At 35.6% G+C, this 288,358-nt stretch overlaps 2 protein-coding genes and 3 long non-coding RNA genes across 10 annotated transcripts in view; 2 read left to right on the top strand and 3 right to left on the bottom strand.

Annotated features, from left to right (window-relative positions):
- LOC116557112 overlaps positions 1–43,802 on the bottom strand; it is a 60,483-nt gene extending 16,681 nt beyond the window's left edge. The window contains exons 1-3 of the long non-coding RNA XR_004271368.1: positions 43,397–43,802; positions 41,423–41,544; positions 21,073–21,244 (exon numbers count right to left, since the gene is read on the bottom strand). This is a non-coding gene — a long non-coding RNA (uncharacterized LOC116557112). The remainder of the gene's footprint in view (positions 1–21,072; positions 21,245–41,422; positions 41,545–43,396) is intronic.
- A 19,261-nt stretch (positions 43,803–63,063) lies between these two features.
- On the top strand, positions 63,064–188,546 carry SCN1A (sodium voltage-gated channel alpha subunit 1). Of its 3 annotated transcripts, none has more exons than XM_032286609.1 (27): positions 63,064–63,344; positions 115,641–115,953; positions 126,225–126,343; positions 128,507–128,596; positions 130,217–130,345; positions 131,880–131,971; positions 132,828–133,097; positions 136,676–136,739; positions 137,860–138,001; positions 138,653–138,859; positions 140,341–140,625; positions 141,626–142,006; positions 143,262–143,394; positions 144,197–144,435; positions 145,757–145,930; positions 147,290–147,646; positions 148,843–149,325; positions 161,480–161,600; positions 163,218–163,372; positions 164,807–164,980; positions 167,217–167,339; positions 174,304–174,585; positions 177,971–178,024; positions 179,541–179,678; positions 181,598–181,702; positions 183,293–183,563; positions 185,270–188,546. In XM_032286609.1, the coding sequence occupies exons 2-27, from the start codon at positions 115,690–115,692 to the stop codon at positions 186,445–186,447; spliced, it is 6,030 nt and encodes a 2,009-aa protein (XP_032142500.1). In that variant the 5' UTR covers positions 63,064–63,344; positions 115,641–115,689; the 3' UTR covers positions 186,448–188,546. The 3 variants fall into 3 exon arrangements, with proteins under 3 accessions (XP_032142500.1, XP_032142502.1, XP_032142501.1); XM_032286611.1 differs by having other exon boundaries at positions 141,626–141,922; positions 185,270–186,691; XM_032286610.1 differs by having other exon boundaries at positions 141,626–141,973; positions 185,270–186,691.
- LOC116557114 lies at positions 158,665–168,623 on the bottom strand. Its single transcript, XR_004271370.1, has 3 exons — positions 168,504–168,623; positions 163,053–163,061; positions 158,665–158,675 (listed from the first exon to the last, which is right to left on the bottom strand). It is a non-coding gene; the product is annotated as an uncharacterized LOC116557114 (long non-coding RNA).
- LOC116557113 lies at positions 188,223–197,075 on the bottom strand. The gene is made up of 3 exons (XR_004271369.1): positions 196,612–197,075; positions 193,167–193,355; positions 188,223–188,831 (listed from the first exon to the last, which is right to left on the bottom strand). It is a non-coding gene; the product is annotated as an uncharacterized LOC116557113 (long non-coding RNA).
- A 17,535-nt stretch (positions 197,076–214,610) lies between these two features.
- Positions 214,611–288,358, top strand: part of TTC21B (tetratricopeptide repeat domain 21B) — a 76,024-nt gene continuing 2,276 nt past the window's right edge. Inside the window, exons 1-28 of one of the 4 annotated variants that reach the window (XR_004271366.1) lie at positions 214,611–214,767; positions 217,863–217,992; positions 218,083–218,193; positions 221,568–221,734; positions 223,916–224,038; positions 226,055–226,212; positions 234,434–234,518; positions 235,608–235,706; positions 237,113–237,305; positions 237,732–237,829; positions 238,146–238,346; positions 242,359–242,488; positions 246,610–246,767; positions 248,225–248,449; positions 249,972–250,210; positions 251,812–251,884; positions 252,803–252,913; positions 253,952–254,090; positions 257,350–257,456; positions 263,579–263,767; positions 265,565–265,675; positions 266,668–266,749; positions 274,345–274,495; positions 274,707–274,868; positions 277,191–277,386; positions 281,662–281,886; positions 284,095–284,198; positions 285,536–285,656. Coding sequence is in view for 2 of the 4 variants with exons in the window: in XM_032286607.1 (XP_032142498.1) it covers positions 214,747–214,767; positions 217,863–217,992; positions 218,083–218,193; positions 221,568–221,734; positions 223,916–224,038; positions 226,055–226,212; positions 234,434–234,518; positions 235,608–235,706; positions 237,113–237,305; positions 237,732–237,829; positions 238,146–238,346; positions 242,359–242,488; positions 246,610–246,767; positions 248,225–248,449; positions 249,972–250,210; positions 251,812–251,884; positions 252,803–252,913; positions 253,952–254,090; positions 257,350–257,456; positions 263,579–263,767; positions 265,565–265,675; positions 266,668–266,749; positions 274,345–274,495; positions 274,707–274,868; positions 277,191–277,386; positions 281,662–281,886; positions 285,536–285,656 (3,805 nt within the window). In the remaining 2 variants the exon portion in view is untranslated. Of the gene's footprint in view, positions 214,768–217,862; positions 217,993–218,082; positions 218,194–221,567; positions 221,735–223,915; positions 224,039–226,054; positions 226,213–226,374; positions 226,470–234,433; positions 234,519–235,607; positions 235,707–237,112; positions 237,306–237,731; positions 237,830–238,145; positions 238,347–242,358; positions 242,489–246,609; positions 246,768–248,224; positions 248,450–249,971; positions 250,211–251,811; positions 251,885–252,802; positions 252,914–253,951; positions 254,091–257,349; positions 257,457–263,578; positions 263,768–265,564; positions 265,676–266,667; positions 266,750–274,344; positions 274,496–274,706; positions 274,869–277,190; positions 277,387–281,661; positions 281,887–284,094; positions 284,199–285,535; positions 285,657–288,358 lie in introns of those variants that run through there. The other 3 variants (XM_032286607.1, XR_004271367.1, XM_032286608.1) reach the window with 3 other exon arrangements.

Raw genomic sequence — 288,358 nt, 5'->3', positions numbered from 1 at the left:
GAGCTCTCACCTCTCGTCAAGTCTGAGTCTCCACGTAAGCATAAAAAGAAGGCTAAGGCAGAGTTATACACTGCATTCTTGAGTCTTAAAGGTATGTCCCAGTAAGCAAACAGTTCCTCGGCAAAGACTGGTAGATTTACTGATCCAAGACATTTACGGAAATTTCTGTGCAGTCATTAGGTGACTACTGAGCTAATTGAACAGAGACTTCAGTGTCCACATAGGACAAGGAATAGAGATTATACTAATTTACATTAGGAAAGTCCCACAGCTCCCCCCCCCCAAAAAAAAATAACAGCAGGAGCAACAACCACAATGAGAATAGAGAGCAATAATGAGAAACCCAAGGGAAAGGAGAGTGATATCGTTTGGATCTGTGTTTCCATGCAAATCTCATGTTCAATTATAATCCCCAATGTTGGCAGTGGGTTCTGGTGGGAAGTGATTGAATCATGGGGGAGATTTCTCATGGTTTAGCATCATCCCCTCGGTGCTATTCTCATTAAGTTATTGTGAGATCTGGTTGTTTAAACATATGTGGCATCTCCCTGCCTCTCTCTCTTCCTCCTGCTCTTGCCCTGTAAGATGCCTGCTCCTACTTTGCCTTCCACTATGAATAAAAGCTCCATGACACCTCCCCAGAAACATATGCTGCCATGCTTCTTGTATAGCTGCTACCTTACATTATTTTAAATGTTCAGTTATCAAGATTACGAGGCATGGAAAACAATAAGTATATATGGCCTAAACATAGAAAAAGAAAAAGTACTCAGTAAAAAAGTCCACAAGGAATCCAGGTTATTGGATTACTAGGCAAAGATTTAAAATATGATCACAAAACTATTTGTATAGTAATTAAATACAAATATGTTTTTAAAGCAATTTTAAATATGTCCCCAAAACTAAAGGAGACCATGTCTAAAGAACTAAAGGACTTATAAGAGCAAGTTCTCACCAAATAGAGAATGCCAATAGAGAGACAAAAATTACAGAAAAAAAAAGAGCCCTAACAAAAATTCTGAACTTGAAAATTACAATACTGCAATTAAAAATTCCCCAGAATGGCTCAAAAGCAGATTTGAGTTGAAAGTAAAATTGAAGTTAGGTCAATTGAAATTATCCAGTCTGAGGAACAGACATGAAAAGGAATAAAAAAACCAGACAGCCTCAGACAACCGTGGAACATTGTCACGTATATCAACAAACACATGGGTTTCAAAAGGGAGGACAGAAAAGAAGCAGAAAGAATATTTGAAGAAACAATGGCTAAATCTTTCTAAATCTGATGATTAACATAGATATACACATTCAGGAAGTTTGATGAACTCTAAGTAGGGTAAACTGAATGAGATCTACACATAGAAACACCACAACCTGCCAAAAGCAAAAGAGAGAATCTTCAAAGCAGCAAGAGTGAAGAACTCATTATATTCAGTAACTCATTACATTCAAGATCAACTAGTGATTTCTCATTAGAAATTATAGAGGCCAGAAGGCAGTGCGATGACATATTAAAGTACTGGAAGAAAGAGTGTTGATCAAGAATTCTATATACAGAAAACCAACCTTAAAAGTTAAAGGTAAATCAAGATCTTCTCAGATTAAAAAAACTAAAAAAAATTATTGCTAGCTTATTTGTCCTACAAGTAGTACTAAAGGGAATTTAAAAGCTGAAATAAAAGGACACTAGACAGTAACTTGAATCCATGTGAAGAAATAAAGATCACAGATAGGTAACCCAATAGGTAAATATCAAAGAGAATACATATGTATGTTTTGGTTGTAATGCCCCTTTTTTCTATATAATTTAATAGATAATTATATAAAGCAATAATTTTAAATCTGTGGTAATGGCTACATGATATATAAAAATGTAATTTGTATGATGTAGTAGCACAAAGGAGTGGGGAAAGAAAATGAGGAGCAAAACATTTTGTATACTATTGAAATTAAATTGATATGAATCCAAACTATATTTTTACAAGTTAAATGTTCATTATAACCTTCAGGGCAATCACTAAGAAAATAACAAAAAAAGAGTGAAATATAATTTAAAAAATAGCAAAAAAGTGACGAGATTAAAACAATGGAGCAGAAATCTATTTAACACAAAGAATGGGTGGACTAGAAAAGGAAAAAGAACCAAGACACAAAGAAAATATTTAATAAAATGACAAATATAAATGCTAATAGCGCATTGGGATATCAGTCTTTTTCTTATTTTTTGAGTTATTCATCAGAGAAATGCAAATTAAAATAGTAATTAAATATTGCTAGACCACCACCAGAATAATTAAATTAAAAAAAATAAACTTGACACTAAGTGTTTTCAAGGATGTGGAGCAAAAGAAACTCTCATATGTTCCTGGTAAGAACATATACCTGAACAACTACTTTGAAGATATATTTGTTAATCTCTGTTAATCCTAACCATATATATTTGTGACTGGAAATTCTATCACTGGGTATATATGCGCAGAAAAGTAGTACTTATAGTCATCAAAATCATGTATGTGAATGTTCACAGATAATACATTCATTACAGTCTCAAACTGGCAACAACCCAAGCATCCGTTAAGATTAGAAAAAATAAATATTGAGGTATAGGTATACAACAAAGGAATCCAGGCTTGTACTTATAGTCCCAGCTGCTCAGAAGGCTGAGGCAGGAGGATTGCTTGAGCCCAGGAGTTTGAGGCTGCAGTAAGCTACAATCATGCCACTGCACTCCAGCCTGAGTGACAGGGTATGATCCTAGCTCTTAATACTATGCAAGAAAAGGCATTTTACTGGTACATGTAAAACACGCAAAAACATGGAGAATCTCACAAACATAACTATGAGCAAAAGAAGCTAGACACAAAAGTGTACATATTGTTTGAATTAATTTATGAAACTTAATGACAGGCAAAATTTATTTATGCTAATAGAAGTCAGAAGAGTTGTAATTTTGGGGGAGTTATTGTCATAGAGGGACATAAGAGACAATTCTTAGGTAATAGGAATATTTTGTATCCTAACCTAGGTAGTCCTTATTTGGGAGTATAAATATGCATACTTGAACTGTACAATTTCTTTAATGTACTATGTACTCATTATATCCCAATAAAGTAATAACAACAAACAGGCTTCTGGGTTACTGAGATCAGCCACCATCCCCATGGAGTTACAGATGTAATGTCATCTTACCACTCTGTTTCTTGCTTCTCCTTTGCTTTTTTATTCCTGGGAATTTAATTTCTTTTTTTTTTTTTTATTTCCTACTACCTCATTTTTATTATTCTGCAGTGGATATGGCCTCAGGTGCAGACAGGAAATACAATCAAAAGCAGAATTAAACCTATTTAATACAGAGACATCAAATAATCCAGTTTTTCAAACTATCCTTGATTCAGTTCCTCCACCTCTGGATACATTGCCCACCATGATAGAATCCTTAATTTAAAGGATTATTCTGGGAAACCAGGACAGCCCCTGACAATTTCAGCCATCCTAAGGTCATCTCTTGAAAAAAATTACAATTAGCTACATATTATTTGATTTTTACTTACAGTTTAAATGTGAATACATTTAGACAATGTACAATGACACACCATATTTATTTGCAACATTCCCTGCCATTAAAAAATGTAGAGAGGCATCTGTAGTCAAATCTAATGCAATGTTGTGAACGTTTACAAAGCTCATCTTTAACAAAGAATAGAGACTTGTCTCAAATTTTCAAGCAACTAACAGTATTAATTGGCACGTACATAACCATGATTGGAAAAACTGAAAAACCATAGAGACAGCAAAGAGGCAGTACAGGTATAGCCATTTCCCCTTCCCATGCATGTGCAAAGCGTCACTAATCAATCCCAGTAACACTCCTTGTTTCCAAGCCCAGCCATCAGAGCTCGCACAGGTGAGGAAACTTGCTTATTATGGCTCATTTACCTCACTCTAAAGGGAACAGCCAGGATGATAAACCACCAGCAAGCCCCAAAGCATACAGATCTGTTCAACATAATAAAAGTATTCAGTAGGCTGGCAAAAAGAAGATGCAGGGTGACGAGATAGTTGTATTAAAATATCTGAAGAGGGACCTTGGATATTGTGCTCAATATGGCTCCAAAGGGTAGCTAGGCAATAAATAATTATTCCAGGGTAAACATGGTGGCTTTCATAAGAATGCATCAAGGCAGATTTTACCCAGATATAAAGGAAAGAGGGGTAAACCTTCCCACCTCAGACTACAGATATAAAAGAGATTTTTCTTTTTATTTTTTATAAACAAGTCCCACTGATTTATGGACTGTTCTCACCAAAATTTCTAAGAAACGGAGACTGGCAGGTATGGTAGCTGTTTAACAGCTTTGGGGGAAGGACAGTGCATTAGTCTGCTCTCACTAGCTGCTAATACAGATATACCCCATACAGAGTAAACGATAAAGGAAAGAAGTTTAGTTGACTCACAGTTCAGCATGGCTGGGGAGGCCTCAGGAAACTTACAATTATGGAGGAAGGGGAAGCAAACGCATCCTTCCCTACATGGCGGCAGCAAGGAGAAGTGCCAAACAAAAGGAGGAAGAAGCCAACAAATCTCGTGAGAACTCCCTCACTATCACGAGAACAGCAGCAAGTGGGTAACTGATTCAATTATCTTCACCTGGTCCCTCCCATGACAGGTGGGGATTATTAGAACTACAATTCAAGATGAGATTTGGGTGGGAACACAGCCAAACTGAATCAGACTGCATCAGTGGGGGAGAATGTCTTTGATAAATACATAAACCATGGGCTGAATTTATAATTTAAATATAAGCTGCACTCCTTCAGGACGTATCTATACCAATTTACAACACGGTGACCTCCTCTGCTTGGAGAGTGAGAAACTGTGCTACAAAAGATTAAGACAGAGACCCAGGACTTCCTAGAGAAGTCTCAGTAGTCTTGATATAAAAACACATTTGTTTGTTTTTAAAGGAAATGAATCCGTCATGGCTTGGATGCATGGAAAGGGAAATTCTTCTGCAGGCCCTCAGACAAATCGCTGTTCTCAGCTTGGTGGGCTCCGCTTATCTAACTTCTCAGTGACTCCGATTCTACTCTGTTGTTCTGTGACCCAGGGCAGACTATCCTACCCTTGTGAATCTCTGTTCCTGCATCTGTGGAACAGAAATACTAGAATACTGACACCCAGATCAGCCACACGATGAGGACTGAGCAAGGCAGTCTTTGTAGAAAGCTAAGTTCTTGGAAGAGAGAAACAATAGGATCAGGTCTCATTATTTAATATTTTACAATGGTTTAAGCTCTACGCTTGGTTTCAAATCCTTAAAATCATTCCTGTTTAGTCTAACTCTGCTCATCAGATGTTGAAATACACCCTGAGGCTTTTCTTTACTAACTACCCAGACTGACAGTTTCAAGTGCCAGGAAAGAAACTTTTATAACAATCATTTACAACAATCATTTACACCTTCCAGAGTACCCTAGAACAGAGGCAATTTTCTCCCTCAAACAATCTTTCCTTTCTTATATCCTACATTTTCTAGTGAAAAGACTTACAGAGGTATGTGATAACCATTTGCCCCATTCTGTATTCTTCTCTCTCTTTAGCTAGAGGGAGAAACATGGTGTGGGTGTGAGAAGTAGTCCTGTCCCAGAGACATTTCACACGTATAATCCCATTTGGTAGCAGTGGTGGGAGGAGAGACCAGTGACCAGGATTATAAGAATCAAGAGGGAGGGAATAGAATCATTCCTCACTCCCATCCTAAGGTCACCCCCCCTTACAATGCAGTGGCCCATGCCCCTGTAGGCTTAGTTTTGTATTAAAAAAGTTATTTATTAAATTTTACCCAACACACAGTTTATCACGATTTTTTTCAGGATACTTTGACATGTAATTGTTAGGCACTAAATATACACTAAATGATCTCCTTGTTAGGAATCGCCTATAACTTTTCTTGAGAGTCATAAAAACTAAAATCATGTTAATAAAATTTGGGCTTCCAAAATATTTTTTCCTTCTTTTCTAGAGTCTCCAACAGAAAAACTATAAGTGACTTAAAAAGTAGCAGAAAAACTGAAAATAAATATTCAAAAAGACTCATTAAGCCTGAGATTTAAGTTTGTAAATTTAGATGTTTTAATTATTTTATATAAGAGTAATTTATTTGCTAATATAATTGAAACATTTTTCCCAACTGCATTGTAATTGCATTTTACTAACAATACAAAGCTATCTGAGAACTTAAAGATATCACAGATGCATTAATTATTTATATTTGGAGATATGGCTTGAAAGAGGATGCAATATGAACAGCTTTATTTTCTCTAACTTGAAGCAAGTCTGAACATTTTTTTCTTCTTCATTGCTTAGACAGTTCATTCCCTTCATGACCTACCTCGGACTAAAAACTAACTGGTGGGCACAGTATCCACACTGTTACTAAAATTTATATATATATATATATATATGCACATTCTTGTTTTCTTCCCTTATATAAACATTTAATCCATCAATAAATGCTATTGATTCAACCTTCAAAATATATCCCAAGTCTACTCATTTCTCTTCTTCTAGACCACCGTCATCCTTGTCCAAACCACTATTACATCTTTTGCCTAGACTATTGTAGTAGCCACTTAACCGGTCTTTTGGCTCCGCTTTTGCCTTTCTAAAATGTATTCTTCACAGAGCAATCAGAGTGATCCTTTAAAACTCTGTTGGAGAGCAGGCTACTGTCCCCATGAGCCCCAATTCTTATGGTTTTCAGAACTCCCAAATTGCACCTAGCATAATCAGACTTCACTCTAAAAGGCTTTACGTGATCTGTCCCCTGCTTGACTGTGCTGCTGCTCCATGTCACACCAACCTCTTCTTCAACTCACAGACCCTCAGCTCTACTAACCTGCTTTCTATTCTTGAAAACAAGTTTACTCTTGCCTCAGGGCCTTTCTCTTGCTTTTCTTCACCTGGAATGTGCCTGTGATTCAGAACACAGCTGCATCCTTTTAGATTTCGGTTCAAATATTTCCTTATTAGAGAACTCTTTCCTGGTCAGCCTACTCACTGTTTACCAAATGAAACTGTTTTATTTTCATCTACCATTTACTATTATCTAAAATTATGGCAAGTTGATTACATGTTTACTTGTCCCCTCTCCAAACCATGAGCTACAGACATAGTTTGTTTTAGCTATCTTCATCCCTAGATGGCTTTACAGTAAACAGATGCGCAACGAGTATTAGTTAAATGGTATTTTTCAGATCCCTGAATTCAGTCAGGTTGGCTTAGAAGGAAAACCTCTGATGAACTAATCTCACAAAAATGTCAATGTCTGCTCACAGTTGAGTGTCGCCTTTTCCTTGAGTCTGGGAATGTAAGAGAGAAGTCCTGAGAATACATGATGGATACATGGTAAGACAGTGATATCAGGAAAGGCTTTTCTGGAGCCTATTTTGACACGCTCCTATTTGGGCTATGCTTTGTTATTTTTGTTTCATGAGAGAAAAACATACTACCTTCTAAAATCCACCCATCAAATTTGTATGTATCTTCTGCCTATTTCTGTGGTGTAAATCTTCATACCATGGCTGAATTCAAGCAAACAACCTGAAATCACTGAACATAGACTTGAAAGGAGCCATGCACCACTGCTCTCTCCAGCTGGCCCAAGATGGCTCCAGCACACCACTGACATCTACTAGGGGCAAAGAATGATGTGAGGTATTTTACGTTCAGTCTCTTCTATCTCACCACAATGCTAAAACTAATTTGTCAGTTACCTCTGAGAGACAAGGAAATAAGCTTGGGTAACATGCTCAGATACACATCATGAAAGCAGTGAAGCCAGGGTTCAAATTCAGATCTGACTCCAGATACCACATCTTTCATTTGTTTCAGGGAGTATTAGTAAAAAAAAAAAAAAAAAACCACCAAAAACAAAGCAACAAACAAAATAAGCGTATTGTTAAGTGTCAAGCTACTTTGTAAGATCATAGCTATTTTCTGAACATCCTCGATGTCTCACAGATGATGCAAATTTCATTTTTAGTGTCATCTATATGTGTGGTATATAATTAGTTGGAATGAGAATTCTAAAAGTAGATTAATTAAAGTTCAGTGCACCAGCAGAGTCTTGAAAATGCTCCCTCTACTCCTCTTTTTTCCCTTCTTTGCTAGTTCTCTTATTTGATACCCTCCTAAAACGTGAACATTTTAGGCATCAAGGGGACCAGCCATTGAAAGAAAAAGTTCCTGTACTTGTTTAGAAATTCTGGTGAGAGACAAAAGATAGATCATTTTCCAGGATAAAACTGTCAACGAGGTAATAAAGTTCCAGGCCTTTGGAAAATAGTGTCACTTCCACCTGCCAGCAATAAAAAGGGGAGGAGGAGAATGGTCCCATGTGAGACCATTACTTCTCATACATTTGCACACGTTAGAATCAGCTGGAGAAGTTTAATGAACAAAATGCTGGCATCTACCCCAGTGTTTCTGATTCAATAAATATACAGTGGGGCTCAAAATTTGCATTTCTAACTGAAAATTTTCAGGCAATGCTGAGGGTTTTTGACCAATAACCACATTGAGTAGGGACCCTCTAGATGACAAGGATTTGTATATACATGACGGCTGACAAAACGTTGCTCAAGAGCCCTAGTCCTCAAACATTACTGCATGTTACAATCACGTGGAGACCTTAAAACCAATGCCTATGCCATTTCCCAGATTCCATTTTAATTAATCTGGGGTGTAGTTGATTGTATTAAAATTTTTAGAAGCTCCAGGGGTGATTCTACTGTGCAGCTAAGTTTGATAACCAATGGAAATTGCTCTGAATTTTCCTTTACTTTTTTTCAACTTTTATTTTAGATTCTGAGGGTACAAAATTTAGTCACAAAGGTATACTGTGTGATGCTGAAGCATAGAGTATTATTGAACCTGTCATTAGGAAGTGAACTGTGCATGCTATGGATCTAGGTTGCACACTCCTTGTGAGAATCCAATGCTTAATTATCTGTTACTGTCTCCCATCACCCCCAGATGGGATCATCTAGTTGAGTGCAGACCCAATATGTAGGTTTTTCAACCTTTGTCTCTCTCCTTTCCTCCTTCCCCTTGTATAGCAAAAGCCCCCAACCCCTGGGCCAAGGGTGGGTACCTGTTACCAGCCTGCTAGGAACTGGGCTGCACAGCAGGAGGTGAACAGTGGGTGAGGAAGCAAAGCTTCATCTGTACTTACAGCCACTCCCTATTGTTCTCATTACTGCCTGAACTCTACCTCCTGTCAGATCAGCAGCAGCAGCATTCGATTCTCTTAGAAGCACAAATCCTACTGTGAACTGTGCATGGTAGGGATCTAGGTTGCACACTCCTTTTGAGAATCTGATGTCTAATGATCTGTTACTGTCTCCTGTCACTCCCAGATGGGACAGTCTAATTGCAAGAAAACAAGATCACTGAGTCTACACTGTGATGAGTTATATAATTATTTCATTGTGTATTGCAGTGTAATAATAATAGAAATAAGGTGCACAATTAATGTAATGTGTTCCAATCATCCTGAAACCGTACCCACCTCTCAAGACCATGGAAACATTATCTTCCACTAAATCAGTCCCTTGAGTCAGAGTTTGGAAACTGCTGTTGTATAGTATCTCACAGGGGTTCTCTGGATTTCTTGAATTTGCATGTCAACCTCTAGTGATTGGGGAAACTTTTGTGAACTACATCCTCAAATGTGTTTTCCAAGTTGTGTACACTCTCCTTTTCTCTCAGAAATGCCAATGAGTCATAGGTTTGATCTCTTTACATAATCCCATATTTCTTGGAGGTTTTGTTCACTTTTAGAAATTCTTTTGTTTTTTCTTTGTTTTTGTCTGACTGGGTTTATTTGAAGAACTGGTCTTTGAGATCTGACGTTCTTTCCTCAGGTTGGTCTATTAAGTTGTTAATAATTCCAAGTGTATTATAAAATTCCTATAGTGTTTTTCAATTCCAGAATTTTTTTTTTCCTTAAAAGGGTTATATCATCTTTCCACTCTTGGAATATTTTGCTTGCTTCCTTGGATTGTGTTTCAACTTCTCCAGAATCTCATTGACCTTCTTTGCCATCCAAATTCTGAATTCTGTATCTGTCAGGCCTGGTGTTCCTATATCTTTTAAAAGTTGCTGTCACTTGGATAAAGCTTTTGTTTTTATATTATTTCCCGAGGGTTTGACTTTGATGTATGTTGAGTATAGTCGACTGGCTTCATTTTTTGGTACTTTCAAAGTCCGAGTCTCTGTGCAGGATCTTTACCTGTGGCTAGCTTTCTGCGTTGGGTTTCACCAGCAATGTGTGCTGGGAGGATTTTTATTTGGTGGTGTAATTCAGGCATGATCCAATAGATGGCTAAGACGCATAATATGAATAGTAAGGGCTGACAAGCTCTTAGGTGCTCACCTACTTTGTATTTTGTATTTCAGTGCATTTGCAGCAGTATTCTGGGGTGTGGGAGACAGGGTAGGCAAGAGATGACCCTCTCACCAAGTCCATTTCTAGGCCTTTTGGGGAGCCCCCTCCAATCATTGGGCAGCACTCGCCTTTCCTTAGCCCGAGGGATGCCCTGGTGGGCTGCACTCCTCTGTTCCTTAGGAGTGACCCTAACCGAAGGTTGCTAAGTTGTCAAGATCCAGCTCTCTGGATCTCATAGCAACCTAACAACTTTAGGTCCCCACTGGTCCTCTGTCCTTGGCAGAGTCAGGGCGGGTTGTGGGGTACATCTGTGGGTTATGTGTTGATGCAGTGGGTCAAGGGTGGAGGATGTCTGGGTAGGGCAGGATTGCCATGGTTGTGCAGCTGTTGTGTCACCCATGGCCCAGGGTTTTTTGTCCAGCAGACAGTTGTGGGGCCTTCCCAGCCTACGCTTCCCCTACGATGTCTCTTTCCAGGGTCTGCCTGAAAACTAGCTGGACCAACCAGCTAGTTTTGTCTGAAGTCTTCTGCACCAAGTTCACTGGACTGTTTATTGTTACCATCTGTGGGGCTCCCTCAGGCAGAGGCCAGAGCTCGAAAGCAGGCTATTCCCTTCCCGGGCTGGGCTTGTGGAGGGAGGCACACCCAGTTCCCAGGCAGGCCCACGAACATATATGCCTCTCACTTCTTAGTGCTCTGAGAGCAGGGGCCCCTCCTACCCTTGAGCTTCAGCCACAGATTTCAGCTCAATATTCCTTAGCTGTGTGCTCAAACGTTTGGTTATTGGGACCAGGCCCATGTCTTTGTCCTCCAGTTCCTCAGGGTTGAAACTGGCCATGCTAGGGAGCAGGCAAAGTGCCCTCAGGCTGACAGGAAAGCACTGAGGCAGTGCAGTGGAGATGGCGCTGTGCGCATCCTCTTGCAGGAGTGGCCTTGGTGAGAGGGCCCCTGTGGTTACATTTTGCTGCAGCTGCCCCATGCACAAAACCTTCTGAGCTCCATGCAGACTCACGCTCTCCATCTGTCTACACTCCAGGCAATTCCAGCTGGCAATTCAAATGCCCATGAGGGGATGTGAGGGCGATCTGGCTGCAACATCTGTCACATCATTGATCGCCATAGTTGATTCGGCTGAAGGGGCAGGTGTCCCCTTCCTCCCTCACTGCTCCATATGCGTCCTTCCCAAAGCTGTGTGCTCCATTGAAGAGGACAACCATCTCCGACAGAGGGACAGAGGAGGACCGGTCTTCAGTCAAGGATATACAAGTAACTGTGCTCCCTTGCTAGAACCTCCAAACAAGCTTTCAAATGCCTCTGTGGGTCGTGGGATCGCTTGTAGCTAAGATTTCAGAGGTCCATGGTGGGAGTGTGTTGCCCTGCAGTTCTTTCATTCACCCCCTCCTTAGGACCTGTTCAGGGCTGGGAGCTGGTTCTGGCATTTGGCAACTCTCTGCAGGGTTCCCAACTTCCTCCTTCTTCCACCTTGCCTGCAACACCTCTCTCTTCACTTTCAGTGTTTTCTCTCAAAAGATCTGTTCAAAGTGTGATGGCTTAGTTGACATTTTTATTTCTCTTGGTAGGAGCAGTGCTTCTCGACTGCATCTAGTTGGCCATCTTCTCCCCTCAATCTACTCTGAATTTTAATTCATAGATTCTGTATTCTTTACACACATCTCCTCCTGAAACTCACCCATCCAGAAAGCACTCATTTCCTCAGATTGCTAGTTTGTTTCAAGCATGTGCTGAACTGTAGGATCTGGAGTTCCAGCTGAGAAACCCAGTAGACAGTGCCTCTATGAGTTTCTCCTCTAAGACAGTGCCTTTTTGGGTCTCAGTCTCTGCTACTTACTGACTGTGTGATCTCAGTTAAATACGACATTTAAGTTCTTTGTTTTGTCTCCTGTTCTAGGTAAGTATAGGTTATTATAAGCATATATGAAAGTGCTTGGAAAATGCTTGGAAACGCTCAAAAGGTCATAGAGAAGAATTATTATTAATGTATAGGAAGATGGTGCTTGTATAGGGCACACAATAGGTCTTTTTAAATTATAGCACTTCTCATTGTCAAAATACACTCCCAGATAACCTGTTATATGTGAATCCCAAATAATATTGTTACAGAGCAGCAGCTCTTATGCCACCTGCTTGATAAAGTTTTCCAGGGTCCAAAGTAATCAATGTGATTATAATTCTACAGTATAAACATGTAACAGCTTATTCTGTTATTACCTTATGCGTATCTCTCCTAATATAATTCACACATTGAGGACAGAAGCAATGAATTCTCCATGAATATGCTCATTTAGTAGATGCTAATTGCCTAAAAAATGCATTACTTCTCTGCATAGGTAAGGATAAAATATTACTTCTTTTTCATTGTTAAAAGCAAAAAGATATTCAGACTCTTCTGATTCCATAAGATGTTTTAAAATAATTATTTAGTAAAAAGAGAAATGTAGTTTTATTTGGGGAAATGTAAGTTTTCAAAATTCTTTATATAATGGCTCCCTCTTCTGGCCAGTATTACAAAATGCAGTTAGGTCTCATACCCCAAAAAAAGTTGTATGAGTCCAAAAGAATACAACTTTTTTTCAGAAACTGTCACAAACTTGACGAACTGCTTCAATGAGATTTTTACTTTGGTCATTGTTTAAATGTACCCTCTCTTTCTAGTGGTGCTATGTAAAAGCAAATGTGGCTTTATATGTTTTGTCCCCTCAGATTTTCTTTGTCAACTCCCAATTCTTACCTCTCTGTATTCTTCCCATGACACTTGAGTCCTGCTACGAATCCCAAGACTTCATGCAGACTTGCTGTCTCCTGCTCTGTACCCAACTTTTCATTCTAACATAGAAGAAATTTTATAAAATATATGCTGAAAAAAGCAATGGGAAATTGTGGATAGCTGCACTAACACACTAGTAAAGTTTGATTCCTAGAGATGGAATATCTAGCAAAAAGAAAAATGCTCGATAAATCTCTATCGAAAAAGTGTATGAGATATTTTGGGGTTTATGAGACCCACAAAACCAATTCTTTAGTAGGAATGAAAACCTATTGAAAAGCAAGGTTAATTTTAAGTGAATATAAACATATGTATTTGAATAAAAAGGAATTACAATTAACCAACTTACTGTTTGGGTATAAATTTGCAAAAACATTGTACTCCCCTTCTTCCCAGTCTATTTGATGTCTTTTTGACCAACATAACAATATGTGTCCATATTCTTATTTCATATGATGCATTATACTATCTTAAACAGTATTTTAGTGTCTATCTGAGCCTTAGCAAATATAACTTACTTGTTCAATATAACTGAGTATTCAAACGTACTTTAGGTTTGTATTTTAGAAATCCAGGTTGAAGCTTATTGTTATTATAGCTATTGTTTTGTTTGGCTTTTTTTTTTTTCAAGAGGAACCAAATCTTTTCATGGAATAGGGAGAGAGTGACTCAAACTTAAATAGAAACTGTATTTTTATACTTTATGTTTATTCATGGAAATTATTATTTATTTTTATATGTATTAGAGTGCTCTAGACCACAATAACAGTTTTTACTTATGCCGGTATATATTGAGACTGTCAGTATGTCTCTTGGGTTAGAGTATATGCAAGAAATTAAATATTTATGCTGAGACAAAGATACCCTCTCTATTAAATTCTTGATAAGAAATAAAAAGTTCTCTACTGTTATATGCTACAAATGTGGAAGAAAAAAACTTGATCTTATCTAGTATTTTAATGTTGAAATATTTTAGAGAGTTTTTAAATGAAAAGACAATAATCCCTTGCCTAAAAAGTATATAAACTCTAAAAAGGAATAAATAGGACATTTAATAAATAGGATATTGAAAACTCTAACATTAAAGTAACTATTGAGTCTCTTTTGAACCTCCAATGGACATATTATTTTCACTAACTCATAAATGGAGCCTTATATTTTTTGAAGTTAAATATATAAAGAAAAGAAATGATAGCCAATTATATTTTTGTAATTAATTAAGTCATTATTTATTAAAAGCATACTCTGTCAGGGCTTAATGCTGGGTGCTGAAGAAAAACAGTGAATAAAGTAGGCAATAATTCTGGTCTTTAATAATAATAACCACAACAATAACAACAGTAACAGTGTTGGATATGTATGTACCAGATTCCAGGTGATGATCTCTTCATCTGTTTTATTCCTCAGTTAGCATTTTTAACTAATTTCTTCTTTGTCCTTTTCCTTTCTTTGTTATCCTGCACTTCCCTCACTTGTAGTAAGAATGTCCATAATGACCTGAGCTCATTCTAACAGTATGGCAGAAAGGGGGTTTGGCAGTGGAGAGGAGGATGCTGACTGTTGTTATCTTCTGTTATAAATGTGGTGTGTTTGAATCCTTCTCCTCACCCCAACTTGTTAGAACAAATCTTAGCGATGTTTGGCTTTCTAGGGATTTCTTTTATATTTACACTGTATAGAGATCTGTACTTAAAAGAGGTCTATTATCACGGTCCCATTCACATGGCTTAAAGAGTCAAGAAACTAAGGCAGGAAAAGTAAGACATAGAACAAGCAAGACAGAACAGTGAGAGAAGCCAAGTCAAGAGCACCTCAGTAAATACATTTCAGTTCCATGGACCCTGCTGTGAAAGGCCACCTGCAGGACTGATGAAAAGAAATGGATCTAGTCTGCGGGTAGTCAGTCTCTCCACTATGTTGTTTGTTTCCTTTGCTGTGCAGTTTTCTTCTTTTAGCTTGATGTGATCCCATTTGTCCGTCTTTGCTTTGTTTGCCTGCTCTTGTGGAGTATTCCTCAAGAAATCTTTGCCCAGACCAACGTCTTGGACTCGTGTGACCTCATAGGTCGTGCACTCAGCTTATAGGTGGCTCATTTTGGGTGTGCCCAGAATAAAAAGGGCCGTAAGGATCTGCATCTTCGCACTCATTTGTATCAGTATCAGCTTTTTTTCTTTATACTGTTTGTTGCTGGTTTTATATAAACTAAAGTAAGAGCATCCATGAATCAAATCTCGGTACAAGTTCACCAGTTTTTTATTACAAACCAGTCTGCTGCAATCTAGCCAGCTCAGGTATGCATCTTAAACATCTTACACCAGGCCAGACAGATCACACTAGTGATTTCAAAGGGATCTGCATTGCCTTATGTATTTGGAGAATACATTGCAGTACAGAAACACACATTTCCATAATATCTATTATCATTTCCTTAATGTCAAGTATTAATTCTACAGATTGCAAATGTAACATGTTCTTTGTTGAAATTTGAAAAACACAGAAATCCAGAAAGAAGAAATAAATGAAGTCATATTCCCTTGAGAAAAAAAAAGCATTGCATTTCCTTCCAGTCATTTTTTTCTATGTGGATAAATCTGATGTTTGTGTTTTTATATGGTCTGGTTAGGGTCGTGGTGTAATATAACAATGTAAAAGAATTTACTTATTAGAACTGTCAGCTGTCAGTTCAGTGCTATATTTGGTTAATCTTACAGTGCGCTCTCTCTCTCTCTCTCTCCCCCTCTCTTTGTCTCTCTCTCACCCCGTATCTATCTATCTATCTATCAGCAATGAAGGCACTGATGTTGATTAAAGAGTCCCATTCCCAGGGCCAGATGTGGATGGGATGTATGATATTTAATTTTATTTATTTCACTGAGGCAAATAGAAGAATAAAGCTGTCTTTTGTATGCTGCTTCTTAGCAGTATCAAAGACAAAACCATTAGACAGTCCTACTTCCAAATGTTAATTCTACTGTAGAAGACACTTCTAAACAAAATGTATACAGAAAACCTCAATTACAAACATTTATTAAACTAGCCGTCTTGTCCTGAGGGCAGGTCCCCATGAAATTCAAAGTTCTATCCTAAGCAACCTCACATTTATGAACTGTTCATATTATCATAATAAGAATAAGTATATGTACATGTTTTTTAAGAGATTTCCCAAAAGAGGGTTGAAAATATTTCTATTTTAACCATTTTCCATCTTTTAAAAAATCTTATAAGTTCATGTATATGTAAACTCATTTAAAAGGTCTAGAAACATATAAGCCATATACTAAGTTGTCTAGGTGGTAGGATTGGCTATGGTTTTTCTAATTTTTTATACTTTTATGAATTTCATTTTGTCTAAACGTTTATTTAAAAAACTAAATATGAGTTAATTTTATCAGCAGAGAAAGGAGATATACTCTGGCTTATCAAAAAAAAAGGAAAAACCTTTAAAAGATTAAATTAAACAAACCGGACCATCTCCCCTGGACATTATGTTTGTGCACCCAAAAGCAGAAGGTGGAAGGTGAGGGTGTTTTTGACAACACAGGGAGGGACACACCCAGGCCTATCTCTATTGTACAGGGCTTACTTGCAAAGTCTCCCCTGTTCAGGATCAATGGAAAATTACTTGGCATTTGTCCTTCTGAATATGGCAGCAACATGAATACTGTCTTATTTTCCAAAGCTCAGTTCAGTGATTTGTGTACCTTCCTTGCCATAATCAATGGATCTTGAAAAGCTTTGATTAAAACTACAAAATAACTAGCTTCCGAGTAGTTATTGGTAATTTATTCTATGTAAGCGCAGAACAATAAAAAAACACTTGGGGCTCTCAAAAACATTGTGATGCTTTTGAACATCAGTCACTTATTTTCATACTTGCTGTCACTATCTCAGCCAAGGTCCTCATCTCTTCCCATCTAGGTTGTTGCAAGAGCTTCCTGTTTTCAATCTATTTGGCATAACATTTCCAAATGAATCTTTCTAAAGCTCAGTGTTCATATAGATGGTGCTGATTAAAGACATTGATTGTGCACCCATTATCTAGAGAATGAAAACCAGACATCATTTGTGTGCTATACTCATAAACTAATTCTAACCTGTTTTATTATTTTAATCTTCTGCACTTCCCCCATTCCATCCTGTCACTCCAATCAGTCAGAGCTACTCCTCTGAATGTATTATATACTATTATGCATCAATTCTTTGGCTCATGCTGTTTTGCATTTATTTTATCACTCTGAAACGTCTTTCCCTCAGTCTACCCAAGTCCTCCCAGTTCTCTGAGTACAGCCCTTGGAGACTGTCAAGGAGAGAAGCTTGGCATGTGCCCAGGAGATGCTGCTCAAAAAATGAGGTGCCAGTTATTTCAAGAGAGGAGCCAATGAGAAGAAGGGCATTACCGGGAGGACACTCCAAAATCAATATCGGACGAAGGCAATTCTTGACTTGCAGTTAAAGTGGGAGGATTAAGAACTCTGAGATTTGATAAAAATGACTTGCCAAATCAGACATTCTAAGTAAGTCAGAAAGCAAATGTGAGAGTTTAATTCGTGGATGAAAAAAAAATTAAATGAGGCATCACTTTGTCATCAGAAGGGCCAGTTCAAGGGTACTGTTATAATATGCACCCTTTAGAGCTGTCCCGTTCTTGTGGTTTGGCATCCTTTGCAGGACTGGGGGATACTCACTGGACACCTGATTCTTCTTGGCCTACTTTAATCCAATCTCCTCTATACTATAAAACTTTTTCAGGTAACTTCAGCATATGGGTGTCATAGCCGCCTCTGACTTCACAGCATCTGTTATCTCTAGGCTTCATTTCGCAATGGATGATATGATTTCCCTATGATTTTGTTGTGAATTTTTGTACTATAATTTATAAACATGTACATTTTTATTTCACTTCCTACAGTTGTGTCTAATATGACTTTTAATTAGATTGTGAAACTAAAACATTTTTCAGTATGGAGATTTATCTCTTTAACCTATATCTCCCTATTAATCTAACATAAAAATATACTCTTTATGGCCATCAAAAATGTTTATCATTTATATTTATTTTTATTTTAAAATTTCTCTTACAATCATTCCCAACAAAAGCAGTATTTATTGCATGACCAGAAATATGTTAATTCACTCTTCTCTTTAACTAGGCCTAAAATCTATGCTGACAGTTCCATCTGTGAAACCATCTCTGAAACTGTCAAAAATTACACCAAAGTGCTCATTCGGAAATAATTATATGGAATAAATTCCATAAATAATATATATACAGTTCAGAGTTAGATTCAAGAAAGCATATATTTGAATTTGGATAATTTGGTTATGAATAATAAAAATCAACTCTGACTTGCTTAAGCAGAAAATAATGTACTGCAAGAATATTCTGTAGTTCAAAATTCATGGGAAGAGTTAAGAAGACAACTCAGAAAAAAAGATAAGAACAAGGCTGTAAAGATTACAAGTAGCAGACCCATTTGAGTTCCACTATCCAGTTGAACAGGGCTCAGACCACTTTTTTCCTTGTATTCACTCTGCTCAAGTTCTTAGTCTTGGGAGAGAAAAAAAAAAAAATCAAGATGGCTTCACCTGAGTCATTTCCTCTTCTCAGCCAGCAGAGAGCAAGACATCTTAACTATACAAAAATGAGGAGAAATGATTTTCCCAAAGTAAATCTGGTACTCACCAAAAGGGGAATAATGGAAACATGGCTTCTGAAGAAAACACAACAGGAAAAGCTGATGTAAATTATAGTCCAATGCATGTATCTGTGAGGTTTTATAGCTCAAGGTTCATTCTGGTGAATGAATGCTATCATCAGTTTAGAAATAAAGCAGGTGGAATGACTATGCTGGGGCTTTAAGGCAAATGTAGGCAGCTCCATGTAGGCAGTATGGATATGAGCTTTTGGGCAGAAGACACAATCAAGTCAATTATGAATGCCAAGTGGGCAGTTTGCCAGGTGAGGATGCCTTCAGGATCCAAACCTCACTGTCTACTTGGACTATCCTCTGAGATCACATTGGTAATTATTCCTACTGGTTCACATTGAATGGGACCTCTGTATGGGAAAGAGAAGTGTTTTACAGTGCAGGTGGGAAAAGACATACTTTACCTAACATAAATTCCTAAACCCCAGAGTTGGTGAAACGAAGTGGCATATGGTTTCAGAAATGTACTCAAGGATACAGGCACTGGGTGAGATAAAGCTGCCCAGTTATGCATCAGGCATCTCTAAGCAAAGGATAGGTTCTTAAAAATGCTTCTTTCTAAAATTCAGTATCTGGATATACTAACAAATCTAAAAAGCATTTGCCAACTGACTTTACTTTGGGAAAAGAATAATACTGTAAGACTAAGATTAAATAGAGCAGAGTTGATCATATAAAGTTTTTAAAAAGAATAATTTATGTACAGTATGTATTTCTCATGCTTGCATTACATTTTCACTGATTCTGTTTTTTTAAAGAATAGTAAGTATGAAGCTTACTCTGGAAGAAAATTCAAATTAGTCTATTCTTAGCAGTGGGGCCCAAAGTTCTCATGACTTCTTGGAGACAGAGAAATGTTGTTGAGAAAGTATGATTTTTTTTAGAGTGAGGAGAGCCAGTCTCCATATATACATATTTTAAAGAATGATTATGGTTGCATATGCTGTTCAGAACTGAGCAAGATATTTTATCTTACTAATGAGTATAATAAACCCAGGCCAAAAAATTTAAGATGACTAGAACATGAAGTGCAGACTGAAAATATCAGTACATATTTTTTCTTTGTAGGGGAAACAGAGTCAGGAAACAGTGAGTATGTTCTCAATTTTTTTAAATAAACACAAGAAACAAGAAGACAGTAAGTAAGTCCCATTTTAATAGGTAAGTATGGTACTTCAGTTAGAGAACAGACATCATTAGACTGGTTGATCAGAAATCTTTAAATCCCTTACTAAATATATGGAACTTGACTTCTAAAAATGATATTTGTATCTGTTAATTTCTTGTTAGGAAGTGATTAAATGTATGAAGTTGTTTTACTTTGTGGAGCAAAGGGACTAAAGAAAAAGACTAGGAAGTTTTAATTTTTATGATACTCCAAGGATTAAATAGAAAGATGGATCCATATCTGTCTTTTCTTCCTACCAAATAGCTGTGAGGAAATTTAACAGTTATGTTCTACTGCAAAGTGAAGCTCACTACAGTCAGAGTACACTAAAGAAAAGTAGAAATACAAAGCAATTAAGACATCTGAACATTATGCCTTCTCCAAAACAGCTACATTTAAATGCTTCATTCAGTGCACACAGAACATGTCCAATATCTTATACTTATTTCCCCTACATAAAGACAGCATTGGAGACTCAACACAAAAACATTGGTAAGAACATTTTTACATGTCCCAAAATCACTGTTTAACATGAATATTGCCGTCAGCAGACATTAAAGCCATCAAAACCAATTTAAACATGGCCACGAAGTTGTAACGTTGTACTAAAGGGCACATCACTAAAGTGTCTTAATTCCATCTGCAGACATTAAACCAATATGAAAGCTAGTAATATTACTGACTCTCTATAGAGCACGTCCTTGCACAGGAAAATACAGGAAACATTATAAAGAAGTTCTATAATGATGGTTTCACAATAAAAAATTCTTTCTACTAAGGAGAATGTTGTTATAGCAAATTTCCAAAGCAATGAACTAGGAAATATATAATTCTACTTTATATTACTTTTAGAGGTGCATAAAGGTTATCTGTGTGTTGGGAGGGTGGCAAGTAAATAAGTTAGAAGAAACTAAAATGTTAATGTAGCTTCCAAAGCAATTAATAATTATTATTACTCACCTGAATTCATGTTTCCTGGAAGTGCTTCCCAGAGACAACAGTCCCTCTGACTTCTTTGTCACTGGTGGCTCGAGTCCCTATTTCATGCAGATATTCCAAATCCTAGGCAGGGACCATCATTCAGCCATAGTTGTCACTACCTCTTGATTTACTGTCTGATGAGGTCACGTTCCTGATAAAAACAGTGGGGGAAGAAAGCTCTTTTAGATCACGGTGGAGCAAACCACCTGATGAAATTGCTTTAGGGAAACTCAATCTTATTTTATAGAGAAATATATCAAGTATTTTCCCCCAAGAAAACACTAATCGGGATTATCTCCACTTGACGACTTCCGCTAGACGTAGAAAACACTGACCACAAAATGTAAAAGTACTAATGTATTTTGAAATTCCAGAAAGATTTGCATATGCATTTTAAAAAGGTTATCAAGAAGCAAAACAATATGAGAGTTTTAGGCAGTGAACAGTTAGTTCTTCCCAAGGGCCTTCTTATCACTTAAATCCTTCCCCAAATAAGTGGCTGATTATTATTTAGTTCTGTAATGCAGCACTCTTCTTAATGAAGTATTTCATTAGCTTTTCTTTATCTTTCACTGGATTCAGATTAAAGCTGTGTGAGGTTTCAGAATAACATTTCTAAGACGAAAGAGCTTTAAAAGGAACTTGCAAAATACCAGCGCTGCCCTAATCAATAGAGACAATTATACATTCAGCGGCTCCTGCACGCAGAGCACTGTTCCAGGTGCTGAACAAAACTCAAATGCCTGCCTGCCCAGAGCATACATTCTAGTGTCTGTATGCTGAGTGAGGAAGCAAAAGGCATGTCCAAGTATTTAAAAAGCTAAACAAATAAATGAGCAAGATAATTTCAGATAGTTCTAGGATGAAAGGAAGTTAGGGTGCTGTAAAAAGAAATGATCATAAGGAACAGGGTGGGAGAGGGTTAACTTGGATTGGTTTTCTAGGGAAACACCTTGCTGAGGATGTCACACCTTATGTAAGGCTAAAATAACCAGAAAAATGAGTCATTTCAAGACCTAGAGTCATAACATTCCAGACAAAAGGAACAGTATGTGAAAATCTTTTCAGGTGGGAATGAATGCCACCCATTGGAAGAAAGAAAATCTGGTGTGAATGGGAGGAAATAAGATCAGAGGCAAGCGAGGGCTACATTACATGGGCTTTGATAAGGGGTTTGAGTTATCTTCTAGACATAGTAAGCAGTGCAACGGCATACTTTAATTTACTTTTTAAAAAAAATTTCAGCTTTTATTTTGAATACAGGTATACAAATGTAGGTTTGTTACATGGGTATATTGCATTCAAGTAACGAGCATAATATCCAATAGGTACTTTTCAATCCATGTTCCCTCTCCCCACTCCACTAGTCTACTCTGTCTATTGTTCCCGTGTTTATGTCCATGTGTGCTCAAAGTTTAGCTCTAACTTATAAGGGAGAACATGCCATATTTGGTTTTCTGCTCCTACGTTAATTTGCATAGACTCATGACTTCTAGCTCCATCTATGTTGTTTCAAAGGAAATTAGTTCATTATTTTTTATGTGCCCATGTACCACATTTTCTTAATCCAGTCCACCACTGATGGACGCCTAGGTTGATTCCATGTCTTTGCTATTATAAATAGTGTGGTGATGAACATGAGTGCATGTACCTATAGTAATGTAATGATCTATTTTCCTTTGGGTATATACTCAGCAATGGGATTTCAGAGTCAAATGATAGCTCTATTTTAAGTTCTTTGAGAAATCTCTGAACTGCTTTTCACAGTGGCTGAACTAATTTACATTCCCATCAACAGTGTATAAGCATTCCCTTTTCTGCACAAATTCACCAGCATCTGTTGTTTCTTGACTTTTTAATAATAGCCATTCTGACTGGTGTGAGGTGGTATCTCATTGTGGTTTTGATTTGCATTTCTCTGATGATTATTGTTGATGAGCGTTTTTTCATATGTTTATTGGCTGCTTACCTATCCTCTCTTGAGAAGAGTCTGTTCATCTACTTTGCTCACTTTTTAATGGGGTTACTTTTTGCCTGTTGATTTATTTAAGTTCCTTATAGATTCTGGATATTAGACCTTGGTCTGATGCAGTTTGTGGCTATTTTCTCTCATTCTATAGGTTGTTTTTTTATTCTTTTGGTAGTTTCTTTTGCTGTGCAGAAACTCTTTAATTAGGTCCTATTTGTCAAGTGTTGTTTTTCTTGCAATTGCTTTTGTGAGCTTAATCATAAATTGTTCACCAAGGTTGATGTCAAGAAGGGCATTTTCTAGGTTTTCTTCTAGGATTTTCATAATTTTAGTCTTACATTTAAATCTTCAGCCCATATTGTGTTAATTTTTGTATGTCACGAAAGATAAGTGTCCAGTTTTGTTCTGCATATGACTAGCCAGTTATCCCAGCACCATTTATTGAATAAAGAGTATTTTTTCCCATTGCTTGCTCTCATTTTTGTTGGCCCTTGTTGAAGATCACATGGTTGTAGGTGTGTTGCTTTATTTCTGAGTTTTATATTCTGTTCCACTGGTCTATGTACCTGCTTTTGTACCAGTACCATGCTGTTTTCATTACTGACAGTAGCCTTATAGTATAGTTTGAAGTTGGCTAGAGTGATGCCTCTGGTTTATTCTTTTTGCTTTGGATTGCTTTGGCTAATTCGGCTCTTTTTTTGATTTGATATGAATTTTAGAGCAGTTATTTCCAACTATGTGAAGAATGACATTGGTAATTTGATAGAAGTAACACTGAGTTTTTAAATTTATTTAGGCAGTGTGGCCATTTTAACGATATTAATTTTTCTAATCCGTGAGTATGGAACATTTTGCCGTTTATTTGTGTCATCACTGATTTCTTTCAGCAGTGCTTTGTAGTTCTCCTTGTAGTGCTCTTACACCTCCTTGGCTAGCTGTCTTCCTAGGTATTTCAATTTCTTTGTGGCTATTATAAATGGGATTGTGTTCTTGATTTGACTCTCAGTCTATGTGTTATTGGGAAATAGAAATGCTACTGGTATTTGAACACTGATTTTGTAAACTGAAGCCCTGCTAAAATCATTTAGCAGTTCCAGTGGCCTTTTGGTGGAGTCTTTAGGGTTTTCTACATATAGAATCATTTTTCAGTAAAAAAAGATGATGATTTGAGATGTTTTTCATGTTTGGATGCCTTAATTTACACTTTTAATTAATTATTCTGATTGCCAGCTGGACTAGGAGCAGGGCAAGTGTAGAAGCAGGGATTGAAGTTAGGATGCTTTTCTTTAGGCAAAATTTGATAGGGATTTGTACTACAGTGTTAAAATGGAGGAAGACAGAGGTACTATGGCAGAGAGTTGAGACCAAAATTATATTTTGTAAATGAGAAAAATACCTATTTCATAAGTTTCTTTCAATACATTTCCATATTCAAATATTTATTGAATGTCTAATAAGTTCTGGTTTTGTACTTGAGAGATATCACAGTGAAAAACGAAAAGTCTTGTAAAAATATTTTAAAGTACATTAGAAAAAAATAATAGATCTAATATTTAAAAATAAAGAATGAAATATTTTCATTTGCTTTCTTTTAACAGTCTTTTAAATAAAGAATATACCTGCACTACAGGAAAAAAACAAAAATATGCAAGAAAAAAAAACCCAGAAATTAGAAATAATCAGTAAATTTAAGAAAGAAAACCACTGGTACTACTTTTCAACTGAGTCATTCCCATTTTTTCTCTTGCTTGTAACTAGTGTTTTCTTAATGATAATAAAGCCTGAAAAAAACGTATAGTTACGAAATGTTGGTATATGGTTGGAATTTAAACGATTTGGTAATTATTTCACCAAGTAGCAGTTAAAGGAGTATACCCCAGCCTTGGCCATGGCTGACTAGAAAGCAAAGCCTGAGGCCATCACAAAAGCAACAAATGAGAGGGAAATGTGAGGTGGGTTGGGGAAAAGATGAAACAAATTCAGGTGGTACATGAGAAGACTGGCCTGCTTCATGAAGAGACACATCCAAAAGGATGTCTTGGTCAAACTATACAATAACACCATGCTTTGGAACTGTCTGTAAGTGGAGGAAAAGGAGAAAAACCAACCTGCTTCTTCCCTCTTCCCTCCTGTCTACCCCTGGTAAACATTTTTTAATGGAAATTTGATGCTTTGCCCCACCTTGGGGCTGGGCCTACTGATGTTTTGGCAGTCTCAAAAGAGGCCAGATTTTACCTCTGTGGCCCAATTCTTCATAGAAGCCCAGGAGTGTGAGAAGAGCAAGAGATTTCCTGCAATGGTATCAATGTTCCGTCACCATCCTGTGTCAGTAGCAGGTGCAATAAAGAAGCAAGCAGCTGAGGTTTCATGGCACATGAGGCCAAGGAGACATGAGATGACTATAAGGGTCAATCATACAATACAGCCCTGAAGCCAACTACTTTAAGCATTTACTAACAAAACCTAAGGGTCTAGTTTCTTTCTGAGTCAACTTGGATGTTTTCTGTAAAAAAAATAAAATAAAATATGTTTTGTCCCTAAGAACAAAAATGCTTTAAAATTTGAAAATCTGGCCGGGCGCGGTGGCTCATGCCTATAATCCCAGCACTTTGGGAGGCCGAGGCGGGTGGATCACGAGGTCAAGAAATCAAGACCAACCTGGTCAACATGGTGAAACCCCGTCTCTACTAAAACTACAAAAAATTAGCTGGGCATGGTGGCACGTGCCTGTAATCCCAGCTACTCAGGAGGCTGAGGCAGGAGAATTGCCTGAACCCCGGAGGCGGGGGTTGGGGGGGGCAGAGAACGCGCCATTGCACCCCCGCCCGGGGAAAAAAAATGAAAACCTTTCTCCAAAAAAAAAAAAAAAAAAAAAAAAAATTTGAAAATCTGTCTATGGCACATATACATACAAATATACATACATATTCTATATAGAATGTGAATATAATATATTCTTAAAAATCTGGAAACAGTCTAACTTTTTTTTCCTAATAAGCAATTCTTTTTTTTTTTTAATAATTATTTATTTGCTTAGAGGCAGGCAGGCAGGCTTGCATTTATTTATTTATTTATTGTCTAATTATTATTATTTAACATAAAGACAGTGTTTCCTTTTTTGGGGGGGGGAATATTTATTTATTTGTTTATTTTCCCATTTATTTATTTTATTGCATTTTAGGTTTTGGGATACATGTGAAGAACATGCAATTCTTAAAAGAGTTTTCTTTTCCTCCCAGAGTTAAGCTACACTTTATCTTAGCAAAGGTGGAGAAGCCTGCTGGGATGAAAAAACCTGGTCATGTGATCTCTTTATCCCAGATCCCACCTGCCTGAGCTAGATCTGACCCACTTGACAGGCTTTCAAAGTGTCCAGCCAGCCTGGAGTTAACCAGGCATCCAGCCCATTGGACACAGGCCTGAAGGTTTTCACACTCTTCAGAGAGCAAAGACTTGTCCAACTACTTTCTAGTTTAGTAATTTGCGTGCTAAGATCCAGTCACTATTTAGATAGCGGTTTGTGTGTATATTTAGTTTGAGCTATATGAGTACTTTTAAAATCTTTCTAAACTTGAGTTTGAAGCCAATTTTTGCTTTAGATTTTTTTCCTTCTCTCCTATCAAAAAGATGCATATTTAGATAGTCTTTGGTTTTAAACTACAACTGTTTGGCCATACTATTAACAGAAACATTTGTGCTTTTAACTACAGCCTCTCATTTTACATCAGTGAAAACAGTAAGATCGTAATTAAATCAAGCCTACAGTGGGTATCTCCAGAATTTTGCCATTGTATACTTCTAATTTCTATACTCAGTGAGAAAAAAAACAGTGTGATCCCAGGATAAACCTTTCTGCTTATCCAATAATGGTGGAAAAGCTTTGGAAAGGACTAAACTGTATGCCCTCAAAATATCCTCTTATGACCTCTGCTTCTCTAACTTTTGGTAAGAGTCAGAAAACAGTAATTTGATGTTATAGTTTCTGACAACGGTCTAAAGTATAAGTATTCTAGGATCATAGTTAAGGGCAAATTCTTAGGCTTTCAATATCAAATGTGTGGATTGAAAGGTTAACATCTTTTGTGAACAAGTGTACAACGTTTTAAGCAAAGCACTTCATAGGAGGAAAATATATGGTATGACTTCCTCCTGCTAGAAATTTCTAACAGCCTTTCTACCAATTCATTTCTTTTCTGTTGAGTTGGGAATGAACATATAATTATATGCCAATTTCCCACTGATACCAACAGTGTCCCCAAGTATTTTAAAAATAAGGATAATATTGAGACTGTAGGGAATAACTTCTGTTTTTACTAACATGTCTTTTAGAATCTTCCAGATTTGAATATTCTCTCCTTATATCTAAATTAGAAATTTAATAATATTAAATCATATGTTATTACCATTAAATCCTTGACTAGAATTACTATTTTCTATTTTTAATTTAGAAATAAGATATTGTCAACTATATAGAGACTACTTATACATTTTAAGAAAATTGGTGATAACTTCTGGTGGTGGAAAAAATTCTGGTAAAGATTTATCTCAGTTTAATAGAAAAATTTCAGGACTTTGATGGTTAATTGTTTTTGTAAACTTGGGTATTCCAGAGGTGTCCACATTAAACATTGTTTCTGGGTATGTCTGTGAGGTGTTTCTGGATGAAATTAGCATTGAACCTATAGACTCAGTAAAGCATATTTCCCTCCCTTATGAGGTTGAGCAGCATCCAATCCTTTTGAGGGCCTGAACAGAACAAAAGATGGACGGAAAGAGGAGCTTGCCCTTCTTTGTCTGCCTCAGTACTTGAGCTGTGATGTTTCATCTTCTCCTGTGCTTGGACTGGGATTTACATCATTGGCTCCTTTGGTTCTCAAGCCTCATACTCAGAAAAAATTACACCACCAGCTTTCCTTGGTCTCCAGCTTACAGATGGCAAGTTACAGGACTTCTCAGCCTCCAGAATCTCATAATAAATCAATCAATAATAAATAAATAGATACCTAAATACATAGATATAGATATCGGTTCTGTTTCTCTGAGAACCTTGACTAATCTGAAGTCTAAATAAGGGAGGCAGCAATTAGCATTAATAGGCTGTAGTTATTAAAAGACATGACACAGAAGCATGGGAATAGCGTAATGTATGTTGGTCTCCATTTAAATCTCCTTTATCAGAACAGTTTGCAGATTTCCCCCTCCTGTCAATGTTGATATCAAGAGCTCGCAGCTCCCCTTCTTCTGCAAAATTGCCATAGGCCAATAGGAGCAACCTCTTCACCTGGAAATGCGTAGAGAGATCTGTCCCTTTTCCCCTAGAGGAGCATCTGATGTCTTAAAATCCAACTGGTGTTTGGTACAAGAGCCTGCCCTGCTTCTAAGGAACCCAACTGTGGTAGGTTGGAGAATGACGTTTATATAAAATTTCCTATTTTTTTTCCTTTTTACAGCATAAAACTAGGAACTTACTAATTCAAACACCTTTATTGGGCCATTTAATTTCTTGGACCACTTTATAACATCTTTGACAGTATTTTATCCATTTTGGCCCTAATTTCCCAGAAATCCTATTGTTAGGAATAGCAGAAGGTGAGTAGAAAGAGAGTACAATTATAAGTTCTGACACTTTCTAAAGCCAGGTTTTAATGGAAGAGCTAGATTAAAAACAATTAATATAGTTAAAACTAAGCTCTTAGCAGAAACTGAATGACATTTTGAGCAACTCCTATGAAGGATTATGCATTATGAGATTTGTTGTAATGCCTATGTTTGAAAAATACATGGGCTAATGATTATTTGTGTCTGAATTAACGCACACACACACACACACACACACACACACACATGTACACGCACAAGTATATTCAGTAAAAACTAAAGTTCTCATCCATAATATGCATGATCATTCTTACATAAACGTGTAAATTCCTTTTCCATAAATGTCTTAATTCCAACCAATGTAAATCCAGTCGTTCACCCTTTCCGTCATTCAGCAAGTATTTTTGAGAGGCTATCATTAGCCAAACGTTGTGAAATGCTCTAAGATACAATATCAACAATTCCGTTTCCTCACAGAGCCTATAGCCAGTCAATAATACAGCCTAGAAATGGCCAATACAACATAAAAGTGGTGAGTGCTCTGAAGAAGGAAGTACCAGCAGAGCGCAAATGAGAGGCACTTAACTAGAACCTGAGTCTGAAGAGCATCCTGAAACCACCAACACAGAAATCAGAAGAGTGAGGTAGGGGAGTGCTCAGACAGAAGAAAGGAGAAGTGCCAAGGCCCACAGGTAGAGCACCATGTATTTGAAGAACTGAAATTAGTTCAGATTGGACAGAAGATAGAATGCAAAGGGAAGACGTGATACAGTGTGATGCTTAAATGCTAAATAGTCCATAGAAAAGTCTGAAGTCTTGAGTCAAAGGCAGAGTCACTTGGAAACAGACTCAGAGGTTGAGGTTTTCATATGGGATGTTTATGGGGAGAGCTTCCAAGATCTATACCTGTGGGGAAGCAATGAAAGCCAATTGCCCAAATTCTCTCTGTATGGAAAGAGGGAGAAATTTGGCTATAATATAGCCACAACAAAGGATTCAGACAATTCCATGGGGAACTATGACATGGGAATGGACCTTCAGAGTTATTCCCAATTGGGATGGGGCTAGAATTTTATACCCCAAGTGGTGCATACATTGGACATAGGCTTTATAGGCTACCCCCAAGGAAGGATGTGACCTTGGGCAAGTAGGTCCTCTTCTGCTGAGGAAAAGTCTTAGGAAGGAACACAACTGAGAGCTGCTGGCTGCAATACCGCAATGAATGTTTCAGTTCCTGTCGGTGGGGGTAGCATCCTGGAAGTGCACCTCTTTGTAAATAAAGCATGTTAAAGTTATATTTTAATAAATCAGGTTAGGACAATGAAAAGACTGGGATTTAGCCATGGAAGGGACGCAACCTGTTTTATATGTAGAAAGGTCTTTCTGGCTGCAATATGAGCAACGGACTGGAGAGAAGCATGACTAGAGGCAGACAGACTAGTTGAAAATTGGTTGCAAAAATCCAGGCAACAGATCATGGTGGCCTGCCATGGGGTAGGGACAGGAAGAATGGAGAGTTCTAAATAGGCCTGAAAGAAGTAGGAGAGGCAAGACTTAATGACTGAATTGTAAACAATGTAAATGGGGAGTATTGTAAGTTGTATCCCAAATGATTGGCTTGGGCACCTATGCTAGAAAACAAAGCAAGAGAAGCTGATTGTATGTCACTGAATTTTTTTAAAGGTAGGAGGGAGTGCAATGGCATGAATGTTAAACTCAGCTCTGCAAATGTTGAATTTAAAGTAAGTTTAGTAGAGATATATACTAAAAAGCACACATAGGGGTCTAGAGCACAGGAAATTTATTTGAACAAGAAATAGGAATTTGGAGACCATCAGCACATAGGTGGTAATTATATCCAATGAAGTGGTCAATATGGCCTAGAAAAGTTTATAAAGAAAAAATAGAAAGACTAGGATAAAATTATAAAGGTTTTTTTTTGTTGTTGTTCTTGTTTTTTAGTGATGCATTCATTAAGTTCCCACTCTACCCTTTTCACTTGATTAAGGAGGACAGTGGAAAAGAAGGGTAGTATTTTCTGAACATCTTTGATGTGCCAAACATATTACCTCATTATCTTATTTTACAATCCTGTGATTTTAGAATATCATCTCCATTTTACAGATGAGATTAAAGACTCAGAAAATTTAAACAAATTCTATAAGCCACAATACTATTAATTGGTAGAGCCAGAATCTCACTCCAGATCTGTTTAACTGAGTTTTCCTGTGATTTTGTCACTATATTATTGCTAACTACAAATGATTTGGAATAAAGATTTATTATGCATTATGTTTTTAAAAGCATAGCTTTATTTTGGTTTTCATAATTTACTAAACTTTAAATGTTAAAAAGTGGTACTAGAAACTAAAAAATTCACATCTGCTTTGGGAAACGGAGTCTCTCATGTTCTTAAACCTTAAAAATGTAACATATAAATTTGTTTTTGTCAAATGGAAAAACAGAATAAAAGAGCTTACTCTTTCATTAGCCACTTTGTAAAGGAAAGTTTGATTTATTCTGTGGGAATTAAAAATGTATAGCAATCGGTATTTAGGACAAAATTACCTCACAACAAAAAGTGTATGCACTATTAGCACTGATATTATTTATTCATGTGTAGCTAGAATTTCATCCCCATATAGGTTCCAGGCTTAAGAAAACATCTGAAAGAGTTTCTCAGGGCTGTGAGAAACCAGAAATATGCAGAAACTTGCCATGGGCTTTCTTGCAGGGGTTCTAAAAAAGAAAATCACACAAACCATCACTTCCATTGCTAGAGATGCAACAGCAATGCTTGCTTCATCAGTAGTCAGCTTCATCAGTAGTCTGTGCTAGTTTATATCTGTAAATGTTCTCTCTAACACACTTAATCCAGAGTTTGAGGTCAGACTTCTACTGAGGAACTGAGAAGAGATGATAACCTGACCAGAGGAACTTTTTGCTATGCTCAGAAGTGGGGTAACCATTCATCAGCAGTTGTCCCACTATGGGCATGTCCTCCCTCTGGAGGATAACTCACATTCCCAAAGGAGCCATCCTTTTGCCAGTTTCATTGGTGACATCTGAATGCAGCATTAGCTTTTATAAGGTTATTTAGGTCAAGTGTGATTGTATCTGTGATACTCTTTGGAACTGCTAAGCCTTGTGTTATCGGTGTTAAATTATACATATTTCAGGAGTCCTTGCTATTCTCTACCAGGAACAGAGAGAAGATCTCCTTTTAAAATCTTCCTTTATGTCATTAGGTTTCTTTGGAAAGTTGGTTTTGACATTAAGATTTAACTAGACTAGAAGCTGATTTGTAGTCCTAGAAAAATTCTCATGCTGCCTGATCCAAAAAAAAAAAAAAAAAACAAAAAAAAAAAAAAATTAATTGAGCTGTGCAGATCCTATTTATTATTAACATGGTTTTCAAAAAGAATAAAAATAAAAAAAGATTGTGTTTTCTTTTGAAAATGTAATATTATACGCTTTTTACAATTTTAAGAGATTAAAATGCACTTAGATTTTGTCTCATTTATTTTTGTACATGATTACACAGGGAATATATTCAAGGTCATACAAAAAAGAGTATTTCATCATAAAGGTAGGATTATAAATCAAGTTTTTAAAATCCCAAATCCAAAGCATGTGGCACAACACCATTTTACCTTTTTTATAATTTCCTGATAAATAATAAACATGAGAAAGCAAATCGATGTGTGTTAAGGAAAAATGTTAAGCCATATGTTCATAAATCTCAAGAACATACTGCAAGTTTATTCTAAAACTAAAGACTCATAGTTTTCTTAGGATGATGATGTGGCTTAATTTTTAAATATCACGTATAGATTATTCCTCTAATGAATTTTTCTTTTGGCTTCATTTCTTTTTTTTTTTTAAAGTTGTCCTCTGTTATTGAAGATACCAAATAAAATACATGGACAGAAATTAATAGGCAATGGAACTTGAATTCTCCTGAAGAATATTTTTATAATGAAAGGTTGGCAACTGTTCCTGTGATTAATCATCATAATACACAAATGCTTAACTCCAGATAAACTGACCATTTTCTTCTTTCTGAAATACTCCTCTCCTTTCCTTTTCCTTTCAAGGAGGCTTAACAAGATCACTCTTTCCCTTTACTATACAGTCTTCCTTGTGATGTACCCATCTTCACTTTTCTATCCAAATCCCACTTTTCCCAAGAAGGCATCTCCGCCCACCAAAGGAAATGATGTTATTCTCCTTTAAACTTCAATGTATTTTCTGTTTCTAGCACACAACACTGATCATACTGTGTAATATTTTCCATTTATACATTCCCCAGACCTTAAACTATCCACAAGGATTAAGTTGAGTGCTTACTTCTAGAAGATAGGTGGAGAAGGAGCAGAAGAACTAGGTCATCAATGAATGTTCCTTGCTTTTAGCTAGGGTTAGCTAGGACACAGCAGATGACTAAGTACATTAGAAGCAAGGATATTTGGGAAGCTCAATCAGCGGATCATTGGCTAGCACATACACTGAAAGTGGCCTTTCTGTATGAATAAGGAACACTTCTAAGCTTTCTACCTTTCCTTTAACAGATAAATCATAATAAAAAGGGATTTTCTAAAAAAAAAAACTCAAAGAAAAAATTTCTAATCAAGTTGATTATATTTACCTGGATAAAAGTAGTCCTCCTTTGGCTTACTAGGGATAAAAATTCCTGTCTTTACATGAAGGCAGCAAGAAGGTTAGAAGTGAACATATTGACCACCCATCTTGGGCCAGTTACTAACATATATTTTCCCAGTAAAGTTCACAACAATTCTTTGAGGGAAGTATCATCAGTCCTACTTTCCCCTACAAATTTTCCCTGAATGCTAAGGAACCAGGATTACAGAGAAAGTATGGTCAAATATTATAAGTAATATTTTTTTCTGCTTTATTCTATAAAATAAGTTTGTGTTAAAAACGGAATAGCTGGCCAGACATGGTGGCTTATTCTTGTAATCCCAGCACTTTGGGAAGCTGAGGTGGGCGAATAACATGAGGTTGGGAGTTTGAGACTAGCCTGACCTACATGGAGAAACCCTGTCTCTACCAAAAGTACAAAAAATTAGCCAGGCTTGGTGGTGAATGCCTGTAATCCCAGCTGCTAGGGAGGCTGAGGCAGGAAAATTGCTTGAACCTGGGAGGCAGAGGTTGCAGTGAGCTGAGGCCCACCATTGCATTCCACCCCAGATGAGAGTGAAACTCTGTCTCAAAAAAAAAAAAAAAAAAATGGAATAGCTTATGTGTTTTAAGCATTCATAAGTATAACATATCAAATGTTATTATCTCTTAAATAAAACAGAATTCATTAGGGCTCAAAATATTAAATGTCAAACAACTAATATGTTAAATTTAAAATTTTTTATATTACTAAAGAAAGATTGTCTGTTTGGGTGTGTTCTAGAAATATTTTTTTTCTTTAAAAGGAACACTAATTGAAGTCAAATTCTATCTTCTGCTGTGCTTGCTAAGCTAGCCAAGTGGGGCAATAGCAAAATCAGGGTTTCCTCAAACCTCTAAATCCTGTGAGTCATTGATTTGTAATGTGCCTTAGTATTGGAATTAGAGGCAAACTTTTTCTACCTAATTAAGCCTGCTGACAGAGTAATTCCTGGTGTGTGCAAAATCTGCTTGCACGTGGATCTCTATTCCCTGTCCTCTGAAAAGAGGGCAATGTCTTCAAATATGAAGACTTTTGCAGCTGTTCGGCTAGTTGACTAATCACTTCTTAGATTTTCTTCCCCAAAATAAAAATCATCTGGGAACTAATTGTTACTCAAAATAATATCAGAGCTTGGCATTTCTGAAGATCTATTCATCACTAGGTTTCACAAGACTGAGCCCATCTCTGAAATCATGTTCTTCACTTTCAAAATTCAAAGTAGGAGCTTGAGTGGTGACAGAGATTCTCTGTGGCAGGTTTGGGTTAGAATTTGATGTTCTTCTCTCTCGATTTTCACCTCACATCCTTGTAACACTGCACTGGGTTAGAATCCCACAGCGTGAAATATTGTGCAGAGTGCTGCACACAGGCTTCCACTACCTGGGATGAATCCTGGGCTCCATCTTAATAGGAGTGTAGAATTAGGTAAGTGACTGTATTACTCACCTGTCTTAGTCTCTTTATGTTGCTATAAAAGAATACCTGAGGGTGGGTAGTTTATTTTTAAAAAGAAGTTTATTTGGCTCATGGCTCTGCTGGCTATACAAGAAGCATGGCATTTGCACCAGCTTCTGGTGAGGGCCTTGAGAAACTTCCACTCATGATGGAAGGTGAAGGGGAGCCACTGCGTGCAGAGAACACCGGGCAAGAGAGAAAACGAGAGAGCAGCAGCTTCCGGGCCCTTTTTAACCATCAGCTCTCTCTGGCAATTGATAGCATGAGAACTCACTCATTACCACAAGGTTGGTACCAAGCTATTCATGAGGGATCCACCCAGGATCGAAACAATTCCCATTAGACCCCACCTCCAACATTGGGAATCATATTTCAACATGAGGTCTGAATGGTCAAATATCCAAACCATAGCACCACCTTACATGGATTTGGTAAGAATCCAAGCTTCTAGAGGATCAAATAATCTTTCTAAAATATTAAGCATACCTATACAAATGTAAATTATGATTCACGTTTATCTGTCATTTGCCCAATATTCTCATTAACTTTTTTTAGAAGAACAAGAAGAGGAAGTCTCAGTATATATAGTGTCACTATAAAGAACATGTTTAGAGGTTTTTCTAAGTGAAATATATTTCAACATTTTGGTAATCCAACTGTATCCACAAAACAAATTTTGATTGTTTGTTGTTCATTTCAGTTACATCGATTTTTCATTTATTTGACTCTAGCCAGGAAATCCTATTTGTTGGCCATGCCCTGATGCCAATGAGCTTTGTGTCCTCAAGCAAGTTATCTAATTTTTCCAGATCTTTTCTTCAACTGAAAACCTGGTGGAAGGTGTGGCTGGGAAGGGGGCATGGGGAAGAGATGAGGTCAAAAGAACAAACAGAAAAACTCGGTCTGGATTAGCCAGTACAGAAAATATAACCTTAGTTCTCCACCTCTAGAAAAACTCTGGCCTTAAGCAGAGAGCACTCTGCTGATTTACAGCTCTAGTTACTCATAGATCTTAACACAAAAATGTAGGAGGAAGCTAAGACTTGCTGTTTGAGTATAACACTGCTAAAGCTGGATTCAAAGTACAATGGCTTAATTTGAAAATCTGACTAAAAATGCCTGAAGATTTTGTGGAAACAATAAATAAAGGGCGGTACAGAAGAAGTGTTTGTTGACTGCTTGAATTGCTGATATGCTAATAAACATACTGAGCACATTGAACAGAATGGAGGCCTATCATGGACAAACATAAATTCCAAAAGTAAGTAAATAAATTAGAAGGAATCAGTAATCTAACTGTGAGATTCGGAAAGAGTCACGTGCACTCTTTCTCCATGGTTTTTCAAGGGAGCTGGGGGTAGGGTGATGAAATATGTTCAACACCTACTGCAGGATTGCTAGAGCAATAAAATGATAAATCAAATGTTGGAGTTTTGAGAAACTAAAACATCATATATAATACAGGGCAAAATATTGAATTTAAAGATATATGTCATAAAGTCTAGATGTAATTTCAATAATTTTAGGGTATTTTATAAAATAGACTAGCTTCTCAAAAGAGAAGTAATTTTAAATTATTATACATGGATTTAATAAAATAGGCAGAAAATAGTTCAACTGGAGCTGCTACTATAACCAGATATAATTTACTTTTTTAAAGATCAAGCAATTCCCTTCCATTGGATTTTTGGAGTATTGATGTTGCTTATTTTGAGAAATAATTTTTTTCTGGGGTAAACTGAGTATAAATATAACTTTTTAATGGTATTTTCAGTGAAAATCTGGTGATTGCTTACAAAGTGAAGCATTGTTTTATAGAACATATCATTATCCCTAGTATTTTCTATTTAACAAATCTATGTTTGCATGTATTTGGCTTTCTTAAAATAAATGGGCTTCATCTTCATTCTTATCAATAATTATAATTTTTAATTGCAAAGAATAATAGTTGAATGCATACTGTGTTCTTATAAGGCTCCGTTTTAGGTGCTGGAAATTCAAAGATGAATAATCCACAATCTTTGCTTTCAAATAATTAGCTAATTAGTTGAGATTGGTGATATATAAGCAAATATGGTTAACAAAGTATAAGCACGTTAGGCTTTTATTATAGTCCACAGCAACATCTCAGTGAGCAGGAATCCTTTCCACTAGGTTGGGGGTGGAGGGATCAGGAAAAGCTGTCTGAAAGAACTGATTCTTAAGCCTAATCAATAATAGGTATAATTGATACTTATTAGTATATCAATGTCCTCTGACTTTGGGGAAAGGACTGAGGGTGGAATGATGAAGCCAGGTCTTGGTGGAATGAGGGAAGATGAAGGTCCTTGAGAGAAAACAGCCTGAGCATATTCACAGAGGCATGAAATAGCATAAAGATCTCTCATATCTGTAAGCAATTCAATGATGCTGGAACATTGACCAAAATAAGTGGGTGTAAAAGTAAACTCTTGATCTGGTCTGAGAAGTATCCACAGATCTAGAAGGGAGTTCCCCAGAAGGCTAATTGTGTGGAGAATGACTAAAAATAAGATATGGGGGATCCCAGAAAAAGAAACGACAGTGTATTTGTGCCTGCCATTTAGGCCATTTAGGGCAAAATGAGAGATAATCTCATGCACTGGATAATTAACCAGGGCCTGTATGTTCCGATATCTCACTTGGGAAACCAATTTGGAAAAGAGATGCCAGAAAGGACAAAAATTCAACCCTTAGCTCTTCCTTCTATCCAGTCACCCACCTCCCCGCATCCTCATATCCACATTCATGTCCTGACCTAGATGATTCTCTTTTAATTCTGAAACAGAAGTTCTAGTGGTGGGTGGGTGTGTGCATAATGAAGGAAGGCCACTCGTAAGGAGAATAGAAAACTTTTTGGACTGCTTCTTCCTGGACTAACTAGAACACCCACTTTGTACATAACCCTTGCAGGTTCAGAAGAGAACCCAAGACTGAAAAATGCAGAAAGGCAAAATTATAAATCTACAAACACTCTGATTCATTAACCACTAGGTTACATAACTCTTTTAAATGAAAGCAGTTTCTGGATTGCCTAGGGGTTCATTCTCTCTCTCTCTCTTTATCTCTCTCTCTCTCGCTCTCTCCATCTCTCCCACTCCCTGTTTCTCTCCCCACTTCCTCCTTCGTGCTGAAAGTCTTATTTAAAGCAACAGAAGTAGTATAAAACAGCAACTGACACCCCAACAGTGACCAGAGCTGGAGGACCTCATCAGTGTTTGCCACCCACCTTAGTCACCACATTAACTGGCCTATCTAGTAAAACATCTGCTTTGATCCTTTTATTTATTGTCTGCATATTTTGATAGATGAACTGAACTTTGAATTGTGGAATCCCTAAAGAACAATTGCTTTTCCTCAGCTCCCTTATGAAATGGATCACTTGGAATAAGCAGATTCCTCCGACTGTTATTACTAAGGACAACATCCTGCCTGAGCCTCATCCTTGTCAGTTCCAACACAGGACACTAATCATAAGCACACCTGCTCTAGTGATGTAATGTATTTTTCAGAACACTTTTTGTGTTGCTATTGAACTGTAATCTATTTCTTCATTATGCTAGAATATTCTTCATAGTTTGGGATTTATCTCAAAATATTCTGAAATTGTCTTTTTCTAGAGCTTAGGTTTTTTCCTCTTCATCCCAATTTTTTTTATAATAACAAGTCTTTTCCATTCAGTTTCCTGTCTGTGTGTATATCTGTCTGTCTATCTCTCTGTCTCACACACACACACACACACACTACTACTAAGTCCTCTAGAGAGTGTAAAACAAGCTTATAATCACTTTAACCTGATTAATTGGGCTGTTAATATTGAGGCAGACATTGTTATTTGCCTGCCACGTATCTTTCCCTCCTCCTTCCTTATCAAGAATTTTGTTTGAAACATCTACAAATCCAATTTAAAAGCTGTATTTCTCCAGCCTCCTCCCTTGCTGCTGTGAATAGCCATATAACAATTCTAGACAATTAGACACATAAGAAGATGTTTGCTAAGGATTTATGAGAGCTTTTTTAAACTTTTTTTTTTTTAATTGAGAGAGAGGGTCTTGCTCTGTTGTTGCCTAGGCTGGAGAGCAGTGGCATGATCATTACTCACTGCACCCTTGAACTCCCCGACTGAAGCAATCCTCACATCTTAGCCTCCCAAGTAACTGGGACCACAGGCATGCACTGCTATGCTGACTTTTTTTTTTTTTTTTTTTTTTTTGGTAGAGATAGGGTCCCTTTATGTTGCCCAGGCTGGTCTCGAATTTCTGGGCTCAAGCTGTCCTCCCACCTTGGCCTTCCCAAGTACTGGGATTGTAGGTGTGAGCCACCATGATCAGCTTTCTTTCTTGATATAGACTCTACTCCTTTCTTCTTATTCCTTCTTATATCCTGCATGAAATGCAGAAGTGTTAGCTGGATATTAGTGGATGCTACCATCAGAATGGGTTCAGAAATCATCCTTTTAAAGTTCATATAGACCATTCATGTTTCTCCTAGCATGTAGAACTGCTGCAATTTAGAATGCTTGTTTAAAATGTAAAAGAGACTTGAATCCTAGATACTATGATATAACAATTGGAAAATCTACACTGAAGTGTCTCTGGGCTCTGTGAGGAGTAGAAGAAAACGTATGCAATTTAATCTTAAGGTGCAAAATAGGACCGATCATAGCACCAACATAAAGGAATTTACTCCCCCCTACAAATTAAATATTCTCAGTTCTTTATTTTATTTTTAAATGATAACTGGCAAAAAGATCATATATGTTTTTAAATTGCTTCAACTGCAAATATAAAAGGTAGGCAAATACAGCTTACCACCAATATTCATGTTTCCTTCTAGGAATTGGCTGCCCAGCTGGGGGAATGTCTCAGCCTTCCACTGCACCTAGTGGGGCTATATGACTATTTCACACCATTGAAATATAAGCCAGGCATGTGTGTCACTTCTGGACTGAAGTGATAGGTGTAATTCTTCATAATGTCTTTTTCTATCTGTTAGCTGACTCTGAGTACCTAGAAGCAAATGGTGTCACAAGACTGAAGAATCCTATATCCATAAATGATCACATGGAAGACCACCTACTAACTGGGAACAACCATGTAGAACTGTTCATGAACAAGAAATATAGTTTCATTGCACCAAGTCACCAATGTTTGAAGGTGTATTTGCTGCTGAAACAAAGGTTACTCCAATTAATATAAAGGGCAAAAATAAAAATCTCACATTTTAGTGGATTCAATTTGAAATAACTGAAAATGCAGTAATGTCATTCAGTGGACTCACAAATAATTAAATAAGATTTTCCTTAATTAGGTAAAAATAAAACATTAATATAGAAGCAAAATTAATTTATAAGAAAATGAAGAAAATTAAACTTTTGTTCTACCTTCAGTTTATGACTTATAAAATCTATACCTGCCAGTTGCTAAGTATTTTTTAATGTTTCACTCTCTAGTTAGTCTGGATATAGTTTGATTTTTGACAAAGAATTTTCCCTATTTGTTTCTGTAAGAGAGTGAAATGAATACTATATTCTATGAAGATTTTTAGTGAAGTAGAGTCTAGTGTAATATGCAATTGTTTTTGAATAGGATATTCCAAGGTGATGGCAATCCGGATTCAGAAGCCAACCAACTTCCATAGAAAAGTTGGGTTTAATGGACACTAAGAAGAACATCATTTTTTCCTCTAAAATTAGAGAGCTGCTATTCCAGCCTGCCCACAAACATTCTCCACATCTAAAGTAAAGGATTTTTTGGATAGTGGGACTACCATATTCTGGGACCTTTCAAATTATTCCTTTGCCAACGTGAAGAACAGGTTCTGTTCTAGAGAGACATCATTGAGACTGAATTGGGAGAACTTACAAAGACCTTCCATGGACCAGCCAGGGATAGCCACATGCTATTCATTGTAGCTGATTCCAGCAAGATAACAAGTGGAACAGAAAGATAAAAAAGAAAAAAAAAAACTCATGAAAGGCCTCTCTTCTAAATTAGTGGACAAAATTTTGCTTAGTAATTGAAGAGATTCCAAGGGTTGGAGCTTTAATTCAGTGCCTATCTATTCTTCCAGTTGGAATCTTTTCAGAAAATAACTTCAGACAATCTTATTTTATAGGGTGAATATGAAATGAAATGCAGCATGGGATTATTTTCTATTTTCCATTATGAAAACTCTGTCTACAGTTTTCTCTTCGCCTCTATCTGAGTACAGTCTAGTTATAAATCCATCTGTTTCCCAAGTAACATTCTATTCTAAAAGTAGGGTAATTTTTTTCCATAGAAGGCTCAGATATAAAATGAAAAGACTTTTTGCTCTTTAGGAATACAAATCAGCTTAGACTAACCCATCACAATACATTTTTAAAGATTTTACCAGTAACCGAAACTATACGCTAAAGGAGAATGGATATGGGGGAAATACATCCTTTGTCTTAAAAAGAGAATCCCAACTTTATTTAGGGGTAGCAGTGGGCTCAGCTAAAAACACAGTGATTCCAGATTCCTTTGCAGAAGGGAGTGGGCATTTTTCAAAGTTGTGACCCATACACTGTAAGTTAAAATCTCTAGGGGGCCTGAGAAATCTCTTGGAGAAAGCTGATTTACCTGGCATATGTCTTATGCCTTTTGCTCTTCCTGTGCTTCTCCCTGGAATGCAGTTAGGATGCGGGAAGTCAGGCAGCCATCTCAAGAGGATGAGGCAACAAATAGAAGGAATAAATTCCAAGCTGAGGATGTATGAGAGGAAGAAAAATGAGCTTAGACCTCTGAGGACTGTGAAGTCTTACCTTCAAACTAATGTCACTTGAGAAAAACAGACTTCTAGTTGGTTAAGCTAGCGTATGTTTGATTATCCCTTATAAGCAGCCAAACCTATACCAAGTTGATCCAATTAGAAGACTGTGCCAAAAAAAATTTTTTAACCATTTTCAAACATGCATTTCAGAAGCATTCATTCACTTTGGCAATTATTAAACTGATATATATTAGCAAAACATTTTGATACAGTTCTTAAAAGGACTCCTCAAAAGAACTCTACCAGGCCACACTATATGCATTTCCCATACACAGACACATTATGAATACTTTTCATCCCTCCATTTATTCATTCACCAAACATTTGCTGGAGGTCCAGGAAGCACTGTGCTAGAGGCAGGGATGCAAGAATGAAAAACACGCACCTAATTACAAAAGGCTTAGTTTATTTGAAGATAATGCGACAGAATATTTTTTTAAAAACACTCTATTTTCTAGTTCTTTACTTCCTGAAGGTTGTTTATTTCATGTGCATTAGCTCTCCAAGGGACAGTGAAGCCTGCACCATAATCGACATCAACAAAACAAAAGGATCTGAACCAACAGCATGATGTACATAGCTCAATGTTCAGAACACAATTTCATCATTGAAAATGTAACTAAATGTCACACCAATGTGTTCGTTACTGTCGTGAGAAATAACTGAAGAAAGTTTCTTATTACAATCAGTACAGAACGTTTTTGTCCAAAATCAGACTACTGATAAAAGCAGATATGTAGTACTACTCCACTTTTGTTTTCTGTCATTTGTATGGTATAAAAAAGTCACTGCACATCAAATCTTTACTCCAGTATCAAATGACAATTATTAATTGCAGTATGGGTGACAAAATAACAGGTTAGTGTCAGGAAAACCATTTTTCCCTCACATCTTCTGTGTCAATTAGGAGTATCATCTAACTTCTTTCTACCTCAGTGTCCTTATGACTTGAGTGATGGGTTGGAATTAGATCACTGTGTTCCTTCATAGACCTAAATTCTCTTATTTCCTCACTCTACTTAGTGTGATGCATTAGCAGATAGGTTTCCCAGCTAAGAGCAGAACATTAACATTATTTTTAAATGATGCATGCTTTCTTCTCTATTTCTGTTACCTCAGGAATTATACATCTTAGCCCACAACTCATTTCAAACCACGATTTTATATATAATTAAACAATCTAATGTCATCTTATATTAATAATACCATATCACCATACTCAGAATCAGAATAGAAGAATTGTTTTATTATTTCTAGCTTTAAAAAACATAACTTGCAGTGCACACATTTGGGATAATTGAAAGAAAATTAGATGGAGAGTACATTGTTTAAATGTGCTGTTTAAAGCATCCTCCAGATATCTAGGAGTAAGTCTAACAAAGATTATCTCAAAAGCCCAGCAACTCTCTTGCTCCATCATAAGAAACTACTTTCAAAGTCTAAAGAAAGATTGATTATATGCAAAATCTGAATGCTAAAATTAAGATTTGATTTTTCACTATAGACAATAGAAGTAATTAAGTCACACATCTGACATTTATCTGCAAACCACCATAGGCAGATATCTGCTTTTCTTATTACTTGCATCAGAATTTCAGAAGTTGAAATGCACTAAACACAACCAGTTTAACCCATCACGTTCTGAATTTGATGTCTTATCTTGCTCACAAACAAGCTTAAGGAACATAAACATTCTTAACCAATCCTTTAGTTATCATCCTGCAAAACAATTTACATCCCCAATTATTATCTTATTATATATACACATATTTCCCTCTACTCACCACATTGAGCTAAATGTAGACAAAAGCCCTCGGTGACAGTCTTTGAGTTATTACTTTGCTTTACCATTTCCGTCATCTTAGGTGTCATGGTACAGGACTTTAGTGATAGCAATTCATTTTTGTTACGTTTACTGCAGACACTGAAAGAGGAGTCTTCCACTTGCTAGAAGACTTAGCTTTTATGCTTCTGGTCATTCTTCCCACGAAAAGAATGAGACCAGTTTCTGAGCTATTCTTAACTCTCCTTCCAAAATATTTCAAAAGAGGAAGACAAGAAAGACTTTATGATTTCCATGCAAACTCCCAGCCTGCCTGCCTGCCTGCTTCTGCCAATACTTCTTACTCTTGCTGGTGATGACATTCAGAGAGCTCCCCAGCACTGGGGTTTCGTTATGTAAGGCTGTCTAGGTCAAGTGTAGGAGACACACGGCTGGCCTGTGGAAACTCATGGAACTGTTCCTCCAGATTAACACCTCAGGGGTTATGGAAGCTGGAGGAAGCTGAGCTTTCACTGCATCTTTTGGGGGTAAATATTTTTGCATGTTTCAGCGGTTTATGTACTACAGTCTTGGCAGATGCCTGTCAGCCATGCTGAGAGGTGCAGGGAGAAATTACTAAGAGATTACAGTTCTGTCAGCATGCTTGAATAGGCATATTAAGTCTTCCAGTAATCCGGGCTTTGAGACATTTAAGGAGTAAATAAATCATAAACTTGAATTTTCTTATCAGACATCATCTCTAACCATCATGGAATGAATGTTGTTGGATGTTTAAACTCTGAGTACAATTTATTTGATTGGAGGTGTTGTAGGAGAGCATTATTAGCTGTAGCTATTAGCTCAAAGAGATTTACTGCAGTTCTTGGCTGTTACGTTGCCCTTGTCTCTGGCTGCAAATTTGCTTCCCTTGTAAGTAAGTTATATGTATGCCTGTATTTGTCTTCTGTTGTGATTGTTTGCGATCGTATAAGAATAAACTGGCAGTTAGGTAACTTCAACAAATAATGAATCCTGACTACTTAGTTCCAAGGTGAATACTGCAGCAAAAGCGCCATTCGACACTAGCACTGAAGGAGGGTGGATTAACTGCATTGGCTCTAACCGTGCTGTGTTTAGGAGACGTGGAGGGATGATTCCAGGTTTGATATGAACAGTTGTTCACTCTATGGGTAAAAGTAGAAACGATATAGCACTGATTCTGTTTTAGATTCTCACACTGTGTCCTGCCTCAGGAATTAGTTAAAATAGCAGGCTCTTTATTGAATGCTGCAGAAAAGCCTGGAGAGGTAGCAGGGTAAGATTGCCGCAGCAGAGTGATATATTGGCCAGGAATTTTAATAAGATTTAAACAGATATGATGATACAACAGATGGCACCTAATCTAAAAGATAGATGGATATTTAAAAAGCTGAAGGCAAATGTAGCACATTTGAGAGGGTTTGTCTTCCTATGTGTCCTTGGCAAGCAAAGTTCAGTACCTTGAACAGGATGGTATGAGTTAGGGAAGTAAAGTCTGCATAAACTGTCAACATGATCTCGAAGAGCAAAATGGAAAGTTAACTATCAATCATTTGTTTTAGTGTCTGTCAGTGAGGACTGGTATGAAGCAGGTTACTTAGTGCATACTCTCTAGGTAAACAGGTAGTTTTAAAGCATCTAAAATTCCTTGAGTTTTTAAAATGAAATGAGAGAAATGAAAATGAGAGATACTAAAATAAATTTCCTTGGAGGTACTTTTCATTCTATTAACCATATTAATAGCAGCATATTGATTATTTATGATGAAATTATACCACTTCTAATTGTATGCCATGTTTAGTTGATTAAACATGTACATATTTTCCCAAATAATTTAAAGAGACAATTATGGTCCCTCAGGGCCTGATTTTTTATTACTGATGTCAATAGGCATCTTCCCCATAGACATAGCTTGGGATAAGAGCCCCATCAGACCAGGTTTTACGCATTTTGACATTCAGACTGTTTCTCATAAGTTAAAAATGATGCATACATACTTAATTATACTTATAATCTTTGGGTTTATATATCTTACAGATAATAATGTCAGTATTCAAATTGCCTATAATTGATTTGTACCTAGTATTGTTTCTATTGGCTATTGCTAAAAGGGATTCTTCTTTGTGGTAATAAACTTAAAATATATTAACTTCTTCATTTTAAAATGGGGAATTTGAATTAAATGAAGTTTAAATTAGTTTTGATCCTACCATATGTATCTTTGCATTCCTCTAAGTGGGAATTAACATTATTAATTAATCTATGCTAAAGTGAGATTACATTTTTTGGTGAGATTAGGTTTTTTGAATACTTACAATACTAAGCCAAAATTTACTAGGTACCTACTAAATGCTAGGACGGTGGTTTTCAAAGTGTGATCTCCTAACCAGCAACATCAGTACTACCTGGGAACTTGCTAAGGATGCAGGTTTTCAGGCCTCACATCAGACTTACTGAGTCAGAAGCTCTGAGTGTGGGTCCCGGCAATCTGTGTTTGTATAAGTCCTTCCTCCAGGTGATCGCGAAGCATGCTAAAGCCTGAGAACCACTGTGCTGGGAAGTAATTTGTTTAAATATTATAAAAATGGTTATTACTCTATATAATGAAATATATATTGTGATTACATTTTTTATGTTCTTCTTTGCCTAGATATCCTACTGTAAGCAGTACTAAGATTTATGCAATTATTTAGTACATCTTAAGTCAGTGTGTCCATAAGAAGGCCTATTTTCCAACAGTTTCATTTTAGAATTTTAGCTCTTAGAAGTTAAATACTGTAAGGGGAAAAATTACTAGAGGACTTATCTGTTTGCTCACTGTGATTTGACACACATTGCTGACACTCTTTGATGTTCAGTTTCTCATTTGTTGAGATGAGAGGTTGGCTTACATCAGGGTTTCTTAACTCAGTGCTATTGACATTGGGTCAGATATTCTTTGCTGCGGGGCCTGTCCTGGGCATTGTGGAATTTTGAGCAGGATCTTTGCCTCTAACCATGAAGTGCCCATAGAAACCCCCAGTTGTTATGATCAAAGATATTTCTAGACATTGATCCCTGTCTCCGAGGGTAAAACTGACCCCTTCCTCATTTGAGAACCATTGACCTAGATTAACTCCTCTTAAAAGTTCCATCATAATGAATAATACAACAAATATATCATTTCTCCTTCTGGAAGCAGGTAAGTTAAAACTTATAAATAAATAAAGATATGTTTTACTTGTATAACTCAGGTATAAGGTGGGAACTGTTCGACTCCTTGAAGATCTAGGTGAAGATTTATTTGTAGATAGATCTTCCACAGTCAGTGAAAGTCCAAAACCTTCTGCAACTTATCAGGAACTTAAATTCTTCCATCATCCTCTGTGTCTTGGGGTCCTGGTTTCATGTGTACCTAACCACTCTCTCAAGTGACCCAGTGTTCATCTGTCACTAGGTTTTAGCAGAGACTTACCTACGCCAATCACCTTTTCAATTTAATAAACTTTATTAAAGATGTGGGCTTTCCCCGCATTTTCTCACTTCCCCCATTCAATCTCTATACTTCATTCCCGCCCCGACAGATCATAACACTCCAAATTTTTCTCTTCGTAGTATGCAAAGTAGTTCATCTCTCCAGTTTTTATATCCAGATGTGGATGCCCAAACTTATCAAAGAGTTTAGAAGATAAAGGGTCTTCAATTTAGAACCATTCATCATAGATAGAAGGCAGTTGGAGTTATATAATCATAAAATCATAGGCTGGAAGGAATATTGAATTTAAGTTCATTTTCATGTCTTTAGTTCATGAAAATTTGTCTTAAAAGTACAAATGTTATAAGCTAGAGTCTCAGAATTTTAAATTATACCTTTCCATGTATTTTTACCTCAACAACTTGGCAACTTAGTACTGACATTTTCTGGACATGATATGTATGATAGAAATAGGCCTCACATACATGCATGTACACACATGCACACACACACACACACACACACACACATACATACACCCCACACACTCACAATTTTTTCCCCAATAGTTGAAGATTCTTTTCAATATATTATTCTACAAATTCAAATTGGGAATTGGGTGTTATTCTGAGATATATGTGGATTAAGGAACCTAATATAAGATATAGGTAGCTATATTTCTGTTAAAAATACCGTATATTTGATTGATCACATCTGTATTTTCAAGTAATTTTAAAGACATTATCCTTCATGAGACTTATAGCAACACTAAAAGATAGGCCTCATTATCTCTGTCATTTTACAATAAGAAAATAAAAGTTCAAGGTCTCCAAATGCCAAATTCACTTCTCATTCCATTAACCTACAAAGCAAAACTCAATAGTTCATGTAGCTTGAACACATTGGTAAGTATAATTTCTAAGTAATTTTTTATAGAAGCTGTCTCAAGAGTCTTCCTGCTCTAAGACCTTGACTTTCACAGATAGTACCAATGCTTTGCTTTATTCCTAGAGTTAACACATATTTTATTAACGCTTTATTCCTGACTTACCATACATTTATTTGCGTGAGATACTTAATTAATTTTCCTTTTTATGTATTATGGAATGATTTTAACACACCATTTATTATACTAGTCATAGTCACATGTGTTCTATCACTTTAGTGCCCTCAAAAAACTCTTATGAGGGAATAATTCAAACACAAGATTGAATTAAATTTACCTATACCTGAGCTTTAACAGAGGTACTACATTGATGACGCAGCCAACTTCTCTGTCTTCACCAATAAAATTGCGGAACATAGCAACAGACCATCTCTTTTCACTGGTGCCCTCTACTGCTTGACATACAGAGTGTCAACAACTTTTATTGAAGAAATACAGAATTTATGGTATTGCCATGTGATTCCATCACATTTTGGAACTTACCTAACATTATCTGCCCTAGTTAATTAAGTAGAAACTTGCAAATGAGGCCTAAGAGAACCAAAAAACAAATTTTAAAAAGAACTCTCAGCAACTTGCAAATGCTAATGCAACTTTCTTTGTTTCACTTTATTTCACTTAAGAAAATCCCTTTGAGTTTTTGATTCAGAGACATTTTCATACTTTCAACCTGAAAAAGTATTCTCTACATCAAATATAAATTCCTCCTTTAAAATACAATGTCACAAAACCTGGATCACAAAGTCACTTCCATCTTTAGTCTTAAAGAAGAACCTGAATGATCTTTTACTCCAATTTAGAATAATATTTCAGAAAATAATTATTCAAATTTTTTGAGAAACTTCCATATAAAGCCAAATTTTTACCAAACTAAGGTAAATTCTTTGTCAACTGAGAGCCTGAATTAGGTGATTCCTCAGACTTTTTTTCTAATTACAATATTCCATGTAAAGCAGTTTAGCTCTTCAATATTATCATCCAAATATCAACCAAATCCAGGATGATTAGATTTAATAGAGCCATTTTGGGTATGCATTGAGTATTGAAGAAAAGTGAAGGTCTCAACATTTTTGGTTTTCCTTATTTACCCCAAAATACATCATTAGTCACACGTCTCAGGATCTGGAATTTTTTTGATAAAAATGCTGAGTTCTGAAAAGTAATCTTTCATGTTTTATTTCGAATGAAATTATAGCTCTCTGATAAAGTGACATTCTCCTTTTTTTCTGTTTTATATTCAACAAGTGTATTAGTCTGTTCTCATGTTGGTAATAAAGACATACCCAAGACTGGGCAATTTATAAAGAAAAGAGGTTTAATGGACTTGCAGTTACACATGGCTGGGGATGCCTCATAATCATGGTGGAAGGCAAAGGAAAAGCAAAGACACGTCTTACATGGTGGCAAGCAAGAGAGCTTGTGCAGGGAACTCCCATTTATAAAACCAATAGATCTCATGAGACTTATTACCGTAAGAACAGCATGGGAGCAACTGCCCCCATGATTCAGTTGTCTCCACTTGGCCCCACCCTTGATACATGGGAATTATTGCAACTCAAGGTGAAATTTGGGTGAGGACACAGCCAAAACAAATAAACAAGTGAAACAGTGAAACAGGATTTCTAAAAGTTGTCAACATTCTGTTGGAATTATTTCATTTGGAGACATAAGGAAAGTACAACAGGTGTTAGTCTTCCATATGACATTTTCTGAAGAATATTATTGTTATCATCTCATCTGAGAGAAGGGAAAGTGGCAGTGATAGAGTTTTTTTATTTCAAATGTACAGCTTCTAGTAAAAGCATTACACTTGACTTTATATTAGTAAGCAGAACCAAGAACATAAAAATAAAAATGTTTTGGGTTTGGCCTCCAGATTTACTAAACGTTGCTTCCTATCTATTAGGCAACCTTCCACACTCACATTCATTTTGTCTAAATTGCATTTTAGGAGAAAATAAGCTAATTATAAGGACACAACTATTATCATTCAGTGCCCTGACAAGAAATAGATGGCTCCTCCAAACTTGTGGAAAGAAAAAAAAAAAAACAAACTGTTTGCTTTTTCTTCTAAATACCATATTCTTCTGGGTTTCTTGGGAATGTAGCTCCAGCTTTCCCTCTTTAGTAGATGTGCCAGGCCCTCCTGATCTGGATGTCTGCCTACCTGTGCAGACTCTAGCCACTTACACAGATCCAACTTTATGTATGTCTTTCATGATATCTCCTCTTCTTAGAATGTACTTCTTCTTTCTTCTCCACCCTCTTTGTGTGTCTACTCATAAATGCCTCAGATAAATTCCTAGATAAAATTAAGATGGCCTAGATTCTACCTCCCAGTTAACAAATGAAAAAGTTTGATGATTTATAGTGATGGAAACAGGTGCCTTATGCTGTTCTGGAATATAAAATGGTGCCACACCTTTGGAGGGAAACCTATTGATATCTACTAGATTAAAAGCCACATATCCTTCTACCTGATGGATCCATTTCCTGATACTAGATATTAAAGAAAAATATGCACAAGTGGAAAATGCAATCATAAAGAAATGTTTACACTAGCATTGTTTGAAATAGAAAAAAAGAAAGAAAGAGAGAGAAAGAAAATGATATGTGTTTATTATCTAAGAACTGATTAAATTTTGGTGTATCCATCTATATACGGAACAAAATATTTTAAGCAATAACAAGAGAATTAATTAGAGGTAAATTACATAACCCAAACTAGGTATACAGTCATATAGAGTATGATGTCTTTCTTTAAAAAAAAAAAAAAAAAATTTGCAGAGATGAGTTCTCACTATTTTGCCCAGGCTAGTCTTGAACTCCCGGCCCCCAGAGCTCCTCCCACCTCAGCCTCCCAAATTGCTGGGATTACAAGCATGAACCACCATACCTGGTGTCTGGTATAATGTTATTTCTGGGGAAAAAAAAAGAAAAAGAAAAATGTAAAGCATGTATATTTCAGATGTTTGGATATACACAAGGCATTTTACAAAAGATTAAAAAAAAATTGACAGTGATTGCCTCTGCAGACTGGGCCTATGGAAAGAGAAATTAGAAAGTTAATTTTTACTTAAAAGAGCCACTCAAGTCAATTGACATTCGAAATGTGACTTAGAAGAGTAGATTGAGTGTTTGCTTGGTGTATCTAAATAGCATGTACAAGCAAGACTGCAAAGGAGAGTGGGAACACCCACAGACTGGTGAGCAGGGCAGAGTGGCTGATTTACATGTTCAAGGTGCAGAAGGAAGTGAGTAGGCTTTAAGAGCTGAGGCCAGATGTGAGAGTCAGGGCTTCTCAAACACCAGAGTGCATGGAATCACCTGGAGAAATCTTGCTAAAATGTACATTCTTATTTAGGAGGCCTGGGTGGAGACAGAGTCCACATTTTCAATAGCTCCCAAGAAGTGGAGATGCTGCCAGTCAGTGGCCACACTTTGAGAATCAAGGATTTAAAATTCAGAAAGTACCATGGTTTTGTTCAGTCTGTGTCTTCACAAACATCGAGCAGAGCCAAAAAGCATTTCTTTTTAGAAAACGAGCTGAGAAAAAAAACACCTAATTAAATATGATGTTTGCAACATGAAGCTTCCGCCAAAGGAATCTTACTGTCAAGTGTTCGTGATCAGCAGTTCTGCTTCGTTAGCGTTTTCATTTCTAACAAATTTAGTCTTCTGGGGACTGAAGCTTTGCCAGATTGAGGCATGCTTCTGCCCTCACTACTCATGTGTTTAGTGTATTTGTTAGCTTGGTGAGAGTACTTCCAAACATAGTTACATTCTTTCACTTGCTGTGGAAGATTGAAGAATCTGAGACAAGTAAGAAGGAAGACCTCAGGCTGGGTGCAGCGACTCATACCTGTAATCCCAGAACTCTGGGAGGCTGAGTCGGGTGCATCACGAGGTCAAGAGATCGAGACCATCCTGGCCAACATGGCAAAACACTGTTTCTATTAAAAATACAAAAATTAGCCGGGCATGGTGGCACATGCCTGTAATCCCAGCTACTTGGGAGGCTGAGGCAGGAGAATCGCTTGAACCCAGGAGGCAGAGGTTGTGGGTGAGCTGAGATCGTGCCATTGTACTCCAGCCTGGGCAACAGGAGCGAAACTCTGTAAAAAAAAAAAAAAAAAAAAAAAAGAAGGTCTCCATTTGCCTCCCCCTCAGCCTGCCACATGCTGCCCCCTGACATGTTTGACAAGAATCCAGGCTATAGATTTATCACACACCTAAAAACTATCTTGGGTCAGCTACATGTAAATGTGTCTTTTCCCCATTATGTCCTTATATGAGCTTAATGTGATATAATCTTAACCAGTAAAGAAAGACTATTGTCTTCTGTTTGTTTGCCTTTGAACTTGAATTGCAGACATGTTCCACCATGATTTTGATAATGAGATATTGTGGAGATTTTTAGTATGACCTTATGGTAAGATTAGGTACTCTGGAGATAGACTGCTGGTTTCAGAATCACACTTAGCCACCTCCTTACTGTGTTATCTTGGTCAAGATGCCCAACTACTCTGAGCTTCAGTTGCCTCATTTATAAATTTGTGAAGATAACACAGTAATAGTAACTTTTATGAGATTTCTGTGAAGTTTGAAGATCCCAAAATATATTAAGTCCTCAATAAAATTAACAATAATTATTATTTCTTTAAAAGTATTCTTAGAATTGATTTAAAATAGTACTGCTTGAATATCAATATATTTATTCCTATCTATCTTATATGATTTGGCTGTGCCCCACCCAAATCTCATCTTAAATTGTAGCTCCCATAATTCTCATGTGTTGTGGGAGGGACCTGGTGGGAGATAACTGAATCATGGGAGCAGTTTTCCCCATACTGTTCTTGTGGTAGTTATAAGTCTCACGAGATGGCTTTATAGGGAGTTTCCCCTTTCACTTGGCTCTCATTCTCTCTTGCCTACTGCCATGTAAGGCATACCTTTCACCTTCTACCATGATTGCCCAGTGACAGGTATGTCTTTATCAGTTTATGAAAACGAAGTAATACACCATGCAATTTACAAAAGAAAAAGAGATTTATTGGACTCACAGTTCCACATGGCTGAGGTGGCCTCATAGTCATGGTGGAGGCAAGGAGGAGCAAGTCACATCTCACATGGAAGGCAGCAGGCAAAAAGAGAGATTTTGCAGGCAAACTCCTGTTTTTAAAGCCTTCAGATCTTGTGAGACTTATTCACTATCATGAGAACAGCGTGGGGTTCCCACCCCCATGATTCAATTACCTCCCACTGGGTTTCTCCCATGACACATGGGAATTGTGGGAGTTACATCAAGATGAGATTTGGGTGGTTACACAGCCAAAGCATATCATTCCACCCTGTCCCCTCCCAAATCTCGTCTTCACATTTTAAAACCAATCATGCCTTCCCAACACTCCCCCAAAGTCTTAACTCATTTCAGCATTAACTCAAAAGTCCACAGTCCAAAGTCTCAAGGCAAGTCTCCTAGGGCAGTGAGGAAGGGAAATGTGGGGTGAGAGCCCCCACACATGGTCCCTACTAAGACAGCATCTAGTGGAGCTGTGAGAAGAGGATCACCATTCTCCAGATTCCAGAATGGAAGATACACTGACAGCTTGCACCATGCACCTGGAAAAGTCACACTCAACGCCAGCTCATGAAAGCAGCCAGGAGGGAGTCTGTACCCTGAAGAGCCACAAGGGCGGACATGTCCAAGACCATGGGTACCCACCTCTTGCATCAACGTGACCTGGATATGAGACATGGAGTTGAAGGAGATTATTTTGGAGATTTAAGATTTGACTGCCCTGCTGGATTTCACACTTCCATGGGGAGGCCTCACAATCATGGCAGAAGGCAAGGAGGAGCAAGTCACATCACAAGTGGATGGTAGCAGGCAAAAAGCGAGCTTGTGCCAGCAAAATGCCATTTTTAAAGCCATCATATCTCATGAGACTTATTCGCTGTCATGAGAACAGCATGGGAAAGACTCACCACCATGATTCAATTACCTCCCACCAGGCTCCTCCTACGACATTGGGAATCGTGGGAGTTATAATTCAAGATGAGATTTGAGTAGGGACACAGCCAAACCATATCATACACTACCCAGAGAGTAGGCACTGTGCTAAGGGTTAAGGTATTAAATGAGATCTTTTATCATAAAGATTTTTGTTCATCTCTGCAAATATTTGAAACACGTGTTTGGATTTTAAGCAAAAAAAAAAAAAAAAAAAGTGTTTTTAGAGAGAAGATGAGACACGTTGTTCTTTTCCCCAGTTCCTGCTAGCCCTTCACATCTGATAACCTGGAAAGAATATTCCCAGTGCCCAACTAATGCTGGAGCCCTGGAAGAAGCAGGAGCACTGGACTCCAGGGAATGCAGACCAGGGAAGGAAGTGTTGGGAGTGATAAAATGTGGATTAGAAGTGGAATAAAGGACAGGTAGAAAGACTTTGAAAGTCCACTTTCGATATTTTGAGTAACTTGAGGGCCTTTATCCACTGGCTTCCTTTGAATGCAGCCCAAGACAGGCATTAGCAGAAAATTGGAGAGTCACCTCCACCACATCTCACTTCCTAGCTTAAAGAAGCAGCTGCATTCCTCTTTAGTTAATCCTCTTGGTTGGGTCTTCTAAAGCTCTTGCGCTCATTCGAATCTGGTGCCGCTTTTTTACTTTTGCCGGGAATGGCATTGACTCTCTATTGCTAGTTCCTGGGTGCTTCATCAACCATGTTAACCCACTTGATCAATAGTTTTTCCATAATTATTTTTATTTTAACCATTTTAAATATACTATCTACTTTCTGCCAGGAACCTGACTGCATCTGAAGTATAATTTTAAAGTAATAGATGGTTCATGGAAGGGTAACTCTGTTTGTGATGCCCAAGAGAGAAGACTTAGGGCAGACAGAGATTCATATGAAGCTATTGCTGTCCTAGAGAGCAGAAGGACAAGAAAAGGGGAGTACTATAAATAGAGCACTAGCTAACCGTTGTATGTGTGAGATTTATATATATATATATATAAATGCATATGTGTGTATATATGTAACCTTAGAAACAACTACCATGTAAAGTAGAGCAAATGGTTGCTGAGTTTCATCCTTGCTAAGTGCATAGGAAAATCCACATTCTGTATTTGCTTAGTTGCAGAAAGAATAAGGGAAGCAGAACATCAAGGGTCACATCCGCTGTCAATGAAAGGGGCGCAGCCTCAGGTGTTCTTACCTGCTTTATTTAGCCTGATGTTTCTCACAAAGATGAGGAATGCAGGTGACTTTGATGTCATGATAGCAACCAGAAAGCAAAACAGACTTTCAAAAACATCCAGTGGAACATGGATACAAGCACTTTAGTCTCTGAGCTTCCTTGCGTATCAAGTGTCATAGAAAATGTTGAGACAAAGTGGTTCTGTCATTTCAACATCCCATAATGAGAAAAAGACTCTTTGCCTTTTATGCCACTGCAGATGAACAGGTATGGGAGACTGCACTTAGGCACGAAAGTGCAGCTGCCTAGCACCTCTGTCCCACGCTCTCATCCAAATGATCTCAGGTGTGGATAAGACATCTCAGTTCTCTGCTATTTGATATGAATAGGGGCAATCCCAAAAGCAGCAACTGAGCTCATGGGCCCCAGAATTTCCAAGGAATCTCTGGGAGAACTAGGCTAAATGTCATTTTCTGACCCTCGATGTGCGTTTTCCCCACTCACTTGCCAATTTCTTCTAATGGGACTCAGACCCCGGAGTGGGCCCTAATGATCTCTGTCTACTAGAGTAGAATTCTTGCCTTTCTCAAGGAAAGTAAGAAAAAGAAAAGATGTAACCAAATGTAATTTATGTGAGTTTGTAAATTGATATCCAAAGATTGGAACTGCATACAGATGTGTCAAAAGTGTTAATTTCCCCAAGAAATATGGTAGCACCTAATTCTAACCACACTTGCATACTTTACGGATGGCTTTGCTGTGCTCCTGGTAAAGTCAATGGCTGTCTGCCTTTAAACATGAAAGGAAAAAGATGTTGACAAGAATCCTTTAGGGAAACAGGAACTACATATTTGCTTATGCTAAGTTATGGCAAAGTTCAGTTTTATTCTGTAAATAAAGCGTTGTCTTCATAAATATCAGCTATATCCTTTAGAGTAAAGAAAGTCTTCTTTATAAAAAAAAAATCTAATTGAACCTCTTCAATAGGTAGGCAGGTGAAGTCATTGATATAAACATATTTAAATGGAAAATTGGTACTTGAGTTCCAATAATTAATCAGTCATATTGCTCTTGGTAATAGCTTTTGTTGATTCATCTTTGCAAAGGATGTCAGGGGATAGGGGAGATTGTTGAATGGAATAAATCAGGTAAGAGCCCAAGCATTATGTTTAACTGACTTAAGAGCAAAGGAAAGAACACATAAACACAGAATAGAACCCACACAGTAACTTCATTCTTTATGATTGCTAAGACATTTTTATTATTTACATTTATGTTTATTTTCTCTTTATCCTCCAGTGGCAAATGATATAGACATAATGCTTTAAATATTGTGATGTACCTGGGTCTGTTCTGAAGAACCAAAGCTTTATGAAATCTGGATATATTTAAAGGAGTGGTATAAAACTCAGGCATGTGAAATGTTGAATTTTGTCCCCCTATATGACAGACAACTGTCATATAAATATGGTTTATTAGAAAAAAGCAGAACACATATTTTTAGATTACATCTTGGCATTTCAAAGAAAGTATAGAACTTCAAGATAATTTGCTTCCTGGATATTTTCTGGGGCTCTCTTTGGGCCTGCATTCCTGAACGCTCTCAATGCTACATTCTGCATACCCAAAGCTCGTGCCCTTGGGCTTGAGCACTTTGTGGTTAATTTTTAAGAACAGCATGTAGAGCTAGATTGAAGGACAGTCATTTTCTTTATTCTTCACTAAAACCAATGTTAGTTAGTCCATTACCTTCTTAAACAGTAACTGCACTCCATCTCTCTGTCAAAACATGAGTGAAAATCAATTGTGGCATATCTAGAAATAATCCACTCACTTCCATTTTGCTTCTTATGTGCTGATGTACCTTACTCAATATTAATTTCCTTTAACCTGTGGAAAAACTTGAATGGACCTTTGTGGTATAATACCATCTGTGTGACCTTGGACAAGTCACTGTGCCTCTCTTGGCATCAGTTTCCGTATATCCAAAATAAGAGCCCCCGCCTGCTGTATCTCTGAGAAGTTTCCAGCTCCACAATTTCTCAGAGATGAGCAAAACTCTATCCATAAAGCAGTGTAATGATTTGTGTAAACTGACATTCTTTTTTTTGAGGTCTACAAGTTATTTTATCCTACTTGTGGGTTTTGTTGGAATTCTATTCTGGAATTTTTATTCATCAGTACTCAGCAGATGTCATCAATTTATCTCCAGAAAAGACCTTAATTTTACACAGACTTAGGATAAGTTTTGGGAACAACAACAAAAAAATAAGACACAGTTCTTACTCTCAAAAAGATTGTTGAGTGTGGTCAGACAGTGGGAAGGTACACAGAGGGTGGAGGAAGATGTCACTGAAGATGAGAAGTTCCTGCAAACAGAGGAAACAAAGGAAGCAAAGCAGTGAAGGCATAATGGCTCCCTCCTTGTTCCGGAAAAGGCCAAAAGTTTGTTGTTTTGAAAAATAACATTTTAGTATCCTTTTCACTAAATATTAATAATATATTCTTACATTTAGATGAAGAAGAAAAGATCAAAAATAAACCAGGCCCCCAAATAATAAAGGATTTAAAATTAAAAATATATACGAAGGACTATAGTCCTTTTGAAGTGCTGCTCTGTTGGTGATATAATCAGAGGAACAACACTATTACATAAAGTGATAAGTAATTTTGTGATTTAATACTCATTCTGAACCTATTGTAATGTTAATCTCATCAAATGATTGACATTCATACAGTTAATTTCTCTTTGAGAAATCACGTTCATGTATTATTCTGTCTTGTTCATAAAACCTATTTATTTGGTTTGGGAATATTGTTATTTCCTTCTCCAACACCAATGGCTGCCTATGTAATTGAAAGGAAATTGCAGTGAATTTTTCATCAAGGAGTAACTGCTTCCTTGAAATAATCATCCGCAGGCATAATTCTGGCTTCTGTGCCTTGTCTCAGTAGCTGGGAAGGAAGAAGGCAACTGAGGAATCTGATTATCTCCATCATAATACCACAATTTCCCTCCTTTCTCTCTCACTTTTAATTACTGCATTGTGGTGAGTTAAGAAAAGCGTGTACTATTTTTTCTTCTCCACTACCAGAAAAAGAGAGAGAAAGAGAAAAACAAACTGGCCTTCTCTTTCTCTTTTAAGGATTTTTTAAAAGTTTCAATAAAATTTTAAATAGTTTTATGTGTGCCCACAAACACACTGATTCTAAAGATACTTCAACAATATTTCAGAATCAAATATGTAAGCAAAAATCAATTATTTATGCTCATTATATTACAAGTCATTTAATAAGTGGTTATCTGTGCATCAAAAATTGCAAGCCTGTAACAGTTGTGATTCAGTGAATTCCAGTTGCAGGGAAATAAAAAAATTGTAACATAAACTTACATAAAAACTATTTGGCTCTCATCCTAAAAGAGAGTTTTTTATTGCAGTTTCTGCATTTATTTGTCTGATAGCAAATAAATTTCACAATCATTTCTGGCTCACTTTGAAAAGTACCGGTTAATCTCCAAAGGAAATATGAGTCTTCATTTTCTGCTAGGATATGCTTTCTATTTCTAAAATAGCCGCACAGTATTGGTAAATGTTTTGTGAGAGCAAGAAACTGGTAATAAAATTTTGCAGAATGCTGCATTTACCAAAAGAAAAAAAAAAAAAAAAAAAAAAACTAGGAAATTGCATCTACAAAAGCAAAGTCCTAAATTAGTAAGTTACATTTACCAGGGATCATATCAGTAGTGTGCTTTACCTGATTTTTCCAGTCAAAAGGGAGCAAAGCCAGGATCTGTAGTGATACAGTGATCCTGTAAATTTAAAATCATAAGATCTGAGTTCAAATCCTAACTCTAGCATTTGCCGTCTGTGTTGGGATCACTCCCCGCTTCATCGGCAGACCTGCTAACCCCTAGACTTGTCTGTTGTCACCACCATCTCCTTTGGGATACCACCTCAAGGTGCTCAAGTTCACCTCCAGCCTCCGATTACTTCCCAGTAGCGGGAGGAAAGGCGGGACTTCAGGTTGCTCAGTGACCATAGATTCCCAAACAAATGGCAGGGGAATTTAGAAACATTTCTGCCTTAAAACTCAAATGTCATATATAACTCCAGACAAAGGAATCTAGAACTCAAAACATAATAAATTGGCCATTACCTTGGGAAATTTTGGGCTAAAAATTAAGAATGGCTTCCTTCTACTTGGCAGGCATAAAGTTAATTAATAAATTCTCTTTAAAAGGCAGCTGGAGAAAAGTTTCAGAATTCCACAACCCCAGAAGATGGACATTTGAAAGAATGTTTTTGATAATAAATTGCCTTTATTTTCTATGCAAGAAAATATTAAAGAATATTTAGATATTAATTACACTAATTCCCCAGCCTTCTGATAATGAGGTAGTTCTCTCCTTGAACTCTTTCACGATCTAATGGCAATAAGAGACTCTCCCACATGCCATAAAACTAACAAACAAAATTACCTGGCACATCTGTTTCCACCTGGTGAGCTCGCTCTCTCTTTAATACCCAAGATCTATTGACAGAGATGATGTCCCATTATAATACTCCCTTTTAAGTTCTGGCACTGAGCAGTGCAACCCACAGAACTGTAACAAAGTAACAATCACATTATCAGGACAGAGACAGTCTTACAAAAAGTAAAGGACATCTTATATCTTCATTCTCTTTCCCTTGTTAGGAACTCTCTCATTAAAAGGCACAGCCCACGCCCTCTCAGCCAGTTTAGCAAGTCCATGGTATTCACAGATTGAAGTATTATCACCTAAGAAGTAGGCAGCTAATTTTTTCCAACTTCTGAGACAGGATTACAGAGGGTTTCCTGGAGTGGCTAACTTTATGGCTGGGGGCAGAGGAAGGAAATTACTTTTTTGTTTTTTGAAGTTGGAAACATAACAGTGAGAAAGAGACAAAATTCTCTCTCAATAAATTAATCTACAAAAAATAAATGAAATGCAAAGGTGGTTCCACAGGGAGTTTATATTCTGGGTGCCAAATAAGATACATGCATAAAACTCTTAGCACAATGTCAAATGGGACAGATGCAGTAGCAATATAAGATATCGCAGAGTTTTGTTTTAATATCTTTTGCCAACTTTAAAAAATGAATTTGTGATTTTTAGGAGTATATTACACTAATTTAACAAAAATCTCATATTTTGCCTTTATGCCCAGCCTTAAACATGAAATATTTAAAGTTACTAATATTGTAAAACTGCTTCAGCTCTGATGAATGAAATGTCTGTGTAAAGAATAATGAGCTATTAGTTAATAGTACTCTTTGGGCCATGCTTGAAATATTGGCCTTTTCTCAGAGTCTGTATGAGAATAGCCACTTATCTCCTATGCTCAATGCTTTCAGTTTGTCAAATGACCATATTTCATAAGATAAAACATAAAATAGTTGTATAATTAACAAAAGAAAGAAGATTCTATCTGCTGATAAAATAGAAAAGACACTGAAGAAGAGAATATTTGACCCAGACATTTAAAATATTGGTAGAATTTGCCATGTATAGATGGATGAAAGGTCAAGAGAAGTAAAGGTTATGAACACAGACATGGAGGCGGAAGAAGGGTATTGTGCACACTGAACACATTGTACCTTTCCATTTCACTGACGTGTCAGTATAAACTCCACAAAGGGAGGGTTTTGATCTGGTTTGTTCGCTGATGTTATGTAGGTACTGGAAAAGTTCCTGTCATATATCAGGTGCTTGGAGAACTGAATAAATGGTGTCTGATGCCCAAAATATGAATAATACCTGACAAATGCAGTACTGGCAGCTTTCTTGAAGTTAATGAAGTGGTTAGGACTCCATAGACTAACAGAAAACAAGTTAAATTAAGCAAAAATGGAGTTTATTTGAGCCTATAATGGAACTCAAAATCAAGAAAGTGTTTGGATCTTGAGAGGACTGGAGGTGGAAACAGGAGCACCATTGGGAACCCAGGGAGTTTTCTGGCTCTGTCTTTTGTCTCTTCTCCTCCATGTCTTGTCACTGCTTTCTCTCGGCATCCGGGCCTACCTGGTCCTGAGTCCCTGTGGTGAGGGAAGGCTAACCCTTCCCTCACCACAGAACAGTTGCCAGAGTTACATGTAGTGGCTGTCTTTGACCAGGTCAGCTGCGTAGATACCCTCTCCTGCTCCAGTCCTGTGTAGCAGTGTAGCAAGAGAGTAGGTTTACCACTAAGGATCAGGGTAGAAGGGCTATCGGGAGAAATGTTAAGAGCAGACACTCAAAAAAATTGGCACCTATAATATGCAATTAGAATACATTGCATATTATATTCTAGTATAACATAATGTGGCCAGGGATGTTCTTATTTTGTACTTCTGCATACCTAAACTCTACTATTCACTTGGACTATATTAGTCTTTAAAAAAAAAATCTCCTGTTAGTTTATGCAGTTCCCACTCCCTTTTTATCTCTAACACCCTGGTAATCATTTACCAGTTGTTGGTCACCTCTCTCCTCAGCGTGTTTCAACTTTGCGCTGACTCTACTACATACTGGGCAACATCATTTCCCAGACACTGAGTGACTTCAAATGAACGTGGTCGTACTACTCTGATTGGCTTTTGGGAAAGTACTGGATAGAGTTTTTGAGTTCGAGCAGGAAATTATCTTACTTAATTTCTTTCCTTTATAGACAAAAAGATGGATCCACAAGATGGACCCATTAGTTCCTAATTAAGGGCTAGTAAATGTTTTGTAAACATAAAAATCAAAATTACTTTTCTGTGATTCTACAACAGGAAAAAATGATGAACTTTTAAGTATGCTGCAAAGAACAATGGATTGTTCTTTGGGTTCTTGGGACCAACAGCCTTAGTTTTATTGCTTTGCAAGCTACGTGGCCTTGAAGAAGGCTCAGAAACCTTCAGGGTTTTCAATTATACAATAGAAATAATTATAATTACAATATCATTAATAATATATCTCTCTCCATCCTGTAGTAGGAAGAGAAAAATTAAAAATTGAAGGTCATGTTGATAAATGATAAAACACAGGAAATTACTGTAATAAGAAGTGTGTTATGTGGCAAGAGAAAAATAATGAGGATGAAATATTTACTGCCAATGACTAATCTACACATAGTTAATTGTGATTTGATTTACAACTGAATGTTTAAGGCTGATTCCATTTTATAATACAATATATAACATGTAAAGCTCTACTCTCAGTTCCTAGAGTCATAAATAGCTTAGCATGGATTTCCATTTTCATAGAAAAACCTGATATTCATGGTTATTGTAATTCTATCTTTGGGTAATAGGCAATTGGAATATATATATATATATATATATTTGCTTATTAAAATGGATTACTATAATTAAGTTTTAGATTGTGTCCACAAAATGGGAAAACATTGGAGTAAAATATAGTAAAATCATAGAAATTGAGAGTGGGTTGAAAGTCTTGTTTAATCTCTAATTACAGATGAAGATAGTAAAAATGTAAATGTCCAAAGAAGAGTTCAGTGGCTTTCTTAAAGGCACGTGTTGATCAGTGTTGAACTTGAAGTAAAACGCATTTTGTGACTGAGCTGTTCACTAAAATATAGAAACCTACTCTTAAAACACAATATTAAAACTGAGAAAAATTTCAAGCCATAGATCTGTAATAAAGGGCCACCTGATTGTCTCCTGGTAGAATAGAAAGACAATGTTTTATTTATGAAATGTATCATTTTTATAGATAACAATGATTTGTATTAGGAATAAAGCAACATTTTCAAACAAAAATAATGCTGAAGTTTTTCACATGCTACTTGAAAATAGCTATGTTTACTTTAAACCTTTTACTCTTTGAGTCATTAAGTTCATGATATTATATAGCAATTGGGAAGGAAAGAGAAGCAATAGTGAGAGATTAAAGAAAAGAGAAAAAAGGAGGCTGAGAGAAAAGAGGTTAGGAAGAAATCATAAATCTGGATTGTGAGAAAGTGTTTAATATTTAGCCACTAGATGGCGATGTAATGTAAGGTGCTGTCTTGACTTTTTTTTTTTTTTTTTTTTTTTTGAAACAAGCTATTTGCTGATTTGTATTAGGTACCATAGAGTGAGGCGAGGATGAAGCCGAGAGGATACTGCAGAGGTCTCTGGTGCATGTGTGTATGTGTGCGTTTGTGTGTGTTTGTGTGTCTGTGTGTTCTGCCCCAGTGAGACTGCAGCCCTCGTAAATACTTTGTCACCTTTTGCAAAAAGGAATCTGAACAATCGCAACTGAAGGCACATTGTTATCATCTCGTCTTTGGGAAATGCTGTTCCTCACTGCAGATGGGTAATTTTCCTTTTAATCAGGTAAGCCATCTAATTGTTTCATCCTGATTTTAAGTGTATTCATTCCAGTTATTCCTTTGGAAAAAGAGCCCATGGAAATTCAGTTTGGGCAGAGCAGGAAGTCCATTTTTGTATGTGTATTCAGACCAACTGTCCCCCTCCTCCCTCTCCTCCCCTTCTCCTCCCCTCCCCTCCCCCCCTCCTCTCTCAACCTTCCATGAACTGAAATCAGGTTTGTTTTGCAGTTCAGCATTTTGGTAGAAGATAAGATTCTTTGGCCTGAAATAGCTTGGCACCTGACCAGTTCTTGCCTTTGCTTGCCTGCATCCTATTCAAGGTCTCCTTTGATCCTATTGAAGCCCCCTTCTTCACTGATGCTTTGGAAGTGTACTAGCTGGCTGTGAATAGAGGTCATATTGTTCTTAAGGACAGAGCAAAAATTAGATCTCAGTTTTAACTCCACAGGAAGAAAGAAGGCAGTAGGGCTGTTGCTGGAGCCTAGCATTGCAGGGGTATTCAGCTTCCTGAGGCTGAGGCTGGTCTTTTGAGAAGAAATCCCTCATGCCTTGGACAAGGAGAGGGCAATGATTTTTTCCTCCTAACTCCTAGCGAGCCACACTGAAAAAGGAGCTTGAGGGAAGTGATAAAGAGTCCCCTTTTACATGCAATGCCAAATAGGAAAGATTGACTTACTTTTACTTAGACAGAGGTCACAATCAGCAATGATACTGCAGATACTGCTTGGTTCCTAGTGTGAACCGTCTTGCTTTTCCAAACAGCACAAGAATTATTTCTGGGTGGAGGTGAGGCTTGTCCAAGCGTCTTTGTTATAATGGATTCCCTGACTCCTACCTGTTTGAAGTATGTGTTTGAAGACCCGATACACTTGCCGCGTTTACTTCTCATTTTTGTTCTCTTTGGTTACTTACTGGTGACTGTCATTCCTTTTAAACAAATCAGTCTAGAGTGGTGGGTAGGTTCTTTTCACCTATCCAATGCAACAATTAAGTCAAGGCAGGGTATCTTGCCGTCAATATGTGCATGTGACTAAATATTTCTTAGTGCAGTAGCAAACTTGCAAATTGCCAAGTGCTGTAGCTATCACACGTATAAAATGTGGCTTCTTTTTCTATGGATTTGCAGGTTCACATGGTATTTCTGATGCGCTAGTATAGTAACAGAACATATTTCTCCAAAAAGCACTTTAAATCATCCCAAGAGGATGTTGCCAGACAGAAATAGGAAAATTCCATCCTGAGGTTGGTGATTCCTGCTTTAGTTTCTCCTGCCCAGAGAAGTGGGTAGCTTACCTTTCATATTTGCTGCAATACCTGGCACGCTGGGGTGATGCAACTGGGAGCTTCCGCACGTTCTGACACTTCTCTTTCCCTCAGCTGTGCATTTCAGGAGAATAACTATGGCGAGAAAACTCTTTTAAAACTCTCTTTTATGGTTGTTGCTTTTGTAATTGCTCTGAAGCAATTACAAAATCACATCTCTCTTCTAGGAGGAGTGTTGCAATTTAGGCCTTCCTTCACAAAGCTCCTGGAAGAGATTTTTAGCTGGTGTCTATTTTAGGAACATAATGTGTAGACAGGAATGAATGGCCATAGAGATTTACGGGAAACCAATTTCGTGGAGAGGGTGAGGTAACATTATAAACCACTAGAACAGAGCACAAGTGGCTGGTTATATTACACGGACCCGGCAGTGGAATTAGTTTTCATTAAATTCACTGTAACTCATTTGTGTGGCTTTTTTTCCTCCTGCCTTCACATTGTTTGTCTGTTTTGTTTCAAATATTTGTATAGGAGAACAAGATACCCAAAGTGCTCATACTGGTAAAAATAACACATTAGATTTTGCTGCCAATACTAATAGACTTTGTTTACATGCCCCTCTTGCTAGGAAATGTGTTGTGTGGAGACTCATTTATTATGGAAATTTCTCTTTAAGACATGGCAGGAAGGATTCTCAATCTATGGGTTGGGGCAGAGGGGGCACAAGTGTTAGCCTAATTAATTATACAACATTCAAGAAGGCACTGAGGAGCTCAGCCAGGTTTCTGCTGTGCCAACCAGAGGTACCAGGGACAATCAGACCCACTAGAGACCCAAAGTAAACTCTATCACCACCAACAGAGGAATCCAGTAAGAAACATTCTAGTTCCTTGTTTACAGTGTACTATCAGGGAATCCAGAGATTCAGGGAGGGTAAACATAAGAACACCTCATCTGGGTACTACTGACGAAGAAGTAAAAACTGGGGCTTGCTCAGTGTTACCTCTAGGACATCACTGACAAGGCATTTCCCAAGGGTTTACGTTGGTGTAAGCATGACAGTGACACACAAAAGCATCTCTCTGAAATTTAGCCTGGGAACCTTGAAAGGTATGGCTTTCTTCCTGGTCAGTTGGAGAGGCTGAACCTACTTTCGCCCTGTACTTGCCAAAGGGCACAAAGCCTATGTTCTTCCAGCTACCTCAGAAGAGGGAGGGTGGGAGAAACAGAGCCCAAAGAAGGGTGGGGAGAGAATCAGCAATTGGAGGTGACCTGTATGGTCGCCCTTAGGGTCAATGGGCCTGTGACCTGTGAGGCTGTCACTTCTCTTTGAAATTCTAATTAGTGAATGAAACATGTTTTCCAGCTCAATTTAGATTAATTAGTTTAGGGTAGGGTGGGAAGAAATTTATTCTCATTGTGCTTGTGATCAGAAAAAGAAGTTATGCCAAATTTCCCAAAGCTCCCCCAAATTTTGCTTTTCCAACTTTTAAATTTTGTCCCCATTCCTAGATTTCTATCTATTGTTTTATTTAACAAAAACGTGTAGAATTTACTCTGTGCCAGCCACTATCCTAAACAGTACTTTGCAAATATGATCTCATTTAATCCTATGAGGCAGGTACTATTGTTAATTGTACAGGTGAGAAAACCAAGGCACAGTGAGGTTCAATTAATTTGCTGGGTTATACAGTTAGTAAGTGCGGAACCCAGGCCGTTCAGCCACAGCATGGCCATGGCGCCTGTGCTCTTGACATTTCCTCATTATCCATGTGATTGTGGAGTTACAGCTTAGCCAAGAGACTCAGGACTCGGTTGGTGCAGTCATACATGAGAGCTGTAATTCATCTGCTTTCTGACATGCCAAAATTCCAGAAATAATTTGCTTTAGAATGATTACCCAAATCCACTACATTTGTTTGTTCGTTTCTTGTTTTTTTGAGACAGAGTCTCACTCTGTCACCCAGGCTGGAGTGCAGTGGCACGATCTTGGCTCACTGCAATCTCTGTCTCCCAGGTTCAAGCAAGTCTCCTGCCTCAGCCTCCAGAGTAGCTGGGACTACAGGTGAGTGCCACCATGCCCAGCAAATTTTTGTATTTTTGTAGAGATGGATTTCACTGTGTTGGACAGGCTAGTCTCGATCTCCTGACCTCAAGTGATCTGCATGCCTTGACCTCCCAAAGTGCTGGAATTACAGGAGTGAGCCAACATACCCAGCCATTTGATCATTTAAAAAAATGTGCTTTCCTATACAATAGAAGATGGAAGGGTCTGTGTTCTAGGTGTGGGAGTGTGGTGAATAAAACTAAATTCCTACCCACATTTAGCTTTCAGTCTGGTGATGGAATTAGACAATAGGCAAATCAATGTGCAAAGAAATATTAGTAAAAGGAAGTTTTTTGAAGAAAAATAATGCAAGATAAGGAGATAGTGAGGATGAGAAGGGTGTGCAGAGAGAAAATAATGAAAGAGGTGGAGAAGGTATTTAAGTAGAAATCTGAATGAGGCCAAAGATGGAGTGAATAAAAGTTCCTGAAAGGTGAAGTGCCTCACAAGTATGAGTAGTGGCACAAACCTTGTGAGTGATCCTGTACGTAACAGAAAGAGACAGAAATAGCACCATAGAGGTGTCCAGCCAGATCTGTGGAATCTTGGGGACTGGGCTTAGGGCTCTATTGCCCCTGACTTTTATATATATATATATATATATATAATTTATTTATTTTACTTTAGGTGCATACTATATCTGGCATCTCCCCCCATGTTATCCTTCCCCACCCCCCCATTGTCTCTTCCCTACCCGCCCCCCCGCAGCCGTCCCCTGTGTGTGATGCTCCTCTCCCTGAGTTCATGTGGTCTCGTTGTTCAACACCCACCTACGAGTGAGAACATACGGTGCTTGGCTTTCTGTTCTTGGGTCAGTTTGCTGAGAATTATAATTTCCAGATTCAACCAAGTCCCTAGAAAGGACACAAACTCATCGTTTTTTATGGCTGTGTAGTATTCCATGGTGTATATGTAACACATTTTCTTTGTCCAGTCTACCATTGATGAGCATTTGGGTTTGTTCCAGGTCTTTGCTATTGTACATAGGGCTGCAATGAACATACATGTGCATGTGTGTTTATAGTAGAACAATTTATAGTTCTTTGGGTATATACCCAATAGTGGGATTGTTGGGTCAAATGGAATTAGAACAAATTAAAGAGTTATGTTAAATAAATTTAAAACATTCAATGTTAACAAGTTGCTAGGTTAGCAAAAATATAAATCAGTCATGTTCACACACAAAAAAAGTTTTCACAGTTTGTAAAGTTCTCTGAAAAAATTCTGCAGTTCTTAGAATGCAATGAAGTTGCCTCAAAAATGTTGGAAAGGACTGGTCCAAAGATAGCGAGTTATCTCAATTGAATGTTCACAGTCAGTTACAGATCAAACTCCTTGTTCAACCCTTTCCCCTCTTCTCACTACTGCTCTTGACTAGTCTAAAAACTTTTTTAAAAAAATTTATAATGTTGAAGATACTGTTTGATGAAAAAATTGTTTGAATTAGATCATTGGTTAGATTGATACAAACTATCAGTAATAAACAACCCCAGTCACCCAGACAGTCTTTCTTCCTCCAGAAATGATCAAACTGACTAGGTGCAGGCAAGAAAGAAACATTAAGGATGAAAATCAGTGCTTACATCCCCCATGGTGGCCAGGACACAGGAGCTACTCAGAGGGATTTGAGCAAATCATTTTTTTGCAAATGAATGAATAGGAATGTGATTTCAAAAAAATTGGATAAACATCAGCTTTCATTTTCATCTATGTTAAAACTTTTGTTGTTATATTTTTCCTTCAAAATTCACATTCCAAGGGTTTATCTTTTTATATTTCTTCACTATTTGCTTCCACTCATTCTCAGTTACCTATGGACACTGTAGTTCTTCTCTAGAAAATGTGAATTTGCTTCTCTTCTAACTTAGAATCGACTTGACTTTTTAGCTTATCTCTGTAAATGGTCAAAACCCTTTGGTTCTCATATTTCCGATTCCTCCTTTGGTGTTCTACCTACAAACGTTAATTTAATTTTGATGACGAATCTACTTTATTATTACTTTTTTTGTCGCTTGTGCTTTTAGTCTCATGTATAAGAAACCGTTGCCTAACTTGAGGTCATAAACATTTATTTCTATTTTTTTTTTCAACGAGTTGCATGGTTTTAGCTCTTACATTTAGATCTAGGATTCATTTTGAGTCAGCTTTTTGTATATATAGTGAGATGGGGTTTAGCATTATTCTTTTGTTTGTTCATATCTCGTTGTCTCAGCACCATTTGTTTAAAAGACTATTCTTTCCCCAGTGAATTGTCTTATTAACATTGCTGTTCATGGGTTTATTATTTCAGCATCAATTATTTTTTATACTGGGTGCTAGAGATACATCTTTCAAGAAAAGGTCAGTGAGATTCTTTGTTCTTGAGAATCCACATAACTTTAAAGAATCAGAAAACTGGTCCATATATCCATAACTATTAAACACTTTCTTGATCTAACTTCATGACAAAATTTTCCTTCTTATTGGAAACATATTCATTTGTGACTCTACAGAAAATTTAAGGAGCTAATGATACACAGTTCAGTAATAAGCAAATATTTCCAGGGAAAGGTTACTATTTATTTCAAAGAAACTGTACTGCACATTCTTTCCCAAAGTTATACAAATGTTATCCGTGTTCTTTGTAATATATGTTGCTTGTTTGTTTTGTTTCGTAAATACCATTGGGGAAACTATTGAACTTGAGACAGAGGTGTGCCATTCAAATAGGGTTGGTTTTTGTATTAGTCAACTTGGGCTACCATGACAAAGTACCACAGACTCGGTTGCTTAAATAACAGTATTTATCACAATTCTGGAGGCTTGAAGTCCAAAAATAAGGTGTTGGGAAGTTTGGTGTCTTCTAAAGCCCCTCTACTCGGTTTGCTGATGTCTGGCTTTTCCTCTGAGCAAGTTCATCCCTAGTGTCTCTTTTGTGTCTAAATTTCATATTCTTTTAAGGACACTCGTCAGATTGGATTGTGGTTCAACCTAAAGGTCTCATTTCACTTAATCACTTCTTCAAAGGCTCTGACTCCTAGTACAGTCAGTCACATTCTGAGGTACAGGAGTTTAGGACTCCAACATGTGGATTTTGGGGGGATACAATTCAGCCCCTAATAGTTGTCTTTGGCTGTACTTGATGACTACTAAAATCATAACCGGAGAAGATTAAATTGGTATGATTTTTGTTGTGGTTATTTTATAAATATTGGGTTTTAATTATCCATAGCCTCCTCCTACTGGATAATAAGAAGTTATCTGTTTGTGTTAAGATTCTAATAAAGGCAATTAATTAGGTTTGTGATTAGAGGCATGATGACTAAGTGGGGGCAGAAGTAAAATGCTGGTGACATTGATTCCACTGGTGTGCCTTTAATGTCACATTTACATTCATTATCTGTGATAAGAATTAAGATGCTTACTTATTTCAATGAGGAAAGTGACAGAAAAGTATATAAAATTAGGAATTCATGGGAAATTGGTAAAAAAAAATTGTCAAACTATTACAATAAGAAACTGATACTGAGTCATGTTAATTTATGTATAAAAGCAATGTCTTCAAAAGATATTATAGTTCACAGAGTCAAGGAGTAGTTATAATCTAGACTGGAAAATGCCAGGAGCAGAGGAAACTATAAGAGCAGATAACCCAGTTGTTGCACTTTTTATTGGTTTCTGTAAAGTGCTATACTCTAGAATGAATCAGCTTAACTGCTTTCAGGCTCCTCTTTCTTTCTTTCTTTTTTTTTTTTTTTTTTTTTTTTTTTCCTGACATTCATGTTTAATACCAAAATTCCAGGATGTAAACATCTGGTTGATCAAGTTTGGGTCATGAATCTGATCCTTTTAGCTAAGAGTAAAGTGGACCATTTGAATGACAGTTCCACAAAACTATCCCCATATAAGAAAACTAAATCGACCCAAACAAAATTTTAGAGATTAACAACAGTCTACATAGGCCAGGCACTGCGACTCACACCTGTAATCCCAGCACTTTGGAAGGCTGAGGTGGGCAGATGACCTGAGGTCAGGAGTTTGGGACCAGCCTGACCAACATGGTGAAATCCAGTCTTTACTAAAAATAGAAAAAATTGGCCAGGTGTGGTGATGTGCACATGTAGTCCCAGCTACAGGAGACTAAGGCAGGAAAATCACTTGAACCCGGGAGGTGGAAGTTGCAGTGAGCCAAAATCATGCCACTGCACTCTGGCCTGGTGCCTGTATGACAGAGTAAGACTCTGTCTCAAAAAAAAAAAAAAAAAAGAAACATGGTCTGCATGCACAATGTTGAAAGGTTGAAAGAATGGTTAAATAAATATAATCTATGCAAATGATGGAATATTATAGTTCCATTAAACATAATGTTTCAAGGAATATTTAATTCTATGCAAAATTGCCTAGGATATAATGATATATTAAAAAGTACCAGAAAACATATATGTGTACATGTAGTATGGCCTCACTTATGGAACAAAAACTAACATATTTTTGCTTAGAAAAAAATTGCTGATAATATAATAGTTATCTCTGGTTTATAGAATTAGAATTTATTTTCTTCTTCATAAAGTTTTTGTTTTAAAAAATAGAATATTACGTCGTATTTTTTCTTATGACAAAAGTAATACATAAAGCACAAGTAACACATAAAGCAAAAAGAAAAATATAAAATAGTAAAGTAGATAAAATAACTTGCAATTTTACACAACAAAGTTATCATTATTAATAATTTATTTTTTTCAAATACTTTGGTATTGTTTTCCTTAAAAAAAGTTCAAAATAACCATATATTGCCTTAAAAACTGGAATAAAAGTTAGTGTACATTAGTTTTCAAATAGAATTTAGTAAATCTATTTCATGCAAAGATACTCATTGTGTCTTTTAATCAAAATAGTAAATTTAGTTCAAGTTATTGATTAAACAATTAAATGTTAGAATATTTTATCTCTTAGAATATTAATAAAATTAGGCCACAAACCTTGAATAATAAAAGTACAGTATTTTGAAAATTTTGTAACAATGAAAAAGCTTTGAAAATGTGTCTAATATAAAATTAGACTTCAAATACCAAATGGGTGGTGTTCTGAAAATCATGTTACTTGGTAACCCAAGTTTTCTCTTTAAAGTTCAGCATAAATTTTTCAAAAAATTATCGTATATTTATGAAAAATCTACTATTTGCAATGGTGTTTTAGCAAAACTTGACCTCATATTGAAAAATTTAGAATACTGAAGAATAAACAAGAATCATCTGTAAATACTGACATAGTGTGTACTTAAATTTTTAAACTATTTAGAACCAAATTCATCAAGTTGGCAAAATCAAGTTACTAGATTATCAAAGGAAATGATAAGTGAAATGAGCCAAAGGTGGCAAAATGAAGTAAGAGAGGTAATTATTAGGGTATGCTGCATTTGGGGATGTGAAATTATTTGTGTTGAGGATGTGCAGAGAGAAATCTGTGTGAGGAGGAATAGATTTTTAATGCTATAACCTAGTAATATCTAGACCAGGGGTCCCCAAACCCTGGGCCATGGACCAGTATTGGTCCCTGACCTGTTAGGAACTGGGTCGCACAGCAGGAGGTGAGCAGTGGGCCAGGAAGCATGACCGCCTGAGCTCTGCCTCCTGTCAGATCAGCAGTGGCATTAGATTCTCAGAGGAGCACAGACCCTATTGTGAACTCTGCATGCATGGGACTAGGTTGTGCCTTCCTTATGAGGTTCTCATGCCAGCCCCCTCTCCCCACAACGTCTGTGAAACAATTGTCTTCCAGAAAACCGATCCCTGGTGCCAAAAAATGTTGGGGAATGCTTATCTAGATTATAGTAAAACAAATATTCATAGTTTTAAAATTAAAGAAAAACGATTAAAGATGAAAAACCAGAACTCAGAGTTTCCAATTACATATTCATAGAGGAAAGAAAGCTAAGAGAATTCTGTCACATACATATTTCAATCTAAGAAATTCAACAGATTTGAAAATCCTGGAAAGAGTTACTTTGAGACTTCACAAATGCTACCAGGCAGCAGTTTTGTTATTACCTTGGAATGTGATATGCCACTTAAAAAGGCCAGTGGTATTTTGAGCTATGTATGTCAGTGTGTTGGGACAAAACCAAGGAGAAAACAGACTGATATCAGGTCTAGAATACCATCATTTTGGTGGCACCTGGACCTCAGCGTTTCAGGTTTCAGGTGATTTGAGGAGTCTGTGAGGTGGTGCACTAATATTTAAGGCCTTTAAAGGGTTATAGACCAATTTGTATGAATGAAGACAAGAGTGCCTTTGTAAGATATTCCAAAAAGGAACTTTGAGCATACTTAAGAAGAACCTAGCCACTGCACTTCATCCTGGGCAACAGAGTAAGACTCCATCTCAAAAAAGAAAAAAAAAAAAGAAAAAGAAAATAGGACTGTGATTTTTCTTCCTGAAATCTCTGTGGAATAGAAAAAAGTGGAATCTTGGCTGTATCTTTTCTGGGACCACACTTTATCTTACTCTCCCTCTCTCTCTCTCTCTCTCTCTCTCTCTCTCTCTCTCTCTCTCTTTTTTTTCATTCCTAGGCATTTTGTTTTACTCTCTGTTTTTGCATACTCTGCTCGTTTCTAATCCTCCTTCCATTCAGTAAGTTAAGAAAAAATATTTTCACAGTCATGTTCTCAGAATGTTCATAGTCTTTGATGCATATATAATACAAACAAAAAAATCAAAAAAATGTTTAATGTGACTTAGCAGCTATTTTCAAAACCCTTGCATTCCCTTGAGACTTTTTAAAAGATTCATCAAGTCAAAACGATTTTCATAATTACACAAAAACATTATTTACCTTTTTCACTGTGTTGACATTTGGAAGAGCAATGAAAACCCCAAGCCTTAACACTTGTCAAGACAGTGACAACAAACTGTACTGTCATTGTATTCTTCACTGTCATTTATTCCCAGTAAAAATAAGTAAACAAGTAAATAAATAAAATTAAAGCCAGTTGCACTAAAGGAATGTCTTTGACAAAACAGTAAAAATTAATTTTATTTAATCTCTACCATTAAGTACATATGTTTTTAATATTCAGTATACATTAAGAAATAGAAAATATAAATGAAGAACATCTGCTGTATATCAACTCTGATGTTGGTTGTCTCAAGGTAAAGCACTTATGTAGTTGTTTGAGTTGCAGGCTAAACTAGCTACACTTCTATAGAACACTATCTTTACTTAAAAAATGACTGAGAGACAAATTGTGATTATTCAAACAGATATTGAAAAGGCGTATTTTTGAAAATAAATGGAGACTGTCATTTTACAAATACATTTGACAGTATTTGTTGTCAGTGACAAAATTTGGCCTTTCAAGAGAAAAATTATTATTTTGAAAAAGATATATCTGTCATCATGAGCTCAACAGCTTCTCAAAATTTACAGGGTGTCTGATGTGATTAGTGGTAATATTAACAGATGAATAATGAAATCTTTCAATATTCTGAAGATCTGCATAACTTACCCAGCCAACCACTCATCTCATTAGATCTTTTTCTTTTAGATATACGGTTATTTTCACTTGAAATTTACTGTGTTGGCATGTGGTTAGTACTTACAATTTATAAATTTATTAATTAGTGTGCTTGCAATTTTTCTACTTTCTAACATGATAAATGGCAATACATTAAACTCATTATAAAAAAGAATTTTTTGTTTCCTCAGTAATATTAACAATCAATAAAAAGGAGTCCTGATACAAAAAAAATTATAATATGACAAGGATGAACTTGATAATTCATCAGATTCTGGGACACTGAATCTGATGAATTATCAGATTATCTGATAAATTATTCAGATTACGTATGTTGAACTGTATTAGTTGAGATTATTATAATGTAGATAATCCAGTCCCTCAGAATTATGCAGGACAGAGACAGTATTTGTCACATTATGCAAGTTAGTACATTTTCATTACTATAATATCAGATGCATACATCATCAGTTTAGTTCAGTAAGTTCTATGAAAAGTGAGTAAAAATTGTTTCAAAGCAAATCAGAAAATTATAAAATGTAAATGTTCTAATACTCTTATTAGAATTTTTATCTTTCCTCACCTCGCCCAACGTAGGAAGTTTCTATTGGTCTTTTTCTAAATGTTAACTCACTCTCTTGCCCTCAATTAGAACCTGACCTCCATAGCAGCAGCAGTGACCTTTCAAACATGTGGGCCAAATCTCTACTTTTTAAGACTGTAAATTATATCCTGGAGTAAAAGCTATTCAGTTATTCAGCATGGCTTTCGTGAACTGCCTGGATTTATTTCCTACCCCGTAGTCTATCTACCTTACCATTTGTCTTTCAGAAATAACAAATTGCATTTCTGTGAACACTGAAAGCTGTTTCTGTCACTAGGTCTTTGCTACTGCCTCTTTTTTCTGCCTGAAAATCTATGACCTCTTCTTACCCAAGTATGATTAATTTCCTTTTATGTTGTGCCTATGTCCTGTATAGACTTCTACCATATCCCCCACTGCGCTTTATTGTGCTTATTGCTCTGTCTTCCCCTGCTTCTCCGCTTCCTCTTCTATGCTGCACCTTCTTTGCAATACAGTGCAGCATAGTGTCTGGTGTGCCTAAGTTTTTGGTTTCTAGGTTCTCAATAGAAATAGTTAAATGAAAATGAAATGAAACAAAAACATTTTTAGTGTTACGTTTAATATTAATACCTGATAGTCTTATATTACATAGGATGCTTTTGCAAATACTATTTTGTAAAAATATACTTGAAGCATATAATAATTTTATTTCTTATGCAAATTCCAAACTCCTATTCCAAGCTTATATATACTATGAGTATTGAAGTACTCATATATGCTATGATTAGACACTGCTTTTCAAAGTAATTCTGAATGCATTTTTTCTTCAAAGTATTAGCTGTTTTTACTTATTCAGTGTCTGAGAAATTTGATCACTTTTCCTTTTATCATTTTGAGGCATTCTTTTTTTTTTCTATTTTTTTCTTTTTTCTTTTTTTTTTTTTTTTAGACATTGTTTTGTTCTCATTGCTCAGATTGGAGTGAGGCAATCTCAGCTCACTGCAACTTCTGCCTCCCAGGTTCAAGCAAGTCTCATTTCTCAGCCTCCCGAGTAGCTGGAACTACAGGCATGCACTACCATGATGGGCCAATTTTTTGTATTTTTAGTAGAGACAGGGTTTCATCATGTTAGCCAGGCTAGTCTTCAACTCCTGACCTCAAGCGATCCACCCACCTGAGCCTCCCAAAGTTACTGGCATGAGCCACCATGCCCAGCTCATTTTGAGGCATTCTTTGGTCTTTGCTTGAGTCTAATTTTTTTAAAAATTATTCAAATACTATATTTTATAGTTATAGAATGTATTAATGATATTATAGAAAATTAAATATTTAGAAAAGCATAAAGAAGAAAATAATATTTGTGATCTCATAATCTATGTGATTTTTTCATACAGTAATAAGATATTGTTTTTAACATGTTAATATTTTGCTCTAAATCATTCTCTTTTTGTTTGAATAATGGGATTCCTATGTTGTTTTCAATTTTGTAGCAGGTATTACATCTTAAACATTTTTCAATGCCATTAGAATAATTCAAAAGTATAATTTTAATGGGTTCATAATATTTCCTATTTTTTATATTTATTTAATTATTTTGATAGTCATGGATGTTTTGGTTTTTTTTATTTGGATCATAACTTTTGAAATAAATTTAAATATCACATTAAAAATACCAAACATTTTACATTTCCATTAATAGCCAAAAGATCATCTTTTGTGTAAACAGAGCCCCAAACTTAGGCTTTTCTTGATTAAAGAAAGAGAAGGCCAATAAATTCCATGTCATACACACGGATACAGTCAACTAAAGCTTAAATATGAAGGAAACAATTACGGTGCATGGTTTCATACGTTGGACTTGTTCCCTTTCTTTTTGATTCTCACTAGCCATAGGAATCACACAAAGAACTTGGCTCACTACTTTCATTCACTTTTTCCTCCTCTTGCCATTTGTTCAAAATAAACCCATTTGGACTAGTTCTTTAATATTCTCAGATGTTTTCTTGCTTTCAGAAACAGGGGCAAAATAATTTATATATTAACATCGAACAACTCTGAAAACTATTGTATTGTTTAACTAATTTCTGATTTTTCTACCACTTTCCAATAGAAAACAACTTTCTTCTTAGGCTTCTTGATACCAAGTTTTTAGGAAATTTAAAATATACATTCAAATCTATCTTTGATGAGCATACTGAATAATATGACATCTGCAAGGGAGGTAAGGTAGCAGTAACCATTCCAAAGTTCTTATTTATTTTTAAAATATGGATAGTTACAGGTTTGTTATTATCTAAGAAAGAGAAATATTAATATTCTCCATGAGATCCAAGGATCACATTATATCTCAAACCAAGGTAACATTATAGTGTGAAAAACAATTTTATTATTTTATCTTAATTTTTAAAATTTGTATATGTTTGTGGGGTACAAGTGCAATTTTGCTACATTGACATATTGCATTTTGGTGAAGTTAGGGCCTTCGGTGTATCCGTCACTGGAGCAATGTGCATTGTATCCACTAAGCAACCTTCTATCATCCACCCCGCCTTGCACCTACCACCTCTCCAAGTCTCCGTTTTATTTTATCTTGAACTGTTGTAATTCTTACCCTTTTGCAATAACCTTGGTTTATGCATCTAATTCTCAGAGGATAATCTACCATTTCAAAACTTTAAAAGTAGCTGTGATTTTGAAGGTCATTTGAAATAACCTAAGAAAAATTGCTTTTTTCTAACTCACCTTCTTTCTTCATAACAGAGCTATAATTCTGTGCAGGTGCCACCGTCTTAGGCACTTTCAAGGGTCATGGGGAACTGACGCAATTCTAGGGGCAGTCTGATTTGTTTAGGGGTGATCTCTTTGCTCTTGCCAATGACTGGTTTCAGCACTAGGCTTGTGACCTCACACTAACTAATGAAATGTGAGGGAAGTCTGTTGCAAGACTTTTCAAAAAACTTACTTCTTACCTAAGAAAGAGCTATAAGAAAAGACAGTCTTTTTCCAAGTGTTGGCTCTCAGATGTTATATACCCTTTGGTCTCAACAACCAACTTGCTCAGCCATCACTGAGGATGGTGGAACAGAGACGTGAACAGTATATGGGTCCTTGGTAAAACAACCAAACCACCAAATAAACCAACCCTGAGGCCTGGTCTTTCTCTGGACTTCCTTAACTTCAGGCATTTTGGAACCAAAAGCTTCCTGACGATTAAAACAGTTGACTACTTTGCATGTGGAATTTAGTTTTATAGAGTACTATGTGAAATTATTTAAAATTATAGCAAACCTATCATTTTGCTTTATTTTTATGATTAGTATATATATTGCTTGCTCAAGCTAGAGGAAACATTTGAATCAATAGCATTCTTTTAGCTATTATAGTCATAATCCTAGTTATTGGGCCTTAGAGTAAAACAATCAGGAGGTTGTTCAGAGCAAGAAATAATTGTCTCATTCATTTTTCATTTACTAGTCATTTATTTAACAAATACCTATTGAGAACCTAGTATATTTAATACTAGGTGCTAAGATAGCTACTCATAAGTACTTAGATTCTAAATTAAAAATAAGCCAAGTACTACCGTTTTAACCACACCACTTCTGACATCAAATGCGAGGGTTGTTTTTTGTTTTTGTTTTTGTTTCCCTCACCAATCAATTCTCTGACACCTAGTTGAGTGTCCTACAATTCAATTCAAGAATAACTTGGCATTATCCTCAGATACCACAGGTCAATGGCTCAGGCTCACAAAACTGACCCACTTCAAATATCATCTGCAAGACCCAGGCCTCTGAAACTTCTGACTGGCCAGCTATAAATCCTCCAGTTCAATAATGTGCTACAACAGCTCACAGAATTTAAGATTTTACTATTGCCAGTTTATTATAAAGGAACAGCCTGAAAGAGACACACAGCAGAAAGTATAGGTTAGGGGAAGCTATCCAAACCTCATAATTTAGAATTTTTATGGAGGTCTCATTATGTAGACATAATTGATTAAACCATTGGCCATTGGTGATTAGCTTATTCTTCAGCCCCTAGCCCATCCCTTGCAGATGGGAGTCTTTCTGGTGACTAGCTCCAATCCTGATGCTATCTAGTGGGCCTCAGCCACTTGTCTCAGCCACATGTCATCTCATTAGCATACAAAAAGACTCTCCAGAGATTCTAAGGATTATGGAAGTTCTTATGTCAGAAACTGAAACGAAGGCCAAATATAAGAAAGATGCTGCTATCACCCATATCAATCAGAAAATAACAAGGGCTACAGGAGCTATGTACCAGGAAGCAAGGACTAAGCCCAAATACAGGCATACCTCAAAGATATTGCAGATTTGGTTCCAGACCACCACAAAAAAGCCAATATTGCAATAAAGTAAGTCACACAAGTTTTTTGATTTCCCAGTGCCTGTACATATAAAAGTTATGTTTACACCATATTATAGGCTACTAGGTATGTGATAGTATTATGTTGAAAAAGAAGTACATAACTTAATTTAAAAATACTTTATTGCTAAAAAATACCAATAATCATCTGAGCCTTCAGTGAGTCATATAATCTTTTTGCTGGTGGAGAGTCTTGCCATGGTGTTGATGGTTGCTGACAGATTAGGGTGGTAGTGGCTGAAGGTTGAGATGACTGTGGCCATTTATTACAACAAAACAACAGTGAAGTTTGCCACATTGATTGATCTTTCTTTCATAAAAGATTTCTCTGTAGCATATGAGGCTGTTTGATAGCATTTTGCCCACAGTAGAACTTGTTTCAAAATTGGAGTCAATGTTTTCAAACCCTGCCACTGCTTTATCAAATAAATTTATGTAATATTCTAAATCCTTTTTTGTCCTTTCAACAATGTCCACAGCATCTTCACGAGGAGTAGATTCTATTTCAAGAAATCACTTTCTTTGCTCATCTATAAGAAGCAACTTCTCCTCTGTTAAAGTTTTATCATGACATCGCAGCAATTCAGTCACATCTTCAAGCTGCATTCTAATTCTAGTTCTCTTGCTATTTCTGCCACATTTACAGTTACTTCTTCCACTGAATCTTGTACCCCCTCAAAGTCATCCGTGGAAGTTGGAATCGAGTTCTTCCAAACTCCTCTTCATGTTGATATTTTTACCTCTTTCCATGAATCACAAATTCTTCCTTTCACTTGAACACTTAGAGGCCATTGTAGAGATCTTAATGGGATCAAGAATGGTGAATTTTATCCAGATGGTTTTCAATTTACTTTGCTCAGATCCACCAGAAGAATCACTGTCTATCACAGCTATAGTCTTATAAAATGTATTTCTTAAATAATAAGGCTTGAAAATAAAAATTATTCCGTTATCTATTGGGCTGCAGAATGGATGTTGTGTTATCGGGTATGAAAACAACATTAATCTTCTTGTACATCTCCATCAGAACTCTTTGGAACATTGCCAATCACCAGTAATATTTTGAAAAGAATCTTTTTTTTTTTTTTTCTGAGCTGTAGGTCTCAATAGGGGGCTTAAAAAATTCAATAAAACATGCTGTAAACAGATGTGCTGGGCTTTGCTGTTCCACTTACAGAACACAAGCAGAGTAGATTTAGCATACTTCTTAAGGGCCCTAGGATTTTTTTGACTGGTAAATGAAAATTGGCTTCAACTTAAAGTCTCTGGCAACATTAGCTCCTAACAAGAGATTGAACCTATTCTGTGAAGCTTTAAAGCCAAGCATTGACTTCTCCTCTCTACCTATGAAAGTCCTAGATGGCATCTTCTTTTAATATAAGGCTGTTTCATCTACATTGAAAATCTGTTGTTTAGTGTTGTCACCTTCATCAATGATTGTATCAGTCTGTTCCCATGCTAGTAATAAAGATATACCTGAGACTGGCTAATTTATAAAGCAAAACAGTTCAGTGGACTCACAGTTCCACATGGCTAGGGAGGCCTCAAACAATCATGGTGGAAGATGAAGGAAGAGTAAAGGAATGTCTTACATGGTGGCAGGCAAAGAAAGTTTGTGTAGATGGACTCCCCTTTATAAAACTATCATATTTTATGAGACTTATTCACTATCACAAGATCAGCATGAGAAAGACCCTCCCCCATGACTCAGTTACCTCCCACTTGGTCCCTCCCATGACGTGTGGGAATTATGGGAGCTACAATCAAGATGAGATTTAGGTGGGGACACAGCCAAACCATATCAATGATCTTAGCTAGATCTTCTGGATAACTTGCTGCAGTTTCCACATCAGCACCTACTGCTAAACCCTGCACTTTTATGTTATGGAGGCAGCTACTTTCCTTAAACCTTATAAACCAAACTGCTAGCTTCAAACTTTTCTTCTGAAGCTTTCTTACCTCCATCAGCCTTCATAGAGTTGAAGACAGTTAGAACCTTGCTCTGAATTAAGCTTTGGCTGAAGCTAATGTTTTAGCTGGTTTGATATTTTGTTCAGACTTTCTCCATATCATCAAGAAGGCTATGTTACGTTCTTATCATTTTTGTGTTCACTGAAGCAGCACTTTTAATTTCCTTTAAGAATATTTAAGAATTTTTTTTCCATTCACAACGTTGCTGTTTGGTTTATGAGGCCTAGCATTTGGCCTGTCTAGGTTTTCAACAGGTCTTCCTCACAAAGCTTAATTATTTCTGGCTTTTGATTTAAAGTGAGAAACATGCAATTCTTCCTTTCACTTGAACACTTAGAGGCCATTGTAGAGATTTCTTTTTAAATGTTTATTTGTATGGCTACATAGTAGGTGTATACATTTAAGGGGTAAATGAGATGTTTTGATACAGGCATACTATATGCAATAATCACGTCAGGGTAAATGGTGTATGCATCATCTCAAGCATTTATCATTACTTTGTGTTACAAATATTCCAGTTATACTCTTAGTTAGTTTCAATATGCAATAAATTATTGTTGACTGTGATAACTCTGTTGTTATTAAATACTAGATCTTATTCTATCTAACTACACTTTTGTACTCACTAACTGTTCCCACCTCCCCACCATCCACATTATAGGGTTATTGATTGGAATAGTTTCAATATTATTGTGTCTCAAGGAATTGGGAAGCCCAAGGAGAGGAAGAGAGACAGGAACAGCACATTGGTAGAACAGTCAGAGCAGCTATAAGACCAATTAAGTTCCCTCTTATCTGGGTGCAATTCTTGCCATCCGTAAACAATTACTAAATTGACATCAAATATCACTGATCACAGGTCACCATAACAGATGTAATAATAATGAAAAGTTTGAAATATTGCAAGAATTACCAAAATGTGACACAGAGACATGAAGGGAGCGTATGCTGTTGGAAAATGGCAGCAATAGACTTGCTTGTTGTAGGGTTACCACAAACCTTCGATTTGTGAAAAGCACAGTATCTGTGAAGCAAAATAAAGCGAAGTGCAATATGTCAAGGTATGTGTGTATGTATTTCTTATGATAAGAGCACACCAAGTATATAAAAATTAGTTTAAAATGGCATTTGTTACTTCTTTGAGACTCTCAATGTGTTGCATACCATGTTTAAGCTACAAATTACTGATCTTAAGGAAATCAATGTTCTTATCTACCTGTACTTTCATCTTGACGCAAATTCAGTAGTGTACCTAGTTAGTCAGAGTAGAATCCAAATTCAACCTAAATTGTGGAACAAAGATTTTTCCCTGCTATAATGCCCAACATAACACCAAGAGTAACTAATAAACATAAGATGAACAATTATTCTTGACTTTAGACAAAATGAAAATTATTAAAAGATGTATTTATCAATCAAATGCTGTAATTTTTGTTATTATTTCTATAAAGTTCTAAACTTCATGAAATCCTGTAGAAGAGAAAAGAATAAAAAATTATCAAGACACTCTGATTCAAACAGAAAAAGAAAAGAATCAAATAATTATCACTGCTTACATGATTATCATTGTGGTTTTAGCTCCTTGTTAGTTCAGTGCTTTTTTGTATATATGCAAGCTGTGTAGCAATCATTACAATCTCGTTTGAAAACATTTCCACTGAGCTAAAAAGAAACTAGATGCCCACATGTGGTCACTCTATTTTCACTACCAGTCCTAGGCAACCACTATTTGCTGTCCATGTACATTTGCTTATTCTAGGCATTTTATATGAATAGAATCAAGCAATATGTCATCTTTTGTGACTCTCTTCTTTCATTTAACATAATATCTTTGAGATTCATACACCTAATAACATGTTTCAGTATTCATTCCTTTTAATTAACTAGTCATACTCCATTATACCAATATACCACATTTTACCAGGTAATGGGCATTTGGGTACTTTCCACTTTTGGACTATTATTAATAAGGCTGCTATGAACATGTTCATACAAGTCTTCATATGGATATGTGTTTTCATTTACCTTGGTTAGATACCTAGGAGTGAAATTACTGGGTCATATAGTGAATCTATGTTTAACATTGTGAGACACTACCAGTGTATTTCCAAATAGCTGTACCATTTTACAGTCCTACTAAAAATATATGAGGGTTCCAGTTTCTCCATATCTTTGCCAACACTTGTGATTATCTGTTTTATTGTTATTATTAGGACCATTCCAGTGTGTGTAATGTTATGTCTCATTGGGTTTTTTATTTGCATTTCCTTCATGACTAATGATGTTGAACATCTTCTAATGTGCTTGTAGGTTAGGCATTTATCTTCTTTGGACAAATATCTACCCAAATCTTCTACCTATTTTTATAGTTAGGTTCTTTGGGGTTTTTTATTATTGACTTGTAAGAGCTTTAAAATACATATATGCTGGTTATAATCACTTAACAGATATATGATTTGCAAATAACTTCTTTTATTCTGTGAATTGTCTTCACTTTGTTGATGTTGTCTTTTGAAGTGCAAATGATTTTTTATGAAGTACAGTTTATCAGTGTTCTTTCCTGACCACTTATGCATTTGGTGTTGTAGCCAAAAAATTATTATCTCATCTAAGTGCACCAATAATTACTCATATTTTTAAAGTATTAAATAGGTTTAGCTCTTACATTTAAAATTGTGATTGATTTTGAATTAATTTTTGTATGTTGTTATCCACAGATTCAAATCCTTACTTTTGCATGTGGATATCTGATTTATCTAGTACTAGCTATTGAAATGATTATTCTTTCCCAATTGAATTATCTTAGCACCCAAAGCTGATTTGATATAAATTGTTAGCCAAATTGTGTTGTCTTTGTATTTATTCAAGAATAATTAAGAATAAGAACCATTGCTACTTTACATGTGTCAGGTGTCTAAATATTAAGGAAAATGATCACTTTAAAATTCATACTTTTCAGTAAATTATATCAATTTTACCATACAATGTTCAATACTGTAACAAGTTCTGTATTTTAACTTTTGATTTTTTTTATAACTTGGAATTTTGAACTATTGTGCTTTGTAACCTCTCACTCTTAGGAGATGGTATTTTTATTCTAAATATTTTATTACTTAATTCAGCAATTATTTTGTGACTCTTATGGGTAAAGTACTTTGCATGATACAGTGAAGAAAGCACTTATGGACTAAAACAAAAAACAAGACATCTTCACAAGCAAATATACTAGAAGATCGAAGTCAGTCATCAAGCAACACAAGAGTTGCAGATAAATGCTTATGTGAATTCAAAGATTGCTTGCTTTTTGTTTCAGAAAAGTGCTAGTGGATGAAGAGATCAACAGTCTGTATGATAACAAATTTGGTTCCATATTGGTCTATAAAAGTAATTAAGGGCAAAGAATAAGCATTAAGTTTCTGATGAATATAAATAAAATACATGTAGCCGTTAAGAAGTACGATCTGTGATTTAGAAAACTATAAATAATAATATTCGTATACAAGACATGACAGTTACCAATTTATTGCATGTTAACTCCATTTGGTAGCTAACCAGTAACAGTGGATTGGGCACCTAAAGCATTTGTCTTTGGCAGTGAGCATGACCTTACTCTTTGTCAGTAGAGGGCAGTGAAGGGTCACTGAAAGAGGAAGGGGCTTCTCTTTCTGGTTCTTAAGGCTGTGCGTTGATTTTACTTGGATCATTAGCAATGTGGACCATTAGCAATGTGCTTGTGTGATGTCATGTGATGGTGTTTTTTTCCAGCCACATGCCCAGATGGGGCAGTCTGTTGGTGACTTCACAGCCTCCTTATAAGGGCCTAGTGACCACTTTGCCACAGTCCTCCCAAAAGAGACACTGCACGCTGCCAACACAGACACATGCTCACTTCAGTGCCCCACCCCTTCTGAAGGCCAAGGCACCAACCTTAGCTCACCTGTGTCCTAAAGTGTTGTTTCTGCTTGCCCAACTGTGACTCAACGGTGGGCCAGCTCTGGCCAGGACACCCCAGCAAACTGCTCTACTGTAGAGGAAGAGGGCTTCAACCACACTTTCCCAGTGAAGTTTGGACCCCGGCCTTGGTATGAGAAATCCTACAAGTTCATTCTCCTTCGAGTTCTCTACCTTAGCTCCAGGATGCCCTTTAGATTCTCTTACATCTTTGTAGTTACTGTCATATCAGTACTTAATAATTCTTCATATATTAAACTTTCTCTGTTTAAATTAGCATGTGGTTTCTGTATCTTGATTGTGTCCCAGAATGTTACTTGTTGCTATAAGTTATTTTGTTCAGTTAATATTACTGATTTTCAAATTCTTCAGTTTATAGTGGTACAGAATTAATTTCTTGATGCTGTCCCTGAAAAGGAAGTGGACAGGTTTAGCTTATGTCATCTTCTCAGTTGGCTTCATGAAAGATGACCTTTTCACTAGTCAATATTGGATATGGCCTAACATTTCCACTGAGAAATAAAAACTGGGCATTCATTCAAGAAAGTATGAATTGATCCTATTTCCAATTCAAATGCTTGGATTATTGTTGCGTTATTCATATAGTAGATTTTTCCAAGGATTCATTGTTTTTGTTACCAAATTTGGTAGATGTAAACTATTTTCATATGGTCAAATATGTGATGATTATCTTAATGTAAAGGGTTTCGTTGAAGCATAAGTACATATGTCGAAGTTTTTTAATATGTAGGAGGTCTATAGTTTACAAAATTGTTGGTTAATTGTTTCTTTGTCGTTTCTGTTGGCAAAGGCTTGATTTACTACATTCAGGCCTGATGGTAACCCTGCAAATATCCAAATTCAGTCTCTCATTTTTAAACTTACAACTCTGGCAAAAGGGAAACCCTGGGTGAAGTTGTTTTTAAACTTTCATAAATGATTCTTTCTAAAATTTTAAAACTCTGAAACCTTTTAAAAGTGAAAATATTCATCACTTTCTAAAGAGTGTGCACTGGGTAAGGTCCAAATAAACCAAGAAAATATGTATGAAACATGAAACTTTTAAAACTTTTAAAACTTTCCGTTTTTTCCTCTATAGCGAAAATCCCAAGGAGTAAGACATGATATAAGCTATTTCCCCTAGGGCTTCACTGAGGTTTTTGAAACATATCAGAAGTAAGCTGAGAAATTATCTCGTTTGCTTTGTTATTTTTATTCCTTGAGGAAGTACTCTTTCAGGACCATGATGCCGATTGTTTTCTCCTTTGCAAGCATTCCTGTGCTTTCTTTTTTTTTTTTTTTTTCCCATTTATTTATTTTATTGCATTTTACATTTTGGGGTACATGTGAAGAACATGCAAAATTGTTGCATAGGAACACACATGGCAGTGTGATTTGCTGCCTTCCTCCCCATCACCTACATCTGGCATTTCTCCCCTTGCTATCTCTCCCCAGCTTCCCACCCCCCACCCTCCCTCCCCTATTTCCCCCCAACTGACCCCAGTGTGTAGTGCTTTCTTACAACAGCACACTGGCAAGACGAAGTAGCCAAATCATCTCAAAGACAAATTTCTGTCAAGGCTGTTGGCCAAGAAATATCTTTTTACAGTCTCATAGTCTCATACATAAAATGCACCTTAGTTTACTTTTTAAAAAATTTTTTTGAAACAAGGTATGGCTCTGTCACCCAGGCTGAATTGCAGTGGTGCTGCCTCAGCTCACTGCAGCCTCCGCCTTCCAGACTTAAGTAATCCTCCCACCTCAGCCTTCCAAGTAGCTGGAACTACATGTGCGCACCACTATGCCTGGTTAATTTTTGTATTTTTTGTAGAGACGGGGTTTTGCCATATTGCCCAGGCTGCTCTCTAACTTGTGAGCTCAAGGAATCCACCTACCTCAGCCTCCCAAAGTGCTGGGATTACAGATGTGAGCCACCATGCCCATCCCCATTTACTTTTTAAATCACAGCAATCATTATATCGTAGCCCTCTAGGTTCACAGAGGTGATTAGGGACAACTGTGTTGGTAATTCAATGGATTCTGTTCTGTTCTTACCTTACTACATTATGCTGTAACAGTAGACAATGTTTATCATTAACTCTTTCTTACTGTCTCTTCCCCATTACCTCATCTAGAAAATGGGGTTTTCTGTTTGTTTGTTTTCTGCAAGAATTAAAATTGAATTTTAAGAATGGAAGCATTCATTTTGACTAAAGTCTAGTCCCGTCATTTTTAAGAAAGTATTGGCAAATCTCTTTATGTCTCTTTCTAATTATTTTTCCTACTCTCTATATGTACCACCAATAAAATTAACGAAGTAAATTTAGTTTTATTTCAAATCACTCACTCATTCTTTATTCAACAGACATTCATAAGCATAGTATCAGGCACATGAGCAGAGATATATAATGGAAAGAACCTAAGGCAGGAGTCAGACAAATCAGTATTCATATCCCAGCTCTAGCTATACACAGTATCACTTTAATTAGCTACATTTTTTGTGAGTTTTGTTTCTTTATCTGTAAAATAGTGACAATAATATATATTTTCACATTGTATGGTAAAGTCTAAATATATGTTCACCGACCGATACATAATGCAATGCCTGACACTGAGTAGATGCTTTTAAATACTATTAGTGTTCTTTATAATTTTTTTTTCTAAGTGACCAAAATATTATATTCAGGATACGGGCCTCCAGCTGCATCCATATTGCTTCAAAGGACATACTTTTGTTCTTATTTATGGTTGTGTAGTGTTCTGTAGTACATATGTACCACATTTTATTTATTCAGCCTACCATTAATGGACATCTAGGTCGATTGCATGTCATTGCTATTGTGAATAACAGTGCAATGAACATATGGGTGCATGTGTCTTTTTGGGAGAATGATTTATGTTCCTTTTAATATATGCCCAGTATTGGGATGGCTGTGTCAAATGGTAGTTCTGTGTTCAGTTCTTTTGAGAAATCTCCAAACTGCTTTCCACAGTGCTGAACTAACTTCCATTCCCACCACCAGCGTATAAGTGTTCCCTTTTCCTCACAACCTTGCCAACATTTGTTATTTTCCGACTTTTTAATAGTAGTCATTCAGACCGGTGTGAGATGGTATCTCATCGTGGTTTTGATTTGCATTTCTCTAATAATTTGTGATATTGAGCATTTTTTCATATTCTTGTTAGCTTCTTTGGAGAACCATCTTTTTGATTATTTGCCCATTTTTATATGGGGTTGTTTTTCACTTCTTGATTTGTATGAGTTTCTTATAGATTCTGGATATTAGACCTTTGTCATATGCATGGTTTGCCAATATTTTCTCCCATTCTGCAAGTTGTCTGTTTACTCTATTGATAGTTTTGTTTTTCTTGTGCAGGTGCTCTTTATTTTAATTAGGTCCCACTTGTCTATTTTTGCTTTTGTTGCAATTGCTTTTGGAGACTTTGTCATAAAATCTTTTCCAAGGCCTTAGTTGAGGTATTTCTTCGTTTTCTTCTTTTTTAGGTCATACGTTTAAGTCTTTAATCCATCTTGAATTGATTTTTGTATATGGTTAAAGGAAGGGGTCTAGTTTCAATCTTCTCCATATGGTTAGCCAGTTTTGTCAGCACTATTTATTTAATAGGGAGTCTTTTCTGCCTTGCTTGCTATTGTTGACTGTGTTCAACATGAGAATGTTGTATATGTGTGACTTTATTTCTGGTTTCTCTCTTCTGTTCCATTGATCTATGTGTCTGTTTTTGTACCAGTACTATGCTGTTTTGGTTACTGTAGACTTGCATTATAGTTGGGTGGTGTGATGCCTCTGGCTTTGTTCTTTTTATTTAGGATGGCTTTGGCTAGTCAGACTCCTTTTGGGTTCCATATGAATTTTCAAATAGTTTTTTCTGTAAATAATAATATTGGTAATTTCATAGAAATAGCATTGGATCTGTAAATTGCTTTGGATGGTATAGTCATTTTCACAATACTAATTCTTCCTATCCATGAGCATGGAATGTTTTTCTATTTGTGTCATTTCTGATTTCTTTCATCATGGAGTTAATTAAAAATCCAAAAGTTAATTAATTTTAACTTTTGAGTTAAAGTGTTTCACAACTCTTGTTGTAGAGATCTTTCATCTCTCTGGTTAGCTGTATTCCTAGGTATTTTATACTTTTAGTGGCTATTGTGAATGGGATTGCATTTTTGATTTGACTCTCAGCTTGGATGTTATTGATATATAGAAATGCTACTGACTTTTGTACATTGATTTTGCATCCTGAAACTTTCCTGAAGTTGTTTATTTGATTTGGGAGCCTTTGGGAAGAGACTATGTGGTTTTCTAGGTATAAAATCATATTATCTTCAAAGAGAGATAGTTTGACTTCCTTTCTTTGTATTTGGATGCGTTTTATTTCTTTCTCTTGCCTGATTGCTCTGGCTAGGACCTGCCATATTATGTTGAGTAGAAGTTGTAAGAGTGAGCACTTTGTTTTGCTTCAGTTCTCAGGGAAAATGATTCCAGCTTTTGCCTCTTCAGTATGATGTTGGCTGTGCATTGTTTATGGATGGTTCTTATACTTTGGCCTAATTTGTTGAACTTTTTTAACACAAAGGGGTGTTGAATTTTATCGAAAGCCTTTTCTGCGTCTATTAAGATGATCATGTGATTTTTTTGTTTTTAGTTCTGTTAGTGTGATGAATCACAGTTATTGATTTTCATATGTTGAACCAACCTAGAGTCCTAGAATAAAGCGTAATTGATCATGGTGGATTAGCTTTTTGGATGTGCTGCTGGATTTAATTCACTAGTATTTTGTTGAGGATTTTTGTGTCTATGCTCATTAGGGATATTAGCCTAAAGTTTTCTTTTTTCATTATGTCTCTGCCAGGTTTTGATAGACAGATAGATACTTTTTGTGAATTGTTACAAAGGCAAGGAAGAAACTTCATCCTAACAATGTAGATTGCATTCTACAACGAACTCTATTTTTCTAGATAAAAGTTTTCTAATTCTACAGGCCTCTAGAACACAACTTCAAATAGAGGCTGACTGTGGTAGTTCATGCCTGTAATCTCAGAACTTTGGGAGGCCAAGGTGGAAGAACTGCTTGAAGCCAAGAGTTCAAGTCAGCAAAGTAAGATCCTATCTCTACAAAATATTTTTTAAAATTAGCTGGTCAGGTGATACACATCTGTATTCCAAGCCACTCAGGAGGCTGGTGCAAGGGATCACTTGAGCCTGGGAGTTCAAGGCTGCAGTGAGCTGTGATCATGTCACTGCACTCCAGACTGGGTGACAGAGCAAGACCCTATTTTAAAATAATAATAATAATAATTGAATACAAGTGCCTTTCAACATCCCAAATATAATTTTATATCTCTGATTTCAAATAGAAGTCTAGATAATCTCACATATCAACATTTTTAAACACATTTCAGATCTCTAGAAATAGTTTCTATCTGATTTTCAAACCCTGGCATTTAGAAAAAACAAATTAATAAATACTAATGGATGAGGTAGTCATTGGGATTTCTAGAACTATTAATAGGTTTCACCTTCTAGGAAGGAATGGGGAAAAAGTTTTAAAAATAGAAGCAAAGTGTAATTACTATGCATTTGCAAACTGTTAAAAAAGAAAAAAGAAGTATATAGCATTTTTAGATTTACATCACTAATGGTGAATATTTAGAGTGTTTTGTTAAGTCTACAGGTAAACTTTATGAAAGGGCAAAATTGGAGGTCTGTATTTGAGAAAAGTGATTACAGAACTTCAGGACTTTCATCTTAACTCAGTGTCTTCAAATTTCGATAAAAGCTAAACAAAAACAAAAAATAGACACACATTGTTAAAATTGATAGTCACCTAGAATTGCATAAAATAAAGCCACTACAACCTTGTGAAAAGAAATTGTCAGATTACTTTTCTTTTGAATTAAACCAAAATGTCATATTGATCAAGAAAAAAATAATAGATATCACTTATCTGTGCTTTAAGAAGGTATGTGCATATCTGTACATGTGCTTTAAGAAGATATTTGCATATCTGTACATATATATGTTCTCATAAAAAACGTGATCTTTCATCCCTGATTTGCAACTTTCATGTCAGAATTACGGACCACCATATGAATGAAAGAAATGGAACTTTCAGTGTCAGTTGATAGTAACAATAGACATTGACTGTCAAAAGGCTTCTGTGGGGTCAATAACTCTTTGAGAGAATTTGTATTTTATTAAGTACTTCCATATGTATATAAGGAGAATACAATGTGAATGTTTATAAGACATGTATTCAATGTGAATCCAAAACTGGCGTAGGACATTATGGATTCCTGAAAACTTTGGAATAAATCTGAGCCTGATTTTCTGCAATTATTCATCTGTATCATACTGCTTTTAGGGGAGGGTTCAAGATAGGCAATGATGATTTTATGACATCCTGGAGAAATGTGTTAATTATAACTTATTTAAATTAATCTAAACACCATTACCATTTAATAATAGCTTTTCATGCTGGATATTGGAATTAAAAATAAATTTTAAGTAAAACTAATATTAATAGCTCCGAGGAATGTAGAAATAGGAAACAGAATAACCTTAAAACTTTAGGAATTGGCCCATCCAGGCAAGTGAGACTCTAGTGTCAAGTTTGGTGAGTGTGTAGTATTTTGAACAAAGAACAAACTTTACAAATAACAGGATGGCAGAGAAACTAATTAGTTGCAATTTGGTAGAACCAATAAGGCTCTTTTATTTAATAGGCAATCAATATTTGTTGTTTCTGATTAATAGCAGGAAGAACGGGAGAATCACGAGATATTTCTATATTTAAAGATCAATTTTGTTGTTTCAATCCACCTTTTTTAAAATGTCAAACTGGCTTGTAAATGACAGATTAAATAAAGGTATTATATTTTTAAAAAACTTGACACAGTAATTCATATTAATGGAAATGTATACAAAAGTCGAGCATCTTTCTACTGTTCTTATCACCATTATTCTGTTACAGTTTCTACCTTAAAGAGAGTAGCAAAGCTGAGCAAAATTAGAAGGGAGCAAGAGGAAGACAAATCATTATATCACATCTATGGTATGGCATTAAAATATTGAAAATTTTTCAGCTTGGAAAAGAGAAAACTAAAGAGAGACATAATAACTGCTTTCAATTGTATGCAGGTTTGTTGCAAGGAGGGTAGGTAATTGAATTTTTATCCCTGTGGAAAGATAAATCACTTAAAATGGGTATAAACTGTAGCAACAAGAAGCTTCTTTATTTTCTATTTCCAAAAATTACTTGATCTGACTTAAAAATTAAATGCAATATAAAGCAGAATAATAAAGACCAAATGAGCTAAAAGGAATGGTGAAATAGATGTTGCCAAATGCAGAAGTATAGGAGTGATTTTTGTTTGATCCTGAATTTGGCTTTGTGTTTTTAACAGCTGAAGGGGAAATGTAGGAGCACATGGAGGGTTATGTAAATAGGCCCCATAGTCTACACAGGAAAGGAGCACACTGCCCATCTCTGATGGCCCTATACCCTCAAGTGTATAACTGAACATCACTGCAGTTTAATAGGTTCTTTGGTGTTTTGTTGTTTGGTTGATTGGTATTTAATGATCTTTTTTTTGTTATTGTTAAATTCTGTTCTATTCATGCTTAGCAACTAAATTATTAGAAGATGAAATTGCCAATGAGATGCCAACTGAATAGAACTTTCTGGTATTTTTATCATATTCAACTTATTTTCTGCATTTGGCCCTACTTTGAAACATCTAAAATGCTAGATATTTTTATACTAAGATTCTTTGAATTTTGGAGTGCAGCATTCAGAATGTTATTCCTTATTTCTGCCAAAAGATTATATAATGACATATAAAACTGTGACTTTATGTGGAAAATAAATTTGACTCAATTTAATATTCTGGGCACAACTTACTATCAACTACACTAAAACTTGTTCTGTCTGGCAGATATTCTCTGGGGTCTAAATTGATCATTTAAAAGGACACTTTCAACCACTCAACTCATTAAGTGGCTCACTGATTCTGTTTGCAAGTAGTCCATTCCAACACATCTATTGTTATACAGTTCTCAAAATGAGTCATTCTCCAAGGGTCATCCTTTTTTTTTTCTTTATTAATGTTTAAGATGTGATAATAGTGGCTTTCTCTTTTGCTTATCAGACATTTTATCCATCCTTCATAACATAGATCTCTGGTATCCCAAATACCAAGTTGAGATCTCTAAGTACTTGAAATAATGTTAAAGATCATTTTTTGTGTAAAAGATTTGACAGATAAGGATTCTTTCAGCCTGCTTTCATGAAAATGTGGGATAACTCAATTTCTCAATGTGAAAACATGTTAGTGTCCTAAGTGTTTCTAATGAAGTATTATTCTTGCTGCCTGAATTTCTGGTTTTAAAACAAGAGCACTGAACTGTGAAAGATTAGGCCAAGATTTAAATCTCAAACTTCCTCCAAACCGTCTGACAGTGGCTATCACTTTATTATCTGTGATATTTAACTTTGGTGAACGTCCATTTTTTTTCTCTCTAAGGTAGTCAGTCAAAACAAATATTTAAGAACATGTTATGTGCAGTGTTTTTACATTGTGCTTTTGTCAGAACACTTGTTTTCAAGACAAAAAGGCACATTTAAGCCAGTACAAGTAAAATGGATTATTTACTATAAGAATTCAATTGAAAATCCCATAGGCAAAAACCCAACTAAGCCATAAAGAGATTGATCTGGGGTGAGAAGTCCAGAAACAAATCAAAAACAGCCTGCGTTCTTTCTCAATGCTTGCATAGCTACACTTATTTCTGTTGTTTTGTGTTTTGTTTTGTTTTTCCTCTGCTTTGGCCAATATCCCCTACTTGCTCGTGGCCAGACATAGCTTCCTCATCCTAAACTCTAGGTCATGCAGTGCATCTTCTCATAACATTCTGACTCACTCAGTCTTACCTCATTAAACGTCACCCAGAAAGCAAATTGTATTGTTTCAGTTAAGCTTATAGATGAGTCCACCTGTGATCAGTGTTCTCATATAATCTACCATGCTGTGGCCATGAGAAAGGGGTGAAAGAGCCACATGGTATAAACATAGTTTATACTTTGGGTATGGGTTATGTGGCGGACAATTTCAAAAAAAGGGCGATGGCTAGATTGACACCTATCATGTTATTATAAAAATGATTCAGGTTTTATAAATGATAGAATTAAAGCTAAGGAAGACCAAAACACTAATTTAATATCACAGTTTTGTTAAGGACTACAACCAAATTTCAAACCTGACTTCTTATTCGAAGTCTAGTAATCTTATCACAAAATTTACCTGGTTGAGAAAACAAATCTCCATGTCAGAAATGATTCATTTCTACCTAAGCACAGTGGCTCATGCCTTTAATCCCAGTGACTCCAGAAGCCGAGGCAGAAAAATTACTTGAGGCCAGGAGTTCAAGACTAGTCTAGGCAACATGGCGAGACCTCATCTCTACAAAACAACTAAAAATAAAATAAAAAGGTATGACGCCTTCTGATAATTGAATCATGTATGCATCCTTAATCAACAAACCAATACCTGCATGAATCAACACAGTCTCTTGGATACCAAAGGCTTGCTTTTTATTTTGTAATGGATGCTTTTCCTAGACCATTCTCTATAACAGTGTTTCTCAAAATTTGCCTATTCATTAACTGTGAGTGCTACATCCTAATCACCTGGACAAGTAGTTTAAATACAGATTCTAGGTCCACCTCAGACCTCTGAAACAAAATCTTGGGGTGGCAACTTGGACAATGTGTTTTCAGAAAGATCTCCAGATGATTTTCATGAATTCAGTGGTCTATATTTTCAAAGTTTAGTCTATGTGCCATATTATCTTAGTTCTCTACAGAGATGCCTTCATTTAATTAAAACAATATTCCATTCTTGGAATTTAAAGAAAAAATTTATCTGAATGAAGCTCTAAACATATGTTTTATGGGTACATGTTTTAGTTTGTGTTAGAATGAGATGGGTGGGGAAGGACAGTGACATTGCCCTTTCTGTACCCCGTTCACTGAGCAGAGGACCTAGGATAAGACACTGATGATGAATTCAGTTAGTTAGTTATTCATTCAAAAAATTTTACTGAGTGCACTGTGGCAAACATTTTGGTTTCTCCAATATGCTGCATAGAATGATTATGCATAAAATTCTAGTGGCGTTGGGACAGAAATATCAAGCACAGGAGATTTATTAGATTTCATTATTGCACTAAAGTATTTGCCTTTTTCAAGGCTGAAGTTGACTCCTCTGCCTTCCTGAGCGGTAGGGAAAAGGGTCTTGCCTTGCTTATGCAGCCAGCAAGATCTATCCGTTTAAGAAAAGTGCTGAGTAATGCCTGCAAATGTAGCAGGCAGTCAGCCTCTTCTCTGCAGCTTGGTTCATGTCCTCTACCTATTTAACCCTTGATGTTTTTACAGCCCAGTTTCTAAACTCAAAATGAACCTCAAACTGAGTAAGTCGTGCAATAAATGTATCCGTATTTTCTTTATTCACTTCAGTAGCATATAAATCCCTCTTGTAAGGACTCTGTGCTTTGGTCATTAGATAGTTAAAAAGATTTAAAGTTGCTATATCTTTAGTTTCTAAAAATTGCTAAACGATTTCCTAAGGTAAACAACCTTCCTTGTATCCAGCGCTTAACAGAATTAATGCTAGTTACGTGAATTTTTAAAAAAAAAGAAAAAAAATGAAATCTCTTTTTCGTCTCAGCCAACAGCAAGTAGTGCTGCTCCAGAAAGAGATGATTTTATTTCTAGCCTCTCTGCAGCAACTCCATACTGCATTAGTATGTTGCTGCAAAGTCGGGCATCATGTAACTTTCCCCATCAGTCAGTCAACTGTGTAGTTCTCTTTCCTATAAAATCATTGTTCCACAGGGGACAAAAATAAGAGTACAATGCAGGTTAGTTCATTATATCCTGACATCTGTTTCATGCAGATTGTGATGCAATAAAATACTAGTAATTTAAATAGAATGTAATTGTGGCTTGAAATCACTTCAGCAAATCGTGTTATTTTAAAACACCAATCTTAGGGAAATGAAATTTAAACTTTGCACTATTTGATTTAGCCTAACAACAATACCAATAAACCAGTAGATATAAACTATTAGACTTTAGAACTTAGAATATGTTTTAAGAGTTTGCTTCTAGTATGAGTTTTAATTAACAATTATTCATTAAATGTGAAAAATTCTGAGAACCTATTAATTACCTATCACTCTTCTCAGTGCTATGGGAGGGAAAAAGGGGGTTTGAAGTTTATGGTGAATGTATGGTAATTACATTTTATAAGAAAATGTCTCGTGCCTAGTGACTGGTAAATAAAATAAAGGTTGTAGACCCTGGTGACTAGTGAAGGAGAACTCAGTGTTGCCAAATTCCTATTCACCTTTTCACTTTTGCTACAGTGTATTGTAACATTAAAGGGAAAATAGAATTATATTGTCTCCCAAAAGGGTATAGGTTTCTGACTTTCACAAATCCTTAAGAGCACTCTTCTCTTTGTTGTTATGGCTGCCCAGGTGCAGCAGTTTTATCCTTAGAAGTTTAAATTATTTTCTGTTTCTTGCTGAGCGCAGTGCCTCATGCCTGTCATCCTAGCAACTCAGGAGGCTGAGGCAAGAGGATCACTTGAGGCCAGGAGTTCAAGACCAGCCTGGGCAACATAGAGAGTCACTGTATGTATAAAACTTTAAAAATAGCTGGCCATGCTGATGTGCATCCCAGCTATTCAGGTGTCTGAGGTGTGAGGATCACTCAGGGCCAGAAGTTTGAGGCTACAGTGAGCCATGATGTCACTACTGCACTCCAGCCTGGGTGACAGGGCAAGACCCTTTATCTAAAATTAAAGAAGGAGGGAGGGAGAGAGGGAAGGAAGGAAGGAAGGAAGGGAGGAAGGAAGGAAGGAAGGAGGGAAGGGAAATTGTTTTGAGTTAAAGTGAAGTGATAAAATTAACAAAGGAGGAGTCATTAATATGGAAAAATGTGCTACTGAATATTTGAGGATAATCTTTAGATCAATACTTTTAATAATGAAAGAAATGTGAAAATCTGTTTGCCACTGGTTTAACATTTACCATCATTCACGTTTGAAAAATAAAACCCACCACTGGTTCCTCTCATAAGTAATTGTTCAAGAAAAATCCTAGAATGAATGAGTTTCTTTCTGGTACTACCACCTTTCACTCTCTAGTCCCAGTACATCTTTTTATATAGCCTCTTCCTGGCACTTTGATAATTCCATCAGAAAATCCTCACTAAAAGTAATTCATCCGCATATATTCTTCCACTGAAATTAACAGGTCCCAGCCAGCTCTACCCCCTACCTAGCCCACCAAAAAAAGAACTCTCAGATCCTCTGCCTGATTGATTAACCCACTTCGACACTGAGAAATAAGTTCGACATTGAAAAGTAAGCAGTCACATTGATGCATAAACGACTCACATCCTTCTAAGAGATAAAGGGGAGTGCTTGTTAACTGAACTGAAAACACTAATTAATTGAATTTCGGGCAACAGGAAAATAATTTTTTTAGCATAGAAGATTTTCTTCATAATTAGGGCTGCTACATTTGGAAAGTAAACCTACAAACTGTCCAGTTAAACTTGACTTTCAGATAAACAGTGAATAATGTTTATTAGCAGTGGGCCCCAAATATAGAAATATTGTATGAGATATGCTTATGCTTTAAAAAAACAATCTGTTACTGAAATTTAAATTTAATTCTGTGGCGTGTATTTTTTTCTGACAACCCTGTTCAGATATCTTAAATCATCATGGTGGTTATTCATTTCCTCCATGTCATAATGCTGACCTTTGTCTCCCTCCCCCCAGTCTGCCAGTCCAGACCCTTGGTATCTCAGTATGTTTCCTCCGCCCAACCTTCTACCTAAGAAACAACAGCAGGCTGGGCGCGGAGGCTCAAGCCTGTAATCCCAGCACTCTGGGAGGCCGAGGCGGGCGGATCACAAAGTTAAGAGATCGAGACCATCCTGGCCAACATGATGAAATCCCGTCTCTACTAAAAAACACAAAAATTAGCTGGGTATGGTGGTATGTGCCTGTAGTCCCAGCTACTCGGGAGGCTGAGGCAGGAGAATTGCTTGAACCCGGGAGGCGGAGGTTGCAGTGAGCCAAGATTATGCCACTGCACTCCAGCCTGGCACTTGGCGACAAAGTAAGACTCTGTCTCAAAAAAAAAAAAAAAAAACAGCAGTTGTCACAACAAATCAAGTGCTCTTCTAGGCCAACTTGGTAACATTCTAAAACAATAATGCCCTGCCTAGCCCCAAGGGCTTTGGGACTTTACTGGAGGTGAAGATAAGGTAGCAGGTGAGATATATTTGGGAATTTAAAACAAAAGAAAGTATAATTTGAGTGTAGGTTGTAGCTGACTGTAATAATAGTATTTAAATTATTTATAAGGTTTTAACAAAGCATATAATTGAACAATTTCAGCTGCCACCTGCTATTGAGGATAACAAAAAGGAAAATTTTCTCAGCGCTTAAGAAATGTTAGAAAACATATTGATATGAAAGAGTAGAAAGGAATCCAAAAAGCATGCATTTTTTTCTTTAGAAATTTTTGTTTTAACTATATCTTTTTCCAGTTCTTTGTCATTGACATCTGAAAATAGGCATTGGCACAACAAAAATGGTTAGGTGGGGAGAGTGCAGGTCGTGCATTGAGCTTTATGTTCTGTTGCCTCAAGTGTTTATCTACATTCAGTTTGATGTACCAAAAAATCTTTAAATGAGATGCACATTTTAATGTGCATCTAGGTTAGAGAAAAATCATCCTGGTCTGATAACTTCATGAGATTGCGAATACAGGTGATGTGACGGATGGTTACCCAATTATTTTAAATATAGTTTGGTGACAATAATTGAAGATTGTGTTGCAGCTCATGCCCTTACACACACACACACACACACACACACATACACACATACACACACGCTGACTTGTGGGATTGAGAGAGATGTTCAGTTTTCAAGGTCAATGTTTCAGTGTTCATTTCCCTTTACTCTAGGACTTAAAAAGAATGATTCCATTAAAATCAGAAATACCTAAATTTCCAAGTAAAGATTCAAGAAGCCTAAAGCCTGTAGTCTATTTCATAAAGCAACTTGTAAAACAAATTTAGTTACTTTGCAGGATTCTCAATATTATTCTTCTCCATTTGCCAACTTCGTAGTCTCCACATCTCTAACCAGTACTTGGACATTGTCTATATTCAATAAATATTAAAGAAATGAACAAAATTCATTGTATAGATCATGTCTCTTAGTCCATTTAGTACTGCTATAAAGAATACCTGAGGCTAGGTAAAGTACTTTTTTCAAAAAGAGGTTTATTTGGCTTATGGTTCTTCAGACAGTATAAGAAGCATTGCACCAGCATCAGCTCCTATTGAGGGCCTCAGGTGGTTTCCACTCATGACAGCAGGCAAGGGGAGCATGAGTGAGTACAGACCACATGGCAAGAGAGAAAACAAGAGACAGAGTGAGGTGAGGCACCAAGCTTTTTTTTTTTTTTTTTTGAGAAGGAGTTTCGCTTGTTTTTCAGGCTGGAGTGCAATGGCATGATCTCAGCTTACCGCAACCTCAGTCTCCCAGGTTCAAGCGATTCTCCTGCCTCAGCCTCCCAGGTAGCTGAAATTAAAGGCATGTGCCACCATGCCCAGGTAATTTTGCATTTTTAGTAGAGATGGAGTTTCTCCATGTTGGTCAGGCTGGTATTAAGCTCCCAACCTTAGGTGATCTGCCTGCCCCGGCCTCCCAAAGTGCTTGGGATTATAGGCATGAGCCACCACCCCCAACCACTTCTTTTTAAAGAAACAACCAGTTCTCATGAGAACTAACAGAGCAAAAACTCACTCACTACAGTGAAAATGAGGCAAAAACCATTCATGAAGGATTCACCCATGGCCCAAACACACTTCCCATTAGGCCCACCTCCAATATTAGAGATCAAATTTCAACATGAGATTTGATGGAGGCAAATAAACTATATCCAAACTATAGCACCAAGTGTCATACGCCTAGACAGAAATAGACCTGGCTCAATGTCACATCTGCTGTGACAGATGTGCTGGACATCTGGTAGTGTCCACTCCATACAAATCTGTGATAATCATCAGCTGCTGAGCTCTCAAACAAGGCAAAACTGTATAATAATCCCTGGAGGGTCTCTTTAACCCAGACCAGTACACCACAAAAGGAATATAGTGAGAATGACTGACTTTACATTACACACTGAAAGCAAACTTAAGTAGACGTTTATATGACTATCACCTGAAGAACGATGAGGTTCATATTTGGAACGAAGAGCTTTATTTCTCATAAAGGGCTGCAGCCTGCAGAGTGACCTTCTGACAGGCTGGAAAGCATAACTTCCAGCCAGAAGCCAGAAACAGACACTTCAAGGGAGGGGAAAAGGGAACAGAAATTTGTGCTGAGCATGGTGGCCAAATATATATTCAATACATTGTAGGAGGAGTCATTAATATTTATGAGAGAAGCATGCCCATGCTCAATTGAGCTTCATGCCCCTTCTCTGGGATCCATGTGGAAAAAATGGCAGCATTAGTATGATCCGAGGGTAGAGTTTTCGACCGTCTGACATTAAAAGGTGAAGCAGAGGACACAAAAAACCTTACAGCACATTCTCAGTGGAATGGCTAGAATCATTCCCTAGTAGATGGTCTCTTATGAGGCACAAACGAAGGGACGGTGTCAGGTGGTTGGTCCATGTCAGTGGGGCAGTCTTTTGAAAGGGCTGGTTTCTGTTTAGCCCTTAGGGAAGAAAGCCTCATAGTGGATAGTGAGGGAGGGGTTATGAGGAGGTGTGCCTGACCCCCCCTGATCCCATCGTGGCTGAGAATTTAGTTTTCAGGGTTACTCTGGGATCTCTTTGGACAGAAGGTCCAGTCAGTCAGGGGCGGGGGAGAGGGGGACAGGGCTTAGAATTTTATTTTCAGTTTACATGATAAATTAAGTATAATTTTATATCATAAATTAGAAATAACATACAGAAAATTTAATATAGTGAGTTTCTGAATCAGGAAATTATATCTGCCTTTTATCTTTCAAGACCTCTTTTCTGTAAGTTCTTTCAGCTTTCTCTATATCAAAATGATCCTTCTTTGAACAAGAATCCACAGTAACTATTGTAGATAATCTGTCTTTGCTTAGAATTGTTCTATGTCTAGATTTTATATATACAGAATCTGAACCAACTGAATTCTCCAGCTCTGGTGCTTCTAGTCTTAATTTTTCATAACTCAGGGAAGTTTCCTTTGTCTTCAGGTCATTTGGCAAAGTGAGAGTGTCATACCCCTGACACTCACTCCCTGGGGTAGTTAGTTTATGCTTAACACTCTCCTCTACCCATTCCTGCATCTGTTTCTCTTTCCTCTATAGTTTTACCCTGCTTCAGACGTGCTGCCCCTGAGTTCTACGCTGTCTCTCCATACAGCAACTATGCCTGGGCAGTTTTGCTTTGTGATGAGGTGGTTGCATAAGAATGGCTTTGAGCAGAAGAATAATTTCAAATTGAGTTTCTGCTAAGGAGCAGAATTCCACACTCAGGATATTTCCTACATAACGCCATAAACATCCCTCTGGCTGCAGCCTCTCAAGTATTCCTCTTGAACCATTTCACAACCTGAGTTGTCTAACACTCAGAGAATGAAATGTGAAAGCCTTAAAACACAAATTAAAAAAACTATAATTTCTTAATACCACTAATGGCTAAACATTCTATAGAGATCCTACCAAAGGAGTGTACTGTATGTCTCCCAGGCACAGAGTCTAATCATACCATTGTTGTTCTGGACCACAATTGACTCTAATAGGAATGGCACCATGGCCAAGAGACTGTAGAAGAGACTTGAAGCCAGCAAAGGAGACGTAGAGTTTATCTAGGACTCATATACAGGGGCAGTCCAATGGCAGTGGGCTGGACAGGAGAACCACTACCGTTGGTGAAAAGCATTCAGTTTATATAGCATTTTCACCCAGTACCCTCCACCTAGCAACCTCCATGTATCCAGAGCAAAGGGCTTCATCCCCTGTATGGCCTACATTCCAAGGAATGAACCCAGCTTTGGAAATCCTTAATAATAAATAGTGAATCTCCAGGTTGGTCACTCCCAGATTTCTTATCTCAGATTTCCAGAGACACATTATTTTTAGACCACAGAGTCATTCTCAGGGAACCCTTAAATTATTGCTGTCAGGTGCATCTGCCATACAACTATGAGTCCTGAAAGGATTTGCACACTGAAAATACTGCATTATTTTACTGAAATGGTTATCAAAGTAGATATTTGCAAAGAAGGAATGTAAGCATCCTTCCTCCCAACTCTCCACCAGCATTTTGTGTTAAAATTCTAGTGTTTTTCCTTCAAAGGGAATTGTACCAAGCCTGATTTTTTTTTTCTCCCATTATTGTCCAACAGCAGTAAAAAGACAATTGCTGACTCAGGCACTATTTCCTCTGGCTGCTACTTATAGCTACATAACTCCTGCCTTTACCAGCACCATAGGCAAAAATGACCTGCATTGTCTGAGGAAGGAGCAAGAAGAATGGCATTCATTCTCTCTCCATCTTTGTGGATTTATATTAAGTTACTTTTAGACCATGGTTTTTGAAGAAATAGAATGGACTTGAAGTATCTACAAAGGAGTGGCTGAGTCCAGAGTGGGAAGGGGTGGGGAGAGGAGAACGACGCAAGTGAGATGGAGGCTGAGGAAAAGGAAGAAAATGGAAAATCAAGGACAGCTGGGAGAGAAAAGATGAAAGTTGAGAAAGGGGTGGATGAACAGACTGGCCATTAGGCTTTTTCTTCTCCTCGTAATCCACTTTGTGCAAAACCTGTCATCTACGACTTGGATATAGTCAATGCCTCTCTCATTGCCAGCTAAACAGTCCTGGGAGGCCCACATTGGGCTTTGAGTGCCTATCACCTCACACTTGGAACCTCAAAATCTGCAGCCACAGTCACAGTCACAAGGATTAGACTTCACTCTCTACATCCTCCCAAATCTCTCTGTCTAGTGACCACTCACCCACACAATAAGATTACTTATTTTCTAATAGGAAAAGTCTTTACTAAAAGAGTTTAACTTAAATAATTCACTTACAATGACAGTCATTACTATATTCTTGTTATAAACTAATCGCATTTGTTCCAAGGAATTCCCTTAAGTTATTCTGACTAGGATCGCCTAGAAGAGATGGTAAATTTTACATGATTTATTACGTGAGCTATCCATGGTCCTACTCTTCAATGACAATCCTCTCTGTAAGGAAAAAAATAAAAAAAATTGTCCTAATGATACTGATACTGATGTGTTTCATGAGAAAACTACAGGCAGAGCCTCATAGACTATGGCAGATCTGAATATCAGGCAAAACTATATGCTGTATTTCTTTGTGGATTTGTTTTTTTGTTTTGTTTTGGCTCTGTTGCCCAGGCTGGAGTGCAGTCTCACCATCTTGGCTCGCTGTAATTTCCACCTCCCGTGTTCAAGGGATTCTCCTGCGTCTGCCTCCCAAGTAGCTGGGATTACAGGTGCCTGCCACCATGCCTGGCTAATTTTTGTATTTTTAGCAGAGATGGGGTTTTGCCATATTGGCCAGCATAGTCTCCAACTTCTGACCTCAAGTGATCCACCCACCTTGGCCTCCCAAAGTGCTGGGATCACAGGTATGAGCCACCGTGCCTGGCCCAGATATTATATTTCTTTATTTATCTAATCTGTGTAGCAGTCTGGTCATTGTTTAGTGGCTCACACTGACAGAGTAATTAACTTTGCTGTTAGACAATCCTGTAATCTCAGTGATTCACAACTCCTAGCAGCTGCTGGTTGCTCCAGAAGCCCTGTTCCATGTGTCTTATTCCAGGATCCAGGCTGAGGGCACAATCCCTATTTGAGACATGCCATTCTCAGGGCAGAGGAAAGAACAAGAAGCTGTGAGAAACTGCAATATTGCATGGGAATCACCTGTTTGGTTGAAGATTATGTGTGTCATCTCACATTACACTGACTAAAGCAAGTCTCATGGTCAAAATGACAAAGGGGCAAGGAACTGCACTCTAGGAATGCCACCTACTGAGAGGGCCTGTAAGTCACATGGCAGCTGGTGGAGATGTGCAATTCGCTTACAAGGAGGAAATGGTTGAACTAAATGCATGACTAATGGCATGACTAAATGCCACTGAGGTGCCCATTTCACCCCTTCAAGTCTGTAAGATCTGCTGTTTCTCTGTCATGCCTAGCATATATGAGTCTTTGGCAAGACTGGGATCTTCCCTCTCTAGGATCTAGCTTCCCAGCTACCCTACGTGAGATTTTATCACCTGCCTAGGTCTCTGCCACCCTCTTCTTCATCTAGAGAGTTCCACAGCTTACCCATACAATTGTCTTCCTGATCTGAGACTTATAACATTATTTTTGCAATGCATCAAAAATTTTACTGAGAGAAAAGAAAGCATTGACTTCAAGCAGCATCTGTTTACTGGTGTACTAGAATTCCTGAGGTAATAAAGACCTCACAGTTTGCTTGAAATAATAGAAAAAGGGAAAAACATAAGCAAAGCACACATAAATGTGTATTTTAATAACCTATGCCACCACAAAATAAATTTTTCAGTGGCCAAGACTCTCAGTCCAAGTCTAGAACAGATGCATTTTAGTACTTCATACTGTTAAAACATATTTTTATTCAGGAACACATTAAAGTGTATCTTATATTGCTCAGTGGTAGAGTTGTTGCTGAAGTTCAGTTGCCATAAATTGAAGAGTTGATAGTATAGTTAGAGGTATATTTTGGAAATAATAATTCCCCAAAAGACTAGAATCAATGAACTGTTTGGCAAAAGAAAATTTAACACAGGCTGAGCACAGCGGCTCACAACTCTAATCCCAAAGCTTTGCGAGGCTAAGGTGGAAGGATCACGTGAGGTCAGGAGTTCCAGAACAGCCTGGGCAACACAGTGAGACCCCTCACCACCACCACCATCTCTGCAAAAGTAAGGAAATTAATCAGGCCTGGTGGGGTGGTGTGCACCTGTAGTTGTAGCTTGAGCTAGGATTGCCCGAGCCCAAGAGCCTGAGGCTGTGGTAAGCTATGATTGCATCACCGACTCCAGCCTGGGCAACATACCCATCTCTTAAAAAAAATATATCATAAGGCAAAGAAAAATAAATGAGATTAGAGATATTTATTGGAACTCTTTTTGAGTAGGAAAGTTTTCTTACCAGCAATAATAGGCTTTGCGCTACAGGAGTATGTTCAAGCAGATGACAGCTGATTTAAACGAGTCCATGTACTTCTAATTGGTATTCAATACTGCCCCACACATATTGCCAAACTGGGATTATATTTAAAGCTAACTTCAACTGATGGGATTATAAATTTATGTCCTATTTTATTTTTTTCTAGGCATTTTACTCAATAATAATACCAAAAAAGGAAAAGAGTCCCAATAACTGTGCAGTTTTATTGAGACATTTAAATATTCTATATTTCTTGATCCCAAACATGTCTAGAATGCGATATTTTACTTTAGTTCAACATAAAAAGTTTTTTTTTAATCACACTTTTTGTGTTAGTTTTACATTAGCCTCTAAATTAAATATAGGCCATCTATACAACAGAGTAATAAGTGATACACTCTATTTGAAGAAAGTAGTTTTTTGATATCGGGTTGACAAAGTCACTGGTAGATTGAGTGACTTTTTTACTTCTTGGTTTATTATTAGAGTGTCTTGAAAAACAGCCCTGAAGTACACAAATGTAGATACAGGTATATGTTAGATACCTGACCTTATTTTAACTGCAGTTTGCATAAGGCATGAAAAATTAAGGTGAGATAATAAAGTTATTTTAAATGTAAAAGTTTTAAACATATGGATGAAATATGTTGTTTTAGTTAACCCCAACCTACTAAAAATTTGCTTATTGAAAAATCAAATGAGATAATTTTTAAAATTATAATTATACCAAACCAAATTATTTCTAGAAAAGAAATTTATAAAACAATACTTTCTAGGTTTGGGAATTCTATGTAAAAACCAATGTATTTCTTGGCTGCTAAAAAAATAATTATGTGAGATCACAACAGTAAAAATAACACTTTACCTAGTTATTTTTATTATTATTGGCAGTTACATTCTTTTGTAAAGTGGGTGGCAAGAACACTACAAAATGAACTGAAACACTTCTCAAATTGTCGTGCCCAGATGGTTTATGTCCCCAGAATAGTAATAACTCTTTACAAGGAGATGGCAAGCGTTTTGGCAGAAGTCTTTTTTGGTTTCTCTTCAGTATGGATATTAAGCTACTTTATAGATAGATTGCAGATATGTGATTTTTCTCCACATCCGATTATATATTATAAGGTGATCAAGATACACAAGTGTTGCATAACTATATCAAACTTTGGAGTTATGCATGAATTATATAAAGTCATCTGCACAGTTAGTAACTAGAAATAATCTGGTTTAGCAAAATATAAAATGTAATAGAAGTAAAACATAAATTGCCTGTGGATGTACAGTTCAGCATGTTTGAAATCTACATCATATAATTCTAAACTTGAATATTGCAATCATCTTTCTTTTCATTTATGTCTCCCATTTTTCAAAACTTTGAAGAGCCAAAATGCTTTATTTACTGTGTTTGTTTTTGGTCTCTCCAAGGAATATAGTTTCACTGGAGAGGCCTAGATCAAATACAGTAGATAAATACTATTTTAACGTAGCTATTTATATTTTCATATATTTTATTTAACTTTAAAAACATATTTCATAATTATTAGGACCTGGAGGCACCAGTTTGGAGTTAGAAAATAAAAGTTCTAATTTCAGTCCTACTATTAATAAGCTGTGTAACCTGGGACAAATCACATATTTATTTTGAAAGTTGGAAGCACATAGTTCTAAACAAAGAAATTTCCCATTTTTCTTTGATTCAGTTTGTTTTCTATTAAATGAGAAGAACAGTTTAATCTCTATTTTTAAAACTTTGCTATTTCTTGGTTTTGATTTGCTTAGCTTTGTCTAATTCTCTTAAAATAACTTAACCTTTCAGAAGTTCAGAGATCTAGGTAAACCAGGTCTTGTCTGTCTAAAAACCTGTATTAAAGACTAATGTTGTTCCATATTAACAACAAAAAACTATCATATTGAGGACTATATATAATCTTGTCTGTGAATAACCCATAAAAGCTGCACTTTATATTCAGTTCACTAATCAATTGGTTAGTAATTGTTTCCCTGCGAATCACTTCTAGAGTCATATAAGGCATAAAATAATAGCAATTATTCTAATAGATCATAACAATAGCAGTGAAAACTGGGAGGAGAAAATGAGAGAATTGTCTCACCAAGCTGTAAGGAGAGGCTTGGGAGTGAGGAAGGGAAATTACTTTTAGGTTTTAAAAATAACATAGAATGGAAGGACATTATTGAACCAAAAAGTCTCAAGACATTACCTCAGTTATGGTATTCCTCACTTAAATACACAATGGCATCAGAAAGGGAAGTTGTGGATGTTGGGAGTCTCTCAGGGAAGAAAACATTAAATTTCATTCATCTTTCTCAGGTTCTGAACAAAGGAAAATTAATCAGAGGACTAAGACAGATATCCCCTTTTTATCTTACAGAAGTTTGTGCAGGGAATATAGCTTTGTGTGAAACCCCAAAAGCCCATTAACCAAACAGAGCTACCCACAAAGGCCCAAGTAGTCACAGACAGAGCTGCTCCCTAAAGGAAGAAGCTGCATAATGATTAACTTATAAAAGGCCACTTTCTTCAGGTACAAAGCCTTTGTAAGGTTGCCTTTACAGAATGCCACAGAGAAAATAGAATACTTCATTGTGAGGTATCATAGATATTTCCATTTGAGTTGACAAATGCAAATGCCCCAGGGAGTTTAACTGTAAGACTTCATAGGTTAAGGTTACTTTAAATGAAGCTCCTCCATCTGCACTTTGATGGTCATCAAATCTATGCAGTTTATCAGTCTCAGTCACCTCAGTATAAACATCTTTTGGCTGTGATAAATGCCTACTCAAGTCCAGAATGTAATACATGTATCCTCTTCTATGGGAAAGAGAGATATATAATGCCCAGAAGCAAAAACCTCATCCAGTAGTAGAACATTTATTATAAGTAATGAATTAGTAAAGTCTTAGAAATGATACTGAATATATCAGTATTAACTTTATGATCTTGTAAAGTCCTCCAAGAATGTACAGTGTCCTAATCTATAATTATAATGGTACAGATTTACCTTCCTCTTTTTCTTTAAGTTAGATAATACGAGATTATATTATTTATTTACTTATTATTTCTATATCCTAACAAACTTTTTCCTCAGTATTCTTTTGTCCACATTATTTGATATTGATCATGTTATTGCTATTACTTTACTATTTCTTTTTACTCAAAATTTCCACTTCATTTTCTTACAATCTTTTCTTTTTTCCATGACTGCTCACTTCCATTTAATTTTCTTTTGGATTCTTTTTTTCCTGTCTTCTTTAGGGTTTCTTATCTAATTGAATCCCACTTTTAATGTATTTTGCTTGTCCTCCAAAGAATCATTCTTCTTCCAGTTTTCTATTGCCCACTACTCTACTTATTCCCAGCATTTCTTTCAATCCCTTCAGATTTCATGTTTGCTAACATAAACTTTCTTATGTTTTAATGCGAGCTATCGTTACTTAGTTTTCTTTTTAATTTCATTTTGTCTGAATGCTTAACCATAATCATCTTGAAAAGGCCTCTTTCTTTGAAGTATTCTCTTGCTAGGAAAGTTTCATTTTCTTTTGAAAGGAGCAAGATCTCCTCTATGTAATCAAATATTTAAACGCTGGTTTTTATGTAAAGAAAAAACTATAAGCCAAAACTGCAGATTATATGAGGTAATCACCCCATATCTAGTGACATGTATTTTCATAAATTAGGACAATTATGTCTTTAGTTATAAATTTTTAGAATAAAGAGGTGAAATCTCCTTTGTAAGTGAAAAATTCATGATTTATTTCTGTATTTTTAATAGAATACGTACAGATTTCAAATGTAATTTAGAACATTTTTTCATAATATTACTGAAAAATATTAATATTGACTGATATATGACTTTTTTGGGTATTTCATAATCATTTGGGATTTTAATGGGTTTTATTCTTATAATTACTGTAGCATAGTTTATTTTCAGGTAGCATTTGAATACAAAATCTACTTAGAGTTAAAAAAATACTTTTTCTAGTATCAGTATGATCTCATTATAATATGGGTTATGTTACTCATATATGAATATAATTCCTGTATCTTAACTAATTTATAATTATACATAATACATTTGAACTGATCATATTTGTCAGTGTAGAATTCTTGTCTTCTACTTTCTTGGTTATTTCTCTAGTAAACAACAGCCAGTGACTAGGGAGATTTTCTTTGTAGACCTTTTCTCAAACACAGTATTTCTGGAGAATTGGAAGCCTTTTAGTAACTGTTTCTGCCCATTCACACAACTTCGTAAACAATAACATCAGATGTGGCACTCTCTTGGAAATATGGTGATTATCATAATTATCACCTATATTAAAATATACCTATATACAATATCTAAACATACACAGATTAAGGAAAGTGCCAAAACAGTGAAATGAAAAGGAGGAAATCAAAGTGATAGAAAAAGACACACTAGATAAATGCTAATAAATAGAAATTAAAGTCATTGCATGCTATAAGACAAAGTTTTCTTTAAAGGGAAGAAACTATAGTGAGAAAACAAAGGCCATTTAAAGAAGTATGGGGTTCAGTTCACTCCAAGGATCTGAAGATAACATAAGTGCTATCTACACATCAAATAATACAGCACTGGAATTCATAGAACAAAAATGACAGAAACCGCAATAAATAAAGACAAATTAAAAATAGACATTAATTCACCTCTCTCAACTGGGAATAATCAAGTAGAATAAATATATTTATAGACATAGGAGGTCTACATAAGATAAGAGATAATATCAATACAATTGAGAAACACTGAACTCTACTGCTTTAAAACAAATAATACATTTCTTTTTAATGTTCTTAGAAAAGTCATTAAAAATAATCTCTATTAGGATAGAAAGAAATCACAACAAATACCAAGAAACTTAAATGGTACAAACTACCTTATCAGATCATAATGTAATAAAACTGAACATAAATTTCATAAATTTAAAAATTAGAAGGAAAATCTATCATTCAGAAATTTTAAACACTCTCTTTTAAATAGCTCTTGCATGAGTGAGGACCTTGAAACCAAAATTCATTTCAAGACTTTTCTGGTTATTCTTATTTGCTTATTTTTCCATATGAAGCTTCAAATAGATTTCTCTAGTCATATGAATTTTGGGATTATTTTTCAAAATTGAATTTAATTTATTAATTTAGGAAATCTTAATATCTTTATGATATTGCATTCCTATCTAATAATAGGATATACATTTCCATCAATTTATATATATTTTTTGGTTTATTCAAAGCTTTTGAAAAATGCTTACATTGTATTTAGGAACATTTCTTTTATTGTATTTTTTCTCCTCAAAATAGACCAGTTTTGCAGTAGTTTTAGGTTCACAGCAAAATTAAGCCAAAAATACAGAGTTTCCCTTTCCTCTACACATACAGAGCCTCCCCCACTGTCAGTATTCTGCATCAGAGTAGCACATATGTACTGCTGTAAAAATAATCTATTTAGAAGAAAAAAAACATAATGGAAGAAAATTACTTTGCAGAAAATTATTTTTCCCTAAATTAATAAATAAAATGCAGTTTAAATATACCTATACTGCATATAGGTATATTTTAACATACGTGATTGCTATATACATTAGAATCAAAGTCCTCATTAATGCAAAAGCTATTTTAAGGAAAGTGTTTAGCTATTGTATATAGTTACAATTGATGAACTCACATTGCTATATCATAATCACCCAAAGTCCATAGTTTACATTAGAATTCAATCTTGCTATTGTACATTTTATGAGTTTGGAGAAATGTATAATGACATGTTTCCATTATTATAGTGTGATGCAAAGTATCATCACTGCCCTGGCAATCACTGATCTTTTTATTGTCTCCATAGTTTTGTCTTTTCCAGAGTGTCATATAGTTGGAATCATGCCATATGTCCATTTTAGATTGCTTCTTTCAATTAGTAATATGTATTTAAAGTTTCTCCAAATCTTTTCATTGCTCATTAGCTCATTTATTTTAATGCTGAGCAGTATTCCATTGTCTAGATGTATCACAGGTTATTTATCCATTCACCTACTGAAGGAAATCTTGGTTGCTTCCAGGTTTGTGCAATTATGAATAAAGCTGCTGTATACATCCGTGTGCAGGATTTTGTGTGGACGTAAGTTTTCAACTCCTTTGGGTTAAATACTAAGGTATGCAATTGCTGGATCATATGGTAAGAGTATGTTTGGTTTTTAAGAAACTGCTAAACTGTCTTCCAAGTTGCTATGCCATTTTGCCTGCCCACTAGCAATGAACGTGAGCTTCTATTGCTCTATATCCTCGTCAGCATTTAATGTTGTCAGAGTTCTGGACGTTGACCATCCTAATGGGTGTGTAGTGGTATCTAATTGTTTTAATTTGCACTTCACTTGTGACATATGATATGGGGCATCTTCTCATATGCTTATTTGCCCTCTGTGCATCTCTTTGGTGAAGCGTCTGTTCAGGTCTTTGGCCCATTTTTTATTCAGATTGTTCATTTTCTTATTGCTGAGTTTTAAGAATTTGTTGTATGTTTGGGATAACAGTCCTTTATCAGACGTATCTTTTGCAAATATTTTTTTCACAGTATGTGGCTTGCCTTCTCATTCTCTTGAAAGTATCTTTCACAGAGCAAAAGTTTTTCATTTTAATGACGTCCAATGTGTCAATTCTTTTTTTCTCATCATACCTTTGGTGTTATATCTAAAAAGTCATCACCTGAGTTCTGATTCGAAAATGGCAAGGAAGTTGCAAGCTGGCACAACTCCTCCTTACCACCATTCCTGGAAAACTAGAAACAAATATACAGAACTGAGAGTATCACCAGAAATATTCCAGAACTCAAATATGAAGATGAGGCAGTTTCCAGGGAAACAGAGAAGTAAAAAGTTATCAACAAATTTAGACTCAACTAGATTTTCTCCAATAATATCTTATAGGAGTTTTTTAGTTCTGCATTTTACATTTAGGTTTGTGATCCATTTTGAGTTAATTTTTGTGAAAGTTGTAAGGTCTGTATTTCTAGGTCTACTTTTTTGCATTTGGATGTCTACTTATTCCAGCAATACTTGTTGAAAAGGCTATCTTTTCTTCATTTTACTACCTTGCTTCTTTATCAAAGATCAGTTGGCTGTAATTATGTGGGTCTTCTTCTACACTCTCTATCCTGTTCCATTGATCCATTTATCTATTCTTTTGTCAATACCATACTGTATTGATTACTGCAGCTTTATAGTAAGTCTTAAAGTCGGGCTAGTGTTAGTCCTCTGACTTTGTTCTTCAACATTGTGTTGGCTCTTTGGGTTTTTTGCCTTTCAAAATAAAATTTAAAATAAGTTCATCAATATCCACAAATTACCTGCTGGGATTTTGACAGAGATTGAAATAAATCTTTAGTTCAAGTTGGGAAGAACTAGTGTCTTTGATATATTGAATACTCTTACCCAAACACGTGGACTATCTTGGCATTTGTTTAGTTATTTTTTATCTCTACCTCACTCCTCATAGAAAATAAATTCCAAATAAATAAAATATTTTAATTTATAACATTAAACCATCAAAATACTAAAAATACAAGAAGAAAAGGTGATATAGATGCATGTGTATGAACATATGTATTTCATATTCCTTCTCCTACCCCTTACTGCCCATCCCTCTGGATGCCTCCTTAGCATTATCCAGAAGCCAAAGAAGAATTAGATAATCACATGAAAATGTTAACATTTTTAATTAAATATTTTAAAATCTGTAGCACAAAGCACCATAAAGTCAAAAAACATATATTTTTAAAAGATCACACATCAAAAAAATCAAGTGGTTAATATTTTGTCTTAAAAGATACTATAGATTGAAAAAAATGAAAAAATGGGCTGTTCTTTAAATAGACAGTTGTGGGAAAGAAAATTAAAAATAATTCTTAAGTATATGAAAAATATGTTCCACTTTTCTCATAGTAAGACAAATGCAAATTAAAACTGTAGTACGTTCTCATCTTTGTCCCTGTCAGATTGGAAATATATCAAAAATGTGATTACACACTATATTGATGAGAATAAATAGGCACTCTACTATATTGCTGTCAGGAGAATAAGTTCATATAAACTCCATAGAGAGTAGTTTTGCATTAACTATCATAATTAAAGATTCATTCTTCACAAAGCCAAGTCTAACTTTAAAAATTAATTTTATAAATATATCCACAATTATTTGAAAGTATGTGTGTAAAAATGCAACTTTATTTATTAACTTGGAAATAATCCAAATACTCACATTTAGGGAATTGGTGAAACAGTCCAAATATTCACATTCAGAGAACTGGTTAAATAAATTATGGCATACAACATGCAATGGAAAACCAAGTAGCCAGTAATAGGTATGAGTCAAATCTATAAAAATTAAGATGAGCGAGCTCTAATATATGTTTTAAGTAAAAAATGCTGGTATAAAACAGTTTGTATAATAAGATTCTGTTTGTATACATATTTAAAGGAGAATATGTATACATACAGTCATGTTCTAGCGTCTACCTATTACATATCTGAAAAAATATATGGGAGATAGGTAGCAGTGGTAGCTTCTAGGAAGGGGAATTGAGCCTGGGGAAATGAGGTAAAAAGGAGACATTATACCACATTTTCTTTTAAATGCTTGTATTTATATCAATTACATATATTTTCTATAAAAAAGCTATTTAAAAATAAAAACTATATATATATACACATATATATATATCAAAATATTTTATTTTCTTTTTGAGAAAGGTACTATATATGTTATCCCTAAACTTTTATTTGCAAAAAAATAAATGTTAGTATATTCCTGATGACTTATAGGGGAACCAGAGTTTGTCGACAGAACATTCAGTTTTCATTGATTTACAGGCAACCTATTCTTCCAGGTCCTAAGTAACTGTGGGTTAAGTTGTAAGAACCTCTGAAAACTTCACTTGATAGGCTAAGGGTACAAATTTAAACTTGAATCCTCCCTTCGTTTGATTATCCATTCTGAAAAACGTGGTTTTTACAGCCATGAGAACTTCCTTGAAATTTGAGGTCCCTGTAGGATTCCTGACAAAATAATTATGCCTACAATTTTATTATTGCAGTTCGTATACACCAAAGCTGTAATTAACTGTACCATAGCTTGCTGACCTTAATGAGTTAATGCAGTCTCCAAATAAAATTCATGCCCAAGCAGTAGCTTAGGCTCTGGGATGTTTTGGCTGGGTAAGATCTGTAAAATGTGAGTTCCTATTAAATATGACTTAAAACAGTACATTTAGGATTTGGCATCTGGCATCAGATCAGGTCTGACTCTGCTGTATGGAGTTGAGGGTTTTGCCTCAGGCCTTCATAATAGGGTTAGCACTATAAGACTATAGAATCAGCAAGAATTTCATTATTGCTTCAGTGAAGAAAAACACTTTAGTTTCTATTGAGTTTATGGCACCCTGTCTTCTTTCTGATCATTTTTCTTGAAATAGGAGAATCCTGCTGTCTCTCCTGCACCTACAGTTATCTTCTTCCACCCCATCTCAATCTAGTAATTTCTTTCCTGACTAGTTTTTCTCTCCTTACTCACATAAATGGCATTTGTCCAACTGCAGACTGTCTTTTTCTTTGTGTTCAAGTAAGCCAATCACACATGGCAAATGAAGTGAGCAGGACATAGTTCCAGATGTCTCAAATCTTAGAAGAGTTTAAAGCCCAGTCAGGACAGCAGTAACTAACTGATTGGCCACTAAGATTGGTCACTACAAACTATCCTGACCATTACCTGTCCAGTAATCACTTGTCAAGCATAGAGGATAAGATTTTAAGTCCTCACAGAGACAATTTCTTTTCACCTCATCCTTGTTGAATGAGCTTTCCTTTGTCTTTATAGACACAGTCTCCATCTTCTAGGGGCGTCATAGACTGAATAGCTCATTGGTGAAATAGTGGTAATTAGCCTAATCTACTTTGGTTAAGGCCATATTTGAACGACCTTTAAAACTCTTGGCCCAGTTCCTGTATCAGAATAGCACAAGAATTAATAAATGTGGGATGCTTAACAAAGTTCAACACGGAAACTCGTTTTGTTAAACATTTTTTTTAGAAATTATCTTTCAATTTAAGAAGAAAACAAAAATTTAAATCCTCTACCTCATGTTTCATGACAAGAATTTATATCAATATCTCTTATTCTTCTCTTTAAAATATCTGTATTCCTTTTATTTTAGGAATTTCATATGCAGAGTAAATAGTAATTAAAATGTGCAGGATGACAAGATGGAGCAAACAGTGCTTGTACCACCAGGACCTGACAGCTTCAACTTCTTCACCAGAGAATCTCTTGCGGCTATTGAAAGACGCATTGCAGAAGAAAAGGCTAAGAATCCCAAACCAGACAAAAAAGATGATGATGAAAATGGCCCAAAGCCAAATAGTGACTTGGAAGCTGGAAAGAACCTTCCATTTATTTATGGAGACGTTCCTCCAGAGATGGTGTCAGAGCCCCTGGAGGACCTGGACCCCTACTATATCAATAAGAAAGTGAGTGTTTTTTATCAAGCATATTTTGCTGCTAATTGCCTGCTGCATTCCTTGGACTGTTGTAGCACCAATTCGTGCCAAATTAGCACAAAATCTTAAGTATACTGTTTAAGAAATGAAACACATTTGTGTGTGGTTTATGCATATACATGAAAAATGAATTGATTATATCATAGCATATGCAACTGCTCCAAATACAGGATAACAAATAAAAAGAGGCCAGGCGCAGTGGCAAACGCCTGTAATCCCAGCACTTTGGGAGGCAGAGGCGGTGGATCATGATGTCAGGAGATCGAGACCATCCTGGGCAACATGGTGAAACCCCGTCTCTACTAAAATACAAAATATTAGCCAGGCATGGTGGCGCATGCCTGTAGTCCCAGCTACTTGGGACGCTGAGGCAGGGGAGTCACTTGAACCCGGGAGGAGGAGGTTGCAGTGAGCCAAGATCATGCCACTGCACTTCAACCTGGCGACAGAGCAAGGCTCCATCTAAAAAAAATAAAGTAAATTATAGGCAGCTAATTTAACAAATTGACACATTCTCTCCACAGATTAGATTTACTATGCAATTTTCTGGACTTTCTGTACTTGGAAATACTTGGAAATCTCAAAATCATATGAGTAATAAAGGCTATAGAAAATATTAGTACTAATTTTTTGTGAAACAAAATTTGATGCCACGGGGTTTGCAATTTCTATGTCACGTTATAAACAACAAATCAGGTAATTTCCTGAAGAATTTTTTTTTTACCTGTAAAATAACATTTTTACATAAACTAGAATTTTACAAGTTATTTACTCTTTTGGTATTAATGTATTAATATTGGTAAGAATTAACAAAATGTCATAATCTGAAAAACCTATAAACAATATATGAATGCGTGCTTTTTTTTGTATTCATGTTTGAAACGAATACCTTATATTAAGCATCCAACTTTTCATTTTGACTGTCTTTTCACCAAACCACGAAGAAAAGCATAAAAAAAATTTTAAAGATTATTTTGTTGATTTTAAGCTAAATGTATGACTTTAGGTGATTTGTAACATTTTCTTTTTCACCTGACACAATGCGTTTGTGAATCTTAGTGGAAAGGGAGGGCACAAATAAATTTTTTGTTGGACATGAATATTAAAATACGCCCTAGACTTTTAGGGACTCTCTTTGTTTCTGGTCCAGTTCTGTATGAAGTTAGTCCTTGTCAAATGCAGGCAACAGTTTGGCATTTGTAATATGTGGATTTGAGGCAGTTTGATAAATCACTTCTGACTGGCAACTATAGTTTCAGAGACAACAGCCTCACAGAAGGATGACTAGCCTTATGTTCAGATTTTTTTTAACTGTTCAGGATATAGTCAGTTTAAGTATAACACATTTTCCCTTTTTGAAAACTACTCTATCCATTTTACAGTAGAGGAAGGGGTGGATCCTGTTCCATGTATTTCATTTTTCTTCTAAGTTTACTTTTGAATACCATATTGTCAAATCTTAGTTGGGAAGAGATTATTAATCTCATAACTGCCATTTAAGTTATGAGAAAAGTTGCACTTTATTATTAAATCATGTTTTTGGAAATTTATATATATATATATAAAGCCAAAGCCCAAATTAAGCAAACTATGAGGACTTTGTTTGTATAAGAAAAGTAAAAATGCGCATAATCCAATTGTTTAAACATTTTAACTCATTTAAAATGACTAGTATTGAAGCAAAGACTCTGATGTGTTCCAGACAGAAATTCATTCATAGCATAGAGTACGTTACTGTATTTTTAGCCACTGAATACTTCCAGTCTATTCAGAGGCTGTTCTTGGGATGTGTTAGTGGGCTCCATCCTCAACAGGCCTTTTCCTACCCCCAGACACCAGGTCCTCACCTTTTTGGTAGCAAACAGCAACTAAATATGGTTAAAGCCACCCAGCATCTATCCCTTAATCAAACAGGGAAGAAATTTAGTATCTCTGCTTTTATGCTGTGTGCTTATGTGTAAAACAATGAATGAATGTTTTGAGAAAGACCAAACTAATGCATGTTGACAAAGGTAAACATTCTTCATCTGAAAAACGGAACATCCAATCAATCTTTTTTTTTTTTTTAATTAAAGAGCTTTCAGAATGATAAAAGTGATTGTCTCTAGGGGATGTCCCAAATCAAAACAGTCCATAATTGATTTATAATGAATTATATATAACAAAAGATACAAAGGCAGATATAAAACAAAATTGTGCAAACATTTTCAAAATACTCAAAAGAAATGTCTTATAACTGGGGGTGAAAGACCAACTCTGACGAAGTGACAGCCAGATTCTTGTGCAGGAAACCCTTATAAACTTTGTTGGGCTCATGTCTAAACTTGCTCTTAACATCTTCTGTCCTTATCTTCAAATGCACGTGGTATGAGGAAGGAAAAGCATTTTGGCATTTTGGAACAAATCACAGTGTGCAAGTAGAACAACCTGATAAGAGAAATATTGTTATCAGGAAAGAGTGTTCCCCAAGGTAAGGTATATTCATGGCTTTGACATTGAGCTGACACCAAGCAAATCTTCAAATGTAAGTCATTCAACAGCAAATCAAACAAAGCATTTTGCAGGGCGGAAATCCTTAAAAACTAATATGGGTGCGTAGAACACATGGTTGAGTTATGTGTTTGAAATTTCCTTCTTCTGCATTTTTATGTCTTAACACTTTTATAAGTTGCCTGTACACTTTTTTCTGTGTCTTCGATTTTCTTTTGTAATTGAATTATTTCAGTATTGAAGAATGTTCTTAAACTCTGAATTAATTTGCTCTGACTAAAATTGGAATGCTTAGCAAAATCTGAAACTTTTAAAAAGAATGAATATTTCTTTCAGCATGACTAATTTTATTTTAGTGACTGGGTTATCTGACATTGGCTGGGTGATCTTCATTAAAACAATGTAGTACACATACAAATACTCTTGACACAGCTAAATGGTCAAATAGCACAAATGTCACCAGAAAAAATGTTTCTCAAGATGAGATTTTCCACTAATGCTGATATTAGGTGTGTGGATTAGGTTTGCCTGAGTGGAGTGGAATATGCAGTTAGACTAGTGATTTCCCTAAAGTTGAACTCTAGTACAATAGCTAATGTGTCATTTGTATCTATATACAAAGATTCTGGTTTCTTTCTTAATAATATATATAATAAACAAAGCAACCCAACTATAAAAATATTTGCAGAATCCATTCCTTACATTGTATTTTAGGTTAAAGTGCAGTAGTGCACGTGCAAGGAATTTATGTGAATAACAACACAACCACCATACTGAAGCTCTCTGTGATCTTTTACGAAGGCAATGTCAGTGAGCTTATAAAAATGTCACTGCTGAGGGTGTATTTTCCAATGGCATATGCCCACATATTTTTATCCTCTTTGTCCCAGTTTAAGATGTGCAAATTATGTAATGTTCAAATATTCTACTAAAATTGTTAAAGTAGTTTAATCCATGTTCAATAATGTTGTAGTAGTAACTGAAGAAATAGTAGCAATCATCTCATGAGCATTCCTGATGCACAGAAGCATTAGAAGGTTTTTAGACCCCCAGATGTTTTAAGCCTTCAGAGTTCCAGGTTAAAAACTCAGGGGGAAAAAATGCTGTCATAATACAATGACAGTATTTTTCATATCATGTTAGCTCTGACTCAAGTGGTCTTTAAAACATGATCCCAGATTGGGTTCCCTTTGTTTGTTTATTTACTTTAGCTGTGTAGGAAGGCACATTTTAGCTTGTGAACACACCTTTGTTCCGCTCATGGGACTTTTTTTTCACAGTTTCGTTTCATAGCTTGGATTGATTTTGTACCATTTAGCTCTACATAGAAATTCTTTACCCACTCTTTATTACAGAAAATGTCTTCCTTCTTATGTTCTTGTTAAAATTACAGATGACTCATTATTACCATGGAATAAAATATAATTTCAACAATGTGACAGTTTACTTGAAATAGAATGAGCTATTTTAGATCTGTAGTAAAAATGGATGTTTGTTAATTATGGAGTGCAAAAATGTATTCATTTTTTAAAAGTCTTATGGACCATTTAAAAGTAACTTATTCTCTCTTTCTATCAGCTGTCCAAAAAAAAATGCACACTCTCTCTTTGTTGGGCTGCATGAGAAGTCACATATGAATTTGTGATTTCAAATTCATGTCTGCTCTATCACTGACACAGGAGTTTTTAGCTGTTAAATTGGGTGGAGAGAGTTTGTTTTATTTTTAATTGCAATTATGGAGTTTTTCTTGCAAAAGTAATTGATAGAAAATCAGAAAAGTAGATGATTATTAAAAGCCTATAATTCTATAAATTGTCATGTGGCCAGTCTCCAGTGTGTAGTTGTTCTTTGCATATCATCAGTTCCTCTAGAACTACAAGTCACCCAGACTCTCCCTTACATCCATGACCCTGTAGTTGACTTCCCTGTCTTTCTCGTCCGTATGCACTGTTTCCTCCTTGTGCTTCTTTCCTTTGTCACTCCCCATCTCTGTCTCAGAAACAGTCCCAAGATGGTGATGTTGATAAATAAAATGATAGCTAGCATTTTTTGAGTATCTGCCTTATCAATAGGAGATCCTCCCATTGAAAGTGACCAAAACCCAACAGAGTCAGGTTTTATTTTTTGGGGAAAAATAAAGGAAAAGTGTCTAGTGAATCTGGTTTTAATATCAAAATATCCAGTACCTCAAATGGTATCATGAGGGTAGTCCTTTTCCATGTTTAGCTCTGCTTTCACCTATGCTGGCTTCATTTGCAGGCAGGCCCTTCCACATGATGGAAGAAAGCCTCCAGTGGTGCTAAGCTAACATCCTACAGCCTTGTAAGCACTGCACTCTGCCTAACAAAAAAAAAAAAGAAAGAAAAAGAAAAAAAAGGAATCATGTTTTCTTCAAAGGCTCGAGCAGAAGTCGGAAGTCCTAGAATTGGTTCTAATTAGGTCACATGGCCTCCTCTGAACCACTCACTTTGGTCAGCAGTACGTGCTGGTCTCCTTGGTATGAGATGGTCCTACCACATGCTGACCTGTGTGCCAAGGGGTGGGTCAGCTCTACCAAGCCACACAGGCAGTCAGTGGGGCAGAGGTTTTTCTCCAAAAGGAAGAGAATAGTAACTGTTAGAAAACATGTCCTAAGCAGGCAAAAACAAAAAACTATGTACTCTACATGCTATATATAATATATAACATCAGGACAATTACTGTTCTTATTTAATCCACGTATCATGTCCTTTCAAGATAGATCTTGTCTTTATTTAAAAATAATAAAACTGAATCTAAATAATTTGCCTAAGATCACAAAACTATTTAGTAAGAGAGACTAGTTTTAAAACTAGACCAGTGAGTTTCCATGGCCCATTGCCATGCTAGTTTGGTTTTGCTGTCATAGCAGTAATCACAGCAGTGGAAAAGAGAAGTCAGTGATAGAATCTAAATAAGCCTATAGCTATTCTTGCTGTTTCCTGCTCAGGCCATTTTGCAAGATGTGATTCTTGTCTCCTAGGCTGGCAGTATTTCCCAAACCCTTACTGGTCATTTCACCATTTGTCCATTTCCTGACTTTATAAAAACTAAAATCTCAGATACTCAGTGATCTAGATTAGCTTCTAAAATAATTAGAAAAGTTTCTTTCCCACTAAATTCCAATAGGGTAATAAGCGCCTATTTTCAAAGAGGATCGATTCAGGAAATTTAAATTGTGTGCCTCTGTAAGGAAATGGCATTTAAATTGGGATCTGAAAGCTAAAAGGGAGAAGGGAAAGGAGAATCTTCCAATGAAAGAGAACAGCATAGAAGAAGACATATAATCAAGTTGACCGGTAACACTTAAGAGGGGAATAAGGTGAGGGTGGGGAGGTAGACCTGGGGCTAGGTAAAGGGGATCTTTCAGGACAAACAAAGAATTTGAAGGTTATCTTCAAACAAAATGAATTCCCAACAAGTATTTGAGTATAGGAGTAAAATGGTTCGTTTTACATTGTTAAAAATCACTCAGGTTCTCTATGGAGAAATTTAGGAGTTTTATGCTTGGTCTAGTAATTTGGCAATGGAGATGGAGAATAATGGATAGACTCAGAATTGGTTTTGGAGGTGTGATGTTTAGGCGTCAGACAGAAGGAAGCTGATGCCCTTGTTTTCTTAGATAGGAAGTTTGAGAAGAAAGATGTTGAACTTGAAAATTCCAATACGAAAATTGTCCATGCTTGGAGAAACATAATTGTTCTTATATGTGTATATTTAAGAGTTAGAATACAGAGGCACATTTTAAATATTTTAATCCTTATATTTTTATTCGCATTTTAGAATTCACAAAGGGCATTGACATGTTTTATTTCACTTCATCCTCAAAACAATCCCTGAGATTGGTGTTAGTATAATCGGGAGAAATTGAGGGGAAAAATTTGCTCATAGTTCTCACACAGCAAGCTTGTAATCAAGCTAGACTCAAATGTGTTCTTTCCAACCAAAATTAAAAAAAAAAATTAACTGACCATACAATAGTGTAGCAGATCCAGGGAATGTACATACTGATGACATATGGCTGAAAAATGTTTCAGCTCCAGGTTTTATTCCTTTTCCTTATGGTTATAGTTTCTTCTCTCTGCTGAAGAAGAGTCTGAAGGCTCTGCAGCCTTGGCTGACAAAAGCCTAGCTAGGCACTTTCTAGCTAGGCAGCTTCTGCACAGTTATCTCCTCCACTGGCCCCAACCCTCCTTCATCCCACCCAGCTACAGCATAGGAACAAGCAATTTTACAGACTCTACTTTAGGTACAAATTTTTTTCTTTTGTGTGAGCTTATGGCAAAAATTTTTAAAAACTGACTATGAGGCATGGAGTCAACAGACATGTTTTATTAAACTAACATTATAATTTTGAATTATTTTTGGCATTTATAAATCAGAAGATATTGCACAGACACATAAAATTATTTATATAAGGATTTCTCTTGGAATATCATTTCAGGCATCAATGACTTATATGCCTAAAATTGTCAGGTACCTACTGTCACTTAGCCTCAGTGGGTATTTTAGTTTGTAATCTGTGGCTTAAGAACCACATCTGTCATTAGGTGAAGGCTATATATTAAAGCTTAGTGGGCCACATGTGGGCAAGTGACACAGATTGTTCCTCAGTCTTACTATCCCTGGTTGAAAGGGAAAAATTGAATGAGATAAGGAGAGAAAAAATATTAAGTATGGCACGCTCTCTTCAGCGTCAGGTAGAAAATCTGCACAAAAACTTGTCATCCCCCACTGAGCCAGAAAAGGAAGAAAATCTTGGCTTGAACTGACAGGCTATAATAAATGCGAAGGGAAGTAGGTGAGACCATTTTAAAGTCCTTGGGAAAAAATTATGTACCGTGGAACTGGTCCAGCATAAGAAATGTCCCCAGAGTTATGTATTATACTAATGGAATCTCTTGACCATCTATGTTTCTCTTTACACCCGAAACTTTGAAGCATCTCTCCTCTTGCCACATGGCTCTCCTTCCACCCCTTCATGCTGGACCCTCTTCCCAAGCCAGCAGCTTAGAGCTATGAAAAAGTTAATACCATTTCTGGGTAGGAGTTAGAGCCAGATAATTTCCCTGGTCTGACTGCCAGGGCTATTTCAATGAGAAAACTCTGCCATTTTCAGAGTAACACTTTCTTAACATATAGTGATAAAGTTTTGCAGTGCCATTAATTCAGGATTGTACTTCATTAACAGTTTGATAGACTCATGCATCTAGTAAGATATGTGTACCTGTGGGAATATATGTTCAAAGTTCCAAACAATTGACTTCCAAATGCATTTTTGGAGCACAACTCATGTACAAGTTGAAAATTGTCTGTTTTAAACTTTGAGGCTAAAGGATAAATTTAACCAACCAGCAGTTACATTCTACTCGTTGTGTATTGCTCATCATGGTAGCTCACCTATTTGAATTAATAGAAGATAATATAGAGGAATTGGCCTAGACTAGCACTTTCCAATAGAAATATAATGTAAGCTATACATCTGAGCTACAGGTATGATTTTAAATTTCCCAAGAGCCACATTAAAAGAAAAACAAAGCAGATGAAAATAATTTAACAGTGTATTTTTAACCCAACATATCTGAATTATTATCATTTGGGAATAAAATTGATATGAAAATTACTGAGATATTTTATATGTTTTTTATACTAAGTCATAGGCCTTTGAAATCGGGACTTACATATTTCAAATACTCAATTGCTACACAAAGTAATTAATCTCTACTGTATTGGGCAGCACAGACATAAACTTAAAGCATCTATTGTTCAACAAGGTCTTTAGCAATCCTTACCATGTAAAAATAATTTCTGGTTTTAAAGAAAAAGCAAGAAGGAAGTTACATAGAAAAATTAGTGATTTTACTCAGCATATTTCGGGGGAAAGGAAGCATATGCAGCAGGTTTGAAAGGTGGACCATATTCAGTCCTGAACCAGCTCACTTTGTCCTTACATGTTCATATTCCCCACAGCAAAGGCATTTGCATTACACAAGCCAGTTCAGATTTTATGATGATTTCACAATGGCATTCAAAGACAGAATCCCTGAATGAATCAGAAAAATATAGCTAATATTATTGACATAGGTGACTGTTCCTCCAGTTAAAGTACAGGTGAAATTCTCCCTTCCTTCAAATGGACTTTGTGATAAAGTTGTATTTGTTTTCTGAACTCACACTCCTTCAAAGAGGATAGAGGGAATGCAGGCAGAGGTGAGACTTGGAGCAATGCTTCTCAAACTCTCTTGAGAAGGTGAGGTCCTTATTCTTCTATAAAATGAAATAATAATTAATTTCTAGAAAACTGAAATGAAAAACAGGCCCACAACTACACCCCCACTTTTTTTATTATTAAAGTACACAGACACAATATTAATTGGTCAAATTGCTTTACAAATTTTTAAACATGGATTCTCCATATGTTTACTTAACCTTGTCACTGGCCAGGAAGGAGTGGCAACCAGCACTGATTGGGGGACCACACTTTCACAGCCAATTTAGGACACTTCTACCCATGCCAGATGGAAAGTGCTTAATTTTCAAACAGCAACTTCATAAATATTTATCGAAGGAGGGGTAGGGTGGGGTTGCTTTACTTGAATTTAGAAAATCCTGAAAGTAGAAATCTGTTAATGACCTAAGACTAACTATAGACAATAAATTATTATTGAAGATTCTTAGTAGAAAATAAACATAAAGTTAATGCTTGCTATATCATAACATGATCTGTGCAGATATGCACCCTAAGGCTTAAAAAAGAGAGCTTTTGAAGAATGGGTGAATTTAAAATGAAGAAGCTTAAAATTTCCTTGCCCAGATATGTTCTTCACAGAGAAAAAAGCTTTCTCCCTGGCTCTGTCTAAATGTAAGTAAACGCCTTGGGAAACACTGAGTCAGGGTGTTTTTTACATGTTTGCATGTTGCTGCTTTAATTTTTTGTCTGCCCACTGCCAATTGAACTCAAATAAGTCGAATTTTTGGAAGGAATTTCATTCGCATTCATGGATCCTGGATTCTTCAGGGGCTTTGAGCTTTTCCTCTGGGATAAGCAAGCACTGCATAAAATAGGAAGTCAATTGGGATTAGAATTCAATATGTCAGCTAACTCAGAAATCCCAGTACAGAATTTAGCACTCCTGGTCAACGGATACTCTCCAGGGAACTTGGCCTCTAGAAATCAATTGTTGGATTCCATCCATCTAACTCAAGAGTTGGTTTGATGGTGGCTGTTTTTATTTTCTATTATGAAGAGAGTGATAATGTTTATTTTATGAGAATAGATGGTAAAAACAATCTTTACTTCAAAAATAGTATCAGTTCTACTGAATGATTAATTTTCAAGATATGTGAATTGGGAAAGCTGAAATCACTGTAAAAAGAATGTAGTGCCTTCAGTTTTTTGGAATGAAATGAAATGTGCACCCAATTAAGACTTTCATTTAACTCAGACATTTAAAATATCCAGAAAATAAATGACTTCTCTTGGCTAAATGTCTTATGTACAATAAAAATAAGGGTAAGTATCAGGTAAAAGGTAAGTGGTATCATTGGATTTCCTCTATAATTAAGAAGAGCTCCAGTGACAGTTTGTTTTCACGGTGCACATTAGAAATTGTGATTGTGCTGGTTTCTCATTTAACTTTAGAATAATTTATTATGGCAAGTAACAGAAAGTAGATAATAGAGATTAAGCAGTTTATACTTTCATACTTCTATGTTGTGTTCCTGTCTTACAGACTTTTATAGTATTGAATAAAGGGAAGGCCATCTTCCGGTTCAGTGCCACCTCTGCCCTGTACATTTTAACTCCCTTCAATCCTCTTAGGAAAATAGCTATTAAGATTTTGGTACATTCATATCCTTTTTCAAGTGATTAATATTAACTGTTTGCACATAATCTGTAAGTATTTTGTAGCTAAATGTAAAATTAAGTTAGGAAATTTCCATATTCTATGGTTTTCATCACTCTCATTTTGCATCTTTGTCACATAAGCCTTATTCTTAAAGTTGATTAATCACATAGACATTACTGAAATACACACTCTTTAACTATATGTGTGTATATATATATATATATATATAGTTAACTATACATATATATATATACACTTTATATATATATATACACTTTATATATATAGAGAGTTAACTATATATATATATAGTTAACTATATAAATATATATACAGTTAAAGAGTGTGTATACACACACACACACACACACACACACACATATATGGATTTATGTAATTTTGTTATCTTTCTAAAAATATTTATATATATAAAATCCTACAAATCTAGAGTAAGATAGCCATATTTACCTTTACCATCTTTATACAAAATTTGTGATGGTGATGAATTTGCAGCAAACAGTGTTATAATAACAGAAAAATCTACCTCCATACCTGAGTTCATCCATAGTTATGATAAAGAACACTTCAATGTATCTTTGAATAAACCCTTAAGCATATTTTCTGTCAGAGAATGTCAGGAGACTTTGGCCAGTACTTAGTAATTCTTGAAATTTCCTGATGGTTGTTGTAAAGGAAGTACTGGAATATTGGCTGAATTTCAAATTCAAGTCATGAGGTATGATGCTGCCATGCAAAACCGATTGCTTAGTAAAGACTCTGGAAGTTAATAAAAGAAGTTGGCATATATTTCCAAATGGTCTTAAGGGATTTGGCTTCATGATTCCACTGGTGTTAAAAAGGACTCCACAATTAATTCATTTGTTGATCAATTTGATAAAACAATTCATTTCTAATTGCATCTTGTTTGATAGCTTTGGCAATAAGAGATATAAAAATACCATTATAATTATCATAAGCTCATACTACTTTTTTTAAAGGATTCTAAAATTTAAAAGACCATTCTAATTTTAAGGTGATAGCAAGAAATTTCTTAGTGATATAAATATGCTATTACTAAAATTACAAGATTTGAAACATAAAAATCATATGATGAGGGTTTTTACCCTTATGGAAGTTTCCTTATCCCAGTTTGTATTCCTAGTGCCATCATGTGGTCATTTGATGAAAACTTTCTTTTACAGCTATGGAAAATTTTTGTTTTGGCCGTAAACTACAGTGGAGCAAGTATTGGATATTAATGCAGAAAACGTATATTCTAGGCCTGGGCCCTTTATCTAATTCCTCTACAGCTTAGTTAGGCCTTATTTCTCTGATTCTAAAAATATAGTGATAAAACTAATTGTTTTTTAAGTTCCCTTTCAGCTATATAATTCTGTTATGCCTGTTCATTTGTTTTAGGTACCACTTAGAGTATATTTATTCACTTACAGATACTGTTCCAAGCATTTCCAATATATTAACTCATGTAGTCTTCATGTCAGAATGATTACATGACAAAATGACCACATTTTTAGCTTCATTACAGAGAAGTAGGAAGAGATACAAGGCAATAGCACAGAGAGGTTGAGTCACTTGGCCAACATCACTTTGCTATGTTGAATTTGAATTACATTTCCATCATGTTAAGTGCTAACCTTCAAGCATATTCACTTTTAATGTTAGCCAATGTTGCTGTACTTGTATAAATTCAGTCAAAATAGAGCAACCCAACAATTAGCATTACGGTGCTTATACTACAATTTTTTTTCATGCATTGAACTATGTTGGATAAGATGTGTTTAAGAAATTACAATATTGCAGATAAGTGCCCTTCCTCCACAATTTACTAGTTTATTCACCTGAATGAGTTCACGTCAATACTTTCTGCTGAAAAACTATGCAACTCCAGGTGACACAAAAATAGTCTTCTTACTGAAGTTCTCTATGAGTTGAATATCTTGATTTAATAATTGTTGTAAAAACAACACCATATACTGATATTACCCACATTTTACACATGGACAAAATTGAAATATAAAGAGATTAGATGACTTGCTCACAGTGCATTTATCCCTGAGTTTTGGCTAAGCTTTTCAATGTTAGCTTCTTGTAATATAACACTTGGATTTGGATTTTCTTTTGTGTGTTCCTTAACAATAACCTACATTATTCAGCATGCTAATTATGTGCACTATTTTGACAAACTGTGTGTTTATGACAATGAGTAGCCCTCCTGATTGGACAAAGAATGTAGAGTAAGTTCAACTTACATTTTTTAATAACAGATATACATTTGAGATTTTGAAACTGTGCCTTCAAGTATTCTCAAAATAAAACTGAAAAGCATTTTATTAAAGCCATTTCTAGACAAAGTTATGCAGCAAGAGGACAATGCTCATTGGTCCCCCCGCCTACTGGCATTAAATCTGATTACATCTCTCTTTCGCCTGTACCTGGTCTTCAACAGAATACCACTACTCTTGGACATTTACCCCTTTTCCTTTAAAATCTACAGTAGCCAAAACAAATGTGGTCATAGCAATTGCAGAAAAGAGCCAATGTGATAGACCTTGGTTCCAGTTAAACTCCAGATAAATTCATTGAGTCAAGAATCAAAAAGCATTAGTTACAAATGCCATGTAAAGACAATATTGAACCTCACAAAGTTTTCATTTCCATCAGGCACATCCAATTCATGTCAGGCCAATATCAGTTCCAAGTGTGGTCACCAACAAGTTGAAAAATAATCCAAAGTTTCAGGATTGTCGAACTTGAAAATTCAGTAGACTGAAGACTAAACTAACAGAAATGAATTTTTTGTAGAGCTTTCAGAAACCAGAAGCATTGCTAACTATATTGACGGCCTCTCTGTTCTGGGGATTCCTTCAAGGCAGAGAGGCCAGATTTGTGATAACTGCAGCTGGGCTACTCTACCCATAGCTGCTCACCTGCCCACACTTCCCATTTGTAATGCCTGTTACTACACAGCTGCTGACCCGACCCGTAACAGCTACAGAAGTAAGGATTAGGTTGGTGTGAACATAATTGCGGTTTTTGCCATTACCTTCAATTGAAGGTAACATTTGCACCAACCTATTTCCAAGAGTGTCTCCTTTCTTATAGGCTGAGGCCAAGAAGAAAACTGACATTCTGAAGAAAATAATAAATTTTATATACAAAAAAATTGTAAAACATTGAAGTTAATATAGGAGGCCCCACAGGTTTTCAGTCACCCTAGTTTCTGTGATTTTATCTCACTCTCACATCCCAATTTCTGAGAAGATTTAAACTTTGGAAATATGTAAGTTTCTGAATTATCATAAGAATTTTATTCTAAATTAAATTTTTACTTCTTATAACCCTAGAATTATTTACTTTGACTTTAAAGGAGTCCTTATTCCAAGTAAGCTTAACTATCTTGGAGAAAAAGAAGACATAAGACATGCTAATTTGTCAATTTTCTCTCATTCTTAGAACACCATTAAAATTGATGAGATTTTTTTTCCCTAAAAGAAAATCATTTCATGCCTCTGCAATATTATTTATTGGCTATTCTATCATGTAAACATACTAAATATTTCTCAGGAGATTTTGTTTATTTATGTAAATACCAAGACATTTCAGACAATAGCTAGATAGATTTCATGCACCTTATATTTCTCACAGTACTCTTAAGACACTTTATAAAACAACTCTTTGTGTATTAGGAAGTTGAATTTAAATTTAGGGCTACATTTTGTTTGTATGAAAATAAAATCCATCTGCTTAGTTTTCTTTTTTAATATTCATCTATTCCACTGATGGAGTGATAAGAAATTGGTATGCTATAAAAAAACACTGTAACTTTATCAAATTTTTTGGATGTTTGTTTTCAGATACACCTTCACAGGAATATATACTTTTGAATCACTTATAAAAATTATTGCAAGGGGATTCTGTTTAGAGGATTTTACTTTCCTTCGGGATCCATGGAACTGGCTTGATTTCACTGTCATTACATTTGCGTAAGTGCCTTTTTTGAAACTTTAAGAGAGAACATCGTCTGGTTTTCTATCAGTGCTTATGCTTTTAAAAATAGGCTTGCTTTACTTGTGGAATATTTTGGTGTGATTTATCCATTCAAACTCTGGATTTCAATGTAGCACAATAAAGGTCTAAGTGGAATTTCACCATGGCATGAAATCTTTGCAGTAGTTGAAAACTACAATTTTCACACACAGCATCTGTCAGAGAATTTCATATATGCCACTCTTACACACACACATACACACACACACAATCACATATGAACATATACATTCTAATATCAAAACACAAGCATATTTGTAATACATCTGTGAAAATAAATTTTAAAATTCAACCACAAAACAGTTTTATTGGCTACACAAATTTGCAATGACCTTGCTTATATTACACACAGCTTCTTTTGTGGTCTGGTAGAATAATAAAAAATATCTACTAGCATCAAAACAATCTGACAAATCAAACTAAGAAAAGAAAAGAAGATATTTGAAATATTATGTATTTAATATGTTAAATTACTGATTTCTTAGACCTTTAGAGGGATACATTCTCTCTGCCTCTTTCTGTTTCTCTCCTGACCCTTCCGTCTTTTCTTCTTCCCTTTTATGGCTTTCTTCATCTCTTTAGTCTCAACATAAACCTCTTTACCCTTATCAACTATTCATACCCACTAAGTAATATGCCTAGTTTATGCACCCCTGTGCTTTTTTCTAATGGTAAACTTCCTCAGGAAAAGACCCAGAAAAATAATAGAAAACCATTCAGGAGTAAGTTAATGTAGGGCGTAGGAGGAGGCTGCCCATCAACATTTACCCTCATCTCTTCTTCAGGAGCTGATTTCTTGGTATCTTACAACTGTGATGTAGTGGATAGGGGCAGGAGAGGTAGCACTGATATACTCAGGACTCCAAATACTGCATGTTTGGTCTTAATTTCCTATCTGATTAGAATGAGCCAATTTTTTGCCAGGTTTTCTGGCCATAGCTCAAATGAAGGCATACAGGACTTCTATTTCTTAAGAACAAAATGGCAATAATAATAGGGGCATTATTGGACTGTCATAAAGTATTATTCTTAATTTGCCTAACTTTCCAAGTTACACTAGGAAAATCTTATCTCATATATAAAAGCAGTAAGGCAATCTGCCTTTTCAAGCCTAAATTTCTGTTGGGTGATTTTACATATTTTCCATAGTGATGGAATCTAATTTCTGATTTGCCACTTACAATATTTATCATTTAAAATCACCAAGAAGGTCTTTATGAAAGACCCATGCAAGTAATATAAATCTTGCTAAAATCTTGAATAACTCTGATTTAATTCTACAGGTTTGTAACAGAATTTGTAAACCTAGGCAAATTTTCAGCTCTTCGCACTTTCAGAGTCTTGAGAGCTTTGAAAACTATTTCTGTAGTTCCAGGTAAGAAGTGATTCGAGTAAAGCATAGGCTCCTTGTATCTACAGTGCTTTCTTTGTATCTTGTTATCGTGTTTGTGTGTGAACTCCCTATTACAGGTACGTCACAGAATTTGTGGACCTGGGCAATGTCTCGGCATTGAGAACATTCAGAGTTCTTCGAGCACTGAAGACAATTTCAGTCATTCCAGGTGAGAGCTAGGTTAGACACTGAGACTGACTCCATCATGTTTTTCAGCATCTTTTTTTTTTTTTTTTTTTGCTTGACAAAATGGAATCATAAGACTAGATATTCCAAAGAAAATGATTCTTATTGTTTAGACATAAGTTTTATCAACCTTGGAGTTTAACAATGTCTTATGTGAGATACTGTAATTTGAGGTCAGGGTGATTTGCACTTACAAATATCATGGGTTTTTTTCCCCCATGTTAACGTTATCAAGAATTTGCTCCCTTTTGAATGTACCAGTCTGTAGTTTCTTATTTATTAGAGTCATTAATGACTATGTGTGTACAATGTAAATCTTCTAAGTATTTTGCTAACAAAAGAGAAGGGAATAAGATAATAAAGAATAGTGTAAGTTTGCATGGAGGATTTATTACCTTAAGGCACATTTCTACTGCAAACCACTTGCAGTTTCACAGCAAAATATTTTCTACTTATACATAGGAATTTTAAAATATTTATTCAGATATTTTATTATAAAACTGACCTCTGACCCTAATCAAAGCGTGGAGCAAGTTTCAGTAGCAAAAAGGAAAAAGACAGAGCCCTTTCCTTAATATAGGCTCCATGAAGAACATGAACCTTCCATTACTTTATCTCAGCCTAATGGGATATGAATCCTCATTTCATTGTTTAAATCATTACATTTCTGGAGTTCATCTTCATAAGTGCCTCCCCTTTCCATGAAGTGTTGCTTCTCCACTAGCATTGTAAACATTTTTGGACTTATGCATGAAATCTATGTTTTCAAGAAAATTGTGTGAAGCTTTTATTATTTCAGATGTGTTAAGTCTTCACAGTAATAGGCTTCTTTCTTTCAGGCCTGAAAACCATTGTGGGAGCCCTGATCCAATCTGTGAAGAAGCTCTCAGATGTAATGATCCTGACTGTTTTCTGTCTGAGCGTGTTTGCTCTCATTGGGCTGCAGCTGTTCATGGGCAACCTGAGGAATAAATGTATACAATGGCCTCCCACCAATGCTTCCCTGGAGGAACATACTATAGAAAAGAATATAACTGTGAATTACAATGGCACACTTATAAATGAAACTGTCTTTGAGTTTGACTGGAAGTCATATATTCAAGATTCAAGTAAGAATTATTGTTATATACATTTCCTAAAAAAGTAGAATTGAATTGTTTGTAACACAAAGGATAAAGACTTGAGAAGAGATGGATATCCCATTTTGTGTGATGTGCTTATTACACATTGCATGCCTGTATCAAAACATCTCATGTACCCCATATATAGAAACACCAACCATGTACCCACAAAAATTAAAATTAAAAATTAAAACCTAACAAAATAAATAAAACAATTACTTACAAAAAAGAATTACTATTATGTATATTTAGTCTTTTCATTGCTAATGTGCCTTCCATCTATGCATGAAAAATATTTTTAAATGAACACATAACAAGTTGTGATCTTTTAGAAAATTACCGAATCAGCCAGTCACAGGCCTGTAATCCCAGCACTTTGGGAGGCTGAGGCAGGTGGATCACAAGGTCAGGAGTTCGAGACCAGCCTGACCAACATAATGAAACCCTGTCTCTAAAAAAAAAGAAAATTACCTCTAAAAAAACAAGAAGAAAAAAAAGAAATTATTCAAACTATTTAACAATATTTAAAATTATATCGTATTTGGTATTTCTATCCCTGGATTTTAAATAATAGATTACTTATATTTCTGGAACTAATTTTAAAGAAGAATTTTGTTAATCACCTTATCAATGGCTTACACATACATTTAACTATTTTGTTCATAATTACTCTAGTTTTGACATCTAAATGCCACTTTCTATTTTATCATCATTTGGAAGGCTGAATAATTCAGCTAGAAAGGATTTTCCTAGGATCTTTGGTTACTATACATTCTTTCTGAGGTAACTGATATAATCAAAGGAGATAAAATATGTGAATGCCTTTTGTGAATTCTACAGTACTATGCAAATGTAGCCATTATACATTAATTACACAATGTCTTTTATGTATCAGAAACACTGAGAAAAATAATGGAGATAATTAATGGCTTCAGGGTGTTATAGATTAATAGATTATTTTATTACTTTAAGGAAATAAAATGATATCTAAAAGTATATATTATTCTTATATTTGAAAAGTAGTATTACATCAAAAAAAAGAAAATTACAGTTAATAAAACTTCAGGTGAGAGTAATAGAAAATGTTAGTCAGCTGCAGTGGCTCACACCTATAATCCTAGCACTTTGAGAGGCTGAAGCTGGAAGATCACTTGAGGCAAGGAGTTTGAGACCAGCATGGGCAACATAGTGAGACCCCTTCTCTGCAAAAAAAAAAAAATATATATATATATATAGATACACACACACATATATTATATAACATAATGTATATATAATATGTATATATGTGTGTGTATATATTTTATATAGACACATACATATATGAGTTGGGTGAGGTGGCATGCACCTATAGTCTCAGGTAGTAAGGAGGCTGAGATGGGAAGATCACTTGAACCTGGGAGGCCAGGACTGAAGTGAGCCATGATTGTGCCACTGAACTCCAGCATGGGTGACAGAGTAAGACTCTATCTCAGTAATAATAATAATTGTGCTAATACGTTTTCTCTTTCTAAAGTGACAATAAAAAGTGTGTAAGTTTTTTCTCTCTTTAATTTTAGAATCTGCCAGTAGTAATATTTTAAAATCAAGGAGAATTAGAACATGATTAATAAGAAATGGAAAAGTCTTTTTTAAGGAAAAGCGTTAAACCTACACAACTCAGATTTTAGTTGTTCTTGCATATAGTATACATTTATTATTTTAAGGTGATGAATAATATTTTGGAAAAAAAAAAGAAAGAAACTTCAGTGACTGATTGTGTGGAACAAACAGAATAAATTACAGAAAGTTACCAGTGGTTTGATACTTACTAATGTAATGACAGCATAGTTAAAAAAGAAAGAACTAATCAGTGTCTCCTTATAGTTATAAATCTGGAAAATACCTTGGATTGATACAAATTAACTGTTCCATGACATTCAGTGATATTCTAATAAATAATTTGCAGACAATTGTAAATCTTTAGATTTAGTTGTAGATCTTTAGTTGTTAATCTTTGGATTAAGAACAGTGTCAGAGAAATACACAAATGTTTCTTATTCACTTGATATGATGCCAGTAGTTCCAATTCAGTCACCAATTCCCCAAAATCTGTTGTTTGTTTTATCTAAGTTCAAAATACTGACTAGGAGGGTTATTTAGGGTGTATTCTCTCTAGGGAAAATTTATTGGACTGCATTTTTCCTATATGCAAAGTGAAAAAAATAAATAATATCTGAGGTCATTTTCAGCTCTCAACATCTATGATTCTTATATTAAGCCAAATGCAAATATAAAAAAATGGCTCATTTTTGAAAGTGATAAAAAAATTAAATCGATTTAAATTAAAGATAAATATTGTAACTGAAAATTCATATTTTCCTCAGGTTAAGTCTTTTAGATAATTGAATTTAATGGGAAAAACTTCATTTATAAATATGAGATATCAAAAGCTATAAAATATCATCCAGAAACTCTTATGATCTTTTCACTTTGTTTAATTTTAATTGAAATTTAGAAAATACTATGTCAACTTTCCTGTCTGAGTTCAAGAAGTCAAGATAGCAGAAATAAAAATGATATTTTTCCTTATGTGGTTCTGTGTCCTTTATGGAACACTGCATGGAATAAATTCCTCAGAAAACTTGACATCTAGAAAATATATGTTCTTACAAAATCCAGCAGTGATTGTACAATTCACGTTTTTCTCTTTTTGTCTTTTATTTACTTATTCATTCAATAAACTTTACAGAAAGGCTATCCAGTCTCAAACAAACATGAATATAGAAATAATTAATGAACCAGGCTTTCTTTCTAGGACATATGCTTGTAAATAAGTAATTACAGTATAGGAGTGTTACTATAAGAATAATTCAAGTATATACATGTTACTGGTAGCACAGTGAGGGGGTTCTTAATTGTGTCAATATTTAGTGGAAAGAAAGTTGAAAATATCAAGGAAGAAGTTACAGAAGAACTGGATGTTGCAAGAAGCCAAGGAGTTTGCAAGAAACAGGCAGCTTTGAGATAATGTAGTGTTCACCTAGAGTCATTATTTTAGCTTTAGTAATTAAGACTTTTTAAAATTTCTTTCATTGCAGTTGTTGATATGATTTATGCATATTTTACTGTAAGTTGGCTATATTCTGTGAGAATATAAATTATATTTAATTATTAAATGTATATTTGTTAAAAATATAGAAGACCAGAAGATATACTATTCTCTTATTTTGAAATATGTGGCTGTTTTGAGAAAACAAAGAAATTCCTGTCATTTCTCTCTATTTTTACTGAATGATTTTTTTTCATGAGAATGGTGGACAAATGCTAATACCCTTTTGAAAGATTATGTTGGTAACTGTTATTGTCACTAACTTTACCATAATGAAGAAATACTTTGCACTGTAAAGTATCTAGATAAAATATCTAGAATTTGGAGGGAGAAGAGATAAATGCTTGTGTCTTTGAATAAATTATATATTTAAAATTACTCAATAAACTTAAAAGTAGAACCTGACCTTCCTCTTCTCATTTTAGTGTTTTTAACAATGCAAATGTTCATCATATAACTTTCTTTTTTGAAACAGGATATCATTATTTCCTGGAGGGTTTTTTAGATGCACTACTATGTGGAAATAGCTCTGATGCAGGGTAAGTCAATAATTTGTGTGTATCTGTGTATCTTTGTGTGTACACACACACACACACACGTATATATATATACATGTGCATCTTTTCTCTCTTTTTATAGAAACTGCAGATAACAGCCAACTAATTTTATTGACATTAATTTGTTATATGTAATGTTTTTTATAAAGTATGAGATTATTTAAATATTAGGCAAGATTTATGTTTTTTAAAGCAAGAATGCTTTTAGACACATGCACATGTATGTTCATTGCAGCACTATTCACAAAACAAAGACATGGAACCACGCTAAATGCCCATCAATGATAGGCTGGATAAAGAAAATGTAGTACACCATGGAATACTTTACAGCCATAAAAAATAATTAGATCATGTCCTTTGCAGGAATATGGATGGAACTAGAGGCCATTATCCTTAGTTAACTATTGCAGAAACAGAAAACTACCAGACAGTACCACATGTCCTCACTTATAAGTGGGAGCTAAATGATGAGACCATGTGGACACATAGAGGGGAACAACAGACAATAGGGCCTACCAGAGGGTGGAATGTGGGAGGAGGGAGAGGACCAGGAAAAAAACTGGTGGGTACTGGCTTCATACCTGGGCGATGAAATAATCTGTTCAACAAACCCCCATTACACACATTTATCTATATAACAAACCTGCACATGCATGCACCCCTGAACGTCAAACAAAAGTATAAAAAAAAGGAGAAAAATATCTATTAAACATCCACTGCACATAACAGCAAAAATCCAAAAAGGAGTTTATTTTTACTCCTTTATTAGGAGTAAATAATAATAACAATGCTGTTTCTCTTAAATAAGTATATTGAACTATAAACTCTGGAGACTTCATACTAGTAAAAATGGAGATGTTGAAAATGCAAATTATCAATGAAAAATTATTTTGTAAATTATTATTAGAAATGCTGTACGATATTTTAATGATGAAACCAAGTAGCTAATAAGACTATACACAAAGTTGGGAAATAGATTAGTTACTTACTTATCATACAATATTAGTTACTTATTTATCATATCATATTATAAATAGAGCATGGTATCATAGTAAAAAGTCAGCCGAATATCTGGTAATACTTTCTTTTGCCCCACTTGCAGCCAATGTCCAGAGGGATATATATGTGTGAAAGCTGGTAGAAATCCCAATTACGGCTACACAAGCTTTGATACCTTCAGCTGGGCTTTTTTGTCCTTGTTTCGACTAATGACTCAGGACTTCTGGGAAAATCTTTATCAGCTGGTGAGAAACGAAAGAGTCACATTCTCTAAGAAAAAGAATACAAGAAAACCAATTGAGTTATGAAAATAAAACCACGGGATAATAGAGTAGAAAGAGCAGAACTTGAAATGAGACTTGAGTTCCTCTATCCTATTGATTATAATACGTATTGAGCAGAGTGATGCCAGGGACTGCAGTTCTCTCCCATTTCTGCTTGGCTCAAAACCTGTTCTCTACCCTTCTCAGGCACAGATTGTCCTAAACAGAAGGCACATTCTCCCTTCAGCCCTATCTGCCCCCTCAAATATTATCCCTCAGGTGGGAGGTAATGAAAATGAAGAAGCAGGCATAGAAAGATAACTTTGGTTTCTTCCTTGACTTTCCTCAAAGGCTCAGCTCTTTAATGGAGGACTCCATGGTATTTTACTGACTGTTTCATTCTTGGTGAATACAAGAATTCTTCCCTAGGGATCATAATGTGAATGCATAAGCTAGGGGAGAAGTAAAAAGCTGAAGTTAAAGAAACAAAGAATCAAAAAAAGTACAGGGTGCTGTGACCAACATAATCGCTATTTATATCTGAGTTTTGCTAGACACACAAGTAAACTGAAAGTCAAAGCCACCACTTAGTGAAATAATATTGAGAAATAAATCTGATATTATTGTTTACAGACACTACGTGCTGCTGGGAAAACGTACATGATATTTTTTGTGCTGGTCATTTTCTTGGGCTCATTCTACCTAATAAACCTGATCCTGGCTGTGGTGGCCATGGCCTATGAGGAGCAGAATCAGGCCACCTTGGAAGAAGCTGAACAGAAAGAGGCTGAATTTCAGCAGATGATTGAACAGCTTAAAAAGCAACAGGAGGCAGCTCAGGTAAAGTTGCCCTGTCTCATGGCACTGTGCTTTTATTGTTGTTCTGATTATTACAAAAATATTGAAGAGAAAGTGAATACCTAAGGGCAGGTCATGATACGAGGAATTAGTAAAGATTTCTATGTTTTGATAATCTACTTATTTAGTTTAAATATTTTGTTAATTTATTTTAAGATGTATGTAATATTAACCACAATAGAACTCTCTCATGTTATTTTAATCATTGGAAGATTCTCTAAGTAATGGGAAAATGTTATTTTGGGGTGTTTTCAAGTGAGAGACATTTATTGAATGAGTAGACTGGCATTGGGAGGAAATTCTCTTTTCTTAGAACAAGAAATCATTGGTTACCATATAAAAAGTTGCTCCTCTAGTTCTTAAACATAGTCTCTTTTGTCTTTACCTAAAAATATGTTGGCTTTTAATGTGGTTGCTTTATTACCTTTATAAGGAAGCGATAAAATAATATAATGGTCTCTGATATAGCAGCATCCAATAGATATATGAATGTCACCAGTCTTACAGAGATCACTCATCTAAAAGGGATTACTTATTTTTATAGTGAAGTGTTAGTCCTTGCAGTGTGATAAATCATAAAATGCATCTCCTAGCACTCTCATCTTTCGGTTTAGCATGCAAACTTATTGCCTTTACTAAAGAAGAAAGCTGTCTCAGAAATATTAATTTACATGCAAGAGTAATTAATTTATTGAGGTTACCCTGGGAACAATGATAATAATAAAAAAGTATCAACTTAGTGTCAGTACAATCTATAATCAAAAAACATTGTTCTATTCCATGTCCATGTGGCCCTTAAGAACCAGTACTGAGTTCGAAGATGGTGGGAACAGTTTTTGGAGAAGTGGATGTCTTATCTGGCTCAGCAGAAACTGTTGATTCTCCCTCTTCCATTCTTCTGGATATTGTGGATGGGTCAGAAAGGGATTTTATTATAACTGACCATAAATTGGATTAACAATATCTTGAGGGTATTGGACAATCCAATTTCAATAACTAGAGAAAGTACGTCAGATTCTTATCCCATTCCCCTGCCTTAAGATATGACTTCAGGTAACTCATTAGGTTTTCTTCTATGCTCCAGTTTCTTTTTCAGAGAAAAGAAAACAACACTAATGAAATACCAATTTTCAGAGTAAATCAAATCCCAACAAGTAATGCATTTATGTTCTTGTTGATGCCTGATGGATATTTTTGAATATGTGTTCTGAGGGCATTAACACAGACATAATAAATGTTACCATGGAGAAAACCAAATTATCTCTGAAAGCCTTCATGAGGTGAAAAGAAAAAAAAAAAAAAAAAAAAAAAACCTCCTCTTACACTTCCAGAGAATCTTCTCTGTGAGATGATCCTCAATCAGCTCAATATATTTTTTAAATGTCATGCAAACACTTCAGCCATTTTAAAGAAGGATACAGTTTTTTCAGGTGTTATGCTAAAACTATTTCTCTTAAATGTAGCAAGCAGTGACTGCAACTGCCTCAGAACATTCCAGGGAGCCCAGTGCAGCAGGCAGGCTCTCAGACAGCTCATCAGGAGCCTCTAAGTTGAGTTCCAAGAGTGCCAAGGAAAGGAGAAATCGGAGGAAGAAAAGAAAACAGAAAGAGCAGTCTGGTGGGGAAGAGAAAGATGAGGATGAATTCCATAAATCTGAATCTGAGGACAGCATCAGGAGGAAAGGATTTCGCTTCTCCATTGAAGGGAACAGATTGACATATGAAAAGAGGTACTCTTCCCCACATCAGGTATGGCACTGCTGAGTTTACTGATGTATGGATGAAAATTAAAACATGGGAGAGAGAGGGAGAGTTAAAATAGACTTAGGAATTTTTATCAACTGAATCGACCACTGTCGTATTATATTTGAACTTATCCCATCTCCACATAGTTATGTGAAAATTTTACTCCACAGATATGTAAAATCTACAGCTAGGCGTAGTTAAGATAACATCAAGTTGACAATCAGGAGACCTGGATTTTCATTCTGAGACTGTCTGCTGATATTTGTCTATAACTGATGACATTTAATCTTTCTGATCCTCAGCACTTTCAAGAAAATAAATGTGGAACTGGGGATAGCTAATCAGAAATGCCCTTTGGCTATTTTATGGTTTTGTGTTGTTTTTCCTCCTAACTTCTTCATAAGTTATCATGCATGCTTCTGAAAATATTAGTCAGGTATACTTGATAGAAAGGCATATCACTCTGATTTCAGAAGTCCGAACTTCAAGTTCCAACAATACAATGCCTCATAGGTGAAACAGAAATAATAATTAAAGCGATTTTAGAAAGGTGTACTAAAATAAATCGTGAGGAGTGTTGAAAGTTTTTGAAAGAAAAGATCAATGAAAACCAAAGTGGCCTTGTTAAGGTCATGCTGCCAGTGTTCACTGAATGTTTACCACATCCACTGCCATATACTGAGGATGTTTCCCTTTGAACTTAACAAATGGTGGTTCACAGGGTTTGGGTGTGTGTGTGTGTGTGTGTGTGTGTGTGTGTTTTCAATATGTTAAGGTTGCAATCTATCTCCTTATTCTTTAATCTTAAGGGAGAGAAACCTTCTTTTGTAAAGCTATTTTAATTTAATGTAAACACACATAAAATGATAATGATAACCAAAAGGAATGAGTCATATTCTGTTATGAATGCTGAAATCTCCTTCCACTTAATCTTGCAAAATGAAATTACATCCAAAGGGCCATATTAATATGACTTTATTTTTCTGTTGTTTCAAACTCCTAGTCTTTGCTGAGCATCCGCGGCTCCCTATTTTCACCAAGGCGAAATAGTAGAACAAGCCTTTTCAGCTTTAGGGGACGAGCAAAGGATGTGGGATCTGAGAATGACTTTGCAGATGATGAGCACAGTACCTTTGAGGATAACGAGAGCCGTAGAGATTCCTTGTTTGTGCCCCGACGACATGGAGAGCGACGCAACAGCAACCTGAGTCAGACCAGTAGGTCATCCCGGATGCTGGCAGTGTTTCCAGCGAATGGGAAGATGCACAGCACTGTGGATTGCAATGGTGTGGTTTCCTTGGTTGGTGGACCTTCAGTTCCTACATCGCCTGTTGGACAGCTTCTGCCAGAGGTGATAATAGATAAGCCAGCTACTGATGACAATGTAAGGAAGTTTTAAATAGTTCAGGCATGGCTGGCCCATTATTGCTGCACCAGCCAGTGTTTCTACAGAACGGCAATCTTGAGAATGATCCCTGGTTGGTCACGCTGTGAATGCACCTGCATCTTGTAATATATTTAATAGACTAACCAACTAAAACTTAATAAAACCTTAACAGTCTCCTGCACAAACCTGAATGCATTTACTTTTTAAAAGTTCTAAGGATTAATTAGACACAATAATTACTGCCTCCCGTTGGATGATTTGCTATATACCCACACTGAATTTAGATAGCAGAACATCCCCTAAGGCTCTGGTATAAAAGTAAATGAATGATCCTATGTTTAAGTGTCAAGGGTGTATAATAAATCTTTCCAATGGATTCTTCAATATATCTCTGCCTTAGTTTAGATGTTCAAAAACACTGTGCATAAGTAGATAGCATCATTGTTACCTTAATACTCCTAGTATTCATATTTTTCTTACTAAAAATGCTGATATAGGTCTTCTCAAAATTAATCTAAATGAAGAGACACAAATATATTATTAATACAGACAGATAAAATAATTGTCTGTGTACAAAGGTATGTTATGTATTTGTGAATGTATACCCAGATGAGGAATTCTAAACAGATGCTGCCTCTTCTTAGACTGTTTACTCACTTGGAAATATATCAGCATGAAGAGGCATGACTAAGTCAGAATTAGATGACTTATTGCTTTGGTACCCTGGATGAAACTGTTGTCCATGCAGCATGTGTGTGTTCCTTTTAACATAGAGTTTGTGTTGTCAATGACCATCTGCATCTTGTGTCCAGAAAATGAGATGGCAGCTAAGTGTTTCATAATCATTGATACTTTTTCAAAATTAAATGGCTACCTTCTCAAAAATCAAGTGCCTTGATCACGTATATGACTTTTAAATTATTAGGTTTTTACTATTAGTTCAGAAATAAGGGTAATAATTGTTAAATATGTCTCTCAAGAGTTTCATCAACTCTATTAAAATTATTTCATATTTAAAAAAATTATGCAATCAGGGGATTAAAATCTCGGCTTTTGCTGTATGACTAAATGGTTAACAGTTTGAACATCCCAGGCTAATGATACAATAAGTCAGAAATATCTGCCATCACCAATTGAATATGAAAGTGCATGATGCATGTGTTTCATGAAATTCACTGTGTCACCATTTGGTTGCTTGCTTGTCATATTGCTCAAGTTAATCATTTAATGAATTAGCATTTTTTTTGTACAGGGAACAACCACTGAAACTGAAATGAGAAAGAGAAGGTCAAGTTCTTTCCATGTTTCCATGGACTTTCTAGAAGATCCTTCCCAAAGACAACGAGCAATGAGCATAGCCAGCATTCTAACAAATACAGTAGAAGGTTGGTGACAAGTTCCATTTCCGTTTCAATTATTTTTACTAAACTTACATCGTCTCATTTCAAACAAACATATTTGTGAGTTTGGAATAGTGCATCTAATAAGAAAACAATAGGTCTAATTCAAGAGCTGTTATTTGCTGTATGTACTCATGTATTCTAGAAGCCTTAACAATTTATTTTAAACTCAGTAGTATTGGGACTAAGAATGATTTCCTAACTGTGTGACATCTCTTTGAAAATGCAGAATAAAGCATTTCTTTAGTCATAGTGACCCTCTTTTTGTTCCATTAGTTTAAGACTTCAGTAGTACTGCCCTTTTCAGCCTCATTCTAAGTACTCTCAAGATTGTAGAGGAAGAGCAGGTTGTTTTCACAAAATAAAAACAAATTGAAAAGATGATTCTTGGGTCTCATCAATCCCTATCCTAACTCTCATAGCCTGAGGTTGACAGTGTTGAGTCATTCACATAGGGTTGTGCACAATATCTACACTACCCTAAACCATGTTCCCATGGAGACTTCCCGTGAAAGAGCACTCACTTAACCGGAGGCTAAGCGCTGAGCCACAGTATCAGTGCATAAGACAAAAAACTAGCCATTGTTACCTGTGTTCTATGTGTGTGTCTGATGAAATATCCTTAGGAGGTTTAGAGTAAATTCTGTAATTTTTTTAACAAGTACAAAAAATGTTGACTCCATAACAAAAAAGTGCTGATTACTGAAAGTAAGTTTAGTGGATATAAAATAAATGTCTTGTGTATAAAACACATCTTTTGGTGGTTCTTTTTTTTTTTTTAATCTAGAACTTGAAGAATCAAGGCAGAAATGCCCACCCTGCTGGTATAAATTTTCCAACATATTCTTAATCTGGGACTGTTCTCCATATTGGTTAAAAGTGAAGCATGTTGTCAACCTGGTTGTGATGGATCCATTTGTTGACCTGGCCATCACCATTTGTATTGTCTTAAACACTCTTTTCATGGCCATGGAGCACTATCCAATGACGGACCATTTCAACAATGTGCTTACAGTAGGAAACTTGGTAAGCATATTGGAAGGTAAATGTGTTTAGTCTTCAAATTTTCTGCTTGAGAAACTACATTTAATTGTGTATAGCAGCCTTTCAACCATCTTTCATGCTTCCTGGCCCCTGCAAAATGGGAATTATATTTAGCTGGCTATACTCTACTTTTTGCCAAAAATAATGACCCTTAATGTGCTCACAAAAACTGAGAAAGGCATAGGCCTACAGTACTACTTGAAAAGTCAACAGCAATATTTGTAACTTTTTCAAGATCCAGAAGTAGCTCACTGTTTAAGAACATACTTTTTGAGTTATTATAATCTCTCTTACTGTAGAAGGCTAAAATAAACTTGTGAATCTCTTTTATCCTTCTTAGTCAACATCATTGCAAGAAATAATTTAACAACTCAAAAATGCCTCCAGATTTTCTTCTTCCAGGATCTAGGTAGTACATATATTGTTTTATCCATCTATTCTATACCAAAACATGAACTATTAAAAACCTCCAGTACATTTTGTGTATTATATGATTACAAAGATCATTTTTGGTAAAGTTTTCCACTTGATTTTTCCTTTTTGTGCTTCAAAAAAAAATTATTAAAATGTTTGCCAGTCAACTCAACTTAGGAGTATTAACTTTGATTTGCTGAAAGAAATAGCTATCTAAAGTAATGTATGCATTTTCTATAATATTTGATTTGAAGTTTAGGATTTCTGGTGGTGGAAAGCAGAAACATTATGCATAACAACCTGCATTTTATTAGTATACCCTTGAAACTCTACTATTTATACTACAGAAGTAAATTTATTTTTTCATGTGCATAACAAAGAATGATAATAGTAATGCACCTAGTATAATAGTAGATAAAAATGTATAACTCTGATTTGAGGGAAATAGGAGTAAGCTTATAGACAAATAAAACTGCTCATGGGCAAAATGCTGTCAGTACTTGTGTTATATAAAGTCTGGAGAAAAGGCAGTTTGGTATAATGGAAAGAGCACTGTTAAGAATAGATGACATGTACTCAAATCCTAGTTTTGCCATTTGCTTGTTGTCTGCTATCTATCAAGCAAGTCATTTCACCCATCTGAAGCCCTTAGTTTCCTTATGTGTAAAGTAATAATTGTATCTGAATTATATCCTTTGTGTTTCCATAAGGATACAATTAAATAATGTAGATGAGAGTCTTTCGTCAACTATAAATTGCCATACAAATTTAAATTAGTAATAAAATCATTATGGGAAAACAGTGTAAGCATTATATTCTAAGAGTAAAACTCATGTCATGTATGTTATCATTATCTGGTGGGATTAGAGTAATTTTGTTTTGATCTTAGGTTTTCACTGGGATCTTTACAGCAGAAATGTTTCTGAAAATTATTGCCATGGACCCTTACTATTATTTCCAAGAAGGCTGGAATATCTTTGATGGTTTTATTGTGACGCTTAGCCTCGTAGAACTTGGACTCGCCAATGTGGAAGGATTATCTGTTCTCCGTTCATTTCGATTGGTAAAAAAAAAAAAAAAAAAAAAAATGCAAAAACCTTTCTAACAGTCAGGGTTCTTGCATAGCAATGTCAGGTTTTTACCACACAACCGTTAGCATTGTAAGTTTTTGTGGAACATTTGCATTGTCAAAACTGTTACTACATGGAAAAAAAATTCTCAATTATTTACAAAAACCTTTATTTTAAAGAACATAATTACATAAAGATTAATGTATTACTCAGTTGCTATTTTCACTAAGTTTTGCTTCTAGCACCTACTGCAGTTAATATTTCTAGACCTAAGAAAATATTTTTAATGAAAATGTATAACCTTTTAATAGTAACTTGAAAATATATACAGCCCTTTGTAGCAGTAGATGAAAATCAGATGTAAAATGTGCATATAGAAACTTTTTCTAAGTCTGTCTCTGGAAAATATGCACCTTGCAAAAATCAAAGGAGAGAAAGTCTGTAGGATTACTAAACATGCCCGTTAATTCACACATATATGTTTACAGGTCAGGAAAATATTCACAGAATCATGGGAACTATTCCAATTTTTCAGTGCAGATGCATGTAGCTACATCAATACTCCTAAGGAGCATTAATGAATAATGAACATTTTTCTCCACTTATATAGGGCTCAGTATGATGTTACTTTGCACACTATTGGCAAATGAATAACTTTCAGCAGAGGTCTTTCAGGTTCAGATGTTAGTATTATAATGCCTGGCCTTAGAACCACCTTTGTAAAACAAATTAAGAACAGTTGGACTCTAAGTACTCACTAAAAATTCACTATCAAAGGCCTTGGTGGCTCATGCCTATAATCCTAGCACTTTGGGAGGCTGAGGCAGGTGGCTCACTTGAGGACAGGAGTTCAAGAGCAGCCTGGCAAACATGGTGAAACTGTCTCTACTAAAATACACACACACACACACACACACACACACTATATATATATATACACACACACATATACAATATGTGTGTGTGGGGGGGTGGGGTGTGTGTGTGTGTATGTGTAATATATATAATTAACGAAGTGTGGTGGCACGTGCCTGTAGTCCCAACTACTTGGGAGGCTGAGGCAGGAGGATCACTTGAACCTGGGAGGCAGAGGTTGCAGTGACAAAAGAAAAAAAAAAAGGAAAGGAAAGAAAAAAAAAATTCACTGTCAGAGAAAATTAACTACATGGTTAAAATATGGAAAAAAATAGCTTTTCCTATGGAGTCCAAAAATTAGCCGTAAGCCTGAGAGGGTTAGGGCAGATCAGATGTTGTAAGATACTGAATTCTAACTACCTTTTCTAGGTAAAGCTCAATACATATAATACTTTTAAGGATCATGAAAAAATATATATATTTTTTTTATTTTCCAGCTGCGAGTTTTCAAGTTGGCAAAATCTTGGCCAACATTAAATATGCTAATAAAGATCATCGGCAATTCTGTGGGAGCTCTGGGAAATTTAACCCTTGTGTTGGCCATCATTGTCTTCATTTTTGCTGTGGTCGGCATGCAGCTCTTTGGCAAAAGCTACAAAGATTGTGTCTGCAAGATCGCCAGTGATTGTCAGCTCCCACGCTGGCACATGAATGACTTCTTCCATTCCTTCCTGATTGTGTTCCGTGTGCTGTGTGGGGAGTGGATAGAGACCATGTGGGATTGTATGGAGGTTGCTGGCCAAGCCATGTGCCTTACTGTCTTCATGATGGTCATGGTGATTGGAAACCTAGTGGTATGTACCCACTTAAGATATGCATTTCAGAAATACATTAAGAGTATAACGGAATGGTGACCATTCTGTCAAAAAGAAAAACTATGATTATTAGCTTAAAAGTCTCTTACCTTGGATATATTATCACTTTAACAACACAGCAATATAGCAGTGGCCCTACTTTTTTTCATACCAAATTCCATTGTGTCAGTCACTTCATTACATTTTTAATGTGAATTACAATAGAATATCATATAGAAGACAAGCCTAAAAGGATGTGCTGGGACCATTTTATAAATTCAGAGCCAAGGAAGATTGAAGTCTAAAAAGGGTACAGAAAGTGCAACATTACCATCCAGACCAGGACTAAAAAATGGTGAAGTTAAGTGTTCGTAATGATTGTGGCATTTCTTTCTCCCATTGTAGCATATAATACTCAATCACCTATGTGACTGAGGGCCTAGCTGTCAATCAGATGGACTATGGCAGATGCACTAGTCAACCTGAGTTCGTCAGTTCTTGAATGGCTAATGATGCCTGAGATTATCCTAATGGAGTAACTGATCAGTCTTTGTCCCTCTTAAATTTGGGGTGTTACTGTTTATAGTATAGAAACAGATAAAATATTCCAAAGGTATGTACATTCCTGTGCCAGTCTTACAGAAATATGAGAGATTATTCATAAACCGCTCTACTTAGTCAACAATGTAGTATGAAAAATATAATAGGTTAAGAAAACAAGTGTCAATGCCTATGTTAAGCTCCTAATCTTCATTTTGGGTCATAATGGTTATTTTTCAATTAGCATCCAATTTAATATTTTTGTTTATCAAAAAATTATATAAAGCATTTTAATTCATAATTGGAAACATTAGTGATTTTTAAGAATTCTTGTATAGTACATATAAAAATCTGTTTTCTTTTACTCATACAATTTTAGATTTAGGAAAACCTTAGATTAGCTCATTCAATTTCACTTAACAAATGGGAGAAGTTGAGAGCAATAGAAATTATGTCTTTGTCCAAGGATGTGCTATTGAGCCAGTCACAAATTCAGGTCACCCAATTTCTAATCACTATGCTGTGGTGTTTCCTTCTCATCAAGTTTTAGAACTTAGAGTTTCTTCCACACTTAAAAAAAATAATCTGCTTATTATTGTAATCTGCTCGTCTTTACATTGGCATAAAATTCTAATCATGTTTTTGTTGTTTTTAAGGTCCTGAATCTCTTCCTGGCCTTGCTTCTGAGCTCGTTTAGTGCAGACAACCTTGCAGCCACTGATGATGATAATGAAATGAACAATCTCCAAATTGCTGTGGATAGGATGCAGAAAGGAGTAGCTTATGTGAAAAGAAAAATATATGAATTTATTCAACAGGCCTTCATTAGAAAGCAAAAGATTTTAGACGAAATTAAACCACTCGATGATCTAAATAACAAGAAAGACAGTTGTATGTCCAATCATACAACAGAAATTGGGAAAGATCTTGACTATCTTAAAGATGTAAATGGAACCACAAGTGGTATAGGAACTGGCAGCAGTGTTGAAAAGTACATTATTGATGAAAGTGATTACATGTCATTCATAAACAATCCCAGTCTTACTGTGACGGTACCAATTGCTGTAGGAGAGTCTGACTTTGAAAATTTAAACACGGAAGACTTTAGTAGTGAATCGGATCTGGAAGAAAGCAAAGAGGTAAGATTCTATAGGTGTGGGAAGGTATGAATACGTATACATATACACACATACAGATGATCTTCAACTTAATGATGGTTTTATTTATGTTTTTTTTTACATTAAGATAATGCAAAAGCAATACCCATTCAGTAAAAACCATGCTTCAAATTTTGAATTTTGATCTTTTCCCAGACTAGCAATTTGTGGTACAATATACTCTGGTTATGCTGGGCAAGCTGCAGTTCCCAGTCAACCATGTGATCACAAGGGTAAACAACCAATATTTACTGTATACAGTAAATTACATAAGGTATCCAACAGTTTATTATAAATTGTTTGCTTTAGATGATTTTGCCCAATTGTAGGCTGATATAAGTATTCTGCGCCTGTTTATGGCACACGAAGGTAAGCTATAATGTTTTGTAATTAGATGTATTAAATTTGTTTTGATGTATAATATTTTCAACTTACAATGAGTTTATCAGGAGATAATCTCATTGTAAATTGAGGAACATTTACAATACATTTTTTATATTGCCTGTATTTATTATTATATATTTTCCATATAGGTATTTTTGACATCATGTAAAATTTTGTTTCACTGAGGAACAAAAGATTTAACTCAAGAAAATGACTGATATATTAAAGGGTAGTATAGTATATGTATGAGTTTTCTCACCCTTAGTAATGGATATTTGCTAGAATGAATAAATGATCCAACAAATGGATAAACATAATCAGATTTAATCCTTATGACAACCTGAAAAGAAATGAGTTATTATGCTAACTTTTCAGATAAGAAAATTAGCTTAGGGAGCATCAGGTCACATAACTAGTGAGGGGAGTGCCGAGATTTGAACTTAGAGCCCTTGTTCACAAGTTCTGTTTATTGTTTGTTGCATCACATTGGCTCATGTACATTGAAGAGAACTTAACAACAAGAAATATTTTTATAGCTCCTCCAACTAAAATTACATTGCCCTATACTTTAGTCTGCTTGGGCTGCCATAACACGATACCATAACTGGATGGCTTAAATAACCAAAATTTATTTTCTCACAGCCTAGATACTGGTAAGTCCACAATGAAGATACCAGCAGAGTCAATGTCTAGTGAGGGTTTACTCCTTGAGTTGCAGTTGGCCACCTTCTTGCTACATCCTCACATGGCCTGTCCTCAATGCATGTACATGGAGAGAGAGAGAACTCTGATGTCTATTCTTCTTCTTATCAGTGCATCAACCATATCAGAATGAAAACCAACCCTTATGGCCTCATTTAACCTTTATCATCACCTCACAGACCCTATCTCCAAATACAGTCATATTGAGGGGTGGAGCTTCAACATATGAATTTTGTGGGAACAAAATTTAATTGACAGCAGCCTACTTTAAAATATTAAGTTAAATGTCTAATGGATATGTCAGATAATTAAAAAGAAGTTTAGGACAGGCCGGATGTGGTGGCTCACGCCTGTAATCCAAGCACATGGGAGGCCAAGGCGGGTGGATCACCTGAGGTCGGGAGTTCAAGACCAGCCTGACCAACATGGTGAAACCCCGTTTTTAAAAAAAAAAAAAAAAAGAAGTTTAGGACAAAGCACCCTTACTTCCCATTTAGTGTTTGGAAATCTCAAAAACAGCCGGGTGTCCACCTTTTAGGCTGCATCTTCTAAGTATTTTAAAGGATTGAATACATCAAAGTCATTTTATTAGAGATAGAATTCTGTTAGATATCACGATGTCCATTGTATTTTGATAGTTTTCTATGGAAGATACCACAGGTATGTGACATACTTTTGATATATTGAATATGTCCCCTAAAAGAAGCTTCAAGTATTTATAATGAGTCTCTGAATAATCTAGGTCATCCTCCCCCATTAGGAGTAGGGGGCTAATATTGGAGCTGGAAACAGCTGCCTTGATCCTATCACGAGAGCTGCTTAGCTAGTTCAGATCTGTGTAATGAGAGAAGAGAAATAAATACAGTGCAGAGATATAATCATAGATAGATTCTGTCACATTTCCATGTCTGTGGAAGTGGATTAAGAACAAAACAAATAATAGGTTGTTTTTATAAAATATTGTGGACTATTTTACAGAATTTTAAATTTGGATATTATTTCAGTTCAAACTTTATCTGGGTTTTCCTAAGGAATCAGGAGGAGGCCAGTTTTTTGAAAAACTGTTGTCTTTATATTTATAAAATTGATTCTGAACTTCTGTTAAAATAAATTTAGTAATATTCCAGTCTGGTTTCCTTTGTCTTGAATCTTTAGACCTATGCTTAGCATTTGATGAAGACTGACGGATCCTATATGCTATCTGTTATATTAAAAAGGTAAAAGACTATTGTATTACAAAGACCATCCATAACAAACACATTTTCTGTAAAAATTTGACATGATTCATACTCTTACTGTTTTTGCATATTAATCAGGGCTAAAAGAAACACTAACCTTTTTATAAAGTGACTACTGAAGCGCTAGAGGCAGTTTTGTTTCTATATACTCTGTGACATTTTATATCTTGGAACATTGCATTAATTGAAATTTTAAATGTTAGGGTAATAGAAAATTTAGAGATAATTTTATGCAGTGTTTCTCAAATTGTGAGTCATGGCTTAGTTGGACTTGAGAAACCCGTTTAATAGGCCAGTGTTTTTTTATTATTATTATTTTAATGAAATAGCGATCTGCCCACCTCGGCCTCCCAAAATATTGAGATTACAGAGGTGAGCCACTGCACTTGGCCAATGAGATAGAATAGAATAATGTTAGAGCACATTTCATGTCATAGGGAGAAGTCCTGGTAAATAAAGGTTTTGCTGCCTGTGCTGAACTTTAATGTGTTGCTTGTCTAATTAGAATGCACTCACTTGGTTCATGGGCATAGTGTCTGAAGTTCAGAAGTTCTCAAGCTTCAGAAACACTGTTTCAGCTTTTTGAAGGTAGTGATAATGAAGACTTCCCAACCCTAGACAGAACAGATTGCTTTCTTTTTTGGTTCCCAAAGATCTAAGGCATAGAGCATAGTAATAAATAATGTATCTTCTTGGCTCATGCATCTTACAAAGTACTACCATATTTTAGGATAGCTACTTATATGCATTCATGTCTCTCCTTTTATGTGGTGACCTACTTAAATATGTTTGGTACAAAGTAGACACTCAGATCAAACTTTTCCAGCTCATTCAAATCTTCTTAATAAAACCATTTTGAAGGGCTCTCAGAATTGAGCATACTTGAGATTATCATTTTAATTCTAATTATTTTGAACTAAATTTTTCTCTAGATTCAAGATTCACTTGAGTTAGAGTTTATTGTTTTTGTTTTTGTTAGCCATGTTACCTTGTCACTTTACACTAGACTTCTAAGAAAGGAATAATGTCTCATCTTTCCCACATGAATTGCTGCTGAAATGCTGTTATATCTCATCCAGATGAAATTTTTAAATTAAATATTGAAACTTCTATTCATCCCCTAATAATACATCTCAATTTATTTTATTCATTTTTGAATTTGGCTTTCTTTTTACATTCTTTTATAGATTACCATATTGTATCAAATTTCCTGGCACTTTTACTTCACAATTTCTTCCTTCTTTGTCAGAAATAAACCCATTCAATATTGTTTCCCTTCATTGCTTCATCAGTCTCATACTATATTGTGTTCATCAAAGTAAGGCACAAATTATGAGATACTCTGCTTTTAGAGGAATTAAGCTGACAGCAGATGCCTCAATAGATGAAGAGCCTTTGTTCTACATTAGGAATGCCGCCTGTAGTATATTCAAGTTATCTCATGATTTTGGTTATTTTTGTTTTAGCCTTTATTCTTTTTGCCTATTTTCATTTATTTAGCAGCTATCATATGCCAGGAAGACTAGATAATGGAGTATACTAATAAGCTATAAGACATGATTCTGTGTGTGTGTGTGTGGTGTGTGTGTGTGTGTGTGTGTGACTTTCAACCTGTAAGTATGAACTTGCATATTGGCACATATGTTACTGATGCAGAAATGTTACATTTCATGGCCTCTATTAGACTAGTTTCATTTGAACATGTTATTGAACATTGGTTTTTAGACCTGTGAGGCCACAGTTACAATGTTGTTGGTAAATGATTATACTCTGGAGCCAGATACTACTGGGTTATATAATTTCACTTTAGCCACTTACTGTGTGACTTTACCTATCTAATCATCAGTTTCCTCATCTCAAAAATGTGCATAATGTTACTGACTGCATTTTTGAGGCAGAGCATTAAATGAGATAATAAATGACAGTGCCTAATATAGAGCTTTTGATAAATAATCATTATTATTATTACCAGTTACATTCCACACTGTTCCAGCAAGTTTTCTTACAAGAATTACTACTAGTAACATTTTCCACTATTTGTCTTTTTTTTGTTTGCCTTTTTCCCTCTGTAATAAATTGTTTTATAGGTTTACCTGGGGATGGTAATACATTTTACATTTTCTGCTTATTTTTAAATTGTTTTGATTGCATTCTTGATACGGTAACTCCTTAAAATATTTAAGAAAAGTATTTTTCTAAAGGGTATTTCAATCAGGAAATACAAACATGCAGAAACCTAAATACAAGAAGCCAGAGAGTGTATTTGGAGTCAATTAGTAGTTTGGAATTCCTGGGGTGTACAATCACAGGAGCTGAGGATGCGGTGTAGGTAAAGAGTCTCGGTTTCCAGGAAGCAAGAATAGACTGGCATGAAGAGATGTGGTGAGCTGGAAGCTCATATTTATTTTGCCTCTGACAACTGTGTTTTACTCACATGTAACTGTCCTCCATTCCAGAACAAAATTAAGGCTGTTTTTTCTGCACCTTCCTCCTATGTCTCCAAAAGAAAAAAAAAAGGGAATAGCATGAGTCACATTTCATCATCTCTTTAAGTCTTAAGAGATTTCAACCTTCAAAAGTATATTCAAGTAATTTGAGGAATTGTTTTTTAAAACCTCAGAAAATTTCTTGACTCATGCAATAGTAGGAATAATGATAAGCTAGAAATATGGATTTCTATTGAACATTAATAATAAAAATGGTGACTTAGACAGAGCTGGAAGAGCTTTGAGGGCTGGGCAAAACTGCCAAGACTATGCAAAAGACAGTACAAAGTCTTATCTCCCCAAAGAGAAAGTAAATTTATTTTGGTTATGGATAGCAGTTTTATAACACTTTTATCCTCTGAAACACCTACCACAATGCTGGGTAGATAGCAGTTGCCCAACAATTTTTTGAGTTTTGGTTGATTTATGTGGAGATTAGATTAAGAGCCTATAAGCCTTAACTCGACTATGAGCAAATCGCTAAATCTATATTACCCAGTTTCCTGATTTATTAAATGAGGTATCTGTCCTGTGGTGCTTATAGAAATGTTAGGAAGATGTAAAAGCTGTCTGGAAGTTAAAAGTGTTCAAAAATGTAAGGTGATGTTAAGAAAATTACTGCTGTAATTCCATTTAAATAAAAAATTTTAAATGCATTGTTATTAAAGTTATTAAAGTTATACCTTTGGGAGTAAAAATGGCACATTACTAAAGTAATTATAAAAGAAATACACTTGTTTGTGATGAATGAGCTCTAGAATAATGAGTAAAAATGTCAGGTCCTTGTAATTCAAGTTATGTTAATAACAGTTATTGTTTAAACGTTCACCATGTACAAAGTACTATTGCAGGACATGTATTGTCTCATTCAGTCTTTATGCTCTAAGACACACTGTGATTTCAGCCTTTCAGATGAGAAAAATAAACATATTTTGAACAAAGCAAAACTTGCCAAAGTTACACAAATAGCAAGTGGTTGGTCCTGGACTAGAATCTAGGCAGTCTGCTGCATAGTTGTGCTGTTAACCACGACGCTAAACCTTCTTAATAGTGTTTGAAAGTGTACTTTCTGTTGCATAGTTCTAAAATAATTAATACTATTTGTTGAAGAACTAGGTGCAGGTGTCAACTATAGATTTGATGTTAACTTCCAATCATTGTACACTGGGCACAGGTTAACAGCATAGCCGGGAGTGACTCAGAGTCCCCCTGCTTAGTCTTGAAAGGTCCCGCTCCTCCAGTACTCACCTGTACTTTAGGCTGATCTTCTGCATCCCACACTGACCTGTGGCTGTCTAATTCTACTTACAGAGCACTTAGTCTCCCAGAGTGTGGTAGTTGTGCTTAAGGAGCATCCCCGTCTGAGTTTAAAGCTGCTAGAAGAGTCTTTCACATCATTAGGAAGAACTTCCATGATGCATCATTAGTTTATAAGGTCTTTAAGAACAGGAAAAACACTAACCCTGTCTTCCTTAAGTCCATAGCACATAAAACATATTTATTAAATGAATGAATAAATAGGTAATGGGCAGTTACTTCCAGATTTCCATTTTTTCTCTCAATTGTATCACCTACATACATATATATTTTAAATTTACTTGCTGCTTTGCTAATATTTTTCCACTTAATACTTTTATCCCTACCTTATATGGGTTAAGGAACATATGATAATCTCCAACCTAAGCATACAGTCTCTAAGAGATGGCAGCTACTCTCCATGAACAGCACTATCCATGGAACCCAAGCACCTTCTCCCTTACTTCTAATTGATTACCAGGGACTGCCAAGGCTACCTATCTTTGTCCACCTCTCTGCATTCCCATGACCTTTACCCAGTATCAGACCTCTATCACCTTTCAGTTTTACTGCTGCAGCCTCCAAATGGGTCTCCACTCACAGTGTAGTCTTGACAAAGCAATAGATGGTCGTTCTAAAATGCAAATCCGGTAAGTTCTCTCCTCTCTAACCTTCCAGGAGTTGCCCGTGGCTCAAAGTACGGAGTCTATACTACTTAACATGGCTACAAGTACCTGCAAAACCTACCGTCACTGACCCCTTTAGTCTTGTGGAATAGTATACCTCACCCTTCCCCAGCCAGCTATACTAATCTTTCATTCAATGGAATTCCCTACGCTTTATCAGTTCTCACCTTTATACCTCTTCTCTCTCCCAGGAATACTATTATTCCATCCTGTTTCACCTGACTCATCTCCACCTACCACATCCTTCGTGCCCCAAATGTCACTTTGTTATACCCTGCCCTTCCTAGACTGAGCTAGGTGGTGCTCTTAATATACCCTATAACTACTCCTTCATAGTGTGTGGCAGTTGCTCTCTGTATCTTCCATCTGTGAACAGATGAGGGCAGGTACTGAGTCTATTTTATTTTTTAAGTCCTAGTTTTGATGCCTGGCACATTTTTGGTAGTCAAAAAGGTCAAATATCAGTAATTACACCTATTACAAACAATACAATGCTGTGATGAAAATTGTTACCATTTATCAAGTAAGCACATGCCAAACATTTTTCAAGTGTTACTTTGTTCAGTCCTTATAACAAGGATGTCAAGTAAGAATCATTTTACAAATTAGAAACTTAAAGCCTAAGGAGGTTGAGATAATTGGCTAAAGTCCATAAAACCAGTGATTGTGATTCAAACTCAAGTTTCTCTGATCCTCAGAACAGTAGTACTTTTAACCTTTTCATTATATAGATATATAGTTTATTTGCAAAGTAGACACTTATTATGTTGTGATTTAACGTTAAAAATCAATGTCAAAATAACATTATAGAAACTGTGCTGTATTTGAAAATTACTCACATGATTTGCATTTTGGTTTCAAGCTTGGAGATTATAAATGTAATTTTTCAGAATTTTTTTTGTTTTCTTTCCAACTTTTTTACCATTACCACGATTTTCTATTGGCTCAATATTACTGGAATACATTTCTTTTGCTCCTTTTTATCTAATCATTGATACAAAAGTTTATGTTTGACATATCAAAACCAAAATTCAGAGTAGCATATTAAAGCCATATTCCTCTGCCTTCACTTTTATACGGAGCAAGTGTTTGACTAATGAATAGAAACAATTAAAATTTTGTAAATATGAATAATGCACTGAAGATTGTCCTTTCAACATACAGCTTGATGAAAAAATCAACTGGGAATAATGTGGGAATTATTGAGTGAATATTTGAGTTTACTAGCTGCCCTGTGGAAATGTTGGGTTTCACTACAGTATCTTTTCCATTGATATTACATTGTTCCTTTGTTGACAGTCTTTAATAGGGATCATTTTAACTTTTTAATATGCATACTGTAGAATAGAAATATTTACTAGTGCACATTGTACACAATGAAATATTAATACTAATATTTCTGAGGTTATAGAGCACCTCATTTAAGCATGACTTAGGAGATATATATGTCATAATTGTAAAATACCCAGCATTAAAACAGTACCAGTCCAGCTTTTAAAATAAGTACTTTAGGTAATATTTTTCATTGGTTACATTTAAAAAAATGTGTATGTGTATATACACACATATATAGATATACAAATATATATACATCACATGACCACATATTAAGTATGCTTTTGACCCTTAAATTCCAGATTTATTTATTTATATTACTTACTATAAATTGAACTCCTACTAAGCTCTATAAATATGCTCCCTATAACAAATCAAGTCTAAAAATAAAAACATAAACGTTGTAGGATCATCAATTCAGAGAACAAGAAAAAAAGCATTTAATCATTTACTGTCAGAAAATTTGTAGAGTGCTTTGTTTGCCTTGCTTTGTTTTGCCTCACCCTCAAGGTCAAAATCATTTGCTGTAGTAAAGAACAGTTTTAAAGAGCAAGAAATTTGCACAAATCCACTGAGGAGGGAAAATGCTCTTACCATCAGTGTTGTAGTTATTAAGTGGTTATTGAATGCCCTGGTGTACACGGCAAAGTGGATGCTTCCGAAACAATGTGGCCTCTGCATTCTCTCAGCTCACATATTAAGTCAGCCTGCTAAAAATATGTGGATGATACGAGTCAGTATATAAGTGTATAATTTTGCTATTAAGATACATGTGTGAAATTACGTATATTTTCAAATTAACTAGCCTATTTAAAAATTGGTAAATTTAAGGTTGATTCATGGTTCAATAAATATTAAAATGGATTTTAAGAAATATTCTATTAATCTCAAAAGCAGTGATAACCAATTGCTTTATTAGTGAATAGTGAATTTCATGATGAAATTAAATTTCAATATAAGAACAAAAAAGGAAAAAATAATTGGCCTTATTGATTTTTAAATCAATAAAATCTTAACTGAGAATATTTTAGTTTTGCCGTTATCATATTTCTTTAGTATTTTATCTGAAGTCATATTTACTGTGCTAACATAAAGGTGGACTCTTCCCACTCATCTAAACAGCTTTTCCTTCCCTTTTTGAGTATTTAGTAATAATGGTGTTATTATCCTAATCAAATAAAGAATCGGACCACTTCATCTTTTATCTCAACGATTAGAAGTTTAAGAATATATTGATACAAATATACTGGTTATGAAGGCTTTAATATAATGTTTTTAGCCTATGATAAAATATTTTTAATAGATGACAACATTTAGAATTTCAATAATATTAATAGCAAAAGTAAATATATTATGACTATATTATCTCAAAAAAACATTTACAGAAAATTCATATTTTCAATGGCTCATGGGATATTTGTATAAATTAACCATATACTACTAGAGCTCAAAGTAAAGCTCAATAAATTAAAAATAGCTGACAGAGAGGGTTATCCAGTCACAACAAAGCTAAGCCTGAAATAAATAATAAATTGATAGAAAGAATTCCAACAATTTGAAAATTAAATTTTCTCCTAAACAGATATTGAATAAAAGAATAATAAAATACCTAAATAACTGTTTCAAGAATAAGAGCATTTTATTTCAAAATTTGTGGAAGAAGATTAAGTAGTCATTGAATGTCCTAATATTACCAATATGATTAAGCAAGGATGAAAGAATATAACAAATATCTTTGAGAAATTAGAAGGAACAACAACAAAAAAAGAAGATATACATAAAGAGAAAAAATAGTGGATTATCAATGTAGTAGACAATATAGGTATAACAGGTTGTAGTTCTTAGGAAAAAAATCAGTAAGACACACAAACTCAGGTATATCAGGCAGGATTCTAAGATGACCTCAACGACACTTGCTTTTGTATAATCCCCACTCCATGAATGTGGTTGGAACCTGTAGATATAATATCACTGTGTGATTACATTACATTTATGGCAAAAGGGGAATGATGCTGGGTGGGCCTAACCTAATCAGGTGAACTCCTTAAGAGCAGAGTGGTTTCTCCTGCTATCACATAGAGGAAGCTGAAAAGATATTCTCTGGCTGGTCTAGAAAAAAGCAAATACCCATGTTGTAAACTGCATACAGCAGCCATGTGGCCAGGGATTATGGGTGGCCTCTAGTTGCCGAGAGTGGTCCTTGGCCATAAGCTGGCAAAAAAGTAGGAAGCCCAGTCTTTTAATCACGAGAAGTGAACTCCGCCAACGACAGTAAACTTGGAAGAAGATCCTGAGACCTAGAAGAGAACTGCATTTCCAGTCAACACCTTGACATCATCCCAGTGAGACCCTGTGAGACCCAATGAGAGAATCCAACTAGGCAGTGCCAGACTGCTGACCTATGGAAACTGTAAGATGGTGAATGTAAGTTGTTTTAAGATGCTTGGTGCATGGCCATTTGTTACACAGACATAGAAAACTAATACATTTGGCAAATAATACTTAAGAAAACTCAAATGATTTTCTGTGTATAAAGAGCAATTGCAATCTAGCAAGAACACTAACACTCCAATAGAAAAATAGGCAAAAGACCAGTTGTAGTGGCCCACTCCTGTAGTCCCAGAACTTTAGGAGGCCAAGGTGGGTGAATTGCTTGAACCCAGGAGTTCAAGACCAGCCTGAGCATCAGACATAGTCTCTACAAAAAATACAAAAATTAGCCGGGTGTGGTGGCATGTACATGTTCATGCCAGGATCGAATTTTCCTTACAATTGGATAAAACACTTATGTGCAAAGAAGCAATCATTTATGTGTGGCACTTACATGAAGATGAATTGCTCAGCAACTTTTTGTTCTGCTTGTTACTGACAACCTATACTAATGAAGAGTAAATTTTTATGCTAATAATCTATTATTTTGCGAGTCTTGATACAGACTAGAAAACCATGTGGGGATAACAATTGTATATTCAGAAAGGTAGATTTGCTATTATAATTCTTTGTACCTGAATGCCTCTCCACACAAATTTATTCACAGGAAATAATATGCTTTCCAGTTGTTAATTTTGGTGAAAATTGTTAAACTTCTCAAATCTCATTCTCTACTTCTTATATGAAGAATGGGTGTCTTACACAAGATTGCTTTTCTACAGTGAAGAACAATGGGTGATGACATGTTGTTCACATGGTTTCTATAAAATATGTAATGAATTTTACCATGGCCCTGATAGTACCAATCAAGATCATTTTTAAAATAAGAAGGCACTTACTGAAGTGACAATCTCAGCCTAGGCCTATTACTTTATGACCAAATGGTGAATCTGTATAATGTTGAGGATAAGACATAAGGATTTCTTCAGAAGGCCATGTGATAATATGAGCAGTTTGATTAAGAATGTGAATCATGGCTGCCATTAGGTGATTGTCAGAGGAAGAAACCAATGACTTATTCCTGGGTATGAGCACATTTATACTAAACAACTCTAAACACCTTAGCCATGAATCGTAGTAACATGAATGAAACAACAGGTAGTGTTTGCGCAAAGGTAACACATCGTTAAAGAAATACATAAAGTCAAACATTAAAATGCAGAATAACCTCACGACATTATTTCCTTCTAAGGTAAGGTTTCTCTTTCTTTCCTGCTCCTTTTCCCTTACTCTCCTGTTCCTTTTCCCTTCCTCCTCCTCCCTCTCCTCCTCTTCCCTCTGTCCCCTGCTTCTCTAATTCACAGGGCATTGTTTTGCTCAGTACATGTTGCTGATGGCCTTTTGGAACATCATAACTTAGAAATCTGATGTCATGCTTACATTGTAAATTATGGTAAAGGAGTTAACATAGACAATGATATTCTTATTTCTTCCTCTTATTCAATCTCTTTTTCTCTAAAGAAAAAAACCTCTACCTCAAGAAGAATACAGAATCAATTTATAGTAATAATCCTTTCTTGGCAGGCCACTTATTACCAAAATTAAAGGACTTTACTTTCGATGTCTATCTCACTTACAGAAACTGAATGAAAGCAGTAGCTCATCAGAAGGTAGCACTGTGGACATCGGCGCACCTGCAGAAGAACAGCCTGTAGTGGAACCTGAAGAAACCCTTGAACCTGAAGCCTGTTTCACTGAAGGTAAAGAAAAGAATCCTAATGTTAATCTTTCATTTGTAGAGTGCAGCTTGTTTAGCTGTTGGTCACCAAAAATAATCACATATAATAAAGAGGCACTTTGTAATAGATATATTTCAGTTACCTACTAATATGTTGACAGACAAAAAAACTTAAAATCTAATGTGATTTCATTTTATCTGCCCAATATGTGGAAGAGATTATGAACATGGAGGAAAAATATTTTAATGTCATCAATTTCTAACATATTGTTTAATTAATTGGTAATTTCACAAACTTTCTGTTAAAACTAAATGGATTGCTAGTGCTAAATTGTATTTTTTAATGAAAAATCAGTTTCCAATGATTGTTGGATAAAATGGGGAATAAATACTGCCCTTGAAGCTCAGTACCCAAATAGTCACTAGTTGAGCCTGGTACAATAAGGGCAATAGATAGAAGAGATATATATATATTTTTTTTGGTAACTAATACTTCCTGTGGTCTGATTTCCTTGGGAATTTGAGGTTTAGAAATATGAATACTTTATATTTGATGCTATTTTTTCATAGGTCTAGTACCTCTTCTGTCTTCTTCTATTCCCTATACAAATCATGCAATGTCCTTTTAAAAACTACCTTCGTCTGACCATGTTGGAAGAGCTGCTCATTCCCCTGAACAGCTGTAACAAATATATTCATTTAATTTACCTGAGAACTTAAGTATTAGCCTATGAAAACTATTCTCTTTCTCTTTTTGAACTGTTATGTTGCTTTACTGTCTTCTTTCTCTTCTTTTCCTCCATTCCTTCATTCCTTGGTTTTTTCTTTCCTCCTTCCCTTCTTTTCTTCTTCCTTTTCTCCATTCATTCTCTTTCTTTATCTTTCTCCTTTTTCTTTCAATATATCTTTCCTTCTTTTTTTTTTTTTTTGAAACCAGAATTTTTTGTTAAGGTTCTTGGGATTAAGGTACATGTTCTGTACCTTTTTGTGTGTGTGTGCCTAAGTGCCTTTGTGCTTTTAGTGGTACTCAGAAGTACCTGTTGATTTAATTCTGATGTTAGATTAAGTGAAAGTAATATGTGAGGAAGGCAATGACAAATCAAAGCCAAACCATACAAATAACAACCACATTTTAGTGGACTAAATTAATTTTGCAAATTACGTAAGCCCTTCTAGGCACATCACAAAAAATCCTAAACAGTAACAAATGCAGTATTGTTGGAAGAGATCTACATTATTACTCTACATCCTTTATAAAAGGGATTTTTTCTGCTTATCGTTATTAACTTCCAATTTAAAGTTCTTTTCTAGAGTGACTTCAGCAGAGTACACAGGATGATGTGGTACAAGGCAAAGCTACTTCACATTTATTTGTAATTTACAAAGTTTTTCTTGGACAATAACACTGTGAGGCAGACAAAGCAAATACTGTCAGCTAGGGAACCATTTAAAGAGGCTGAATGATTTCCACAACTTCACACAGCTAATGAGTGTGCTCTTACTACTCTAGGCTTAGAGAGCTATCCTAGCAAGACAGAGGTGACCATAGTAATAAAAAGACCAGCCAAGGACATTGCTAAAGGATATTATGGAAGCAGTGGTTATTTTATCTACTTTTATTTGAACACTATTTTTACAGGCTGTGTACAAAGATTCAAGTGTTGTCAAATCAATGTAGAAGAAGGGAGAGGAAAACAATGGTGGAATCTGAGAAGGACGTGTTTCCGAATAGTTGAACACAATTGGTTTGAGACCTTCATTGTTTTCATGATTCTCCTTAGTAGTGGTGCTCTGGTAAGTGAATATCAAGAAAAGACATTCTAATACTGCTGATTTATTAATCCTGTTTCATTGTCTTAGTATCCAGTGCATTTTTATTATCTAAAAGTTACCTTATAACTTTTAGACTATAGACTTATTCTATAACTTAATATGTCTGGATTTACTTTCATTATGTATGTAAATAAGCTAATCATTAATTTTTGCTTATTATTAAATAGCCCAGAAAGTGTAGCCCTTCAGCTTATTCATTAACACCAAAGGATGTGAATATTCAATTACTCATTGTTTAATAAGCAAATAGTTAATGGATGCCCTGGGATGGGAATATATATATTCTCTGAGTTCTGATGAATTTTGTTTCTAAATGGTATTTATTATTATTGTCTCTTGATAGACAGTAACAAGTCCTCAGGGACCGCTACTCTGCTTTTTCCAATTGTGGGCTCACTATTTTTGTGCTACTCAGGAAACAATGAAAGTTGGTAAAAATAAATATTGGGCAGCATGCCTAAGCGATTCATTTAAGAATGGGTTTATCTTTATAAGAAGGTGTTCACCTCATCACAATCAATTTATTTTTATATGAAAATTATTTATAAAATTATAAATATACTCAGAGCATTTTAGGGAAACCCTAACACAAAGGAAATACTTAAGCTGTAAGATAAAGAGAAAGAGAGAGAGAGAGAAACAGAGTTTGCCTGATTGAAATGAAACTGTGTTACTTACAAGTTTGTTTAACTTCAGTTTATAATTCTAACAGAGACATACATTTACCTGTAATTTTTCTGAAGAAGTAAATATTTTTAACATGCTACTTTAGATAAGAAAGTTTTTCATCATTGAAAGGAATGCATACTTAGAAGTGAAACATCAAGAGGTTCCTAAGAGAAGAATATGTATTAGAATCTAGAGGAAAAGTAATTTCATTTCATCATTGTCACACTGTATTCTGTTGAGAAACATGAACTATTAAAAAAATTAAAAGAAAAACAAAAAGAAGCAGGTGAACCCAACTATTTGGTAAAATTGGAGACTGTGAAAATCAATCATAATTTCTGCTTTATGAAAATGTAAGCCTTCATTGTTTCTTCAACCTCCTTTTCTTTCTAGTGGAAGAAAAAGCCAATAGAAGCAAACTAAATAAAATAAAAGGAATATATAACTTCAAGTTGGGATGGTCACATCAGGATATGACACCAAGAACTATTTCCTAAGTCAGATTAATTCACTGGAATCATACTTTTCTTTTTCTTCTACCAATAGTCTTTCCTCTGATTAAATAAATAAAAGACCTTTGAGAGGAAAAAAAAAGTAGCAGTAACTACTCTTTCTCTGCCCTCCTATTTCAATGAAATGTCATATGCATATATGATTAGATTTTTAAAATAGCTTATACAGTATAATCATTTTTGAAAGCTAATAATATGTAGCTTTTCTTTATAGGCATTTGAAGATATATATATTGATCAACGAAAAACAATTAAGACAATGTTGGAGTATGCTGACAAGGTTTTCACTTACATTTTCATTCTGGAAATGCTTCTAAAATGGGTGGCATACGGCTATCAAACATATTTCACCAATGCCTGGTGTTGGCTGGACTTCTTAATTGTTGATGTAGGTATCATTCATATTTTTGTCACTGTTCAAGGTAGCTTGTCTTATTTATATTCAAATTCTAAAATAGTGAGTCTCAAACCACTATGTTATGTTGACAGACTAGGTCTTCTGGAAGACACGGGCTAATTTAATTCTGATTTAAAATAGCATTAGGGGATGGAATCTATGGTAGTTCTCTAGTTATCTTAGAAAGCTAAAAACTAAAAAATCAACACATCAGTTATTTGTAGGGAAAATGGTGAAGTAGGGAACTTAAAGGCAGATTGCTTAAATACCTTATGTGGTGAGTCAGACAGATTCAGGTTTGTATCCCAGGACCATCACTTGTTGACTTTGTGCCACTGAGTTAGTTTCTTGGCCTCTGACTCTGTGAAAGGATGATATTATTTGTATAAGATAAAGGTACTCAATAAAAACAGTGATGCTGGCGGGTGCTACAGTCATTTAAAAAAATTCTCTTTGATCTACTCAAACTTTTTTAAAGAGTAGATTTAAATAGTAGATTACATGGATTATGACTTCATTATAGGGAGTGAAGTGTACAGAGTGTAGGGGCAGACAAGACCACTTTATGCAGCAGTGGAAGTTTTCCTAGAACGTAAACTAGATTTATGGCAAGCCGGGAATATACCAAACAGCCCTTTATAGAATTTGTGTGCCCAGTAATTAATACTGTGTTTACTGAAAACAAGTGACTGACTTCAAGATGTGTTCAAGTTAAGCATCATGTTTTCTATTATCAACATGGCAAAATTTCAGCTTTAGAAAGCTATAGCCAACCTATCCTAACTTCACATTGAGTAGTTTTACCCCAAAAAGATAGTAACCCAGCAAGACTATGAGGGTTTCTTGTGGAAAGTGTTTCTTGAGCTAAGAATCATGCATGCATTATATCTCCTTGATCCTGAACAAAGGCAAAGCTAAGGCTATTTGAAAAACTTAACATCACCGTGAAGTGAGCCAACTGAGAGAAATCTCGAAGCATTTTTGCTTTATCATATCTAAAACGGAGAAAGTTTCTAATACTGGGTTTCCAGTATTAGAAGTTACATTATATTTTAATTTCAGAATTTTTTGCACTATAATTTAAATGTAATTTAACCCATTAAAACTTCCTGAGGTTTGCTTTTTTTCTATTAGGCTTATTACACATCAGCTTTTTGGTGGAAGTTTTTAAATGTCATTTTTGAAACATTTTAGGAAAATAATTGTATACAGAATTTTGTCATGTATAACAATAATACCTTTAATTTCAGCGTTCTGTTTTAATTATTTAATGAAGATCAATGTAGCACTCTATAAAAAGACTAATTACAGCATATCTCATATAATGTAAAAGGTATATTAAATATAATACAACTTAATACATTTTAAAAAAGAAAAGTTTACAAAACTAATGTCTAGTATATGTGGAATTGTCCAATACTAGCCTCTTTCCAACCAAATAAATTGTAATCTTTCTTGAATACAAGTCTTGGTAAGTTTTTTATTTAGAGAATTAGATACATAAGATTTTTCCTTTAGTCATGTATATTACATACAAATGAATACAAATGAAGTAACTTTATTGCTGTGTATTTAGTAAATATTCATTGATTGGCCCTTGGGACCAGGTATCATGGCAAAAGCCATAAATTAGTATAAAAAATTTTGAGGAAGTTTTATGATGAGAATTCCTTTTTAAGTTACTTACATAAAAATAAACTTTAAACAAATGAAAACGCAAAGTATTAGCAAGACAAAAAATCACCTTTAAAACTGATGTCGTTAATTAATTTCTGAGAATACCCATTATGATTTGTTGAATATACTGATGCATGGTAGAAACGTCTTGCTTTTTTTAGTACAATAGCAGTTTTTGTATTTTATAAGTAGCTATAAGAAAAGCCTTATTCAACAGCAAACTAATAAAGGAAGAATTACCAATGATTTTTTCCACCTTGATTTCTTCTTTTATTTTACTAATTTTTACTTTGTTTCTCTAATTATTCAATTGATAAAGTATATGATATTTAAGGAATTTTTTCAACTAGCTTTTGATTAATGTCCTAATAATTATATCCTTTGCATCAAACTGAAAATATTTCTTTAATTTTTTTAAAGGTTTACTAAAAATATCTGAAGATTTATCTTCTGAATAATTATAAGCAAAAATTATACTTTGGTATTATATAGCAACTACTCATTGAATGATGATTCGATTTATTAATTGTCATTATTTTTGTGTGTGCAGGTTTCATTGGTCAGTTTAACAGCAAATGCCTTGGGTTACTCAGAACTTGGAGCCATCAAATCTCTCAGAACACTAAGAGCTCTGAGACCTCTAAGAGCCTTATCTAGATTTGAAGGGATGAGGGTAAGAAAAATGAAAGAACCTGAAGTATTGCATATAGCCAAAATTAAGCTAAATTAAATTTAGAAAACCGAAAACCTATGCATGCAAAAGGAATGGCAAATTCTTGCAAAACTGCTACTTTATCGTTTTATCTGTTGCATATTTACTTCTAGGTGATATGCAAGAGAACTAGGCCTCTCTTGAAATGATATAATATCATTTATCTGCTGTGCTTATTTAAATGACTTTATTTCCTAATCCATCTTGGGAGTTTCCTTACAAATCTATGTACAAAAAAGGCAGATGCATTATTAAGGTACTATGTGTAATGATATAATAATAACCTAAAGTAAATTCTATATCAGGTACTTATTCTTTGTGATGATATACTGTACTTAACAAGCTTTCCTGAAAATAATGTGAATCACACATGTGCCTAAGTATGGGTGTAAAAAGAACTGAAAGGAGTTGTCAAAATTTTTGTCTGTATAATGCCAAAGTTTGCATTAGTTGAATATATTCAATGTTAGAAGGCTATATATTAAGTACTGACTGAATTTTAAACTTTTTGTTTTAATACAGTCTTAATTCATAATTACATTCATCTTAATTTATAAAACTAGTAATACTAACTTAAAGATTACATACAAATCCACACCATTTGTATGACGGTAAAGTAAAACACTTGTAATGAACAGAAAATATAATTTTGACTCATTACCATAGCTAATTCACAAATTAACCTTAATTTACTTCTTGTCAGTCACACAAAATTTTATTGCACCCCTTTTAAAGAAACAATAATCAGTTTCCATCATTCATAACAGATTAGAAAATGTGCCATTAATAACTTGTTATTTTCCATGCTTTTTTTAAAGCATGAAGCATTAATATATAGATGTAAAATATAAAAAATTAGTTCTGCTTTTTAAAAAGGGCAAAAAATGTGTTATCAAAACAAAGCAGTGAATTTTGTGATTCCAATGGAAAAACATTGCTCTTTTGCTTCCTAAGGTTTAGTTACGTTTACGGAAACTGAGCTGTATTGCAGACTTCCATTTGCACTTTGTTGATTGTTTACAGCCTTATATTCTCTTCTCAAGTCTTATAAATGTCACTTTGGAGGAACGTAAGATTTCCCTAACATATATGAAAACTTTTTCCTCATTATAAGCAGCTTAGTACAATTGAGCCTCACATTTTCACCAAAATGTTATCAGGGATTCTCTCTGGGGTATGTAAAAATCAAGTATGTTTTCCAATTAATTGTCACTTTGTTTTGTTTCAGACTGGCAGTTTCAGTTCTGGAGAAAAAAAAATCATTTCTGTATATTCTACTTGAAAACATGTTGCCTGAATCAAAATAATATATTTTATACGGCTTGTGAAATCTGAACAATGCTAAACATTTGAAAATAGCATAAACCTTTTACATTTGACCATTTGAAAGTTTATTAAATCCGTTAGTCAAGTGGTCAGATATTTTCATACGTTACACTTCATTTCCCTAAAAAAGTTGCTCATGTGGATATAGTTTTAATTTTCACAGAAATAACTATAACTATATTTATTAATCAATAATGGTTTTCATATTAAAAGGGTTAGTTTTTGAAACCTAGAGTTTTAGACATAAATTCCTTATAAATGCTGATAGTGATAAAACTAATAATTTAAATGATCATATTTATGAATATGGCTCTATTCCTCATAATGACAGCGTACACAGCACTAAAATAGCTGATCTCTTCAACACCTGTTTGGCATTGTAGAGTCAAAATAACCTTATTATTGATTCTATTTTTTATATTTCTAGTGTTTGGATTTTTTTCCTTTGTAAAAATATAATCACGAATGATGGTGAGATTGGATATAAGAATGCTGATTATGATTGGGAAGTGAGATTTGAATATACTCAGAAACTCTCATTTAATTCTTTGCCCTAGCAGCATAAAATCGCAATAGCTGTGTCAAAGCGTAACTCAGGCCCTCGTTTTATTTTTGTTATTCCGTTACCTTTTCGAAGCATGTGCTTTTATGCAACATCACTGAATAAAGCATGTTGTACAATGCTTGATAAGAAGTTAGAAAATAACAAATAAATTATCATCACGTTGCACTTTGTGTTTTGCATGTTTTATGCACATTTCTGGCTGACAGCTTTTAAACATTTATTGTATTTCAAATTTCCAGTCCAAATTTTTCAACTTGTAAAATTAAACTGAGTGAATTGATGTCTTTAATATCTAGGGTAAAATAAAATTTGTGTTTAAATTTGTATTTTTAATTTCCTAACCTAGGAAATCTTAAATATCTTCTTTTTCAAAAGAGCTCAAGTCTTGATAGGGAAACAGATGGAGAGCATCATAAACAAAAATTAACACCAAATGTTCTGTCATATCAGATTTCTAACTAATAACAAACTATATATTTTTATTTTGTATAGGATAATCTTGCTCCAACTTGGATGGGGTGGAGCGCTGGTTCCTCCCCTGAGCCCTTTATTATGGGTACTGTATTACCCCTTTTGCTACCTTTAATCCTTGCACTGTGACTTATGTGTAGTGGGGTGAGGGAGGGATTGGGAAGGGTACTATTGCACCACAGTAGGGAAATGCAGTATTTACATCCTAATCCCCTTTTTTCAGTTGTCTTAAATTTCATTTGAAAAAATACCTTTATGAATTTACCCTCTGTGGATTTTAACCCCAATGCTTGATATCTTTATTAAGTTTCAATGAATATGATTTAGTTATGTGTATATGGAGTTATCCATTTATGGGGAGATTACTTGATTGGTGAGGGCGGGGGATCCTGGTGTAGAATGATTATGTGAAAAAAAAAAAATGTAACTTGTAAAGCTCATGATACTGTTTGAGGCATACACCCCCTGCCATTTGGTACATTGGTCTGGGTCCTGAAAATTACCAGCTAGATTGTTGATATGTATGAGCAGATACTAGGGTGCAATATTTCAGGTTTCATAAGACTGGTATTGATTGTGACCATTTTCATTTTTTATTGTGTAAGTTTATATGAGGTTATTTTCAAAATATAACAAGGCAAAAATATATTAAGAAATAGTTGAATAAGCACATGTGATTTGTGTTGTAAACAAAAAATTAGTATATAAGAATCCACTTATTTGAATTATGCAGAATGCACATCCATAAATAAAACAAAAATATAATGAGTATTTAAGATAAAATTTAATCCATAAACTCACTTCTTAGAATAAGTAACTCCCAACTAACTTTCTAGGATTCTAAAAGATATCACAGTGAAAACATACATAAACATAACTCTACATTTTATTTATTCTTAAAGTGTAATATACAAGAAGAAGAGTTTTTATTTTTGTGAGAGAGAAAAAGTCAGAATTTTTGTTTGGATCATTGATATATCATAGCTTACAAAAATAATTGTTTTAATTTAAATCCACAACACAGTTTTTTGTTTAGATTTTTTAAAAAAGATTATCTTCTTCTTCATACTAAAAAATTAATAATTCCTACTTTGCCTACTTTTTATTTTTATTCCCATATATTGTCTTTATTTCTATTCGAGAAGCACGAGAATTCATGGATAGTGTTGATTTCAAGTTCAAAAACAATTCGGATAAAAAGACACTTCTGCATGTATGAAAATGTCTAATGTTAATTTGCATATTTAACTATCAATCCTTCATTTAACGTAGACTTAATTTTTAAAATGCAGGTAATGAACCAGAAATATAATTGGTTGTGCTAGAGTAGAGAAATTTTATTTGATGATGTATGTTTTGATAAAAGCTTCTGAGAAGAAACAACCTCTAGTACAGTATTAATTCATTATGATAGTTCCTTTCTCAGACGTCTTCTTTCACATAGCCTGAAACTTCAATTTGCTCTTTCCAATTTCTTCAGACTAATTTTGCCTACTTTCTTCCTCCCATGGGAGCCAACTACTGGAGTTTTATTGTGACCGAAAAAAGTTAATACACCTCCTTCTCTGCTGTACCAAGGAACGGCTTGGAACTCTTTGGAAGACAGTCTTTTCTATGATCTTTCACTGTCTAATTTAATACATCTTAAATATGACTATAGCTTTGTATAGTACATTCCCCAATACTATGCCAAATATTTTCTAAGATAAAATTCTTTCATGTTCACAAAAAAATAAGTAAAACTTTTCTCTGAGCCAAATATATGCCAACTTTGTGAATCATATCTTGAACTGCACTGCTGCAGACTACATGCTTGTATTATAAATTCCAGAGTTCCTTTTAACTCTAAATGAATCCCCAGTTTCAAAGTAATGCTCTCAAACATATTACCTAAGCACAGACTTTTCCTTGTGCTCAGTTCCTTAATTATTCTCATCCCATATTCAGAAATACATTTTAAAAGTATGTTTTGATTAAAAAATACAAAGCTAATCTTTACTTCATTAATCCATTCGTTTTGTCAACCATTATATTTTCCCTATATTCACAGTTCTCTGGTATATTCCTATATTCAAGATACTCAAGGACCTGCAAAGTTCACGAATACATGTTTGCATGTTAAATTTTTAGAAAATCTTACAATCTGTCAGGATTACAGGATTACACTTAACTCTAGTACAGAGTAATATGGGTACCAGATAAGTGGGAGCAATTCTTCCACATAGACTGGAAAGAGCACTAGATGCTACTTCTAGGCTACTTTCTGAAGTTAACTTGTTTTAACTTCATTTTTCTCATATGCCAAATGAGAACACAACACTGAATTATTTGTACAGTTCAGTTCAGTACTGGAATAGAATTCTGATTCTTGAATTCAGAGGGGAAAACATTCCTCTTTATGTAGGAGGCTAAATGGGGTGGGGGGGTGCGCGGGTGGGGGGTGGGCGGGCAGCAGCTAAGTTAGGCTCCATGAAAGAAGTGCTATTTGAACTAAAGCCTTTGAAAGGGGAGAGTATTTCAGAAGAGGAGATCTTAGACAAGGAATTTCAAAGGAAATGGCATCTCAATTATCTGGCAATTATGTTAGCATATGATCATTATATTAATTGAAGTGGCATAGGTGACCAGGGAAGTTAAAATTGGAAATAAAGATTGTGGAGTGATGTTAATATCAAGGTAAAAAAAATATTTGATAATTACTGGGAAGCCAATAAATAACTTTCAAGTGGGACTTGGGGAAGATTAATTCATCTTACATATATTAAATGAAGGAGAAGGCTAGGAGACTGATGATAGTGCAGGTATAAAATAACAGAGGACAGTTCTAAGTGGTGACTGTGAGGATGGAAAAGAGGTGACAAAGCTGAGAACTGTTTTGAAGAAAAAATGTGAGACTTACAGATTAATGTGAAAAGAAAGTAAAGAAATAAGTATAATCAGTCTTCTGCTCATACTCTAAATTGGGTGTTGAAGGCAAAATACACATTTTAATTAGTGCTCTGTGTATTCACAGTAGAAACAGCATTGTAATCTGGATAGGGGACAAAATATTCAGAAAGTAAGGAAAATAAATAGCAACTTGATTTCAGCTTCCAAATCTCGAATCTGAAAGCAATCTAATTCTATCCATCCATTTAAAATAAATTATAAAACGAAGGTTTATGAAGTCCATTGTATTAATGCAGACACTCAGATGAGATAAGGCAAAGTACCACGTGTCAGCTTGGTAGGTTGCATAGGCCACATCATTTGGTTCTGCCTGGATAACTCAACCAAATTAATTTTTCATACTCATCTTCCCCACCTTTGTCATTACTGGTATTATTATTTTCTTTGGTCCACTTGTCACACTGTTTTATATCCCACAGAAGGCCTAGAGTTCTTTACAGGCTTTAAACAGGGCTCAGAAGTGTAAGAAATTGGCTCATGTATTTTTTTTTTTTTCAGACAGGCAGTTTAAAAAAATTGTTCTAAGAATACACTGGTATCAAATGGCAAATAGAAGATATTTCGACAACTGTTTCATTTGTATCAGATTTACAAGAATAATATAAGCACGGGTGGAATTAAACTTAGCAGTTAAGTTTGAGGCAGCTGCCCCTTATAAGCATTTTGGGTCTGTTTTTACCTTCCCTCTTAGCCACTCCGGTGCATCTCCAGTGGGAAGTATGGAGGAGAAAGCAAGGAAGCTATCCCTTTGTTGTTGCCAAATATGAACACTCAGATTTTGAACAAATGTCCAGAAATAAAGAGGGGGAAAATATCCTTCTATAGGAAAAAAAATTGATAATATTTGAACACAGAACTTCATGTGATCACATCAGATTTGAGAACTATGTATGGCATCCCTCTTTTTCTTATTTTCCTAAGAAATGATTTCTATTCTGTTTCATTTGAAGTAAGTTTTTTGAATTAAACAACTCAGTAAATGAGACAACTGACATGACTGGAGCTTGAAATAAACGATGTGATGATCTAATGAAATACATAATGCAAATTGTCTTGCTTCTTATGCAAAAATTATTAGTCATAGCAGTGCATGAATAATTAAAGACAATTATATTAGGTGTTTAATAATATTTTTATAATTTATCATCTGAATTTTTAAGTTATTTTAAAAATATGTTGGTCAAATCAATTCAGGTCCAAATGTTTTAGTTTTGTTCTTCAGTATATTCCTTTTTAAAATGAGTTAAACTTCTGTATAGACTTTTTAACTTTTCTTTTTTCTGATAAACAACACAATTCTGACTTCATCTGGCAGCAAGTTCCTCTGATTTTGCTTTTCCTTTAACTTTTTAATGCTTCTCCCTCCCTTTTTTGAAAAAACGTTTTTGTTTCATTTCTTGGTTATATTGCCTATAGCTGTTTTCATTAGCGTATTGCCTAAGAAAAAAATGAATTTTAAGTTTTTTTTTAAACTTGCTTTTAAATATCCTAGAATAAATAGCCTTGATAGAAAACAAAATGGAAAGACCAGAGATTACTAGGGGAATGTTTCTTTGCTTTTCTTTATTAACAGATAAGAATTCTGACTTTCCTTTTTTTCCGTTTGTGTATTAGGTGGTTGTGAATGCCCTTTTAGGAGCAATTCCATCCATCATGAATGTGCTTCTGGTTTGTCTTATATTCTGGCTAATTTTCAGCATCATGGGCGTAAATTTGTTTGCTGGCAAATTCTACCACTGTATTAACACCACAACTGGTGACAGGTTTGACATCGAAGAAGTGAATAATCATACTGATTGCCTAAAACTAATAGAAAGAAATGAGACTGCTCGATGGAAAAATGTGAAAGTAAACTTTGATAATGTAGGATTTGGGTATCTCTCTTTACTTCAAGTTGTAAGTGAACACTATTTTCTCTGAATATTTTTATTATTTGGAATAATAAAATAATGATGTATATCTATTATTTGGTTACTAAGAAAGTATATATTTCTTTCTACTTAAAAAATTTCAGTTTGTTAGTCAAAGTTTATAAGCCCAGATGGGTGGAAACTTTATTACATGTAACCAGTGCAGATAGTCAGTTGTGGCCAGGCCAGACAAAGGCCTCTTGGTCTTTTTTTTTTTTGTATTTTCTTTGTTTCTATATTGGTCTTTCTTTATATATAAACAAGCTAATTAATAAATCAGTAACTTTGCTAATTTTTTATTGCAATTAGAAGGTTTGTTTCACTGATCAGCGACCAAAAGAGAACACACTTAACAGATGATCATCCAAAACACATACACTTAACACACCTAATTGGATTGTAATTAATTAACTGCTGCTGAGTTCTATTATTTGGATCAAACTTTGGGGAATGACATTTAGGTTTTAGAATTAGATCCTGGAGTGGTGGCGGGTGCCTGTAATCCCAGCTACTTGGGAGGCTGAGACAGGAGAGTCTCTTGAACCCGGGCGGTAGTGGTTGCAATGAGCCGAGATCGCACCACTGCACTCCAGGCTGGGCAACGAAGAATGAAATTTCATTTAAAAAAAGAAAAAGGCCGGGCGCGGTGGCTCAAGCCTGTAATCCCAGCACTTTGGGAGGCCGAGGCGGATGGATCACGAGGTCAAGAGATCGAGACCATCCTGGTCAACATGGTGAAACCCCGTCTCTACTAAAAATACAAAAAATTAGCTGGGCATGGTGGTGCATGCCTGTAATCCCAGCTACTCAGGAAGCTGAGGCAGGAGAATTGCTTGAACCCAGGAGGCGGAGGTTGCGGTGAGCCGAGATCGCGCCATTGCACTCCAGCCTGGGTAACAAGAGCGAAACTCCGTCTCAGAAAAAAAAAAAAAGAAAGAAAAAATTGGATCCCCACAGTGAAATGGAAATAATACCTTGAAGCACCTAGAAACAAAAATGAAGCACAAGCAGCTGTTGTCTTATCTCAAATGACCTTTCAGCACCATATTTTAAGCCTATTTTATGCTAAATATTAATGTTTTCACTATTGGGTCTCTAAGACTGGGTCTCCAAGAAAAATGGTTTATAATTTATTTAAAAAATTAAAAAGTGTCCCTTTAAACGTTTTCATTTGATTCTGCTTCTAGCTACAGCAGCACCACAACAAAGCAGTGAATAAAATAGAGTCGAGATTATTTGAAAACTCAGCTTAAAAAGAAAAAAAAGATTGTACAATTTCTTTCTTCCCTTGCGGTTCTACAGTGTCTTCAGGGAAGAAATCAATTTTGTTCACGAAGGTTATGATTTCAATTGTTCAACCAGAAGACTAAGCAAACATACCAACACTGGTCAAAACACTTTTGCAGCTCTTTCAGAGGTGTCTACTGTGATTACAAATTCTTCCCACCTTTTTGTTGACAATTCTTATTTCTCTTCTTAACATTTTTTACCTACTCTGCATATTCATGCAATTAAAATAGGGATTTTTAAAATCTGGCAAAAACAGGCAGGGCATGGTGGCTCCTGCCTATAATCCCAGCTCTTTGGAAGTCCAAAGCTGGAGAATTGCTTGAGCCCAGGAGATCTAGACCAGTGGGGGCAACATAGTGAGATCCTGTCTCCAGAACACATAAAAGTAAAACTTTTAAAAATCTGGCAAGAATGATTTATTTAAACATTGTAGACACATTATGATATTTATTTGGACACTTACTCTAACCCTTAACTAATAACCATACTTATAAATATCACTAAAGTGATCACTTCTGTAAATTTGAGGAAAGAAAAAATAAAAATTTTAAGCAATTCTTTAAAATGTAAGCAATTCTGAAAATACAGTGATGGTCCTGCATGAAGCTATTAAATAAATTCTACTACAAAATAAATAAAGAAATAAATAAAACACTCTAAAATACTGCTTCACATTTGGCTTTTATAGAATCACCCCTCTATTGATTAGTAAGTCATTGAAACGGTCCCTTGAATCACTTCTTTTTGTTTCTATACCAAGTGTGTAATGGACTTTTTCTATCATCGACCTAAGCCATTGACATATTTAACACATCCCTCTTTCATGTACTTTCTAGTTAGGAATCATTACTTTCTTTTTACTGCTGTTACCCACACCCTTGCTTAGCTTTCCTCTCATGATATCAACCACTTCACAAAGGTTAGTGTTATCAAAACAAATACATATTGTGATACAGATGCTAGAGACTTTGCTAGCCTCCTTCATTAGCTAAGGAGTAGACCATTTAGGCTGACAGGACTCAAAATTCATGCCCCAAGACAAATAACAAATTACCGTAAGTTATTAGCCTGAGTATCCTTCAACCTGTGAGTGCCAAGTGTCTCCCGTACTATTGTTCATATTTCTTATTCATAGTAACTTATTATCTTCAAGAATTTCAGAAAGAAATAGAATATGGGATTATTTTTAAATATTTTGTCCAAAATTCTTAAAAGAATAGTTGGAACCCTGCCTTTATGTATCCCAGTACCATCCTTACGTTGTTAAAATAAAGAGAAATCTTAAATTTTAATCACTTTGATCACCTTGCAGATAAATGTTAGCAGATGATCCTTAGATCTAAGTTGTAATTACTCAGCTGTTAGAGCTATTGACAAATGTGTTGGCATTTGTAAGATTTCTAAAAGTGATCCAGCAAATTTTAATAGTGCTTTAAATATCATGATACCAGCTGGGTGCAGTGGCTCACACCTGTAATCCCAGAACGTTGGGAGGCCAAGGTGGGTGGATCACTTGAGATCAGGAGTTCGAGACCAGCCTGGCCTACATGGTGAAACCCAATCTCTACCAAATATACAAAAAAATTAGCCAGCATCCTGGCGTACGCCTCTAGTCCCAGCTACTTAGGAGGCTGAGGCCAGAGAATTGCTTGAACCCAGGAGGTGGAGATTGCAGTGAGCTGAGATTTTGCCACTGCACTCCAGCCTGGGTGATAGAATGAGACTCTGTATCAAAAAAAAAAAAAAAAGAAGAAAAAGAAAAGATACTATGAACTCAAAAAAAAAAAAAATACCCCCCCCCCAAAAAAAAGATACCATGAACTCTAAAGAACTGAAAAGTATATTTGTGATTTGGTTATCAAATGGGAGGATATATCAAATGGCCATTTTGTTCGATATGTATTCCAGAAATGAATAGCTTAATTAAGATACTGTCTTGGTCCAAAATCTATGGAAAACTTGTTTTGAAATATCTTTCACAAGTATTTCTTTTTGAAAATTAAATCGCTAAGAATATTTGTTAAACATCAGGTCTAAATTATTTTTACTCCAAAGTAAAACGTGCATGTCCTTCTTAATAGGCCACATTTAAAGGCTGGATGGATATAATGTATGCGGCAGTTGATTCTAGAAATGTAAGTATTCCTTGTATTCTAAGTCTTTTTACAATATTGACCAGGTGGTAAAATTAATTGAACAAAGCATAAAAAACCAATGAAGTGATTCTATCTTGATTTAAAATATTTAGGAAAAAATGTGACAGGTTAATATTCAGTCATAGCAATTTTTATCAGAAAGATCTTACTAAGATAATTCAAAACATGAATTATTTTGAAAATCAAAGTAACAAATTCATATATTTAGGAACTAACAAATATTTTCTCTTTTGTTTCCTATTTATCCACACATTATATAATTAGAAGTAATTTCAGTGTGCAGGACCAGATCTAAAGAAATACATGATTTCTATCATTAGTTAAAATGTATACTCACCTTCCATATTAGACAGTATGAAAAGTTATGGATATTGTTCTGTCAGCCTTAGATTTCTGTGATGGTTTCTTTCAAATAATCATATTTTAAACCATATAAAAGAATGCTGTTATATGATTTTAGTATCCACGAATTGACTGGAGCCTTTATTAATGTTACTATCACTCCTGCGGCCAACAGATTCCTTTAAGTGTACATCACCAAAGTATAAATCTATTTTATTTGATTTCAGCCTCTTTCAGGCTCCGTGACCTAAACTGAAATTCATGCTCATTCCAACTTTGCTCTACAAAACTTTGTAAGATGTAGTATTTTCTATCAACTTTCATCTTTCTATTCTGAAGTCCCATCTGTTTAGTTTATCGTCATAAAGAATAATCTGCAGTCTTTAACCTGATAGTTCGGTGTTATCTTTCTCAAAATGCATTTCCCATTGTTTTAGTTATGTTGAGTATTGTTTTGACAACCTCCAGAGTTGCTTTATTTCACTTTGTCATTTATATTTTGTTTTGTGTGTTTAGTTAGTTTTAACTTGGTTGCCTTTAGAAGGACATGAATCTGTTAAAAAACTATAGTGACTATTTCACTCTATTACCAAATTATAAGTGATAGCCCATGTGTTACAAGCACAATCTAGGAACTAAATAATCAACTAGGAAATTATAAAATGGACTGTCCAGTTATGTCTACTTGATCTGAAAAATTCAATGACTGTTAGGTTAGCGTAGAGTGTCAAACATCTGAATGAACAACTCATTTCTTATTTGCTACATTATTTCATGCAAACATGAATGATTGTTTCTGAACCTATCCTATAGATAATTATACTTGAAAATTTTTTTATTAATAATTTTAAAATTACTAAAATTCAGTATCTTAAAAACTTGCAAATTTAGCACTTTATTTTTCCAATAGAAAAGCATTATTTGTATTTATAGTTATAAAAATAGACTGTAGAATGTCACAATGGCCATATTTTTCATATGAAAACATCCCTAAAGGCTAATTTCAGAGATCTTTTTTAGAGGTAGTTGATTTAGAAAAAAAAAAGCTGACATATTAGTAAAAATAACATTTCTATTGTCATGAAAAAGCGCCAGTGACATTTCCAGCACTAAAATGTATAGTAATATTTCACAAAATATTCTCCTTTGGTAGGTGGAACTCCAGCCTCAGTATGAGGAAAGTCTGTACATGTATCTTTACTTTGTTATTTTCATCATCTTTGGGTCCTTCTTCACCTTGAACCTGTTTATTGGTGTCATCATAGATAATTTCAACCAGCAAAAAAAGAAGATAAGTATTTCTAATATTTTCTCTTGTACTGAGATAGAAAATTATTCCTTAAAGTGTTTTCTCCACCAAACAGGTACTTGAATTTGGAAACCAAATGGGAGTATATATTATCATTTATATTTCCTTCCTCTCCGTTATTCACTACCTATATATTTCCAGCTATATAAAGCTAAGAATAACTGAGTTCCACACTCTTGTGTATAGGTTCATAAAGTTTTTCTCCTCTTATTCACTATCAAGAAACATTTCCTATCCTTAAAAAATAATGATAATTAGAACAAAAGTAGAAAGCAACCAAATATGCCCCTTTCCCAAAGGCAACTTGTTATTTTATCCCTACAACTACCCACTCCCCCTTGAAAATATGTTTTCCAACTAAATCTTTGCAAGAAATTAGGCACTGGGTGTAAGCTTCTTCTAGTGTTTATCTTTATACTTTTTTCTTTCATTGATTTACTTTATATATTCCCACTTCTTTGTCCAAGGTATTTGATTATAAGCTATCCCTTTCAATCTTGGAATTGGATGACTCTTTATTATTTATCATTTATAAGGCTTATTTTATTGTCCCAATTATATATATATATTATAAAACATATGGAAAACAAATAAATATCATCACTTGGAAGTAACTGCTGCCATTCACATTTTGTTTTTCTGTTCGAACTATTTCTACACACTCTTATTGTTGTGATTTTTAATCTATAATTATAAATTCCACTTTGACTTAATGTAAGTATTTTCTCATTTTGTTAAAAGTATTCATATATACATTATCATAATTTACTTATACATTCCCCAATAGGTTGATAATTTAGATTGTTTTTAATATTTAGTGATTTAAATAGTACCTTGTTGAAAGTCTTTGTGCAAAAAGAAAAAAGAGAAAAAATAACTCTTTAATTATTTCCTTAGAATAAATTCCCACAATGAAATATTTCACTGCCCCAGATATAATGTATCTACTCAAACTCCCAATAACAGTGTATGAGCACCCATGCCACTGTTCCCTCACTGGCTCCAAACATTCTCTTTGTTTTTTTTAATACTTGATATTTAATAGGTGAAAACTGTATTTGATTTTAATTTTTAGGACTTTTATTACCTTAACTGTTATGACTTCTAGGTATTTTATTACATTTGAACATGTTCTCAAATGCTCGTTAGCCATTTGTATTTCTTTTTTTATGTACTGTTGCTTCATCTCACTTGCTTAGTATGATTGCTTTTTGTATAATCAGTGCTTGCTTTCACTACAGAACATTCTCCCCTCAATTCCCTTTTCTTATACTAGAAGCACTCTGTAGTCAATATCAGGCTACTCCATTTCACTTACTTGCCAGTGTTCCAACCTTGTATCCCTGCTCGTCTGTCCCATACTTACTATGCTATGCACTCTGATTTATCCCCTAAATCTCTCACTAACTTATCCAGTTTTCTTTTTATCCCTTTGCTCTAATTCTTGACAGAGTTAGAGTGATTTTTTTAAATAACTCCAAACCATCTTGCAGCATACATACTCTAATTATTTGCTACATTTGAATAAGAAATCATTGCCTTTAACATCATAAAGGCAGTGTATATAATATAAGATACCAAGTATTTATTATCTCAGTGAACCAAATTTCACCACTCACTACGCGTATGGTCTTGGGTAAAATAATTAACCTTTTTGAGATTTGAGAGTATTTTTCTTCATAAGATAATAATAAAGTCAATTTTGAATGATTTAGGGAATTAAATATTATTATCATACCTAAAGAGTACTTTCAATTTTTCAAATTTAAAATCCCATATAAATTATACTAATTGGTTGAATTTTGCATTTCTTTTTTCCGTCATCCCTTTTCTATTTTAACATTGAAAAATTATGTACAAAAGGACACAGTTTTAACCAGTTTGATTTTTCTTTTCTATACTTTGGAGGTCAAGACATCTTTATGACAGAAGAACAGAAGAAATACTATAATGCAATGAAAAAATTAGGATCGAAAAAACCTCAAAAGCCCATACCTCGACCAGGAGTAAGAAATACCAAATGATATGGGGGAAAATATAAAAACAAAAACTTGTATGGTTGTCTTACAAAAAGAAAGTAGCTAACATTTCCAGTAGCAAACATTTCTTTCACTTTTAGAGAGTCATTGTATCTTTTATGGTAAAGGTAAAAAAAAAAAAAAATTAATGACCGAAAAAGAACAAGAAGAAATAGAAGATACATCCTTGACTACAAGAGATTTAGAAGAACACCATTAGAATCCATATTAATTGGCCAACGGACACATAGACAATGTGATGTGCACACAAGAAAGTTAATCACACGATTCAAGAATGGTTGCCAAGTAATATCAGGGAAAGAAGTAAACCTTTGGATGGGTCTACAGGAAATGCAGTTTTCTAATATTTTAAAAAATTGATGAAGTGTTGAGTCAAATAACACCTTACTTCTATTTTATTTTTCACTAGAGATACTAAGTGTCTTAAAGGAGGAAAGAATTCCAGTATCTACTATTCATATGTATGGCTATAGAGTTAGACACTACTAATAATGTCTGCAGAAGTCAGGGTCAGTAATTACAATTTATGATGATAAATAACAATACTCATGCTTCCATGATGAGCCAAACAAACTGCTATGAAAATAGAGAGCTACTATCCCACACGATAAAGATTTTCATGATGATGATCTGAGAGGTTTCAGTAATTCCTAAGGTACATCAAGGAAACCATTACTAGTAAATATTCATATTGTGATGACCAAATATTGCCTTCCTGAGAATGATGAGAAGTATGTGCTTTCTCTGTTAAAACTTAGCACTGAAAGTAGAAATGAATCAACAATTCGCAGGAAAAATGTGTTAGAAAATACCCTCAGAATTCCTTAGTGGCCCAAAGAAAAAAGCCTGCAGATGGCCTTCAGTGACTACCAGTGGCAGAAGTGGGGAGTAGAATCACAGATCAATGACAAAGAACATGATTTTTTTTTGACATAAACATATAAGAAATGTCATTCTGGTCTGATTATCCTTGGGCAGGTCCAGCATTCTATGTCTGACAATGTTAGCCAAGGGTATTTGGTAGAAGAATATGAGTATTGTCATATGTGGCATTTAAATACATAATGTTATAGATGTGTCCTGGAAATTCCAAATTCCCCTTAACAATTATTTGGGAGTACAACAAGTGAAATATTAATAGATACTATATTTTAAAACGGATGCATTGTCCAACTGATCATTGGAAAGTCTGGAAAAACAAAATCAAACAGGTTTCTTACCTTCTCATGATCTTAAAATGTTGATATGCATTGCATACCTTTGGAAGAAGTATATAGTATTCAGTGGGTTTTTTTTTTGTTTTTGTTTTTGTTTTTTTGCTTTTTATCAGAAACCCTCTTTGGACAAGGGATTGCTATTCTGAGAAATACACATTGGTAAATGGCAATTTAAATAACTAAATTTTAACAATTAATATGCTATAAATCATCCTTACAAAAATCAGGGCCAATGACCACTTTACAAGAAACTAGAAAGTCAATTAATGCAGAAAGTATTTGATGCTAATGTGCATGAGAAAACTCTTTTGTTGCTAAAAACATTTCTGTTTCTTTACAGAACAAATTTCAAGGAATGGTCTTTGACTTTGTAACCAGACAAGTTTTTGACATAAGCATCATGATTCTCATCTGTCTTAACATGGTCACAATGATGGTGGAAACAGATGACCAGAGTGAATATGTGACTACCATTTTGTCACGAATCAATCTAGTGTTCATTGTGCTGTTTACTGGAGAGTGTGTACTGAAACTCATTTCCCTACGCCATTATTATTTTACCATTGGTTGGAATATTTTTGATTTTGTGGTTGTCATTCTCTCCATTGTAGGTAAGAAACATTTAAAGTTGTTAAATTTAGTTTAATATAAGTGAAATAATCAAAATTAGAATCAAGGTCATGCCAGCAATCAAAGATAATCATTGTAAATATTTTGATATATTTTATCCAGGTGTGTTTGGTTTTTTAACAAAATGTCTCCTGCTATATGTCAGTATTGTTTCTTATTCTATCTATTTTATACATAAACAATATACTTAGTGTGAATGTAGTAAAACATCATTCATTTGAACTAGAACTGCTAATTAAATAAGATAAAAATGTTTTTAACATGTTGAGATTGAAGAACCCATACAGTATCTGATGGTTCTGTTAACAAGACTAGAAATTAGGCTGGTACAGGAAAAATATTGCTTTAGAGAATAGACATGGAGTCACCAGCATATTAGAATATTAGTTGAAAGCGGCTGCAAGATAAGGAAAAGTATTGAGTAGAAAGAGATTAAAGATGAGGACTAAACGTTAGCAAATGCATATAGTAGGTTCTTTATGAGTATCATATAGAGATTTTATAGACAACCTTAAAAATGGGTTTATAATAATAATGCACAAGGGAAATAAAGTAGCTTGGGACATCATCAGTACTATACTTCAAAGCCTGGAACATATGACTAGCCTCATGAGCGATAACTCATTTCATTGGAAACAACTAAAGCTCTAGTAAAGTGAAAAGCATCCTTCTGTTGGCCTAAAATATTCATTCTTCCCTAAATAGGATGATATAACTGGGTCAACATTTTACTCTCCAAAACAAGGTGCCTCTGACAGATTTTCATGCCACTCTTTCTCTGAAGAAATTGGCCTTTTATCCAACTCATATGTTGTATATAGCCTTTGATTCCCGCTAATTATAATCCTTGGTTATAATTAGTGTGGCTAAGGTATAAGAGTTGTATTCTCACATATCTCCTTCTCTCTCTGTTACACACACACACTCTGTCTTACACTTAGTCTTTTCAGAATGAGGCATTTAAACTTGAAGGCATTTAGTTTCTTGAACTCTTCTCTTTATCTTTACAAGTACGGTTTTTATCTAAAAAGCAAATGGAGATAGAAGCTTAAAAGAGGAAGATTGAGATTACAGTGTCAGGTACAGGAAACCAAAAACAATTGAGGTACAGCATTAGCTACAGGAGACTAAAAACAGCATCAACCTGAGATCCTTTTAGAAATGCACCAGAACATACATAAATAAGTATATAAAAATATTAGAGTGGAAGTTAAGTAAGTATCAAGATGATGGAGAGATGAAAGTAGCATCAAAAACTTTCAGATGGAAAAAGAGTAAATAGAGAATTTAGAATATGGCAATTTCAGAAAAAGTCACCGTATACGTATAAACTTGTACTTATACTGTTAGGCCACTGCTGTTCAGCCAGACATGCTTTTTTAACTTATTTTCTTTTTAAATTCTGACTTGGGACTTTATGTAAACTAAAAGTAGTTTATAAACATCCCTTAAAGATAAAAAAAAAAAAGTACTGTAATCCTTAAAGTTGAAATTATGGCTGAAATTCAAAATTAAGATTTATTTATAATATATATTACATTCAATTATATATACATCATATGACTCATATTTAGGATCATATAACTGGGTTCAGGACTCTGAACTTCACCTCGGAACTTTGGAAGAAATATGTTTATTTTAATGCATAATTTCTTCATTGGTTGGTATTCTCATTGTTTATTCATAGGTATGTTTCTTGCCGAGCTGATAGAAAAGTATTTTGTGTCTCCTACCCTGTTCCGAGTGATCCGTCTTGCCAGGATTGGCCGAATCCTGCGTCTGATCAAAGGAGCAAAGGGGATCCGCACGCTGCTCTTTGCTTTGATGATGTCCCTTCCCGCGTTGTTTAACATCGGCCTCCTGCTCTTCCTGGTCATGTTCATCTACGCCATCTTTGGAATGTCCAACTTTGCCTATGTTAAGAGGGAAGTTGGAATCGATGACATGTTCAACTTTGAGACCTTTGGCAACAGCATGATCTGCTTGTTCCAAATTACAACCTCTGCTGGCTGGGATGGATTGCTAGCCCCTATTCTCAACAGCAAACCACCCGACTGTGACCCTAATAAAGCTAACCCTGGAAGCTCTGTTAAGGGAGACTGTGGAAATCCATCTGTTGGAATTTTCTTTTTCGTCAGTTACATCATCATATCCTTCCTGGTTGTGGTGAACATGTATATCGCAGTCATCCTGGAGAACTTCAGTGTTGCTACTGAAGAAAGTGCAGAGCCCCTGAGTGAGGATGACTTTGAGATGTTCTATGAGGTTTGGGAGAAGTTTGATCCCGATGCGACCCAGTTCATGGAATTTGAAAAATTATCTCAGTTTGCAGCTGCACTTGAACCTCCTCTCAATCTGCCACAACCAAACAAACTCCAGCTCATTGCCATGGATTTGCCCATGGTAAGTGGTGACCGGATTCACTGTCTTGATATCTTATTTGCTTTTACAAAGCGGGTTCTAGGAGAGAGTGGAGAGATGGATGCTCTCCGAATACAGATGGAAGAGCGATTCATGGCTTCCAATCCTTCCAAGGCCTCCTATCAGCCAATCACTACTACTTTAAAACGAAAACAAGAGGAAGTATCTGCTGTTATTATTCAGCGTGCTTACAGGCGCCACCTTTTAAAGCGAACTGTAAAACAAGCATCCTTTACATACAATAAAAACAAAATCAAAGGTGGGGCTAATCTTCTTATAAAAGAAGACATGATAATTGACAGAATAAATGAAAACTCTATTACAGAAAAAACTGATCTGACCATGTCCACTGCTGCTTGTCCACCCTCCTATGACCGGGTGACAAAACCAATCGTGGAAAAACATGAGCAAGAAGGCAAAGATGAAAAAGCCAAAGGGAAATAAATGAAAACAAATAAAAATAATTGGGTGACAAATTGTTTACAGCCTGTGAAGGTGATGTATTTTTATCAACAGGACTCCTTTAGGAGGTCAATGCCAAACTGACTGTTTTTACAAAAATCTACTTAAGGTCAGTGCCTACAATAAGACAGTGACCCCTTGTCAGCAACTTTGACTGTGTAAAGGGGAGATGACCTTGACAGGAGGTTACTGTTCTCACTACCAGCTGACACTGCTGAAGTTAAGAGACACAATGGCTAGTCAGACTGTAGGGACCAGTTTCAAGGGGTACAAACCTATAATTTTGGGATTGTTTAACATGAAACACTTTAGTGTAGTAATTGTATCCACTGTTTGCATTTCAACTGCCACATTTGTCACATTTTTACAGAATCTGTTAGTGGATTCATCTTTTTGTTAATCCATGTGTTTCTTATATGTGACTATTTTTGTAAACAAGGTTTCTGTTGAGAAATAGACTAAAGGACCTCTATAACAGGTATGCCACCTGGGAGGTATGGCAACCACATGGCCCTCCCAGCTACACAAAGTCGTGGTTTGCATGAGGGCATGCTGCACTTAGAGATCATGCATGAGAAAAAGTCACAAGAAAAACGAGTTCTTAAATTTCACCATATTTCTGGGAGAGGTAATTGGGTGATAAGTGGAGGTGCTTCGCTGATCTTGTTTTGCAAAATCTAGCCCCTAGACCAGGTAGATTGTTTGTGGGTAGGCCAGTAAATTTTAGTAGGTGAAAACTTCGTCCAAATGTCTGGAGTCACAAATTTTATGGGTTTTGTTTTTGTCATGTTAAAAAAAAAACTGAATAGTGAATATTGCCCCTCACCGTCCACCCCCAGAATACTGAATTGATTAAAATAACTCTTTATAAATTTCTGCTTTATCCTGCACTTTGTTTAGCCATCTTCGGCTCTCAGCAAGGTTGACACTGTGTATGTTAATGAAATGCTATTTATTATGTAAATAGTCATTTTACCCTGTGGTGCACGTTTGAGCAAACAAATAATGACCTAAGCACAGTATTTATTGCATCAAATATGTACCACAAGAAATGTAGAGTGCAAGCTTTACACAGGTAATATAATGTATTCTGTACCATTTATAGGTAGTTTGGATGCTATCAATGCATGTTTATATTACCATGCTGCTGTATCTGGTTTCTCTCACTGCTCAGAATCTCATTTATGAGAAACCATATGTCAGTGGTAAAGTCAAGGAATTGTTCAACAGATCTCATTTATTTCAGTCATTAAGCAATAGTTTTCAGCACTTTAACAGCTTTTTGATTATTTTTAAATTTTAAGTGGATAACATATGGTGTATAGCCAGACTGTACAGACACATTTAAAAAAAAAACACACTGCTTAACCTGTTAAAAATGTGTTTAGAATTTTATAAGCAAATATAAATACTGTAAAAAAAGTCATTTTATTTTATTTTTCAGCATTATGTACATAAATATGAAGGGGAAATTATCTTCAGGTTGATATCACAATCACTTTTCTTACTTTCTGTCCATAGTACTTTTTCATGAAAGAAATTTGCTAAATAAGAAATGAAAACAGGACTGGATAGTTGTAGATTTCTGGTTTTTTAATTACATTTGCTAATTTTAGATTATTTCACAATTTTAAGGAGCAAAATAGGTTCACGACTCATGTCCAAAGTATGCTTTGCAATTGGAAAAGGGTTTAAAATTTTATTTATACTTCTGGTAGTACCTGTACTAGCTGAATTGAAAGTAGTACTTACTTTTATTTTTTTCCTTTTCTTCTAACTTCAGTTTATGTTTTCATTTCTTCGGAGTAATGCTGCTCTAGATTGTTCTAAATATAATGTGGGCTTCACAGTTTTGTTTTTTTTTTCCATGAGAACAGAGAGTAGTCAACTTATATAGTCAATTACATCAGAACATTTTGTGTTTCTTGCAGAAGCAAACCATAGGCTCCTCTTTTTCTTAAAACTACTTAGATAAACTGTATTTGTGAACTGCATGCTGGAAAATGCTACTATTACACTAAATAATGCTAACCAACATTTAAAATGTGCAAAACTAATAAAGATTACATTTTTTTATTTTATTGTTTGCCCAGTCACTTTTTGTTAACAGAATATTGTAATGACATGGAGATTTTTACATTACAAATTGAGGGAGAAGGGGAGCACCCACACACACACACACACAGGCATACCTGGGTTGACAAGAAAACCTAGGGTAAATATGTCACTGGGGGTAATGAGCTCCCAGAGTTACATGCAGCAGGTGTGTTCTATGTTAGGAGGAAGAATTGGTGTCAGTGGATAGCTGGTGACTCTAGGAGGAAGAGAAGTATGGGAGTCTAAGTGATGGTAGATGACCATTTGAGCTATGAAAAAAACTCTTAAGTCATCGTTTAAAAATTTAGAGTTGCCATGTGTGTGGGATACTGTGTTTACTCCTTCAGAGCCACTCCCCATGCTTCTCCATCATTCTGTGTGTCCCAGAAGGGTGACTTCTACACATTGCATCAATGGGCTCTCCTACCTCTAAGCTCCCAATTGGTTTGGCCAATGAGAAGCACTGGTGGGAAAGCACCACAGAGAGAAAATTGACATAGGAATATTTATTCTCCAATTCTTTCTTTTCTGGGTTGCCCTAGGTTGGCACTGGATTCATTCCTCCCCCCGAAAGTCATATTCCAGTCAGACTGCCCCTCATACAACTGGAGCTACTTTCTCTGGGGTCTTGTAATCACTCCTCCCCTTGCTCCTTCAGGTCTGCTGCTGCATTGAGAGTGCTTTCTCATTCCTTGTAGCTTTCTCCTAACATTGCCAACATCTTTGTTATGTCCCCTTCATGAAAATCTTCTCTATGACTCATTTCAGCATGTCCATCTGTCTCCTGCCTGGCTGATACAAAGTGATTCAATAGCTCATGAAAGTCAGCAGGAAGCAAAGATGTACCTTCCTTCAGCTTAGGGGCTTAATCTTGCTAACTCTAGCAGATGAAGAAAGACAGGGATAGGTGTGGTGGTTCATGCCTGGGAGGCCAAAGCGGGTGGATCACCTGAGGTCGGGAGCTCGAGACCAGCCTGACCAACATGGAGAAACCCCGTCTCTACTAAAAATAAAAAATTAGCTGGGTGTGGTGGTGCATGCCTGCAATCTCAGCTACTCAGGAGGCTGAGGCATGAGAACTGCTTGAACCCAGGAGGCAGAGGTTGTGGTGAGCTGAGATTGCGCTACCGTGCTCCAGCCTGGGCTACAAGAGTGAAACTGCATCTTAAAAAAAAAAAAAAAAAAAAAAAAAAAATCAAAGAAAGAAAGGAAGAAAAAAGAAAAGAAAAGAAAAACAGTAACTAGGGAATCACAATGAAGTCCAGTACAGATTTCACAGAGATCATGGAAAGGTTACTCAGGCGGTCCAAATAGTAATATTAACAATCTAAATAAATCTATCGAAATTTCTGAGGAATGAGAAGCCTTCCCTTGTCATCAAGTAAAGCCAGTAGAGGGAACGTAGCCTCAACCAGAAAAGGAACAGTCATGAGCAATGTTTTCCCCATTATTGTACAATGGACTGACTTTTCCTCTTCATAACATCACAATCCTAAAACGACACAACAATTAATTCTGATATATTAGTGGCTAAAAAAATTCCCATTTCTAACTAAGGTTGGTAAGAATTATAGGATAAATCCTACAGACTTTTTATACTACTCATCCATGCCATTACTCACTGTTACCTTTCCAAATACAAAGAGAAGCACTGGTAAAACATAATTATATAAATCCCCATATTCATTTTGACATATTTGGTATAACATTTGCTGTGCTAAAAAGTAATTATTCTCCCAAGAATGATGAGGTTATGTCAGTAAGACACAGGAACCAACTAGAAGAGGTTTCCCATTGGCCAAATCTGGGGCAAGTTGAGCATCAAAACAAATGACGTAAAATACTATAATTCATTGAATAAACCAAGAATCAACAAATACATACTAATGTAACTAAAGAAAAATAAAAATATGTTTCTTGCAGTTGAATGCTAAGTAACAATTGTAGAAGAAATAATAGAGTTAGAAAATCACTATTTGGCAATCATTCTAATGACAATTGATTCCTTCGTGAATCATCAATGAGTATTAAAACTCATGGGTGAAAGTTTGATGAGGAATAGGATATTTATGTCATCTCAAAGTATCTCTTCTCTATTAATTAAAAATTTTAAAAAGAAGAAAATATACTTTGGAGAAACACAGCAGACAATACCTTCAAAGAAGTTATCAATTATGAGACCAACTGACACTATGCCTCTTGATAAGATATACTGAAAGGGCCACATTACTTCCTGATATGCAGTCAGAAATTTAAAATCAGAATCTCACCAGAAGGAAAACTAAATTGAGGACATTCTATAAAATAACCGGACTGAACTCTAAAAATGTCAATGTCGTGAAAAACAAAGAAAAGCTAAAGAATTGCATGAGGTCAAAGAACTATGACAACTAAACACAAATCTGGATTGAATATCAAATAAAAAATAAGGGATAAATAATATTATTGGGAAATCTTAATAAATTTGAATATGGACTGTTTATTAGTTATTAGTATTATAACGGTGTTAATTTTCCTAACTTTGTTAAGACTAGTGTGCCTATTCCATGAAAGTAGAAAATGTTCTTGCTCTCTGAAAATGCATGCTAAAGCATTTGGGGGTGAATGTGACAATGTCTGCAGCTCATTCTTGAATCAGTTCAAAGAAAAATTAGTTACATTTATATAAACATATGTATGTATGTAAACAGGCAAAGATATAAATGTAGATGTGTGTGTGTCTTTAGAAATGGGAGGATTTTTTGCTGTGTGTTGTTGAAGTATGTTCACACTATCATATTTTGTATGTCCAGGACTTTATAATTTCTACCTTCAAAATTAGATCTACTGTTTGTAATTCATTCAATGTGTACTGGATTTTTAACTATTATTCTCATTTCCTAGCAATAACTTCCTGAAAATTCACAGAAATGATTACATTCCTTGTTCTTCGTAGTAATCACTGTTTGCTAAAAATAAGAATATTTTAGAAAAGATCTGTGGCCTAGTAGTTAATACCCCAGTATTTGATGCTAAACAGATCTAATTTGGAGAATTGTGATCTACACTCTGGTGATTCTGCCTATACAGTAAGAGAAGGTGGCACTTTGCTGTCTAAGCTGGGGACCAGACACTGTGGGTATAAATAATAATTCCACACACAGCTCCACAGAACAGCCCTCCCATGACAAGGTTTTCACATGTCTACAGTTAAGCCAGAAAATTAAGAATTAATGCCATAAATATTTATAAAGCTGAGCAAATCCCAGTTAAAGAGCTTTATCCTAAAATTGTGTCTTTTAGATTATTTTCTAAAGACTAATACCATTTAATGTTTAAATGTTCTTTTGAAATGATGGTGAGAATATATGATAATGGGTTATTTGTTTTAATATTTTATTTGGCCAAGTGAAAAATTGGCAACCTGGTGTCAGTCCTCCCATTTGTATTTTACTGGTGCATGAAATCCAAAAGCCTAGGAACCATTGGGATAGACAACTCTGCTGCATAAGTTTGTATGTTTGTATATCTGTATCACAAAGCCCGGACATTTGAACTATATAAACTTGTCATACTAAAGACAGCAAATATGTCTGGTAATTAAATATTCTTCATGTGTGCACTGGAATTTCTTATTATATAAGAAAATAAATGTGTTTCTAAATCACTATGAATTGGGTACAGCTGATAGTACTATTCTTCCTGGCACATGGAAATATTCCACTGAGGTCAATCAATATTGATTTAATCAGTGTAACAGCAAAGGCACTAGAGGAGGAAAATACTCCACACAATCAAGTATAGAGGGGAAAGTTGTATCACCAAGACATTCTTAAAATCACAACTGGATAAATTGCAATATCAATTGATTACTCAATGGCTCGAGTCCTTTATCATTCCCTTAGAACACTCCTCATATTTGCAGATAACTCAGCTCCTCACCTCAGCAAGAAATAAGAGGACATCATTATAAATTTCCACAACTTCTTTCCTAACCAGTGAAAAATATCTAAGTCCCTTTTCGCTTCCCTTTTCTTCCCTTCCATTGTCTTCCTTTTTCCTTCCTTTGTTTTTCTTACTTTACCTCCCCCTCCTACCTTTCCCTTTCTTCCTCCCTCCCTGTCTCCCTTCCTTCCTCTCCTTCCTTCCTTCCTTTCTTCTTTTCTTCCATCCGTCCTTTAATATCTTTTCAGAGATTAGTTTTTCCCTTTCATTCTATGTTCTCTGATACCCTCCTTCATGACTTGTCCTACTTCTCTTGCATCTTCATTCTTTCCCTCTTCACTGATCCTTTTGATCTGCCTTTGCATTTTCAAAATCAGTTTTTCTAATCTTGAAAAATATCTTGGCTCAACCCTGATGCATCTTTATTCACTGTGTCATTAGCTCATTATTTTTAAAGATTAGTTTCTAAAACTGGGGCTCTATACTCACCATCTCCATTCTAAAATTTAAAGAAATATAGGTCCCAGCGATATTTCTGAGAAAATTTGACTGTGAATAATCTTGTTGATATAAACACTTTGGGTTTTCGAAATGTTGTGCTAGCTGTTAACTCTCCCAATAAAATTATGAAGGAAGGGCTAGAAAATACAAAAGGTAGATATAGGAACCAAGAACATTACCTGTATGGAGCCAAGCTATACATACTCTGTCTCTGGTTATGATGAACACATCTCCTGTATTCAATGCTTGCTTAGAAATGTATAATATCCACAGAGCAATTCAGTTGTTAGCTGTGATGGGTTTTTTTGTTTGTTTTCTCCCCACAGAATTCAACTTTTATTTATGAGGATATGGAGACCAGAAAGTTCCTGAAATAAATTTGTAAAAGAAAACATTAATAATAAATTTATCATGAAAAAATATTGTTATAGAAAATTTAATTTTTCCTCTAAGTTATTATGAACTGACTACCCCTGTGTTAATTAAACTTGCCAGTACGCATGTATATATTTTGTTGGAAAACATTGAGATACAAGTCTTATTTTTCTTCTTCAAGCTGTTTGAAATAAATTGTGACTCAAACAGATTCAAATACCTGCTCAATGATGAATCTTATTCTTCCAGAGCACCTTCTCTCTCCTTCATGCTCTCAAACCTGACTCCTACTTCTGCCACTTTAAATTAGCTAAATTTGATCTCTTTTCAGTCTTCATCATATTTGGTAGATTTTATAGAATTTGATGGTGATGATATTCGCCTCATTTAAATTGCATTTTATTTATAAAACTAGAGTGTCCTAGGTGTCTTACTATATCTTTGATTCTTTGCCTTTACTCTCTTTCAATTGTTTTTCTCCTTTTGGATTTGTACTGCAGCATCAGCCTTTTTGCTAAGTTGGTGCTGAATCTCCACCTGTCTATTGGTCTTTTGTGCTTGCATATTCAGCTATCACCTTCAACTTGATATGTCCAAAATTAGTCCCTTCTCAGCTCACTGCAACTCCCCCCCTCCATCCCCCAGGTTCAAGTAATTCTCCTGCCTTGGCCTCCTGAGTAACTGGGATTACAGGTGCCTGCCACTGCACCCAGCTAATTGATCAGCTAAGTTTTGTGTTTTTAGTGGAAAAGGGATTCCACCATGTTGGCTGGTCTGGTCTGGAACTTCTGATCTCAAATAATCCACTTGCCTCGACCTCCCAAAGTGCTGGGATTACAGGCATGAGCCACCGCACCAAGCCTATAATGGGATAACTTCTGATCCATGTTTTAAAGAATAAGCAGGGTATTTTAGGTATTTATTTTATTTAAAGAATAACAGCCAGGACAGCAAAAATGTCAGACCAATGGACAAAAGCATAGGCTCTAGCATCAGACTGCCTGGATTCAAATGCCAGTTATAGTTATATTACATGCTCCTGAATGACCTTGAAAGTTTCTTAGCCTCTCATTGCCTCAATTTCATCATCTGTAGAAATGGTATTAATAATTCCTATGAGGACTAAATGAGTTAATGGAAGTAACGCTTTCAGATGAACATTTCCAGGCATATAATTACTGCATAAGTCTTTGTCCTAATGATGACAATCAAAGACACATATGAAAATAAGAAACACATGGACAGTTCAGAGCATTTTCAAGAGTTCACTAATGCCAAAGTGAAAAGTGAGCAATGACAGTGACTGAGAGACAGGCAGTGTCCAGATGATAAAGGGCCTTAAATGCAAGGTGGAGGCCTGGGTGATGAGGTGGAGGCCTGGGTGATGAAGACCCATTTAGAAATGTGTAAGAGACGCAAAAGTGGGTGTGGTGAGAACAGATTTTGACTTCAAGACGAAGGAAACATTCAATGGGAATTTTATAATTATTTTTTCTAATTCTGTGAAAAATGACATTGATCAAAAACCAGTAGATGTTGGTGAGGTACAGTGAAAAGGAAAATCTTATACACTGTTGGTGGGAAGACAGATAGTACAACCTCTATGGAAAACAGTTTGGAGATTTCTCAAAGCACTAAAAGAGATCTAATATTCAATCTAGCAATCCCACTACCAAAGGAAAATAAGTTATTATGTCAAAAAGACACCTGAATTTGCAGGTTTATCACAGCCCAGTTCACAATTGCAAAGAAATGGAATCTACATAAGTGTCCATAAATTGATGAGTAGGTAAAGAAAACCAGGGGTGCCAAAGGTAGAGAATGCGGTCATGGGTTCTCAGTTTCTATTTCTGCTTCAGCCGGTAAAGCGCCTTCCTCATCTCTCTTTTCCGCTGATCACTGGGGACAGATGCTAAAAGTCATGGCTTCAGGCTGCTAAAGCCTAAAACAAAACAAAACAGAACAACAACAATAAAATTAGGTGGGATAAGCTTGAATACTAAATAGTAGTATTTATAGTAGAATACTACTCAGCCATAAAAATGAGTGAAACTTCTTTTGCAGCAACTGGGATGGAACTGGAGATCATTATCCTAAATGAAGTAACTCAGGAATAGAAAACAAAATACCGCATGCTCCCTTATAAATAGGAGCTAAGCCATGGGTATGCAAACGCAGACAGAGTGGTATAGTAGACACTGGAGATTCGGAAGTAGGGAAGGGGAGAAGGAGATGAGGAATAAAAAGTCACCTATTGGGTGCAATGTGCACTATATATTACTACATCACTACACTAAAAGCTCAGACTTCACGACTATATATTTCATCCATGCAACAACAACAAAAAAACTTAAAGCTATGGAAATAATAAATTAATTAAATAAATAAGTGAATAAATAACAAGCAATTGCTGAAAACAAAAAGATAAAAGAAACAGAAATTAGGGCCAAAGTTTAGGAAGCTACTGGGAGAACACAAGCACTGATGAGACATAAGCCTTGAATATCTTCTTTCTGCCCAGTGTAACCAAGCCCAATCTTCATGATTCACAGACAGCTTCCTTGTTTCTTATTATTGGAAGAGAATTTTTTCTCCTACGAATCTTTGTAGGATTCAAAACTGTCAGCGTTGGATACTCACATCCAAACACTTTTGAGAGTAGGGGAGGACAATATTAATAATTGCGCTAAAACAGGCACAATCCAGGACTCTTGCAGGCACATCAGGACAGAGGGTTACTAATCCACCTTTACATGTAATTTGGAATGTAGGTTTCTTCCTTTCATCATCCTTACTTCTACTCTGCCACAGGAAAATATATACCATATGGTGCCTGACAGGCAGAAATAATCCTGTGTAGTGCTTGGCATACACACAATGATGAGTAAGTATTTAGCAAATGAGCAGTTGAATTAAATTTTAGGATTGCTTTAAATAGTTTTTTCTTTTTAAGTTTTTACCCCTCTAAAATCTTTTTTTTTTTTTTACTTATACAGAATATAAGAATTTTATGTATAAGATGCATAAGATATCACAAAACTTACAAATGAAAATTGACCTTGGCATATATTACAGTAATATTGGATATATATGACTCATACATGCATAAGAGTACATACCATATCTATTACCTATAAAGAAATAGACATAGATATAAGCGTGGGTCTAAGTATAGATAAGTTTATACACAAATATTTTTAAAAGATTGATTTTAAACTCTTTAGAACTTAAGGGTTATATAGTACTCACCTCATTTTTTGTTATGGTGGAATTATTGAGCTTGCCATTTTTAATTTATTTATTCTTATCTTCTAAAAGGAAGCAGGGTTTCTGGACCTTGTTTTCTCTTCAACATTACTTGGCCTGATTCCTATCTGCATTATTAATGTTCATCTTTCATCAGGGATGGTAAAGAAATGTCTTGTTCAGCAGTATTTCTTGCAGTCATGGAAAACAAAAATTTCTAAAGGCAAACAAATTGTGCCTTTGATCAGCCTCAGTCATAAGTGCAGTAATTTGCCCTACCTAAGGGAAATGTCTATTGAGTTATACTGATTGATAATCTGAGACCAGTGAAATGCTACAGTAACCATAAGACTGTGAATGTATAAATATGTAAGGAGGCAGATAACAGGATTTATGGGGAAAGGTTAAAGTACTTAGGAATATTTCTCTCAGAGAAGAGAATGAGGAATGACATTAATACAGCAAAGCATGTTCTATTTATTATATGTTATAATTTGCTAAAATAAAATTCATTAGGCATTAATAGTATTAAATTTAGTATGAAACCAATCGTGTATGTCTTAGAATTTTATGACATTCCGCTTTTACAGTAATGTAGACTTTTCTATAGCATGCATCTTAAAACTCTGCCAGCCTCCTCCACCCATTATGCAGTTCCAAAGCTGTTTCCACATTTTTAGGTATTTATTATACCAGCACTCCCACTTTTTGGTATCAGTTTCTGCCTTAGTTCATTCAGATTGCTACAACAAATGCCAGAGACTGGGTAGCTTTAAAATAACAGAAATTTATTTCTCACAGTTCTGCAGGCTGGAAGTACATGATCAAGGCCACAAAAGATTTGATGTCTTGTGAAGGCCTATTTCCCTGTTTGCAGACAATGGGCTTTGTACTAAGTCCGCACATAAGAGAAGGAGTGAAAGAGATCTTTGGGCAATTTAGGACACTAATCTTACTCATGAGGGCTCTGCCATCATACCTAATCACCTCCCTAAAATCTACCCTCAGATATCACCACATGGGAGGTTAGGATTTCAATATATTAATTCAGTGGAGATATAAACATTCAGTCTATAGAATATGGCAAATGCTATTAGCAGTAAACATTCAGTCTATAGCATATGGCAAATACCATTAACACGTTTGATGCTACTCAATTCTTTCTTATCACTTGAATTAATAAATAAAAACAAATTGTGAATAATTACAGTTAAAAGAATCTCATTCAGCAGTAGTTTTTTATTTTATTTTATTTATTTTTATTTTTTATTGCATTTTAGGTTTTGGGGTACATGTGAAGAACATGCAAGATTGTTGCATAGGTACACACATGGCAGTGTGATTTGCTGCCTTCCTCCCCATCACCTATATCTGGCATTTCTCCCCATGCTATCTCTCCCCAACTCCCCACCCCACACTGTCCCTCCCTGATTTCCCTCCAACAGACTCCAGTGTGTAGTGCTCCCCTCCCTGTGTCCATGTGTTCTCATTGTTCAACACCCACCTATGAGTGAGAACATGTGGCGTTTGATTTTCTGCTCTTGTGTCAGTTTGCTGAGAATGATGGTTTCCAGGTTCATCCATGTCCCTACAAAGGACACGAACTCATCGTTTTTGATGGCTGCATAATATTCCATGGTGTATATGTGCCACATTTTCCCTGTCCAGTCTATCATCGATGGGAATTTGGGTTGGTTTCAGGTCTTTGCTGTTGTAAACAGTGCTGCAATGAACATTCGTGTACACGTGTCCTTATAGTAGAACGATTTATAATCCTTTGGATATATACCCAGTAATGGAATTGCTGGGTCAAATGGAATTTCTATTTCTAGGTCCTTAAGGAATTGCCACACTGTCTTCCACAATGGTTGAACTAATTTACACTCCCACCAACAGTGTAAAAGTGTTCCTATTTCTCCACGTCCTCTCCAGCATCTGTTGTCTCCAGATTTTTTAATGATCGCCATTCTAACTGGTGTGAGATGGTATCTCAATGTAGTTTTGATTTGCATTTCTCTGATGACCAGTGATGATGAGCATTTTTTCATGTTTGTTGGTCTCATGTATGTCTTCTTTCGTAAATTGTCTGTTCATAATCTTTGCCCACTTTTGAATGGGCCTGTTTTTTTCTTCTAGATCTGTTTTAGTTCTTTATAAATTCTGGATATCAGTCCTTTATCAGATGGGTAGACTGCAAAATGTTTTCCCATTCTGTCGGTTTCTGATTCACTCTAATGACTGTTTCTTTTGCTGTGCAGAAGCTGTGGAGTTTGACTAGGACGCATTTGTCTATTTTGGCTTTTGTTGCCAATGCTTTTGGTGTTTTGGTCATGAAGTCCTTGCCTATGCCTATGTCCTGAATGGTTTTGCCCAGATTTTGTTCTAGGGTTTTTATGGTGTTAGGTCTTATGTTTAAGTCTTTAATCCATCTGGAGTTAATTTTAGTGTAAGTTGTCAGGAAGGGGTCCATTTTCTGCTTTCTGCACATGGCTAGCCAGTTTTCCCAACACCATTTATTAAATAGAGAATCCTTTCCCCATCACTTGTTTTTGTCAGATTTGTGAAAGATCAGATGGTTGTAGATGTGTGGTGGTGTCTCCAAGGCCTCTGTTCTGTTCCATTGGTCTATATCTCTGTTTTGGTACCAGTACCATGCTGTTTTCATTACTGTAGACTTGTAGTATAGTTTGAAGTCCAGTAGTGTGATGCCTCCCGCTTTGTTCTTTTTGCTTTGAATTGACTTGGCTATGTGGGCTCAGTCCTGTGAAGAAGGTCATTGGTAGATTGATGGGGATAGAGTTAAATTACTTTGGGCAGTATGGAAATTTTCACAATATTGATTCTTCCTAACCATGGGCATGGAATGTTTCTCAATATGTTTGTGTCCTCTCTTATTTCCTTGAGCAGTGGTTTGTAGTTCTCCTTGAAGAGGTGTTTTACATTCTTTGTTAGTTGTATTCCTAGGTATTTTATTCTCTTTGTAGCAATTGTGAATGGCAGTTCGTTCTTGATTTGGCTCTCTTTAAGTCTGTTATTGGTGTATAGGAATACTTGTGATTTTTACACATTGATTTTGTATCCTGAGACTTTGCTGAAGTTGGTTATCAGTTCAGGAGATTTTGGGCTGAGACAATTGGGTCTTCTAAATATACAATCATGTTGTCTGCAAATAGAGACAATTTGACTTCCTCCTTTCCTAATTGAATACCCTTTATTTCCTTTTCTTGCCTGATTGCTCTGGCTAGAACTTCCAATACTGTATTGAATAGGAGTGGTGAGAGAGGGCATCCTTTTCTAGCACCAGATTTCAAAGGGAATGCTTCCAATTTTTTGCTCATTCAGTATGATATTGGCTGTGTGTTTGTCATAAATAGCTTTTATTATTTTGAGATACATTCCATCAATACCTAGTTTATTGGGAGTTTTTAGCATAAAGGGCTGTTGAATTTTGTGAAAGGCCTTCTCTCCATCTATTGAGATAATCATGAGGTTTTTGTCTTTGGTTCTGTTTATGTGGTGAATTACGTTTATATACTTGCATGTGTTGAACCAGCCTTGCATCCCCAGGATGAAGCCTACTTGATCATGGTGGACAAACTTTTTGATGTGCTGTTGCAATCAGTTTGCCAGTATTTTATTGAAGATTTTTGCATCTATGTTCATCATGGATATTGGCCTGAAGTTTTCTTTTCTCATGGAGTCTCTGCCGGGTTTTGGTATCAGGATGATGTTGGTCTCATAAAATGATTTGGGAAGGATTCCCTCTTTATGTATTGTTTGGAATAGTTTCAGAAGGAATGATACCAGCTCCTCTTTGTATGTCTGGTAGAATTCGGCTGTGAACCCATCTGGACCTGGGCTTTTTTTGGGTGGTAGGCTATTAATTGCTGCTTCAACTTCTGCCCATGTTATTGGTCTATTCAGGGTTTCGACATCTTCCTGGCTTAGGCTTGGGAAGATGCAAGTGTCCAGGAATTTATCAATTTTTTCCAGGTTTACTAGTTTATGTGTATAGAGTTGTTTGTAATAATATCTAATGATGGTTTGTATTTTTGTGGAATCTGTGGTGATATCCCCTTTATCGTTTTTTGTTGCATCTATTTAATTATTCTCTCTTTTCTTTTTGGTTAATCTGGCTAGTGGTCTATTTTGTTGATCTTTTTGAAAAACCAGCTCCTGAATTTATTGATTTGTTGAAGGGTTTTTTGTGTCTCTATGTCCTTCAGTTCTGCTCTGATCTTAGCTATTTCTTGTCTTCTGCTAGGTTTTGAGTTTTTTTATCTTGCTCCTCTAGCTCTTTCACTTTTAACAATAGAGCCGATTTTAGATCTTTTCTTGCTTCTCATGTGGGCATTTATTGCTATATATTTTCCTCTGGACACTGCTTGAGGAGACAGTCTGGCCCTTATAGGAGCTCAAATGCTGTGCTAGGATCTTCGTTGTTCCATGCAGAGCTGCCAGGCAGGTACTTTTAAGTCTGCTGCAGCAGAACTCATAACCACCTCTTTTCTTAGGTGCTCCATCTTAGGAAGGTCGGCTTTATTTATAAGTTCCTGTCATGCTGCTGCCTTTTTTCATAGATGTCCTGTCCTGCAGGGAATAGTCTAGTCACGGTCTGTCAGCAGAGGTGTTGCTGAGCTGCAGGCTCTGCCCAGCTGCTGTGTGAACTGCCTTGGTAGTGGCGGACTGCCTCGGTAGTGGTGGTCGCCCTTCCCCCCAGTGAGCTGGACCATCCTGGGTCCCGCTGCACTTGCTGTGAAACCCTCAATCCACAGCGTTTCAAATTGCTTCTTTTGTGGGGGTGGTACCCGCTGAGGCAGATCACCTGGCCCCCTGTCTTTGCCTCTTCCCTTTCAGTTGAATGGGCTCTGTCTCCCAGGCATTCCAAGTGCCAGTTGAAATGGCCGCCCAGATTTGTGTGAGTTTCTGTGCACCAACGCAGCACTGGCTGAAACTGCCATGCTGAGAACTCATGGCCCTTTTCAGCCCAGGAATCTCCTGGTCTGTTGGCAGTGAAAATTTGTTTGGAAACACTGTGGGCACTCACCCTCTGCATTGTTCTTGCCAGGAACTGCATTTCAGAGCTGTTCCTATTTGGCCATCTTGGATCCTCCCCCCTATATTTTTAAATTTTAACTAAAGCAGTGGCTTCCAAAGTGTGGTCCCCAGACCAACAGCAACAGCACCATATGGGAACTTGCTAAAAATTTATATTTTTGTCTCCTTCCCAGTGTCTTCACTGAATTAGAGCCTCCACGGGTGGAGGTCCAGCAGCCTGTGTTTTAAGGAGCCTTTCAAGTGATTTTTTAAAAAATTTCAAATCATCTTTATTATTTTATTGAATTTTTAACTTGACATATAAAATTATGTGTATTCACCATGTGCAACATACTGTTTTCAAGTATATATACATTGTGGAATTAATAAATCTACCTAATTAACATATGCAATACCTCACATAATTTTCATTTGTAAGAACAACTTTTTGTACAACAAGGTGACCATAGTTAACAATCTATCATAGCCTTGAAAACTGCTAAGAGAGCAGATGAAATGTCTTCCTAGTCATCCTGATGTATGCTCAGCTTGAGAACCATTGCTTCTAAATCTTGTCTTTTGTATGGGGCAACAATGTCCCCAAGTGGCCAAAAATATGTACATTATCTTTTAAGATAAATACATTGGTACACTGTGTTTAAAATAATTTCCAAAGATAATTATTTGTTATGTTTTTAACTGGGCTTGAAATCAGTTGCCAAATTTCTTCTCTTCATTCATAGTTAAATCCCAAACTGACACTGGACTGGCCAGAAACTAATTCTTACTCAGTATCATGATATCTTTCTCTGTGGGAATCAGCCATACCCATAGGCTTACTTGGTGGGTTCGTTCATTTTCACACTGCTAATAAAGAAATATCTGAAACTGGGAACAAAAAGAGGTTTGGCTGGACTTATAGTTTTACATTGCTGAGGAGGCCTCAGAATCACAGCAGGAGGTGATTTCAAAAATAATTATGCATTCCCAACAGTCCCCCCCAAAGTCTTAACTCATTTCATTAACCCAAAAGTCCATGTCCAAAGTTTCATCCGAGACAAGGCAAACACCTTCTGCCTATGAGACTGTAAAATCAAAAGCAAGTTAGTTACTTCCTAGATACAATGGAGGTACAGGTATTGAGTAAACACAGCCATTCCAAATGGGAGAGATTGGCCAAAACAAGGGGGTTATAGGGCCCAAGTAAGTCTAAAATCCAGAAGGGCAGTCAAATTTTAAAGCTCCAAAATGATCTCCTTTGACTCCAGGTCACACTGATGCAAGAGGTGGGTTTCTGAGGTCTTGGGTAGCTCTGCTCTCGTGGCTTTGCAGGGTACAGCCTCCATCCTGGCTGATTTCACAGGCCGATGTTGAGTGTTTATGGCTTTTCCAGGTGCACGTGCAAGCTGTCAGTGGATCTACAATTCCAGGGTATGGAGGACAGTGGCCCTTTTCTCACAAGCTCTACTAGGCAGTGCCTAAGTAGGGACTCTGTGTGGGGGCTCTGACCTCACATTTCCTTTCTGCACTGCTCTAACAGAGGTTCTCTATAAGGACCCCATCCCTGCAGCAAACTTTTGCCTGATCATCCAGGCATTTCCATACATCTTCTGAAATCTAGGCAGAGGTTCCCAAGCCTCAATTCTTTACCTCTGTGCACCCTTGGGGGAAGCTGCCAAAGTTTGGAGCTTCCACCCTCTGTAGCCATAGCCTGAGCTCTACATTGGCCCCTTTCAGACATGGCTGTAGTGGTTGGGACACAGGGCACCACGTCCCTAGGCTGCACACGTATGGAAACTCTGGGACTGGCCCATGAAACCAGTTTTTCCTCCAGGGCCTCCAGGTCTGTGATGGGAGGGGCTGCTGTGAGGTCTCTGACATGGCCTGGAGACATTATCCCCATGGTCTTGGGAATTAACATTAGGCACCTTGCTACTTATGTAAATCTCTGTAGCTGGGTTGAATTTCTCCCCAGAAAATGGACTTTTCTTTTCTACTGCATTTGTCAGGCTGCAACTTTTATGCTCTGTTTCCTTTTTAAAACAGAATGCTTTTAACAGCACCCAAGTCACCTTGTGAATGCTTTGCTGCTTAGAAATTTTGTTTGCCAGATACCCTAAATCATCTCTTTCAAGTTTAAAGTTCCACAAATCTCTACAGCAGGGGCAAAGTATCACCAGTCTCTTTGCCGAAACATAGCAAGCATCACCTTTGCTCCAGGTCCCAGTAAGTTCCTTATCTCCATCTGAGACCATCTCAGCCTGGACCTTACTGTTCATAACACTATCAACATTTTTGTCAAATCCATTCAACAAGTCTCTAGGAAGTTCCAAATTTTCCCACATTTTCCTGTTTTCTTCTGAGCCCTCCAAACTGTTCCAACCTCTGCCTGTTACCCAGTTCCAAAGTCACTTCCACATTTTTGGGTATCTTTTCAGCAGCACTCCACTCTACTGGTACCAATTTACTGTATTAGTCCATTTTCACACTCCTGATAAAGACACAACCAAAACTGGGAACAAAAAGAGAATTAATTGGACTTACAGTTCCACATGGCAGGGAGGCCTCAGAATCATGGTGGGAGGTGAAAGGCACCTCTTACATGGCAACAGCAAGAGAAAAATGAGGAAGAAGCAGAAACCCCTGATGAATCCATCAGATCTTGTAAGACTTATTCACTATCACTAGAATAGCATGAGAAAGATCAGCCCCCATCATTCAGTTACCTCCCCCTGGGTCCATCTCACAACGTGAGGGAATTCTGGGAGACACAATTCAAGTTGAGATTTGGGTGGGGACACAGCCAAACCATATCACTTGGTGCTCAGAAAATGGGAGAAATTTCTTGACCTTCCTGTCTATCAAAGCCACTAGAGGATTCCCTACTATCCAAAATACAGTGGAGCTTTGAGGTTTGTGTCCTAGGTTCGGATCTCCTGGGCATACTGTACAACCATTTATCTGAGATTTTGTTTCCTTCTGGGGGCACTGCTACAGATCAGCAGCTGGATCCCTAAAAATCATAGGACCTTATTTGGCTTTTATCCCTTTCCCAGTTTCTGGAAATTGCTCCTCCCTCTCTTGCTTCAGAGGTACTTCTCTAACTCTTCCTGCCCTCCAAGAAACGCATATTTATTTCTTTAACAAATTTAGTCTTTTACAAAAAACCTAAATGGCTTTTAAAGTGGTATCCAGTAGAACTTCATAAGAGTATAAAAATGCTCTATACTTATTTTGGGCAACTCAGTAACCACTAGCCACATGTGCCCACTGAGCATTTAAAATGTGGGTAGAACAACAAATCAATCTTTAATTATATTTAATTTTAATTCATTTTAATGTAAATTTAGACAGCCTCATGTGGCCAGTGGCTACCTTATTAGGCAGCACAGTTTTAAAGGCATTTGCTTTTATCCTGTTGCAAAAATACAAACAGCCTGGCTATTTACTTGAAACAGAGAATGAAAAATACAAAATAGCAATTCTAAGATGCTCTCTGCTGATGAGCATGAGGTGTTCATTATATTCTGCTTCAAATTTTCTGTATGTTTGAATATTCTCAAAATAAACATTTGGGGATAGAAACATACTGCCACAAATTAAGGCACAGTTATAAATACATTTCTGAAGAGGGAACCTGGGGCTTAAGCTCCAGCTGTTTTCATTTTGCTAATTCCGACAAGTGGATGGGCTGATAAGAAAGGCCCACTACATGAGAAAGTAAGAATTGGATAAAAAGCAAGAGCCTGGACACTATGGGGTGGGAGCAGGGGAGGAAAAACTCTTCTCAGCCGGTAGGGGGAAACATAACCTCTGCCTCTAAGCATTATTCCGAATGGAAGGGATACTCTTTCTGAGGGAGATGGTGTCTGGCTGCTGTCACAAGGACAGAGGAATGCTGCATCAGTGTGAAGTGATACTTGGCTGAGCTTCTGGCCTCTTATATACGCAGAAGTCTAACTGGCATGAGCAGATGTATCTAGGGCAAGCGAGTTGAAACAAGCTGATTAGAGGCAGGAAGGGTAGCACATTGTGCCACCCCAAAATATGCTACTTTGGCATAGTGTTATTATTAAGGTAACGACACTTGAAAAGCAGTAGATGCAAAAGGGCATGCTAGCCTCCGCTTTTCTTCCTACAAACAGGAGATTAAAAACTTTCATGTGAAAGATGTCCCCCTTATAACCAGAGAAAAGAAGCATTCTTCAACAGGGAGTCATAGCCAATAGAATTCAGCATAAACAGACCTTTGAAAAATAGTTATTATCTTCCATTTAGCCTCTCCATGTAAGTTAATTACTCTTCTATAATTGTCTTTGTTAAATGTGGTATAAAAGCATTTAGCTTTTCTTACTTCTTGGGGTCTTCATTTGCTTATGAAGGCTCCCATGTCACATTAAACTTATATTAAACACATTTGCATGCTTCTCTCTTGTTAATGTCTTCAATTAAATTCATTCTCAGGATCAGCCAAAGAATCTAAGAGGGGAGGTAAAGCTTTGACTCTCCTCCAGTTAATTCAGTGAAGCAGCAGCATTACATATTGGCTACTAATAGACAGATGCTGAAATGGATGCAGGGAAGAGAGAAACCAATGAAAAAGTCAGGGAAAGAAAGATCAGTGAAAAAAATTAGATGTGATATATCCAAAGAAGATTACATTAGAGTATAACAGAATCCACAACCTCAATTCTACTAAAGTCTCTGTCTACTCCTTTATTTTTACAGATCAAACATTTAGCATTAGCATGTGTTTCCTCTAAAGAGTTTGATGACTACCTGAAAACACTGCTATAAACAAAGTTATCAAGACTCAAACGTCAAGACCTGATGTTTTCTGAAACTTAAGACAAAAATCAGAATGGAGCATTGGTTTTCTCACATTCAAAAGGAATATGTCATGAATTTGATATCAGGTAAGATTTTTCAGATGTGAACTTGGACGTAAGAGTAAAATCTAAAATATTGTACTGTTTATCTGAATGTCACACCAGGCAAGAGGGAGGGGTTATCACTATTCCTTATTCTATCACTTAGAAAAAAAGATTATTTAAAGACGTAGAAGGAAAAACAGATGGCATCTTGTCTGAAGACATTTTGTATGTCACAGTTGTAAACACTTAAATAATTCATTCTTTCTATTTCAAAAGAACAGACTCTTTTAAGTGTATCTTTCTGTGTCTTCTCTCTCCTACTTTTGCATAGATAAGATGTCAAGATCTAGCCAAAAAAATCAAGGAAAAAAGTTCTCCTAGTAAGTTGCTGTCATGATATTTGAGTAGAAACATTCCCAACATCTGATAATTCAGGTGAAGTAAATGTATGGTTATCAGAAGTTCTTAGCCATCAGGTATGTGAGCTGCTGGAGTATTTTTAAAGAAACACACACAATAATCTAAAAGAAGTCAATTGAAGAAATGCAGTCAAATAATTTCCTGGACTATAACAAGTGATGTGAATGCCACTTAATCCCTAAAGCTTCGCAGAGAACACATACTTTAGGTGCTTGATTGCCGCTCTGAAAACAATTATTAAATTTGGTAATTTATTGTAATTTACTCATCCCCTTTTGCGAAGATCTGTTTAATGTTTATTTACTTTTTAGACTTTAAACTCTAGGAAAGTAGGTACAAAAAATTTGTTCTCTGCCACAGGAACTCATTAAATCTCCAATGAATAAATGAACAACTGATTTAACAACACATTGTTAGAACTCAGATTACATCCTCAGCTTTCATCATAGTGAGTGCCATTTAGCAAAGGAACTGTAATCGGCAAATGACCATTATCTTCTTCTCCATAATTTAAATGAATACATTTAAAGAATTTTAAAGAAATAGATTATGACAAGTATCTGATTTTTTGCATTAGCAGCTACTACAATTCATAATACTATTCAAAGTGTAATACGCTATTCAAAAGTATAATACATTTGTACTATGTTATTTGGAAAAGAAAAGAGCCATAGATGGTATATGCTAGGATCCTAACCTCAGAGTTGTCAGATGGCTTGTCCCATACTTAAAGAGCTGGTTAAGCAGCGTTCCTATGTCTGTGCTACGAAGTTTTCCTATAAATGCGCTGTGAACCTTTACACAGTGCTTTTCAAATTTTGAAATGTTTTCATATAATACCATTAAGTCTAAACATTGACAAAGCAAATATTACAATCCCTACATCCAATTACCCATTACACATATATAAACTAAAACAGAAAAATGTTAACAGCTTGATTTCCAGTAATAAAATGGCAGTGTAGAAGCAAGCTGGCTTCAGTCACACTTCTCCCACAGAAAATAAAAAACAAACATGCAGTGCCAAGATTATAACCATCAATATCCCAGAACTCAAATGTGAAGATGAGACAGTTCCTGGAGCCACCAAGAACTGACAAAAATATAGACAGTAACAAGATCAGACTTCCACATCTGTGATGCTCTTCCCTCCATTCTGCCCAGTACCAAGCACATGGAAAAAATTCCCCCAGCTCAGAGTTTCTACACTAGAAAATGTAACATTGAGGTACACAACCAGCTTCTCCACCATATTGGGTTCCCAGGCAAAAGATGTGCCTCAATATTAAACAGTGGGAAGCATCCTAAGTACCTAAAGGGAGAAATATTCCCAAGGACAGGTAGAGACAAAGGGAAGGCAGGACTACCATCCCAGCCCTGGAAACTCTGCTCTGTTATGCAAAGGAAATACCAAATAGAGTAGTTGCCCAGCAGGACCACCTTATACAAGGTTTGTTCTACAAGCAGGTACAAAGCCCTATCCAGCCAACCCACACTGCCAGGATACTCCCTTTGGAGTCTCCTCTATTTGGAAAGGGAAGTCGTGAGATTGTTTAGTAGGGCCAAGGCAAACCTGGGCTTAAGGTGCCAATGCAGCTGAAAAGGAGGCAGCAGCCTAGTGGTAAAGAACCTTAGAGCAAATACATCCAATAAAAACCAAGACAAGCCAGACAAAGAAGACTGAAATAAATCATAAATCTTTCAATGCAAAGATGTAGATGTACATCTACAAAAAACAACAGCAAAGACGGAACCATGATTTCCCCAAAGCAAGGAACCTAACAACATAGTGATATGTGAGCTCTCGGATCAACAATTCAAAATAGCAGCTTTAAGGAAGCTCAATGATCTCCAAGTTAACACAGAAAAGGAGTTCAGAAAATTATCAGATAAATTAAACACAGAGATTAAAATAATTTAAAAAATAAAACAAATATTGGAACTGTAAAATACATTTGCTGAATGTAAAAATTTAGTAGAGGCCATCAACAGTAGAATGCATCAAGCAGAGGAAAGAATCAGTAATCTTGAAGACAGGCTGCTGGATAATGCACAGTCAGAAGAATAAAAAGAAAGAAGAATGAAAACCAATAAAGAATACTTACAAGATATAGAATGTTACCTCAAAAAACAAAATCTACGAATTACTGGTGTTTAAAAGCGAGTAGAGCAAAAGCAAGAAGTAGAAAGTTTATTTAAAGAAACAAAACAGATGACCTTCCAAAACTTCAAAAAGAAACATTCAGGTATAGGAATGTCAGAGAATACCAAACAGATCTAACCCAAATAGCACTACCCCAAGGAATATAATAATCAGATTCCCGAAGGTCAAGAACAAAGAGAGAATTTGAAAAGCAGCAAGAGAAAAGAAGTAAATAACATATAAAGGATCTCCAATTCATTTGGCAACAGATTTTTTCAATGGAAATCACACAGGAAGGGAAAGAGTGCACCAACATTTTCAGAATGTTGAAAGAAAAAACTGCTATTCAAGAACACTTGAATTAGCAAAGCTATCTTTCAAATATGAAGGGAAAATAAAATCTTTCCCAGACAAATAAGAGCTGAGAGAATTGAACACCACCAGACCCATTTTTAAAGACATGCTAAAGAGAGTTCTTTTATTTGAGAGGAAAACAATAACAGAAAATTGAAGGTATAAAACCTACCAGTAAAATGAAGTACATAGACAAACCCAGATTACTGTAATAATTGCATGGTGTGCAATTCACTCCTCTAGTACAAAGCCCAAAAGATAAGCTATCTATCGAAAGCATTAATAGCTACAGCAACTTGTTAAGAGAGAGATAATATAAAAATATGTCAATTTAGATAAGTAAAAGTCAAAAAGTGGGGGAATAGGATTAAAGTATAGATTTTTGTTTTTATCTTTTTTCTATACTATTGTTTGTAATCTAAGATAAATTGTCATCTCCTTAAAATAACTTATATCTATAAGATGTGTTTTTGCAAGTCTCAAGATAACCACAATGCAAAAACCAATAATTCACTAAATATGAAAAGCAATGAATTAAAGCATTCTACCAGAGAAAAAGTATTTAACCAGAAAGGAAGAAAGTAAGAAGGGAGGAAAGGAAGGAGTTTTGAAACAACCAGCAAACAAGTAACAAAGTGGCAGTAGTCTTTACTTATTAATAGCCTTCAGTGTAAAGGGACTCAGTTCTCTAATTAAATGGCATACAGTGGCTGAATAGATAAACAACCAAGACCCAACTATATGCTGCCTACAGAAAAACAAACAAACAAACAAAAAAAACTTCACCTATAAATATACAGTCTGAAAGAGAAGAGATGGAAAAAGAAGAGATGGAACAAGATGTTAAATGTAATTGGAAACCAAGAAAGAGCAGGAGTGGCTGTACTTACAGGAGATAAAATAGCCTATGTATCAAAGATTGTAAAAAACAAAACAAAACAAAACGCAAAAGATCACTACATAATGATAAAGAAGTCATTTCAGCAAGAAAATATAACAATTACCAATATCTGTGCACCAAACACTGGACGAACCAAGTATGTACAGCAAACATTAATAGATCTAAAGGGAGAGATTGATTGTAATACAATAATAGTAGGGGACTTTATCACCCTATCCTCAAAAATGAAGAGATCATTTAGAGAGAAAATCAAAAAGGGAATATGGAGATAAACTACACACTGATAGGCCTAACATTTACAGAATATTTCACCCAACTTTACAGAATAACATTCTTTTTTGTCATTAACACATGGAACATTCACAATAATAAACCATATCTTAAGTCACAAAACAGGTCCCAACCAGTTTAGAAACAGCCAAACATGATAGCTTGTACCTATAGTTCTAGTTGCTTAGGAGGCTAAAAAAATACCTAGAAGTCAATTTAACCAAAATGTGAAAGATCTATATAAGGAAAATGATAAAACACTGATAAAAGAAATTAAAGAGCACATACAAAAAAATGGAAGGATATTCCATGCTCATAGATTGGAATAATAATATTGTTAAAATGTCAGTACTATTCAAAGCAATTTACAGATTCAGTGTAATCCTTATCAAAAAAAAGAATGAAATTCTTCACAGAAATGGAAAAAAAAAATTTACCTGGAACCACAAAGGACCCTAATAGCCAAAACAATCCTGAACAAAAAGGACAAAGCTAGATGCTTCACATTATCTCATTTCAAAATTTATGACAAAGCTATAGTACCAAAACAGCATTGTGTCGGCATAGACCATATAATGTGTATAGGACAGACACATAGAGCAATGGACCAGAACAGAGAATCCAGATGTAAATCCATGTATTTATAGCCAACCTATTTTTGACAAAGTCTCCAAGAACGCCATGGGGAACGATAGTCTCTTTGATAAAGGGTGCTGGGAAAATTGTGTAACCAAATGTAGAAGAATGAAACTAGGCCCCAAATTCCTACCATATAAGAAAATCAAATCAAAATAAATTAAACACTTAAATCTAAGACCTGAAACTTTGAAACTACTAGAAGAAGACATTGAGGAAATGCTCCAGGATGATGATATAGAAAAAAATTCCTATGTGTAAGACCTCAAAAGCATATGCAATCAAAGCTAAAACAGATAAAAGAGATTACATCAAGCTAATCTCCTCTGCACAGTAAAGGAAACAATCACTATAGTGAAGAGATAACTCATAAAATGGGAGAAAATTATTTACAAGCTTTCCATCTGAGAACAGATTAATAACCAGAATTACATAAGAAGCTCGAACAACTCAATAGCAAAAAATATCTGATTTAAAAATGAACAAAAGATCTCAATAGACTTTTCTCAAAAGAAATCATACAAATGCCTAACAGGGACATGAAAAAATGCTCATCACTAATAATCCGAAAAATGAAAATCAAAACTACAATGAGTTATCATCTCACACCAGTTAAAATGGCTTTTTAACAACAAGACAAGTAATAACATGCTGGTAAGGTTGTAGAGACAGGGGAATCCTCATATTCTCTTAGTGGAAATATAAATTAGTTCAGCCATTACGGATAAAAGGATGGAGCTTCCTCAAGCAACTAAAAATAGAACTACCATATGTTCTACCAGTTCCACTGAATATATAGCCAAGAGAAAGAAAATCAATACATTGAAAAAGATCTGCATTTCCATGTTTATTGCAACACTATTCACAAGAGCCAAAATATGAAATCAACCTAAATGCCCATCAATGAATGAAAGGATAAAGAAAATTTAGTACACAATGGGATGTTGTTCAGCCACAACAATGAAGCCTTGTTATTTACAGCAACATGGATAGATTTGGATGTCACTATATTAAGTGAAATAAGCCAAGCACAAAAAGACAAATATTGTGTGTTCTCACTGACACGTTGGAGCTCAAAAATCAATCTCATGAAAATAGAGTAGGTTGCTGGTTACCAGAGGACACAAAGGGTATGGAAATAGCAGAAAGAAGAGAAATTGACTAATGTGTACAAATATATAGTTGATAGAAGAAATAAGATCTAGTGTGAGACAGATCAGTAGGATGAGTAAAGTTTCATCCCCACTACCCCCGTCCATGAAAAATTTATCTTTTGTGAACTGTCTTCCAGGAAACTGGTCCCTGGTGCCAAAATGGTTGGGGACCACTGTTACAGAGCACTACGTGTGTTTAATGGGAATTATTGGTTATACAGTGACTATTATGTGTCAGGAACTTTTAATATGTCTGTAAGGCTTCCAGTAAATAAGTAAAATGAGGCTTAGGGAAATTACTTCTTCAAGTCACAAAAGTAGCTAGCATAATAAGAGCTCCCCCTCAGATGCGGGAGATTGTATTCTTGCTACGACACTGTGATATTTTTATACCCATCCAGTTATGGTGATCCTTAAAGACTTCATGAGATTTGAAATGAACTCTGAAGAAGGAGATTTTCTCAGGTGAAGAAAGCTCAAAAGGAAGTAGGGGAAAGCATTTCCAGAAGAAGGAATGTTTGTCCCACTGACCCGGAATAAAGGCTCCTTGAAGCGCAGGTAGAAGATAGGTCTTGAAAAGACAATGAGGTGAAGAGTCTTGGATATGAGACTCAAAAGTTTGTAGCTCGTAAAAGTGAGCCAATAAAAATGTTAATGCTAAGGAATGCATCGATTTTTCAAAGACAAGGTTTTTCTGGCCTGAGATTCAAAATAAATTTCTTACATGAAATCTAATCAGGGCACAGGGCACACAAAGTCACCATGAGTGTCAAAGCAAATCTCAGAGTACTTTTAATGCAATAAACATTCATGAAACATCAGGCATGGTGTTTTGTGCTAAATAATTCAACCTTAGAACAAAATTCAGTGAAGATAATAACAGGCTAAATGAATATGACTTCAAAGGTCTCCAAAAGGTAGGCTGATCATCTGTTCTGTTAACCATGATCCTGAGATATTTCCTTACAGATGAACTTTTCCCTTATAACCAAAGGTTTACAGTTCAAGATTATACACTTCATTGAACACCCTGGCCCTGTGGTATTCTTTGCTGTATACCAAGTTCGGATTAATTCGCAGCTCTGAAAATCAGACAAGCAGATATTACCAGTTGTTCATCACCACAGACATTTAGCTGGACTATGAATATTGGAAAGAAAAAAAAATGCTCATGAAAATATGTGGCGAATTCCTTTAAAGAGAAACCAGTGAGAAATATTGCTTCACCTTAAAGCCTAGCTACCCTTTTCTCAAGACTGTCCTTACATAACCTATTGGCATGGGGAAAAAGTCAATGTTTATAAACTCCTTAAGAAACTTAAAATCTGGAAGAGGCAACTACGCATCATGTCAACTAAATAAAGTAAGATCATTAACACTAAGATCAAAAATTGGAATCCACGTGAAAGATTCTGCAAGGATCACTGAAATCTCAGTCCTTATGTACTATTTAAAATATTTCTTTAAGCAGAAATAGAAAATCTCTTAGTCCATTCTATTTCAATTTAATTTCCTGGTCTTAAGAAATCTGTGTTTAACTGATTGAGTTGCCTAATAGGTGCAAACATGAAAATTTGCATTGGGACTAACTTTATTCTCAGCTTAAAATCAGCAGTATCAATAAAAACACAAATACCGATTTTTTGAAAGTTTAACTTATTTGCCCCTCTTATTATCGGGGCAAGTAAAAACGGGCTAATGGAACATGCATTCTAACAAAGGAGATTGCCGCAACGCCTGCAGAGACCGGCCCAAGCTCAACGCATTTCTGCTAAGAACGTGTGATTTTTCTGCGCCACCTTGTGGCCATAAAACAATTCGCCCAAGTGAAAGTTGACCGCTTTTTCCCGCGGCTGCCCAGCCTTCCCGAGAACCGCACTGCGGGAATCGGCCTCCAGACAAACGTGCAGAACATGCTGTCTTCCTTCACAGTCAGTGATGGTAAACAGACTTCCCGTTCTTCCTACTTCCTCCTCCGTTTCCTTTATTCCTTAATTCCATTTCCTCGGCCCCCCAACCACTGTCCTCAGACAGGCGTTTCCCAGTGTGACCTCCTTTTCCAGATGCACCATCCGGCGGCGGCCCTTTTCCCAGCCCGAACCCTCCCGGATCGCCCTCGCAGTCCTCCCTCTGGGTCCCCGCCCCGCCTGCTCCGCCGCAGCGCGCTCCCGCCACACAGGCCCGCCCCTCCCGCCGGCAGCCAATGGGGGCGCGGCCGCGCCCCGCCCCTCCCGCCAGGTCCGGGGGCGCCAGCGGGCTCCGGGAGCCTGGGGCTGCTGAGTTCCTGTCTTCCGTGGGGCTGCGGCGAGACTACGTCCCATAGCCCCGCAGCCCGGCCTCGGGGCAGCCATGGACTCGCAGGAGTTGAAGGTGAGCGGACGGGCGGGGTTCCTTTGCGGGCCGCTGGCTCGGGGGCGCGGAAGGCGCTCGGGTGGCTTTGCTAGGCCGCCGTTTCCCGGCGGTGCCCCGGCCGCCCGAGTTGCAGGGTGGGCCTGCAGCCTCCGCCCTCCGCCGGCCCTGCTGGGAAAGCCCCAGGTCTGGGCAGCCCGCCCGCGCGCTGTTTCTGAATTGCTCGTCCCCGTGCAGTTGGTTGTGTTTACTTTTGCATCATGTTTACTAGGAAAGCTTGGGTTACCTATGACACAGCGCCTCCAGGTGAGACTTTTTAAGGACTTAAGGCAAACTAGTGTCAGCTCCCACACTGGATAGTAAAAAGAGCCCAGAAAGATCATATGCAACCCATTAAAGACGTGAGACTTAAAAATGGAGGAGTCGTTATTTTAGGGTGATCGTCTTCTCTATCACTGACTCATCCATTCAGCAGATATTAATGACAGTCAACTTAAGAAAGGCAGATAAAAAGTTAAAGACACGAGGCTTGAAAATAACTTAGGATGTTGGTCTTCTGTATTCATTTGTTCACTGATTCATTCGTTCAGCAAATATTTATGAAGGGCTTACTGTATGTCCGGGAGAAGCTGGAGATGGCAGTGTGCAAAACTGAACAGTCTCTGCCTTCTCGGATTTTACAGGCTAATTAATGTTGGGGGAAAACCCTAATTCAGCTCATTCAACAAGTATTTATTGAATGCCTCCTACATGTCTAGCACTGTTCTAAGCACTGAAGTAATACAACCAAGAAAAACTCTTCCAAGCTTGGAGCTTACATATGAGTAGGAGGAGTCAGACAAGTAGGTAAATAAAATGTGTATTCTGTGAGATGGTGGTAAGTAGATGGGGGACAATTTGGTAGTGCGAGAGGTTAGGGGATGCTGAAGTGTCTTGTTTTTCTGCCTGAAATTTTACATTATCCTCTGTTCTAGCTATTCTGCCATCCCCTTAAATTTTTTCATACCCTTAAATGTATTCTTTGCACTGCCACCCAAGTGAACTTTTTAATAAAACACTTTAATGTAAAAATGGGACTCCTCATCCCTTAGACGTGAGAATTAAGTCCAAGTACTTAACATGAGGCTCTTTTCACCCCACCTTTCTGTCCAACCTCATCTTCCAATACTCTCTTTTTTTCCGGAGCAGGGAATGGCCAACTTTCTCAACAAAGGGCCAGATAGTACACATTTTAAACTTTATGGGCCATATGGTCTGTCACATCTACTTGGCCATTGTCATTCAAAACAGTACATGTTATAAATGAGCAGACTGACGCATTGTAAGAAGGTCCAGAGATTTAAAGGCAGGTCTTTTTGCCTTTAAATTCGTGTCCTTTTTATGGTGCTATGCCACTGCCTTTCAGGAGGAAAGTATAGATACTTAGTGGTAGTGTACGGAAGGCAAGTAAGAGGTTATTAAACGTGTCCTCAGTTGTGGCAAAGTAAGGGGTCGTTTTGCAACTTTAGGGGCTGGAGCATTGGAGGAAAACTGTGCTTCACTGAGATGTGCTGTGGGGGTCTGGAGATGGAGTATGGATCACATTTTTAAGAAACGTGACTAAAAAAGAGGCTAGGGAGCAGTGACCACACAGAGGAAGGCAGATAAAATTACAGAGACTGGTCTAGAGAAGTAGGTGAACTCTAGCCTGCCAGAAACAAGAGACTATAAAACAGAGCTGTCAGGCGGGTGTGGTAGCTCACACCTGTAATCCCAGCACTTTGGGAGACGCAGGCAGGTGGATCGCTTGAGGTCAAGAGTTTGAGACCAGCCTGGCCAACATGGTGAATGAAACCCCATCTCTACTTAAAACTACAAAAATTAGCCAGGCACAGTGGTGCGTGCCTGTAAGTCCCAGCTTGGGAGGCTGAGGCAGGAGAATCATTTGAACCCAGGAGGCAGAGGTTGCAGTGAGCAGATATTGTACGACTGTGCTTCAGCGTGAGTGACAGAATGAGACTCTGTCTCTAAATAAATAAATAAATACCCCTTCCATGAACACTCCCTTCGTGGAAGCCTGTCTTCTCCTGAGCTCCATCTCTCTCTATTCTCTTCCACTCAGTGTGGAAGCTGTTTCCTCTCCTGCATTCCATCTGTCTGGATTCTCTCACTCAGTGTGAGAGTTAGCTGTTTCTTTCTCTCCCCTTCTCCTGTTTCTCTCTCTCTCTAAATAAATCACTTTCTACAAACAAACAAACAAACAACAAATAAATAAATAAATAAAATAGAGCTGTCTAGACAGCCTTAGATTTCAATCCTGTCAGTCACCTGTATTTCTCACTGCTACTGAACAAGATGTAGAGTCCAGGTAGGATGCTGTGGAATAGCCCAAACTGCTTTCTGGTGAATTAGGTGTATCCTATTAATGGTGGGAAAGTGTGGTTTCTCTCTTTAATGAGGTTAGCAACCAAGCCTTAGACATAATCCTAAGAAAAATGGTAGATAGCACAGGTCCATTTTTATTCAGAAGTTAGTAGCTCTTGATAGTGGTTTTGTCTTATAAATGGAAAGATATAATTTGGAAAAAGCTTAAAGAGAGCCATTTCCATTGAAAAATAGTTTATTTATTTTTAACTGACAATTTGTTGCAGAACTCAAGCCAATTAAGATAACATTTGGTGATAAATTGAAGAATTTAATTTGTCATTACTCTGTAATGCTGTAATAAAATACTGGATATTTAAAAATATGTTCTGGCAGTGGAAGCCTCTTGTCTTTTTTTTCTTTTTTAATTCCTGTTTATTGTCTGCTTTTCTGTTTTCTAAACTATTCAAGAAAATGTGGGCAAAGGAAAAAAGGTGAAAGCAGGCTCATTTCTGTGCTGTTAACAAAAACTTTAGGAAAAAGGATCGAAATTATTAGAAAACATTGAATTATTTTGGTAATTTTATGATCATTCAGTTCTGCAATCTTTAACATTGAGTTCTAGCCATTAACAATATTTTAAGGAACTTGGGAGAAAAAAGTCACATTGCCTGAGTTTTACATTATTCTAGATGTTAGGTTAATATCTGTTTCTTAGAGTAATTCAGAGCACCAGAATTCCTTAATAACATTTTCTCATTATTTCCTTTTAGACTTTGATTAATTACTATTGTCAAGAGAGGTATTTCCATCATGTGTCACTGGTTGCCAGTGAAGGAATTAAGAGGTATGGAAGTGATCCAGTCTTCAGGTTTTATCATGCCTATGGCACATTAATGGAAGGTACGTGCTAATTATTAAATGTGTTTCATCAGTTTTAAATTCTTGCTTTGCACTAAGAACAGTTTTTCATATCATAATCTTGATTTTCAGGTAAAACTCAAGAAGCTCTTCGAGAATTTGAGGCTATTAAAAATAAACAAGATGTATCACTTTGTTCTCTGATGGCACTGATATACGCCCATAAAATGAGTCCTAATCCAGGTATGGTATTTAAGTACAATGCTTAGGACACTTTTCCTATTCAATTCATTTTGATTTTTCTCAATTACCAAGCCATTCAGTCTGATCACACTGTATTGTATATTGTCTGTAGATACAATTTATACATGTGTTTATCTTCCTGACAAGGATATAAATTCATCAGGCACAATAAATGTGTCTTACACTACTTTGGTTTTCCTTATATCCTATGGCAGAGATTTCATTAGTACATAGGGATTTTTTTTTAGTTCACTTAAAGGGGAATGTATATTAGTAATTGTCATACAAAAAAAAGGATAGCCAAAAAAACAGGTACCATATGTACATAAATTGTCCTGCAGCAGCCAAGTTTACAACTTATGTGCAAACATACAGCCAATGTGGTTTATTTCTTCTGTATATTAAGCTTCTTGAGAGCCTTTAAACCCTTTATGAGGGCTAGCTCTTGGAAGATATTCAGTAAATATTTATGCAGTAGTAGGCTGACCAGAGCATGACTAGATTATAGAAGAAACTTTATACCTGAACCAGCAATTAAAGTTGTGTAAACTGCTGGGCACAGTGGCTGAAGCTAGTAATCTCAGGAACTTGGGAGGCTGAGGTGAAGTACTTGAGCCCAAGAGTTTGAAGCCAGCCTGGGCAACATAGTTAGACACTCATCTCTTAAAAAAAACAGAAAATAAAAAATAAAGTTACGCGAACTGTCTTAATGTACAGTTAACTTAATGATGAAGGCAGAGAGTATCCAGATTATCTATAATAAAGGTGAAGTGATGTTATTTTCTTCCATATATATCCAGTAACAGCTAATAGGATTGTAAGTATAGATTGTGTTTTAAATAATTAGATAAACAAAGGTCATGGACTGGTTCCTTGAATATTAGAAAAGTCTTTTTAAAGCCAACCATGACATACCTCCTTCATGCACAAATCAATACAAAGTTATTTAAAACGTGTAAATATGTGCTTAATTTCTTTAAGACACCATGCCTAATCCTGTTAGATAATACTAATGAATTGTGATAAGTGGTCCATGACATCAAGTTGGTAATCTAGTGGAGAAAACAAAATTTAAAAACCACAAATATTAAATTCTAATGTTTCTATTAAATATAAAATGAAACAAATGAGTTTTTAATTAATTGAAGTTGATATGCACTATTAAACTGTAAGAGTAGGCTGAGAAGGCTTTCTGAAAGTTTGGAACTTAATCTGATCTTTGAAGGACAGGTAGAATTTGAATATGAGGAGAGTCCACCAGAGAGGAGAAATGGATGGGCAAATACATGGAAGTGGCTCAGGATTAGGCTCTTCTGTGGATCATTAGTACACAGGGATTTTTTTCTCCATGCTCCAGTGGGAGTCTGTTTAGTTAGAGCAGAGAATTTTCATGGGAGAGCTGTAGTCAGTAAGTCTAAATAAAAGAAATTAGCACAAAATAATTTCTTTTTAGAATCAAGTTTTTATTTAATTGGTTATTCTTACAGTGTTGATTCTGTTGGAAACTGTGATTTCCAGGACACTGATGGAGTCAGAAATACTGTTCAGAGGCACCTTAGTGCTAACTCTGCTTTGCACCAAAAATGATGCCTAATGGACTTGAGCTCTAGTAGGGGCCCAGATGTCTGTAAATACTGCCTAGGAAAGTCGTAGATTGTTAGCGTACATTCTTCCAGAATGCTGATGTAAGCCCTGCTTATAAAAAGGCTTAAATCTGGCAACAGCTTTATTCAGACAGTGTTATAGCTGATTGATACCTCATTAGGGATGTGATAGAAATCTGAGTAGGAAAGATTTCCTGTACAATGTCTGCTCCTGCCCTGATTTTTTTTTTTTTTTTTCTGTTTCTGTGTAATGACTGTTTACTGAACACTTTTGAAGGGATTGGAGGGGTGGGGAGTTGGGAGAGAAGAAACGGGTCTTCTTGCTAAGCAATCTGTAGACTTAGAGAAGCAGCTGTGTTTCCTTAACTCATTAGATTGTACCTTGTTAATTCCACATTTAAATTTATATCATTAGAGTTAAAAGGAAGAGTCACATACCTTTCTCCGTGATAGACATTCCAGAAAGATAGAACAGTTAGAATCACAGGCCTCAACGTACATTTCTTCTTCCTCATTGCATAGCTGATTTTGATTCTGATTCCATCCAGGATGTGGGTATGATTGACTTCTGTGTCCTAAGCAGATACTCATATATATAGAAAGTAAATAGATTTAATGTAAGTGAATAGCATTATCCATTTAGGGAAGCAGTCAGTATTAAACTATATAAGTAACAGCAATTATGCTATCTTTTTACTGGCCCATAGCAATAGCTGGCATGTTTATGTATTTTAGAATTGCATTTAAGAAGTATTAATACTTTGAGTGCTAATATTGGAACTGTTCCTAACAATTGTGGTTAGAAATATTATACATTTTTATAAGTCTTCTTATAAAAAAGATAGCACATATCCTTTCTATTTGGGGAAGGATGTAAACTCTACAGCTATATTGTGCATTACAGTGATCCTTAACCATATACAGATTTTTTTTTTTTTTTTTAAGATGGAATCTCTTCTGTTGTGCAGGCTGGAATGCAGTGGCATGATTTTAGCTCTCTGCAACCTCCACCTCCTGGGTTCAAGCAATTCTCCCTGCCTCCGCCTCCCACGTAGCTGGGATTATAGGCACCCACCACCATGCCCGTCTAATTTTTTTGTATTTTTAGATTGGGTTTCAGCATGTTGGCCAGGCTGGCCTCAAGCTCCTGACCTGAGGTGATCTGCCCACCTCGGCCTCCCAGAGTGCCGGGATTACAGGTGTGAGCCACTGTGCCTGGCCATATACAGCCTTTTTAGCGAGTTTGAGGAACTGAATTTGAAATTTTATTTAATTCTAATTAATTTACTTTTTAAATTTAAAAGTGACACTTGATTCAGTTATCAGAAAACTTATGTTTGGAATAGCTTGAGTCTAAATATCTGCTTTTCAGACAGAAGTTTTATGAAATCTAAGTACAAATCAACTATTTCTGAATAAAATTTAGCATCTTAATTCAGATGTGCTTTTAGTATGAAATACCAGATTTCCCAATTAGTAAGAAAAAAGAATGCAAAACATCTCATGAAGTTTTATATCGATGATGCATTGAAATTATATCTTAGATATATTGGGTTATATAAAGCATCAAGATTAATTTTACTTGTTTCTTTCTGTTTCTTTGATAGGGCTACTAGAAGATTTTAAGTTACCTATATGGCTTGCATTTTATTTCTGTTAGACAGTACCACTATGGAGAGAAGTAAATTATTTGCCTTGTTAATCATCTGACCTATTATAAATACCTGATCCAGAATTTAATTTTTATTTAATATCATTTTCCCCTCCCAGATAGAGAAGCTATTCTGGAATCAGATGCCAGAGTGAAGGAGCAACGTAAAGGAGCTGGAGAGAAAGCTTTATACCATGCAGGCTTATTTTTATGGCACGTTGGTCGCCATGATAAAGCGAGAGAATATATTGACAGAATGATCAAAATGTCAGATGGCAGTAAACAGGTAACTATTTCTCTGATTGTAAAATAATAACATTAAAAGATGCTTATGTTATTGATATATCAAGTAGTATCTGTGATTTAGTTCTTTGTTATTGTCCACTCTGGTGCCACTATATAAATAATGGCTTTATTTTAACCCATTTACGATTATCAAGTGGTTAATAGTGTATTTACTGTAGAATAGGGATTCTCTAAGGTTAGTTTTATGCTACTAATCCTCCCTGGTTCCTTCCCTCTGTTTTTCTCTTTCTTTTTCTCTCCCTTTTCCTTCCTTCCCTCCATGTTTTATTCTTTCCTTTCCTCCCTCTCTCCTTACTGAACAGCTCCAGATACAAGGCACCATTATCTGTACGATTAATAATGCAAAGGAAAAGAATACCTAAACTTTGCTTTTGTGAATGAATAATTGAGCAGAGGCATAGAGCATCTCCTCGGCTAATATTGTGAGAAAAATGATAGATGATAGGCAAGAGATGTGACTAAGTTGTGCAAGAAAATAATAGATAACATTTATTGGTTGCTTACTTTGTGCTAGGCACTATTTTAAATTAAGGAGAGATCATGCGTATAAGTGTTAAGAGAATGTGAAAGAATTTTTTTGAAGGAAGTAGCATTTGAGCTAAAACCTGAAAGATGAATACAATTTCAACAGGTAAAGATTATGGAAAAGCAAAGTAGATACTCCCAAAGTGAGAAATAATAGATGGAAATGAGACATGTTACTTCTGGGTACACTGAGATACTCATATTTGATGGAACACAGGATACAAAGATAACGAGGGTGGAAGGAAAGCTTAGAGAGGTAGATTGAGACAAATTGAAGGGTCTTGACAGCTAGTTACAAATATTTGCACCTGATTTGACATGCATGGAGAGGCTGTTGAAGACCTTTAATCATGGTACTGATTTTATTAGGGTGCAAATCCAAAAGATTCATATAACAATGGTTTCTAGAATGAAGTGGCTTGAGGTTAAACTGGAATGAATGCAGCAAAAAGAAAAAGATAGTACTTTCTTGCAGAAGGTTTTGAGGCACTACACTAAAATATTGTACAGTGAGTATAAAGTTCAGAATTTTTAAATACTGACAGGACCTGTGAACGGATAATAAATAGTTGGGAAAGATAACAAGTTGTCACGTATTAGTATATCGTTGAGGCATTAAGCCTAAATAAATTAGAGACCAGTTAACATAATTAGAAAATACATTGGCATAAGAAGCTAATCATAAGGGAGGTGATATATTTGACTTAAGACATGCTGTATTTCTGGTGCTGGCAGAACAGTAAGATGGAGATAGCAGATTAATTTCTGGAAAAATAAAAATTTAGAAAAGGTTTTGGGCTAGAAATATAGGTTGGAAATGATCCACACACAGACAATAGTTAAAATCACTCAAATAGTGGCACTGATTTAGTACATAGCATTGGTTAAGATTCTTATCTGTGTTTTCAAGTGAAATACAGGGAGATAAATATAATCTTAGTTAAAGATTTATAAATTGGTCAATTAACCTAGATTTTTTTAATAGAAGGGCATATTACACAGTTTTTTATTTGACCTTAAGCAGAAAGATAACTAGTTTGCATATTCTTTTCAATCATATAGGTCTTACAACCCATGGGCCCACTAACGTGAAAAGATAAATATCCATGAGTTATTCAGTTTTTAATTTCTCAGGTCATTGACCTGCCATTTGAAATTCAATGGACTAATCAAAGAGATTAAGAAAATGGTTGCCAGAATATATGAATCTTTAAGATATGCGAAGCAAGACATTTTCTGTTTTTCATTTTAGTTCATTTAGGCTGTTTGTCCAAAAAGAGACAACAAATACTCATGTATATATTGAATTACATGTTTAACCATTATTAATCGTCAATTACTAGCAGAATCTCAGAGAAAAGTAATGGTTTTAACACTAATGAAATATTTGATAAGCATCTTAATTTTAATATTGAGCTCAATAGTAATGTTAAAGGCTGAAATTTGTAGTATAATTCCCAAGACAGTAGGCTGGCAAGGGTTCAAATGTGATTTCACTAACAGAATTTTATTGTTCATAACATTATTTGATATAGTCCTTTTTGCTATTAATTGCCAAAAAATGACATTAGGCTCTTTATTAAGATTTATTTCTTTCATTTCTAAAAACGTAAAAATAGAATTTTTTATTTTACAGGGACACATTTTGAAAGCATGGCTTGATATTACAAGAGGAAAAGATGCTTACACTAAAAAAGCACTGAAGTATTTTGAAGAGGGACTCCAAGATGGGAATGATACTTTTGCTCTGCTGGGTAAGGTGAGTTGGAGCTAAGGTAATAAATCATGCTTCAAATTTTATTCATAATATATTTGAAACCTGACAAAACCAAGTAGCTCAAAAAAGTTGATTAATTTTCATGATACTATTGTCAGCTCACAGTTGTAAGGGGACTTGCATTTGTGCAGGACAATGAGCAATACACTAGAGAAATATATTCCCTGCCAAAGTTCCTAAATCCTGGATCAGCTGTAACCATTATTATTGTTTTATTTCATACATTCTTTCCTCAGCATTTATTGTATGTCTATGTATGTGAAGCATCACTCTCGATATTAGAAACCCTGAGCAAGACAAAACCTCTTGTTTTTATGGAGCCTATATTCTACTGATAGAGACAGACAATAAACAAAATAAGTAAGTAAATTATGTAGTATATTGGAAGGTGATAAGTACAATGGAAAATAAATGCAGCAGGAAAAGCTGGAGGGCATGAACTTCCAATTTTACATGAAGTGGTCAGAGAAAGTGACATTTGAGCGAAGACATTTAAGGAGGTGAGGGTTAAAGCCCTGTGGGCATTGGGGAAAGTATTACAAATAGAGGAGATAATGAGTTCAGACAACTTAAGGAGTGTTCAGGAGGCCCAAGTGGGATGAGCCAAGAGAACAGAAGTGAAGGCCTGAGGAAGAAAGGTGGGATGGGGGTTAGGAGGAGTGGTGGGCCTGTTCTGTAAGGCCTTTGGCCTCTACCTTCAATTAGAGAAACAGGCAACCAATACAAAGTTTTGAACAGAGAAATAACATGATGGGACATACGTTTTAAGTGATGAGCAATTGATGCAGTCATTAGAACTCAGCAAAGGATGGAAATATTTAAGTAGGACTTTTTCTTCAATCCCTATTAATGCTTTCTAAATGCCTTAAAATTTTTTTAAAATTATTTTGACTCAGCAAAAAGCAATTAAGTTTATATGTTAATTTAAGTAAATTTATATGTTGATGTAATAGACAACGAGGATTCGTGTCTTGACTTGTGTTAATGTCCCCACATCACTTTTCCTGTCACTTTGCATGGACAGTGAGCCTATAGAACATAATTGTTCAGACCCACCACCCTCAGGTTTTACCTGATAGCACTGCTGTAGAAATTGGCCATACCTTTTTCTTGATCATTTTCTTTCTCTTAAAGAAAAGCTAGTTGATAAAAATGTGCCTCATCATCTCTTTTTAATGTACCAACTATATTTGCAGCTTTATTTTTTCTATGAAAGTAGTACATGAACATAGTAAAAAAAATTTTTCAGAAAATGCAGTAAAACCTGAATGAGAAAATGAACATCACTATTGGAAATAACCAGTTACACTATTATGTATAATATCTCCTCATGTCAGTAAATATACAGCTACAAATTTATATCATCATTTTTGATGATAACTAAAGATTTTATTAAATAGATATACTATGATTTTGTCCTCTAGGTCCATTTGGGATTATTTTATACATAAACAATTCTACCATAAATATCATCTATATACTTCCTTGTGATCTGCTCTACTTATTTCCTTCAGATAATTCATAGAAGTGAAAATGTTGAAGTAGAGGGATTTGTTTGAACTTTATTTTTCTTGTTCTTTTTGTTCTTTAAAATCGCATATTCTTTAACCTGAAAATAATTTCTTAAAAAAGATGCAAAATTTCTAAAATTTCAGATGCTACTTAAAAATTTCCTGGAAACATTTTAATCTAAAAAGATAATTTTCCTGTTCTAAATGGGAACATTATTTTATGGTGTTTCCAAGAACATTTTAAAAAAATTTTATCCTTTCATCACAGTTTTCAGCCATTTAAAAGTAAATTCTAAAACACAATAGCTTATATAATTTATTTGTATTATTCTGTAATGTTTTAAAATTTTGTTTTGACAAAAACTTTACTCCTCACAGAAAAGTCAGCAAATATTAAATGCTCATATCCTGCCTGCTCTGTGTTATGAAAATTTTGATATGAAAGATCGTAGTTTTGATATCACTGTTTTTTTTTTCCTTCCATTAGGCACAATGCCTGGAGATGAGGCAGAATTATTCAGGTGCTCTGGAGACTGTGAACCAGATAATCGTGAACTTTCCCAGCTTCCTTCCTGCCTTTATTAAGAAAATGAAGTTACAACTAGCCTTGCAGGATTGGGACCAGACAGTTGAGACAGCACAAAGGTTAAGTAAAAAAGATGACACAAGTTGGATTTAGTTATAATTTTGAGAAAATCAAAATCTATGTGTATTTTTTGTCATAAGATTTTTTTTTAATCTGATTTTTTCAAACAGTATGGAACTGAGGAAATACTTAAAATTATACTGCTTTTAAACATTGAATTTATTATTTTACATACATATATGATTCCTCTTCTAAGACAAACACTCTTTTTAGGCAAACAGGCCAATATCCCTGTGGTCATAAAGCTTATATTCAAGTGAGAGGAACCAGATACTAAGCACACCAAATAAGTATATTTTATAGTATGTTAGAAAGTATAAGAGCTGTGGGGAAAAGATAAACCAGGAAAGAAATAGGGAGTGTTGAGGGGTTCAGTCTTATGAGGTGGTCACGGAAGGCTGAGACCTTTAGGAGTAAGCCATGCAGGTATTTGAGAGAAGACTTTGCAGAAAGAAGGAAAAGCAAATGCAGAGTCCCTGAGGCAGGAGCACAAGCCATGTGTTTGAGGAGTGGGGAGGAGTAAGAGAGGTGAGTAGGGTGTGAGGTCAGAGACAAGGTTGGGAGAGAGTCCATGCTAGATGGTGAAGGGTCTTGTTAGCCATATAAGGATTTGGGGTTTTCTTCTGAGACACGAGGTCATTGGAGGGTTTTGAGCAGAGGAGTGCCGTAATCTAAATTCTATTTTAAAGAATCACTCTGCCATGTGCAAAACAGACTGTGGGTGAGCAGGCAAAGGCAAAAGCAGGGAGAGTGTTTTGAGAGCTGTTTGCCATTCTTGAGAAATGCTGGGGATTAGCCCCAGTATAGTTGTGGTGGAAGTGCCTTGAGAAATGATTGGAATCTAGACCTATAGTGTTTTGTTTAGAAAAGTAAGAGAAAGAATAGTTGAAGGTGATTCCAAGGTTTTTGGCCTGATTGAACTACTAGAATAACAACAACAGTGATGATGTTGAACTGTTGTAAAGCATTCAGAGTGCCTGGCTCATAGGAAGTGCTGTTTATTCCTAGAGTAACCCCAAGAGGAAGGCACTATTCGTATTTCTGTTTTACAACTGAATGGACTAAGGCACAGAGAGGTTAAGAATTTTCTCCAGAACCACAGTTACTTTGTGGTGGAGTCAGGATTCAAATGCAGAGTACTCTAGTCCCAAAGTCTGTGCTCTTACATACTACTTATACTAGAGGATGGAGTTGGCTTCAGCTGGACAGGGAAATTATGGAAAAAAGAAGGTTTCAGGGCAGGTAAGGAGTTTAGCTTTGAACATTATAAGTTTGAAATGCCTATGAGAAGTGAAAGTAGAGATGGATGTATGAGCAGGCAGGTGGATGTCTGAATCTGGAGTTCTCACAAGACCTCTAGGCTGTAGCTATATTTCAGAGTCACTGACTCAGAGATGTAATTTAAAGCCGTAAGACTGAGAATAAATGTATTTGCATCACATATCAATACTTTCTGACTAACAGATGAGTTCGTGTCACTTAATACTGAAATTACAGGAAAGTAAATTTCATGGGTGATGCAAATATACCTTTAAAATCAGAATGTCTTAATAGAACTTCTCATGCAGACATTAGCAGGCTCCTTTCAAGATACAAATGAGCCGGGCGTGGTGGCTCACGCCTGTAATCCCAGCACTTTGGGAGGCCGAGGCGGGTGGATCACGAGGTCAAGAGATCGAGACCATCCTGGTCAAAATGGTGAAATCCCGTCTCTACTAAAACTACAAAAAATGAGCTGGGCATGGTGGCGCGTGCCTGTAATCCCAGCTACTCAGGAGGCTGAGGCAGGAGAATTGCCTGAACCCAGGAGGCGGAGGTTGCGGTGAGCCGAGATCGCGCCATTGCACTCCAGCCTGGGCAACAAGAGCGAAACTCCGACTCAAAAAAAAAAAAAAAAAAAAAAAAAAGATACAAATGAAGTATAAGTTGCATGGAAAGTCCCCTTTACTTTGGGTTAGATCAAGGTTTATAGTCTTAGAATCTTCAGAATAAATGACTTGCATGCATGTTATTTTTATCCATATCTGACAAAATATTATTTGCTATCTCAGGGCCTAACGTCTTGGTATTGGTAGCATCTTTGCTAAGATTGTCTATCATTTATTATGGAGAGTTTCAGATTTATGTAAAAGCAGGCAGAATAGCCTCATGAAGTACTCTTACCTGTTTCCTGCCTCTAGCTACCATCACCACATGACTAAACCCCCATTTGCTTCCTGTCTTTAATTTTCAGTTTGAAGCAAATTAAAAATTCTGCATCATTTTATTTGTAAATATCAAGATGGATTAAAAAAATAGCATAATTCTTTTCCCTCTACAACATAATGACAATATCATTATCACATTAAAAAAGTTAAAAATAGTTTCTTAATATCAAATATCCCCTGTTCAAATGACCAGTATTCTCAAATATTGTGTTTTTTTAAATAAATTATTTATTAATCAGGATCCAAATAAGTCCACATGTTGTTACTGGTTTATATCTTTAAAGTCTCTATGTTCCCTGTCAGTCTCTGTAAGTTCCATCTTTCACACTCTTTCTTTCTCTGCCCCTTCCTGTCTCTCTCCTTCCCCTCTTCCCTCTCCCTTCCTCCCTCTTCCCTCTCCCTTCCTCCCTCTTCCCTCTCCCTCCCTCCCTCTTCCCGCCTTCTTTTCTATTTCCCTTCTCTTTTTCTTCTTGCTGTGTTTTTTAAGTTAAAGAAACTAGTGTTTTGTCCTGCAGCGTTTTCCATGATCTACATTTTGTTGTTTGTCTGTTATGATGTAGTATAACTTGTTGCTTTTTCTTGTATTTCCTGTAAGTTGGTAGTTAGATCTAGAGGTTTGGTTAAATTCACATTCAATTTTGTTGTTTCGGCAGTTACTTCATGAGTGGTACTGTTGTCTTCCGTCACAGTGACAGAATGTCTACTTCTCTCTCTCTTTGTGGTAGCAGCAGCCATTCATGCTCAATACCTAGGTGTTTGGCTCATAGGGATTATAGTAGGGGTACATTTGAATTCTATCATTCTTTTTTTGGTAGAATACCTATATTAGAAATATTAGAATACCGATATAGCTAGAATACCTATAAAGAAAAACATATCTCCTGGTGAGTTACTGAGTGGTATAGTTCATATAAGAAAAGTACGATAAAATACTTGAGTCTTTTCCTTAATTTCCAGGTTTCAAAAGAGAAAAATACCAAAAATTGCTTAGCATCCTCCAGTGGTAATTGATTATGGCTCGGGCTTGTTTGTTTTACATGCCATGGATTTAGATGAGTGCTTCTGGACATTTCAGTCGTTATAATTGCAGTCTTATCTCTGACAATTAGGAGCTTCTTCAAGTTGTTCTTAAGTCCTTTCGACATGATCCTAGTAGTCTTTGATAGTTACTTTGCCACTTGGTATGACAAGCTGTCCTGGCTCATTTTGTGTATTACTTCCCCAAGTAGGTGTCAGTCATTTGTCCAGGGCAATCTAATCTCTTTTAGTGTGAAATGATATTTGAAGGCCACAATTTGGGCACTAGTAATTTTTTGATGTATATATATCTTTCAAGATTTTTTGTAGGCAGAGTGTGTGTTTGTGTGTGTGTGTGTGTGTGTGTGTGTGTGTGTGTGTGTGGTTTCTATATATTTTTAAAAATATATATTGAGGGTGTTTCGAAAATAAAAAATGGACTCATAATGTACTTTTAAACTTGTTTTTCTCTTTGAGAGTATTTAATAGATATCATTTTATAGCTATTCACATAGATACACCAAATATTTTTTAATAGACTGTATTTTTAGGGTAGTTTTAGGTTCACTGCAAAATTGAACAGAAGGTACCAAAATTTTCCATATAGTCCTTGCCCCCACACATAGATAGTCTGCCCAATTATCAGCATCTCCCACCAGAGTGGTACATTTGTTACAGTTGATGAATTTACACCATAGTCACCCAAAGCCCATCATTTATATGACAGTTCACTTTTGGTGTTGTACATTCTAGTGGTTTGGACAAATGTAATCACATGTATCCAACATTGTAGTATCATACAGAATATTTCTACGACCCTAAAAATTCTCTTTATAGTGTATTCCCTGTGTATCCCTCCATCTCCCCAACTCCTTGGCAACTACTGTTCTTTTTACTGTCTTTATAGTTTGGCCTCTTCCAGAATGTACTATAATATGTAGTCTTTTCAAATTCGTTTCTTTCATTTAGCATTATGCATTATTTAATCTTCTTCCATGTCTCTTCATGACCTGATAGCTCATTTCTTTTTAGTACTGAATAATATTTCATTGTTTGGATGTACCACAGTTTATCCATTGAAGGACATCTTGATTGCTTCCAAGTTTTGGCATTTATGAATAAAGCTACTATAACCTTGTACAGGTTTTTGTATGGACATCAGTTTTCAACTCCTTTGGATCAAATACCAAGGAACATAATTGCTGAATCATATGGTAAGAGTATATTTAGTTTGGTAAGAAACTGCCAAACTGTCTTCCAAAGATGTTGTACCATATTATATTCCCACCAGCAATGCTTGAGAATTTCTCTTGCTTTAAAACATCCTCACCAGCATTTGATGTTGCCAGTGTTTTTGATTTTGGCCATTCCAATAGGTTTGTAGTGGTATCTCATTGTTATTTTAATTTGCATTTCCTTGATGACATGACATGGAACATTTTTTAATATGCTTATTTACAATCTGTTTACCTTGTTTGGTTAGGTGTCTGTTAAGGTCTTTGGCCCATCTTTTAATTGGATGTTTGTTTTCTTATCGTTGGATTTGAATAGTTCTCTGCATATTTTGGAAAACAATCCTTTATCAGATATATCTTTATCTGATAAATATTTTCTCCCAGTCTGTGGCTTGTCTTTCACAGAGCAGAAGTTTTTAATTTTAATGAAGTCCAGCTTTTCAACTCTTTCTTTCATGAATTATTCCTTTTGTGTTATATCCAAAATGTCATCAAACCCTAGGTCATCAGATTTTCTCCTGTATTATCTTCTAGGAATTTTATAGTTTTCTGTTTTACAGTTAGGTCTGTGATCTCTTTCGGATTAATTTTTGAGAAGAAGGTGAAGTCTGTATCTATATCCATTTTTTTCCATGTGGATGTCCAGTTTTTCCAGTGCCATTTATTGAAAAGAGTGTCTTTTCTTCATTGCATTGTCTTTGCTTTTTGTCAGAGATCAGTTGACTGTGTGGGTCTATTTCTGTGATTTCTACCCTGTTTCATTCATCTGTTTGCTCTTTCACCAATATCACACTATTTGTCTTGATTACTGTAGCTTTGTGGTAAGTCCTGAGGTCAAGTAACGTCAGACCTGTAACTTTGCTCTTTTCCTCCTTCAATAAAAACTAGTTATTCTGGGGGTTTTCGCCACTCTATGTAAACTGTAGAATACGTTTGTCAGTATCCACAAAATAACTTGCTGGGATTTTGATTGGTATTGCATTGAGTTAGTTTATAGATCAAATTGGGAACTAACATATTGTCTTTGCATCTATAATATGGAATATCTCTCCCTTTATTTGGTTTTTCTTTGATTTCTTTTATCAGAATTTAAAAATTTTCCTCACAAACGTTTTGTACATTTTTTGTTAGATTTGTATGTACCTAAGTATTTCACTTTAAGGAGTACTAATGTAAATGTTGTGTTTTTAATTTCAAATTCTACTTGTTCATTGCTAGTACATAGGAAGGCAATTGATGTTATATATTAACCTCATATTCTACAGTCTTGCTGTAATCACTTGTTAATTCCAAGAGTTTTTAAAATTGATTCTTATAGATTTTCTACATAGATGTTCATGTCATCCGTGAACATCTATTATTTCTTCCTTTCCCTGATCATTTTAAGACTGAGTAGCATTCTGTGAATTGAAAACACAAATAATTTATTTACCCTTTCCCCACTGGCAAGCACTTAAGATATTGTATTTGTTAGGGTAGGCTAAGCTGCTACAAAAATAGATCTAAACATGTAATGATTCAATGTAATAGAAAAATTTTCCCCATATGTAACTGTTTTGGGTAAATGTTACAAGTTTTCAGGCAGCTTTCCTCCACACTTTTTTTAATGGACCTAGACTCCTAGACTCTTTCCATCTTGCAATCTGCCATCTCCCAAGACCTCATAACAGCTGGCAGAAGGGGAAAGATAATTTAGAGAAGTCATTCCACTTTTTATAGAAGCCCAGGCCCAGAAATGGCATACATTATTTTATTTCATGTTGACCATGTCTAACTGCAGAGATGTCTAGGAAGTGTTGGCTAGCCACGTGCCCAAGCAAATAAGGAGAGAATGGATTTGAGGAGGCAAATTGTAGTCTCTGCCTCAGGTATATTATTTTAAATTTTTGATAGGCACTGCCAAATTGCTCTCTTAGGAAACTGTACTAATTTACACTCCTACCAGTAGGCTATTGAATGTTCCCTTACCTTATCCTCACCAATTCTGGCTATTTTCAATATGTGTATTTTTGATTTTGTTTTTTAAGCAATCTGAGAGATATCTTATTTTTGTTTTTATTTCTTTTATTGTGTTGAGATTGAGCAACTTTTCACCTGCTAAAAGCTATTGTTTTTCTTCAGTATATGACTGGTTCTAAGTATGCCTTTTTTGTTGTTGTTCCAAGTGAGCCTATTCTCTCCTCAGTTTCAGATGGACTCTGATAATTTTTCTAACAAGTTCTGTATCCTCTCTCTCTCTCTTTCTTTCTCTCTCACTTTCTTTCTTTTCTTTTCTTTTTCTTTCTTTTTTTTTTTTTTTTTTTTTTTTTTGACAGTCTTGCTCTGTCACCCAGATTGGAGTGCAGTGGTGTGATCTTGGCTCACTGCAACCTCTGCTTCCCAGGTTCAAGTGATTCTCATGCCTCAGCTTCCTGAGTAGATGGGATTACAAGGCACCCATCACTATGCCCAGCTAATTTTTTGAATTTTTAATAGAGACAGAGTTTCACGATGTTTCTCTTATAACAGTTCTGTTGGCTCTTTTTTTTGCTCTTGACTGTCATAATCAGTTTACAAAGTAAAGAAAAAAAAAGATACTATAGAAAATTTTGATTTGCATTGCATTAAATTTGTTGTCATTTGTGGGGAAAAAGAAAACTGTTTCTTAACCAAAACTGAGCATCATTATATCAGGTAGCTATTGATGTATAGCAAACAACCACAAATGTCAGGACATGCAATAGTAAGTATTCTTTCCTCACATTTGTGTGGGTCATCGAGGGTCTGCTGATCTCAAGCAAGGCTTGGCTGGGGCCCCGCTTCAGTTCAGATCCAACTGGGTGAGTGTGGCACATCGTTGCAGTTTGGGCTCTTGTCATCTCCCAGAGTGTTTTCCCCTGGACTCATGAAAAGAGGCAGCTGCTACTCAGAGGAAATCATTCTCATAGTGATAGCAGGTGCAAGATAACAAGCAGAAATATGCATTGCCTCTGAAATTTAGGCTGGTACACTGCTATTCCTGCCCACATTCCATTTGTGAATGTAAGAAAAATGTCCAAGTCCCTAGTCAAGGAGCAGTAGGGTACACTCCAACTTTTGTAGTTAGTTTCATGGCAGAAGACACATACTCAGGGAGGGTTGAAAAACTGGAACCAGTAATTGAGTGTACCATATCATCCATGATAAGAAGCCTAGGGTGTTACCTTTTTGGTTCAGTTCTTTTTTAAAATGCCCATGAATACAGTTTCATGGGAATTTTATAGCTTTTACACGTTTCTTAAGTTCATGCTTGTTATTTTTTTCTTTTTGGTTTTTGTTCCATTTATCAATAGGATTTCTTAATGTAACATTTCTTATTTGTTTCTATCACATAGGAATCTGTTGCTGTGAGTAACATTAGTAGGTGTTGTAATGTTCTACCCAGGTTTGCATTCCTGGAATTCCTGTAATAGATCAACCTGTTAAGGTGAATTATTCTTTTACTATACTGTTGTGTATAGTTAGCTAATACTTTACGTAGGATTGCTACAATATTTAATGAGATTGCTACAAGATTTAACCTATTCATATCTTTAAAAAATATATTAAAAATTAAATTCCAGAGACTTTTTGTTGTTTAAATAATAAAGTTGATAATTTTCACAAAGCAGATGACATTTTACTAATGAAAATTACTTATTTGAACAGTGGAATAGTGAGGCAAGGAAACCAACTTTTCATGCCCTCAAATAAAAGAAAATATATAAAGTTGTTTCAACGTTAACTAAAATGTTTTCCTGCAGGTTGCTGCTCCAAGATAGCCAAAATGTGGAAGCACTGAGAATGCAGGCACTCTACTATGTGTGTAGGGAGGGGGATATAGAGAAGGTAAGTGGCATTGTATTATTTAAGTGTCTTATATTTAAAAATATATTTCATTACACATACAGGTGTACATGTGCGTATACATTAAAGCCTTGAAGTTCTCTTTTAGAATGTATATCATGGTAGTTTTTAGTTGATTACTAGACTATTCCTTAACAAGGAGGTCAGCTTCTGAAACCTATTTGTAAAGCAAAAATATTACACAGTTAAAATTACCCTTGAAAATGCCTTAAGTCATTAATCATAGGTTATTTGGTTTTCTGTATGAAACTCCTGTGTAGTGATATATATGATTAATGTAACCAGTGACACTAGATATGAAAAAGTATGTATGCAAAATGTAATTTATAGTATATTTACAATTTAACTGAATTTGCAAAAGTTAAATGCGCTTAGGATAAAATCCCATTGTACCTTATAATAAAGTACATCTGTTTCTGTAGTAGTAAACACATTGACTGTAGATTGGATCATGGAGTGCTAAACTGTAATCTGAAAGAAATAGTATAACATGTAGTAGATTTGCGTTGTGTTTAATGTGGTTAAATTGGTTAATGTGACAGTGCCTAATAGATAGTTCAGTAAATACTAGGAGAATCTTAGTAGGGGTAAATCTTCAGTAAATTTTCCAAGCATTGAAATTACTAACTCTAAGTACTGTAATGATTTTTCTGTTCTAAGAAGTATTTTGACTAGAAACTAGTCTATATAGGCAATTCAAGGACTGATCTCATATGATTTGTAAATTCATTATTATTTGTATCTCATTTGTGTCATGAATTAACTATTGGAGGGGGAGCTGGGCATGTACAGTTAATGGAATATTATGGGCGGCTTTACCTATTCAAAGGTTTCCATTCAATAACAAGCGTTAAAGAAACACATTCTGAAATGTATTTGTAATTATTGAGTTTGTTAGAACCTGAAATATGTTGTATAACGCATAATTACCCATTGGAGGAGGAAGAATCTATAAAAGCAAATGTCTTTTAAAATACTAGTTGTGTTATACTTTGTTAGTGTATATGTGCATGTATTATGTTGTTTTTTCTTAGTGTATTTTAAAATTAATACCAGTCACTTTTGTTTTAGGCTTCCACTAAACTGGAAAACCTGGGAAATGCATTGGATGCCATGGAACCACAGAATGCTCAACTTTTCTATAACACTACCCTCGCCTTCAGCAGAACTGTGAGAGTGCCTACCATGTACCAAAGCTCTGTTATCTACAGTAGAGGACATAAAATAAGTGGAAAAGGTGGAGGCAGGGAAGAGCATATGGCCTAGAGTACAAATATGTATTTAAATATATGGTATATTCCTAAGAATGGCAGTTCAGAGGAGGCGTGGTTTCTAACTGTAAGAAGCCCTGATGGAGGCTTCATGGAGGAAATGCCACGTATTGATCTTTTAAGTGTAGCAAAGTGCCCTCCAGGCAAAGGAAATAGAAGGTGGTTTATTTTCATTAGAGCATAAGGTTTATGACCAGGATTGCTCTTAGCTTTTATTTTTTAAAACTCTTTTTTACAAAAAGTTTTAAAGTGTTTAAAAGACCATTTTGGTGGAGGAAATGGTTGGTATCTTATTTATTTATTTTTTTTGACATTAGGAAAGAAATGTTTTTATTATAAGCTCCCAGTAAAAGGAAGGTAATCAAGAATGAAATAGAAAAATACGGATCTTGAAATAGAATCTTGAAATCAATATAGGAAATGCGAATATTGAAAAGGTAATTAAACTAGCAAAAAATAGGGTAAAAGATACACATAAGAAGGTTAAAATAATTAGCAAGCATAAAGCTGAAAGAAAAATATCAAGGGTATTAAGTGATATGAATATACTGAATTTTCTTATTTAAAAACAAAGATATCGGATTGTGTAAACTTTGGAGGAAGAAAACTCCCTGCTATTTTTAGCTTACCATATTGCTAGACACACTATTTTGATTAGTTTTTTACTAGGTTTCTAAAAATTATATAAGTTGGTTCAAACATTTTCTGAATAAGTATTTTACTCTTAAAAGTCTTGTCTTGAAAAGTTATTTACTTCTAATAACACTGCTATTTCTTGAAATTTTTTCAAGAAGATTCTGAGGCACCATCTTTTAAAATATTCTCATTGGTGACACAACTAGTGTTTAGAGAGAAAACAGATCCTAGTCCTGGTTTTTATTCAATAAGAAAAAAACATACATATGTTATACACACACTCACACACATACATGCATACAAATGTAGCCTTAAAATAATGATTTTCTTGTTCAATCTGTAACACAATCATGGAACAGCTTGGAAAAGAAGTTCAAAAAGTTATGTTTGTGCAGTGACATCATTAGAAGTATACTTTTCATACTGGTTATTTCGTAAAAGCAACCTATTAGGATATATAAGTTCTGATAGAATATAAACTCTTTCTTGATGCATTGTCTAGGTAGTTAATAGAAAAGTTTTATTTTTCCTTAATTATTAATATTTTTCTTTTTTTGCCACCCCTGTGAAGTACAAATAATATATATATATAGAAAAAATAATCTTTCAGTGTCAGTAGAAATGTTTGACTTTGAAATATTTCATATGTAATTTATTTTTTCTTTTTAGTGTGGACGTAGTCAACTCATTCTTCAAAAAATTCAAACGTTACTTGAGAGAGCTTTTAGTTTAAACCCTCAGCAGTCAGAATTTGCTACAGAACTTGGATACCAAATGATTTTACAAGGAAGAGTTAAAGAGGCACTGAAGTGGTATAAGACCGCCATGACACTTGATGAGACAAGTGTGCCTGCACTAGTTGGTATGAAAACTGTTTTCTTAAATACTTATAACATAGATTCAAGTAGTAATTGCTTTTAACTTGCCATTAAAGAAGTACAAATGTATTTTGTTATTTTCTAAACTTAAATTGTTCTCTACTACCCACACTAGAAAAAGTCATATGTCTTTTAAAATAAAATTTTTAATTCACAAATAATATCTTGAGAGAATATATTTTTACAAAGTGATTCCTATAAATTATGAATTCTTCAGTAAATGATTTTATAAAGTTCAAGGCTACCCATTTTATTTACTTTCACTCTTCATTTTCTTTCTGTTGTTTTTAATCTAAAACTTTGAAGTATTGTGATGAGGGTAAGCCTGTTTTATTAATGTTATGTCAGTTTGGAGAGTGCATGCCTAAATTGGTGTGGACTTTAACTGTCTTTCTGTTGTTTGATTTCAGGACTGATCCAGTGTCAATTAATAGAAGGGCAATTACAAGATGCAGATCAGCAGCTAGAATTTTTAAATGAAATTCAGCAGTCCATTGGAAAATCTGCGGTACAGTATTTTATTTTATCAGATGGTAGATGCTAGCTGTTTATAAAATACAAAATTTTAAATCAGTCTTACTGTTTCATAATGGCTGGAAAGCACTAGTGTACAAAATTTTAATATGTAATGGCATTTATTAATTTGCCTCCATACAAAACCAAACTTTATTCTTCTAAATGATTCTAAAATCTATTCAAGCTGATACTTAAATTTGAACAAATAATTGCCTATCACTAGCACATTAAATGCATTTGAAACCTAAGCAGAAATAAATGGCTTTATAACTAAATGGAATAATTTATGAAAACCACTTATTTTCTAGGAATTAATCTATTTACATGCCGTTCTTGCCATGAAGAAAAATAAGCAACAAGAAGACGTTATTAATATTTTAAATGATGTCCTGGACACTCATTTTTCACAATTAGAAGGTTTACCTCTAGGCATACAATACTTTGAAAAGCTAAATCCTGATTTCTTGTTAGAAATTGTTACGGAATATCTGAGCTTCTGTCCAATGCAAGTAAGTAATTCTGGGACTTAGTTTCAAGGATGCATTTACATGATGTTTTATGAAAGAACTTAAAAGTTTTCTTTGATGCATTAGACTATATAAGCATCTTAAAATGGCAATATTTGTATCTGTGTTAGTTGAAATTGCTTTTAATCCATCTATTTTTAATAATGATTGTTGTCAACTACTGAAAGTATTGGTTTGCAAATATTCATTTGTATTTTATAAAATATTAAAATCTTCACTTTAAAGAGATATTAAAAGTCATCTAATTCAGACACCTACCTTATATTTGCATCCAGTCTGTAACATCACCATCAAGTGCCTATCCCATGTCTGGGCAAACTCAAAAATGAAGTTCTTACCATATAACTATAATTGTTAGCCTGTGTTTCCTATGTTAAGTCAAACTCTGCTTTGTGTTTAAAAAAAAAAAAAAAAAAAAAAAAGGACCATTTACTTTTCCTCCTGCTCCCCAGAATGACATAGAGCAAGTCTAGTTGCTTAGAACAAGGATCATTCCTCATCCATGAAACAAACTTTCACATATTGGCAATTCGTTTTCATGTTCTGCTAAACAACTCCAGGTTTCCAGCCATTTATTTTTTTATATGACATAGTTTTGAGAATTCTGGCTGCTTTATTTTGTCTCTGCCTCTCATTAAGCTCATTATTCCAAAGGTGGATTTGACCTGCGAGAACTAGAGTAGACCTTTTCCTCCCTTATTCTGTAAGTCCATCCAACTTTCTTTTTATAAATCATATTACATTAATGACCTCTTATTGAATTAAGAGTTAATCAGAGACTTTTGGTCTGTTACATGTTGTAACTTTGGATTGTGAAATTTTATCTTTTCAGATTCATCTCATAATTCCATATTATTATATTCCTTGTGAATCATAATTGTCATCTATTTTAGATGGATCCTTACTGGCGTCTATCATCTGCTTTATCTAGCTCTGAGATAATTATTACCATAATGTTCTCTTCCAGGCATTAACACTTTTGAGTAGAGCTGAGGCTGGAACCCTATGTTGTACTACCAGGGAGTTCTTTCCAAATTGATGTGGATTTATTAGTCAGCACTCTTATTACAGATTGTAAGCAGTTACAGATATCCTGACTTTATTATTATATTCAGCTCACATTCAACACAGGGATATCAGGGCAGGCACTATCAAACACTCCACTGCTAGAAGCAAACTTCTTAGCATTCTCCCTGATCTACCCTTTCAGTAACTGTGTTAACATGGGGAATAAGGAAAATGACTTTCTCGTTGGGAACCCATACAGCCTTTTCAATCATTTTCTAGGGTTTCATTACTATTTATTTTTTAAAATAAATATTCATAGAATTGTACCTGGGGTTGACCTCAGACTCCCCAGTCATGATCCATTTACACGTGCTTGGAAGTTGGAATACATTTTTTTCAGTATTAATCTAGTATGCAGGATTCATTCTACAAATATTTATAGAGTACCTAGCACTGTACTTGGAGCTGGGGAAATACCCATGTAAAACAAACTATATTCTTTTCCCCTGAGGTGTATATTCCAACAAGAGGAGACAGATACTATAATTAAGTCAGTTATATACTATGATTAGAAAATGACAAGAGAAAATAATGAAACATGATGGGTTGATGGTGATTTTTAGATACATTGGTCAGGATAGGCCTCATGAAGAGGATGAGATCTGAACAAAGACTTGAAAGGCAACATGTTTTAGGCTTCTCTAGAGGGACAGATCACATGATTACAAGGTCCCACAATAGGCTGTCTGTAAGCTGAGGAGCAAAGAAACCAGTCCGAGTCCCAAAGCTGAAGAACTTGGAGTCCAATGTGTGAGGGCAGAAAGCATCCAGCCTGGGAGAAAGATGCAGGCTGGGAGACTAAGCCAGTCTAGTCTTTTCATGTTTTTCTGCCTGCCTTGTATTCTGGCCATGCGGGCAGGTGATGAGATGATACCCACCCAAATTAAGGGTGGGGCTGCCTTTCTCAGCCCACTGACTCAAATGTTAATCTCCTTTGGTAACATCCTCATACTCATCCTCACAGAAACACCCAGGATCAAGACTTTGCATCCTTCAGTATAACCAAGTTGACAGTATTAACCATCACAGAACATATGAAAATATGGTAGAGTGTTTCAGACAATGGGAGCAGCTGGTTCAGTAGCCCAAAGGGACACAGGGAGATAAATGTGGCTGGGGCAGGGTGAGGAGGAGGTGAGTAGTCAGAGATGAGGTCATCCTACAGGAGACCAGTGGTTGTTATAATTCCTTTGGCTTAATTCTGAGTACAGCAGGGAGTCACCAGAGGGCTTCCAGCATGATCCAAGTCAACATTTTAACTCAGTGTTTTAATGGATTTCTCTGTAAGATGTCCTGAGAATTAACTGTAGACAGAAAAAGAAATAATGCATTAAGTTGTAGTTGGGTTTGTAGTTCAACAAGATATCCTATTTTCCTTTACCAGGAAATTCTGTTTTTCTTTACCAGCATGATAGAAAGTAATTAGCATATGTGATACTGTTTTCATAGGTAAATACCGTAAAGGCAGAATTGTCTCCTCAGTTCTGTTCCTACTTCCTTGACCCTTTTATAGACATAGTTTTGTTTAGAATTTTAATTGAACAAATAATATCTTAAAGATTGTCTGCATAACTATTTTTTCTATGATTGCACATTGAAATTGTTTGCAGTAAAAGTAATGGTTGTTCTCAATAACTCATTTTTAGCAGGTGACAGAGAACACTATCAGAACCTCACCACCATTTACACTTTCACTATTTTTAGGCTGAAAAAAGATACATATTTTTAAACTGTTTGCTCTGTATCTACTATGCAAAGAAGCATAAAAATCTGATCTTCAAGACACATAAAAACCCTTAGGCCTATAAAAGAAGCAAAACTAAATATGAAAATACCAGTAGAACTGTATAGGTATTATACAGTGCTAAATTTTATTATGCAGATTATATGTGAAGAATTTAAAGAGGTTGAAGTATTCTAGGCAGTAGTAGTCATACTCCGATTATCTTTTTGAGCTTCTATATTGTGTGTGTCAAAAATAAGTAAGTTGTAGCACTTCGTTGTTGGTAATAATGGCTCATTATAGGAGTGATTTTCTATAAGAGGGCACAGTCCAGTTAAAGATCTTTATGTGTCAGGGGCGCGGGGTGGAGAGGATCATCCTTACATAAAGAAACAGGCTTAGTAAGGCAAAGCAGGAGGAATGAACGTTTTATATTTAAATTCTGATATCACAATAATAAATTGTGATTGGATGACCATTGGATAAAGATTGGTTTGGTAGACAGCCGTTATAAGAATAAGATCTTCATTAATAAGACAGCCATTATAAGGATAAGATTCTTTTCACTGTGAAAAGAATAAAGCAGTATTCTAGTATCAATTTAATTATCATACTCACTATTAATAGAAAGGAAAACTTTGAGTCTCTAAAGCATGCCAGGCAGAAGAGTGGGGAATGTAAAATGAGACATTTAGTTTAGCATAGTGAGTGTTCTACCTTCTGTTTACCACTGGGGGAAAATCTGAATTGTTTAACAACTGCCTTTTTAATACTCTAGGGGATAATGAAAGTAATCGAATTGAGCAAATCACAACGCAGATCTAGAATTTGAACACTTACTGCCTTGACTTTGTCAGTTCTAGCAAGAAACCCTTCCTCTTAGTTATCTTTCCTTTAACATGTATTGCTCTGATAAAACTTTTGAACACATATGCTCACTTGATATGTTATCAATTTAGTAATTGTATACTAGTTGCATAATTATTTTGCTGAACAAGAGCCCTTATTTGCATTGTCTGTTCATAAATTCCAGGGAAATAAATTAGTAAAGTCATAGTAAAGGTTTTATGAAATAAGGGAAATCAAAGACATTTTAGAAAAATGTGTATAGTTTTGTTAGTTATACTAAAATTAGTGTATGTTTATTTTTAGGTAAATATTATTTTACACTTATAAAATGATGTGCTGATTTGTTTTGTTTAGCCTGCAAGTCCCGGGCAACCTCTTTGTCCACTTCTCAGGCGTTGTGTCTCAGTCCTGGAGACTGTAGTAAGAACCGTACCAGGTCTTCTGCAAACTGTCTTCCTCATAGCAAAAGTGAAATATTTGTCAGGTAGAGTATACTTTGAAAACTTTTAACCTTTTTATTCTGATGTTGATAAAAACAAGTATAAATAGTCACTCTGTATATGGAGAATAGTCTCATAAAATGTACATTTTGTATATGCATGGTTAAATAATTCTAATTCAGAATGGAATTGCATAACTTATTGTTTATTCCTTTAAAAATTACTAGAAACTTTTGTGGCTTGCTGGGAATTGCTGGGAAAATGCAGTTGTACCATTATAAAAAAAGTCTGTCAGAAATTACTGGAGAATGGCAATGTGAATTTACAATCATCAATCCATAGTTGTGTTCTTACTGGCAACATTTGCCAAGTGCAACATTTGCCAGATTTCAGGCCCCACTGAAAAGTATTGAGTAATTCCTGTTTAGTTTCTGTGAATGGTTATGTATAGCTTAAAACAAAATCAACTCACTTATAACCTTAGTTTTCTAAGACACAGACAAGTACATGATTTTACACATAAAAATAGACCATCATGGCTGGGCACAGTGGCTCACACCTGTAATCCCAGCACTTTGGGAGGCCAAAGCTAGCAGATTACTTGAGCCTGCGAATTCACAATGAGCCTGAGCAAAATGGCGAAACCCCATCTCTACAAAAAATACAAAATTAGCTGGGCGCGGTGGCATGTGCCTATAGTCCCAGCTACTCAGGAGGCTGAAATGGGAGAATCACCTGAGCCCAGGGAGGTTGAGGCTGCCGTGATCCAGAGGATCACACCACTGCACCGCAGCCTGGGCAACAAGAGTGAGACCGTGTCTCAAAAAAAGGACCATCATATCATCCTTGTCTGTATGTCCCTTTGCCAATGGAATGCTATAAAAGTAAATAAAGTTTGTAAAACTGTAAGAGCAGAAACCAACTTAAAGGTATTTTCATAAGTAGTTACATCCTGTCTTATGATGGAGTGGTAAGATTGCCTTTACTGCTTCTTTGGACCTCTTTTTTCTTTATTTTTTATTTCAATTTTTTATTTATGTTGGGTACAAACACTTTTTGGTTACATGGATGAATTGTATAGTGCCAAAGTCTGAAATTTTAGTGTACCCATCACCCAAGTAGTGTACATTATACCCAATATGAAGCTTTCTATCCCACACTCACATCCCATCCTCTCTCTTCTAAGTCTCCAAAGTCTACTATATCACTCTGCCTTTATACCCATAGGGATGGGACATAGGGTATTTGGTTTTCCATTCCTGAGTTACTTCATTTAGAGTAATGGCCTCTAGTTCCATCCAAGTTACTATAAAACACATTATTTCATTCTTTTTTTTACAGCTGAGTAGTATTTTTTTTTTTTTTTTTTTTTGAGACAGAGTCTTGCTCTGTCGCCCAGGCTGGAGTACAGTGGCACGATCTCGGCCCACTGCAACCTCCACCACCCAGGTTCAAGCAATTCTCCTGTCTCAGCCTCCTGAGTAGCTGGGATTACAGGTGCGTGCCACCACGCTTGGCTAATTTTTGTATTTTTAGTACAGACAAGGTTTCACCATGTTGATCAGGTTGGTCTCAAACTCCTGACCTTATGATCACCTGCCTCAGCCTCCCAAAGTGCTGGGATTACAGGTGTGAGCCACCGCGCCCGGCCCAACCCCATTTTTAAGAACAGCCTTACATAAGAATGATACAGTGGACTTCAGGGAGTCAGAGAAAAGGGTGGGAGGAGAGTGAGGGAGGGATAAAATACTATACACTGGATACGGTGCTTGTGTGATGAGTGCACCAGAATTTCAGAAATCACCACTAAATAACATTCATGTAAGCAAACACCACCTCCTCCCCAAAAACCCATTGAAATAAAAAATAAGAAAATTTCTAATAACCCAAAAAAAAGAAAGAGCAGCCTTAAATCATGTGAAATACTGCTGCTAGCATGTGTCTAAGTAGTAGTCTTGCTAAATTGCCAACTGCAATGACTTTTGACACCAATAGCTAGAGTTGGGCCAAACATCACAGGTTAAGGGCGCAGTCCTCCATAAAACTGCCCTCACTTCAGATACTAGCCACAGATTTGGGCATTCCTAGAGCCTCCTGTGCTTTTGACTAACTGGCTGCAAATTTAGGGGCCCCTCAGTTTCAGTAATTTGCTAGAATGAATCACAGAACTCAAAACACTAGATTGGAAATTACTGTTTTCTTATAGCAACAAGATACTAACCCAGATCAGCAGCAGGGAGAGATGCACGGCATGAGGTCTGGTAGGGTCTCAAATGTAAAGCTTCTGTTGTCCTCTCCCTAGAGAGTCAGAAGACATCACCTTCCTGACGTGTCAATGTGTAACAATCAGTATTAGCAACCAGGGAAGCTCACCAAGGTTGGTGTCCATAGCTTTTACTGGAATTTCATTATGTAGGCATGGATTAAATCATAAGCCATGTGATTGAATTCAGTCTCCAGTACCCCACAGACTGGCAGTGTGGCTCTAAACCCCAACCCTCTAATCACACGGTGGATCTTTCTGGCACAGCCAATCCCCATTCCAAGTTATATCTTTAGCATAAACTATCTAGGGGTGCACCATGAGTCTTCTCATTAGGATAAACTATCAGGGTCCATAATGAATAACACAGATATTCCTAACAGGAGGGAAAAGAGTTAGAGGCCCCCTCCAGGAACCCAAGACAAACACAAGCCAAATGCTTTGTTACACAGAACTCTGACAAAGACAAATACACAGGACTGAAATGTCTTTCGGTTTCACTCAAGGGAAATTGGACTGCTCTTAGAATGTGATGTCCGTGTTGATCTCTGGTGACGTTGCCTATTTTCCTTAACAGCTTCTTATTTTTAAATATTTAGTAGTCTTCTGACGCTACCCTATATATCTATCCCCTACCCTTAAAAGAAACAAAGATTCTCCTTTTTGTTACTCATACAGCTTCAGCTCTTGGTTGCAAACTCTCTCTATGCACTTTCTCCTGTTAGTGCAACCTCTTTCTTCAAGTTATTGCCTTAATCTTTCTCCTTCCTAAAAGAATTTTCCCACAAATTTATTATGCCTAACTTTTCTTTCTTTTTTTTTTTTAATACCTGCACAGTTTTGAGTGTTGGATTGTAGCACAATAAATAAAGAATCTAACATTGCTAATTATGCTTGATGGTTGATTGCCAAACTTTGATGCTATGTTTAGTAAGTCATTGTGCCATCTCAGCCAGTTTTTTTTTTTTTTTATTAGTCCTCTGTCTCTGAGAAGAACATTTTCAATCTCAGTACATTTCTATTACCAGTAAGTTGAGCCTTATTTTGTTGACTGGTGTGTCAGGTGGGGTTGAAGGGCATAATTGAACAGAAAATCATTTAGGATCTCTTCTTCCCCCATTCTCCTAGCAAGGTTGAATGGGGAGTTGGCCTACTTACATCTTTTTAAGGGCAGTTTATGAGGTGATTAAGTTCAGATCAATGTGGGTTACATCATGAGAAACTTCTAAGACTTAGATTCAATGCACTGTTTTCTTCTGAAGAGCCTCTTCCTGCTACATCTATCAGCCCAAGGTCAATTTCTTGATCCCTGTCACTTTCATCTTGATTATTTCCTTTTATTTTAAGACTCCCAGATATATAACTGGCATTATTTCATTTGGTATTTAAAGTCATTTTAAATCCATAACGCGTATTTCTGAATCTCTGAAGTATCTCCTATTACTGAAGTATAGTAGTAATAGAATTTTTGGCCAAGAATGATTACTAGACTAATATACTCTTTGTTAATGTTAGTGACACTATAAAATTCTAGCTATTTAAATGTCTTTGTTCTACATAATTTATTTTAATCAAATTATAAATAAAACCTTTTTGTTGACAAGGTGAATAAAGGTTCATTTATTGGCCTCTCAGTAACACCAGTGCTTGGCTCTCTTCCTTTCCTGCTTTCCCTGGCTTGCTCGTTAAGATCAAGGACTGGCCTGACTTGCAGGTGTATTCATTCATGTGGACTAGAAGGAAGCTAACTGGCACAGGTGGAATTAAACCATAGCCTATGAACAGAGAACTTTAAGTTTACACACTAGGGCTATCCGTAAACTAAATGCTGTTCTCCCGCCTTTCTCTCAGATCTCCTTTTCTTAATCATTTGAATTATAACCGTAGATTTTTTTTTATTAGGTGACATTGAAGCAGCTTTTAACAACCTTCAGCATTGCTTAGAACACAATCCCTCTTATGCCGATGCTCATCTGCTGCTAGCTCAGGTTTACCTGTCTCAAGAAAAAATCAAATTGTGTTCTCAGTCTCTTGAACTTTGTCTGAGCTATGATTTTAAGGTAAGTATTCCTGACTGAAGTGGATAATACATATCATCCTCCTTGAAAGCGTACATATCCAAATATTTTGTGTTTTAGCCTGTAGCATTTTGCTAACAGTTGCATTTTTAATGGACAAAAAATTGAACTCACAAGCAGTAGTATGAAAAATTGAGGTAACTGAGGTGTGGCTAAAAAACTATGCGGACTTGGTGACAAAAATCCTGAGGTTAATGTCTGGTCTTTAACTTCTCTGAACCTGTTTTCTTTTCTATAAAACTCATTTACTAACACTTCTGTTACAATGAAAATTAAATGCAATAATAAAGGTACACAAAAATGATAAACTGTAGATCATTATGTCATATTTTTATACATAAAGATAATCATTGTGTTGTCTGTTTTTCTTGGACCTTAGTTTTTAATAACTTCTTTTCAGAGTCATTGTGAAAGAACATCTTGTCATTTTGAAAGTAACTTTGTGGTTTGAGGATATAAACACAGTATATTTCTATCCAAGATATATGTGTTATATCCAGTATCCCCTCAACATTAGGGAAGATCCTAGGTTCAGTTGCTTCCTTAACTACCTCGAGTCATGGAGGAACTCCTCAGGCTTTTGCTTTGCCTCGCAGGGCCATGAACCCTGTTATGGAAGAACCCTTCATTGAATTATAGAATTCTAATTAAGATTTGCAGAAAATATCACCTGCTTCTTAGGATAGTGGTTTTCAAGACTGGTGGTACGTCAGAGCCCCAGTGCTAGTGCCCCACCTCTACTGAGTCAAAATCTCTGAGGAAGGAATATAAGGGTGAGTCTCACATGAAGCTCTGTAAGCAAATGTGCAGGATGCCTAAGGTTGAGAACCTCAGCATCAGGAGGATTATAGCCGCCACATCACCTCATTCTGAGTCGTCATCTTCTCTTTGACTTCTTTTTCCCAACTCATTTTATCATTCTCTTATGTTGTCTGTATACACTGTTGATAGCCAGTGTAAAGATGACAGCTTCAGTACTGCATATTTAAGAGTAGTGTCGAAGGGGGAAGTCAGTGTTTGATTAAAGTGTCCTAAAGCTCTTAAAATTAAAAAAATAAAGGGGAAAACCTCTGTTTCTAGAAATCTAATAATTTTATCAGTCCTGGAAATGCCAGATAAAGAAAATCCTTTCCTGAAAATTCAAATAATTTCTTAGAATGTATTTGCTAGCCTTACAAACCTTGTTTGCACTTTCTCTTCTGTCATAGCAGAAATACATAATCAACCTCTTTGTCATCTCAGGATGCAGGGAGAAGCAATTTTCCTGAATCCCATTTAATGTGATAAATTATCAGAGGTTAATAAGAGGACAGAGATGGACGTCATGCATGCAAAGATGGGCTGTTCTCAGTGATCTCATTATTTTAATGTTTGATGGATTGTAAATTATGTGTTGATGTTGTAGGCACTCCAAGGAAATATTATTAAATATTTTTCAGGTGAGAGAATATCCTTTATATCATTTGATAAAAGCTCAGTCACAAAAGAAAATGGGAGAAATAGCAGATGCAATTAAAACACTGCATATGGCAATGAGTTTACCAGGAATGAAAAGAATTGGAGCTTCCACAAAATCAAAAGACAGAAAAACTCAAGTTGATACAAGCCATCGTTTATCGATCTTTCTTGAACTGATAGAAGTTCACCGCTTAAATGGAGAGCAGGTAGGTCCAGTTTTAATTCAAGGGCTCAGATCTGAACTTTCTTATTCTAACATATATTTTAGTAGCAAATGAAAAGCAAAATGTATTCACTTGACCAAGTGATAAACTTTAGAAAAATTTATTTTTCATTACCTTGCACTAAAACATGTATTTCCTGTACGCCCCTGAAAGTTAAGCATAATTTGCTCCTAGGTGACCCTAAGCATCAGTGTGCTCATGTTGGCTATGATGGAACATATGATATGATGTACAGCTCTCTTGGTTACCATGGAAGTAGTAATGTAATGCAGTTATAATTCTATGAATCCCTAAAAGGATCTGCACACATAAACACAAACACACATTCATGCACACTCCAGAACTACTGAAATTAAAAGAAAGTACCAACCTGAAATTCTAGTAGTTGAGGAAACAAAATAAATACTTGATAAATAAACCTTGGTAAACTCATAGGAATATTATTAAGTCAGATATTTTAAAAAATAATAGTATATACAGATTAGATAGAAAGTAATTCTGGGAGAATTAAAACCTTATAGAAAATGAGGAACTTTAAGTCATTTATATTAGTTGTGTTAGGTTGCAACATTTGCTAATCACTTATTTTTCATATTTTAATGAAAATTAAGAAGGATGTATTTCTAAATATTTGCCAAATCACAAAGAATTTCCATTTATTTATTGTATTTTTTAGCAATAAGATCTCACTCTGTGTCTTTGGCTGGAGTGAAGTGGTATAATCATAGCTCACTGTAACCTCAAACTCCTGGGCTCAAGGGATTTTCCCACCTCAGCTTCTCAAGAAGCTGGGTGGTGCCCAGCTAGTTTTTAAAATATTTTATAAAGGGTCTCTCTATGTGATGCAGGATGGTCCCAAACTCCTGGGTTTAAGTGATCCACTCACCTCAGCCTCCCAAGTGCTGGGGTTACAGGCCTGAGAGAATTTCTATTTTGCTAATTAACTTAAAGTACATTTAACAAGTAAGACCAATTATACCTTGTAGAGTTGATTCTAAGTACATTTTTTTTTTTTTTTTACATTTTAACATTTCTGAAATTCTTATAATCTCTAAAGTTGAGATGGATCTTAAATGACATTTTAGATTCATCAAGGCACACATTTGGAAATGAGGTAGATTCACCTAAAGTATAACAACAATGTTGTTATGGTGGAGGGAATAAAGTAATCTGCCACTTAATGAAGAGCCACTGTGTACAGCTATTCATTATACAGTGCAGGGGGCTAAGTAAATGCTCATTAAATTATAGTAGCAGTGACCCTGTGTAGCAGTTGCTGTTGTTCTAGTTGTGAAAACATTTATCTAGCTAACCAGTATTTACAGCCTCATCTGATTTTGGTCATGGGTTTAGTTTTAAATTTTTATAGTTTTCAGGAAAATTCTATCAATTTGTTTCATAAATGTACTAGCATTTATTCATACTGTGTTATTAGAAAATCTCCCTTTCTAGTGTTACTTGTTCACTGTTTTGGAAGAATGATATTTTAATTTCATCTTTACAGCATGAGGCAGCAAAAGTTTTACAAGATGCCATCCATGAATTTTCTGGAACATCTGAAGAAGTACGTGTTACCATTGCTAATGCAGACCTGGCCCTGGCCCAAGGAGATACTGAGCGGGCTTTAAGCATCCTTCGAAATGTTACATCTGAACAGCCTTATTTTATAGAGGCCAGAGAAAAAATGGCAGATATTTATCTAAAGCAGAGAAAAGATAAAATGTTATATATCACTTGTTATAGGTAAGTAATTGTCTCAACCCATTAAATTTTGACACTTTTAGCCATTCAGATTAATTCCCTTTTTTTTTAAGAACTTTCTTTCAACTGCTTTACAGATACTCTACCGATCTTTTTCTTAATGTGGTCTTGATTCCTTCTGCCACCAACCACAGTCACTCTAACCAAATTATTTGCTCTCCCTAAAACATAATTATGATTCCTTCAAACTGGCTTACTGTAGTTTCTCATCTCTCTATCAAATATTATTTTTAGACCCTAGATCTTTGTGTTTGAGAAGAGAAAGAGTAATCTGTATTCTAAGAACTTAAGAGTGTCATGTAATGTAACAGTCATCCAGGGGATAAGCAGGCATATTTATTTATTACTCAATATAGTAATTGTAGCAAAAACAAACAAACAAAAAAAAAAAACCCAAAAAAGTTACTTTAGTATGTACCATGCTAAGGTGTGGATTACAGATATTTCTTGGTGAAAGAGCATGACCTTAAAAGTATGTCACACTGGTGCCCTTATGAGTTGTTGGGATACACAATGCTCACACACACACACACACACACACACACACACGAAAGCACGCACGCAGAGAGAGAGAAAGAGAGATTGCTCTTCCTCCTCTCCCCAAATAGAAAGGTAAACATATAAGCATCCACACTATGTAAGAGAAGATTAGTGTTTTTAGCTCTTGATAGCATAGTAACTTATTGATGAAGTAATTCATTATTGGTTCATCTATATTGTATCAAAGTCAAAAAGCTGCTGAGATTCTTTTAAGTTCTGAGTGATTCAGAGAAACTGAGCAGCACCGCGTGTTTAGACGGATGGACTGGAGTTCCGAGGTTGTATTTTCTAAGGTATTTCCAAAAGATCATCACTGTCGTCTCTAATAACATGAAAATAATTCAAATAGGGCTGATTTATTTTTGATGTACTATAATGTAGTAGTTTAAAGCATAGGTTTTGTTTCAGGAAAATCTGGCACATCACCTGCAAATCTTCACATCATCTGTAAAATTGGGATACTAATTCTCAGTTTTTGGACCAATTAGATGAAATACTGAATGTTAAAGGCTTAGCTCTACATTGTTGTTTCAATACTTTTGGTAATTTGACCTTTGGTAGTCCACGTTTTCAGGTCAAATGTAAGCAACATATACTGAAACAGAAGACTGTATTTTTTTCAGGTAATTTATTTCAGCATATAATTTGTGCCATGAGTATCAGAGCTCAAGATGCATAGGAGGACAGTAGAATTGTATTCCCCCATCATTTTTTTGATACCTTCACTCCCACATCATTTCAGAATTAAAGAGAGCAAAATGTGTAGGTCCAGATAAGGAGAACTTAAGATATTTACTATCTGCCTATACTTGGTTACCTGCATTTCAGAAAAAGAAGATTCAATGACAGAAATAACTGATCTAGCATAAACAATTTGGGTGTGGTTATGCAAGAGATTTTTATAATATTATTCTGTTAGATATGTAGAGATACTCGGAAGGCTACTGACTAACTGAAATAAGCGAGCTCATTTTTATTTCATTTTATTTTTGGAAAAAGATACCTGTATTCGATATACTAAGTAGAGTCGTTCTGATTTCCAGAGAAATTGCTGAAAGAATGCCCAACCCTCGGTCTTTTCTTCTCCTTGGTGATGCATACATGAATATTCTAGAGGTAAAACTTCTGATGTTACTGAACTGCAATTTTTAAAAAATTATTTCTGATGAGTATAACTTTCTATTAAAAGCAGTGTTTTTTAAAATGATGTTTACTATTTGAAGATCCAGTCATCACACTGAAAGGGAGATATCTGTTACAATTTTTAAAAATTGATTTTTTTTTTTAAAGTTGAGATCCAGTAATTCAGCAGTATTGTTATTTGAAATAGAGATGAGGCCGGGGGCGGTGACTCACACCTGTAATCCCAGCACTTTGGGAGGCTGAAGTGGGTGGGTCACCTGAGGTCAGGAGTTTGAGACTAGCTTGGCCAAATGGCAAAACCCTGTCTCCACTGAAAATACAAAAATTAACCAGGTGTGGTGGCAGACACTTGTAATCCCAGCTACTTGGAAGGCTGAGGCAGGAGAATTGCTTGAACCTGGGAGGTGGAGGTTATAATGAGCTAAGATCACACCATTGCACTCTAGTCTGGGTAAAAGAGTGAGATTCTGCCTAAAAAAAAAAAAAGACACCAAAAGTATGTTGGGAATGTTCTTTATACAGAAGGATAAAAGGAGCTACAGACTAAGGTGGTGTTTTCTTCAAAGGGAACCAATCCTCCAGTGCTCTATAATGGCTGTTCTAATGACTTCTGGAAATGAAAAGTCAAATGGTGTCCCTTAGTTCACATATTGTTATTTATATAGACAAGAGCACAATTAATATGAGTAGAATTATACTAATAAATTATACCTACCCATACCTACTCTTATTTATCACCTTTTTGAAATTATTAAACTTCCTATGCTTCAGTATACACTTAATCTTATGTAATATTCCAAATGTAGAGCTTAATTATAGAAATGTTGCCCTTTAATTGGATGCAGTTATGCTTACTTTTTATTGCTTATTTTTTGTGTCTGGCAATATTAGCCTGAAGAAGCCATAGTAGCATATGAGCAAGCATTAAATCAGAACCCAAAAGATGGAACACTGGCAAGCAAAATGGGGAAAGCACTTATCAAAACTCACAACTACTCAATGGTAAGTTCTTTATAGTTTGAAATATGTCTTTTTCATCAAATTTATCATACCCTGTTCTCCAGAAGCTTCAAAAGGCACCATTTGCATCTTTAATGGTTGTAAACTCCAAATCTGTATTTATGAACTGGGATTTGTTTTAAAGGCTTTCTCAGTATCTCAGATTCTTCATTGCTTCATTTTGTAATGATTGTTTGGACCCTAGAGCTTACTTCAGGCTTCATCTTGTATCTAAAATCCTTGCTACCAAATCAATTACCATAAAGTTATTATTCTTACATCTCTTTTATTATGTGACAAAACATATGATAAATGTTCTTTCTGCTGCATCAGTTTTTGCAAGCTAGGTGCTTTGAGTTTATTTTTTTTCCAGTAGGGAAAAGATATTTTTCTTTAACTGTTATATTCTTACCCTTTTCCTAGTAATTGTTGACCATATGTACAAGAGCTAGCAAAATGTATGTCTTTGATAAGGTTCACTGGCCTCATAAAACCTCTAAAAAAATTCTTTGCCAAGTACCATTCTTTAGCTACTTATCATAAGAAATGTTAGTTGTTAGCCAGGTGCAGTGGCTAACGCCTATAATCCAAACACTTTGGGAGGCCAGTACGGGTGAATCACTTGAGTTCAGGAGTTTGAAACCAGCCTGGCCAACATGGTGAAACCCCATCTCTACTAAAAATACAAAAAATCAGCTGGGCGTGATGGCAGGTGCCTATAATCCCAGCTACTTGGGAGTTTGAAGCAACTTGCTTGAACTTGGGAGGTGGAGGTTACAGTGGGCTGAGATTGTGCTACTGCACTCCAGCTGGGCCACAGAGTGAGACTTCTTTGTCTAAAAAAAAAAAAAGAAATGTTAGTTGTGATGATCTAGTGTCTGAGAAGAATGGCATACTTAATTGACAGGTAGGTATGCGCTTACAGTTCTTCCTGGTTATTTCCAGTTATACCTATGCTTTAAGTCTATAATGTGTGCAATAGCTGTGCTTGAACCCCATTCTTATTGCCTTGTTCCCTTAAATGAAATGGATTTTGTTTAGGCGATCAGTTACTATGAAGCTGCTCTGAAAAGTGGACAGAAGAATTATCTTTGCTATGACCTGGCTGAGCTCTTACTAAAATTGAAATGGTATGACAAAGCAGAAAAAGTTCTTCAACAAGCTCTGGCTCATGAACTTGGTATGAAAGTCTTTCTAGTGTGAAAAATGTCTGATAAGTCTGATCCATTTTATTTTTATATTGCATAAATATATATTTGTATCCTCAATATTTCATATGTGGTTGGTTATATAAATACATGCGTATTTTTTCTTTTATCAGAGTGCTACTCTACTAAAATGTGGCATTTTAAAATATTAGCAGATTTATGAAACAGTTAAATGTGTTATGGAACTATAGCTTACTTTCCAAAATAATATAAGTAAGTTATCTTTAAATTGCAACTACCTCATATTTAAACACTTTAACATTTTTGCAGTATTTACTTTTTAAAAAAGTAGCACATTTCTTTTTTCAAATTCTAGCACTATCAAAGAATATAATGCATAAGTCACTGTTTCTCCTATGAATCCCATTTGCCTTGTTCTCAAATTATCTCCTTAGTAATTTGTGATTTAATATATAGTCTATATATGTGTGTGTATATAAGTGTAATGTGATTTTCCTTTGTAAAACTGTATTACTTTTTCTGTTCTGCAAATTTTTCCACATACATGTCTGAGATAGTTTGATGTCAGTGTATCATGCATTTAATTTGCATTTCTTTGATGAGGGATAAGCTTAGGTATTATTTTGTTTATATATCTTATTTTCCTCTAGGAATTTTTATTCATATTATTCTATCTGCAGGCATCACAGTGTTCCATAATGCCAGTAAATTAGTTAATTTTCTGGAAACTATTGGGTATTTAATTTGCATTCCTTTGTTTTGATATTATAATCCATATTACAATGAATATCATTGTATCATTCATTAGTGTAGATTTGCATGTATTTCTTAGAATAGGATGCTGAGCTGAAGATTTTGTGCATTTAAAATTTGTTTGGATACTATCAAATTACCTTCTTAGAAGTTTGTAAAAATTTACTCTTTTAGGAACTTTATTTTTTAATAAAATCTGGTGATTGCCCATTGCCAGAATTTAAAGATTACAGCAGTGAATAAAAGTTATATCCTCTCCCACTATCCAGAGAAAACGATATTTAACAACTTGTATATCATGATAATCAGTCTCCCTGCCACCATCTTTGTCTCTCATATATCCACAATTATTATTATGCCTACCACTTTTTTCTGTTTAAATGGATTATAGTACAATTATATTCTGCAGTATGCATTTTTCATTTAATAACATCTTTCCATTATAGAAATATAGCTTTTCTTTATTTTTTAGCATATGTAGAGTAGCCCACTCTATGTTAATAATCATAATTGATTTGATGAGTTGCCTATTGGAATAGACATTGAGATTGGGGAATAGTTGGAAGCAGTACTGAGATAAAATCCATATATATATATATATATATATATATATTCCTCTCTATACTTCCTAGAATTAACTCTTGCTCCATTGTTCTTTCTTAAGGCTAAAAACTTCCTGACATTATGTAGTGTTAGTCATGAAAAGTAAACTTATTTTAATTTGCATTTCTTTGATGAGTGATAAAGTTAGGTATTATTTTGTTTATAGATCTTATTTTCTTCTAGGAATTTTTAATTTCTATTCTTTGTCTTTAATCCTTTACCTGATACTCATATTATAGATATTTCTCCCAGGCTCCTTTTCTTTATCAGATCTGTTTATTGTATTTTTGATCAAGTAGAATATTTAGTGATCGTATATTGTATCTGTTTGTCATGTCCTTTTTTAGGCTTCTGAATTTCTTGTCATTCTGAAAGACTTTCCCTAATCTTAACATTATAATATTATTTCCATATATTTTTGTCATTTGTGTTGTTTTAATTTTTATATTTAGAAGTTTAATCCATGTATTTTACTCCACATACAAGTTTTACTATATAGTTTCCAAAATGGATAGCCAATTTTATTTTTGTGCCATTTATGGAACTGCCTCCTTTATTTTATAATAAACTCCTTTATATACATTACCCTGATTATAGGAATCTTTGTTTTATTCCATTGCGTTATGTTTCTTTTCTTTTGCCAACACCATGTTTAGTGTAGCTTTAAAATACATTTGAACACATGTTTAGAGAAGCCCTTTGTAAGTTTTCTGATATTTTCAAAGTGGTCTTTCAGTTTAGCTTTGATGAAATTGGTGCTTAAGTTCTCCTACTTATAAATGTATTTATTGTATGAAGTGTTACTACTTCCATAAAAATATATACATGGATTTGTCAGATCGTCTTTTGAAACACTCGAAAGACCAAAATGTGGATATACATTTTGAAACGTTTGTAGGGAGAGAGAGATTCAAGTATCATATGTTTTATTTACAGTGGGTATATTATTTTTATGTAATATAAATGCTTTCACTTAATATTTGTCGAGCATACCCATGACATACTTAGAGGCCTTCAGATACATTTCATACATTGTTTCATCAGGACTCATATTAATCTTTGAAGCAAATATAATCATACCCATTTGAAAATTAGCAATGTGAAACTCAGTTTTATTGATATGTCCAGGTCTACCTAGTTGGTAAAATGGCATGGTGTGTCATGAACTTGACATGCAATTGACAAATGGTAGAGGAAACATTTTAGTTAATTATCTAGGGTCTTTTATTGTTCTTAGACACAAAATATTCAGCATTAACCAAATAATTAAATAGTACTTACCGTGTACCAGAGTTTGTTTTCATTACTTTGCGTATTTTAACTTATTTAGTAACTTATTAGCTTTTAAAATTTTACATCCACCTTGTGAGGTAGGTACTAGTGTTTTTCCTATTTTACAGATGAAAGGGAAATATAGAATGGTTAAGTACCTTGCTCAAGATTAAATGTCTAGTAAGTGGTAAAGCCTAGATTTGAAACCATACTGTTTAACATCAAAGTCAGTGCTCTTAGTAACTATACTTTATTGCTTATTAAGTATCTATGATTTTTAAAAGAGCAGTTATCTTCTTAATTGCATATAGCAACTACTCTTCTTTTAATGACTTCAGTAAACAAATTTTTATACACTTAAGAATAAAAATGGAAATTATTGTGGTGTTTAATTATTATTTATGTATTTCTAAGAAAAGCCTCTAGTTGTAAACCCGTTCTTTAACTTTTCAATCAGCTAGTTTTTATCCTAAATCTTTTTTTTTTTTTTTGGTCATTCTTCAGTTCACTGAGAAATTTTTAACTTTATTCACCATTTTTCAAAATCATTTTTTTCAGGAGACCAGTTTTTAAAATTCTAGGAAAATGTAAACATTTATTTAGGATGAATAATTTTTTTTGTTACATTCCATTCTTTCATAGTAAATGAACTGTCAGCTCTCATGGAGGATGGACGTTGTCAAGTTCTTCTAGCAAAAGTTTATAGTAAAATGGAAAGACCTGGTGATGCAATCACTGCATTACAGCAGGTAAATGCATTTGTTTGTGAGTGTGGTCATGAGGTAGGAGATGAATGCAGAAGGAAATAACGCCATGTATAAGAGGAAAGCAATCTCTTTTGGCCAAAGAGCTACAGAAAATATGTCAAAATCGAAATATGTGTTGAATACTTATGGATTATACAGCTTAAGTATATTATTACTACTATTATAACAATTAGGAATGGTTGGTGTTTTTTAATCTTGTTTTATAGCTGAGGAGACTTGGTTGAATAACTTGTGTGAAGACATATGACTAGTGTCATAGTCAAGATTTGAACTTACTTAGTGCTTTCTCCCTCCATTTATTTAGATCTTTTTTTCTCTTAATATTTTGTGGTTCTCAACATAGAGGTTTTTCATAGATTTCCTTAGATGTGATCCCAAGTGGTTGATTTTTTTTTTATGATGTTTCAGTTTCTGGTTTCTAACAACTTCTTTACAAGTGACTTAAATATTATCAAATGTACTCTCTGCATCTTTCAAGATGATCATATGTCTTTCCTCTTATTTTTCTTTTTAAATGTGGTATATTTAATTGATTTATTTTCAAATGTTAAACCACCCTTATATCCCTGAAATAAATGTCACTTTGATATAATTTTTAAAAAGATATTACTGGAATTTAAAGATGTTTTATATTTTGTTCAGGATTTCTACATCTGTGTTCAACAAGTTGATACTAATTTGTTTATTTTTTCTTTTTGTTTTTTGAGATGGAGTTTCACTCTTGCTGCCCAGGCTGTAGTGCAGTGCTGCAATCTTGGCTCACTGCCATCTCCGCCTGCCAGGTTCAAGTGATTCTTTTGCCTCAGCCTCCCGAGTAGCTGAGATTAGAGGCACCTGCCACCAAGCCCAGCTAATTTTTGGATTTTTAGTATTTTTTGCAGTGACTGGGTTTCACCATGTTGGTCAGGCTGGTCTCGAACTCCTGACCTCTAATGATCCATCCCTATTGGCACCCCAAAGTGCTGGGATTACGGGCATGAGCCACCACGCACAGCTGCTAATTCTTTAATGTTTGGAACAATTCAGGGTTGCAGACCTTGAGACTTCTTTGAAGGAAGGTTTTTATCTATGGATTCAACATCTTTAATAGATTTAAGACTGATCATTTTCAAATTGATTCTATCAATTTAGATTTTTTAAGTAGTTTATTGCTAAATTTATTAACATAAACTTATTAATTGTATCTTTACTTTTGAATGTCTATAAATTAGTGAAAAAGGTCCTCTTTTATAAACCTGATATTAGTAATTTTTTTTTCTTCTTTAATAATCAATTATGCTAGGGGTTTATTATCTTACTAATATTTTCGAAGAGTCAACTTTTACCTTTTCTGGCTTCATTAAATGTTTTAACCTCATAATTAATTTCTTCTACTTTCTTTGCGTTTGGTTTACTATTTTTTTTTTTCTTTTTTTAGCCTCTTGAAATAGTATGTTAGGTAATGGATTTCAAGCTTTTGTTCTTTTTTTATTCATTTGAAGCAATAAATTTTTCTCTCTCGACACTGGTTTATCAGCATTCCACAAGTTTATTATTATTTAGTGTAAAACATTTTCTCATTTTCACTTTGATTGCTTCTTTGACCCATGGTTTATTTAAAAGTGTAATATTCAATTTTTAAGGAGTTCTGATTTGCTTGCTATCTTTCTGATTCTGATTTCTAGCACACTTCCACTATGCCAAGACATACTTTGAATGATTCAGTTTTTTGAAATTTGTTGAAGCTTGCTTTATAGCCTATATTATAATCAATTTTGGTAAAGGTTCCATGTGGACTTGAAAAATATGTTTCTAGCATTACTATAACCACAATTATTCTTGCACCAACCTAATAAATACTTAGTTCAACTATATGTCAATTAGGTCAGATTTTTTATTGCTTTTTCTGCATCTTCCTTGTTCTTAGGGTTTGGCTGTTGTTTATTTGCTTGGTTTTGGTCTATTTGTGTAATTTGCTGTTAGGAGAGGAATGTTAAAATCTTTCAGTGTTATTGTGTGTTTCTCTTTTTCCATTTAATTCTGTGTATTTTTCCTTCATTTATTTAGAAGATACACTATTGAATGATCCAAATTTGGAATTGCAATATCTTCCTGGTGATTAAGTTCTTTATAATAATAAAATGGCCTTCCGCTTTTCTAGTAATGCTTCTCGCTTTAAAATCTCCTTTGTCTTCTATTAATATAGCTAACTCCAACTTCCTATTAATATTTGCATGATATATCTCCTGCATTCTTTTACTTTCAGTTTTCTTTTCCATGTCCTTGTGTTGATGATCTGTCAGCATATTATTTACTCTGACAATCTTAATCTATTATATTTTGTTAACATTTAATATGATTATGAATTATGTTTAGATTTATATTTGCCATATTATATTTTGTTTTTGAATTTTCTTGACTTTTATCTGAATTAGTTACATTATTCATATTCCATTTTCGCCTTATTATTGTGTTATTTAAACCTCCTTTTATTATTTTTCAGTGTTAGCTACACGTCTTCATATTCAAATTCTACTCTACCTTTGCCTTTTCCATTATTTTTGTCATGCATTTTAAATTAGTAGCTTGAATCTTTGTCTATAGGGAACACAATGTGATATATTTTATTTCGGTATCAGACACTGGAAGATTTTTAAAGAAATCTTCTAGGTTCTCCATCTCATTTGAATAATTTTGTGTGTCTGCCTTATCCATTATGTGATGATTTTACAGCTTAATTCTGAGAGGGATAATCTCACTTCCCAAGTTCCCTGGAGACACTAAATGTTCCCCAGATAAGATCCACAATATTGGTTTGTTTTGCAGTTGTCTAGTTCCTGGATATAAAAGTGAAATGGTATTTGCATCTTAATCATCACTTGCCTTCTTAATACTTTTTATTTTTTTAAAAAAGACCTTCATTATTTTTATCTCATTCTATTTATTCTGTGTCTGTGAGCTCCTGTGATATGTTGGAAGCAACAGGGCTCTGAGGTAAGCAAATAGGTTATATATGACTATGTTCGTTTTCCCACAAAGAGTATTTGTCCAAGATTATATAGCTGGTTTACTAGAAGAGTTTAAAGTGGAATTCAGATATCTCAGTCCTAAACCTTTGTGCTTTCCAGGATACTGAACTAGTCACTTGATTTTCATCTACCAGGAAGACTTATGCATTCTGCAAATAATTTGTAGTGTTTTGGTTTTGAGATTTAACTGAAAGGTGTATGTGTGTGTATGTGTGTGCACATGTGCATGTGTGTGTGTGTGCGCTCACACAAGTTTCAGTAGAGCGTTCCAAAATTTTTTTGTTCTAGTTGTGAATGAATCGAGCTTGAATTATTAGATTCCTGTGATATCCATCTAGGTTTTTGATGCCACTAAAATATATAACCTTAAACAATATGAATGTCTTATCCTTAATTGCTGGTACCTTTTAGCCTTCACTTTCTGAATCATATGATAGAGAATTGCACCCAGCCCTAGGTTAGCTACCAGTAGCTACAAGGAAAGTGTAATCTTTGGTAAATGCAGACTTTTAAAACATTTTAGAAATAAATTTAGCTTACTTCACTCCTTTATGAGTATCATTAATCCCAGTCACTATGGTTGCATGAGCCCCTGTGTTATAAAAGCAGATATATGAAGCAACACCAAAAAACAGCATGCCATGGCTAGGTAATACCAGCACCCCAAACTGTAATCAGTTTTAAGTTTATATGTTTTATAGCACAGGGATTATTCATTTTTAATAAGGTTTGGAGAACTATAACATTCTTCCCAATGATAACATGCTGCGTATTCTTAATGACAAAGAGACAAATCTTAAGATGCAATTCAAACAGGAACTTACACATGGAATCAAAGCTTTTGATATTTTATGTTCATTTATTCAGCAACCATTTATTGAGCCTAATTCTCTATGTAACTTCTGCAAAGTTGCTAAATGTTTTTGGCAGTGACAGAAATGGTAAATTTAGGGAAATCTCAAGTCCTATGAATTTTGCTTTCTAAACATTTCAGACTTTTCCAATAACTCCACATTTCAGTATCCCTCTCTGTCATCTTAGAGCCCACTCCATCGTTATTTCTTGCTTATTCCTGCAGTGGCCTCCTGACTGATTCCATCCTCTTCTAGTCTTATTTTTCTCTAGTCAGTTCTTCACAGTGACGTCAAGGTGATAGTTCCCAAAGATAAACCTGATCCTCTCAGGCCAATTCTTATAAACATGGTATAGTAGCTTCTCATGGCCTCTAGGATAAAATGCAGATTATTTTACAGGCTTACATGTTGTATATTCTCTATATCTTTCTAGCCACTTTTCTTCTAATTATTTGATCAAGCAATATATCCTTTATTCTCTTTCCTTCACATGTGCTTCCTAATGCCTATGAGCCATTCCATCTTTTCATCCTATTTCTTTCTCTCCAACTTATCGGGGTGTAACTACTAGCCATTCTTTTTTTTTTTTTTTTTTTTTTTTTTTTGAGATGGAGTCTTGCTTTATCACCCAGGCTGAAGTGCAATGGCTCTCGGCTCACTGCAACCTCTGCCTCCTAGGTTCATGCAATTATCCTACCTCAGCCTCCCAAGGAGCTGGGATTACAGGTGCACACCATCATACCCAGCTAATGTTTTGTATTTTTAGTAGAGACGGGTTTCACTATGTTGGCCAGACTGGTCTTGAACTCCTAACCTCATGATCTGCCTGCCTTGGCCTCCCAAAGTACTGGGATTACAGGCGCAAGCCACCACACCTGGCTGGTACTGGCAATTCTTTAATTCTCACCTGACCTCCAAGACTGAGTTAGGTTTTCTGTTATGTACTCCCATGGCAACAGTATTTTCCACTTACCTTAGACAACAGTCCTCTGGGGGCAGTTTGCCAGGGGCCTCTGTTGCCAATATTTGTTCCTCTTTCTCTTTCATTTTCACTTTCCTTCCTACATTTGCAGTTTAGAGTTCAGGATGTAAAGCAGTATGCAGCCATAAATGATGGGACATCCCTAACAAAATGCTAGGAGGCCACTACCTGGAAACCTTTGTCCTTAGCATAGTACCCTTACCCCTGAGGTGCTAGGGATGGGCCCTGGGTCTTTCCCTGCTTTCTACTTTCCTAATGGCTTAGTGATGTCAAAGGAGGACATCTTGATGTGTAGAGGTGCAGTAATTCAGGGATGTAAGGATACCTTCCTGCAAGACAAGATCATCCTGTCTAAACCAATTGTTTTCAGGTTTTTTACTAGAAGCCACATGCATGAGTGTGTGTGTGTGTGTGTGTGTGTGTGTGTGTATAAAAACATGAACAGATGTATGCATATGTATAACCCAAAACACACAAATGTACGTATATTGACATACTTATATAAACACATATTAATATAACCAAAATAAAAATTTCATGAAACATTAATCTTAACCACATGCTATATACACTCATATTTTTCTTTCATTTGCAAAGGTATGCTGTATAACTCTCTAAACCTCTGGTTTGAGAAAACAAAACAAAAACCTGTTTCAAAGCACTTGTTAACTAACATTTTGACTGGAGTCCCCAGAAGTGCACCCTGTGTGTAGCATAATATATGGCATATGGTATGCATATACTATTTGTTAAATAAATGCATTCATTAGCAAATGATTATGCATAGTTCAAACATAAATTTTATTCTTGAAGACCTAAAACATGGGAGTTTTTACCGTTTATTAAAGGAAGATCTCAATGTTCCAGTAATCAGATAGATGGGTAGAAAGGCTGATATTCCTCCAATTTAACAAACTACTTTACATTCTTACCCCAAGGAAGGCCCCACCTCCTCTTACTTGTTTCACAGTTGTATTTCTTCCTTAGTGAACTTCCTATATACATACTTGTAACAGTGGGAAAAGGCTCAGTAATTTCATAGTGTTTTGTTGGGAAGATATATGCATGCTGGCTCATTTGCAAACAAGTACATGCTTGAGATCTCAATAAGACATTTTCCTTGGATCAGGCTTTGTTAGATCAAGGGTTCATAATGTTTAAATAAATCTGTAAAATTACACTGTGTGTGAGTTATGGAGAATTTAATTTCCTTTCTTTCTTTTTTTTTTTTAATTCCCTTTATCCTTATTTTTTTTCTAGGCTCGAGAATTACAAGCTCGGGTACTAAAACGTGTTCAGATGGAACAGCCAGATGCAGTTCCTGCACAGAAACGTTTAGCAGCTGAAATTTGTGCAGAGATTGCAAAACATTCTGTTGCTCAGCGAGACTATGAAAAAGCAATTAAGTTTTATAGAGAGGCCCTGGTTCATTGTGAAACAGATAATAAGGTCAGTACCTTTATAAAATTTTACGTACCTTTTATTCCAGATGTCCTCTGATTTCCTCAGGTGTAAAATTTACCAGTTTATTTAATAAGAAGTTTTAGGCTGAGTACAGTGGCTCATGCCTGTAATCCCAGCACTTTGGGAGGCTGAGGCGGGTGGATCTCAAGGAGTTTGAGACCAGCCTGACCAACATGGTGAAGCCTCATCTTTACTAAAAATACAAAAATTAGCCGGGCATGGTGGTGGGTGCCTGTAATCCCACTACTCAGGAGGCTGAGGCAGGAGAATCACTTGAACCCGGGAGGTGGAGGTTGCAGTGAGCTGACATTGTGCTGCTGCACTTTAGTCTGGGCAACAGAACGAGACTCCATCTCAAAAAATAAAATTAAAAAGAAGATTTTAAAAGAAATGTAACAAAAATACAAGTTAAAAGATTATTATTCCTCTAAAACTTTCAAAATCTTACATGATGCTTACTTTAAGAATATTAGAGTTTAAGGCCGGATGCAGAGGCTCATGCCTGTAATCCCAGCACTTTGAGAGGACAAGGCAAGCACATCACTTGAGTCCAGAAGTTCAAGACCAGCTGAGGCAGCATGGCAAAACTCCACTCTACTAAAAAATACAAAAGATAACCAGGCATGGTGCCGTGCACCTGTAGTTCCAGCTCCTCACAGGGCTGAGACGGGAGGATCACCTGAGCCCAGAAGGTCAAGGCTTCAGTGAAACATGATGGTGCCGCTATACTACAGCCTGGGTAACAAAGTAAGACCCTGTCTCAAAAATAAAGAACAGAAAAAAAGAACATTACAGTTTAAAAATGGTAATGGAACAAGTAACATAAGCAACATGAAAAATTGTTTTAATATTTATGTTTTTGATTATCAAAATAATTTAAATAATTTTCAAATTAATTTATCAAAAATAAATAATTGTAAAATAAAATAATTTCTCAATCACAAATATCTGCATTTAGCCAATTCAGCTCCTCTGTATTTCAATTGGTGTTTAGTATTAGGATGCGAAAATGGCTAGACTGAATCTACGACCTCATATGGCACCGTGGGAGAATAAACTAAAGATAATTTGGTGTAGTGCCCTTACATACATGACTGGCTATGTTAAAATTAAAATGTTTTTACTCTGTCAAGATCTGAGAAGATCTGGAGACATGATTAATTTTTGAAAATAATTAATGGCTGAACACTTAAGTAAGTGATGCCTATATAAAAGGCAACTATACTCCAGAATTTAATGACTAGTTTGAACGTTTTTATTAATATAATTTTTTCAGATAAAGGGCACAAACAACCTTTAGCAAGGCATAACCAAACAGATACCTTTTTCAATGGTTGCTAAAGGAGTTGGAATCCTACTTTTAAATCTGAGGCATACCTTTAGAGATTATCTGCATGAAGCTTTTTATTTTACAAATGAGAAGGCAGATTAGGAGAGAGAGAAAGGACCTGACTTGGCCCCATCCTGGAGGAGCTGGGACTAGAATCCCATCTCCTAGTTTTAAGACCAGTGTTCTTTTCACAATGCATTATGTCTTCTCTACTTTTGAAGTGAGTTGTTACCTGTTTTTCTGTTTTGTTTTTTTCTAGTGTAAAAGAAAATACAGATGGGCTTACCTATAGTTTGTGTGTGTGTGTGTGTGTGTGTGTGTGTGTGTATTACACTTGACATTTTTATTGCAGTGACTTGTGGTCAACTAAAGTTTAATCTGTATCCGCATATTTTCCTCATTCACTTTTAATTCTATACAGTATCTGACAAGTCTAGTCCTTTGCTCTACAGATTATGCTGGAACTGGCACGATTATACCTGGCACAAGATGACCCTGATGCCTGCCTGCGGCAGTGTGCTGTGCTGCTTCAGAGTGACCAGGATAATGAAGCTGCCACCACGGTCAGTCCAAGGAACTTCAGTTCAGTCAAAGCAGTTGCATTTTATAAATTTTAAATTTTACCCCACAGAACTACTACTAGAGGATGAGGCATGGCTCATGTTGGGTTTTGGAAGAAATCATATTTTTCTAACGTTAGTGTATTTTACCAATAAAGACCCAGAATCATTAGGATTTTATTTATAAGAAAGACAGCAAACCTATATCGGGCTTTTACATGCCCTTTTGGGTCTAGTTAATTTTTATTTATGCCTAAGGGGATGCTTGGTTAGGTGGAGTTCACATGGTAACACTATAATTTGCTAAGAACTAACTTTTAAGTACTTACTTAGGAATGCTGGACGAATTTAAGAAATTTTTGGAGTTACAGGGGAAAAAAAAAACTTCATCCATCAGTCTAAGATGGTCTGTTTTGATGAGAATTTTGTTTTGTTTTTGTTTTTATGTGGACTGAAATATTTGTCACTTTTGCAAACAGCTACATGGATGACATTTTGTGAGGTTTATTCAAAGTTATTGCGGTTAAAAAGATATATATGAAGTCTGCGTTTTAAAACACATAGGAAAAATCTCAGTAGGTCTGCTCATTTTTAATTTTTCAAAATATTTATGATTTAAATTTTGTTTTATTTTTGAGTCTTCTCATTATCATTTTAATCAGGTCCAGTGAGGTATCTTTTCTACAATAGCATGCAGAGTGTGCAATTCCTTTCAAATTTCTGTTATTAAAACAACTGCTAGGAGTATATTTTTTGCTAAAAATATAATTCAGCAAGCAGAGCAATCTGCTTCACATCCTTGATTATCTTCTGTTAAACTGATCTCCAAGCCTTTCTGCTCAAGGTGGGCTTGAACCTTAATGCCTTCTTTTTAAACAATGCTACCCCCTCCTCATGTTTATCGTCTATATTTTTCTAGTGCTAAGTCTTGATTGAAAGAATATGTTGTGTAAAATACATGGCAGTATTTTTAGAACCAACTTTTGTCTTTATAGATGATGGCTGATCTCATGTTCAGAAAACAAGACTACGAACAAGCAGTGTTCCATTTACAGCAGCTTTTAGAGCGTAAGCCAGGTAAATACCCTCTGATTTTATTTCTTCAGCGCAGCCACCTTCCTTTCTCCTTTTTCTTCCGTTTGGTGAAAAACTGCCTGCTTATTCCCCACGTGGGCTTGAGTAGCTGAAATGGCTGTGAGGAAAATACAACACTGTTTTCTGGCCTCATTTTAAATTATGAGCGCAAACCTGGCAATCCTACTGTATTCCAATAATGAATTCATTGATTCTAACTACTTTTCCCCCTTTCTCCTGTCCCCTCAAACTTCCAACAGCCTTGCCCTGTTTCTTGTCCACAATTAAAAGCCTTGCCACCTACTTCACTAAGAGAATACTTGTACCTGAAAAAGAATTTCTCCCTTCTTTGTCAGCAGATTTACCCATTCCTCAGTCTTTGTCCTCCCCAGGCTTATGATCCCACCCATGGCCAGCTTCTCACCTACCAAAGGGCTTGATTCCTATAGTTTTCTCTCTTGAATTATTTTTTTTTCTAATCAGCATATAACTGTGCTGTGACATTTTCCTGCTCTAAATAAATCAGTCAGTAAAAATCAAGTCTTAACTCTCGCCCCCTCCCAATTACTGTGCCCTTCTTCGGTTCTTCTCAACAACAAATTTTCTCCAAAGGATTTTGAAACATGAAACATGCTGTCTTCATTTTGTTTCAACCACTACTGCACTCCAGGGAAGTCGCTTCTCCAGTGTGACCCCGATCTTGCCAGATCAGATTCTGTTCTCAGTTCTCTGCCGACTTCACCTGTCATCATATTTGGCACAGTTCATCCTCATCCACAGTCAAAGACTTTCTTCATTTGTCTCTGAGATCCTAAACTCACTCGGTTCTTCTTTTGCCCCATTGCCCACTGTCTTAGTCTACTTTGTTGGAGCTCTCTTCACTTTATGACCTTTAAATATCAGAACACTCCCAGCCTCAGTTCCCAAACCTCTTTTCTTTTTATATATTCACACCGTAGGTGACTTTGTCCAGGCACATGGCTTTATATCCCATGTATGTGCTGATATGTCCTAAACATTTATCTGCAGGCTTTACTCATGTACACCTCTGCCTCTTTGTATTCCCACTCAGATGTCTAGGAGTATCTCAAACTTATAATGTCCAAAATAGAACACCTGATCTTTTCCTCCCTCTAAGTTTGCTCCACCCCCACCTCTTACCTGACTGGCATCACTGCCCACTGTTATGCCAGCCCAGAACTCACAGTTAACCTTTGTCTCACCTTTCTCTCATATATCACCTCTAGTCTATCAGCACACCTTTGCTAGTGCTACATTCAAACTATACCTAGAATGCCATCACTTTTTACCACCACTGTTACTGCCACCCTGGTCTAAGCCATTGCCATTTTCCACGTTGATTATTACAGCATTGTCATAACTCATCTCTGTTTCCATCCCTAGCCTCCAAATAGTTTAGAATGCTTTCATTGAAAGTGGCAGAGATATCCCTGAAAATTTTAGGCTAAAAAAGCGTGGCTTTTTATTTTCTCTTCTGTAAAAGAAACCTAAAAGTACGCCGTGTAGGGACTGGCATGGGGGTTGCACCATATCATCAAGAAACCAGAGCCTTCTCTATTTTTGTTCCACATCATTACCCTGACTTGCTTGAGCATTACCTCATGGTCCGAGATGACCATTGCATTGCTGGGCATTATTGTTCCAGGGCCCAGATGGGGAAGGTGGGTGCAGAGCTGGGCTAAAGGGCTTGCCAACCAGCAAATCATCTTTTTATTTAAAAAAAAAAAAAAACCCTCAGTAGTATCACCTTTATGACTGCAAAAGAAGGTGAAAAATGTTATCTTTTAGCCAAATCTAATGCCCTGTAGAATAGTATCAGAATTCTAGTAAAGAAGAAAGGGACAATAGAAACAAGGTAGGCAACCATCCAAGCCAATTACAGCCTTGAGCCTTTTTTGCTGTTTCCACTTCCTGAAATATGCTCCTCCCAAAGGTCCATCTGGCTGCTGCCTCATTTTCTTTGGGATCCTTGCTCGAGTGCTACTTCTTCCTTAGAGCGCCCCTCCCCCGCTGGCCTCATGGAGCAGCCACTTCTTGCTCTCTGTCCTTTTATCCTGTTTTCTGTGTAGTTGGGTTTTTGGGGTTTGGCTTTTTTTTTTTTAAATGATTTTTGGGGTTTGTGTAGCCCTTGTGAAACAAAACAAAAAAACTGCAAATCATAGAACAGAAGCTTCAAGTGACCAGAAACGTTGCCCTTCACTGCTGTGTTTCCAGAATTTAGAAGGATATCTAGCTTAGTTGGTACTCAACAAATATTGGATGGAAAGAAGAGTGAGGGAGAAAAGGAAGAAAGGGAAGCAGGGAGGGAGGAGAGGAAGAGGAAAAGAAAGAGGTGGGAAGTGTTTGACTAACAGGTGGTGTATATTACTACCTGTGTTAACTAAAAAGAGTTTGACTGGCAGGGGAAGTCCTAGAGCTGTGTTTCAGTTCTTCTAAACCCCACTGTCTTCCTCTCTGGCTGTTGCCCTAGGCGCTCAGAGCTGCCTGGTTAGAGCCGCAGAGACACAGAGGTGGCCGTCCTTCAAGCAGGGCAACCTAAAGAACTAGATATGCTCTACATGCTACCTCTACTGATGCTTTCAATAAAAAGAAGTTTGAATTTAGAAAACATCAGTTGGTACATACAAATAAAATATCCCGAGTTAGTGCAAAAATTGAAAAGAAAAAATATGGTCTATTTTATAGTAATGTCAAAAGTTTAATTTCTCTTTATTGTTTTTACTATTTTTTTTTCCGCCTTGGGACTACCTCAGGCCATTTCATTGGTTTTTTTGCCCTGTCTTTTCCAGAGTATACTCAGATGTTATTTAAAAGAATGCTGTGAAAAAACTTGAGTCTTACCTCTTCAACTCACCCTGGGTCCAAAATACCGGCTCATCTTGCCACGCACATTGCCCAGACCTATTTTTATTTTCTTCAGGCTTGTGTCGTTTTTTTTCCTCTTCCATTTCTACCTGTTCCACACTGTTATCTCTTATTCCTCTTCTCTAAACTACCCATTTAAAAGTAATATACATAATACTTTCATTCTGTCCCAAGCTGTTCCCATTTCATAGTCTTTCCCTTTGAGACAATGATCTGACTGTATTTCTTTAAAAAACGGACTTCTTCCATTGTGAATATTAAAGATATTATCGTTTTCTAAGATTTGAAGGATCTCACCCATTATAGTTTTCTAAGATTTGAGGAAGGCTTCATGTGTCTTGTGGGTTTTGTTTCACCTAAGTTTCTGTTACTTGGCAGCAGCCCTTTTCCCAAAAAAATTGCCTTAGTAGACTGGCTGCTTTGGACTGTTTGTAAACAAATATAAAAGCAATTATTTATAAATACAATATAAGGATCATGTATTCCAGCAACACCAAATGACATACAGCCACATGTCCAAGTATTTGCTTAGGGTTTTTCCTTTGACCTAAAATGAACTTTAGCTGCCTTATCTCGTCCCCCTTTTCTCTTTCCAAACACATAATCTAAAATATATCCCTCTTGGTGAGGGGGGCGGAAAGCAAATCTGCTTCCCACTGCCACCACCTACATTAAAAAATGTCTTAGGTGATGCTGGGTAGCATGACCAACCATCCTAGATTTGCCTTGGACTGAAAGGTTTTCCTGGTTACAGAACTTCCCATACTAACAGAAAGTCCCAGGCAAAATGCGATGAGTTGGTAACCCTAATCCTGGGTTACTTTGTCCATACATCTTTATTACTTATAGTATCTTGCTAAAAATATTTATGTGCATATTTGTGTTCTTTATTACACTGTAGACTCCTCAAGTTCAGGGATCACACCATATTTATCTTTTATTCCCAATATCAGACAAAATACCGGGCACATGGATGTGGCAACATAGATGTTTATTGGTTGAATGAATCAGTCATTCACTAATGACTGTAAAACACTGACTCAATTAAAAATACAGCAGAAGAATCACTTGAACCCAGGAGGCGGAAGTTGCAGTGAGCCAAGATCGCGCCACTGCACTCCAGCCCGGGTGACAGGATGAGACTCGGTCTCAGAAAAACCCACAAATTTCTAAGTAAATTTTTATGATCTATGTACTATTTTTATGATCTATGTACTATCTTGTGTTGTGTGCTTTATTCTTACTAGTGCTTTATATACTTATTCACAGATCTATTTTGTTGGAATTATCCTAAAACATATGTATCTACATTAATTTTATGTGTATGTTATTGATTATCCTCAGTAACTCATCTTATACTTTAGGCTAAGGCTCTGTTTTAGCTTATTTCAGAAACTTACTGTACAATTTGACTTAATTTAAATAGTTGAAAAATTCGTCTTCTAGATCTAATTACTGCAATCATGACAGATTGCCCCTTTTCTCTCAGAATCTCCAGATTGCCTTGAGCTTTCCTCTTTCTTCATACTAATTGGTTAACATGTTTCATCAGTTCCCGTTTGCTTGATAGCTAGGTAACACATCCAGTCTGTCATATCCTAACCTACTGCTCTAATGAAGCCCTATATCACCCCTCACCTGAATTAGTGCAGATTGCCAACTCATCTTCCAGTCTCTAGTCTCTGGCTGCTCTGGGCCATCATAAGACTGTATCAGTTCTAAAAATCAAAAGCTATCCCTTTGCTTAAAATTTAGGATAGCGCTTCAGGATAAAGTCTAAACTCATAGCATTATCTTAATAATAATGTGGCCCAAAATTATTTGGCCATTTATATTTCTTATCCCTCTTCCTTTAATGATATCAAAGTTACCAACACTCCCCACACTGTTCTTCTCTTCCCTCTTGGAGCATGCTTTCTGCTACTTGGAATGCCTTTGTCTGTCTAGTAAGTTCTTTCTCATATCCTTGAGGCTTCTAAGGTCAGCTCCTATGTGAAATTTCCCAACTCCCCCAGGCAGAGTTAGGAATCCTGTGCTTTGTAATACCGTGGCACTGCATGTTGCCATGTCTCATTACCCTGTAACTATTTTCATATCTTCCTAGTATTCATCAGTAAAGATGGACCAGCTAAATTTTTTAGAGGCTAATATACATTTTAGTCTTTAATGGATTTCTTGCAGAAATTTGCCTTCTGTCAAATTTCCTGGTTAACCAAAAGACAAGTGAATGTAATTTAATCTATCAATGGTAATTACAACTTGAAGTAATAGCAAATACATTTCAATAGTATATAAGGGGAGAAATATTCAAGAAATTGCCTTCCCAATGTTGGCAATACTAGCAGTATCATATGAAAAAATTTTAGCCAGAAATTTTAACCTTTAGTTCTTGCTTAATCCAATACAGCTTCCAGATGCTGTTGTTTTATTATGGAGTAGTTACTCTATTTCTTATCAAAATTTTTGGAGGTATAAATATTATTAATATTTATAATTTATAAATATTTTTCATGCCTTTATTTCTGTAGCACAACTATAGTCAATATTATAATCATATTTTAGGAAAATAAGTATGTTGGACTCAAATAATTTGCATAATTTACTTGAATTCACATAGCTAAAGGACAAGACCAATAATTTGAATTGTCTTTTTCTGAAACCATATTCTTATTTTGCCCTTTTTAGTGATGCTAAAAGGAGTGATAAAATCTCTCTCTGGACTCAAGATTATGTGTCAAGGGGACAAATGATATTATCAACCTGTATTATTTTGATGTTCTGTAATCGAGTAGATACAATGTTTACAGAAGTTTTTTTTTTTTATAAAAATAATATTTTGCATTTTGGTGCAATATATGTAACACAAAATTCATCATCTTCACCATTTTTAAGTGTACAATTCAGTGGCATTAAATGCATTCACATTGTTGTGTAAGTCATCACCATTATCCATCTCCAAAGCTTTTTCACCATTCCAAACTGTAAGTCTATATGCCAGTTCCTCATTCCTCTCCCCTGACCCCCAGCAGCCATCATTTTACTTTCTATGTTTATGAATTTGACTATTCTAGGCACCTCGTATAAGTGATACCACACAGCATTTGTCTTTTTCTGTCTAGCTTATTTCACTTGGTGTAATGTCTTCACAATTCACCTGTGTTATAGTGTATGTCAAAGTTTCCTTCTTTTTTATGGCTGACATACAACATACAACATTCCTTTTTATGTATGTACTACATTTTGGTTATCCATTCAACCGCAATGAACATTTGGACGCTCTCCACTTTCTGTCTATTGTGAAGGTTACTGCTAGGAACGTTGGTGTACAAATATCTGTTTGAGTCTCTGCTTTTAATCTTTTGTGTATATACTCAGAAAAATTGCTGAATTATATTGTATCTTCTCTTTTCAAATAGAAAAGTAGAGTCAAGGATAAATAGCTTTAAAGCAAGCTTCTGTTTGTTTATTTTAATTGCAGAAATTCAACCTAAGAACATGTTCAGAATAGCTTATATAAAGTTTTTTACAAGTCCTCTACAAATCCCTAGTCCTGTGCTAGCTGAAACTTTAGCACCCAAACATCTAAAGACACCACTATAAAGAAGTAAATCATGTGAATCATCAGTAAATAAACCATTAAGTAAGCATTAAAAGTCATGTTTTGGAAGATTATTTAATGACAATTGGGAAATGTTTACTGTTTAATGCTCATCAAAATCAACATTAAAACCAGTCAAAACCAATCAAAGTCAAAGCCCCAAGTGTGACTCCAATTTTGTATATATGTGAACAGATGTTGATTTTGTATGAATATAAGCAAAGAAATACATATCTTTGCTTACATTTATATATAGGTTGGTTTTTAAATATATGAAAGAAAACACATCAAAATGTGCTACTCTAGCTGGAAATATGAATGATTTTTTTTGATACTTTTTATATTTTTTCTTATTTTTTTTGTAGAGCCTATACATTATTTTTATAGTCCTAAAAAAGATTTATTAAATTATTCTCAAAGCTTGGTATGTTAGTGATGAGAGAACTAGATAGAATTGGGAGAAGACTTTCTAGGAACCTGCCAGGAAATTATTCCTGAGATCAAAGAAATGAATTAACTATGTTTTTCTTAGAAGAAGGTGAAATAGAATTAAAATATGGGGACCAATATGCTAAGGTTCTAGTATAGTAAGCTAGTATATGGTATGTTATCTACATATACATATCAAAGAGAGACGGAGACAAATTTCTTATTGCCCACCCCATACGTTATTTGTCAATTGTACTGTTCCCACATCCTTCCTAGCAACAGTAAGTAGAAGAGGGGTTCTCAGATACAGGCGGTGAACTTGCCCTGTGTAATTAAATCAGTATTCCTGAACTATACAGTTGAAAGTTTAGATTACCTAGGTAGAGGCTGTTTCTGTAAGGCTTTGGTCCCCAAAACAATAGAAAAGTTACAAGAAATATGCATTTTTCTAGATTTGCCTATTTAGAACCTTATCTCACTGTGCCCAGCCCAGACTACGTGATTTAGTAGATCATCTAGTTGGCCATACAGTCTCTTTAGGGACTTATACCCTGAGACATTCTGTTACTTTTATTTAAAAATCTATTTTGTGTGAAGTAAATCATACTTTAATGAAGTGGAATTATAACCAACAAAACAAACAGTATAAAATGTTCCCCATATCTGAAGTATTATTTGTTTCTAGATAATTATATGACATTATCTCGTTTGATTGATCTCCTAAGAAGATGTGGAAAACTTGAGGATGTTCCAAGATTTTTCTCAATGGCTGAGAAGTGTAACTCCAGAGTGAAATTGGAGCCAGGATTTCAGTATTGTAAAGGACTATATCTTTGGTAAATCTGTTGACAAATAAATGCTACCTAATTTTTTTTTTCTCATTGTACATAAAGTAGAAAAATAAGCTTTTCTTTGTTGTTAAAAAAAAAAAAAAAAAAAAAGCACATTTCAAAATAGTTTGGTTTTATTTACCAGACCAGATTATAAACTAATATAAATCTTTTAGTCAGTGATTGAAATAAATAATTCTTTTAAACATTTAACAAGGTATACTGGAGAACCAAATGATGCCCTTCGACATTTTAATAAAGCTCGGAAAGATAGTGACTGGGGCCAAAATGCCCTTTACAATATGATAGAAATCTGTTTGAATCCGGATAATGAAACAATTGGAGGTGAAGTATTTGAAAATCTGGACGGAGACCTGGGGTGAGTTATTTTACACATTATCCTTTTTAAAAAAATACTTGTTGGAGATAATAAACAGGGATACTTTATCAAAGAACTAAATTCTAGGATAGCAATAATGAACGGCCAAATGAATAAATTAAATAAATAGGCATTTCATTACCTGTTTCTGAGAAGTTATTTTAGCAAATTAAATAATTATTCAATAGAATTGTTATTGCAGTATAGTATTCTCTGAAATGGGCATGAAATGCTTTAAGATTTCCTAAAATATAGTAGACATGCTGTGAAGACACTCACCTAATTATACAATTTGACAACTCTGGTAAAAATTATCCACACATGCCGGGCGCGGTGGCTCACGCCTGTAATCCCAGCACTTTGGGAGGCCGAGGCGGGTGGATCACGAGGTCAAGAGATCGAGACCATCCTGGTCAACATGGTGAAACCCCGTCTCTACTAAAAATACAAAAATTCAGCTGGGCATGGTGGTGTGTGCCTGTAATCCCAGCTACTCAGGAGGCTGAGGCAGGAGAATTGCCTGAACCCAGGAGGCAGAGGCTGCGGTGAGCCGAGATTCCGCCATTGCACTCCAGCCTGGGTAACGAGAGTGAAACTCCGTCTCAAAAAAAAAAAAAAAAAAAATTATCCACACAATGATAGTAACTACTTAACAAATGGTAATTTTCCAGACCCTCTCCTCTGTACTTCCCAGGCACTATCTTATTTGTTTTCTACAACAGTGTTGCCAAGTAAGCTGAGTCAACTTGTTTAATGTGATAGTAATGATGGAGTCAAGATTTAGACTGAGTCCTGACTACTGTTAAGCAGTGTGGTATACTGCTAGTAAACGGTTGTATTTCAACCTGCATTAGTAGCCTGTCTTCTCTTCATATGCAGGCAAGGAATGTGGGGGATGTGTTAGGACGTAAAGGGAATGTAAGAGGTAGTTCCTGCCTTCAAGAGCCTGTAATTTACTTAAGAGGCCATGCAATACCTGAAACCTTTGCATCTGCAACTAAACAGAAATGGACTTAAATGGATATTAACTACTGTTGGAGTTCATAGGAATAGTAGCAGTCCAGAGTATTCGGGGGAAGATGCATGGAGGAGCAGGAGAAAATTAGCACTAGATTGCCGAGAGGTTTCAATGACAGATTTTAACGGCTGGATTACAGAAACCACTGAAAGTTTTAGAGCAAGAAAGTGGCATGTTTATGGTTGTTTTACAAAGGTTGAGATAACATTACTGTTATGGAACTATAAGCTATCCAAGTAGAAATCTTCTGCAGGCAATTCAAAATGCAAAACCAAAACTCAAAAGAGAGGTCACACCTAGGGATAGAGATCTGGGAGACATCTGCAGAGTGCACAGTTGGAATTCCATAAATGGCCTCTTTGAGAGTAGAGTATAGTAACACAAGTCCGAGAACTAAATTTTAAGCTTGCTAACATTTAAGGGGCCTGGAAGGAGGAAGGAAGGTCACAAAAGGGCAATCAGTATGGTAGCAAGAGAACTAAAGCCATGTAGTATTACAGAAGCCAAGGGAGAAGAACTTTGAAAATGGTAGTCAACAGTGTGACGTGTTTCAGGCAAGATAAGCTTAAGGCCTGAGCAGAAGACCAGTGGCTTTAGTGATTGGACTTTGAGTGTTTCATTTCCTTTTATTAATTGATTTATATATATTTATGTGTGTGTGTCTGTGGTATAAAACAAGAAAGTTGCTATTAAATATTAAAATGGCACTTGGAATTACTTTTTGACACGCATATAATTTCTGAGATTCTAATAGACAACATGGTGAGGAGAACAGAGTAGATTTTATATGTCTGATAAACTTAGATTCAGGTCCTAGGTGTACCATTTATTAGTGGTATGACCTTTAGCAAGTTACTTTACCTATTTGAGCCTTAGTTTTCCTGTATCTAAAATGGATTAAACATAGATAGAATGAAATAATACGGCAATTGCCACTTTTTCCTCCCCCTTTTCTTTCCTTTCCCTTTTTAAATAGATACATGTTAATTTTGTGATTCTACTTGTATTCTAGTTTTATATTTGCTGGAATGCACACATTTACGACATGTAGGTATTGTCAAATTTTTGTCTTCATTCTAGAGGAAATTAATGCTTACTGATGTTTTACTGAGTCCGTATTAATTTTGTTTAAAATGCATTGTAACTGTGCTTCACTTTGTATTAGAAGAGAATGAGTGACATTCTTCACAAAAGATTACTTTTAAATGAGTGACAAAAAGAGCACAGAGAGTGCCCAGATTCTAATTTCAATGAATTGTATCATGAGTAAGAGACATAAGTGATTTATTTTTAATTATATACAGTAATTCAACTGAGAGGCAAGAATCTGTCCAGTTGGCAGTGAGAACAGCAGAAAAACTTCTTAAGGAACTAAAACCTCAGACTGTTCAGGGTCAAGTACAGCTTCGCGTAATGGAAAACTATTGCTTAATGGCTACCAAACAGAAATCTAATGTTGAACAAGCATTAAATACCTTCACTGAAATAGCAGCATCTGAGGTTAGTGGGTTTTCCATTTCAGCTTCATATGTTATCTTTCGTTGGTAGCATAGAAACATGTACTTTGATTAGTTATGTATTTTTAGGAGATTTACTCAATTACTTTTATTAAAAATTAGGTATGTAGTTTAGCATACACAATGTCTCCTTCTTTGCAGAAGAGACAGTGTTACTGTTTTGATATGTTATTAATATATTTCTCCCTATTGGAATGTTAAATTCTAGAGAAAGGAAATTCTTCAAAAGTGCATAAGTTAATTCTCAAGGGAGCCACTTTGTCCTCTGGAGAATTTATGTGTTGTAGATGTAGCCAAGATTAACTTACTAAGTGGAAATAAACACCTGGGTGCCCTGATATCTTACCTCTGCACTTACGTGAACTTGGAAATTTTCCAGCTGTATAGCTACATGAGATCATTATAATTTAGTTATATAAATAATGATGTTCTTTAGCAACACGGAAATAACCTCCTGCAATCTTTTCATTGTTATTTTCACAGTATTATTCTTACAAAATCAGAGACTTTTTTGTCTTTTTACTGTGCTTGAATCCACCTTTTCTCTTTTTTTGTTTTGTTGTTTTTTTTGAGACGGAGTTTCACTCTTGTCGCCCAGGCTGGAGTGAGTGTAGTGGTGCAATCTTGGCTCACTGCAACCTCCACCTTCCGGGTTCAGGAAATTCTCCTGTCTCAGCCTCCCAAGTAGTTGGGATCACAGACGCCTGCCTACATGCTCAGCTATTTTTTGTGTTTTTAGTAGAAGCGGGATTTTACCATGTTGGCCAGGCTGGGCTCAAACTCCTGACCAGGTGATCCTCCTGCCTCGGCCTCCTCCACCTTTTTTCTTACTCTGTAGATATTGTTTTTATTTCCCTCACACAGCACTCTACTTCTTCAATTACTTGATATTAAGAAGCAATTCTAGGTACCCTCTCATCAGCAGTTGGTTATAGTTACTAAGCCTGCTTATTGGATTTCATGTTTGTTCTTCCATTTGATGATGCTGTAGCCCACCAAAAACTCATCATTTTGTGTCTCTCAAAGGACATACAGAATTTTGCTGTGATTTCTTGTGGTTGGAAAGTCATAGTGGCAGCAATAAACTACCCAAAGCCCCGTACAGTGATATCTTTCCCCCAACCTTCCAGGGCCCTAGAGGAGATTGAGATGTCAGGGGTTTGGAAGACCTGCAACTCTTGTCGTGGCTTGGGTACAAGTATCCTAAATAGCAGCTTTATTACCATGCTTGGAACAAAACAGCAGGGCAGCATGGCAGCGGCAAGCCTCCAAAGCAAGGCCCTTCTGCAGACATTGAAGTAATGTGCTCATGGGTCGTGCTCTGTTGAATTGGCTTTGTGGAGCAGATGGATGACAGCTGCTGAATGAAGGGAGAGCAGAAGTAGGGCAATCATGTATGTCTAAGAGGACCTCTAGGAACATGAGGAAGCACAGTCTCACGTCAGGTGCCATAGCTACTGAATGCTGTGATGTGCTACTCTGTCTCCTAACAATGACAAAGTTTATTTTGAGTAAATCCATTATCCCTACTGTGAAGTATAAGAGGTAAAAAAGGCCAAAAGCAGTGAATATTATAGCTATTTCCTAGAAAGACTATGCCTGCTTTCTGCTGATGAGACTGAATTTTTTTTTGTCATCCTTACATATGTGGTTAGTAAAATACTATCTTCAAATCTGCCTACTAACCATATTATTCGAATGATGATGTATGGGCTGAAGTTTCATAAGCATCAAATTTTATCTCACATTATTTTCTTTTAACTCATAGGCTGCGTATATTCAACATAATGAATATTCATTAAGCAGCCAGTAGGTGCTAAGCATAGTAGGAAATACAAAAATAAATAATGTATGTTCCCTTTTTTCAAGTTTATCGTAGTCTACAGAAGACGAGACAAGCGTACTGACTATGATGACTGTAATACAAAGCAAAATATATTACATTCTATATCAGAATTCCAAATAAAAATGCTGTAGGAGACAGTGTAATGAGAGTTGGGAGACCCTTATGTGAAGAAGGTATGATTTAAGAAAAAATAGGATTTAAGAAACAGGTATGATTGAAGAGCCAAGATAAATTGCATTTTAACAGGCAGAAATGGGGACGATGTGTTCTAGAGGGAGAGGAAAATGTGAACAAAGTCAGGGAGGCAGAAAAACATACGGTATGTTCACAGTCCTCTGTGTCATTCAGAAGGACTGAAAACGAAGTATGTGACAGGAAATCATGGAGGAAATGGTGGAAAATACACTAAGCCCAAGCCAAAGTGTTTCCACCTGCTTTCATTGCCCCTCCTTGAACCATAAAGATGAGATGTTTATAATAAAGCTGTGTTGTCCACACCTGAGTCTTGTCCTTTGCAATCTAAAGTTACTGCAGTTTAGAGTTATTGAGAGACAGAGAAGCTGTCTGTAGGTCTTAGGATGTCTGCACCAGAAAAAAGACCTAAGGCAGGGTTTAGAACTCAGGTTTGCTTTTGGAAACTTTTCTTCAGTTCACTCAGTAGTGATCAAGTTGTGAAGAACTGATACATTCTAATCAAACTCAAAGTGTGTGATTTTAAACTCAGAGAGGTTATTCTTAATTGTGTAGTGTAGGATATTTTTGTGCATGTGAATGAATGTGGGTCCTTTTCACAGGATCATCCTCTTCTTATGCTGTCCTAGGACCTGGCTTACAAATACATAGCAGACTTCTATTTTCTCTCCTCCCCTGCCTACCTGAGGTGGGCTGAGGTGAGGTGAAGGTGAGGTTCAGTAATTAGTAGCATCCCACACATCTTCATAATCTACAACCAATTAGTTGGATTTGACACTCAAATGAAACTGTTTTGCCACTTCTTACCTAGAGGAACAGATTACACCTTGGAAGTTTACTGATAGACATAGAATTTGAGGCAAGGAAGTTTTTATATTTCTAAAAGCTGTTTCCATAAAACCCTGATGTATTGCCCTTCTCTATTCCAGAGTTATTTCTTACTTCCAACCATGATCAGTTGGACATTGAACATTTCACCAGTCTTCTTTTGCAATATTCCTTATGGGCTACCCAAATTTGCTATCTTACAGTATACTTATAGTAATGACATCACCATTCCTCAGTCACAATTCCTCATCCTTTGCTTTTGTTTTTGTTTTGAGACAGGGTCTTATTCTGTCTTCCAGGCTGGAGTGCACTGGCACAATCATAGCTCACCGTAGCCTTGAACTCCCAGGCTCAAGCAATCCGCCTACCTAAGCCTCCTGAGTAGGGTTGGCCACCACACTCAGCTAGTTTTGTTTGTTTGTTTGTTTGTTTGTTTGTTTTAGTAGAGGCGAGGTCTCTCTGTGTGCTAGCTTCAGCATCCCAAAGTACTGGGATTACAGACGTGAGCTGCCACTCCTGGCCCCTTTATTTGTATGTTAAGCTGGGTCTTTCTTCTTCCTTTATAAATGCATCATAATCTGTCTGCTGAAATTTAAGAAGCATTCTACCTTAATCAGGAACATACACATTATTGCTAATGAAAGATGTCTGGATAGATCACTAATGGCCTCCATTTTGTATGAATTTTTACTAACCTATTGGTTTCACAGAGTGACATTCTCTGACTTCAAACTCTATCCAAAAGAATATCGTATAGACTGTTTTAGGAAGCTGCAGAATCCAAATCTAAAAGCATATTTTAAGACATGAGCTTATTTTATATATTTCCAAGTGTTGCATTAATTGTACACCTTATTTTTAACATTTCATTGTTCAAACTTGATTGAGAGAAGAGGTTTCTGAATAAAAGGAGAGGGAGGGAAAAAAAGCAATAGAAGTCAGAATGGATAAGGACCATCATTTGCTGGTAAATTATTGTCGTCTGTCTTTGACAGGTGAAAGAAGTAGGATCCTAAATGTTAAATCCAAAATACAAACTGCTCAATAAGGATTTTACTGAAATCGAGTTTTATTTTAGCTGTTTCTATGTAAAACTAAAACATGGCTATTTGAATCCCACTAGAGTCTCACTAATTCTTGGAATTGTGTGCTTATGGCATCTGAATAGTTGCCATTATCTTGAATTATCTTGACCACACAGTGCTTCACCAAGTCTGTTCACAGTAGCTTGAGGGTACTTGATGTCTTAAATAATGACTAATCACAGTTCTCTGTAATGAAGCTAGAAATATAATCCACAAACTAGTTCTTATGTAGCATTTTCTGCTTTGCGTATGTTTTGGGACATTTATATTTGTGCATCTTGTGGTCTAAAATTTTATTTTCTTATAGAAGGATCATATCCCAGCACTCTTGGGAATGGCAACGGCTTATATGATCTTGAAACAGACTCCACGAGCCAGAAACCAGCTGAAGCGTATTGCAAAAATGAATTGGAATGCTATTGATGCTGAAGAGTTTGAAAAGAGTTGGCTGCTACTTGCTGATATTTACATTCAATCAGCAAAATACGATATGGCAGAAGAACTATTAAAACGGTGCCTGCGTCATAATAGAGTAGGTGATTGAGGAGTAAAAAATTATTTTTAACTTTTGCTGCATAAGCTTTCCGTAATAGATATTGTTGAGTGTTAGTCCATTTCCAAGGATTCCTGTGTGATTTTGGAAAACTAAATGTTTATTCTTACCACAATCAGGAAACAAACGTTAATAATAAGAGAGAAGCCATTTTCCCTTTAAAGTTAAAAAAAAAAAAGATTTCTGCAATTTCAATTTTCAGCTGTATTAGTGCCCTACTTAATGGGAAGTGTTTTTGGAATGTCAAACGTTTGCCTGTGATTATCCATCTCAACCCAGAACTAATGAAAATTGCAGAAAAACATTAATTGCGGACGTCTGTCCCTCCTATTAAGAAATACTCTTGATGAATTTACTGCAGCTGCATGTCATTTTCACATTATTAGAATCCATTATGCATAATATATTTTGTGGGAGAAAGTCTTTTCAGCTTTTAATTTGATTTGTTTAATAGAAATTCCTTATCTTTAGGTATAAGATTGAATATTATAAAGTCCTTATAATTTAAGGCTTTTTACTAACATTTTCATGTTTAATTACAAAATATGTCATAACAGTTTTTTAAAGTCAAGATTTATTTGTTGAGAAATAATTGCACACAACTTAGAAATGATATTTATCTTCATATATTCATATACTTAAATCTTAATCACAGTAAATCTGTTTTAGCAAATTACATTACAAATGGACCATTTGTTTTTTAAAGAAGAGTTGTGATTATCTAGTACTATTAAGATGCTTTCCTAGAAACTTAAAAACCTGAAAGATCCAAGCATTTATCAATTTATAAACTATTCTAGATGATTAATTACATAAATTTTAAGTTAAATTGGCCTTGAAAAACAGAATACTCATTAATAGGCTTTGAAAATCTAAATTGCTGAGTAGTTTACCCTTCTATGCCTCGTCTAGGATTAACCAAGATTGTATGAGAATTAAAGTTTCAGTGCACACAGAATTTCAGTTTGCCAGAACGCTGATAACAATATATTGCATGGTTGAACATGATGGCTGCTTTAGAGGCTTCATTCAGCCCTACTGGTTGAATATGTTGATTTTGAAAGTGTGACATTTAAGAAATAAAGCTTAGAAACCTTGAATTACATAATTTTAAAAATGGAAGTCATCCAGATCTGGGGCAGGAAATGTACAAGACGACACTAGACTGTCTTGCCTTACCGGATGATTGAGGAAGCTATCTATGTTGATTAGAGTTTGTGTCAAAGACCTAGTGGCCAACTTGAAGACACCTCCAATAGCCAAAGTTGGGATGCTTTAAGTATCGAAAAGAATAACTGCAATATATCAAAACACATAAAATCTGTTTAAATCCATGACTTCTCAAAGATCCAAACTAGAAAAAGAAAAAAAAACCTAATTGGTGTCTACTACAGTAAGCTAGTGAGCTGACTGCTATTTCTGAAGCTTGCAAATAAATAGTCAATGAGATGTTTCTCATCATAGACATTTTCCAGCTAATAAATGAAGGAAGACTGATAGGCTATCCCCATTTTTCAACCCTGATAAATTTAAATATGATGTAACATCACAAAAAGAGGGAGAATCAGACATTCTGTGCCTCCCAATAGAAGAACATACATCTATGGCAGGGCATACATCTATGGCAGGGCTAAGATTGGGGTAATTCAAGTGAAACACTCGGTAATCAAGATAAGTAATAATTTAATGCAGTTGTGCTAAGCTGTATTGGAGACTGAATCAAAGGGGAATATGTGCATTCCTATATTAATGTTTTTATATATTTTTTAAATGGGTAATGGTTTTAATGAAAATATTGCTGGGGAGATTTTTTCCATTAAAATGAGATGAGTGAAATGGTAAGAAACCAAGTTTAGGTATAAATAAAATGTTCAATCTTAATGTAGTGATTTTTAATATATACTTTCAGATTATTCAATAGTTTTAAACTCATGTTTTGGAAAAAAATTACAATTAAGCTACTCAGGAGGCAGAGACAGGAGAATTGCTGGAACCCTGGAGGCGGAGGTTACAGTGAGCCGAGACCCTGCCACTGCACATCAGCCTGGGCAACATAGGAGACTCCATCTAAAAAAAAAAAGATACTGTTTCTTCTGTAGCTTCCTTTATTTTTCCTTCCGTTTTTCTTAGTATCTAAGAAATACATTATTTGACCAAGGACCTTGTGTCTCCTCTCCCCTTTCCTAGCCTATCCTGACATTCATGAGAACTTCTCCCTGTTCCACCCTTAAAACGCTGAGCTTTCGGGACCCTGCCTGGCTTGCCATCATGAAATGGCCTCGCTGTCTGGGGAAAATACCAAGGTTCTTGGTCTCGCAGCCGAGGAAATCAAGGATGTGGATACACACAGGGTGGGATTGGGGCAGGAGTTTAATAGGCAAAAGGAAAGAACAGCTCTGTTACAGAGAAGGGGCCCAAATGGGTTGTCAAGTTGTAGTAGAAGTGTCAGGCTTTTATAGGTGGGTTGTTGGGGGGTGGGGGGTCATATCTTCTGACGGCCCAAAGAACCAGTTAGGACCAGGTGTGCTATCTGCATAGAGCAGAGTCTCTAGCAGCCCCAACTCCATTCTTTTTTTTTTTTTTTTTGGATGGTGTCTGGCTCTGTTGCCCAGGCTGGAGTGCAGTGATATGATCTTGGCTCGCTGCAATCTCCACCTTAAAAAAAAAAAAGAAAAGAAATACTCAAAAATATGCATCCATGTTTTTATGCCTCAGGCTCCAGTATGGCTTATCATGATACTGAAGTATGAAGTAGATTCACCTCTCTCCTCCAGAATTAAAATTGAATCCAAACCTCTAAATCTAATTACAAATTCCAGAAAATGTCAGTGACATAGGAATATATTACATAAACACCACAAAGATGCAGTCAACTAAACCCTGGGTGGTGAGAAACTCTGGGATAAATATTCTTGTTTCTATTACATTTAATTTCAAGAAAAGAGACCCAGAGAGACAGACAGGAAGAAGGAAAACCTCTGGATCAAAAGAGTCTAGATCAAAACATTCACCAATTACAATGTTTGGTCCTTATTTCAATCCTCAATCTAACAAAAAAAAAAAAATTATATTGAGATAATTAAAATTTGAACAGTACTGGATATTTGGTGCTATTAAGAAATTGTTAACATTTTAGGTGTGATAAAATTGTGGTTATGCTTAAAGTCTCTTTTAGAGGTACACACTAACACATTTAGAATTGATATATCTGAGGATTTTTTCTGGTAACACAGAAGGATAGGTTTGTGAGATGGAGGTGAAACAGCATTAGTCATGAGATAATTGTTGAAGATAAGGGCTCGTGGAGTTCGTTATGTTCTTATCTCTGTATGTGCTGAAATTATTCATAATAAATAGTGTACCTGTGCTTGTGTACAATACAAATATCCTGTTGTGTATTTCTGATTCTGTAAAGGAAACGCTGATACTGCAGATTTGTGGTGGAGACTTGGCATCAGAATCATTTATTAAGTTCAGTAAAAAATGTGATTGCCTACCCAAAGTTGAAAACTATTGTTTGATGTGTCGTTTAAGTAGATTAATATGATTGATGTTTAGAGTCACAAACATCCCATAAAATCTTAGTAATATCACATTTAATCTATTGATGTCTCCCGTTTTTCTTTAGTCTTGCTGCAAAGCTTATGAATATATGGGATACATTATGGAAAAAGAGCAAGCATATACAGATGCTGCCTTAAACTATGAGATGGCATGGAAATATAGCAATCAGACAAATCCAGCAGTAGGTGAGTTTTGCAATCACCTAGATTTTTCACAGAAAAATTATGTTTTATTTATTTTTATTTAAATGCATTTGATTTTTTTTCAAAACAAAATAAATGTTGAGTCAATTTTTATTGTCAAACCTTTCTGAAAGGAGAGTAAATTTTATATTCATTATATATTATTAGCTACTAATAGTTACGTATGATTTCCTGAGTTCCAAACTTGTCTTCAGTCACCTTAGTGTACATCTAGTCTAATTCTGTCCCCTTCTCTGCCTTCACCCTCTGCTATTTTGAAATTGGAGATGCCACAGAAAAAGATGTTTCCATTGCCAAGTAAATTAGGAAAACATTGCATTAAATTGAATTGCATGCGTTTCTTTGCTTCTCAAAGCCTTTAAACACTAATAGATATTGCAATGGATACCACAGAGGGGCCCTGTTTCCCACAATTATTTGACCATGGGTGATTTCTTGTCCCATGAGCATCTAGAAACATCATCCAGTCCCAGTGTTTTGTAGGCTGTTAGTTTGAGGAATACTAGTCTACAGTGTCCCTAATAGAGGTGCCATCAGAATATACTTCATGACCAACCTCTCCCCTCATGTGAGGGAGCTCATCCTCATGTTTGTGTTCTTTTTCTTTGTATTGGGTTGAAATATGCCTCCTTGAAACTGCCCAGATCTGTTCTCTGGAGCAACCCACAGAATGTCTCTCTCTTACAGATCATGACCCTTTAAATTGCAGCTTCTGTCATGTGTCCTAAGGCTATCTCTTCAAGCCATCTACAGTTACTTGTCCCTTCTTCCTAAGATTGCATTCCGAGTCTCTCACCCTTCATGTTGATGTCTCTTGGAAGCTCCAAAATAGTGTTTCCCAAACTGTGCTTTGGAACACTTGGGGAGATTCTAATAAATTTTTTTTTATTAAAAAGAATGGAGTGTGAAGGTGGTAGATGTCATGGCCATGTTAAGTTAGGAAAACGCTGTTTTGTTTTTCCATGTCCCTCTGACCTGTTGTACCGTAAATGAACAAGCTCTCAAATATGATTTGGCTAGTTGTAAGTATAATTAAGCTATTTTTTTTTTGATTAAGCCTTTTGGAGTTGCTAATTCAGCCTAAGATGACATCTATCTTTTCAGCAGGCATGTCACAGTGTGAATTCAATTTTAATTTGCAGTCAAATGGGTCACCCTCACACTAACTGCTGTTAGCTCAGGTCTTCCCTCACCGTTTAGTTTTCTGGAATCTGTTCTTGTACTATACTAGACTTGTACAAAGCACAAGAACTAATGATTTTTATAGTATTTTTATTCAAAAGTGTGATAGATCTTTCAGAAGAAAGTCACCTTGTAAAATGAAAAATCCTTAAGTATCCTTAAAATATTAAATTTGACACTGTATTCCCTGGAAGGAATACACATAGAAGTTAAATTATTTATATATTCCATTCCTTGGAAGACCTCAGCAAATAAAGGAATTCCAAATCACCAGTTCTTTCATTGTGTCATTGTTGTGCTTTATAGATTATTTTATCAGTTCCTCAAACTTTGCTTTGGTAAACATTTCTTTCTAAGGCTCTCCATTAATTCCTTAATTTTATCCTTAAGATTATCATTGCATCAACACCCGCAACTTGCCTGGCCAAATGAACAATGCATTTCACTTTTTCAGTTGTCAGAAAACCCTTAAAATCATGCTCATGCTCTTTCCATAGCATTCTGGCCATAGGCCCGAGCACGTGTGCCTTTGTGCGCGCGTGCGTGTGTGTAAAGATATACATACATAGACATACAAATATATATACAATCGTGTCACTTAACAATGGAAATATTCTGACATATGTGTAGATGATTTCATCGTTGTGCAAACATCCTAGAGTGTACTTACACAAACCTAGATAAAGTCAACTGCACACTTAGACTATATGGTATAGCCTATTGCTCCTAGGCTACACACGTGTACAACATGTTACTGTCCTGAATGCTATAAGCAATGTGTGTATGTAAACAGAGAAAAGATAAAATACAGTATTACAAAAATACGAAACACAGTGTTAGTCACATAGGACCACCATCATGTATATGATCTGTTAATGAAACATCATCATGTGGTACCTGAACTATATATGAAATATTGTGAATTTTAGGTCATTTCTATTTATTTCTTTTTACTAGCATCTGATAATGTTAGCCAATAATTTTTTTCAGACACTTAAAATTTTAAACATTTGTTTTGGTACTTTTATTGGAGCCTAAGAGCACTATTCACATTTCATATTTTTAAGAGGTAGAGTGAAATATTTATTATTACATATCATTTTACATTGCATTATAATATCTTGTTTACTGAGTACACAGCTGCTATTACTTGTCTTCTTAGTTTTCTCACTTTTATAGCATGTTACAGGAGAACAACATCCATTAAAAGGAATGTCTTTTAAACATTATTCTAATTGTTGATAGTGGAAGTGCGGCCTTTCACTATCAGTAACTGTGATCATTCTTACCAGTCATTGGTGACTGATCTGCCTTCCTCTGTGTCGCTGTCCTACTTGTTCTGTCTTCTCGCTGTACTTCAAGTTCACCAACTCCCTATGTGTCCTACCACTGGCCTTAATCCATGCAGTTGCCTATATCTGACAGTGTCCTTGATTCCTACCCTAGCCTAGTTTATGCTTCATCCTTCAGATTTCAGACATCTCTTGACACCCTGTTCTTCC

This window comes from Sapajus apella, unplaced genomic scaffold (genome assembly GCF_009761245.1).
Source record: "Sapajus apella isolate SASKATOON/1434 unplaced genomic scaffold, GSC_monkey_1.0 scaffold18, whole genome shotgun sequence".
Lineage (NCBI taxonomy): Eukaryota > Metazoa > Chordata > Mammalia > Primates > Cebidae > Sapajus > Sapajus apella.
This window is presented reverse-complemented; position numbering and strand designations above follow the sequence as displayed.

Bases quoted from the DNA above. Each gene is read 5' to 3' on its own strand.
- SCN1A (XM_032286609.1), top strand. From the start codon at position 115,690: ATGGAGCAAACAGTGCTTGTACCACCAGGACCTGACAGCTTCAACTTC. The intron at 126,344-128,506 runs ATATCCTTTTTC...ACAATAACCTAC, and splicing joins ATTAAGATTTTGGTACATTC to ATTATTCAGCATGCTAATTA. The intron at 167,340-174,303 runs GTAAGAAAAATG...TTTGTGTATTAG, and splicing joins CTAGATTTGAAGGGATGAGG to GTGGTTGTGAATGCCCTTTT.